This window comes from Pipistrellus kuhlii, unplaced genomic scaffold (assembly GCF_014108245.1).
Source record: "Pipistrellus kuhlii isolate mPipKuh1 unplaced genomic scaffold, mPipKuh1.p scaffold_m20_p_22, whole genome shotgun sequence".
In the NCBI taxonomy this organism is placed as follows: Eukaryota; Metazoa; Chordata; class Mammalia; order Chiroptera; family Vespertilionidae; genus Pipistrellus; species Pipistrellus kuhlii.
Window position 1 is genome coordinate 3,025,108 of NW_023425521.1, and position 283,748 is coordinate 3,308,855.

The window sequence follows — 283,748 nt, forward strand, 5'->3', positions numbered from 1 at the left end:
GCAAGACCACCACGACAAGGGCCTGCAACAAGTCTTCCATTTCCTCCTCGTTAGCAAGCAGGTAGGATTGAGGGTAGTGCACAGGGGTCCCACAGGGTCTAGACTGTGTGCCGGGCAGGTGCAGCAGTCTCGGAATGACACACACTCTCCCTGTGTAACCACCAACAGTTCCCAGTTTCTGCTTTAACTGACGAGCAGTGTTCCGGGCATATTCAGGCCCTTCGGTCCCACCGGGGTGTATCAAGATTGTATAAAGTACCAGGGGGCTGTTCACCGCTATCAGGAGAGCATCACACAAGACGTTCTGTTCTTTCCTTAAGCCAATATCATTAGCCCAGCTTCGAGAAAATACCACAATCCCCTGCGAGATAGGACGTATCTGCATCTTCATGAATTCCTCCAGTTCTTTATGATCTGAGAACAATGTCTTACAGAGGGATTCTGGTTTAAATAGTATCTCTTCCTGTGTCACTGAAAATTCAAGGGATAGAAGTTACTAAAATGTACAAAAGCATATTATAAGTATTCCTGCAACATCATAGGAAGAAATGAGGCTAGCTCTGGAACCATAGGATCCCTGTCTGCAAAGAAAGCACCCCCTCTTCACAGGCCAGGACTAAGAAGTTCCTGCTGTTGGCAACTCTCCTATGGGGGAGGGCAGACAAGGAGGGGTCTTCACAGAACAGCCTCCTGGCACTGTCTCCTCAGCCCCAAATGGTCCACTATTGCTAGGAAGTCCTCCTTCCTGTTGAGGGTGTGTGTGTGTGTGTGTGTGTGTGTGTATGTGTGTGTGAACCTGATGCTTTTGGGAGAACTAAGAACATTCCTTTAAAACAATGATTCTAACGTGGCAATTTTGATGCACACACACACACACACCCTGGGGTATTTAATAATATCTGGACATTTTTAAAAACCATAGTTTATTGAATTTTTAGAGAGAGAGAAACATCCATAGATGGACCGCCTCTTGCACATCCACCCTGGGATCCAGCCCACAACCCAGGGCATGTGCCCCCACTACGAATGGAACCAGCAACCTCTCTCTCAGTACATGGGTTGACACCCAACCAAGTGAACCACACTGGCCAGGGCTGGCAATTTTTAAAAATATTTTTTATTGATTTTTTTTTTTTTAAGAAAGGAAGAACTAGAGATAGAGAGTTAGAAACATCAATGAGAGAGAAACATCGATCAGCTGCCTCCTGCACAACCCCCACTATCAGACCTCAACCAAGGTACATGCCATTGACCAGAATCAAACCATGAACCTCCTTTATCCACTGAGCCAAACAGGTAAGGGCTGGACATTTTTTGATTGTCACGGCGGAGGGCTGCTACTGGAATTTAGTAGATAAAGGCCTCGAATGGTGCTAAACATCCTACAGTGCACAGGGCAGGCCCCTCAACAAACAATTAGCTGATCCACAAGTCAATAGTGCCAAGGCTGAGAAACTCTGCCAGCGAACCCCGTGGCTCACCTCCTTCTGTATTGGAAAGCCAGGGGGCAATTCTCTTGTGATAGAGACATGAGGGATTTAGGATGACTCCCAAATTCTCTATTTAGGAAACAAAAGCCATACATGACTGGAAGCCCCAAAGCACAGAGAAATACTGTGTGAATTTGATGACTGGGAAACAAAAGTTAGCCCTATGTATTATATTTGCTAAGTCCTACACCTGACCTTCTCTCTAAGGAGAAAAATTTGGATTAATTGCTATCAATTCCTTCCAACATAATTTTAGAAAAGAAATAAGAAGGGAATACCTGGAAACAAACGTTGTTGTAGAACCTCCTTAAATTCCAGGACTTTCATAGGATATGATGAGCTTCTTAGTGCAGATGAAGCTGGTGAAATCGGGGGAAGGCTGTAGTCTGTGGCCACACTGGAGGGAGCTAAACAAATGAATACATGGAGAGTTGTTTCAGACGAAAAAGGAAAAGCACTTTTTAATTGTCCTCCTACTGTTGGCATGCAATTTGCATGATGCTGAGCTGCTCTCACATTTTCTATCCCTCAAACCATTCACATATGTAAGAAAGGAAGTTTGGGGACTCCTGCAGGGCAAGTCATTTGACCTCATGTCAGGGTGAGATAATCCCTAAGATTCATTCCAACTCTAATATTCTGATTCCAGCTTCTAGAGGGAGTGAGGTCAGAAAAAGTTAAGCACACTATATATTTTTTTATTTTGCTATAGTTGTTTAAGTCCCCATGCAAGGTTTAGATGGAGTAGGAAGTGACAGGATCTCTAGTTTGTGTGTGTGTGTGTGTGTGTGTGTGTGTGTTTAAATTCAAAGAAATTTAGGACAAGAGGAAGAATAATCACTTAAGGCTCGATCCAAGCTTCTTTTATAAAATTTGGAACATATTAACCATGAAGGCAAATTGATAAGCTGCGTTCAGGCTATAAGTCCTCCAAGGATTGCTTAGAGATCATTAGGGCTGATTCTGAACAAAACTATAAGGAAAGTGAAAACACTAGGAGTCTCTTCACCCCTCCCCTCAAACTCCTCCCCCCCCTTCCCGCCCCTCCATCCCTCTATCCCCTGCCCAAGCATCTCCTTTTGCAACAGCTTTTCTCCACTTGGTGGTGCCCCAAGCCCAGTAATTGGAGGTATTAGTTCCTAATGTTACTGAAACAATTCAGAATTGTCAACAAGCTTCCCTTGAAAGAATTAGTGAAGAGTCCTTCTTAAACAATTTGCCTTTGGAATATCATCTTTAGAGTGAGATTACTGATTAAAGTTTTTAAAATATATATATTTTTAATTGATTTCAGGGAGGAAGGGAGAGAGAGAGAAAGGTATAGAAACATTAATGATGAGAGAGAATCATTGATTGGCTGCCTCCTGTATGCCTCCCACTGGAGATCAAGCCCAAACCCTGGGCATGTGCGCTGACTGGGAATCAAACCAAATCCTTCAGTGCATGGCCTGGCATTCTAACTACTGAGAACACTGGCAGGGCAATGGGAGAATATTTTTAAGCAAAACTGCTTTCTGTTCTTTAAGTAAAATATCTGGCCAGCCCAGCCAGCATGGCTCAGTGGCTGAGCATTGACCTATGAACCAGGAGGTCATGGTTCAATTCCCGGTCAGGGCACATGCCCCGGTTATGGACTAGATCCCCAATGTGGGGTGTGCAGGAGGCAGCTGATCAATTATTCTCTCTCATCAATGATGTTTCTATCTCTCTCTCCATTTCCCTTTCTCTCTAAAATCAATAAAAAGCATATTTAAAAAAAAAACCATCTGACCAACTACCCACAGAAGGCAGAGAAGGGGTTACTCCATGCTGACTGAATAATGGCTTCTATTCTGGTTTACCTGATGGAATATCCAGCATCATAGCCACCCAGTCCTCTGCTGTCAGCCTTGTGACCAAATTGTCCCTCATGATCCACGAATCTGGGGCCTCTGTGAATACCACACAGCAGAAAGGCTCCACCTGAACAATACAGACATAACCATACAGGACATCCTTTTGGTATACATCCAAGATTTTGGTAGTGAAATTCACCTTCGGCTTTTCATGGCAGAAGTGGAATGTAGGCAGTTTTTCTATGCAGTTTTCTATTTCCTTTTTTAATAAGTCGGGGTTCACTTTTTCTCTCTTACATCCAAACACTTCTTTGCTCTTATCATCTACCCCGATAATTAAGTATCCCCCCTGAGTGTTGGCAAACGCAGAAATGTAATGGGGCAACATTTCTTTAATCCTAGGGACAATCTTTTTGGTGGTGAACCTTTTCAACTCAACATGTGTCGACTCAGTAAAGTTGAGTTTCTCTTTATACATGAGTTTGTCCTTTTTAAGAAATTCCGAAGCAGACAGCCTCATATCTTCCTCTTCCTGAATGTGTCTGTCAAGAACCTTCTGAGGATGCCGCTCCTTCACCCTGGGTCTTCCTCTCTGGGCTCTATACTGCTTCTGTCTGAGAAGTTCTAGGGCACTGCTAGCACTCAGGTTTATAGCAGAAGTCACATCTCTCTGATATAAATTGGAACGCAAGCTACAGATCCTTAAGGGGAGGCTGAAAACATCTGGGCTCCATGACTTCACGAAAATCAAGAGATTGTGCCCCTGCTGCATGTAGTCAAGGTATTTCTGTGAACCTGAAGGAAGGAGCTTTTGAAAAGAAGTCTCCAGATCCTGACCCAGCCCGTGGCACCGGTAGCTGTAGGTTTTATCATCAATCTTCGCTTTGATCACACCCCCTCCAGAATTTAGCAGTGCACAGGCGGCTTGGATGATTTTAGAATTCTCATTCCTTTTCAACTGATTATTGGTCATGTTCTTCCTGTTCTCTTCTCCAAAAGTCACTGTGCCCACGTCCACAATTATCTCAGGATAGAGCATTTCCGTACTGGTCTGGAGACTTTCCATCTCAGCAGCCCCTGTGTGCTCAAAACAATTACAGAAAATAAGCAGGACAGAAATGTTGTTTCTCATTAACAAGAATTTCAGAGATTACAATATTTTCTTCAAAGCTATAAATACATCTTAACACAGAAATAATATTTTAAAATACATTTTTATTGGTTTTAGAGTGGAAGAGAGAGGGAGAAGGAGAGAGAGAGATTGAAACATCAATGATGAGAGAGAATTATTGATCAGCTGCTTCCTGTATGGCCCCTATTGGGGATTTAGTATGCAACCTGGGCATGTGCCCTGACTGGGAATTGAACTGTAACCTCTTGGTTTATAGGCTGATGCTCAACCACTGAGCAACAATAGCCAGGTGGAAATAATATTTGATATCACTGTTTTCTAACAACTTCATAAAAATCCTTAGCCTTCCCAGCATGAATGGGCATAGTTAAAGGTAAATGCTTAATATTTTGCTATAATGGAAAACTTACAGTGGTACAATTTTTAGCCATTTTCAAATTTAAAATCAGGAAATGACACTAGTGAACCTAGATATTTATAAAAGTCCTGGGTTAAAAAAAAAAAAAAGGCATGGATTGGCACTGAAACCAAAGTTAAGTTATTAGAGAATTCGCAGACTTAGAAGTTGAAATCAGAAGATGCTCCTATTTCTTATTCAGAGCAAAAGAAAGGGGGTGATATCTAAGGGAGTATAGGTTAATAATATATGTGATGTAGATATCTTGCTGTATAAACAAGCATAAAACATGGTATTTTTTTGTGCTATTCTGTACATTTTTAAATATATTTTTAATTGATTTTATACAGAGAGGAAGGGAGAGAGATAGAGTTAGAAACATCGATGAGAGAGAGTCATTGATCAGCTGCCTCTTGCACACCCCCCACTGGGGACATGCCCGCAACCAAGGTACATGCCCTTGACCGGAATCGAACCCGGGACCCTTCAGTCCCCAAGCCGACGCTCTATCCATTGAGCCAAACCAGTCCCGGCTATTCTGTATATTTTTAAAGCTTTATTCTATTCCTGAAAGTCTGTCAATAGATACCAAATGCAGAATTATTTTTATCTTTGTTGTTAAGTCTTCTCATTAAAAAAAAAAATACATATTTTTATTGATTTCAGAGAAGAAAGGAGAGGGAAAGAGAGTCGGAAACATCAATGAAGAGAGATAATTGTTGACTGGCTGCCTCCTGCATGTCCCACACCCTGGGCATGTGCCTGGCCTGGGAATCAAACCATGACCTCTTGGTTCATAGCCTCATGCTCAACCACTGAGCCACGCAGGCTGGGCTCTTTTTTATCTTTTCAAACATTCTTCTAAAAGTGCATTTCTTCCTAAACAGCGTGATACAGGCATCTTCCTACCCTTCTAATAGTTCTGCCCTTTAAGACTTGGAAAAAACATGAGCCTTTGGGACATAGTTGTTAAACTGTGATCAACCTCCTTTTGCTTCTCAGATCAGAGAATAGCCATCAAAATAGAAATCAGGGCTCTGAAGCAAATATTTCAGACATGGCTCCCTTAGCTTTTGTTAACTGCAAAATAAGCTGTTTACTAACCCAAACCAAAATTCTTCCTGTAATCTTTGCAAAGTAGAGGCCATGTGGGTGTTATGACCATGAAGAGGGGACAAAAAGCAGGCATTCAACAGGTCATACATCCTCTTCTGCCATAGTTCGCTTATGGCTGCCTTCTCGTTTCTGCTAAGTATGCCAGAATCAACATGGTGATTTATTTTTTCATATGTGAGCAGGTAAAATGTAAATGCCTGGCTCTTCAGAGAAACTTCTGATTAACATTCTATTCATGTCATAGATTCAGAGAAGTGTTGGAAAGGACTTTAAATAATCTTCAGGTCCAACCATCCATCTGATTCTTAAATCCTCTGTATAATATTCCTATCTCCCAACATATTGCTTTCCAGCAACTGCTTGAACACCTCCCGTGAGGAGTAACTTATTACCTATCAAATTAGTCTCTTCTATTTCCTGACAGCTCTGTTAGAAAGGAGTTCCCTCATTTTCAACTGTAATTTGTCTCGATATAATTTCCACCTGCTGGATTCACAGGACAAATCTACTTGCTTTTGAACTAGCAGAACTGTGCTATCATGACACCCGGGTCTCACTGATGTTACTAATGCTGTTAACAACTGATAAATACAATGCGTTCTGAGATTCAAGCTCCATATGAATATCCTTTCCGATTTCCCCAAAACTTCTCACTCATTGTCCTATAGCTATTATTTTACTAAGCCCTTCATACCCTCAGACATAAACTGCACTTAAGATGAGATGGATGAGGTTTCTAAATGAAAATAAAATTTTTTACCTGATACGTTTGCTTCTCTTCTTGTTGTTTCAGTTCCACATCTGGCTTTGGTCTGAATGTTTGCTTTCTGTCACAGTCCTGTGGCTCTTTGATATCAGCCTGGGAGGAGCAGGAGCCCTGCCAGACTCTCCCAGACTTCATAACATTGACCCACTGAGGAAGACTGATAAGGACTCAAGAAAAGCCTATGACAGGGCAGATTCGAAGGCTGCAGTTTGGCTTCTGGAGTGAATTAGGTAGTAAGGGAAGATTCAGGCGTTTTCAAATGAGAGCCAGTTACACTGCTCACCTCTAAGGGATTGCGTGTCATTTCCATACATCATACAAGCACCTCCTATCCTGGTCAATTTCATTTCAAAGCTCTATTTTTATTTTTTTAAAATATATTTTATTGATTTTTTACAGAGAGGAAGGGAGAAGGATAGAAAGTCAGAAACACTGATGAGAAGCATCCATCAGCTGCTTCCTGCACACTCCCTACTGGGGATGTGCCCCCAACCAAGCTACATGCCCTTGACGGGAATCGAACCTAGGACCTTTCAGTCCACAGACCCATGCTCTATCCACTGAGCCAAACCGGTTTTGGCTAAATGAGATTCTTAATAGATTTCTGGTTGTTTATTATTATTATTATTATTATTATTACTCTTTGTACATGTTGGCTGAATAGAGTTTCAGGATAGGAGGCAGAATGGATGCTATATTAGCATAGTAGCACCATAAACTCTAAAAGCCTGCCCTCAGCCTCAACTCTAACTGATTTTCATTAACTTCACTTCTAAACTCAGTCTTTTAATTCTACAACTAACCTTAATTCCCAGCCTCACACTCACATTGCAATCTCTCTTTACCTTTAGAAAGATAAATGACATTCTTTACTGGACATGTGCATTTTGGCACAAGGGACCAAGATGGGAGCTTTTAACACTACAAAGAAACTGAGGTTACTTGGCCAGTAGGTGGAAGAGATGGAGTTCAAAGGCAGGTTTGTCTAATACAAATGTTCCTGCTCCTTCCACTGCCTTTCACCTTTGGGATTCTGCCTTCAAGTTTTGAAGTCTTCAAAATAAGAACTCTACCGAAGTATCTCCCCCTTTCCTTCCTGGTCCACAGAAAGGACATTATTTGGACAGGAGAACCAGGAGCCAGATTGTAGTTTCTTTATTCTTCTTCAATGCACTCACTGTAAGGGACCAAACCAGAAGGAGGGGGAAATGTGAAAGATGAGCAAAGAGTTTCTCTTCCTTCTTCGAAGTTCCCTAGTCAAGTCCCCTAGCTATAAAGTTAGAGGTTATCACACCAGGGAGGATCTCACATCAAATGTCCATGCTACAAAGTAACTTGAAATTATTAGCTTGGACAGTGCTTTTTCCTAGGTCTTAGGAAAATGAGCTGGCCATTCTATTCACAATTGGCTAAGAACTGGAGTCCCAATTTATTTCAGATATATTTATTAAGAATTTAAATTTATCAGCATTAGTTATGGCACCATAACTACAACAAACACCAACCTCCTTCCTAAATTCATTCACAGAGATAATTCAAAGACTAGGGAAAAGTGACCCAGAACAAAAATGCTAGTTTCACCAAGCCACACTAGCTCTGGGTCTCTGAACATTCATTCATTCTTTCACTTACGAATCTAGGGTATTGAAATCTTAGGTCTGGCACTGAGTGTGATGCTTACAAATACAGTCCATATGCATGACCACTGGAGTTCCTTGGTAGGTCTGGTACAAAAGACCCTTGTTTGTCTCCATTTTTCCTTTTTATTTTTTCATGTCCTTCTACCCACCCCCGTCCAACACTCATCACAATCCTCATGCTGCTTATTGTATGCTACCTCCCATTTCCACTACCATAGTCCTAATTTAGGCTCTTACTAGTTCTCACCTGAACCACTGCAATCCCACGTGTGATGTGTTTTTTTTAAAAACATATTTTATTGATTTTTTTACAGAGAGGAAGAGAGGGACAGAGAGCTAGAAACATTGATGCGAGAGAATCATCGATCAGCTGCCTCCTGCACACCCCCTACTGGGGATGTGCCCGCAACCAAGGTACATGCCCTTGACTGGGATCGAACCCAGGACCTTTCAGTCTGCAGGCCAATGCTCTATCCACTGAGCCAAACCGGTTTCGGCACGTGTGATATGTTTTTGATGGAGGACATTTATATTGTTTCCTCCTGGTGTTGCTAACTGACCAATTTTTGAGAAACACTACACGTCTCAGCTTTAAATTTGGTCAGCTCCCCCCATGCTTTCTCATTTAATTCGGTAATTATCCCTTCTCCCAGAATCTCCTAATTCTCAACCGCTCCCCCCCCCCAAAAAAAAAAATCTTTCAAGACCCAAATCTAGTGCCATCTCTTCCGGAAAGCCTTTCCCGCTCTCCTTCACACTTCTTTGATATTTGCTGCACTTTTCTGGCAGCACCTCTTGTTTGCTTAGGAAACATCCAAGAGCCCGACGAGCCAGTAAGTTCCCTCCGGACAGAGGAGGACACATTCATCTAAGACAGTCCACCCCAACCCCTGGCCCTCACGCAATACACAACGTTGGATCACTCAGTCAATCGTTTCCCCCCGGAAACGGAAACCCAGGGCACAACGATCTCCGAAGCCCTTTCCCAGGTGTGAAACAAGGCACCGGGATAACAACAGGCGTTCGGAGGCCCGAGGGCTCTGAGTCTCGCTGTACGGAGTCCGCCTGGAAACCAAGTGACGGAAAAGGAGGTTCCGCCCGCCGGCTCGCCCCACCCCTGACGTCCGCTTCGCCCTCCTATTGGCTGATCCTTGCACGTGACCCGCTGGCCGCCGCGGGATTGGTTGTCTGTCTGGCCAAGGCCGCCTGGGTGGTGGGATGCCGGCGGGGCCTGGAGGCGGAGGCGGGTGGGGAGAGGGGAGCTGTGGTCTGAGAGGGCGGGCGGGAAGGCCAGCTGTCGGCTCCGTGAGCTTTCGCCGGCTGGGCAGGCCTCCTGAAGTGTAGGGCGTAGGAGTTTTAGTTTTAGGATTTTCCAAATAGGGCTTAGGACTCCTGCCTGGGTCTTTGGTGTGAGCCCTGGCTCCCGCCTTACTCGTGTTTCCCCGCAAGGACGGCTTTTCTGTCTTTCTTGAAGTTGGTGAGGTTTGGACCATATTATTTATGTTTGACGGTCCCCTGTGTGTAAGCATTGGTTGTCCTGGGCAGGACGCCATGAGGTAGAAGCCGCGGGGAGGGCGAGTGGGGGGGAAGCGGAGGGTTTGGAGATGCTTGAGACGTGGTCCTTACCTACGTGAAACGGAGGTAAGTCGGCTTTGTCAATGGTGCTGATGCCTTTATAATCCAGGAGGTTAGAATTTAGTAGGGAGGAGCGTGAGTTAAACGCTCATTTATTGAGCCTCCTCCTGTGCACCATCTGAGTGTAATGGATGCAAAAGCCAGTAAGACACAGTCCTAGCTCTTGAGGAACTCTGTGATGGGGGCAGAGGGGGTCGTGAATAAATGGCATTTGATGCGTGTTGTGGGGGAAAGTGCTGTGGGACTCAGAGGAGGGGATGACTGAGGAGTTAGGGACCACTGAACGGAGAGAGAAGGTGACATGTGAGTAAGGTTTTAAAACTAATCAGGCGCTCTCCAGATTGAAAAGGGTGGGGAAGCATTCCAGATGGCGCAGTGAACTAAGGAAGAAAATTAGGAAAATATATTTGTGTAGACTCAGAGGATGATGAGCTAAAGGCTCAAGCATAACCCCTGTAAAATAGACACTTTCTTGGTCTCCCTCTCTTTATGGAGTTTGGTTGCTAAATGGCAAACAGACCCATTGTCACTTTTATGGAAAATCGACCTATTGATGCTTATGGATGGCTGAAGCATGTGGTGTCTCCACAATTATTAGGTACAGTCAATACCATGCTGAAAGGCTGGGAAGGGTGACATGTGATCCTAGTATTTTACCACGTCAATGATGGTATCTTACCAGGTGCCATTTAGAATAAATGAAATGCAATCAGTTTTTTCATTCAGAAATTAATTATTCAGGTCGTGAATTATCCAGGCTTTGCCTTGTTTCCTTCATCTTGCTCATGCCCTGGAGGAAAATGAAATTAAACCCTATATTTGCTGATAGTGGAAAAATACAAATCTGGTAATCAGACTTCAGTTGTCTTCCCAGCTGATGTTAATTTGCTCTGGACCTTAGGCAAATCACAGCCTCTCTGCGTCTTGGACTCTTTAGATAGGAGATTCTGGTATAACGAATGTGTGACTAGTTTTTATCTGTATGTGCAGCATGATTGTGAATCAAAACATATAATATATGAACTGGAGTTGACTTTGTAATAGAATTTAGTATAAAATCTTTTCTAAAGCTTTTGCTTATCTGTATGTGCAGCATGATTGTGAATCAAAATATATAATAAATGAACTGGAGTTGACTTTGTAATAGAATTTAGTATAAAATCTTTTCTAAAGCTTTTGCTCAAGAACTTGTCTCTAAATCCCTTCGCAGGCATCTGAAATTTTATCTTGCATTGTGTTTGGGTTCAATAAAATAAAATGTTTTCTTTTTTAAACTGTAAATGCTTACCCACTTATCTGTATTTCAAAAATAAGAAAGCTCCCCCAAACAAAACTTGCATTTTTGTAGAGTTACTTAAACTAAAGCATAGTAAAAGGTAAAATATTTATTGGAAGCCCATGGTTGCAATTTAAATTTATCTAAAAAGAAGCTTTTCCTTTTTTTCATGGGTAAACCTAAGTTTTTTTAGAAGTGAAAACAGCAAGTGAAAATACTCTAAGGTAATACAAGGAGGTGAATTGCAATGATGCGATGATGAGTGAAGTATAGTCTGACCTGGTATTGCCATTGCTTCATGTTGGCTCTGACCAGGGTATGATCACTTAATCTTCTCTCTGAGCTGAGTCTGCTTATGGTTTTCCCACATTGGTATGTTTTAGCCTATTTGGATACTGGTTTTATTAGGTATATGAGTGTTTCTTCGGTATTTGTTTCAATTTTACTGATACTTTCTTGTTTTCCTTTTTAGGTTGAGGCGAAAAACCTGGCTTTGATACCTTCATGGAGTACTACGTTATTTCAATCCTGAATCTGGTTTAGTCCTCTTATTGACTTATTATATTAAAAATGTTTATATTTGCTTTGGTAAAACCTTGCTGTTTAATAAGAATTCTTGCAACTATCCCATATATTTTTATTATCTGTAATAATAAAAGCGTAATATGCTAATTAGACCAGACGTCCTTCCAGACTGCTTTGGCTGGGGCTGCGAGGACCTAGGCAGCCACCTCAGCTCTGAGGGCTGAGCCCCTTGCACGAATTTTATGCATCAGGCCTCTAGTGATACATACCAGGTGTACTGGTTAATAATGCAGATTTTGTAATAAAAGAAAACACATTAATTTCAAGAGAAACATTAAAAGTGCTTTATTCAATGTAATGTCCATGGCTAGCTACTTTCAGGTAATTTGTGGATACCATTTCAATAGAACTTTTCTTGTTTTGAGGCAAACCATTGAGAGACCCAATTTTCTTTTTTTCTTTCTTTTTTTTTTGCCCCCCTCCCTCCCTTCCACACATCCCCTCCCTCCCCAGAGTTTTGTGTCCATTGGTTGTACTTATATGCATGTATAAAAGTCCTTCGGTTGATCTATTATCTCCCCCAGATCTTCCTCCCCTCCCCGCTATAATTTGACAGTCTACTTGTTGATATACTGGAGAGACCCAATTTTCCACTTATTGGTGCATATTGAAATTCTGCTTAGAAAGTGCCTGTGCCATTGATTGGAACGAATGGTAATCTGAAGGAGCATGGTCTGGTAAATACGGCGGGCGGTTAGTACTTCCCAGACAAGATCTTTTAACGTGCCTTTAACTGGTTTTGAAGTGTGTGATGGTGTGTTATCGTAAAACAAAATTACTTTGCTGTGTCTTCTGGCCCATTCTGGTTGTTTTATGATCAAAGCATGGTTCAAACTGACCTGGATGTTCTTTGTCTTTCACATAGAAATCATCACTTTTAAAGCATTTGAACCAGTATTCACAAGGATCTTGAGATGGAGCATGATCACCATAAGATTGCCAAAGTATTTAGCAGCACTTTTATTCAAAATAAAGTAATTAATTAAAACTTTTTGTACATGCTCCTTTTTTTGGCACAAAATTCGACATTTTTAAGCGTAAAAATATCTATAATGTTAACATCTTCAGAAAATTTGACATATAAAATTTAGAAGCTTGTTGTCAATACAACAAAATAGCATACATATCAAATTACATATGTATCAACATATGTGTAATTCCATCTATTGAAAAAATCCACATTATTAACTGGTACACCTGGTAAAAGTGTTAATATTTTAAAATCAATAGGATGTTCCATTTCAGATTTTAGTTTTATCACCGTGGTGCCATTAGAGAATTGCCAAAATGAGTTAAATATTGGAAAACACCTATCTCAGCAGAGGCACCACAAATTACTTTCATCCTTCCTCATCTAGTCATGAGGATTTTTTAACCCATATTTTCCTGTCAGTTTGCCAATCCAGGCATGATTTTTTCTATATAGGCAACTTAACTGTTTTTGTAGTCTTTCTAATACAAGATATTTCGAACAAAGCTGAATGCTGAATTTTTGCTGTTGGAGTGAAGGATTTCCTCCCCAATTATTGGATTAGCAAAAAAAACACAAAAACACGTTAATACAAAAATACCCCAAAAAGTCAAAGGCTGTCTGAATGAAAAATTTAAACACCTCAAGTAATCTTTCAGTTTCTATACAATCATGACAACATGGAACAGTTCTTTGCCAAAAACATTTATTCTTGAAATGTAATTAAGTGTTTCATAGAAACTTTAGTAATAGCCAGAATAATTCATGCCAGTTTAGCAAACTCTTAATAGCAAGGAGAAAGAGCTTATTAAAAGAGCCTTTCTTTACACATAGATGAGTATTTTACTTCATCTTTTAAAAATATTTATTGATTTTAGAGAGGAAGGTAGACGGAGAGATAGAAATATCGATAAGAGACTGGCTGCCTGCTGCATGCCCCTCACTGGGGATTGAGCCTACAACCCAGGCATGTACCCTGACTGGGAATTGAACTGGTGACCTCTTGGTGGATGTGTTGATGCTCAACCACTGAGTCACACCATCTAGGCTTACTTCATCTCTTCATTGCTTATTAGCTTTGCTTTCTCACCAAAATCTATATATACACTTGACCTTAATTTTTCTTTAACCAGTTTCCCAAGAAAGACTCATAAAGAAATCTTTAAAAGTTGATAAATTACAGCAGATATTACATAACAAATGAGTCACAGTACATAGAAGGAGCTATTTTTCAAAAGAGTAAGCCCACTTTTCACACTGCACACTAATAAAACCTCTTCCTCAGAGGCAGATGAAGACTTTTCTAAATAAAAGGTCTGCTTCCCCTTCACCACCCACTTTATGAGGTCTAACATGGGTTTTTCCTGAGAGCTTCTATACTTCTTTGTTCTTTAAGAAAAAACTGTCCTGATTACTCTCTTATCCACATCTATACTAACCTCAATTCTGTTACTCTAATCAGCTTGGTTAATGTTAAGTTGGGGCCTAGAGAGCAGGTTAGAAGGTCAAAAATCCATGGGTATAGCCTTTTAAAGAAATCCATATAATTTTTTTTTAATTCACATAATTATGAATTGAGGCTAAGAAGTACAAAATAAGGCTGTGTACCATTCTGAAAACCAGCCCTGTGGCCTTTTGGGCAATAATTTTGCTGCAAGTTAAGATGCTAATCCCCTTCAGTTGTCAGGGGAGTAGAGTTTAATTAGGTGTTGCACTTCCGTTGGATAACCTGTGATGGGACAAGCCTGGTGAGTCCTCACGTAACTAAACACACAGCGATAGCAAAACACGTAGCCAGAGGTGGCAAGAACAGTATCATTCACCCGGGTTTTACGACACAGTGGGCACACAGTCTTCACTTTGGGTAGCAGGGGAGAATCGGAATTGTAGTCTAGGTGTATAGGCGGTGGTGGGGTAGGCAGGGCAGTCAGTGATTTGATGGTTTCTTGATTTTCAGATGAGTACCACCACTCAAGGAATTGCAGGAAGAAGACACCCACAGACAGGCCGGTAGAGAGGGATAAGGCAACACCCCCCACAGCTTTTTTCAGAGTTGACTTGATCTTCTCACTAATACTGTTAGAAAAGATAACAAAAAGGCAAAAGGAGAAACTTGGTTTAGGTACAATTGCAGAGCGACTAATATAAATGTATTTCTCACCCTTTTCATCAGAATCGCCAATTCAGTTTGGGGAAGGAACAGTTGCCAGACTGGTATTGTCTGCTTAAGGCTGTACTCTAAGTGATTCCCTTTCTGACTTACAGTATTTTAGGAGCATAGAGCAAAGCTTTTACTTTTTTTATTGATTTTTTACAGAGAGGGAGGGAGAGAGAGAGCTAGAAATGTTGATGAGAGAGAAACATCGACCAGCTGCCTCTTGCACACCCCCCACCGGGGATGTGCCTGCAACCAAGGTACATGCCCTTGACTGGAATCGAACCTGGGACCTTTCAGTCCGAAGACCGACGCTCTACCACTGAGCCAAACCGGTTTCGGCAAAGCTTTTGTTTTTAAAGAGTAGGGTTGTGTGTGTGGAGAAGAAATGAGTGAGACATTGATTATATAGACCTTTCTGTGTATGCATGGAAGATAGTATATCCGAAAAAAGAAACAACTCACTTTAAAAAAATAACTTAGCAGCATTGAGGAATATATATATATATATATATATACACACAGACTTGTAGGAGAGCATGGACACTAACTAGAAGCAGTATAGCATCGTGGTTAAGAGCAGGTGAGAATTGTGTTGATCTGCCTTGAATCTCAGCTCTGCCACCTTCTAGCTGTGTGGCCTTGACAAGGGACTCAGCTGCTAGGGCTTAGTTTACTCCGCCATTAAACTGGGCTAATGAATGGGTTGCGGTGGGGATTGGGATAATGTATATGAAACCAACACATAGCTCAGGGCCTGGCTATAGCAAGTGTTATGATGAGGTTGCTTACCAGGATGGCAATCCTTGATTTATGAAAACAGAATTTTTCTATGATTTTATGAAGGAGGTGATTTCATAAAATTAAAGTAAGATTTTAGAATCTGTTAATCAAAGATGTGGGGTAATGTTAAGGCCTTACCTCCTGGCTGGTTGCTGCATCATGCTGGCTTCAGCTGCTTTGTGCTCCAGAGCTTGGATATCCTGAACTGTAAGTCGGCCTAGCCGAACTCCAGCCAGACTAAGCAGTGGTGAGTGATGCTGAGCTTTTCCTAGGATGTATCGAAGCTGTTGTACAAGAAACCAGCCTTCCCAGGCCATGTTAACAAACGGGTAGGCTGCCAGGAAGGCTCGGCAGAATTGTTTCCAGCGGGAAGAAGGGGGATGGATAGAATATTCATCCTCTTCTCTAAGGCTAGAAACCAGCTTCTCCAGCTTCACCTTCAGATAGGGAAGTAGCACCAGGAACATAATTGACTTCCAAAGCTGCTTCTTTGGGAGACCAGCACTGGCCAGTCTCTGAAGCTTGTGTGTGTCCCCCGTTACAATCCGCTTTAAGCCGTAAAAGTTTTCGGAAAATGAGGCACTGGTTTTAGACAGATAATGCTGCTGAAGCAGAAGATCCAGCAGCGTAAAGATTTCATCAAACCACCTCCAAACGAAGCCATAGTGGGCAGGATTTGATTCTGCAAGAACCTAAAGCAAAGTAGATATTAATAAATGAAATTCACTCCATTTCACAGGTATTGTGTCTTATATTTGCATTCCCGTCACTCCCACACCCTCTAGATTCTACACTTTGAGATTAAACAGATCACTGCTTTGGGGGCCTACCCTATCCTTTCTGCCATGCTGGGCATTCATTTCTGGGCTCTACACATAACAGGGGTTCAATAACCGTTATGTGAATTACAGGATGTGAATTATGTGCTGATTGGTCATTTCAAACCTAGGCTACAAGATAAACTCAAATTATTTGTTTGGTTTTTACCCAGTCGTCCCTAAAACCACTTAAAGAATTAATACCTTACCTTGACCACATGCTGAAGAGCAGGTCTCACTGCTGTCATTAAACTGTCCTGTGCTACCACCTCAAAGATGGATGGCTGGTCATCCACCACAGAAGCAGCTGTGATGTGAGCCCCGTGCTCAGCCATGGTTTTCTGTGTGCACTGAGTTTCACTTTGCCTCTAGTAAGCATGAACTTGTTTGGGGTGTCCAATGGGTGCTCAGTCTGAAAAGTAATATTTCTGCTGGACACCGAGACTCCTAATTCTCAATGTTTACAGGAACGGGGGGAGAAAAGAGCACCTCTGGAGGCAGAGGGGACGGGTCTCAAGGAAGAACGAAGTTAACGCAGACGTGGGTGGGAGTGCTGTGTGCAGAAGGGGTGACTTGCAAATGCTGCACCTCACAGGGCAGAACGTGACTCTGGGGCATAGGTTTGGGCCGGGAGGTCTGTCCTCTCGAGCTGCAATCGTGGAAGCTGCGAACAATCAGGGGCTTCCGATCGCGAGGGCTCAAAAGCCGACCTGTTCTGGGGAACGAGAGGTGCAGGTGCGGGCCGGTGCCCGAGGTCAGGCTCCAGCCGCTGGCTGCTGAGCACCGCCCGCGCCCGTCCTTGCGCGCTGACCCCGGGCGCGGCGCGAAGGGCCCGCGACGCCACCTGTGAAGGGACGTCTCCGCTTCAGGACAGAAGCCGCGCCCGGAAATAGAAGTTCCCCGCCGGCGGGGGTAATTGCGGCGGAGGAGAGGCGCTCTAGCCCCAAACGCGGCGCCGAAACCGGAAATGGAAAACTCTATGACCCACAGGCACTTCCGGTTCCGCCCCCGCGGAAATAAAAGGGGGCCGGGCTAGTTCCCCAGAGAGAAATTTTTGCTCGCTTTAGTTTGTTGGGTCTGCGTGCTGTTTCGGTAGGAAACCACAGCTCTGAGTCCCTGCAGAGGTGTTTTTGGCGAGATGTTCGGGGCGCCCACCCCTGGCGCCGGAACTTGGTCCCAGGGGCGGAGGGATAGAGGGAACGTGGAGGTGGGAAGGCCCTCCTCAGTGGGTGCAGCAGGTGCGATGGTGAATTTACGTCATGCGCCTTTGGGGAAAGATTTGATAAAGACGATTAGGATGAGAAAGGTTCCTGTGAGACCTCAACATTTGTGAGTTTTGTTATTACATTTCGTCCAAGCTGGTAGTTTACCACAGTGTTCTAAGTTTGGTTGTATTCTAGCATAAACTCTTAGTTGCCTGCTACCCTAGGTCAAAGTGATTCCTATCTCTGTACACGGGAGGATGTGTCCCATTAGCTATACGAATAGTGTGCTGAGACGAAGGAACCCTGATAAGTTCCACCAGCAGGAACTGGGAAGCTTGACAGAAAAGATAACTTTCATTGTATACCAAAGTTGGTGTAATTTACCTTACGGTTTGCAAAGTGCTGTTATGCAACCTTGCCTCATTTGCATTGCTAATACAGATTTATTGAATGTGGACAAAAGTTCTAGCTGTTCTCTCTCTCCCCCCCCCACCCCTGTGTCTGTCTGTCTGTCTGTCTCTCTCTCGCTCTCGCTCTCGCTCTTTCTCGCTCTCTCTCGCTCTCTCTCGCTCTCTCTCCCCAGAACTCTTCCCTCACCTCTGGGCTAAATAGGTTGTATATAGGAGGCATTCACTGCCCAGAGGACCTTAGGGTATGTAGATAATTGCTTTGCATGAGAAATAATGAGAACCCTCAGAAACAAGATTTGGCTTTGGTTATTTGAATAGAAAGAAATGATATATTGCAAGTTAACCTTAATTATACTTCTAAAAAGTGTTCTTTACCAAAATGCCTGCTAAAAAGTCACATTGGTAAAGATTTTTACCTTACAGAGATTAAAGACTAGACAATGTATTTATCAACTACCTGGTACATGTTAGGTGCTTGATCAATGGTAGCTGTTATATACAAGCTTTCCTCAAGCGAGCAACATGCGGGAGGCAAACAACCGATGCGTTTCTCTCAAATCAATATTTCTCTTTCCCTTTCCCTTCCACTCTCTCTAAAAAAAAATCAATGGAAAAATATTCACAGGTGAGGATTAAACAACAACAAAACATACAAAGTATCTACACTATAATGGAATTTACAGTCTAGTTGGGGAGGAAAATAACAAACTAATATATATTTTCTAAATTGAATAAGAGGGATGGGATAGGAGAGTACACCAGGTAATCGGAGTGTCTTTCTGAGGAGATTGCACTTAAATTGAGACCAAATTATGAACCAGTCATGTAGGGAGTTGGGGAAAAGAATATTAAGCAGGAGGAGGCCCTAAGGTGGGAAAGAACTTGGCATATTTGAGTGTTATCATAGCCAGAAAGAGGGGAATATGGGGAATGAGGAGTGACTGAGAGGCATAAAATATTAGAGAGATAGGCAGGGGCCAACCATGCAGGCACTAAGGGCCAAGGGAAGGAGACTGTAGCAATTGATATTACTGACTACTCATTCATTCAACAAATTTTGGGGAGGGGTGGGCTAGGCCTCAGAAATGGAAGCGTGAACAGATTGATATACTTATTTCATGAAATTATAAAAGCATCCTGAAACATAACTGCTGGCTTTTCCTTCTGCCTCTCTGATTACTCTTTCTTGATCCCTTTCCAAATTTGGTTTCCTCAGCTTCTGTCCCAGCCCCTCTCCCTCTCTCTCTCTCTCTCTCTCTCTCTCCACATTAAAAAAAAAAAAAAAAAAAAAAAAGGTTTTATTTTAGATCAGTTATTTTAGGTTCACAGCAAAGTTAAGGATAAGATACAGAGATGTCTATAATTTGTGGCTAACAAAAAGAAACTTCACTTTCGTGGAAGCAAACCTATTACATACTAGGTGCATAAAGTACTTTATCCCAGTTAAGCTTCACAAAACCAAGAGAGAGTGAAAGTCATTTGAGACTTTATCTCGCAGATAAGAAAACTAAGATATGAGAAGAACGGAGGCAGCTTTCCCAGTGACATTCAGGGCAGCGATTTCATCTCTGATCCGCTGCCATCTCAGCCTTTCTCTCTGCACCACTCCCCTCTAGTGCTAGCCAGGCCCGTGCACAGTCCTGGGCTGGATCACCACTGTCCACGCTCCTGAACTGGCCCGGGAAGTAAAGCCGAGTTGGTTTTTCTTTAAGAAAGGAACAGGGTATTTGTAGTGGTTTTTTGTTTGTTTGTTTGTTTTTAGAGAACTGTGCGAGTAAACAAACCCAGAGAATGTCATCTTGCTTAACACATCCCTTCGGATAGACACTGAACATCATTTGAGACGCCGGCGGCAGGTCTCTTCCCGACCAAGAAAATAGAAAAAAAAAATAAAAATCTTTGCATCTCCTAGGCGACGAGATCTCTGCCCCCGCGCGCCGAGATTACGTCGCCCGGCGCGCCCCTCTGACGTCAGCGTTTCCTGTCCGCCATCTTTGTCCCTGGCAAAGCGGGTTTGCGCAGCGGCTTAGACCTGGAAAGGGAGCCGTGACGTGCAGGAACCCATTACAACACCGCTGGGGCCGCGCTCCCCGGCCGCCGCCGCCGCCCCCGCCCTCGCCTCCGGTGAGTTCCCGGCGGCTGACTGCGGGTGTGTCCCCCGTGGATGCTCGGGACGGGGTGGCCGGAGGTCGGCTCGGAGACGGGGGAGGCGAGGAAAGCCTGGGAGCGGGACCGTTGAGGATGGAGGGAGCCGTCGGGTGTGACCGTTGTGAGCCGGAGGGCTGGAGAAGGGACTCCAGGGCCGTGGCGGGGCGGGGGGACCCTGGGGGCGGCGGCCGGGAGCCGGGGCCACTGGCCGGCAGGCTGGGAGGTGCCGAAGTCCGCAGGTTTCGGAGGCCACGGGCCAGGGGTGTGGCCGGTGGAGGCCGGAGGCCGAGGGGCGAACCAGCCTCGGCCGCTGGGCGTGGTTCGCGGGGAGCCTGGGACGTGGCCGCCAGCGAAAGGGAAAAGGGCGGCAGTCCCCCCCGATGGTGGGCAAACCTCGTCTGTCTCCCGCAGCTGGAGGCTGAGAGCCGCTGCTCCCCGCCCCGTGATGGAGGGACACGTTCCTAGAACCCTGACCACCTGGCACTTAGGAGATGGGGAGAGCCCAGTGGGTGGCCCCAGGGGTTGGGCGTCGACCTATGAACCGGGAGGTCACGGTTCGATTCCCGGTCAGGGCCCTCGCCCAGGTTGCGGGCTCGATCCCCCGGTGTGGGGCGTGCAGGAGGCTGCTGGTCATTGATTCTCACCATTGATGTTTCTCTCTCTCTCCCTCTCCCTTCCTCTCTGAAATCATTAAAAATACATTAAAGAGAGAGATGGGGAGGAAAAACCTCCAGAACTGGCCTGATGTGAACGAGGGGGTTGCAATTGGGGAAATCTTAGCCCCGAATTTTTCCATTTTGGATTTAGCAGGAATGGTCTGGTTTGAGAAAGGCCTTAGATTAAGCCGGAGGCAAAGAAACTAGTACTTCCTGGTACTTGCTAATTCTTTGAATCCAGAGAATTTATTCCTGCTGTTTGTTTTCAGAGTAGTAGTTGGGGCTTTTACTGAACTCACTTGGCGGCTTCATTATGAAGCAATGGGAATAAAGTATGAATGCTTCGTTAAACTTGGACTTTTAGAAAGAAGTGTTTTTTAAGTGTCAGACACTTAATAATCAATGTAATTCTTTTTTAAATAAAACGCGGTAAAGGCAGAATGACAGAGAAGGTGGTCTCAATGAGGAACAATTTAAATTATTAATAGCCTTCGTGGTATACTTCTCCTGCTTAGCCTCAGGGTACACTTACAAAGTAATAATAGCAGAGGAGGAAGGAGACTTGGCGGTAATGTGAAAAGTGTAACACATTCCAGTGATGACTAAGCTGGTGGTAAGGTGAGAACTGTTTGCAAGTATCTTAACAGTTGAAACTCCCAAGGAAGCAAAAGGATAGTGTGTTCTGCAAACGGCCTCACAGGAAGTTGGATGGCAAAATCAATAAAAGCTAACTTTCTGTGAATGAAGAGACTCAAGGAAGTCCAGTACATTTTAGGCTCAGGTTTGAACCAAACTGAACAAGGAATGAATAATATTTCGGTTTGGCTCAGTGGATAGAGCGTCAGCCTGGGGACTGAAGGGTCCCAGGTTCGATTCCGGTCAGGGGCATGTACCTTGGTTGTGGGCACATCTCCAGTAGGGGGTGTGCAAGAGGCAGCTGGTCCATGATTCTCTTTCATTGATGTTTCTAGCTCTCTATCCCTTTCTTTTCCTCTCTGTAAAAATATCAATAAAAAATATTTTTAAAAAATAGAATATGCTCTCCCTTTTTCCTTCTTTGCTTCCTTCTCGGTTTAAGTTTTCCAGAGGTTATTGGTATTTCAGCTAAAAATTAGATGTAAAATGTTGAGGTTCTTTCTTACAGTATAGTATTAACAAATTACCTTGTAGTCTGCCATATTTAAGTGAAATCACAGGTGTGTAATTAGGTGTCTTTTGTAATTTCTTTTTTTTCTTTTCTTTCTTTTTAAAAAAATATATTTTATTGATTTTTGTACAGAGAGGAAGGGAGAGAGATAGAGAATTAGAAACATCAATGAGAGAGAGTCATCGATCAGCTGCCTCTTGCACACCCCCTACTAGGGATATGCTCGAAACCAAGGTACATGCCCTTGACCGGAATCGATCCCGGGGCCCTTCAGTCCCCAAGCCGACGACGCTCTATCCATTGAGCCAAACCGGTCCCAGCGTCTTTTGTAATTTCTTATGAGCTGAATGAGACCTGAAGATGCTATTGTCTTTGCATTATTATTGACATATCTGATTAGCACTTCTTACCCTTGTATAAAAGATTGCTGGAATACTTAGGTTAACTCTTTGGCCAGTTTTTTAGTATAAATACCAAACTGTGTAAAACTCAAATTTAAGTGAAAAAATGGATTTAGTGACCTCGTCAACTCTTAATTTAGCTGCCATTTCCCAGAGAGCCATTCGAAATTAAGACTCTATTAATATTTTTCTGGCCTTATTTTTCTTTAGGGCGACTGGAAGGAGGAAGAAGTAGGAGGAGAGAAAGGACTTTTGCAATCTATATTTAGTAGAAACTAGGTTATGTTAAATGTAGATGTATGATCCTGAATGGGGAGGCCTTCTCTCAGTGCAGTGACGTGACACCCTGGGCTAGGACAAGGGAAAGTTACTGTGCTTTGACTGTGGCAGCTGTGTTTTTTAGCAATGCCCCGAGGCCATGCTGCCCTCAGAAGGGCCAGGACTTGTCAGTCTGGTAGGAGGGCAAGGTGAGTTCAAATGCTGGTGGTTTTGCTTTTTCCCCCAGGGCACTCCTGAAGGAACAATGTGTTTTTCCCTCCAGGAGCTTGATTTTGAGAAACTGATACTTGATTTTTTTTTTTTCCCCTTGAGTTCTATCTTGGCTGCTTTTTTTTGGCTTCTAATGCAGACTATAGTTTTCACCATCCTATATTTTGGAGAATCTGGTTATGCACATCTCTAGCATATGATTAAGTGAATCTCATTTTTAAATATTTATACAAATATAATTTTTGAAGTGAAATTCATATAACAGAATTATCCATTTAAAAGTGAGCAGTTCAATGGCACTTCATACATTCACAGTGTTGTGCACTCACCATCTCATTTTTGTTTTTGTATAGACTATTTTCATTTTTCTTGGAATTTAAGGCAGGGGCTGACTTGATACAATTATTTCCCAGCCAATGTGAGGGAGGGATACTCCATTACTGGTGTTTACAACAGTATGAGCTAAGAGAGTGATGGTTTTCCTCTTCTAAGCCCAGAGATTCTTTCTTTTTTGTTTTATTAATCCTCTCCTGAGGATATTTTTTTTCCATTGCTTTTCAGAGAGAGGGAAAGGCAGAGAGGGAGGGAGGTGGATGGAGATAGAGACTGAGAAAGAGAGAGAAACGTCCACTGGTTGCCTCCTGCACTCGCCCCACATACCCTGGATGGGGGGGTGGGGTTGGAAAGGGGAGAGCGGGTAGTGAACCTGCAATCTAGGTACTTGCCCTTGACTAGGAATGGAACCAAGACCCTTGGTCTGGGGGCTGATGCTCTAACCACTGATCCACAGGCCAGGGAAGAGGGAATTCTTAATTTAGAATCTAAGATTACTTTTGATTTTCTCCCCTGAAATTTTGTGGGTTGGTATATTAATCTCTTGTTAAGAATACTCAATGCTCACAATGAATAGACAGAAATATATTCCTTGACAATGAAATTTGTTAGGGAAAGTAATGAAATCTGTGGGTCATTAAAAAGGTAGGATTTAAGATGAAATTAATTTAATATTTAACAGGTTGCATTGAAAACTGTTCAGAATTTAACATGTGTGTATCAGAGCATTAAGCAAACAACAATTTTTGTACCATTTTTTCAAAGAAACTGGGTGAAAAATTCCAAGCAGATTTTGTTTTTAAATCTTAAGCAAGTTTTAAGTTTTGACCTAGACTGGCATAATAATAGACAGACCACAGCAGCCTTGAGCTACGGTCCTTCTGTTAGGCTCTAGTAGTCCTTTCTGTAGATTGGTTTTTCTCTTTGCATACGGAAGTCCTTAGATGGTAACTTCAGGTATATTCCAAGTCTTTAATGTGAAGGACTCCTTTCTTCAATTTGCCCACTCCACATTTAGTTTACACTGTGAATGGATTAAATGATTATACATTCTTTGAATTTTTGCTAGAAAGGCATTATGAAAATACTGTGTAAGGCAAGCTCTGCTAGAGACTAATTATAACATGTGATCAAAAGTAGTTTCTGGCCGAAACCGGTTTGGCTCAGTGGATAGAGCGTCGGCTTGGGGACTGAAGGGTCCCGGGTTCGATTCTGGTCAAGGGCATGTACCTTGGTTGCGGGCATATCCCCAGTAGGGGGTGTGCAAGAGGCAGCTGATCGATGACTCTCTCCCATCGATGTTTCTAACTATCTCTCTCCCTTCCTCTCTGTACAAAATCAATAAAATATATATTAAAAAAAAAAAAAAGTAGTTTCTGTACTCTATAATAATTGTTGTGAGTTCTAGCTCACTTGTTTAAGGTAATTCAGTGAAATTCTGATAAAGTCTTAGGAAGACTAAAGTTGTTGTTTGGAAAGATAGTAAATAAGCCTAATTTCTCTTAGGTTGTCAAAGCAGCACATTTTAGAGATGATTTGAGCTTTTTTCAATATTTTGTGTTTTCTGGCTCTTTCTCCTTTTCCTTGATTACACTGATTTGTTTAGTGTGTAGGTCTTTTCTCTCATCCACATTTACTATTGTTAGCCCAATGTGTTAATCACTCAGGTTTGCCGAATATATTATCACCTGTGTTGTTTTGATCTGACAGTAATGAACAGGTACCAGGGCATCTTTCCTAAATTTGGTAATTAGTATTGTTAATTATGGTGGAAAGAAGAAGATACTCAATTTTGAGTGCAGGAGGAAATGTATTTAAAGACGTCAGGTGTTGCCAAAACCGGTTTGGCTCAGTGGATAGAGCGTCGGCCTGCGGACTGGAAGGTCCCGGGTTCGATTCCGGTCCAGGGCATGTACTGTGGTTGCGGGCGCATCCCTGGTGGGGGCTGTGCAGGAGGCGGCTGGTCGATGTTTCTCTCTCATCGACGTTTCTAGCTCTCTATCCCTCTCCCTTCCTCTCTGTAAGAAATCAATAAAATATATTTAAAAAAAATAAATAAATAAAAAATAAAGACGTCAGGTGTGTTAGACAAAAGTCTTACTATGAGTTTCTGAAATCAGAAAACATTTTCTCGTGAGAAATGTGACTAGTATTCTTTTTGTTTTATTGGTGGAGCCATGTGTCAGCTAGATTATTTCTGGAAATTGAAACAGAAGAGTTAAAGTTGAGGGTAAAATTTGTGTTCTTTTAAATTTTAATGCCAGTTCTGATTCTCTTTTCTATTCAATGTGACTAAACAAATTCTTCAAGTTTTTTTTGCCTTGCTTTTAACAGTAAATTGTTATTTATTCTTTGGTAATACTGTTGTGCTAAGTATATGTTGTTGGAAAATCATAGTTTAAAAAAATCCACGGGTAAAGCGTGTTTGCCTCTCGATGTCTGTTGTCAGAGTAGTCTACTAATATATATATATATATTTTTTTTTTGCATGCAGTGGTAAATAGATTGGCAGAATTGTTTTCTTCTTTGATCTTACACTGACTCAGAATATATGTTTGTTTTTTAAGATAGATATTTTATTGCTCTTTAGAGAGTGAGAAAGGGAGAGGAGAGAGAGAAACATCAATATGAGAGTGACATATCTTTAGGCTGCCTCCTGTCACATCCTCTACCCGGGATCGAGCCCACAGCTAAGCGTGTCCCCCAAATGAGAATTGAACTGATAATCTTTTGATGCATAGGATTACACCCACCCAACTGACCCACACTGCCAGGCCCAAAATACTGATTTTGAAGTGACTTCATCTTGAGGCAGGGAAGTAAATCAGATTTTTCTGAATGGAAAGTAATGGGGGGAATCTCTCAAAACAAACTTTGCCTTATCTTAAATATTTGAGTGAAAACTGAAGATGTATTTATAAAAAAGGTCTAGTTGTAGGTCTTGGAGGCTTTCCGAAGATAATTGTGGATAAAATCACAAAGCCATGATAGGTTCAGATTATTAATCCATTTCATTTGGCTTTTGTCCCAATTAGCTCTTTAAGGCAAGAGTTACATTCTTAATTTCTTTGCATCCCTTGAATCACCAATGATAGTGGTAAGGAAGGAGACACTCATTTTTTAATACAAAAATTCTAATATGTAAATGTTCTTTATCCAAATTATTTATGTCCAGCAAGGCATACATTAATTTTAACAAAGGAATTCTTTTCTCTTGCTGTAGGTGGACATTAAAGAGCCAACACCATGACTGACTCCAAGTACTTCACAACCAATAAAAAAGGTAAGTATGAGAACCTGATCAAAGCTTTGAGGTCCTTCAAAAGTTAACGGTGTGAGATTATGGTGTTCCTGACCTCTTCAGACATGCATGTTATGGACAGTCTCATTGGAGATCTACTACTCCTACAAACAAGTGTATTGAGGAAATTAAGGTATAGGTATTTATTTATTTATTCATTCATTTATTTATATCCTATTGAGGAAGAGGGACGAGGGGGAGGGGGAAGAGAGAAAAACATCGATATGAAAGAGAAATATTGATCAGTTGTCTCCCATACCTGCCCCAACTGGGAATGGATCCCGCAATCCAAGTATGTTCCCTCACTGGGAATCGAAGCAGCAACCGTTCAGTGCACAGGATGGCACTCAACCAACTGAGCCACTCCAGCTGGGCTAAAGTATAGGGTTTTAATTTGATTTGAAGGTTTTGTCTTAGTAAAAGGAAGGGATCCAACATTTATCCATTGAAGATTGATAGATCCTGAGCATTTTTATTTTCTTTCAATTTTTTATTTGGAAATATACATTTTTATAATAAGGAATACTATTAGATATAGGCATAAAAAAAAGTAAAAAAATGAAAGTTCTCTTTCTCCTTATTCCTGATCCTGAGGGGAACTTGGTTTGTATTCTCAATCTTTTTCTATGCATATACATGCATATATTAATACATGTTATTTTAAAAAAATGTTTTTATTGATTTTAGAGTGGAAGGGAGAGGGAGAGAGAGGAAAACATCAATGATGAGAGATAATCATTGATGGGCTACCTCCTGCATGCCCCCCTACTGGGGATTGAGCCCACAACCCAGGCATGTGCCCTTGACTAGAATTAAACCTAGGACACCTCAGTCTGCAGGCCAGTGCTCTATCCACTGAGCCAAACTGGCTAGTTCTATATATGATTTTTTATAGTTTTTATCTTTGAAGAAAATGGGGTCATACAAAACAAGCAAGAAACTTGGTATTTCACTTCCCATATATATCTGTCTCATACTTTGTGGCTAGGCTTTGTCTAGATACATTCTTTTAACTTAAAACAGGGAACCTCTGAAGTCAGTCTTAAGATTTTTTTGTTATAGATTGCTTGAGTAGCTTTGAATTTATTAGCCTCATCATCTTTGCTATTAGAAATATAATACTGGTTTTATACATGTGAGTGTTAACCAAGAAACTAAGGAATCTTGGGAAAATTCAACCTCATCTTTCGTTAAATTGTTCCTAAGTAAAATAGCTCCAGTGCTTAGATGGCTCTCCCATCCAAGGCAGACTGGTTTAGGTCTTTTAAGCCTGTTGTGCCCCTCAGGATCAGCATGCTGTGCTTTTGTATTCAGCAGTCCTTGTATTTACTGAAGTGTTCTGGGCATCTTATTCTCTAACAACTTGCCTTCTCAAATGTACCTTCTCTCCTCCAGCGGCTAAAATAAGACAGCTTCTCTGCCTGGAATTTCTCTTTCTGGTTTCCCTTGTGATGTTTACTGGCCTTAGCCTCCTGACCGTCTCCAGATTTAATTAAGTTTGTCTTGAAAAAACATGCTGCAGTGTCCCTCTACTTTGATTTGTTCATTTATGTAGTAAATATTTATTGGGTGCCTACCATGTATGAGTCCCATTCTCTACCTTAACAGTCGTGGAATTTTTTTTGTTTTTTTAAAATTAAATATCCTAATTTCCTCTCTAAGTCAGAGTATATGCAAAAAGACACTTAGTATTCACTTTTTAAATATTGTTTCTCACTAAAAGGAATTGGGACTCCTTGGAGCACATGTGTCAAACCCAAGGCCCGCGGGCCAAATCCGTCCTGCCAGGCCTTGCAATGTGGCCGGCACCGCGCTGTCATCACTGCACTCCGCTGCGTTTCCATCACAATGACAGTTTATGACTGTTCAGTAAACCATTCGGCCCGCGATTTAGGCTGGATTTTAGATTTTGGCCCCTTCTCTGATTGAGTAAGGAATGACTGATTCCAAGGCTGGGTCAAGGCCAAGTACAGGATGAACATGAACATCTTATGCCAGAAAGCAAAAGGAAGGGAGTACTCAAAAAATGATGGCACATGTCAAGGAGCAGTATACTTTGAAAGGGCTTTCATTGGTTAACTTTGGGGTAATTTGAAAATTTAAAAAAGTGATCAAAGAAGTGAATTGTAAACCATTGAATATGTATGTATGCATAAATTGTAGTTGTAGTTGATTCAGGCAAGAGTCATCAGTGGATCCTGAAATAACTGGCAGGGGAAAGTTTGATGAGGAATAGGATATTTAAATAGTCTCCAAAGTATCCTTTACAGTGTCAGGACCTGGCAATTGTCACTTTAACCAAGTATTCGGTGTTAACATCACCAATAATGGAACAAATTAACATTTTCCTCTTGATGTGAGGCACTGAGTAGAACATACCATCATTTATGAATTATGTCTGCCAAAATGCCTAACGTCAATGTAATCATGAAGGGACAACAATGAGAAACCCAAGCTGAGAACATGTTATAAAATAACTGGCTTTAAAACAAAAGTCATTATCATGAAAGACAAAGGCTGAAGAACCGTTTCAGGTTAAAGGAGACTAAATAGATATGACAGTAAATGTAAAGCATGATCCTGAATTGGATCTTGGCCTAAGGGGAATGGGTGTATAATAAAATTGCTATAAAGGACATTATCAAGATCTGTGAGTAAGGTCTATTTGATGATAATGTATCAGTGTTAAATTTCCTGATTTTGATAATTGTATTATGGTTATGTAAGATAATTTTTTGTTCTTAGAGATTATACTCTGACATTTAGAGCTGAAGAGATGATGTCTGCAGCTTCCTATTAAAATGATTCAGGAAAAAAAGTTGTAAATTTATAGAAAGCATGATAAAACAACTATGGCATAATGGTAATAATTGGGGAATCTTGTAAGATTGCAATGATCCAGAAAAGGGGAAAAAAAAAAAAAAAAGTAGGAGGGCACATTATAGTGACCTATAGTGAGCAAGGAACACCAGGATATTTTCTAGAAAGCACAAGCATATCTGTCCTGTTCCATCATTTGGAGTTATGTAAGGGTAAACAAGCTCTTCTATCACAATACAGGAAGCTCTATAGTCTGTTGCTTAATTATATCAACTACCTACTGGTCAGTGGCTTTCAACCTTACCTACACATTGGAGTTATCTCATGAATTAAAAACAATACTGATGTCCAGGTTTCATACCCAGATATCCTGATTTCATTGATCTGGGATATGCCGGGGGAGGAGAGGATTTTAAAAATCTCCCTAAACTTTTCTAATGTGTAGCCAAGATTGAGAACTATTGCTAGCTGCTAGCAGTGCTTGGTAGATTTAAGGGGAGGAGAAGGGGAGAAAAGGTAAGAATTTAATAAAGTTGTATGTATCAGATAACCTTGCTTCCCTTAGAGCTGCTCCTTAGCTCCTCACAGCTCCTTCCTGTCTTTATTGCTTACACCTCACAAAAGCCTCTAGCCTCCTCGCCATTCATTTTCCAGCTTTTATCTGATTTTATTATTTTGAAATGGATGTATTTCTTCTGTTAACATTTCATGGGTTTTGAGAAGAATATATTGTCTTTAATGACATAAAAATTATAATTTAAAAACTCACCTACCTCTTCAATCATTTTCTTGTAATCTATTCTGGTACCTTTTTATTTAGGAACTTGTAAAACTTTGAGATTTATAGATGAATCATGGCTGGGTAAATACCATATTTTAAAAATGAATAGACTATGTTCCTTTTACTTCCTGCAACACCCACCAGAATTGCCAGTGAACATATTCTTTAAGTATATGCTGTTGGAGTTGGAATGATTTCAGTTACATCCTGTTTTGATTCTTCAACTCCTACAGCTGTTCACAATTCAGACTCTCTGAAGTCCTGCTGCTCGTCTTTTACTGTTCCCAGAAATAAATGATGGGAAGGAGCCCTACGAGCTGGACTTGGCAGCAGAGGACTTGATGAAGAGGAGAATGACTCTTAAAAGAGTCTAGCTTTTCTGGCTGTACTGTTTTTGCAGCTGTTGATAAAATAAAACAGCCGTTTTTGTGGCATGAATTTGTTTGCATTGTTGGCAATGGATATTGATGTAACACACTTTTTATTTTATTGTTGAATGGCTGTGTTTCTTTGTTTCATCCATCACATGTAGAGGCTTCAGTAGATCACACAGTTGCTGTCCCCACGATTTCTATACTGACCGGTGCAGTCTGGTTAAATGAACATCAAGAACTATTATAACATAAAGATGGGGGGAAATGAGGCAATATTTTAGAAGAGTTTAAGATGGAAGTGGTGGTATATTTTCTTTTAAAACAAGTGAGGGTTGTAACCTTTGCTTATTTCAGCTCCAGCTTTCTGAAGATAGGTGAGTCTGGCCTTACAGTAGTGGTGACAGCCCTGCCATTCCATAGAGCAGTCAGTTATTCAAGATTATTCCTTTAGAAATGAGTCTGGTACATTGCTTTTGTTAGAGTGATTGAATAAAAGACCATTAATTTTTTTTATTCCCCCACTAGCTTCTCTTATATTACTTTTCCATCGCCATTTATCCCCCCTTTACCTCTTCCACCTCCTCCCACCCCCCTCCCACCTACAATCACCACACTTGCCTGTGTTCATGAGCTTTTTCTCTTTTTTGCTCAGTCCTCCTCCGTTCCCATTAACTTTTTTAAAATATATATTTTTATTGCTTTCAGAGGGAGAGAGAGGTAGAAATGTCAATGTTGAGAGAGAATCATTGATTGGCTGCCTCCTGCATGCCTCCCAATGGGGATCTAGCCCACAACCTGGGCATGCGCACTTGATTGGAATCAAACCCAAGACCCTTCAGTTCACAGGCCGACACGCTATCCACTGAGCAAACTGGTCCGGGGTCCCATTAACTTCGTAAATTACTAGAGGAGAGCGGTGATTTTCAACCCTGTTTTTGCATTGGAATTACTTGTGTGAACTTTGAAAATATGAATGTAAGAATTCTACTCCCTGACATTCTTATTTATTTGGTCCAAAGTAGAGCCTGAGCATTATTATTTTTAAATACTTGCCAGATAATAGTGTGTGGCCAAGGTTGAGAATCTCTGGATTCAGGAGTTACTCTGTCACTCACTCTGAGATCTTTGAGCCTCAGTTCTTCATTTGTGAAGTTAAGAGTAGGCGAATGAGGTGATATCTGGTGTCTTTGGGGTTCTGAAAACACCGATTTGGGAACTTTTCTCCTGCCTACATTTATTTTTCCTCCAGAACATTGAAATTGTGATGGAAGAACATTCCTCAGATTCCATTTTCACCCCATTGTAGTAAGATATCATGAGATTTACTTTTCCCCACTCCTAAGCCTCCTAAGATCTGGATTGCTTCTTCCTTTCTGGCCATAACCTGAAAGATGGTGTCCTTAGGAATAGGTTAGTTACTAGTCTAAGGATTTGAATTGTACCTGTCCTATAATTTTTAAACCTCTGGGCAACTTTCATGATGTTACTTATTACACAACAGTATTCTGCTTTAGATCTTTGGTCCTGGAAATTCATCCATTTTGCTCTCTTCTTTTCTAGGAGAAATCTTTGAATTAAAGGCTGAACTCAACAATGAAAAGAAAGAAAAGCGGAAGGAGGCTGTGAAGAAAGTGATTGCTGCTATGACTGTGGGGAAGGATGTCAGGTAAGGGTAGGCACTCCTGCCGTTGGCCTGCTTTAGACCCAGACCCTGTTTTATGGCTTTTACTGCTCTTCATTTAAAATTACTGTAATCATAGAACTTATAAGAATGGGTTTGTCCCTGAAAACGTTATCAGAAAATAGTTGCTTTTATATTCTGTGATTTAAGTTAGTTTTATTTTGCTTTGTGTTTTTGGAAGAGGGAAATCAGTTTGATTTTTGTTGCATGCCGATCTAGCATAAACCCTCCTGAGAGCTGGCACAGTTACAAATTGTTGCTGAGGTAGCTTTAGAAGATGATAAAAATACACTGAGAAGCAGAAGCGCATATGCTCTCTAACTGGCTCAAGCCAGTGCCCTCAACTTTACAACTTTACATTCAGTTCCTGAATTCAAGATAAAAATCAGTATTAACAAAATCAGTTTTTAAAAATGTGTTTGTTTTCTTTCTGTAATTTAATAATACCATTCGGAAATAAGTAAGGATTGTCTGCAGGCTCCTAAGGATTCCCAAGAGGGTCCATGAGGTCAAAGCTATTTTTACAATAATATTTAGGTGTTATTAGTCTTTTTTATTGTGTTGATATTTGCACTGCTGGTGTGGTAGCATGAATCAAGGCAGTGGTGCCAAACTGTAAGAGTAGTCATTGTATTTTTCACCACCGTGTACTTGCAGGGAATAAATGCAGTTTCACTTCGGATTTTTTGTGAAACATTCAAATTTTATTTTATTAAACCTTTTTAATATTCTGTATGATGAAATATGAATTATGCATAAAGCACTTCTGCTGTATAGCAGAGTGATAGTTGAATTGGAAAAAAAAATCCCATGCATGAGTATTTAAATTGAAAATACCCATTTTCCCTCCCTCCCTCTCTTCCTCCTTTCCTCCCTTTCTTCCTCCCTCCCTCTCTCTCTCCGTCTCTCCCTCTCTCTCTCTCTCTCTCTCTCTCTCTCTCTTGTATTTATTGTATTTTATTTTAAAATTTATTTTATTGATTTTTTTTACAGAGAAGAAGGGAGAGGAATAGAAAGTTAGAAACATTGATGGGAGAAAAACATTAATCAGCTGCCACCTACATACCCCCTACTGGGGATGTGCCTGCAACCAAGGTACATGCTCTTGACCAGAATTGAACCTGGGACCTTTCAGTCCACAGGCTGACGCTCTATCCACTGAGCCAAACTGGTTAGGGCTATATATTTTTTAAAATAGATTTTTATTGATTTCAGAGAGGGAGGGAGAGGGGGAGAGAGATAAAAACATCAGTTGGTGATGAGAGAGGATCATTGATAGGTTGCCTCCTACATGCCCCCTACTGGGGATCGAGCGTGAAACCGAGGCACATGCCCTTGACCAGAATCGAACCAGGGACCCTTCAGTCTGCAGGCTGATGCTCTATCCAACTGAGCTAAACTAGCTAGGGTAAGAACGCCCATTTTCATGTGAAAGGATGATTGACAGGTAAATTATAGTTAATCAGACTTCAGTATTTGGGAGCTGTTTTATCAAAAATGAATAAACTGAACATGTCACTTCAAGGAGAAAAATAACATTGGATAAATTTAAACTTCAAAGTAAAAATTAGGAGTGTTAGAAAGCTTGCATCTTAGCTTCCCAATACTTTCATGATGAGATTGGTGTTGAAATTAATGAATGTGCTTATTTGCTGTTATATAATGAAACTAGAGGCCCGATGCACGAAGATCATGCAAGAGTAGGCCTTCCTTCCCCTGGCTGTCGGCACCGGCTTCCCTCCAGCACCCAGGACCTGGGCTGCTTCGCTCTGGCTTCCGCTGCCACCCACTGGGTCTGAGCTGCTTTGCTCCTGCCACTGCCAGCCATCTGGGACTGGGGCTGCTTCTTACTGGCCGCTGCCGCCACTCACCGGGGGTGTGCTCTGCACCACCCCACAGTCGCTCAGAGCGCGCCCCCACCCCTGGTGTGTGTCCGCTGGGGCTGGGGGCGGCATGCAGTCCCCTCCTGCCCATCTATCTGTGCGCGCAGCTCCTCCTGAGCCGGCGGTGATGCCCAGCTAATTTGCATATTACCGCTTTATGTATATAGATGTGCCAGCATTGGGAAAATCTGCATAACTCATTGAACCAATATTTCCCAATGACCAGTGCATATATCAAAAATTACCATGGATAAAAGATACATCAAAATAAATGATAAATGACTAGAATTTAATGCAGCCAAGTATTAAAAGTTTATGGTTCAGATTGCCTTGTAACTTAACTTTTTTTAAAAATTTCTTTATTGATTAAGGTATTACATATGTGACCATACCTCCCTATTATTCCCCCACACCCCTTATTCTGTAAGTAATTTTTAAGAAACTACTATTTGTGGACTGAAAGAGATGTGAAACAACCGTTTGTTATAACTTTAATATATTTTAAAAAAATAAAATATCTATTGATTTTAGAGAGGAAGGGAGAGAGAAGAGAGATGGAAACATCATTTATAAGAGAAAATCATTGATTGGCTGCCTCTTGCACATCCCCTCGTGGGAACCAAACCCACAACCCAGGCATGTACCTTGACTGGAATCGAACCTGGGACCCTTCAGTCTGTAGGCTGATGCTGTACCCACTGAGCCAAACCAGCTAGGGCTAGCTTTAATGTATTAAAGAAGAATAAGTTATGTGGAAAAGCTATTAAAATACTCCTCCCTTTTCTGTTTTATATATGTGTATGAAGCTGGACACATTCTACAGCAGGTTGAATTCCAGAGCAGAATTTCTCAGCTTTAATTCCTGATATGGTAAAATATTAATACTTATATAACCCACATGAACAAAAACTCTCTGAGGTTCTCAGTAATTTTTATTTATTTATTTTAAAATATTTTTTTTATTGATTTCAGAGAGGAAGGAAGAGGGAGAAAGAGAAACTATCAGTGATGAGAGAGAATCCTTGATTGGCTGCCTCCTGCATGCCCTCTATTGGGAGAATTTAGCCTGCAACCATGTGACCATCGAACCATCACCTCTTAGTTCACAGATTGATGCTTAACCACTGAACCATGCCAGTTGGGCAGTAATTTTTAAAAGTGTTTTAAAGGCCGAAACTGGTTTGGCTCAATGGATAGAGCGTCTGCCTGAGGACTGAAGGGTCCCAGGTTCGATTCCAGTCAAGGGCATGTGCCTTGGTTGCGGGCACATCCCCAGTGGGGGGTGTGCAAGAGGCAGCTGATCGTTGATTCTCATCGATGTTTCTAGCTCTCTATCCCTCTCTCTTCCTCTCTGTAAAAAATCAATAAAATATATTTAAAAAAAATTTTTTTTTAAGTGTTTTAAAGGGGTATTGAGATCCAAAAAGTGAGAGCAGCTTCTCTCACCAGATCTGGAGCTCAGGTGGAAACAGCGGCAATAGGAAGTGGCTCAGTTACCTTCTTGTGCCCTAGGTGCTGCTGTTCTGGAGGCAGGATTTTGTTGTTGGAGTTTTGTTTGTTAGCACATAAGCACGTTTGGTTCTTAACTTGCTTTTAGGTAACCATATATCTTAGAGGTCAGCAGACTTCTATAAAGGGCAAGATAGTTTTTTTTTCATTTTTTATTTTTGTAAAGAGCAAGACTTTTTATTTTTTTAAAGATAGTAAAGACTTTATTTTATTTATTTATTTTTAAAAAATATATTTTATTGATTTTTTACAGAGAGGAAGGGAGAGAGATAGAGAGCTAGAAACGTCGATGAGAGAGAAACATCGACCAGCTGCCTCTTGCACACCCCTTACCAGAGATGTGCCCGCAACCAATGTACATGCCCTTGCCCGGAATCGAACCTGGGACCTTTCAGTCCACAGACCGATGCTCTACCACTGAGCCAAACCGGCTTCGGTGATAGTAAAGACTTTAGATTTAGCTGGCCAATGGGCAAAAAATTGAAGATATTATGTAGATAAGTATATAATGAGAGCAAAGTATTTCCACAAAGATTTTGTTGACAAAATTGAACATGTTGTAAGTACAGTTTTGTTTTTTTGTATAATACTACACATTTACTAAAGAAGAAGTTGGCATTCTTTTTTGGGGAATGTAATTTTCCTTAATTGGGATTCAAAGCTATTATTCTTTCTATCATCAAATCTGTAAATGTTCATATGTAAAAACCATTTTTAGCTCACTACTCATACAAAAGTAGGTGGTGGCTGAATTTGGCCCACAGGCTGAAGTTTGCTTACCCATGATCAGTCTCTGAAGGAATAAATAAATCTAGGTTGGCAAAACTGGTAAAAGTTAGCGAACCTCATTGGTGGGGCTTTTATGTTATTGCCAAGTTTATTTCTATATCCTACAGAAAAGTTAAAACTTTTTTTGAGCTTACTTTTGTATGCTTGGTTAGTACTATTTGTTAATCTGTTAATTGCTGATTGTTTATTTTGTGCCTAGAACTATACCACATATAATTCAGACAAAAGGGTAGTAAGTATCATTTAGCCTTAATAATAAGATATAGTTAGATAATTAAGTACTAGAATGTATATATTAAAGGCAAGAAGAGTTCTCTACAAGAGAGATCCCTTTAAACAGGAATAGTTGAAGAACTCTTCTTGGAGTAGATGGAATTTATGCTGTGCCTAGAAAGATAGCTCAAAGAAACAATAGAGTTAGCTGTTTTTGGATTATATTTCAGTCCCACTGCAAGTAACCTCAAGTTCAGCGCTATCCAATGGAAATACAATGTGAGCTACATACACAATTTTAAATTTCTGATAGCTGCATTAAAATTAAAGTTAAGAATGGATGAAATTAATTTTAATAATATATTTTATTTAATCCAATATACCCAGAATATTATTATTTCAGCATAAAATCAGTATAAAAATTTTAATGAAATATTTTACATTATATTTTTAATTCAGTGTATTTTATATATTGGGTATCCCAAAAAAATAAATACACACTTTGAATAATTATTAATTCTAATGTTTCTTTCTTTTCAGATTTAACCCGTTGGAATTAATAATTATTCAAAGTGTGTCTACATTTTCGAGACACCCTATATACATCTCAGTTTGGACTGGCCACATTGCAAACCACATCTGCTAGTGGCTACCATATTGGAAAATTTATGTTTTTAGCTTTATACTTCGGTACTTAACAGTCTTTATGTAGAACTTAGACTATTCTCTCTTTTTTAAAAATATATATTGATTTCAGAGAGGAAGGGAGAGGGGAGAGAGAGAGAGATAGAAACATCATTGATGAGAGAGAATCACTGATCCTCTGCCTCTTGCCTGCCCCCAACTGGGGATTGAGCCTGCAGCCGGACATGTGCCCTGACTGGTAATCGAACATTGACTTCCTGGTTCATAGGTTGACACTCAACCACAGAACCTCACTGGCTGGGCCTTAGACTATTCTTGATCAAGATCTTCCTGCTCTTGTACAGATTGTTGAATTAAATTAAGACCTTCAGTTTCCTATTGACTAATGTATCACATTTATTTGTCTTTCAATTATTTTGCACATGATCTATTCCCCTGAGAAATGGAAAGAACATTCATTGTTAGAGAATGTTTTTAGTGTTTATTGATTATCTACATGCACACGAAACGACGAAAGATACACAATGCAAATTAAAGAAATAGTTTGCTTTCCAGGGCAGAAACTGTTGCTTCACTGGAGATATAGTGGATTCTGTGACTTTGCAATATATCTTTCTTTTTGTAAATAATTCCTGTTTCTGTATATGGTTTTTGTCTGTGTGTGGGAGCTATACTATGTTACCAACTATTTCTCTTACTTCTGTATTAGTAAGAAGATATTTAGAAGTATTTAATTTATAAGGTATTTTGGTAGCTTTAGGGGAGAGATTAATTACTAACTTCCCATAAAATTGTAGCTAATTTATGTTTTTAAAATGCAGATTACACTTTAAAATCTGACAAACTCTACCTTTTTAAGCTAATGGTGATACTTGTGAATGGAAACATAAATTCCTTTCCATTGGCCTTATAGGAGAATGATAAATCATTAAATGACTTGAACTTAGGAAGAGTCCTTTTATATTTGCATACACTGAAATTTTCATTTGCCTGAATGTGTATGTTAAAAATAAGTAAGTTCCACGAAAAGGGATTCATGATGTCTTAGAGAAATGGATTCCAGTTATAGGATTAGAAATTACAAGATGAGCCTGAATGGAGCATCTTATTCTGCCAGAAAACAAGGAAGCTACTGAAAATAAAGGGTCATATCACAAGGACTCAGGAGCTAACTAAATTAAGTTCCTACTGGTCAAAGATGGACAAATATGACCATTAAAAATGTATAATAGCTGTAGTGGTTTGAAACTGCAATTAAGTTATATGAAGAATTACTGTTAATTATTGTGTGTGATAAAAATAGTGGTTTTTCAAAAATTCTAAAGATATGCACTAGACTGTTATGTATGAAATGCTGTAATGGCTAGGATTTGTTTAAAAAAAAAAAATCCAGAGCAACTAAATGGGCTAGGAACTTGGTAAGGGAGAGAATCTGAAACAATGTATCAGTATTTGTTTGCAGCTGGGTGATAGATACATTGGGTTCTTTACAGTTCTTTATTTTTGTTGGAAATTTTTCATAATAAAAAGTGTTTTTAATTATTTTTATTTAAAAAAATTTTAGCGAAATAGATACATCAGTTTGTTGTTCCACTTATTAATGTATTCATTGATTGATTCTTGTATGTGCCCTGACCAGGATTAAACCTAAAACTTTGGTGTATTAGGATGATGCTCTTAACCAACTGAGTTACTTGGCCAGGATTTTTAAAAAATCTATTTTTAGAGACCTCTTAGGGCCAGTACTATAATTTCTTTAATAATTCATTTCTGTAATAACAATTATCACTTTGGGAACATTTGTCCTTGCATCAAATTACTTGTAAAATAAGGCTACTTTTTTTCACGTTTTATTCAACAGATTGGCACCGTCTGTTCACCTTTCCTTTCTCTGTTCTCTCTTTTCAGTTCTCTCTTTCCAGATGTAGTGAACTGCATGCAGACTGACAACCTGGAACTAAAGAAGCTGGTGTATCTCTACTTGATGAACTATGCCAAGAGTCAGCCAGACATGGCCATTATGGCTGTCAACAGCTTTGTGAAGGTAACTTAAAGGACTCAAGAGCAGTCTCTTCTACGTTAAGTAACCTTTTCAGAAGTGTCTCTTGATATTTAGTGTCTGCATTGCAAATAAGCAACTTCTGTTCCCAAAGAGAGCCTGTAGAGAAGTACTGGCAGTGACTAGGAATGTTCATGTTTTAGCTTTCTATGTGCCAACGTTTGCCATCCAGTACAGACCATATGGTGAGCCTTCTGTTGGCTGGGCTTCGTGCATCCTTGTCAGATGGGAGGAGAAAACCAGGTGAAACCTGTGTGTGTGAACTGACAAAGGCTTTCAAGGCTGACAGGGTGGGCATATTATTGTAGTATCAGCAACCTGCTTTCTCTTTGTGGAAAGATAAAATAGGTTCTAGGTCATAAGTAATGGAAAGTATAGGAGGTACGACTTCTATTTTGTTTATTTAATCTTTTTAAAAATGTATTTTTTTTATTGATTTCAGAAAGAAAGGGAGAGAGAGAAAGAGAGAGAAACATAGCGATGAGAGAGACTCATTGATCGACTGCCTCCTGCACATCCACTACTGGGGATCAAGCTTGCAACCTGGGCCGGTGCCCTTGACCGGAATTGAACCTGGGACCCTTCAGTCCGCAGGCTGACGCTCTATCCACTGAGCAAAACCAGCTAGGATTCTACTTCTATTTTGTATTACTTAATAGGCCGTACAACATTTGATTACTTTTTTTTATTGTGGCAAATTTCAAACATATTTAAGTAGAGGGAATATTAAAAGTACCCATCTTGTACTTACAGTGGTTATCAACTCATGCTCAGTCTTATTTAATTTATATTCCCTATACATTTCTGATCTTCATTCCCTTTCCGAGTGGATAATTTTAAAGCAAATCCCAAACATCATAAGGATGAAAAATCATTTCATCCTTATATTTTGTCAGAATAAGATCTCTTTTTAAAAGATAACCACGATACCATTGTCACATCTTTAAAAATTGACTATTAAAAAAAATTCCTGCCGAAACCAGTTTGGCTCAATGGATAGAGTGTCAGCTTGGGGACTGAAGGGACCCGGGTTCGATTCCGGTCAAGGGCATGTACCTTGGTTGCGGGCATATCCCCAGTGGGAGGTGTGCAGGAGGCGGCTGATCGATGACTCTCTCTCATCGATGTTTCTAACTTTCTGTCCCTCTCTCTTCATCTCTGAAAAATTAATAAAATATATTTTTTTAAAAATTCCTTAACATTATTGAATATTCAGTCAAATTTTTGTTCATTAAATTTGATGGACATAATAATGAAATTCTTCCTACTAATATATTATTTTCTATCTGGAATTTAACTGAGAGAGAGAGAGAGAGAGAGAGAGAGAGAGAGAGAGAGACCCCGAGAGAGAGAGACCCAAGAGATTTAACTGAGAGAGAGAGAGAGAGAGAGAGAGACCCCGAGAGAGAGAGACCCGAGAGAGAGAGAGACCGAGAGAGAGAGACCCTAGCCAGTTTGGCTCAGTTGTTAGAATTTCAGCCTGCAGATTGAAAGGTCCTAGGTTCGATTCTAGTCAAGGGCACATGCCAGATTGCGGGCTTGATCCCCAGTGTGGAGCGTGCAGAAGGCACCAATCATTGATTCCTTCTCATCATGATGTTTCTATCTTTCTCTCCTCCCTTCCTCTCTGAAATATATATATACACACACACACACATTTACACACACACACACACACACACACATATATATATATATATATATATATATATATGGCGTTTTTTTGAAGATTTAGTTAGTATTACTTTATTTTTTTTCATCACCATTTGTTCCCTTATAACCTTTCCCACCCCCCTTTCACATACACACCCATAGAAATAGCATTTTTTTTTTTTTTTGCATTTCTTTTTTAAAATATATTTTTATTGATTTCAGAGAAGAAGGGAGAGGGAGAGAGAGATGGAAACATGAATGATGAGAGGGAATCATTGGTTGGCTGTCTCCGCCAGGCCCCGCACTGGGGATGGAACCCACAACCCGGCATGTGCCCTTAGTTGTAATTGAACCCAGGACCCTTCAGTCCACAGGCCGACACTCTGTCTAGTGAGTGAAACCAGCTAGGGCTAGTTTACATTTTTGAAGTTAGCACACATATAAGTTTATAATGTTTGAAGAAATATTTTTAAGTAGGGCAATTTAAGGAATGTTCCTTCTTACTGAGTATTTTGTTTGTACTGTATTTGGAAGAGCACTTGCTAATAAAGGAGAATGTATATTAATTATGTCAGAAGGCCTTCTGCAGCTTAACCCAGGAACTTACTTCAGTATGGCCCTCGCCAGTCTGCACTCTGCTTTCTTGCCTGTAGACCAAGCTCCCTTTTCTCCCTACTTGCTATTTGCAAACCGACTATGGAATGGGACTCATCTTTCCAATTCCTCATTTTCTCCTCCCTCCCTCTCACCAGAATACAAGCCAAAAGGCCTCTTTTGTTTTAGGGCTGGTCCGCAAATGGCCATGGGGCTGGTAACTTCAGCTCACTAGGCTTTTTCTTAGTCCTGCAACTGCTGCTGGCATTTCTTTATTGTGTATATAAAACAGATAAATGAATTGCTAACCTAGATTCTTATAGGCAACTAAGGTTTGTACTTAGGAAAGGAAAGGAAGAGCATGGGGATTTGGATTCTGATGCAGAGTAACTGGAAGCTTGCGTTACTGAGTATTCTTTTATGGCTTACACAGACTAGACTGTTTACTCTCAGTCACCATGTGTACCTATAGTGGTTACGGATTGTCTGTTTTAGGACTGTGAAGATCCCAATCCTCTGATTCGGGCCTTGGCAGTTAGAACCATGGGATGCATCCGGGTGGACAAGATCACAGAATATCTCTGCGAGCCCCTCCGAAAGTGCTTGAAGGATGAAGATCCCTACGTCCGGAAAACAGCAGCCGTCTGCGTGGCAAAGCTCCATGACATCAATGCCCAGATGGTGGAAGATCAGGGATTTCTGGATTCTCTGCGCGATCTCATAGCAGATTCAAATCCAATGGTAATAAACTTCTGCTTTATAAAAGAGCAGTATTTTAAATGGGTTACTTTAAAAAGTATGTTTAAAGCAAATCTTACCTTTGGGACATTGAACGATAGGTTAGCTGTGGGGAGCGTTACTTCTGTGTGTCCCACAGATTTGTCTATCTCACACCCTTGGTGTTTCTGAGGTGAACCAAGTACTAAAATACAAGGGTCTTAAAGCAAAACTTTTATCATACTTAGCCCTGTATATGTTTAGAACAGTGATTTACAACTGGTATGCCGCCAGAATTTTTACAACATGCAGTCCCCTTAGATTGTCAAACAAACAAACAAAAAATGATAATAGCTAGCACAACAGTAGCTGTCCAATGTGAATGAATCAAAATTATACCTTTACATTTTTTTTATCAGATTGGCAAAAAAGATTTTTTTGTGTGCCCCAGAATTTTAGTGATTAGTTTGTGTCATGATATGGAAAAGGTTGAAAATTGTTGGCCTAGAAACAAATCAGTCCTTTCATCATTTTTCTTGAAGTTTCACATTAAATTTATATAAAATATTTAAAGATTATTTCTTCAGAAAGATGTTTGTGGTATTTTCTGGTGGTGTGGGAATACTGAATCAAAATTAGAAACTGAATCAAAATTATCTTTATTGCCTAATTATTTAATGCATTCTTCTATAGTAGAATTTCAGGGTAAGATTCTTTAAAATATGTTTTGTTTTTTTAATTGAATTGAAGAAGGGAGAGGGAGAGATAGGAACATCCATGATGAGAGAGAATCATTGATCGGCTGCCTACTGCACGCCACACGGGATCAAGCCCACAACCTAGGCATGTGTCCTGACTGAGAATCGAACCGTGACCTCTTGGTTCATAGGTTGACACTGAACTGGCGACAGGATTCTTTTTAGCCAACTTGATTATGTTCTTTAAAAAAAATTTTTTTTTATTGTTGAAAGTTGTCCCCCTTTTGCCCTCCCATCAAGTCTTTCTGGTCCACCCCTGCCCCAGGTCTTCACCACCCTATTGTCTGTGCATATATAATCCATGATTATGTTTTAAATGTTTGGCAGCCAGAATGTAACACCTTAAAGTTTGTGAATCTTTTATTTCTCTTATTGACATTTTAAACTTTGCCTATATAATGAGGAGTCAAGTCTCAACTATTACGTTGACTCTGCTAGTGACTGAAGCTCATTTGTATTGAGTTCTAAGTATCAATACAAGATGATGAAAGAATATAGAAAATTTTCTTCCATTTTTGCCTAATGCAGTATTTACTAGGAGGTGAATAACATTATGAGTTAATCAATAGATAACCTCTGAATTTTTTTTTTTTTGACTTTTTGAAATAGAGAGTAGGAATTTGCCTTGAAATAGACATAGTCTCTCATTTGCAAATTACCTGCTCACATTTCTGCTTTGACAGTTCATATGGTTTATCTTATCTTAGTCTTTGAGTAGTCTTGACTTCTCATTATCCATTAAATTTAGTATCGAGGTCAAAGGGTGAAGCAATAACATTTTTTTATGCCATCAGGAATCCTTTGACTACTGCCTAGGCATAGACTTCTGTTAGGGTATCGCCACCAGTATTAGAATTCTGATTCAACCCTGCCTTTTTTCCCCTCAAGCAATACCATGTGCTACTTTTTAAAAAAATTCCACAAAGAAATAAATGTTTAAGGCAATCGTATTTGTTTTATAAAATATTTAGCTGGTACCAAGTTGTGGTTTTGACACTGCTTTTGATTCACCCTGTTACTCTGAGCAACCATTTTTGAAATTTTCTACCTTAGGACAGACGAGAAGATTTGAGCCTCTAGATGAGCATGAGATCATGTACCTGTGGAAACTTGTTAAATATCCAATGGGGCTAAGAATGTGGGTCAGGCCCTGGCTGGTGTTTCTCATTGGTTAGAACACTGGCCTGTGCACCAAAAGGTCTCCAGTCATTCCTGGTCAAGGGCACATACCTGGGTTGCAGTTTTCATCCCAGGCCCTGGTGGGTTGGGGCGCTTGAAAGAGGCAACCAGTCGACGTGACTCAAATTGATGTTTCTCTCTGTCTCTCTTCCCCTACCTACCTTCTACTGTCCCTAAAAAACAATGGAAAAATATCCTTAGGTGAGGCTTAATTTTTTTAAAAAGTAGTTTTGTTCCACTCCCCCCCCCCCCAGAAGTTGCTCCACATGGGGGCAGCACTGTACCAGCAAATATTAGAATCTCCTACAAATGAAATGAATGCTTCTAGGGTGTTCTGCCTTAGTAGTTTTCTTGTAGCTCACTTCAGAAGGGCATCCCAGATGTCATAGCATTAGAATATCTGAAGAAATGACTTTGAAATCTTACGAGTAAAATGTTGATCAAGATGTGACTACTCTTGGGGTTATGTCGACCACCATGCTGGTTCCTAAGGGTGTAGTGTACCTTGTTATAAGTAATAGAATTTTATTATTTTTTTCCCTCTGTTTTGGGGGATCACACAGACCTCATTTTCTTGCAGCTGTTTTATCATTTATACTTCAGTTAAAGCTGATTTTTAGTGAGATGCTATTTGAAAGAAAAAAGACAGACTTTGAAGTAAAAATTTCACTCTGTTAAGTCCTGGCTTAACTTCACTAAGCCTCATTTTCTTTCTTTACATTTGAGGACTACCATCTTAGATAGTTTTGGAACGTATTAATTGAGCTGTTGCATAATTAAGCACTGTTTCTATCGTTACCTAATGGCAAAGGGTAAAATTATTGGTACAGCATTAATTTAAAGGGTTCTGATTTCTTTGATATTTGTATATATTCACATAGTAAAATCTTTTCTGGGGAAATTAGACATAAACTATTTTGAGTCCTGGCTGGGTGGCTCAGTTGGTTGAGCGGTTGTCCAGAACACCAAAAGATTATGGGTTTGATTTTTGCTTAGGGCATATACCTAGGTTATGAGTTCAGTCTGCGGTCGGGGTGCATATGGAGATAACCGAGAATGAAGTTTCTCTTTCACATTGATATTTCTTTCTCCCTTCCTCTATCTCTCTCTCAAATCAGGGCCAATCAGGGCCTTCTGGCTGCCGGCCGGTGCCTTCCTTCATTCCATGCTGCTCCCTGGTAGTCAGTGTATAATAAATCATGTGAATGATAGAACTCCCGGTCTCCTGGTTGAACTCCCATGGGGACACTTTGCATATTAGCCTTTTATATGTGTAGATAGGGGTCTATGGTTTCAAGTTCAAACTTTCTTGATGGTGTCATCTCCCTCACCACTTTCCCCTCCCCCAATACATGCATACCCATTCATCTATAAAATTATTTGGCCTAGGTTTTTCTCTTCATGGCCTAATGTATGTGTTTTATATTAAAACTTCACTCCTTTTTTTTTTAGCTGTTCATATCTTGATTCTATTGATAGTTTTGAGTACTACTAATACTGTTAATGTTTTAATAGTAAATTATGTGACTTTCTGCTAATAATTGTTTTAATTCTGGGTTGTCTGACCACTAGGAAGCTGAATATGCCATCATTGGAGGTTTAATATATGTTTTAAAAGTAGTTTATTTCTAATAGACTGGTAAGACATTCAGGAATGACTTGAGGACTGTGATTGAGAGGTTATAGTTGTTTATAGTTGTCCTGTTCTTGGTAAATAAAGGTCGTATCTTCTTTTTTCCCAGGTGGTGGCTAATGCTGTAGCAGCATTATCTGAAATCAGTGAATCTCACCCAAACAGCAACTTACTCGATTTGAATCCACAGAACATTAATAAGCTGCTGACAGCCCTGAATGAGTGCACTGAATGGGGCCAGATTTTCATCCTGGACTGCCTGTCCAATTACAACCCTAAAGATGACCGGGAGGCTCAGAGGTCAGTCTGGGGTTCTGGATAGTATCTTGAAGTCTTAACTGATTTAATAAGTTCTAGTATTTGTATTAGAATAAAAGACTGTTGTGTTGAAGATCAGTGGCTTATGTGATAGATACTGCTATCCCCATGGTATTTTCTACCAGATTTTTAGGAACATTTTAGGTAGTGGAGTAAACCATGCAAAATAGCTCTTTCTAAGAGATGTGTGTTTTTCATTTCTTGTTTGAGCAATATATTTACACTGTGCTATATCATCATCACCTTACATCTCCCATACAACAAATTTTTTATTTAATCAGATTAATTGGCTTTATACTAGTTAGTGAGTTGAGCTGTACCTATAATTCAGTACTAGAAAAAAGTATGTTGGAGCCAGCAAAATATATGATGTATTCCATTACTATAGAAGTCATGTCAGTCTGAATTTGGAAATTTTGACTATGTTATTCAGCTCAGCCCTTGGCCACTGGAGTGTTTCAAATTTTCTTTGACTATCAGAAATTGTACATTGATTTTAGAGATAGGGGGAGGGAGGCAGAGGAGAGAGAGAAAGAGAGACCAATTGCTTGCCACTGATACACACCCTGACTGGGAATTGAACTTGCAATCTTTTTTATTTTATTTTAATATATATATATTAATTTCAGAGAGGAAGGGAGATGTAGAGAGAGATAGAGACATCAGTGATGAGAGACAACCACTGATCGGCTGCCTCCCACGCATCCCCCATTGGGATCAAGCCCACAACTCGGGCACGTGCCCTTGATGGGAATCGAACCTGAGACCCTTCAATCCGCAGGCTGATACTCTATCCACTGAGCAAACCAGCCGGGGCTGAACTTGCAATCTTTTGAGGAAACGTTGCTCTTCGTTAAGCTGGCATTTTAATATGGGAGAAAAGAACCTTTGCCTAGCTCAGCACTCTGCTCGCCTGGGAAGTTGTTCCCTCTGAATTTAGTAGCAAAAGTTCACCTGATAGTTATTTCAATCATTGGAAGAACAGATATCTTCTGGAAAGAACTTTACATAGAATTTATTTTCTGTTGGTCATTGACATCTCACACTTACTCATTCATTCACTCAGGAAATATAGCCCAAGTTATGTACTAGGCACTGTTACAGGCCCTGAGGATACAACAGTGGACAGATAAATCATAGCCCTCGTAGGACACTCGTTCTGAGGGATGGCACAGAAATAAAGATATATATCATATGTCAGATGATAAGTGTTCATGAGAGAGAGAAAGCAGGGAAGAAATCTAAGATATGCTGGGCATTGGGATGAGCTGTATTTTATAAAAGGGTGGTCAGGGAAGGCCTAACTGAGAAGTGGCATTTGTATAAAGACTTGAAGCAGGTCAGGGAGTTAGCCAAGCAGATTCAGGAGGGAGGGAAAAGAAACACAATGTATTTATCTTGTGTCTTTAACCGGATATACCAGTAATTAGCCATTTACATTGCCCGAGAGCTTTTAAGATTAGGTTTTTTTCTGAATACCCTTCCACAGATAATTAAATATTCAAGATTTCATGCAGCATTAAAGTGGGTGACAGTGGCTAGAAGAAAGGGAACAGATTGGGAGAATATTGCAATGGTGTACAGTTGTTAAAAAACAAACAAAAACCTTTCAGAGATTCCCTTATTCTGAAGGCAAAGGGTTGGGTAGTTTTCCTTGTTAACCCACCCCCTACTGCATTTTAACAGTGAAATCTTCAACCACAGTTGGTTGATACCTGTCAGTATGAAATCACTCTCAGAATGCTTAATTTGACTTCCTGTAGGTTGAGGAGAAATGGGCTGAGAGGCAGGGAGCCCTTGCATAATATGGGGCGACAGAGAGGACTATAAAACTAGAAGGTAAATGGTGTGAACTTCAAGTGTTTGGGGTATTGGCTAGTTTCCTTCCAGTTTGAAAACCCCTTGTTGCTGGTTTCTTAAAGTCTTCTGATGTCCCTGCTCTGACTGTAGTTTGCTGGGAATGAGGCTTCTGCAATGTTGGATTACAATTTTACGTACGCATGGAGCTTGGACTTTTCTAACTGATTCTCTAATTCCTTGATACTTGGCCTCTGGGACTCTGACATATTGCCTTACAGACTGTACTGAGCAAAGAAATTACAACTTACGGTGATAAGTTTCCTTTTTTATCCCTCAGCATCTGTGAGCGGGTAACTCCCCGGCTATCTCATGCCAACTCAGCAGTGGTGCTTTCAGCAGTAAAAGTCCTAATGAAATTTCTGGAGTTGTTACCCAAGGACTCTGACTACTACAACATGCTGCTGAAGAAGTTGGCCCCTCCTCTTGTCACTTTGCTGTCTGGGGAGCCAGAGGTGCAGTATGTCGCCCTGAGGAACATCAACCTCATTGTTCAGAAAAGGTTGGGAAAAAGTGAATTGGTGATTAAAGTGTTTGTAATTTTTAATTAAGTTTAATAATACCAATATTAAAGAGGCCAGTGTTAATCTCTTTTTAATGCATAGAAATGAGAATGTTGCATGGCTAAACAGCTTGCTCTGGATCAGGAGGCTAACTATTGATTTTGGAGAATTCCTATAATAAATGTCTGTTGTTTCTCAAAATGCAGTTTGTTTTTTGAGGGGGTCTCTTAATAGCATACTAGCTTGAGGGGGTCTCTTAATAGCATACTAGCTAGTGCCTGCTTAATATGGTTTAGGTCAGTGGTCGGCAAACTCACTAGTCAACAGAGCTAAATATCAACAGCACGGTTGAAATTTCTTTTGAGAGCAGAAAACCGACTTCTGCGCATGGGCCACGAAGTTTCAATCGCACTGAATGTGCACACCACGTGGTATTTTGTGGAAGAGCCACACTCAAGGGGCCAAAGAGCCTCATGTGGCTCGCGAATTGCAGTTTGCCGACCACTGGTTTATGTCATTGTGTAGAACCAGATTGCTGTTCTTCTAGCAGTTTTTCACTGCATGTACCCTGACTCTTTAAAGGATAAAATTAGTCTGCTAAATGGAACTGATTAGATGGGTGTAAGGGAAGTTTATGAGTTCTTTTCCTGAGGGGGGTAAGGTGAGAGGAGAGCAGGGAGGCATAGATGAGATATTAATACAGATTCAGGAAATATCTATAAATGCTTCACCTTCCGTATCTTGTGTTTCTATGTATCGCAGGCCTGAAATCTTAAAGCAGGAAATCAAAGTCTTCTTTGTGAAGTATAATGATCCCATCTATGTTAAACTAGAGAAGCTGGACATCATGATTCGTTTGGCATCTCAAGCCAATATTGCTCAGGTCAGACTTTTTGGAGACTCATAATGACTTAAATCTTAAGGTCTGGCCTTCCTAAAAAGGTAGGCTGTTAAATTGCTGTTTGATAATCCTTGATGCTTGTTCACTTTTTGGATTTTTAACAGGTCCTGGCGGAGCTAAAGGAATATGCCACGGAGGTGGATGTTGACTTTGTTCGCAAAGCTGTGCGGGCCATTGGAAGGTGTGCCATCAAGGTGGAGGCAAGTGTCCGATGGTAGCTGTGATCATGTACAGGATTCTGAGTGTTCCCTTTACTCCTTTCTTTAAAATGTATTTTTAAAGTTTATCAAAATAATAAAGCTCATAGTTAAAATATTTAAAATTTTTTAATGAAAAGCAGTTATCCCTGGTTCCTCTCACCAAAGAGGAAATCATTTTAATCATGTTTCTGGTTTTACTTTCTGGGGCTGGAACTGTGACCTTTTTGAATTTCTCATCTGGAGCCCATCTCCTTTTAAAACCTGTGACTTACAACTTCATTGTATTAATTTTGTCATGTGTATTCTTTCATACTCCCTTCATCAATGAAAGATTACTATATTAAATTCCATTTTATAGATTAATTAAAAACTCAGATATTGCAGTTTATCTAAGACATAGAGTTTTAGTATATAACCCAAAAGATAGCAAGTTTTATTTAAGAGTTTTTTGAATCACTGATAACTTTGAAACTACCATGAAAGCTGTGAACTCTCCTCCTGGAAAATATGCTTGTATGCATATATAAAATTTGGCAATTACATTTCAAGAGTTTAAAGTTGCCTTTCTGGTCTCCATTTACCCATGAACTCCAGATAAAGACCTACCTTGCCTTATTCTTCCCATTTTATTCTCCTGGATATATAAGATGATTCTTTTCATTTGATTGGATTCACCTGTCAGTATATGTCTGTATCTATCTATAACTCTTTATATCTCCATCAGATAGCCCAGCCCTCTAGGATTGCTTGGTCAATTTAAGTGCCTGATCTTTTAGTCTAGTTTAGTTGATGTGCCTGTATTCTTCTGAATTTTTTAAAAATATTATTGGATATATCTCTAACTTCTCATTTATTATGTTCCTCTTCACAGCAATCTGCAGAACGTTGTGTGAGCACATTGCTTGATCTCATCCAAACCAAAGTAAATTATGTGGTCCAAGAGGCAATAGTTGTCATCAGGGACATCTTCCGCAAGTATCCCAACAAGTACGTCTAAGTACTTCACCCCTCTTTCCCAAATCATTTAGGAGATGTTTAAATAAGGCACTTTGAAATTGACTAGGTAAGAATTATTTTTTGTAATGTAACTGGTCATAATGGGATACTTTATTAAAAATCAGAAACATATAAGGTAGTTAGCACAGGGATTAAAACCTAATTTTTCACCCTCTTTATTACTTTTAGAAGAATGGAAGCTCTAAATATGCACTGTTGATTGGATGTATTGAAATTGACCAGATTTTTTGGTGGCGAAGTTACTATTAAATAGGATACCCATATATTTCAGATTCTCCATGTATAATCCCAGTTTACACCTGTTACTGGCATAATTAATGATTCTTCCCCCTTTCACTCTCAGAAATGTCTCAGTTTAGAAGATTAAATTGTCTGACCACCATACTATAAAAACCAGGAAGGTGACAGCCGGGCTGTTCACTTTGCATGTAACATAATACTTTGTGGAAAATTATAGAACAGATAACAGTAAATTACCAGGGTCTCAGGTCTTTTCTGAAGTATTCTAGTTGCTCCTATGTATATAGCTACAAGATATACATTTTTACCCCACATATTTTTTCACATCGAGGCCTTAGTTTATGAAGCAAAAATACATTTTTTAGAATTGATTTTGAAAGCAAGTAATTAAGGAATCTGAAAGAGTGAAATAAGACCAGGCCTTGTAAGCATCCTAAACTCATTTTGTTTTAAAGTTATAGAGATACCTTGTGCTGCAACTTCTTGTTGGTTATTAAACATAGTGTTAAATGAAGCAACTTGCAGTAAGTTAGCCTGCTGGTGAACTCAAAATTAGAAGAAATACTTTAGCAAAGTAGTGGTTTATTAATCATCCTATTTATAATAAAAGGGTAATATGCAAATCGACTGAACGGCGGAACAACCAGTCGTTATGATGCACACTGACACCAGGGGCAGATGTTCAATGCAGGAGCTGCTCCCTGGTGGTCAGTGTGCTCCCACAGGGGGAGCACAGCTCAGCTAGAAGCTGGGCTCACGGGTGGCAAGCCCAGCATGGTGGTGGGAGCCTCTCCCACCTCCGTGGCAGTCAGACATCCCCTGAGGGCTCCTAGGCTGAGAGCGCCGACCAGGCTGAGGGACCCCTGCTGATGGCATGAGTTTTGTGCACCAGGCATCTGGTTTTATGTATATATTTTTTAAATTTTGGAAATGGTATTTTGGAAAAATAATCATATACTTTTGCCATTCTCCAGAAAAGAGGAATGTTAGGTTTCTAAATTTCTTGATTAAAGGTGGATATGTATAATCACAATATGATTGGTAGAGAAATGTGTCCATTTCTGTTTTATATTAGTAAGGGGTAAGACAGTTTAATTTTAAGAAAGAATTATCAAAAGCCTGGTTTATTCAGTGGAAGTAGAGCAAATAATGAAATGTATTATTTATTTGTCTACATCTAATATATAATGTCATTTTGATGTTTAAAACTATATTAGCCAAGGAGATGGATTCAACATGGTAAAAAGTGAGAGAGCTGTAGACCTATAAAATTAAAAATAAATATTTGAATTACTTGTTTCTTTGGAGAAAATATCATTAGTGCAGGTACTTTGGGAGAAAAGACCATAACGATCTCTATAAAGAGATGTGGATTATCTGGCCAGTGTTGCTCAGTGGTTGAGCATCAACCCATGAAACAAAAAGTAAGGGCACATACCTGGGTAGCAGGCTTGATCTCAGTAGAGGGCAGCCAATCCATGTTTCTATCTCCATATCCCTCTTCTTCCTCTCTCTCTAAAAAATCAATAAAAACATTTTTTTTTTTTTAAAGAGAGATGTGAATTAAGGGACAAAATTACTGTTTCTAGTCTGGATGCTGTTATCTAAATCCATTTTCCTAAAAGTGGAGTAGGATTTGTTCATCTACCATGAAGGCAAAATGGAATAATAGATAGGAAAATTCTCTAATCATGTAAGAAAGATTTTTAGAAATGTACAATAGTGGTATTACCTTGTACCACAGGTTAATTTTTCCTTGTGAAAGGAATATTGGATGAGCTTTTATAAGCATGTAAGGTCTATTTATTAAACATAATTGAAGGAAATTTTAATACATTTATAATCCTGTACTAAAAAGCCTCTATATTTTGGTGGCTAGGTTTAGAGTACCTTGTCTGTGGTTTTACCTGTAACCTTTATTATTAAGTTCAGTTCTCAGTTTTGCCCTCATTGTTGTATCAGGTATGAAAGTATCATTGCCACTCTGTGTGAGAACTTAGACTCGCTGGATGAACCAGACGCTCGAGCAGCTATGATTTGGATTGTGGGAGAATATGCTGAACGAATTGACAATGCAGATGAGTTACTAGAGAGCTTCCTGGAGGGTTTTCATGATGAGAGCACCCAGGTAAGTTTTCATCTATATCCTATGTCTCAGATCTTTTGGGGAAGATTTTAGGGAAAGTAAATGCTCAGTAGTTCCATGTGAGAGAAGTGTGTGTGTGTGTGTGTGTGTGTGTGTGTGTGTGTGTGTTTATTTATTTATTTATTTATTTATTTTTCCCCTCCCTAAAGATTGAGTTATTTTAGTTAGCTGATTTCTGGTGGAACCAAATCGACTTAACTTAGGCCACTGATCCTCAAACTTTAATGAGCCTCAGAAATACCTGAAAACTTGTTAAAGCACAGGTTGATGGGCCTCTATCCCTAGGCTCTGACTTGGGTCTAAGTTGGGCCTAATAAGCATTTTCCTTTCGTACAAGGCTCAGGGTGGTGGTGGTGGTGCTGCTGCTGCTGGTGCTGCTCTAGAACCACACTTTGACAACTACTGGCTTAGAGCAGTAGTTAACACTTTTTCATTTTCTGCCACCTAAAGATGATTACCCATTCCTGTTGGTAATTGTTAATAGCTTATTATAGTGGGTGTTTTCATCTGGGGCTTCCGTAAGTGCTGGTATGTCCAGTATGAAAAGATTCTCTGCGTGATTAGATTCCTTTCCATTTTGTCTCTCCTGTATCAAAAGTAAGAGACCTAATCTTAGGGCCAAAGCCCAGAGAAGCAGATAAATTATTTTTTCCCCCCAGAAATTAATTTTTATTTATTTATTTATTTATTTAATATTTTTTATGGATTTTTTTTTTGCCCCCCTCCCTCCCTTCCCAGTGTTTTATGTCCATTGGTTGTACTTATATGCAATATACAAGTCCTTCGGTTGATCTATTATCTGCCCCAGATCTCCCTCCCCTCCCCACTGTAATTTGACAGTCTGAAGCAGATAAATTATTAAATCCTTCCCCTCTACCCTCTAGCATTAGTACTCAGGACAATTTAAAGTTTATGTAAGTAATCCAACAATATTTTTAACTTTAATTCTTTTTCTTTTTCTTTTTTTTAAATAGAGAGGCGGGAGGGAGAGAGAAGAGAGAGAGAAACATTAATGTGAGAGAGACACATCAATTGGTTGCCTCCTGCACATGCCCCAATCTGGGCTGGGGTTCAAACCTCTAACCGAGGTGCATGCACTTGATTGGGAATTGAATGTGTGACCCTTTGGTGTGCAGGCCAATACTCTGATCACTGAGCAGAACTGGCTAGGGCCATCAGTATTTTTAATAGGCCTATACGAAGCACACATAGAAGCCAGTAGCTTTGTAATTCAGCACCCCACTCTTATTTGGCTGTGATCTGGCATAATTCTATCTCTGCTCTTGTCCCAGTATGATAGATGATTCCCTAGTTCTCCCAAAGTTGTAGCTTTTTCTTCCTCCCCCCAGTTTTTATTTATTATTATTTTTTAATCTTTATTGTTGAAAGTATTACATATGGCACCCTTCCCCCCATTGACCCCCTATAACCTGCCCCAGATTCCTGCCCCTTCACTACCTTATTGCCTGTGTCTATGAGTTATGCATATATGCAAAGTTCCAGCTTTTGGTGTAAGTAAATAATAAAGGACTTGGTCAGGAACCGATTTTATTATCATCACAATATTAGCATGTACTTTAGAAATATAGATAATTATCTGGGTCAGAAACAGATAAGCAATTTTGATGCCAAAAATTCAATTTGGAAATAGTAGTCTATTGAGTTTTCAGTTGATGGGTACCTTTGACTCCTACTGTTGATATTGGCTCAGTTTTCATCTTTGTCTCTTAATCAAAATCAGAAAGACCCCATAGTAATAAATTTTGGAAATATTATTTTGGAAATGATGTTATGAATAATGCTAATGTCTTTCACTTTATTAAAATATGTCTGCTTAGGTGCAGCTCACTCTGCTTACTGCCATAGTGAAGCTGTTTCTCAAGAAACCATCAGAAACACAGGAGCTGGTACAGCAGGTCTTGAGTTTGGCAACCCAGGTAAGAAATCTGGAAAAAGCATGGGGTTGATTTTAAATTATAGGAAATTATGAAACGCCCCATTTGTGCAGGTTTTAATTGGAAGGGTTCACCAGTCTTTAGATCTGTAAAATATAAAAACAGTGACTTATGTACAGGGATGGGCAAAAATAGGTTTATGGCTATACTAGTACAGTTGTTCGCATGGAAAAAGACATGCAGGTTATGATTTTTACAATGTGTTTCTCGTACCCACAACTGTAAATCTACTGTTGCCCACCCCATACTGATACCATCATCCTGTAGTAAGTGTTGTCATGGAAGCTATCGTATTTGGATCTGTTGTTGTCAAAGTCATTGTTCATTTCATTGTTTTCTTCTTTATGAGGCTCCATCAAACATTCCTAACCAGTTTTAGAATTTCCTATGCATTGGTGTATAGTTATCTAACCCTCTGAATTACTTACCTCAGTGTTTTTCAACCTTTTTTGGGCAAAGGCACACTTGTTTCATGAAAAAAATCACGAGGCACACCACCATTAGAAAATGTTAAAAAAATTAACTCTGTGCCTATATTGACTATATATAAAGTAATTCTCTTGAATAGGAATCAAATAAACACAAAGAAAGTATTTTATAATTACTTTATTATGAAATATTAAGTAAACAAAATAGTGAAAAATTATAAAATTCTTGTCATGTCTGCACCTACGGCACACCAGGCAACATAGAGTGCCGCGGAACAGCGGTTGAAAAACGCTGATTTACCTGACTAGATTTCTTTTTTATATCAGTTGTTCAAAACCTTAGAATCAAATGTAAGGATCTCCTGTAGAAAATGTGTAGGTCATTGTGGCATGCATTTTTGTAAACTTCATTAAATTTCTTTCTAGAACAGGGCAGGGTATAAATAAACCGTAACAACAGTCATTTGTATAGTGATTACTACTGTGTATCAGGCATTCTAAATAGTAAGCACTTTACATATTAGCTCAATCTCAGTACTGCTACTATTCCACTTTATAATGAGGAAACTGAGACAGATAGGCCTAGTTAGTATGGAGTGGAGGTAGGACTCAAATCAAGGTAGCCTGGTTCCAGAGTCTTTGACCTTATCCACTATGTTATGCTGCTTTTCTAGTCTGAAAGTTAAGAATGACTTTGAGAATATCCATTCCTGCTTTCCCGGCCAAAAGCACTGTTGTGTATAAGCCAGCAGGTATAACTGACCTTAGTAATTTTAAGATAATTGAGGATATTATTTCATATTTGGCTATAAATAACTATTAAGCAGTTTCTCTGAGCTTGCCTTTTCTGTACAATTAATGGTATCTGAGTAGTTTGCATAAAAGGACAACCACATTTATATAACTCTTTTCCACTGGAAGTTGGGATATTTTTCTCAAGTTTGTAAAATAAGAACCTAATATTTATGGTTGGTAAGTATCAACAATATATGACTAAGAAAAACCACTTAAAACTATGTAGTTAAAACCACTTGGATCATTCCTGGTATTGAGCTAAATTACATGTGCTTTAGGTGGCTAAATAATGAACCTGTTCATTTTATAAACTCATGTGGAAGCCCTCAAACTGGCCTAGTATAAAGAAACTATTTTTGTATGTGAGTTTTAAATACAAAAATTGAAATAAGGACTTATTGTTGCTTTTAATAACATGATACCACTGGAACAACTCGTGCATAAATAAATGCCACCATATAGACTTAACTCTCAGAGGTACATACCAGGATATTTATTGCCACTTTTTAATGATTATAAACAGATAGATAGATAGATAGATAGGCAACAACCTAAATGTCCATCAGTAGGGCGCCAGTAAATAATGAGTGCTACAAATACAGTGGCAGACTACAACTGTATGTGCCAATGTGGAAAGCAACTTGCAGAGCAGTATATATAGTATGAAACTGGTTTCGTGTAAAATAAGTATGCGAATGTGTGGGAGCTGTCTAGAAAGATAAATAACACACTTAACATGGCTATTTTGGGGATGGGGAGTTAAAGGTGGGGAAGGGCCAGATGATTGGGAGAGACTTATTTTTATATTAGACACTTCTAAATCATGATGTGACATTGATAAAACTTTTAACAGAAAATAGTTACATCTCATACAAAATTGTAATAATTAGTACCCTGTGAGTTCAGTAAAGTCAGACACTGTTGTTTGTTATCTCTATTTCCAGGGTCTAGACAGTGTCTCCATAGGAGATACTTAAATATTTGAGTGAAGAAAGAAGGTATGAGTGAAATATATAAGATGTATTTCATTAATAATTCTGTTAATATTATAGCAGTTAAAAAACATTTGTATCTTCCAAAGCCATTTCACTAATTTTTACTAGACTAAACTTTATTTTGCTTTTCCCAACTTGGCTTTGAATTTTAAGAGTAACCCATCTCAATTTATGTTTAGATTTGTTGAAACATAGAGTTAATAGAATTATGACTATAAAAATGGTATTGAGTCTAAGTTGAGTCTTAAGAGCCACGGTGTGTAAGTCACTACAGCATTGCTTTGATAATAAATCTGGCAGTTTGGGTTTCTGAACAGCTTCATTTAAACCTTCTTGCCTTTCTCTTTTCATTAGGATTCCGATAATCCTGACCTTCGAGATAGGGGCTATATTTATTGGCGGCTTCTCTCAACCGACCCTGTCACAGCCAAAGAAGTAGTCTTGTCTGAGAAGCCACTGATCTCTGAGGAGACAGATCTTATTGAGCCAACTCTGCTGGATGAGCTGATCTGCCACATTGGTTCTTTGGCCTCTGTGTACCACAAGCCTCCCAATGCTTTTGTGGAAGGAAGTCACGGAATCCATCGCAAACACTTGCCAATACATCATGGGAGGTAAGCGGGTGAAATGGGTTTGAGTGAGAAATGTCTCTTTGCTTAGACAGAGTTGGTCTTCCTCATGCTTTTATATCTAGTAAGTTTGCAAAAATGGAAGCAGACCTCTACTATACTGCCCTGGGGCTCTGTCTGAATAGCTGTGACCACACATGCACACAATGGGTGAAAGACCACAGAATGGATGAAAGATCCCTTGCTTCTAATCCAGGAGTTGATAAGAGTATGGTTTAGAAAATTATGAAGATCTTCTAAACTGATCAAGTTTGGAAGTTGTTTATCTCTTAGTAAGATGAGACTAGAAATTTTCCCAGAGTTGAAAACTTGGGGGAAAAAGACTACATGCACACTTAGCTATCTTTTTTTTTTTTTTTTTAATACTTTTTTTTTTTTTATTGATTTCAGAGAGGAAGGGAGAAAGAGAGATAGAAACATCAATGATTAGAGAGAATCATTGATCAGGTGCCTCCTGCACGACCCACACTGGGGATCAAACCCACAAACTTCTGCATATGCCCCGATTGGGAATTGAACTGTGACTTCCTAGTTCACTGGTCAACACTCGACCACTGAGCAACACCAGCCAGGCATATATGTATTTTTATTATACTATTTTCATTACCTAAGAAAAGTTTTAAAAATGATCTGACAATTAAGGGAACACACACATAAACTTCAGCATATTCAGGCAGTTAAGGCTATCTATCTATATATATATAAAAGCCGGGGGTTGGGGGGAAATTGTAAGACATGTACACAGATAATAATTTAATAAAAAATAAAACTTAAAAAAATAAAATAAATAAAAGCCTAAGCAACCGAACAACCAAATGACCAGTTGCTATGAGATGCACTGATCACCAGGGCCAGACGCTCAACCCAGGAGCTCCCCCTGGTGGTCAGTGTGCTCCCATAGCGGAAGTGCCATTCAGCTGACCAACGGGCACCAGAGGCAGCTCTTCCTCCTAGAGTAGGTACTCCATTAAAATTGACTGATTACGTTATATTACATTTCTTTCCATTTTAATAACTATATTTTGATGAAAATAAGAATTGTTGTTATTTCTTCATGTACATCAACCTCCCCCCCTGGGGGGGGGCAGTGTTTTACATAACTGACATTCACTTGTTGCCACCTTATTACGTCCCAGGTGAAACTGATTTTTCTCTCTTCCCTTCTTTGTATGTGTGTCTGCAGCACTGATGCAGGTGACAGCCCTGTCGGCACCACCACTGCCACCAACCTGGAACAGACTCAGGTTATTCCCTCTCAAGGGGACCTTCTAGGGGACCTTTTAAACCTTGATCTCGGTCCTCCAGTCAATGTGCCACAGGTATCCTCCATGCAGGTGGGAGCAGTGGATCTCTTGGGAGGAGGACTAGATAGTCTGGTAAGCATCTTTCTTCCTTCTTCCTCGAGGTTGTTTTCACTCTTGATTTGCTAAAGAACTTTAAATTATTTGGCTTTTTAGAACTAGATCTTTCCTTGATAAGCAAAGCATTGCCCTCTGATAAAGAACAGATTATTTATCTTTAGCAAATTAATGATACTGTCCATCAGTGGTATGTCTACAAGTGTACAGGATTATTTTGTTGTCCTGCCTCTAAATAGAACTTTTGATGTTTAACCAGTCTGTTCAGCAATCTTGATGGTTAGTGTTCTTTTCCAGAGCTCATTATTGCTCCTGCTGTTTAACTCTGGATAGCCTCTGTAATTCCCCTTTTCACCTCAATAGCATTTAAGTGACCTCATGGAGATCGGTTTTTTTTTGTTTGTTTTTTGAAGGCTTTCAAACCTTTGCCTTTTTAATATTTTATAGCTTATGGCCTATCTAACTCTAAAAGATTTTGAGGCAGCCATTTGTGTTAAAAATACACCTTTATTACAGTTGGGAAGTAGTGCTTAATAGGTTCTTCCCCTCCCCCTGCTCCCACCCCATCATACCTCCAATTTAATTAGCTTCCAGGATTCTAATACTAAAAGGCTCCAAAGTCTAGGGTATCTGAATATATGCCACCAATGGGAACCAAAATTAGTTTTTGTTGCTGTAGAAGATAAATGAGAAATATTAAAGATGACCTTTCCTTTGTGTAGGCCAGAAAAATAACAGGTCTCATTACATGGCTCCCTGCAAACTAGGTTCTTAACTGTGATGGGTTAGATGGGCTCTTTTAGCCAGACAATTGCAAATAAGATGTTTTTTTTTTTTTTTTTTTTTTTTTTTTTTTTTCTTGAATGTTTATTGTGTATTTCTCATTCAGAAACGTTACAGTTAGTCTTTTAGTACATTTGGTACTTGGTTTTGAAGGTAAGGCAAGAACAGAAAAGTTTCTAATAGTTAAGTTGTTGATTATTCTTATCTTTATAGATTTACCTTTAGTTTAAAAAATCTGCTTAAAGCAACCTTTGTAGGACATTTTAAAAGAAGCAATGTTGGTAGTTAAAGAGAAGAAAGAATAATAAATTCATTGTTGTTGTAATTGAAAACATTTTTGAGCCGGTATGCGAATCAGCATTTTATAGATGTTTTTCACATTTTATTTTCCGAAAAATCTTATGAGATAGTATCGGTATCCCTACTTCATAAATGAGCAAACGAGATTTACTTCCCAAGGTCATATTGCTAGTGGAGAAGGCTGGAATTTGAAACCTGACAAATTTATCCCAGAATTTTTAGTTTATCCTGACTTTCTTACATACAAACAATTTATAATTGGCATTTACACTTTGGGCACACTGTTTAGATGATGTAAAAAGAGTACTTTAAATAGGATTCTTTAGCTTCTATAAAGTAATGTGAGAAATTCTATAAGCCACAATAAAAATTAGTTAAGAATATGGTGATGACCCTTTGGGAGAATATTTTAACACTCAAAATTAGCAAATCATTGCCTAACTTGATGGATTTTAGCTGAAGCACATCACTGGTTGAACCATCTCTGTCTTGACTAATAATGGCACTCAGAAATAAAATTAGGGCAAGGGTAAGCCATAACCTAAGGAGAATTATTTTAGAAATGGAGGATGCCATGGGGCTCTGATTTATTTTTATTTTTTAAAACATTTTTATTGACTTCAGAGAGGAAGGGAGAGGAAGAGAGAGAGAGAAGCATCAAATGCCTCCTGCATGCCCTACACTGACTGGGAATTGAACCATGATCTCCTGGTTCATAGGTTGACACTCAACCATTGAGCTATGCCAGCTGGGCAGAGCTCTGATTTTTTTTGGCAGTAATTTTACGAAACATAGTAATCATTTTAACCTATTTCTGCTGATATATTTCCAAGTTTGAGAAGAAATGAGCAGCAGAAAAAACAGTAATAATAGAGCCTCAAGGGTTGGTTTTATTTCTTTTTTTTTTTTTTTTTTTTATTTTTTTTTTTATTTTATTTTATTTTTTTTATTTTATTTATTTTTTTTTTTTTTTTATAAGTTTTTATTGTTCATATTATTACAAATGTTCCTTCCCCCCCCCCCCACCATTGCTCTCCTCCACCAGGTTCCCACCCCACCCTCTGCCCTTTCCCCTCTCCCCATTGTCCTCATCCATATGAGCACAGTTTATGTTCAGTCTCTTCCCACGCCCCCCTCTCCCCTTTTCCCCAAGAATTGTCAGTTCACTCCCCTTCCATACCTCTGATTCTATTATATTCAACAGTTAATATTGTTCATCAGATTTTTTTAATTTCCTTGGTTTTTAGATTCACTTGTTGATAGTTACGTATTTGTTGTTCATAATTTTTATCTTTGTTTACTTTCTCTTCTGAAAGAACCCCCTTCAGCAATTCATATAAATCTGGTTTGGCGGTGATGAACTCCTTTAGCTTTTTTTTATTAGTGAAGCTCTTTATCTGGCCTTCGATTCTGAGTGATAGCTTTGCTGGGTAGATTATTTTTGGCTGTAGGTTCTTGCTATTCATCACCTTGAATATTTCTTGCCATTCCCTTCTGGCCTGCATGGTTTCTGTTGAGAAGTCAGCTGACAATCGTATAGGTGCTCCTTTATAGATTACTACCTTCTTTGCTCTTGCTTCTTTTAATATTCTCTCTTTGTCTTTTGCTCTTGGAATTTTAATAATGATGTGTCTCGGTGTGGTCCTCTTTGGATTCCTTTTGTTTGGAGTTCTATGCGCTTCCTGGACTTGTAAGTCTAATTCTTTCCCCAGGTGGGGGAAGTTTTCTGTCACTATTTCTTTCAGTATGTTTTCGATATCTTGCTCTCTCTCATCTTCTGGGACCCCAATAATTCTGATGTTGGTTCGCTTGAAGTTGTCCCAGAGGTTTCTTACATTATCTTCAATTTTCTGGATTCTCTTGCCTTCTAGCTTCTGTGGAGGAGTGTCTTCTGGCTCTTTATGTTCCAAATCTTTGACTTGATTCTTGTGATCTTCCCTTCTGTTTTTAGGACTCTGTAAAATATTTTTTATTTCAGACAATGTATTCTTTATGTCTTGTTGATCCCTTATTAATTCTAGTTGATCTCTTTTCATATCCTCATAGGCCTTATCCATCTTTTCTAGGAAATTCTTGAAAAACCTTATAAGCGTAGATTTGAACTCTATATCCAGATGCTTTTTGTCCTCCATTTCTTTCGTTTGTGATCTATTTTGTTGTCGCATTTCGCAGGTACAGATGGGACGGGGTTTCAGGGTGGAGCCTGCAGCTTTGGCTTCCGTCAGCCCCGCCCTATGCGGGTCCGTCAGAGCTTGCTGTCGGCGCCTCTGAGAGAAAGGTGCCCTCGATTTTCGCCTGCTGTCAAACAGTCTATGCTCTCCCACAATGAGCCCGGTATTGGGGTTCAGTTCAGTTGGAAGTGGAGTTGGAGGTGGCGTTCAGAGCAGTCTGGAGCCCCAGTCTCCTTCCCGTCAGGGCAATCCCGCGGCACAGCCAACCGTCCCTTCTCTGCGCGCAGTGTGCGCACCGCTGGGACCTCCTTTCGCCACTTCCCCGGGGTTCCGCCTTACAGCCCGGCTCCCTATGGCTGAGCCTGAGTCCCCGGGGTCTGGCTTAAAACTGGGGATCAGAGCAGTCGGGGGCCCAGCACAGTCGGAGTTTTATCTCCTTTCCTCTTGGGAACGCCCGCCAGGCACTCGGCCTCCCTCCTCTCCGGCTCCGTCCTCTCCGCGCGCTGCGTCTCCGTACCTTGGGCTTTTCCAGCTCCTCCGCACCTCCTTCTGGTTTTCTCCTTGCTTCTCACTGTAGAATTTCCAGTCAGTCAACCTTCCTGTAGTTCTGGGCAATGTCCGTTTTATATTTTAGTTGTATTTTATTGAAATTGTTGTGTGCGGCTGCGGCTAGGTGTTCACCTGGGCGCAGCCATCTTGGATCTCTCCTGCAAATAAGATGTTTGTCAACCTAATGGCTAGAAACTGATTTATTCAACATCAGAAATTAGAAGGCAGATGCCATGAGAGGAAAATGTATGTTCTCAGAGATTACATAAAATAAAATAAAATAAAATAAACCTTATTTTTTACTATATATACCAGCATTTTTCTCTTCTACTTTATGAGCAGTATTCTATCTTGCATTCATGTCCACCATTATAGGTACATTTACTTTTTGGCAGGTAGAGAATCTAAGGAAATAGGATTATAGTCATAACTCTGTGGGTTGTGCATTTTACTAATGGAAGTCCTGCTTTCAGAGTCTACTCTGACCAAACTCTGGACTCCAGCTTATAGTGACATAAACGAGCACTCCTATAGTGTTTCTGGGGGATATAAGTGTTTGCTTTTCAAATTCATATCTTCAGTGGCTGTAGTTGACTGATAATATAAGAACAGTATTTTCCTCAGAAGATTATTCTGCAATGCTGTATAGCTAGCTTCCTTAGAGACTCAGGACACTGACAAATGAATATTGAAATATTCATGCTGACTTCCACAAATCCCTTATAAACATTGAAATAGCTTTTCCTATTCTGTTGATGCATCAACCACAAGTTAAATGCTACATCCTTCTCAAGTTAATGCGTTAACAACCATAATTATTAATTTTCCTGGTTGCTTATTGTACCTAAGAATGACAAATTAAGTTTGAAAGATGGAGGGGAGAAAGAAGCCGTATGTTTTGATGTTGTCTGGCCCAAAATTCTATGCTCTTATTTCTTGGCCCATTTTAGCATGGAAGGAAAGAGACGTGTTATCTTTTTTCTATTTTTTAATATCTCAACCTAGGCGGCAAAGTTTAAATAACCTAACATGTATAAATAATTTTATGAGCCATGCTGGTAAAATCACTCTTAGCAACAATAATTTTCCCTGTTCAACAATCATTTTCAGTGTTCAAAATGATTGTTGAAGAGGGAAAATTATTGTTGCTAAGAATGATAAAATTTGACCCAGACCCCACTTAAATATGGCCAGGATTAGAGTTATGTGCTTATCTGGCCCTGGGTTATAATAAGCTCGTTGTTCATTTCAGAAAGGCTATCAACAAGACCTCTAGACTAGTGGTCGCCACCCTTTGGACCTCAGGGACCACCAGCGTGGTCCACGGACAACTGATTGGCGACCGCTGCTCTGGACTATGGCTGTTTTTATCATTAGTTCTAACAGGACCTCACCCATAGAGGTCAGTGGTGTGCTGCTAATGGAGTATGGCAGCTACTAACCTTTGATTTCAAGCATGTGGTTCTCAATTTTAACTACATAATTAGCACCATATTTAAAAAAATACTGTTAGTGTCTGGGCCCAACCCCAGAGCAAATAAGTTCTGGGAGGACCTAAACACTTGTTTTTAAAAGATACCTAGGCTATTTAAACTTTGCCTCCTAGGTTGAGAAAATTGAGCCATATGAAATTTCAAATGGAGTTAGGTAAAAATATTAAAAGTTGATCTCTTAGCCAAGACAGTAATTTCCATAGAAGAATTATATTCTGATAAGCCTCTTTGGCACCTCCTATAAAAAATAAATCTCTCTGACTTTATCTTTGTTCTTTCTCTCGGGACATTTTTCCATTGTGATTTGCTTTTAGGTGATACAACTATCAGAAGTTGAGCAAAAGTTGAATTTGACCAATTTAGGTTTAGTTGTTCAGTCCTAAAGTCTTTCTATAACCCTTGTTTACTTTCCATAATTAGAAACTGAAAATAGTTGGGTTTTTGTATGTTTTTTTGGGGGGGAGGCCAGGGGGTGATTGGCTACCCATTTTCTATTCTTGTTTTTAAGCTTGATATTCACTAGAAGATGTTATTCTCTTTTCCTATCCTGAAGATCCTTCCATTAGATCTTGTTCACCCTCTTTCATTATTGCACTTGAGAATTTTTGAGATTTAGTGAATTTGACTTCCTAAAATATCATTCAGGAAATGCATTAGTCCTTTTATCAATGATTTTTTTATTTTCTATGATTGCAAATATATTAAATAGGAAATTTCATAAATAAACAATTCCTAAGTTTTAAATTGTGCACTATGATGAATAACTAGAGGCCCCAGTGCACAAATTTGTGCACAGGTGGGGACTGGCTGGCCCGGCCCCAATCAGGGCCCAATCAAAGCCGGGGTGCAGGGAGGGGCTGAGGGCAATTGGCTGGTGGGTCCTGCCCCTGATTGGGGTGGGGTAGCCAGTTGGGGGTGGGGCCAGCCAAGGGGAGGGGCTATGGGTGGTGGGCCAGCCAAACCCATCCCTCATTGGAGTGGGGGGGGGTGGCAATCAGGGATAGATCTGGCCAGGGGAAGGGGCTGTGGAGCAATCGGGGGTGGTGGGGGCTGTTCGGGGGTGTGGCCAACCAGGGGAAGGGGCTGTGGGTGGTGGGCCGGCGGGCCCCACCCTCGAATGAGATGGCTGATTGGGGGCCAGGGGGAGGAGTTGTGGGTGATTGGCTGGTCGTCCTGGCCCCTAATTGGGGTGGGGCCAGGCTGGGGGGGTGGGGGCTGCAGGAGGTTGGCTGGCCTGCCCTTGATGGAATGGAAAAGGCTGTTAGGGAGCAGGGCCAGCCTGGGGGAGAGGCCGTAGGAGGTTGGCTGGCCAGCCCCACCTCAGATGCGTCCTGTTTGCTAGCCACAGAAGGCGCATTGCAACTGTCATTCTGGTCATCACAGCGTTCTGTTTGCTGGCTTTTTATATATAGAGATGTGATGAAATCTCATGCTGTCCCACTCAGATACAAATTGTTCTTTTGTCCAGTGTAGCTACACTACCTACCTGTTAGTCTCTTAGTAGCCATCTCATTTATCAGGTTGGTTATCGGAGAGAGATAGACTATATTCACATAACTTTTATTACAATATATTGTTATAATTATTTTATTTTTTTATTATTGTGAATGTCTTACTGTGCCTAATTTATAAGATAAACTTTGTCATAGAATGTATTATAGGGAAAAATATTGCCTATGTAGTGTTTGGTACTATCTGCTGTTTCAGGCATTCACTGGGGATCTTAGAATGGATTCCCCTGCAGATAATGGGGGGACTACCGTATTCTCTTTGGCTTGAAGTCCACAGATAAATTTCCTTCTTCTTTTAGTATAAACTTAACTGTTGCCTAATATAAAATGAATTCAGGTAATGGAACTTACTCTGTTCTGTATGTAGAGCATGGTGGTGTACTATTCAGGTGTAGTCTTACAAAAGTAGTTACTTGGGTTTTTTTTTCTCTTTGATTTAAAAACTGTGTATGTATCTTTTGAGGCCTCTGATACTGAATCTAAAAAACTGCTCATCTAAGGTTGTTTTTTCACAGAGCAAATCTTTCTGGTTTGTAGTGTGGAAGGTGACCCAATGCCCATGTATATGATTCTTGCATACATGTAATAAAGATAACCATCTGGAATAAGTCTGATATCTCTGAGGATCACTAAAGTAGTCATTTCATCTCAAATTATTTACTGCCTTTACTTTCAAGCATCAGCAGAGGCCTTGGCTAAATTATAACCTTTTGTTCATCCAAGGTGCTGTGTATTACTCTACTTAGAAAAATGGTGCTATTGTACATCAAAAATGGGAAGGAAGCATTATCGAGAGAGCCCTTCATGCTGACGAAGGGTTTCCTGCCCGGGGAATGTGCTCTCAGTGTGCCTAGCTGGAATGGAGTGGACTAGAGGAGAAACTGCCTTTTCCTGACTCCACTGCATGCTTTTCAAAAACCTCCTCCTCTGCTTCTATTTCTTTTTCTTTTTTTGTTAATTCTCACATGAAGATATTTTTTCCATTGGTTTTTAGAGAGAGTGGAAGAGAGGGAAAGATAGAGAAACATCCATGTGACAAAGACACATAGATTGGTTGCCTCTCACATGGGCCCACAACCCGGGGGCTGGGGGGGGTGGGGGGGTTGGACCTGCAACCCAAGTATGTGCCCTTGACCAGGATTTGAACCTGTGACCCTCTGGTGCGCAGGACGATGCTCTAACTACTGTGCATACTAGCCAGGCCTGGTTTTGCATTTTTATATTTCTTCCTTTGGAATAGATTTGTAGTGATTTCAGAGCTTATTTTGGAGTTGGTAGTGTTGTGGAGAGATCTTTGTATATTGTGGCCCACTTTTGCCTGGTAATTCTTCAGTGTGACTTCTATAACCACTAATTTTTTTTTTTTTTTAATAAGTGCATGGATTTAGTCAAGGTTGATCTCTGGAAGTCAAAGGAATAATTACCAATTATTGAGTGTCTATGTCTGTGCCAGTCCCTGTGTTAGAATTTTTATCATTTTTATTCGTCAAAATAACCCTGCAAAGTAATTAGTATTGAGCTTCATTTTATAGAAAACTGGAGAAGACATAGCAAATGAGTCCTATTTTTCTTTCTTTTTAATAATTCTTTATTGTTGATCGTATTATATATGTTCCCCTTTTCCCCTACTGACTCCCTCCAGCCGTCACCTGCACCCCCGCCCCTGCCCCAGGCCCTCACCAATCCATTGTTTGTGTCAGTGTGCTTTGCAAATATGCATGCAAGGTCCTTGGTTGGTCCTCCCTCCCTGCCTTCTCTCCGAGATTCTGCCTTCTGTTCCATGCTTCCATGTCCCTGGATCCATTCTGTTCATCAGTTTATTTTGTTACTTAGATTCCACATGTGACACTTGTCTTTCTCTGACTGACTTATCTCATTTAGCATAATACTCTCCAGGTCCCTCCATGCTGTCTCAAAGGGTAAGAGGTCCTTCTTTTTTTACTGCTGTATAGTATTCCATAGAAATGTACCACAACTTTGTGTCCACTCATCTACTGCTGGGCACTTAAGCTGTTTCCAGATCTTAGCTATAGTGAACATTGCTGCTTTGAACATAGGGGTGCATACAGTCTTTCTGATTGGTATTTCAGGTGTCTTAGGCCAGCGATCGCCAACCTTTCAGACCTCATGGACCACCAGTGGTCCGCAGACCACCGGTTGGCAACCGCTGTCTTGGGCTGTATTACTAGAAGTGGGATTACTGGGTCAAATGCAGTTCCATATTTAATTTTTTGAGGAGACTCCATACTGTTTTCCATGCAAATCTAACACATTGCGGACGGATCACGAGAATTCTCGCTTCATATTACACAGTGTTTTACAAAGTATCATACTTTAAAAAATATTAACTTTGTAAGAACATGTAATAAATAACTTCAAGTGCTTTAATTTTAAAGCATGCCTTTAACATTTATGTAAAACATTTTTTGTACTCCTTCAATAGAAACTTATCTGGCCACTGGTTAAAGCTACCAATAAAACTACTGGTCCGAAACATGTTAAGTGTTGGGATTTGAACCCAGAACTTTTTCAAAACATCAGAGTTTATATATTTTCCACTATCCTGTGATTGTTTCAGTTTGTTATTGTCATCTTCTAGAATAGAATCTAGTCTTACTTACCTTTGATCTTCTCAAACTGGCGTAACCATCTCTGGAGTACACAGATAGCGTAGGGTGCATCTGAAGCTGCAGAATAAACGTGGCTCATTGTCTTGCAATGTTAGTCTTACTTGAAGGTAAGTAATGTAAACATAGACTAAATACTGATGTGTTAAAGCAGTGTGAATGTTTAAGATAAAACACAAGGTTTGTTTGCCCTAGGCTTCTCTGTGCCCTGGGTGTATGAGTTTGGATTTGTATGCCACTAGGAGGCACATGAAAGTTTAAGAAGGACTGTAGAAGTGTATTTATACATAGGAAGGGGGACTGGATAAGTTTATATATCTATCTTGCAGCAAAAGGGACAAGATTGTTCTTCTTACCCTCTTTTTTAAGTAGAACCACAAAATCACATCGATGAGTTGTGATATAAAGCACTAGTACTTCCAGGGCAAATAAATAACGTTCAGGACATTCTTTCGCTGAAAACTGGCTGTCAAAACTACTCAGACAATGCGTCTCCTCTCTAGAAAGGGCTTTGGCCTTGTGTAGGGGCCTCCCCCCAATTGGCTCTGTTCATGTGTGTTGGCAAGATTGATGCATATGTGGTGCTTTAGACCAGTTGATGAAACTATTGTGTCAGCCTTCTGTTGATTTTATGATAATTTTCTCCAGTAAAATGATTCATTTCAAAAATGTTTCCCTAAGAAATAATATTGCCAATAGTCCTGTTTACATGGTTAGTAGGATACTTACTCAATAAATATTCTATGACAGGCTCTATTCTATGTACTGCAAATATGGTTGTGATGAGTCCATACAAGCTTATATTCTAGTAGGAGGCAGACAGGTGTCAAATATACAGGGTGGGGAAAAGTAGATTTACAGTTGTTCATATGGAAAATAATACAATAACTAATAAAAAAAACACACACATAAGAATAAACTGTATTTCACACACTTTTGCCTCACCCTGCATGGGAAGGTAGTAAGTATTATACTACAAAGGAAAATGAGATGTAGAACTTCTCTTGTAGATTTTTACCAGATTCAACATGAAATTGTCTGACTTGAGAATTTTACTTAGCATAATACTCTTTGGTAGTGGTAGTGGCCATTCTGAGGACTTTTTGTCACATTCTGTTTTCTGTTCCATCTCAAGAAGTAATATGTTACATCCTCCTACTTTTCTGCTTATATAGCCTTTTTTTCTGTAAAGTTGAGTATCTTGATAGTTTTGTATGATATACTCATTTAAGGCTGTTCTCAGCCATTAGTTGAGTAGCTTTTGCATGATTACAGATTCTTTTACCAATTTGATTATAGTTTATGATACTTTTTTGAATAGCCTTTTGAAGATCAAATTAAAATTCGCAGCCCAACAGCTGAAAATCATACGTTCACCTAGGAGATGAATTGTGCCTTCTAAAATCTAATACCCTAATAGGAAGAAATACAAATTGATATTTTTTACACCAATAGAGTTTTGGTATAAGTTTTATTGTTTGTGATGGACTCTTTGTATACTGTTTGTACAACATTCTGTTCTGAGTCAGAATAACAGAGCTATCAGTAAGCTATTTAACCTGAAGCATTCCTTAGACTCCCTTCAATTAAACCAGTTCTGGAAAGTAGCAAATAACTATAGATGGGAGCAAAGAAATATCTGAGCTTAAGATCTACACCTCTACTTAGGAGAATGTCTTTAGATACTTGGACAACTCCACAGTTTTAGAAGCAGGAAGGTACTTTGGACTGGTCAGATGTATCTCAAATACATCTAATCCAGATTGTTGTGATATTTTGAAAAAAAAATTAGAATTTGTGTGTGTCTGCTCAGCGGCCATCTCCGTTGATAAACTTTTTTTTAATCCTCAGCTGAGGATATGCTGTGTTTTGTTTTGTTTTTTTCATTGAATTTTAGAGAGAGGGAGAAGGGAGAGAGAGAGAGAGAGAGAGAGAGAGAGAGAGAGAGAGAGAGAGAGAGAGAGAGAGAGAGAGAGAGAAACATTGATGAGAGAGATTTGAGAGAGAAACATAGATCGGTTGCTTCCAGTCTGGGCCTTTACCAGGGATTCAGCCCCCCACCTTTTCGTGTATGGACGATGTTCCAACCAACTAAGTCACACCAGCCAAGGTTCAGTTGATAAACTTTATAAAAGATTTTTTTTCCCTCTTATCTTGGAGCCAGGCAGACCTGTTTCCTTATAGAACTTCTATGTGGTTCTGCTATTGTAACATACTACCATTGGATCGAGGGTTTTTCCTTTTGATCTATGTGAGCTAGAGCTGTATGCAAACTCAGCTCTAACTTTTGGCTCATCCTGGCTGTGCTTGCAGAGCTTATGTAATCATACTAAAATCCCTTTAGTTCATTAGTTATAATGGGTGACCATGAAATCACAGTTTTCTATCCAGTTACTGAACTAACATTGCAAGGACACGTTGTGTAGTTCAGCATGAACTGAGCCCTGTTCAGCACTACTCCTGGCATAATAAAGAGGCCAGATATTAGTAGTATTCTAAGTACCATTTAATGACTACAACTACTATGCTTTAGGTTCGAGATTGGAGTTCTATTCCTCTAGTAGAACATTTGGACTTGGTTATCAGCTACAGAACTTTATGAAAATTTCTCAATTTTTAGCATTTGAAATACTTTATTTTTAAAAAATAAGTATCTTTTTTTGTTTTTATTGGTTTTTGAGAGAGACAGAGAGAAATATCAATTGGCTGCCTCCTGTACAAATCAAACCTATAACCTGGGCCTATGCCTTGACCAGGAATCCAACCAGTGACTTTTTGGTCCTCAGGATAACGCTCAACCAACTAAGCCACACCAGTCAGGGCTGATATATTCTTTTCCTGAGTTGGCACCTCGCCATCTTTCATCTTTCTGCATTCTGTTTTACTTGGCTATCGGTGATATTATTTCCTTTGTAGAGAAAATAGTCTGAGAAAGGCAATACGGGGGACGATGGGAAGTGGACAGCTTCAGAGAGACACTTAAACACAGAATCTGGACACCTCAGGTTGAGATTACAGCCATGTCTTACATACCTACCATGTTTCATTCCTGCTTTCAACAGCTTGCTGGATAACAAATAACACTGAATTTTTACAAATCCTAGTTTTACTGATTGTGTACACTACCGAATAAGTATTGCCAAACAGATAAATCTCATCTGACCCCAGATAACACGAGCAACTCACTGAAATGGTTCATAGCGAGTTCAGGCTGCATGACGACAACTTTCCTGGGTTCAGCTTTCTAGCTTTCATTTTCTTTCTTGACTAATATCTGCATCATTCAGCTTGTCACAGTAGATAAGAGAAGCCGCTCACTGGGTAATTGGCTCTCATCTTGCTGACATCTCCCTATTAGTCACTCATGCCATCATTGTGCAATTACCGTTGTCATATTTTCAGAGGAGAATAATAACGTTCCTTAGAATGCTTTTCAGTCAAGAAGAACGGTGCTGAAAAGCTTTAGTTTTGCTAGTTAGAAAACATACTGAAATTTTTTTTTCCCTTTGCTCTCTGGACATACAGCATAGTTAGGTGAGCCTTTATATTTCTGACCTCATGTCTCTAATAGTCAGTCCTTGGATCCTCTCTTGTAAGATCAGAGTTCTTGCCGGGACCGGTTTGGCTCAATGGATAGAGCGTCGGCTTGGGGACTGAAGGGTCCTGGGTTCGATTCCGGTCAAGGGCATGTACCTTGGTTGCGGGCATATCCCCAGTAGGGGGTGTGCAAGAGGCCGCTGATTGATGACTCTCTCTCATCGATGTTTCTAACTCTCTATCTCTCTCCCTTCCTCTCTGTACAAAATCAATAAAATATATTTTTTTTAAAAAGTAACTTTCACATATAATAAAAAAAAAAAAAAAAAAAAAAAGATCAGAGTTCTTGATTCTAGCCGAATTGTATCTGCTATACTGAACATAAAGAAATGAATATCGGGATTTCTTTTTAGTTTCTTCCTTGGTTTTAAATTAAATTGACCAGCGGCCTGAGGAGGGGGAGAGTACATTCAGATCTTTTCCAGCTAAGATGATGTTCATATACTCAGAGATAATAAGATTGATAGCTTAAGAAAATAAGGGCTATAATTGGGCTTTACTTCTTTTGACCTAAACACTGTCGGTGAGGGTCTTTTCCTCAAGAGCTTTTCTTGAATTCAGCATTGATAAAACTCCTCTTTCTCTCTCAGTGTTTTGGTTTTTTTTCTTGCCAATGAGTGCCAACCAAGTCCTTCTAAAAAATTCCATTTCTTTCAAGCTCGGATAGTAAGCCTGACCAGAAGGGAGGACAATAGTGGGAGGGAGAAGGAAGGAGTTCACCCATTAGAAAGTCACAAAACCAGATCAAAGTATCAGGACAAATGAGGCATTTTGCATTCTTCTGAAGGGTTTTTCTTTCTACTCAAGTTCTAACTTCCTTTTTATTTAAGAATTAGCTTCTAAGTCATCTCTCAACAGATTAATCAAGTTCAAATAATAGTTAATTCTCTAAGGCAGTGGTCGGCAAACTCATTAGTCAACAGAGCCAAATATCAACAGTACAATGATTGAAATTTCTTTTGAGAGCCAAATTTTTTAAACTTAAACTTCTTCTAACACCACTTCTTCAAAATAGACTCGCCCAGGCCGTGGTATTTTGTGGAAGAGCCACACTCAAGGGACCAAAGAGCCTCATGTGTTTGTCAACCACTGCTCTAAGGCAATGTTTTTCAGCCTTGTCTGTGCGTAAGAATCATAGGGAAGCTTTTCAAAATTCTGATGCCAGGCTATATCCCGAACAATTAGACCATCTCTGGGGTGAGACTCAGGCAAGACATCACTATTTTTTAAATTTCTGTTCCCCCCCCCCACACACACACACACACAAACAAAACGCGTTGCATTGTGTATCTAAAGCTAAAAACCATAGATAATGAAACACAATTGAAGTAATTATTAGTACTCATAGTACACTTGAATTTTAGTCTAAGAAATTCCAGGTTTTTATGGAATAAAAACTAAAAATATAAGCCTATCTTTGCAGACTTATTTTCTACAACTTTCCTTTCCCCATTACTCCCCCTGCCCCCAAAGCTATCCTGTGCTCCAGTTTAATTGAACCATACTCCTCCTTGATCTTGCTTTTATTCGTGTATGTGTTTTTCAGACTTTGTTCATTCCATTCAATAAATAACCCCCCATTTTTGCTTTTTATAATCCCACACTACCACCTTTTTGAAGCTTCTTTTTATTATCTTCAGCCAGAAGGAGGCCCTTCAGAACTTCTTTTTTTTTACTCTTAATATTCTGTTTGTGTTTATTTCTCCTGCCAGTGGGCAAAGTCTGGGTTTTATGCATTTGTGTATTCCCTTCATTGCCTGATATCTTTACATTTCCAGTAGTGCCTGTATCCCATTAAACATTGCATCATTATTTGCTTAGATAAAAGGAATTTCATGCTTTTTTGATGTCATGCTGCAGATGTGTGATATGTGTGAGAAAGTAGATGTATCTTTTTTTTCTCTCATACTTCTACAGTTATTCAGATTGTTATTTATGATGACCTTTTTACTTATTTATGCATGTGATTTTTGTTCCATGTCTAACCAGATTCTGGAGAGGTTTGGAATATTTTGTAGCTTAGAGCAGAAATTGCTTATTAATGGCAGTTAGAAGCATCTGCCGGGGTTATTTTCTGTCATGGTAGAAATAAGACTTTGTCAGAGGTCTTACTATTTTTCAGTATAGATTATATTTTAGAGTTTGGTCGCCCTGTTTATCTATTCATTGAGAAGATAAATCTTTCCCAAATCCTGAAAACATATTTAAAAAAATAAAATTTTTTAAATTTTCATTCGAGGATATTTTTTCTATTGATTTTTAGAGAGAGTGAAAGGGAGGGAGGAGAGGGAAGGAGAGAGAGATCAACAGACAGACATCAACTGGTTGCCTTCTGCTGGAGCCCCAACACGGGTAAGGGATCTAACCTGCAACCAAGGTACATGCCCTTGACCAGGAGCCCGCGACCCTTAGTCCATGGCTGGTGTTCTAACCCCTGAGCAAAACTGACAGGGCTGCAATTTTGTTTTTTAGCACAATCCCTGTACCAAGATTTCCAAGTGTCTACACTGGATGACAGACAATAAAGGGAACATTGTTTTGTAAAGCAAACACAAGCCTTTTGTGTTCAAAGAGGAATTTTAGATGCACAGTGAGAACTAAGGAGGAAGCAAATGTGGGACTATAGCAAAAAAGGGTGGATTTTTATTTTTTTGCTTTTTAAACAGCATCATTAATTGTGTATATATGTGTGTTCTGTGTTTTTTCATGCCAGCTATTCTCAGCTTCAGTTGTTCTTTAATGCTTTTGTTGTGGAAGACTGACTTCAGGGTGAATTATATAAGAACCCCGTAGGGGCAGGGAGGGCCGAGACTGAGACCATGCGGAATTATTTTCCTGCCACCTAGCTAATTAAATTGGGCTAACTCTCCAACAGTCAGCGTCATTTTACATGATCTCCAAATAAATCACAGTGTTTCTCAGTAGTACTGACTGTGAAAGAGATTTGCATTCTCACTTCCTCACCAACTAGGATATCTTCCTATCCCAGCTGTTTTCTTTCTTAGGAAAGTTCTAAACTCTAAAAACCACTCTTGTTCCCCCTGTAATTTTTGCAGCTTAAAATTGCAACTTAATACTGATTTGGTTCCCCTTTAGAGAGGCAACAAAGATAAAATAAAATATTTTCAAAATATTACTGCTTGGCCCTGTCTGCTTTGGCTCAGTGGATAGTGTCAGCCTGTGGACTAAAGGGTCCCAGGTTCAATTCCAATCAAGGACCAATGCCCGGGTTGCATGCTTGATCCCCAGTAGGGGGCTTGGAGGAGGCAGCCGATCAGTGATAATCTCTCATCATTGATGTTTCTGTCTCTATTTCCCAACCTTCCTCTCTGAAACCAATTAAAAAATATTTTTTTTAAAATATTAGTGCTTGAAGGTAGAGCTTTTTTAAATATGCAGATTTTTAAATTTCTATTTGGGTTTGTGCCTATGTACCCCTTTGGAAAGATTGGATCTGAAACATCCCTAAGATGTCCCAGCTCCTTCTTCTTTCCAAATTTTCTCAACACTCCTACACACCATCACATTACTTGGTTCCCATAGGACATATTTCTCTGCAGTCTAGAAATTCAGCTTTGGGACAAAACTGAAGAGCATGTATTCCAGAAACTTGGTAGAGCAATTTACAGATTCTGTATGGGCATCTAGTACTTAGTTAAATGAACTCTACCTCTCTCTTCTCTCTCTCCTTTCTCTCTTTCAGCTTGGCAGTGACCTTGGCGGGGGCATTGGAGGAAGTCCGGCAGTAAGTGCCATCCATTTTTTTTTTTTTTTTTTTTTACCATGGGATGCGCTGCCCTGTTTGATGCCTTTCCTATGCACACATTCTCAGACCAGCCACCACTATCTAGCACTATACACCAAAACTTTTATAGCAGTATATGAAGAATAGAGAGTAGCACAGGGATACTTGGAATCTTTGGGGTCATACATCACATGTGGTCTAGGGGCATCGTTAGGGATTGGTGCTCTGGTGTTTACACAAATGTTTGTTTTCCTGACATTAGAGAGCTAAATGGACCCTCCCATCTCGACTGGCTAATACCTTTATTCTCTGGTGTCATCTTAAAATACTTGACAGAGTCAATTGGGCTCAGAGTGAGACTCTCCTTGTAAGTTAGTTTGGGGGATGGGAATATCCTCCCACAGGAGAGTTTCCTACTAGATATTTATGCCTGGACCCAGGTGGGAATGGATCTGCTGTCTAAGTTGAATGCTTCTCCTTCTTTCTGTGGAAACAAACTTTTCTTCTATAGGGTACTTATAGGCCTTTTGCACAGAATCGTGGAAGCTAAAATTGGAAACAAATAAAAAATCTTGATCACTGTGTTTCTAATCCTACTGATTATTTTCTCTTGATAGAACCTCTAAAGAGTGTTTATCTTATCAGTGATGATTAAAAGGACAAAGAATATACTGATTCAATTCATAATAATATTGTGATTATAGTGTGTTCTTATTGATTTATCAGTAATGCCAAAATATGTAGAAATATTGTAAGGGCTATTAATCTGTTCTTCCTGATCCACTCCCCTCACCTTTTTTTCTCTGCAGGTGGGACAATCCTTCATTCCATCTTCAGTGCCTGCAACCTTTGCTCCTTCACCTACTCCTGCTGTGGTCAGCAGTGGTCTGAATGATCTTTTTGAACTCTCTACAGGGATAGGCATGGTACATGGTGGATATGTGGCTCCTAAGGCAGTAAGTAAAGCAACTCTTTCATCTACACTAATCAAAGAGAAAGATGCAAATTGACCATACCTTCTAGACGCCTACCAGCCAATCAGGAGTGAGTATGCAAATTAACACAGGCGCCTCTGTATGCAAATTAACCCACTATCTTTGTTGGGTTAATTTGCATACATAGGCGCCCAACAAGGGGCAGGATGCTCATTCATTACCCACCCCTGACCCTCAAACTACAGTAAAGGTAGTTTCCACACAGCCCCAGCTGCTCCAGTCCTCTGGGCAGCATGTGAAGGTAGAAAGGCGGCTCTGGTCAGAGTGAAGGTGGTGCTGGCAGCCAGGGGGAGGAAAGGCCCATTCTTGCATGAATCTTCAGAGAAGAAGGGAGAAGGAAAGATAGAAACATCCATGATGTGAGAATCATTGATTGGCTGCCTCCTGACACCCTCTGTGGGGAATAAGCCCACAGCCAGGCGTGTGCTCTGACTGGGAATATAGTTCATAGGTTGGTTCTCAACTACTGAGCGACACCAGCAAGGCAAAGCAACACTTTCTTAATGGACGTGACCTGAATTACTTAGTTTCTATCATTTGTGTTACTTCCACTGAAATAAATTCAAGGTTTGGGTCCTTGTTTTGCACTGTTTAAGAAAAAGATGAAAGATGTCCTTAACTTAGCAATAGGAAATACTGTAACCATTTTTATAATTATAGTTAAAATTGGCATTACTAAATATTTGAGTTTTGTTCTCATGCTTAGAAATATTTTCTAGTGTGTCAATACTGAAGTCAATCTAGTATAAATTTGATATATAATACCACAGGGGGAAAATGTAGAGAAGTAATATTTTTATTTCTCATTCCTTACATTCCCCCTTTCCATTGATACTACATATCAATTCTAGAGTGGCTGTTCAAATATGGTGTACCTTTATAGAGTTCTGATTTAGGTTTTTGTCATTGGTGTTCTTTTAGTCTCAGCTTGATGTCATGCTCACGTAGAAATTCAAAAAGGGAAACTACCTTTACTGTAGTTTGAGGGTCAGGGGTGGGTAATGAATGAATTATATAAAGAAAACAGGTATTCAAGTTATTTAAACAACTTTTGATCTTACTATTTACTGGAAAATATAGCAAGAATTAAAAGTATGCATAAGACATAATCCTTGCCCTTAAGGAGATTATTTATAATGATAAAAAAAAACCTTCAAGATTATAAACATGCATTTTCATTAGTAGATTCAATGTCTCCCCTTTTAAGCCTTTCACCAAAGCTACTAACAAAATCACCATTATTACCTAAGGAAGTGAAATTTCATCTTTATTTTTAAAAAATAGCATCGAGATAAATCTTACCTAGCTTCATTGAGCTCTCTGCTGTGTTTCAGGTCTGGCTGCCTGCAGTAAAGGCCAAAGGCTTGGAGATTTCTGGAACATTTACTCATCGTCAGGGGCACATCTATATGGAAATGAACTTCACCAACAAAGCTCTGCAGCATATGACAGACTTTGCAATCCAGTTTAACAAGAATAGGTAAGAATTAAGTGTCCTCAGCTAGATTCATGTGTACCTTGTGCCAACGAGAGAATAGTCCATTAACGATGGGGGGAAGTTCTCATGTTGACAAATGCTGGATGTAGAGGGAATGCTGGCTGTTGCACATCTATTCGGTTGTCAGCTTCAACTCTGAAGGCCGTAGGGAACTTTGCTGGGAAACTCATCCCTGTAGGAAGAGGAAACCAGACCTTAATGCCTTCTTAAAGGATTGTAGGACTAGAATGTTTTTACTAAAACAGTTTATTTTTTAAAATGTTTTTAATTGAAATCCACTTACTCATTCAACAAATAACTGTTTAGCATCTGTGTGCCAGACTTTTCGAGGTACTGAGACTAGAGTAGTGAACCAAACCAATGTGTGTCCAAAGCTCACATCTCGGTGGGAGTAAATGGACTTTGGTCGATAAAAAAAAAAATGCAGACAACATTCAGTGCACTTGGTTAGTTGAGTAATTAAATATAGGCTGACAGTCTGTTTTTAGCATGAATTCTCTGCTTTTTTTTTTAATATATATTTTTTTAATATATTTTATTGATTTTGTACAGAGAGGAAGGGAGAGAGATAGAGAGAAACATTGATGAGAGAGTGTCATCGATCAGCTGCCTCTTGCACACCCCCCACTGGGGATATGCCCGCAACCAAGGTACATGCCCTTGACCAGAATCGAACCCGGGACCTTTCAGTCCCCAAGCCAACACTCTATCCATTGAGCCAAACCGGTTTCGGCGAATTCTCTGCTTTAATAAGGAGGACATGAAGACATAAAATGTTGATGTCTCACAGTTCTGAGACATCACTGGTTTTTATTCATTGTTATTCAGAAAACTGGCTATTAGACTTTGAAGACAGGTCTGTTTATTCATAAATACAAGATATTCAAACTGGACCCCTAAAATAAATTTAATAAAATTGGTCAGTAACAACTTACATTAGTTACTATGGATTTCAAAGTTTGGCACATTAGAAATCACTTAAGTATCTAGAAAATCTGTGTGTGTTTTCTGTCAAGACCAGTTACATTTTCAGTCACTTTTAAGGGAGCTAGCCACGTTCAAGGCCAAAATTGTTGGGAAAATATATTCTAATAAAGGCAATCTGCATTGTCTACCTTCACACTTTGTTCCTACTTGTCTTTGCTTGTGCTTTTTTAAAAATAGTATAATGCTTAGGAAAGTTTTTATTTTGGGTTCTAATAGTTATACTTTTTCCTTCATAAAATACTCATAGTCCCTGCTTTCTATAGATAGTCTATTAATTTCCTTCTGTAACCTATATCTTCTCTACAATTATGTAATGTCATTAGTACTGTCTTTGAATTTACTTTTGTACTCTTAAGAATGCTTAAATTTCTGTACTTGATTTGTTATCTTTGACCTTCAGTTATGACAGATGAGGCCAACTTGCTCTTCCCACTCCCTTGATCCCTCTTTTGCTCATTTTGTAAATTGTATCATTTCTAAATTTCATCCTTTCACCTTTTGTTTTGACTTGAATTTGTACGTATTTCCAGACAAAGAAAAGCCAATTACACTATATCTCTTGTGACTTTTTATTTTTATTTTTAATGAGGCAAGTTATATTCCTAATTTCTACTATTACTGTTTCTTGTAGAATGATTTAGAAACAGTATACTGTACAGAGGAAAGAGCTGTTTGGTTTTGGTCTAGTTGTTTTTATTTTATTTTATTTTTTTACTGACTTTAGAGAGAGGAAGGGAGAGTAGAACTGAGAGAGAAACAGTAATCCATCCACCTGTTGGCTGCCTCCTGCATGCCTCTTCTCCCCCCCCTCCCCCCCCCCAACTAGAGATCAAGCCCACAACCCAGGCATGCGTCCTGACCGGGAATCGAACCAGTGACCTTTTGGTTCATAGGTTGATGCTCAACCACTGAGCCACAACAACTAAGCTAAATTTTTTTACATATTCTGGATACAATGTCCTTTGCTAGATACATGTCTTAAATTTTTAAAAATTTTACGGCTTACGCTGTTTGTGTTCTAGCTAGAAATTTTTTTGTTAGGCCCATAATTACCAATCTTTTTTAATGGACATGTTATATAGATTTAACTCATATTTATTTTTATAATTCATTTAGAGATAATTTTTTAAGTATATATTTTATTGATTTTTTTTTTACGGAGAGGAAGAGAGAGGGATAGAGAGTTAGAAACATCGATAAGAGAGAATCATTGATCAGCTGCCTCTTGCACACCCCCTACTGGGGATGTGCCCAAAACCCAGGTACATGCCCTTGACCGAAATCGACCCTGGGACCCTTCAGTCCGCAGACTGATGCTCTATCCACTGAGCCAAACAGGTTTCAGCTAGAGGTAATTTTTATATATAGCACAAAGTAAGAGTCAAAGTAAATTTTTTTCCTATAATACGTCTTGAAATCAAATAGTATAAACTAGTGGTCAGCAAACTGCAGCTCACAAGCCACATGCGTCTTATTTCTTCATTTAATATTGTAAAAAATTATGTTCCTTCAAATGCCATTGAAACCTAATGATGAGGCTAAATCCTGCCTCCTGATTAACTTCCAGAATTTCTTCATCCTCTCTCCTAGCTTTGGTGTTATCCCTAGCACTCCTCTGGCCATCCATACACCATTGATGCCAAATCAGAGCATTGATGTCTCCCTGCCTCTCAACACTTTGGGTCCAGTCATGAAGATGGAACCTCTGAATAACCTACAGGTTCGAGTTTTACTTCACTCAGGGTACAAGTTGATATCTTGCCAATATTATTTTATTATGTGTGTATATATTTATAATTTATATTAGATTTGTTCATGGTATCAGATTTGTAATAACTCTGTGAGGAACTGTTTTATTTATTTTTTAAAAGTCATGCATTGACATGGAAAGTTATTTTTTTAATCAAACATTTAGAAACTTTTAAAGGTGGTTTTTATAAACCTTTTGTTCTTAAAACTTACATAGCAAACTTGAGTGTTATTTATATAAAAACTAGAGGCCTGGTGCATGAAATACCTGCATGAATGTGTTTCTAAGCCTGTCTGGCAATCGGGACCATCTTGCCCAGTTAGGGGAAGTTGGCTGGCCAAGGGGAGGGACCGGGGAGGTTGGCTGGCTGTGGGAGGTGGACTGTGGGAGTGCACTGACCACTAGGGGGCAGCTCCTGCATTGAATGTCTGCACCCTGGTGGTCAGTGCATATCATAGCAACTGGTCAGTTGTTACGGTCATTAAGTTGTAAAGGTCGCTTAGGCAGATAGATAGATAGATGATATAGATAGATAGATAGATAGATAGATAGATAGATAGATGATAGATAGGCAGGCAGGCAGATTTCACCCTAGCTAGTTTGGCTCAGTGGCTATAGCGCTAGCCTGTGGACTCAAAGGTCCTGTGTTTGATACCTATCAAGGGCACATGCCCGGGTTGCAGGCTCGATCCTCAGTAGGGAGCGTACCAGAGGCAGCCAGTCAATGATTCTCTCACATCATTGATGTTGCTATCTCTCTCCTCACTTCCTCTCAGAAATCAATAAAAATATATTTTTAAAAAAAGATTTAAATAGAGAATCACGTGGAGGTTATTGTTAAATACACAACATGTATAGTTAGTTATCTGGATTTAGATATCCATTGTTAACACATATCTATGGTAAGTGTACCAGAATCTTAGAGGAGTTCAGAACTTTATCAGGTCTACAAGAGCCTCTTAATCTTGAAAACATTGTAGTTTTTAGAATGTTTAAGTCCTTGTTTAGAGTTTTATTCCATTTTCATCTATTTTGAATTTCTCTTTGAAATATAACCTTTTTTGGGTTTAAACAATGTGAAGGCAGAGTAGTAAGCTTATGAGCTGAAACTGTAGCAGCCCTGAATGGGTATTAATACAGATAAAAGCCCTGGAAGTTGGGGTTGTTTTCTATTGTTATTGTTGTTATAGCACAACTTATTTCGAATGGACAAAACATTACTATCATTTACAGTATCGTAAGATAAATTGCCTTTGAATGGGAGCTTCCTTTCCAGTACTTTGAGATGTACAGGATGTATCTAGAAAATGTACTACTATGGAAACGGAAGACTTTACATTGAATGGGTGAAGGGAAGGACATCTGGTATTCCTTTTTGATTAATTGCTTTCCTTCAGGTGGCTGAGGGACTATCATATTTTCTTTAGACATCATTAGACACCAAAGCTACTGCAGGGCAACTTTTATGCTACATGAACTCTACCATTTTGCTAACATTCAAATGGCTCTTGGGTCCACCACCCACTAGAACTGTTAACTTTATTCATATTAATTTTTGTTACAAATCTTATAAAGGGAGGTGGTGCTTCTTGATATTTAGGTCTATATCCTATTTTAAGGCTGTATGTTTGTTTTTTGTAAATTATGTGAGCTGCCTTAGCCAGTTTTGCTCAGTGGTTAGAGTGTCAGCTCATAAACAGAAGAGTTGCAGGATCAATCCCAGCTCCATTTGGGGTGTGTGTGTGAGGCAACTAATCGATGTGTTCCTCTCACATCGATGTTTCTCTCTGTCTCTCCCCTTCCCTTTCAGTCTCTCTGAAAAAATTCAATGAGCCGGGACCGGTTTGGCTCAATGGATAGAGTGTCGGCTTGGGGACTGAAGGGTCCCGGGTTCGATTCCGGTCAAGGGCATGTACCTTGGTTGCGGGCATATCCCCAGTAGGGGGTGTGCAAGAGACAGCTGATCAATGACTCTCTCTCATCGATGTTTCTAACTCTCTCTCCCTTCTTCTCTGTATAAAAATCAATAAAATATATTTTTTAAAAAAATTCAATGAAAAATGTCCTCAGGTAAGGATTAACAAAAAAATTTGTCTCAGCCCATGGTGGCTGCCATCTTGAATCACTAATATTCAAAGGCCAGCCTAAAAAGATGCCTTGTGAAGGGTAATCTGAAGACAGAGCAGAGGATTAGTGTTCCCTTCCTACCAAGAACTTGAAATGATAGAATAGTCTAAGTGATTCCATTGCTTATTCTTCTGGAAATACCAGTGTGAAATAATAGTACTGGTAGTGAGACATGAACAGTAAAATTATTTGAAGTTAAAACTAATGTTTCTCAGTAGTTTAAATAGCAACAAAACAAGCTTGTTTGCCAGTTCATTAACTGCTTTGATGCTACAGTCGTTGACTGCCTCTTCTTCAGCAAAGGGTATAATGATTTAGAATGAAGTTGGGTGAGTCACATTATAGCTTGGCTCAGACTAGAAGAATAGAACAAGGATTACTGTGCAGATGGAATTGGCTATTTCTATGATGAAAGTAAAGTGTTTAAGGGGCTTTTCCAGCACAGAATCCCCGAAGTAAGTAACTAACCCAAATCTACATTTGCTTTCTTTTTATTGCGATCTAACCTTCTGTTGGCCCATAGAGCCTCTAGCCTAATATTGAGGACAGTCAGCATGACTGCAAAATGCTTTACTTTAGAAATAAGAAATGGAATCTGGGTTACAGAAACGAGGGCAAATTTTCTGCTCTTAAAAAAGAATAAATGAATGTCAGTTTACTTTCCTATTTGCATTTTCATTTCAGATTCCATGAAATGAACTTCCCAAGTAGAAAACTTCATAATAGACTTTGAATCTTAGTCCAAATCCCTACCTCAAAAGTTTTCATTTTTACAAACCTGCCTTTATAAAAAGCTAACATAAACTTGTTCAATCTAAGTAGAGTGTGATGAAGCATATCACTTCTCTAGGAAATATAATTCCATCTGTAGTCAACTGCTGGTCGTGTTGTTCTCATGGATTCTCCTCTTTCAAGGAATGTCATAATTATGGCTATTTTCTCCTTAATTGGGATTTCCCAGTGGAGAAAATAAGCAAAACACTTGAAAAGAGAGGAACTTTCCCACTATAAGCAGCTCTATTTAATGTCTGCTGATGGAAGTTGCAACTAATGGTTAGCTTAAGGTAGGTGGGTAACTTTAGATTTCACTTCCATTCTCCCCCTGTCCCAGTGTGAAGAAAAAGAATCAAATCTTAGACCCAGGTAAAGCCAAACATTATATTTGCATAATGTTTAAATTTAAGAGCTCATGTAGGAAAAGTTAGTACTTTTTTAGTACTCCTTGGTGGGGGGGAGGGAATATCTGAGGGTTGAGGAAATGATAATTTGAATGCAGTTTGTGTTTTAGCAATTTTGGCTAATTTAATATCTGTATGTAGGACAAGTAAATCAAACTCAGCTTCTAGAACTTTAATGTGACTCTTAGTAAAAACATTTTTCTTTAAAATGTTCATCAGACTACTTGTTGGCTTATAATCTGTTTGAAACACTATTGCAAAGTTAAAAAGACACTGTTTCCTCTTAAAATGTAAAATAGATTATACCTTAGAGACACAAATTAAAAATATATATTTTATTGATTTTTTACAGAGAGGAAGGGAGAGAGATAGAGAGCTAGAAACGTTGATGAGAGAGAAACATCGACCAGATGCCTCTTGCACACCCCGTACTTGGTATGTGCCCGCAACCAAGGTACATGCCCTTGACCAGAATTGAACCTGGGACTTTTCAGTCCGCAGACCGACACTCTACCACTGAGCCAAACCGTTTTTGGCTAGAGACACAAATTAAATACGTAATAGAGATTGGAACCTATAAAGTTTTTTTCTACTTTACTGATGTTGGTTGTTTAAAAAAAAAAGCCTTGTGAACCCAAATTACAGGGAGAGAACTGATGGTTGTCAGAGGGGAGGCGGGGTTGGGACACTGGGTGGAAGAGGTGAAGGGACTAACAAGCACAAATTTATAGCTTCAAAATAGTCACGGGGAAATAAATAAAAAATGGAGAATACAATCAGTTATGATAGCTATTTATAGGTGTCAGTTGAGGCACTGGAAATATAGAGGGGGACACTATGTAAAGTAGGCGATTGCCTAATCAATTAAGCTGTACACCCAAAATCAGTATATTTAAAAAAAAAAATATATATATATATATATATTGGTCCTTTTCTATATGTAGTTTTTGTTATCTTTCTGTCTATCGACCTATCATCTTTAAACCCCACATAAGTGTTGTATAATAGGGGGACAAATATTAGGGAAAAGAAGTAATGTCTCGGCTTTTTTCTTTGAATACCTCTTCTAAAACAAAGCAGTATTTCATCAGTTCTATTTAGCCTTTGAATGACTAGGGCAGAAAGTGCTGAAGATGGTAGCTACAAAGGACACAATCTTACAGTTCTGTTTATTTATATCCTTAAGATCTTTGTCAGCCAAAAGGTGTTGGGTTTTGTGTGTGTCTGTGTGTGCGTGTTATTTTTTTTGCCAGTGTATGGTCCTGAGAAAATTCTGTCCCTTGCTACTCCTACATTGCACTCCCAACCTGTGAGAAAATGAGTTGCAGATGGTGCCTGTCCCTGATATTTCATGTCTTACATATGTCCATTCACACTCAGAAAGCCCACAGCTCCAGCTATTGTACCAGAAAAACTGGTAAATGCTTCCAAATGGAAAGCTTTTTCAGGAGCTTCCATATAATGAAGCAAACCAGCTGGTTACCTGCTGGCTTCTCTTGACTGTTGTGCAGGGCAAACAAGTTCAGTATTAAAGCCTCCTTGGCCTTTCGAGATTCACAATTGAGGACTGTGCACTCGGATTGCTTTTCTGGGAACACATGCCACTTAGGGTTTGAGTCCTTAACGTGGTGGATCTTATGGGAACTATAAGAGATCCCCAGGTCAGACAGGTAGATCCAGTGCTGAAAATAGCCCTCTCAAGACAGAACAGAACCTGAAATATTCCATTAGCAAATGTAGGCAATGGAGTTTTGGTTATAAAAGATGAAAACATTTTAATTCCCAAGTAAGCAAAAGAGAAAATTACCTTCTGTGATTTCTACTTTAAATTTTATGTGTGTGTGTGTGTGTGTGTGTGTGTGTGTGTCATTTAAACATATCCTTTAAATCTCACCTGAGAAACAGGGTATCTTATATATGAATATTTCATTTCTTACTTGGTTGTTGTTTTTGAGAACACTCCTTATCTTTGTCAAGATATCAAGATTCTGCCCTCACCAGTTTAGTTCAGTGGATGGAGCATCGACCTGCGGAGGGCCTGTGCCTTGGTTGTGCCCAGTCCAGCCGAGGGCATGTGCCTTGGTTGTGCCCAGTCCAGCCGAGGGCATGTGCCTTGGTTGCGGGCGAGTACCCGGTAGGGTGTGTGCAGGAGGCAGCTGATTGATGTTTCTCTCTCATCAATGTTTCTGACTCTCTATCCCTCTCCCTTCCTCTCTGTAGAAAGTCAATAAAATATATATTTTTAAAAAAGATATCAAGATTCTACTAGACAATATCCTTTATCTTAATATAACCAGCACTCAACTTGCTTCTGAAACTCTTCGCAAATGTGTCTGTTAATAGCAATAAAAGTTATTTGTGGGTTTTCACCTATGAAAATCTCAGCCAACTTTATATTATGATAGTAAGTTGAGAGTTGATGATGAAAAATTGTATCAGTTTTGTGTTTCTGGTTGGATAAATAATTGGAAAATACACTCAACCATATGATCTTTAATGTAGTAGGGGACTTCCGAAAGTCGTAATGTATATTATAGGTCAGAATTAAAGGCAATTCACTGGGATTTTCCAGAGCTGGATTGAAGCCCACTTGAGAGCCATGCCCTTCCCTCATACATACCAGTATGTATCCTCTTATATTTTGCTGTAGCATTATATTCAGTAAGATAGGGAAAAATTTGCTTTATTCAAAATTTTTATGTAGGGATTATGCATATGCTTTATATTATTGAGGCCCATACATCTTGAAGTAAAACTTGAGAAAAGCTTTGAGCCTTTATGCAAACATAAAGAATATTAAGCCCAAGCAGTTTTGGCTCCATGTAGAGCGTTGGCCTGCAGACTGAAGGGTCCCAGGTTCGATTCCGGTCAAGGGCACTTGCCTGGGTTGTGGGCTGGGTCCCCAGTGTGGGACGTGCAGGAAGTAGCCAATCAGTGATTCGCACTCATTATTGATGAAGTTAAATCTCATGGTTGGAAGAGATAACTTTTTTTGTTTTTAATTCTCAACCTGAGGACACATCAACTGGTTGCCTTCTGCACGTGCCGTGACTGGGGAGGGAGGAAGCAAACAAGCAACTGAAGTACGTGCCTTTGACCAGCAATGGAACCTGAGGCCCTTCGGTGCACAAGGCGCTGCTCTAATCACTGTGATGCACTGATTTAATGTCTGTTTCAAACCCTGTTTCTGATGGAATTTACCCTATATGAGCAGTGATGTATCATAAGTCTCAACATCTATAAGAATACTAATGATTTATTACCTTAAGAAGGTCTGTTTAATATTCCTAAAACTGTTAGGAATTCATTTATATTGAACTGAAATATATCTTTAAATTCTATCTGTAGATCCTAATTTTACAGCTGGAGTTTTATAGACAAGTTTCTGTCAGAGTAAAAGTACATGGGGCCTGAAAATCACTCAGGTGGGCCTATAGTAAAAATATACTCAATCTGAATTTTTTTTTTTTATTCCACTTTAGGAAAGTCTAAATTTGTGGAAGGACATTTATTTGTATGTACTGCAAATGTTCATATATTGTTCTAATTTTAATAAAAACCCGTTAGAAGTAAAACTGGTAAATGTATTTAGTATCAGTTACAGTTTGGAAACTAAGGAACATATTATTTTTTATTTTTTATTTTTTTTAATTTTTAAGTGTGAAAATGAATGGTGCTCCTTGGTTTCATGGCAACATTTCTTTTCAGGAACCATTGAGGGAGTTTGGAAGTCAGGTACTCCAAACATGAAAGCACCGAACTTCTTAGTTCCATAGCTCACGCTGTGTTCATATCAGTGATTTCTGTCACATCTCTGCACAGTGTCCTGCCCTAATCATCTTGGTTGCCACATGCCCTTCTGTCCAGTAGACACATCTGTGAACCTATTTGATTTCTGACTTGCTGTAAACTAATCTGAGACTGTATCTTTATTATCTAGAACCTAGAGTAGGTTCTAAATCAGTTTTACACTAGGATTTTAAAATTAATAGTGTTTATTCATTCTTATTACAGAGGTCTATTTTTCTGTTGAGTTTCCTTGGGTCTTTTGTCTCAAGACCTACCAACTTGAGGTGTGGAATAGCTAATCACTTTAACTGGTAGTTTACTAGTTCTGTCTTTACCATTTTATGATTCAGTACAGTATATATTAAGTACATTTTTAAGTTGACCAATAAGCCCTACACAGCAAACAGTTCATATTGTTAATGTAAATAGTATTCTAAGATGCAAAAACTGCAGCTAAGGGCACATCAGCCAGTCCTATGAAGGTACAAAGCTGTCGTTAAAGGGAGATGGATGCCTTAAGGTTTAGAGCCCATACAGGTCTGGCAGAACCTGTTTAAGGTAATACCTTATGTTTTTGGGAATTTGTCAGGCAGAATGAAAGATCTGTGACAATATTGCTGTTTATTTCTAGCAACTGAAACCATAGAGTAATTTTATTGTGGACTTCTGGAGGAAGAGATAATTTGGAGCTTGTAACCAGATTGGTCAGTATAGTACGGCAAGTGGGTTCTGTCAGAAAGAGATTACATGTACATTTGCTGCAACTTTCTGATATATTTTGCCTAACATAGAAAACTTTAAAAACAAGGAAACTACCTGGAGCAGGAACAGATGCAGTGTATCTTAGCATTCTTTTCCCTTGACCTGGGCTCCTTGCGAGGCACACAGCTCCCAGTGACCCTCTTCACATAGGTATGTCCTATCAGTTTGTGACAGTTGCGTACTGTCACAGCGCTGTGTTATACTGAGGTTTACGTTGCCAAGCTGGAAGAGCTTGTGTTGATATTTTTCTAAGCAGAAGAACCAAAATCCTTACAATGGTCCACATAGCCCTATGAGATCTAGCCTTACCTCATTGACTTCACCTGCTCCTCCCCCACTTCCTCCATTCTGGCCACCCTGGCTTTCTCACTGGTCTTCAGATGGGTTTGAAATGGGAGACCATATTTAACCTATAGATGGTCGATCTTTTTGGCATTGAGTAGAAACAGAGCAGGTAGATTTAACTCCAGCAGCTAGCAGAAAGAGCACGTCTGCTTGAGTCTCAGATGACATTTATCACACAGTTGGAGTCAGTGTCATTAAAAAACTGTCCCTCAGAGTCATTCCCCTAGGATCTATTGACTAGTTGGCCTGGAAACCCATCTGAACCATCATTTCTCAGAGAAATGGAAATGGTCAGCATCACTGCCTGGACCAGCCTGTAAATAATCCTTCCAAAAGCTAAGTAAGAGCAGGAATAAAAGAAAAAAATATTCTTCAGAGACTTGGAAAGGTCACAAGTGACATCATGGAAGAGTAGATGATATACTCTCAAAGGTGAGCTGTATGCCACTTGCCTTAGCTTTTCTTGTGGCTGTGCCTCCTGTGGTTATCTGTGGTGAGAGGCTGCATTTGCCACAGTTCAGACTGAGTTCATCTAGTACCTTTTTATAGTACTTTTGAGTACACTGGAACAAGGTTAGAATATTAATTTAGCCTGTTCGTCTCCAGCTGTGCCACCATAAAGAGGCTGCAGCTACTGCAGCAGGCTTCCATGCCATGGAAAGAAACTAATTGCTGGTTACAGACTGAAGCTGACAGGCTGCTCTTTACCCAGCAGCCACTAAAAGTAACTTTTAAAAATCATTATTATTCTTAAGCATTTATAGCTTCCTTTTGTGCTTTCAAAATGCCTCAGAATCATTTCTATTTGCTTTTCCTACTGATGTCCATGTGAGGCAAATTAATATTGTATGGCCACATGTTGCACGTGACAGACCAGAGGAACAGAGTATTAGGTAATCTGCTCTTTGGTACCATCTGTGTGATCTGCTTTAGGCAGCCTCAAAGCAGAAGCTCAGGTGTACATTCTGTCCCTTAGCTCATTGAGCCCATTTCTTCACCACTAGCTTTTAATTTGCTGAATGAGTATTAATGGATTTATTTCAATAATACATACATAAAATTGAAACACTTTCAGGAAACATTACTTACTCTTCATGAAATACACTATGATATTTTCCATTCTATTTTTGATGCGAGTTCCAGACCACTAAATTAATTTTAAGAACCACCATTTGGTTGTGACCCAAGTTGTTATTGATTTTTAATCCTCACCCAAGGATATGTTTATTGCTTTTATTTTTTAATATTTTTTATTAATTTCAGAGAGGAAGGGAGAGGAAAAGAGAGATAGAAACATGAATGATGAGAGAGAATTATTCATCGGCTGCCTCCTGCAATGCCCCAACCGGATCAAGCCTGCAACCCCAGCATGTACCCTGACCAGAAATCAAACTGTGACCTCCTGATTCTTAGGTCAATGCTCAATTGCTTTTAAAGCAAAAGGAACAGGGAGAAAGAGAGAGAGAGAAACATCAATTGGTTGCCTCCATATGCATCCTGACCAGGGATCAAACCTACAACCTACTTGGGATCGAACCTGCAACTCTTTGGAGTATGCAAGTTTGCTCCAACCCAAGCTGGGGAATGACCCACAGTTTTTAAAAACACACTGCTGAGGAGGTACCTAAAGCTGAAGAATACACATGAAAGATTTTTCTGGAGCATCTATTTTACTCAAAGATAAAGGAGAAATATATTTTTATATTAACATATATAGATGCATTATGGAATAGCATGCAACTTCAAAGAAATTTTGTTTTTCTGATGGGCTACTTGGTATTATACTTCTAATCCTGACCCTTCTTCCCACCTTCACCCCAGTATATATGTCCATACTTCCCTCTTCTGTTAAGGGATAGAGATTAGAAAAAAACTTGAGAATGCTGTTCTTTTGAAAACTTTAGAACAAGTTTATATTTTGACTAAACATAAATGTTTGTTCAGAACTTTGAGTAATATATTTTACAATCATTATTTATATTGAGTACTTCTACTCAGTATGAGTACCAGTTCCTGATCTAAAACGGAGGATACAGAGCAAACAAGAGGCAAAAATCTCTTCCTTATAGAACTCATATTCTACTGGAGATGGGAGACAGGCAATAAACCAACAAATTAGTAAAATAGTATGCCAGATGAGGGCAATGGAGAAAATAAAGCAGAGACTGAAGTGGGGAGTCCTAGAATTGAAGATTGAGTGATATAATTTTATAAATATGTTGGTCATGTAAGAGCTACCTGAAAAGATAATCCTATATAATAAAAGCTTAATATGCTAAGTGTCTAGTCATTCTGTCGGCTGTTCAACCAGTTAAAGCGTAATATGCTAATGATATGCTAAGGCCGCTCAACCACTCCCTATGACATGCACTGACCACCAGGGAGCAGATGCTCCTACCAGTAGGTTAGCTTGCTGCTGGGGTCTGGCCCTCCTGCGGTCCCTTCCACACTGGCCAACTTCTTGCATCCCTCCCCGGCCCCAATCATGCATCAGTGGGGTCCCTCGGCCTGGCCTGCGCCCTCTCACAATCTGGGACCCCTCAGGGGATGCCTGAGAGCTGGTTTTAGCCCAATCCCTCAAGCAGGCCGAGGGATCCCACTAGTGCATGAATTCACGCACTGGGCTTCTAGATTTGATAAAAGTAAAAACCTAAAGGAGGCTAGGAATGAGCCGTGCATATCACTGAAGGAAGAGACTGCCAGACAAAGGAACAGAAAATCCAAAAAGCCATGAGAGAGGAGTGTGGCTGGCATGTGCAAGGAGCTCAACAGCAGGCTCCTGTGGCTGACATGGAGCGGTCATGAGAAGAGTCGTAGCACATACCCTCAGAGGCAATAGGGATCAGATTACAGGCAGTTGTAACTTTAATTTTTATTCGGAGTGAGATGGGAAGTCATTGGAGGGTTGAGCAGAGAAGTGCTTGTGAGCTGACCTACATTTTAAGTTCACTCGGCTGCTGTGTCAAGAATAGACTGAGGAAGGTAGGTGTACGGAGTGGGAAAGACAAGTACAGAAGCTGGGAGACCATCAAAAGGCTTTGCAGTATTCTATTTACTGTGTTTGGAAGGACAGCAGGTTATTTTAAGGATGAGGAGAGAGCAGGAATTTGTTTTTGGAAATGTTCATTTGAGATACTATCTAAACATACTAAATAGGCAGTTGGATATATATGTGATCATTGATATCTTATAGGCAAGGTGGGTATTGATGTTAAAGCTCTTGGAAAATAGTTTCCCAATTCTGTACCTGTTAGGATAGTTAATTAAAAAATAAAATAAAAAAGGACCTCCCTCCTACTTCCAAAGCAATCAATATCATACTCTTTAAGGTTGACTTATTTCTCTTTAAAAGTAACTGCCATCTGGATTGAATCGAACTGAACCATACTGTGTTCCCTTGATTCTTTTATGCCTTAACTCCTGAGGAGTGACTGGCATATCCTTGGAGAATCTAGTATTCTTTGTGAATACATATGTTATTCTTTCTTAGCGTATAGGTGTTACTTTAGCTGAGTGATCTGATAAAAGAGCCCACATATTACCTCCATCTCTGCTTCATTATCAGTTTATGTAATGAGAGAGATGTTGAGATTATGTTATGCAGATAAATGATGTAGACGTAGAAAAAAAAGTATGAGAAATTAATATTTAATTCCATTTGCTCAACATCTTCACCTTAATTTCATGCAACAGATATTCATGGAGCCACTAGTATCCTAGTGAAAAATGAGAGCCCCTGCACCCGAGAAGCCATTGTGTTCAGGGTGAGGCAGGTGTAAAGTCAGTACTAAACCAGTTGTATGCTGCAGTGGAAGTGTGTGCGCTGGGTGCTCTACGGGGGAGGGTGAGAGCTGTCCTGAGAAATCCCAAGCTTGAACCGAATTTAAGATTACATAGAATCCTGGCCGGGAGCTCAGCTGTTTAAAGCATCATCCCAGGTTATGGGTTCAATCCATGGTCAGGCATATACAATAATCAACCCATGAATGCTTAAATAAGTGATACAACAAATATCTCTCTCTCTTTCAAATCAATAAATACATTTTTTTTAAAAAAAGATTACTTATTTTTGCCGAAACCGGTTTGGCTCAGTGGGTAGAGCGTCGGCCTGCGGACTGAAAGGTCCCGGATTCGATTCCGGTCAAGGGCACATGCCTTGGTTGCAGGCACATCCCCAGTAGGGGGTGTGCAGGAGGCAGCTGGTCAATGTTTCTCTCTCATCGATGTTTCTGACTTTTTATTCCTCTCCCTTCCTCTCTGTAAAAAATCAATGAAATATATATATATTTTTTAAAAGATTACTTATTTTCCAGACAGCTAAAAACTTCAGAAGACTTTACTAAGTAGAAAAAACAACAGGTAAAGGGGCACAGAACTGCGAGTTTCAGTATTTGGGGAACAGGAAGTAATTTTGATGTGGTTGAAGTTAAGGAAATGGGCTAGCGAGGTAGGCAGGGACCAGATCCAAGAGAACGATATATATTCTTGAAATGCAGTTCTAGCCAAAGTAAAAGTTTGAGAGCTACAAAATGCAGATTTTGAAAAGCTAATGAACATTGTAGTAGTTCTACATTTGAGCATGTGTAAGATGTCCAGTAAGTCTAATACGATTATCCTTAATTATGAAAAATTCCAAGTGAAAATGGTAAAACAAAAGACCGGGAATTTTTCCTTAATAAACACTTGTGATAGCTCTTATTTTAAGGCACCATTCTAAGCACTTTGCAAATATTAACTCATTATTTTATAATAACCCATGCATTCAGTACTGTTGTTATCTCCATTCTACAGGCAGGAAACTGAGCTGGGTACTACTTGCCCAAAATCACACAACCAGTGACAAGAGTCAGTATTTGAAATCACATCTGATCTGGTTCCCAAGTTCATGTTCTGAACTACCGTGTCCATTGTTTCTGCTTTTCCCAGCTTCTCAGAATTATTCTAGAACAGATGTCTAGGAACCCTGAAATTGTATGTCAAATGTTGCACGCACGTTTTTCAGAAAGAGGGTCCACGGCCTTCATCTTTGTATTAAAAGTGTTCTCAAGCATAATAGCTGAGCACTGCTGACCCAGCCTAGAGGGGCTCTTCATGTTCGTTTCGTTGCTAAAGAACTCCAATTGGAATATGGATTCCCTCACAACAAGATATATGTTTTTGGTTAAGTACCACCAATATCATTCCTTGGAGGACAAGGATTATCTTTTCTGTATTCTTTATATATCAGATAGTTAGGACATAGTAAACATAAATAAATGTTTGAGTGAATGGCGCTTTGTGAAAAATGACTGCTTTATACCCAAAGATAATAGTAGATAATCACTTACATTTCACATAAGACCTTCTTCATGTAACCACATTACCCCACCTACCCCACCTCAGTTTTTATCTCTAAATGCCCTTTATAGAGCCTGGCACTCCTCTATCCTCTTGGTACCTTTATTTGAAATGAGTCCTCCTCTCAATGCTAAATATTAATTAGAAAATGCCTCTTTCCCAGAAGCCCACGAAGGTATAATTTTTTTGAAGTGGTACTGGAGCACCTCTAAAATGCCAAAAGCCCCTCTTTTCCCAAGGTTAGTTTCTCCACTTATATTCACCATTCTCAAACTTTTTGAGAATCCTGCTGTCCCAGCATTTTGGGCATCAGATTATGTGATAGAGGTCACTCCTAGAAGGTTGGTAATTGAAAGGTTAAAAACACAAGTTACTCCTGTTATTTGCAGGTTTCTAATATTTCCTGCAACTTTTATAATATACTGTTAGTACAGTTTTGATAATACATACTTAAAATCCTTTTATTCCTGATTCTTATTAATATTTATTGCATGTAATAAATGTAAGATCATTTTTCTTGAATAATTGGTGTTTATGGCATGTAACATTATTATATTTAAAATCGTTTTTCTTGAGGAGAAAAACATACAAGTTACAAGGAAAGTAATTGATGGATTCTTCTGGGAGAGAAAACAGAAAGACTGTCAAGTAGACATAACCAAACTATGAAGGAGGAAATAAATAAAAGTACTATTTAAGGTTGGGAAGATAATAAATGCAAAAGAACTAGAAGTCTTTGGAAAGAGGATATTTGGAGCTCATAGCCAAAGTTTGATGAATAGTAGATAAGCTATTGAGGTAAGGGCACTAGTCCCCCCCAAAGAACAGTGTTGGGGGAGGGATATAATGGTGCTACCGTGTTTCCCCGAAAATAAGACATCCTCCAAAAATAAGACCTACTTACAGGTTTTCTTCTGAGTGAAATATAAGGCATCCCCCCAAAAATAAGGCCCCCCCTAGGCTCTGTCTCAGAATGAAAATTTACCATAAACTGGTCGCTAGGGCTGCCCCGACTGGCGTCTAGCAACCAGTGACGTTACTCATTTAAAGACAGTGCTATTGCTAAACATGAGAGATTTGGTCCACTGATTCTGAAAGAAATGGAGTCACAGGAAATTCAGGAATTGGATTGTTATGATGATCCAGAAGATGATGACATGATTGTCATTGAATAAATGAGTAAATTCTTGATACTGTAGGATTCACAGTTTGTCTGGTTTGTGTTGACAACCGTACTACCGTACCGTATACAGGCAATAAATTTCCTTTATTTTCATTTAACAATAAATGTGTACCGTATTCTTCCTCATGGAAAAATAAGACATCCCCTGAAAATAAGACCTAGCACATCTTTGGGAGCAAAAATTAATATAAGACACTGTCTTATTCTCGGGGAAACAGGGCAGATAGGCACTCCCCCCACTCTTTGTTTTCTTAGCGCAAATGAGAGAGAAATGGGCTTAGTTACTGATTATAGAACTTGCCCAGAGAAATGTTTTCCTGCGGTGCCGAGAGCACGAATAGGGAACTCACTAATGACGGGAACCGGTGGGAAGTGGTGGTTTAAAGCGATTCTCCCCTCTTCTCTCCCTTCTTACAGTACATGGTTCTTATAATCTGCCTCACTGGAAGCTGCCTGGTCCTGAATGTATATGCCAACCAGTGTTGTTGCCCCTGAATAAAAATACTAACTTTTTGAAAAATATAAAGAGCATGCTCTGAATTGAGTGGGCCATGGAAGCTTGTATTGTGAGAAGAAAACTAATTTCTTTGCTTGCTCAAAGGCTTTTCCTTTTTTTTCTTAATCCTCACCAGAGGATGTGTTTGTTAATTTGAAAGAGGAGGGAGAGAGGGAGGGGAGGAGGGAGATAAAACATCAACTAGTTGCCTCCTGTATGTGCCCCGACCAGGAATGGAACCTGCAACCTTTTGGTGTATAGGACAACATTTCCAATCAACTGAGCCACTTGGCCAGGGCCAAAGGCTTTTCCTTCTTATAGTCATCTGATTTTTACCCACAAGCTTTTCCAACCATAAGACTTAGGAGATAAGATTTTATAAAACAAACAACTTTAAAACCAACATCTAAAAAAAAAGATAAGGGCCGGTATGACCACTTATTTGTGGCCGGGGCGGGGTGGGGTGGGGCGGGGCGGTGGCTGATCAGGTTTTAGGGTCATACAAATTCAGGGTCATACAAATTGCATTTGAGCCTGTTTCTTCTATGCACTAGTAATGTGAACCTGAATCTTTCTGAACCTCAGTTCCTCATCTATAAAATGATAAGGGAGTAACTCCTACTTTGGAATGGTAATAATGAGTATTAGAAATTATATCATTAATAGGTAGGTAGTAGCAGCAACTACTGCTAATAACCATAGAAACAAAGGAATAATTGAATAGAATATTCTGGGTAAGGAACTTGTGCCTTGAATTCATTCCCCACCAGAGCTCTCCCTAAGAGAGAGGTCGTGTTGCAGGTTGTCACAGTACTCACTGTAACAGTGCAGTGAGTAAGGATATGCTTTGCAATGTATGGGCTGGTGTGTCTTGATTTGAAGAGTCCTGCTCTGTCTAAAGGAGAAAGGAACTAGGGTGATATATTTCAAGACACGTAAGTGTTCTTTTCTGTGTTCTGGCTTCCTATGATGTTCTCATTTTCCCTTGTTCTTTCCTGGCAGGTAGCTGTGAAAAACAATATTGATGTCTTCTACTTCAGCTGCCTCATCCCACTCAATGTGCTTTTTGTAGAAGATGGCAAAATGGGTGAGTATGTCCTCCTGCCATGGCTAATGTACCTTTGCCCTTCCTCTGAATGCTAGGCAGAGCACAGCCCAAAAGCACAAGTTATTTTGAGGTTTGAAAAAAATGGGATGGGTAAAGCTATTCTAAAGCTCTAATAATTACTAATTATGTATTCGCCTGAGTCACAGTGGTCTGTTTTGCTATTGGTCTCGAAATTACAATGCCGATTTTCTGAATAACCCTGTCACCCCAGCATACAGAGTACAGGCATACCTCATTTTACTACACTTCACAGATCCTGCATTTTTTTATTTATTTATTTTTTACAAATGGAAGTGTGGCAATTCTGCATTAAGCAAGTCTGTATTTTTCCAACATTTGCTCACTGGTTTCTCTGCCACATTTTTGTAATTCTCTTACTATTTCACACTTTTTTTGTTATAATTATAATAGTCCTATATAATAAAAGCCTAATAAGCAAATTAATCAGGCAGCAGAACTACTGATCACTATGATGCACACTGACCACCAGGGGGCAAACTCTCAACATGGGAGCTGCCCCCAGTCTTCAGGCCCCAAAAGGCAGCAGCTGTGGGGGCCAGGGCCGGCGAGTGGGCGAGTGGGCGGTGGCAGGCCAGCCAATGCGGGTGCCAGCAGGTCCACTCCCCACCACCACCACTGCCACCGGTTGCCCCACAGATCGGCCCTGATCTCCAGCCAGGCCTAGGGACCTACTTGTGCATGAGTTCATGCCCCGGGCTTCCAGTTTGTAATAAACCACTAGTATTACTCATGTGGTTATTGACATTTCTCTCTTCCCTTACTATAAAACCACCATCTAATAAAACTAGCATATATTGGTACATATTAAATTGTATTGGCACTTAACTTGGTTTTTACAGTCCTCTTTGGTTAAGCAAGACAGACATATGGTGAAATTAAGGATCAGAAAGCTTACAAACTTACCTAAGTTACCAAATAGGAAAACAGTGGAGCCAAAATTAAACCCTAGATGGTAAACTCTTTCAATGTATCTTAGTATTACTGATGCGGGGTTAATTGACTTGGAGTAGGCCAAAAATGGGCTCCAGGCCCAGGCTAACCCTGGCTTTATTGCTATTGCAAGAGCCAGCACTCCAAAGGAGAAATGGTGCAAGTCATCAGAAATCAGAATATTGACAGATTGTGCACATCCTTCCTTCCCTCTGCTTCCCCATGCAGAGCGCCAGGTCTTTCTTGCAACATGGAAGGATATTCCCAATGAAAATGAACTTCAGTTTCAGATTAAGGAATGTCATTTAAATGCTGGTGAGTAATGACTACATTTAATTTTTTGTCTTTATATACCTCTTATTTTTATACTTACCTTGTTTCTCGTGATTATATGGTAGCTATATTACTTTGCAAACTTCTCTTTAAAAATTTGGGACGTTTTGATGTAGACACTAGATTACTATGAGCCAACAGATTTAAGAAACAAGCTAGAATGGTTCCATCTTCGCAGTTCAGTAGTTGAACATGTGTTAGTCATATTATTTGAACATCCTGTAAGCCATTAAATAATGGAAATGGCATTTAATGATGTACACTCTCCCTAGAATTAAAAGAACGATTTTTCCTTTTATTATCTGCCGTCAGTATGGGAGGAAAAGTGACTCTGATATCCTTATTTAGAATCTTGTGTTTGTTATTAAATAAGAATACATCATAGTTGATTAAAGACTAGTTGGTAACCTTTTTCTTTCTTACCTTGTATCAGCATCTATCATGACACTAACCTCTTTAATCACCGTTAAAAAGCCCCAGACCCTTTTGTGGTTATTTTTATAACCATGTTACCGTAGTAGAGGTAACACAAGAAACAACAGCAGCTCTCAGTCCCGAGGGCTTTGTTTCATCAAAGTGTTCCTTAAGCGTGGAAGGAGCACTAAGCTCTTAGAGTCCTGCCTTTGTCCACTCTCTTCTTAGGTTACTACAAGGTTCAGTTTAAATAAAAGTTAGCCTTGGTGTTTGGTCCGTTCCTCCTTTTTCTTCGTTTACCCCTCATCTCATCCCCCATATGTTGCCAGTTCTCATAAGTGTTTTTCCTATGCTGCCATCCCCTTCTAGCTAGAGCACAGTACAGAGAGACAGAGGCAATATGGCAGGTACAGAGAGGGGCAAAACTGTCTTCTTTCTCCACATTTTTCTTTTTAATTTTACTTTTTGGGGGGCTCTATGATGTATCCATTCTCTGTTTAGACAAATACTCTTTTATGAGAAGGTTTCTCCGGAGCCTTTGGAAAGGTGTTTGAGGAGATAAGTCTTCTATAATTTTTATTGTAATAACTAGTTAATTTTTCTTCAAGAATACCATATATCTGCCTTCTTTCTAACATATTTTTGGTCTAGGTTTCTCACCATGACTGGTTATGTCTTTATGCACCAAAACCAGAGTTTTTGCTGTTTACACACACGCACATACATGTGTGCACACACACAACCATACTCAAATGGAACTGCTTTTTGTGCGTGTTCTGGTAGATGACAGTGTTTCCTGTCACTCTCTGAGGTTCACCACAAAACCCATTTGATGAGGGTAGGAGGTTGGGCAGCTTTCCACAGTACAATCTCCTGCTCTTCAGGAGGGCGTCAGGTGCTTCGGGAAGCTTGTCAGGTCCACAGTGGCTGCTCATGCTAAGGACCAGCGTGGATCCTGTCGAGAAGCAGCCTCTGTGCCCAGCTTGGAAAAGACCAGGCCCTTTGTTATGGTTACCCTTGTGGTAGTTGGTCCTATGGCAACATTTCTTATATTATGCTCCTGAAAACATTTGTTCTTTTTTTTTTTTTTTAAAGGGGCGGGGGTTCAATTAGAGTTGAAAAATGCAGTGCACCTTGTCTCTGCCTAAGAAATTGCTGTTGCACATTAGCACACTAAAAGCTGAGGAGTCCCATACTGAGAACACCTGTTTAGATCATTGGTGACTGGCATTTAAAATGATAGAATGTTAACATTTTTTGGAACACAAGAATTCCTTCAACATGATCTGGGAAACATTGGCCTGTAGACACACAGAAAAAGGCCAGACTAATTGGAAAGATTTGGTTACTGACATCCAGTATGAAAGGACATGCTTTAAAAGGGAGGGGAAGAAGTTTGGATAACTTCGTCTGGCCTGCCAAAATAAATGAAAAGATCTCCCTGCTTCCAGATTGGAATCATGAACACTATTGTACCTTGATGTACATTCATGATGTTACCAAAGCAGTATCTGGCCTTTCTCCCAGTGTGGCTGTGTCCTCTCGTGTAGCCTGGACCAGTTTCTCAGAGCAAGTCCATTCTGGTCAGTTCTGCCATGGCTTCGTGCCAGTGTCTCCTTGCTTTGGGTGCTCCAGCGAATGGGTTTTCCAGTGTGACACAGCTCTAGGGTGGCACAGCACATGGAGCAGAAGGAAAAACAGCCTCTCTCTTCTCCAGGAGCCCAAGCACATTTTCCCACACTAAACCACTGCTAGTCTTTCAAGAAGCTAATCCTTTCTCCCTTTTCAACTGCCTTCACCCCAAGGTCTGGAGTGCCCTGGCCTTTGCACTTCCTTCCATTCTTGAAGCTCTATTAACATGAATTTTCCAGGTTTAGTGCCTTCTGATTCAACACCCTGGGTCTAGCTGAGAGCTAAAAATACCATCCTTTCCAGCTGATCTGCCCTAATCACAATAGCACCAACACTTTAAATAGCTTTGTGTGCCAGAGTAGACATTTGACAGATGGCAGTGACAGTCTGAGGGCTATGGGAAGTTACAAGTTTAAAGGACTTACCAACCTAGCATTGAGCTTTTACTTTTGTTCCTCCATTTCTTCCTGAAGAAGAAATTCTCTTCCCAAACTTTAATAATCAGATCTTAATAGAAAGACATATGTGATAGGGGTGCTTGTGATGCCATAGTTGTATAAATACTAGATCAGAAATGCACTAATGGGTCTCCCTGCTTTCTAGTACTAGTCTTCTCTGCTGGTGTCAAGAGATCTGTATGAATCTGTTTTGTAGCTTACCATTATAGCTGCATTTAGGGTTGGTATATGTCTGGGACCACTGTCTTAAGTAAATAAGTAATTGCATCTCTAGCCATATCGAGAAAGGAATCTTTCTGGCAAAGCAGTCTACAAACTTTTTAAAAAATATATTATGCTCTGTATAAACAGGGGTAGGCAAAAGTAGTTTTACATTATTCATATGAAAAATAATACAATAATTAATAAACTGTGTTTCATGTACTCACAACTGTAAACCCATTTTGTCACTAGTTAGGCACTGTCGTGGGGGACATATTTTTTTGGCAGGAGGGCCAGGCAAGGGTGAGCTCTGTTTCTTTATTGTGGTTTGGTTCTCCCCATTCTCTGTAACATCTCACAAATGGAAATGTTTTACCAGCCAGTACTTAAATGTAGTTTGGTTACTCAAATGGTAAAGTGTTATTCTCAGCAGTCATAGTGGTTTTGAACTTGCTAATGAATACCACACGTGGGTGCCAATGCAAAGTCCCCTCTTCCGACTCTCTAAGCACTATCTTTTCACTCTTGCTGCTGGAAGAGGTGGTTTAGCTAAAGTAGGAAGATGAAGGAAGGGAGACCACATCTATACCTTCTAAGATTTTAGGCCCCAGACCCAAAGAGCCAAATTTCAGGAAGACAAATGAACCAGAAGAAATCACATCTTGAAGCAGGTACAATTGACCCTTGAACAGCGCCAGAGTTAGGGATGCTGACCACCATGCAGTCCAAAGTTTGCGGATAACTTAAATCAGCCCTCCACATGCAGGCTTTCCAACTGACCCTGAACACTCGGATTTGAACTGCCTGAGTCAGTTGAAAAACCCATTTATAAGTAGACCCAGACATTTCAAGCCTGTGTTGTTCTCCAGCAGTATAATTATATTTGACCATCTTTTTTTTACTCTTTGGGGCACAACTCAGTGTCTTAACATTACCTTCTTCTTAAAGTTTCAAAACTGTAAGATTCCATTTGTTTCAGGAGTTCAGGTGTGTGAAAAATACCTGACACCTTGTCAGGAAGTCTGTCCCAGTCTGTCTGGGAAGCCTTATCATATCTGGCTTTCATTGCAGAATCTGGTTATCCTGCCATCTATACATCCTCAAGCTCAAACCTAGTATCTAGTAGGAAGATTCATAGAAATTGACTCACACACATTCTTAAGTTATTGGGCACGCACACCATTCAGTATTTCAATAGGAATCATGCCACGGCCATTCAGGAGGAGCAGAGCCTGGCCAGAGTGCTTCCAAATGTATTACAGTTACATCCATTCAGCTTGCCTACTCTGCCTGGCTGATGGCCATGTTTTCTAATTCTAGAAGGGGTGAGTGTGTATGTGTGTTTGAATGCTTCCACTTCGCCTATCATCTCTTACAGAGATGGTGAATCAGGAGATGTCTTTAGGAATCTGGAACTTGTTGTGAACATTGTCTAGAACGTATTTGTGCCTTTGCAACAAGGTGGCGCTTCAATAGAAGCTCCCGGGGTGTGTGTTTTCCACTTCCTTGGAAATGGGCAAGAGCCTTGAAAGTTAGGAATGGCTTTACAACTTAAAGACGTCCTGTTTTAAAGACAGCCCTGTCAAAAGGTATTAGCCACAGTCCAGCTGGTGACATTGCCTAGTTACCCAATCTAGGCTGCAGGAATCCTTCAATGTGAGAACCACGGTGGCGATCAGAACCGCCTGGTCTCTCAGAGGTGAGTAAAAAAGCATATTGAGGCCGCCTTCTCCAACAGTATTGTGTTTAACTAATAACTAACCTACGATACACATTTTGGCTCCTCAAAGAGACCCAGTTCTTATCTCCTCTGCTTGGTGCTAGTGAAAACCTTTGGAATTCAAAGGGGAAAAGTTAAGTAATAACTGGGTGTAGTGCAAATGTTTAATGAATGGACTTTAGTACCTCCTTCCCTTAGCTTCCACCGGTTTGACTGTGGGAGAACGATGTCAGGGCAAGATGGTTCTATATAAACATTGGCATCACCAACACCTGAGTCAGAAGCCTGTCCACAGGTAATGATGGCAGGTATCCATTGCGCCCCAGATATTGTGGGAAGCACAGTGATGAAAAACTTCAGGATCCCTGTGCTCAGAGAGCTTCCTGTCTAGGAGAGCATAAAGACTGTCCATCGTGGCAACCTTTTCCTAAGAGCACATTAGAATATGACAGATTTTTAGATGGAAAGAAGTTCTGAAGTTGGCATGAGTAAATTAAATTCTCATCAGAAATGAACATAAAAAACTGTCAACCAAGAAGCAGTGTTTATAATCTCTATTAAAGTTTCTCTTTGATGCCACAACATCTTCCATATTAGCAGTAAGAAAACAAGAAGAGAGAAATGACCTTTAATTCTAAAATGTCATGTCTCTTTGATGCTGTAGTCATAAGGAAGGCCCCATTCCGTTGTTACCTGGATTGGTGACCACAGGCCTCCAACCTGTAACCGGCAACAGCAGCTGAGGTTACGGGGCCTTGTAATAATCATCTTTGTACAATTTCAGTCTTTCTCAAAGTCTTGTTGAGACCGTTTGTTTCATTATTAATTTGAAGTCATGGTATTCCCTACAAGCTTTAGGAATCATTTGCCTGCTTTTAAGAAAAAAACAACAAAAACTTAAACGTCCATGTTAACAAATTTGACTTGCAGGATTTCTGCAGCTCGGCTGTTTTCTGATCCTGGCCACTGAGGCCAGGGGGGCTCACAGGGAGGTGTAGTGACTGGGCAGTAGTGTTGTGGATTTGATCGTCAGTCTGCGTCTCCTATGGCTCTGAGACGTGTTCCAAACATGAATACCAACACGAGAGCCGCCCTGGCACACTCATGCACCCATGTCTGCCTTTGTCCTCTTCGGACCATTTTTACCATCTAGCTCCAGGTAATACCAACCTCTTTGACCTATCGTATCTCCTCAGGTATTTCTCACACTAATACTTAGTCGCCCCATGTCCTGTTTTCTGTCCTGGGATGTGATAGGCACTTTGCTCCTATAGGAGAAGGGCTTTCTGAAATGTGAGCGTGGAACAGTGTTTGTTGGGATTTCAGCACGTGTGGCCGTGAGGATGTCGGAAGAGATTAGTAAGCATTTGCTTGATATTTTGAATCCGTGTTTCCAGACACTGTTTCCAGCAAGTTGCAAAACAACAATGTTTATACTATTGCCAAGAGGAATGTGGAAGGGCAGGACATGCTGTACCAATCTCTGAAGCTCACTAATGGCATTTGGATCTTGGCTGAGCTACGCATCCAGCCTGGAAACCCCAACTATACGGTAAGGCCTTTCTCGGAATGGGTGAGATGGGTTCAAGGAGGGAGATAAGAGCCCTTTCGTTTTTTCTTAGCACCCTGGAAAGGTCTGCAAGAGACGTTTCAGACCCCTATGTCAAAACAAGTGGTCAATACAGAAGTCCTCAGGGGCCCCTTTGGAAGATCTCTTTACAGTGACTGCCCTATCAGCACAGGCATGGTGCCTCTGCAGCAAGAGTGCCTCAAACTTTCCCTAGAATATATAGAGCTGCTCACAAAACAGGGCAACTTTTTCAGTCTCAATTAATACATATCTAGCCCAGTGGTCGGCAAACTCATTAGTCAACAAAACCAAATATCAACAGTACGACGATTGAAATTTTGTTTTTGAGAGCCAAATTTTTTAAACTTAAACTTCTTCTAACGCCACTTCTTCAAAATAAATTCGCCCAGGCCCTGGTTCTTTGTGGAAGAGCCACACTTAAGGAGCCAAAGAGCCGCATGTGACTTAGCCTGTGCAGGTAGCCCCATAACAAGCTGCCAGGAGGATTGTTAACATAGCTCCTTTCAAGGAGGTCTTCTTTCCTGCTTTTGGAGTTTACGATCTAATGATAGTGGAGTTGAGAACACCTGAGACTTTTTTTTACCATTATCTGTCCTGAAATATTTTTGTGAAAGGTAAGGCAAAATGGAACACATTTTTGGCAGCTTTACCAGTTAGGCCATCATTGATGTTTCTCTCTCTCCCTCTCTGAAATCAATAAAAACATTTAAAAAATCTTTTTAAGTTTAACTTCTTCATTTGTTATAATTTGACTTGCAAAAAGTTTTTTTAAATGGTACATAGAGTTCCCATGTGTCTTTCAGTTTCCCCATTGATAACACCCATTGATAATATCTTACATATCCATTGTGCATTTTCAAATGAAAATGATATTGATAAAATAATACTAACAAGACCACAGGTGAGTCTATTACTCTGTTGTGTAGTGTACAATACTATGAAATCTTATCACATGTATAGATTTATAACAGTCAGAACCCAAAACTGTTCCATCATAACAAAACCTCCCTCTTGTTATCTCATTATATTTAAACTCTCATGCCTGCCCTAACCCCTGGAAACCACTGATATGAAGTCCTTCATTAAATTCATATAACATGTAACATTTTGAGACTTCTTTCTTCCCCACTTAGCACAATACCCATGATACCCACCTAAATTGTTGCATGTATCAATAGTTTGTTCTTTTTTAGACAAAATAGTAATACAGCAGTTTATCTGTTCACCTGTTGAAGGACATTTCCTATCCTATATATTTTTAAAATTTTTATTTTGAGATCATTGTAGATTTGCATGCAGTTATAAGAAATAGCCCCATGAGATCCTATCCTCAGTGTGTGCCTGTTTATATGCACTACCACCTCTGTATTTGTATATAATAAGTTTGATAATATTTCCTTGTCCCCTTTCCTATTTTCTATCCATCTGGTGACTAGATTCCTACTGCCCACAAAACCATCTAAATTTTTTCATTACAGTCTGACATGGGCCTAATCTATTCCCCTAAATGTGTTCCAGACTTCAAAATTTTTTGGATCCATTTCCTTCCCCTCATCACTCTAAACACCCATTATACTATTGATCTGATTTCAGCTACCAATTAAGGAGGGAAAAAATCTGTCTGGTTGTGCCCAGTACCAGTGCATGAGGACTGATGATCCCTTACTCTTCTGAGAGAATGATAAATCACTTCCTCACCCCAGTCCTTACTGTATTTCATTACAGAAGTTGTTTTTTTATGTCCTGGCCAATTGGCTCATTCCATAAACCAAAAGTTAGTGGGTTTGATTCCTAGTCAGGACACATACCTAGGTTGCAGATTTGATCCCCAGTTGGAGTATGTATTGGAGGCAGCCTTTGGATGTTCCTATTTCATATTCATGTTTCTCTTGCTCTCTTCCTCCCCCTCTGCCCTTGTCTCTCTTCCCCTCTCCCATCCTCTCTGAAATCAATAATATCTATAATAATAAAAGTGTAATATGCAAATTGACCAAACAGCAGAATGACCTTACAGACAACGTTTGGACAAAGCCAGGGTTGCATGGGGCTGTGAAGGCCTACTCTTGCACAAATTTCATGATCGTGCCTCTAGTGGTTGTTTTTTTTGTATATATATATATTTTTTTTTTAATTGATTTTTCACAGAGAGGAAGGGAGAGGGATAGAGAGCTAGAAACGTTGATGAGAGAGAAACATGGACCAGCTGCCTCCTGCACACCCCTACTACTGGGGATGTGCCCGCAACCAATGTACATGCCCCTGACCAGAATTGAATCTGGGACCTTTCAGTCCGCAGACTGACGCTCTATCTACTGGGCTAAACCGGTTTCGGCCCTCTAGTGTTTTTTAATAAAGAGGTAAAATTACCCTAGCCAGTTTGGCTCAGTGGATAGAGCACTGGCCTGTGGACCAAAGGGTCCTGGGTTCCATTCTGGTCAAGGGCATGTACCTTGGTTGCAGGTTCTCTGACCCTGTTTGGGGTACATGCAAGAGGCAACCAATCAATGTGTTTCCTCACATCAATGTTTCTGTCATTCCCCCTTCCTTCTACTCTCTAAAAATCAATGGAAAAGTATCTTCAGATGAAGATTAACAAACAGACAAGAAGAAGCAAAATGACATATCATTGAAGATATAATAGCAATGGTATTAGCAGTTCAAAAAGCAAATATGAAATGTTATGGTTCTAACTGCAGTTTGCGTGCTTTCACTTTTGGAGTGCTAATATGTTGCCTAATCTAACACGATTGAGTCTGAGTCTGGATTTAAATTTTGGACTGCCCTTGATCAATGAAGCGAAAATTTCAGTGTTCAACATTGAAATCCTTTAATATTTTCATTTTTATTTGGTAATTGTTAGGCTGGAAATGCTGGTGCTAGAGAAGTAGAGTGGTATCGGAAGTGTCTGATCTGCCTTCTAAGAAAGGCAGAAAATAAGATTAAGTTGTTGGCATGAATTGCTGTCTGGTTATTGAGTAAATGTCTTTTTTGTGATAATTAAGTTTCCCTCCATGACTGTGTGCTCTCCTCAATATAATACAGAAAGCACTAGTACCTTGGACGTGGCTGGCTTAAACTTTTCCTTTACTTGATTGTACATCCCCCTGTACTGAGAGAAGCATCCCTGTCAGACTGAGAACCTGAGGCAGGCAGCAAGATAAAGCTTTAGCCCTTTCCTTTTTTTTTTTTTCTTTTTTTTTAATATATTTTATTGATTTTTTTACAGAGAGGAAGGGAGAGAGATAGAGAACCAGAAACGTCGATGAGAGAGAAACATCGACCAGCTGCCTCTTGCACACGCCTTACTGGGGATGTGCCCGCAACCAACGTACATGCCCCTGACCGGAATCGAACCCGGTACCTTTCAGTCTGCAGACCGACGCTCTACCACTGAGCTAAACCGGTTTCGGCACCTTTCCTTTTCATTTAGGAATAATCTCTGTGATGCTTAGCAAAGCATTGGAGCAGCCGTGCCCCTATAGTCAGAGATTTGGATGTTTTCAGTGTGGAGTATTTCCTAATCTCAGAGACCCACGTGAAATGTAGGTGGAAACAGCATAACCTGACATGGATTAAATTAAAATTCTAAAACCCGGAGGACAGTTCCTCAAACAGGCTCTCTTTGCCTACTCGGTGATAGGTCTCTCTCCCACTGTATCAGAGTTTTTCTTAGCCTGGCTACTTGGCTACCTTTCGAGTTCATGTCGATCTCCATTCTAATCTTTCTCCTCCTTTCCCGCCCACAGCTGTCGCTGAAGTGCAGAGCTCCGGAGGTCTCTCAGTACGTCTACCAGGTCTACGACAGCATTCTGAAAAACTAACAGACTGCTCTGGTGCCCTCCGGCCACCCTGCGATCGGTGCAAGCCAGGAACTCTTAGCTAGAAGAATTGTTTTGCCGAATAGAAGCTGAACCTAAATACACTGAGGCCACCCACCAAGGTAGTGACTAGTCTAACCTGTGCTCAATTAGGCCGCAACCTGCTGGATAGTGTTAGCTTTCTGTGAACTCTGTAACCACCGCTTCAGTCACTTCCCACCTCCGCCTCCTGCTGCTGCTGTCTGTCCTTACTTGTGGGCTTCTCCATTCTGGGCCAATGGCTGGCATTTTTTAGCGTAGTTTGATATTTTGTAATTGAGAATTCATTTCAAAAGCAGAAAAAGACAAAAAATATTAAAGCAAGGAAAAGTGTCACTGAAACGTAAGCTGCACTTTATTGTTTTATATTTTTGTACATAAAAGAAATCGAGGGAGCAGTGTAATCATTGCTAGAAAGTGTCAAGACAGCCGGCCGTCATTCCCGCACAGGCCTGGAGGAAGACAGCTACTTGCCCGCCCTCTGTGGCCACCTTGCCCGTCATTTGGATTTTCACTTTTTTTCCCTTCCCAGCTCCTTCCCAGCGATGCCCCCTGCTCTGTCTTATCCTCTCATTAGATGCCCTGCAGTTGGGAATGGTGGTCTACCCTGAGTGCTGTGTAGGTGCAGGAATAGGGCCTGTCGGTACCAAGGCTGAGAGAAATCAGAACTTACTACATTCCTTTCCCCTGCTCTGACCCATTAATGACACTACTAAGGAAATTGGGTAGAGATGTGGGAAACAGGAACCAAAATGCCTTTCCCCACCCCCTGCCCTGTATTTGGTTTCTCAGGTCCATTTCAGAACCAAAAGTCATACTTTTAGAGCTGAAACCAGCCAATGCTGTTTTTCTAGCAAAGGAAACAGTGAAGGGCAGTGGGGGTATTTTGGCCTGAGGCCTGGGAGCTGTTCAGTAGCAGAGCTGGGGGACTGGGTCTCCTGAACCTCATCAGCATTGTTTTCACTGCAGTCCTGTCTCAGTTCGTTTTGTGTTTTTTTTCTCCTCAATGCCTTTTTCTTGCCTTCTCTGTGCCTGCTTCTGTATGGCTTTCTTTTCTCATACTCCACACTGATTTTGGCACTTCACTCATTGGTATCAGGCGGCAGCAGAGTATCTTTTCAGTCACTTGAAGGTGAATCCAGATGCCAGAATGGAGGAGTAGCTATGTTTCCCATATGCTCCTGGAGCCGGAATTCTTGAGGCCACCGGGGTGGGTGCAGAGAGGGGGTAAGCTTAAAGATGTCACAGCGTCCCTTTGTCCCTGCAGCTCTCTGATGTGCTCTTGGCTCATGTTCTTTAGGCTCGCAGGCAATGGAGATCATCTCAGAGGGTTAAGCAGTTCTTGTCATCTCTCAAAAGATAGGGTGATGTGGAATCCCCTTGCTTATTATTAACACACTGGTGTGATTTGTCAATGAATGCCTTGGTTGCAAGTTCTCTGACCCTGGTTGGGGTGCATGCAAAAGGCAACCCAAAACACCAGCCTGTTTAGCAGTGTTCGCACCGTTTCATCCGTGGTCACCTGAGTTGCCTGGCACTCAGTATTCAGAGTCCACGACCGAGACTGTTTCTCAGCTGCCCCTCCTTAAATCAGAGACATTTCAGGTTCCAAAGGCCCGATACTGGACTCACACCTACGAGAGAGTCCCAGTGGAAGAAACGTAGCGAAAACAAGAGCAGAGCCCAGCCGGCATGGCTCAGTGGTTGAGTGTTGACCTATGAACCAGGAAGTCAAGGTTCTATTTCCGGTCAGGGTTGTGGTGGGATCCCCAGTAGGGGGCGTGCAGGAGGCAGCCCATCGATGGTTCTCTGTCATCATTGATGTTTCTGTCTCTCCCACTCCCTTTCTCTCTGAAATCAATAGAAATATATTAAAATAACAAAACAAAACAAAAAGCAGAAACTGGCCCCCAGCCCCCATCCTGCCATGTCTGAAATGACCCCAATTTAGACCATTTGCAAAGCTTGGGGATACTCCAAGCCGTTTCTTAAACCTTGAGAATCTCCAAGAGAAAATGTGCTGGGCTGGGGGAAGGAGCTGTTTCCCGCGCTCACACAGGGTTGTGTGTGGGAGGCGGATGGGTTGGTGGTGTGTGGGTGGGAAAACAGGTTGATCAAGTTCCCTGGTTGGGAAATCAGAGTTTGTTGGAACCAAGCAGTAAGAGTTCACACTATAAAGACTGTGTTCTCTTCTCAAAGCAAATAGTAGCTCCAAAAGGAGGAGTGTCAGGGTAAGCAGACAAAACAATTTTGTATCAGGCCGTGCTCCTCCGCCCCTGAAACTGGGCTTCTCTCAGCCTCCCCGGCAGTGACCGTAACAACTGCTGTTCTCAGCTGACCTCACTGAGCCATTGGGAACTCAGCTCCCTGGGGAGGCTGCCTCCCAGCTCCCCCAGCACTCGGGAGGGTTCTGCTCCGCAGAAAAGGACTCTCCCCAAGAGACAGACCTATCGCCTCCAGCGCAGCTTCCCTTTTGGCCTTTTTCAGGCTCGGCCCAATTAGGGAAATGGAATGGAGATTGCCCTGCGTTCCCCTCTCCTCTGCCTCAATATGTCTTTGTCACGTCAGCTGGTGTCATACAAAGGGCAAGGGAAGCACACACACAGCCAGGAGGACTCTTGCTGGTCAGAGATTCCCTGAGTGTCTGTCCTGCCCGAGCCTGTTAAGTGTGTCTGTGTTGTGAAGCTTCGGGCTCTGGAGAGAAATGGGGAGGGGGGCGGGGTAGTGTCACCTAAGAATGCTTATCATTCTCTTGTTGGGATCTGTTCTCGGGGAGGGTGGGGGTTGGGGGAAGCTTGACCTTGTGTCTTCCTCAATAAACTCTTCATTTACATAAAATGAAGTATTTGGTGTATGTACTTTGCTCTTGGAACTGACACCCTAGGACAAAACACAGCTGGCCTGGCGAGGGATGGGCGTTGATACCCACACTATGTGAACTTTTCTTTGCTGCCTCGCGGGGATTTGGCTGGATGAAATCAAGATTGGCCTGCGAAAAAATCCCAGAGGCTCCTGTGAACCAAGCCCATACCACTGTCACCACCACAGGCCCCTCGCCTCAAGCAGGGAGTGATCAGAGAGAGCCAATCTGTCTTCCCTGGCAGCTTCCTTGCTGGGCCGCAGGCAGATGGTCCCATGGGCAGAAGGAGCACAGCACAGCTCATCAGTTTCCTATTACTCAGGACATTTCACTAATCCCCCATTTATAAAGGCTTTCAGGCCTGGGTCGGACTGCATGTTCTCAAGGGAATAGAATTAATGCTGCTGGAAAGCAAACTTCCCAAGGAGTTCAGGTGATCTGCCTGTGTTACTGGGGGCATGTGACCCAAGTGGTACCAGATGGAGGCCCCGCCCCAGGTTCTGATGAGCGAGAGCCTCTGAAATCCCCCACAGCTGGAGTGGAGGAAAGAGGCAGAGGGATCCAACACTGATGCCCTTGGACTAGTCCGTCCGCACCAGCCAAGTTCATGCAGGTGAGCACAGTCAGTGCTCGGCACTGAGGCGCTCGGAATAAACTGCTTTCATTACTTGGATCCAAACACCATGAGCCAACTTCCTCTGGCATCTGGGAGCTTGTTTGGCTGTCTCTGTATGCTGGGCAGCTGTTAGCCCCGACTGTATTAAGAATAACATTTGGGGGAGCCATAGCCGGTTTGGCTCAGTGGATAGAGCGTCGGCATGTGGACTGAGGGTCCCAGGTTAGATTTTAGATTTCGTTCAAGGGCACATGCCTGGTTGTGGGCTCGATCCCCATTGGGGGGCGTGCAGGAGGCAGCCTAACGTCCCCAAGTGTTTCTAAGGTGCTCTCGGGGCAGAGACTCACACTGTTGGTCTGCTTCCTCTGACACAGTGATGCTCAGTTTTTGTGGCAGCTGAAAAACTGTAAAAGCACTTTATGCTCATGATCCCTGACCATCCCCTGAATTGAGCATTAAGTTCATTTTTTATGAGATGCAGTAGAGTCATGTCTTCCAGCTTGGAGTCCTTACCCCTGCACTACAGTGTTCCCAAACAGGCTCCCTCCTCCCTCTGCAATGAGCCACCAGGCCAACGGCCAACCTTGCTAAGCCCCCAAGATAATGATATGTTATGATCCTTCTCTGCCCATCAAGTGGCAACTATAAAATACTGAGAGCTCAGGGACGCTATTTCTGAAGCCGGAGAACAGCTGAGGACTCCCAGGTTTGAGCCCTCCTACTCCCACCTCATGCATTGATGCTTTTTCTGCTGTTGTTGGGACCCAGATTTCTATTCCCTGCCACCCTCAGCTCCAGGAGCAAGAGCCTGTTTATTTTAATACCTGGTGTGGCACTTGGGGAAGATCACACCTCCCCCGTTGTTACCCATTTCTACCTTCCGAACACTAATCCTAGAAACCCAGCCAGCCCCCAGATATGTTATTAGTAACCAGGATGTTTCACTCCAAACTTGCCATCTCAGTTTCTCATTTAGCTTTTGCCCCACCATCCTTAATGCTGCCAACAAGGGCAAAGCTGATTCAGAGGCTCAGGAGACCCAGGCAGACTTTTGTCCCAACTCTAGGGACTGAGACAACGCCACTCACCCTCACCGCCACTACGTAGGTGATGGGGGATGATGTTCAGATCTAGCCTCTGGCTTTCCCCCCTGGTTTCATTCACTCTCCACGTACGGTCAGAGGTTCCAGGATAGATGGCTGAACAGCCTCTGGAAGCTAGTGCAGGGTCTTCGGCTATGATGGAACAGGCCAGAGTAGGCAGGTTTGGGTCTTGGCCTTTTCTGTCCCACTCCATGTCTGGGCCTCAGATGCTGTGGGTGGACACACACTTGCTTCCACAGAGCCTGAGCTTGCACCTCCACTGTCTGGTGTCCTCAGCTGAACCAGAGCCACATGAGGCTTAAAGTCAGGTAGAACTGAGGACAGTGCCTCTGAAGCTCTCACCAAGCCTGGCTGATGTGGCTCAATAGTTGAGTGTCGACCCTTGAACCAAGAGGTCACTAGATGGGTTCCTGATTCCCTCTCAGGGCACATGCATGACAGATCGAGTTCACAACCTAGGGGATGCAGGAGGCAACCAATCAATGTTTCTATCTCTATCCTCTTCCCTTCTCTCTAAAGTCAATAAAATAAAAACATTTTAAAGAAAAAAAAACTCTCACCACGGTAATCCTACTGATAGAGACAGTGAACAGGCCCCTGGAAGTACATTCTTAGCCGCCGGAAGTGACTCTCAGCAAACCAAAATGACAACTGAATCTTACGTTCAGGCAAATTGTGCATTTTGTGTGTGTGTGTGTGTGTGTGTGTGTGTGTGTGTGTAAAATGCTTTCAATGACCTACCACTGGAGGCCAGTATGAGGCTCCGTAATTAACCTGTAGCTCTCTGTTCTCCTCATATAACTAAGTTGAGAAGCTTTGGAGAAAACGCCCCAAGATACGAGTGTGAGCATTGCACAGTTTCTTATTTCTAGTCCACTTGCTCTGAGACAGAACCAGAATGGAGTGTTATGGGCCCAGGAAGTTGGCATAAAGCTTAGGACGCTCGGGAGAGTAAGAATGAAAGATTTCAGATATTGGGGGAAGGGGGGGGGGTGGGGTGGATAGTGCCCTGGATGGTTTAATCACGTTAGGAGTAATCTCAGGAGCCTAGTAAATCTGCTTCCCAACCCCCCCACCCCCACCCCCGCCAGCGGCTCTCCAGGAGGAAGTGCCATCCTTCTGGGCCTTGTATTTGCTTTTAGCTGCTGCCATGGCCTTCCTCCCCACACCCCCACCCTCACCCGCTGTGAGCCCACCCAGAATAAATAGGAACTTTCCCCGGGTGCGGCTCGGGTTCCTCTGTGAGTGGCCGTGTCCCTGTAAAAGAGAAAAGGAAACTTGTGCGTGTGAGGCTCTGCATTAAGGACTTGGCACGATGCAGCCCGTTTTTTTGCGGTGGGATCACATCTCCGCTTTGACAAAGAAGGCAGTTGGAGCTCTGAGAGTTAACCTTGCTTGCCTTCAGTCCCACAGTAAGTGGTAAGGCCAGGATCTAAATCCAGGTCTGTCTGATTCTGAACTCTGGCTCATAACCACTTTCTGTCTGGACAGGAGAGGCGAGGGAACAATTGGGAAGGTGCCCAAAATGTAGAGCCCATTGAGAAGGAGGACTAGGATCTGCGGGGAAACCATGGCCACAAATAGTAGGAAGTGCCAGTGGGCGATGCTGGGTCTCAGAGGCAGAGACAGGTATTTCAGAGCTCCCGCTCCTCCGCCTCCCAGCCCTCCCGGCGTTTGAAATACAACTGTGACCAGGTGGCTACCCTGCTTCAGCACCTTCTAATGGCCCTGGCCGGTTTGCTCAGTGGTTAGAGCGTCAGCCCATGGACTGAAGGGTCCCAGGCTGGATTCCAGTCAAGGGCATGTACCTCAGTTGCAGGCTTGATCCCCAGTCCTGGTCAGGATGCCTTGGGGAGGCAACCAATCAATGTGTCTCTCTCACATCAATGTTTCTCTCTGTGTGTCTCTCCCCTCCCTATCACTCTCTAAAAGAAATCAATGGGAAAAAATATACTTGGGTGAGAATTAACAAAACTAAAACCAAAAACCTTCAATGCCTTCCCATGCAGCACAGGGCTATGTCCAAACTCCTACCGGCAATCAAGGCCTTCGCTACCTCACCTCAACCAACGTGGCTCCCTGTCAGTCGCCGTGATTCCTGCCCCCGGAGTGCAGGTCTGGTCCCGGACTCTGCTCAGGCCTCCTCTCCCACAACATCCCCACCCCAAGTGCATTCTGTCAAGGCTCCTTCCCTGAACGTTGCCTCCATGGACTCCTCTAGCTAGTTGGCCCACGCCCTCTGCCTTCCCTCCGAACCTTGCCTTGGCACAGCACATAGCTCAGCTCCAAGCTCATTAGCGGCCGCCCAGCTCGCGACTCCCAATCTTTATATTCCACTTTTTAAAAAAATATATTTTATTGATTTTGTACAGAGAGGAAGGAAGAGAGAGAGCTAGAAACATTGATGAGAGAGAGTCATCGATCAGCTGCCTCTTGCACACCCCCTACTGGGGATGTGCCCGCAAACCAAGGTACATGCCCTTGACCGGAATCGAACCCGGGTCCCTTCAGTCCCCAAGCCGACGCTCTATCCATTGAGCCAAACCGGTTTCAGCTATATTCCACTTTTTGCCCTTCGGTAAGACAACTTAGCCTCTCTCAGCCTCAGCTAGCTCATCTGTAAGCCGGGATCAACACTCTCCTTCACGGATTGTGCCGGTGACATTTGAGGATACACCCCAAGCGCGGAGCACGTCGCCTGGCACATAGTAGGTGCTCATGGCACATAGTAGGTGCTCATAAGTGTTAGCTGCTGATAATGACGCTGGTAACGACGGTTGCAGAATAAATACGAGGGTGAGTCTGCCCTCAGCCCCTGCTCTCTCCCCGTCTGGAGAGAAGGAGCAGCCTGGTTAGGGGGCATCATCCCATGGAAGAAGCAGCTCCGCTCTGAGCAAGCCTCGCCTGGAGTGAAGCAGATGGCATGGGGGCCTCCCGGTCCCTTCTTCCCCGCCCTCCAGGTTAGAGCTGAAAATACCGCCAGCAGAGTCCGAGGGGGTGAAGGTCGGTCTGAGGATTAACAAATTCGACCAGGGTCGTCCAAGTGAATGTGTCAGGCTCAAGGACCCAGCGGAATGCCAGCCACTCGCCAACCCCCCCCCCCCGCCCCGCCCCGCATCCCTCGTCCCTCCCCCTCCTCCCTCCTCCCTGCTCCCTCCTCCCTCCTCCCAGCGCTGGCGGGCGGCGCTCCGGGACCAGGGGCTGGAGGTGCCTACCCCTCGGCGCCCGCACCTGCCCCCGCGCCCGCCTCTGAGCCGCCGCCAGGGCAGCCCGGGCCCCTCCTCTCCCCCCGGGCCAGGGACCGGGGGCAGCGCCGGAGCCCGGGGGGAGCGCGGCCCCAGGGCTGGGGGCAGCTAAGACGGCCCCGGGTAAGCGGCGGGAGGTCCGGGGCCGGCGGGGTGGCGCGGGGTTCGAGGGGGTGGGGGGGGTCGGGGGGTGAAGAGGGTACGGCTGGGGCGACGGGTGCCCGGAGCGAGGGAGGGAGGAGGGGGCCGGCGGGCTGGCGGGGAAGCGGCGCGGGGCTGCCACGTGAGAGCCGGAGCTGGGGGTGCGGGGTGCCTGCAAGGTGCTGCTGGAGGCGGAGATCGGGCTGGGCTCTAGCATCCCCCCCACCCCCAAACTCCTACCAATCAGGTCATGGGGAGCCCAGCATCCTCCGGAGCCCCCACCCACCCACTCGCACGGGAACGTGGTGGGGACAGCAGCAGGCAGACGGCGGCGGACTCGGCCCACGGGACCCGGAAAGCCCGGTCCTCGGTCTGGGGCAGAGACTCGGGCAGCCGGGCCGGGGGGAGAGGACTGGAGGCGGGCTTGGGCCCCCGTGTGAGTCCCCAGGCTCTTCCCGGGCGGGCGGGCGGGCGGGCGCTGTCTGCAGACTCACTGCGGAGCGCAGGCCTTGGGGAGGGAGCGCTCAGGGGCTGGGCCCGGCTGCTCCCGGCAGCCCCCACCCACCCCCACCTGCTGGGGATGCTGGATTCGTAGACACTTAGACCCAGGACCCCTGCCCGGGGAGAAGGAGGGGGCACTGGTCACCTCCCAGCCAGGCACAGGGCCACACTCGGGCCTGGTGAGTTCCAGGAGGCTGCCCCAGCCTAGGGGCCTCTGGCTCCGCTTCCTGGCAGGAGCACGGTGACCCGCTTTTATTTCCCCGATATTCCCCCTGAAGGGCTGGTTTCTGGGCAGGCAGTGTGGTGTCCAGGAGGATCTGCAGGTAGGGGACATCCTAGATGCCTCTGAGTTTTGCCACCCAGAGAGAGAGGCAGAGGGCTCTTCTTGGATTCCCTGTCCTCTCTGCCTGCCCTCCAATGGCCCCCTCCCCACCTGCTTGTCTGGTTATGTAATTAACCCAGCTGGGGTTCTCTGCCAAGCTGGCCGGGTCCAGGGATGCCCGAGGGGCCCAGGGCCTGGAGGGCTTTGTGGGGAGCAGGGACTGGTACTTACCCCAGTGGGGAGCCATAAGCACCTGTTGAGAAGACACTACATGGGGCAGGAAGGCGATCAGGGTCCTACTTTTAGTTCACAGCTCAGCTGGCTCTGTGGTCACGTCCCCTAAGTCTTGGGGGGTTGTTTTGGTTCTTGTTTTTACCGTCAATAAAATGGGGGGAAGAATCACAAACACGCACACACACACACACACACAAAGCATGTTTGTCAACAACAGTGGATGATGACCCATCCCAGGATTGCTAAGAGATCCCAGCCACCTTAGATGGAGGTGCAGCACAATGGCCACTCCTCCCTGAACACCTGCTCTGTGCCAGGCACCTGGCTTTACCTGTGCAACCACTCCACCCCCTGTGACGTTTCATGCCCAAGGTCACGCGTGAGGTGAGTGGCAAAGCTGGGAATCCACCCCTGGTGTGTCTCACTCCACATCCTGCCCTTTGCACACTGTGCTGTCGGTACAAGGACCTAGTGGGCTAGGTCCTCTGGAGGAGGAAAGACTGCAGTACCTTCAGCTATGAGCTGTGCATGTGTGGAAAGAGCACGCATCCACACAAAAAAACGTACATGCAGCCTGAAAATCCAGCAAACCCATCTCCCCGGGACCCTCTTGGCAGGCTCTGGTCTCATCCTTCCTGGGAATAGTCCCCAAACAGAAGGGCTCAGGCAGGTAGCAGCTACCTGGTCATCATCCTCCCCTCAACCCCTAGAAAAGGGAGGGCACCTAGCTAGGAGATTTACATGGATCCGTGGTCAGCAAACTGCGCTCACGAGCCACATGCAGCTCTTTGGCCCCTGGAGTGTGGCTCTTCCACAAAATACCACGGCCTGGGCGAGTCTATGCTGAAGAAGTGGCGTTAGAAGAAGTTTAAGTTTTAAAAAAATTGGCTCTCCAAAGAAATGTCAGTCGTTGTACTGTTGATATTTGGCTCTGTGGACGGATGAATTTGCCGACCCCTGACATAGATGTTCTCAGATGTAGGGGCTATGAACCCCTTTAATATATGTGCAGAGCATGGCTCCGATTGGGCAGGTGATTTGCCCACGGACCCACCACTGGAAAGCATAGCTGTGGTTTATGCCCTAGCTCTGAAGTCCCTGAAACTGAGCGAGCAAGGAGCTAATGAGTCTGTGACAAGGTCCAGCCTTGTAGCAGCCGGGTCCTGGCTGCCAACACACCTGCTCTGTGCCAGGCCCTCAGCCCAGGGGGTTGCCAGGGGATCAGACACAGCCCTTGGCCTGTGGGCATTGACCAGCTGGAATCACTGAACTTGGAAGAAGTACCGTGACAGTGTGGCGAGGAGTAGCTGGCGTTCTCGGCGCGTTTCTCACTCCCTCCGAGCCTTCTCTAACTGGGAGGGGGTGTCGTATTCACGGGGGGGGGGGGGGATCCTCGTGGGCGCGCACGCTGACAGAGCAGGAGCCCAACAAGTGTTGCCCTCCAGAGCCAAGAGGCCATCTAGCCCAGGGGTCCCACTGGGGACATTTGGAAAGGGGGGGGGGGCGCATTTTGGGTCGTCATGGTGACTGGAGGCTGCTGCAGCTGGCGGCTGGGATGTGAAAGGACCTGCAGTGAGCCAGGCAGTCCTCCTGCCCAATGAAGAATCCTCCCTCTGAGGAATGCCAGGAGTGCCTCCACTGAGACACGCTGGCCTGGGCTCACCCCTGCGGAGGGAGGAGACCCAAACACGCCCCCACGCTCTGGGGAAGCAGGGCCCCGCTGCTCTGCATCCAGCCTCGCTGGCCAGAAGTCAGGGCATCCCCTGTGGTGGGAGGACAGGAGCAAACGAAGCAAAGACGGAGAGGATTTCAGTAGATAAGACGGGGGTTCCGGGCAAGGGGAGGCACTCCGAGTGGCCGGAGCCGCTTCAGCACAGACACTAAAGCCAGCCCACCTCTTGTCCCCACAGTCCAGGTGGAGGCCGCAGAGGGCCCAGGGCGGGCAGGGGCAGCAATGACCGGTCCTGACGGTGGCTGAGCTCCCAGCCCCTGGAATATGCAGCCCGGGGGAGCCCCAGGCAGCGGCGAGGACGCGGTGGCGGCGCGGGGCGAGAGGCATGGTCTCCACCTACCGGGTGGCCGTGCTGGGGGCGCGAGGCGTGGGCAAGAGTGCCATCGTGCGCCAGTTCCTGTACAACGAGTTCAGCGAGGTCTGCGTGCCCACCACCACCCGCCGCCTCTACCTGCCTGCCGTCGTCATGAACGGCCACGTGCACGACCTCCAGATCCTCGACTTCCCGCCCATCAGCGCCTTCCCTGTCAACACGCTGCAGGTAGGAGGGCCCACGAGGGGAGGGGGGCCGGGAGAGGAGAGGGGGGCAGTGGACTCCAGCCCTCTCCAGCTCCACGCTGCACCATGGGCCACCAGGAATGCTTCGAGCCGTACCCCGAGTCCATTGTGTGCTGGTTTATTCTACAGACATTTAATGAGCCTTATTTATGTGTGCCGGGCTCTGTAGTGGGCTCTGGGGTAGAAAGGTCAGTGGACGGACAGCAGAAGGAAAGGCCAAGACCTGGAGAAGGTGTGTTCTCAGAGACAGGTCTCTTGCCCAAGGGGCTTTACACTTACGCGATGCTCTGCCCCTGCTCTCCAGACTGGCCTGCTGGGCACCCTTCCGGCAGGGGTTGGACTCAGATGCCCCCAGAGCCACAGCTTACAGTGCTCCTGCCCCCAGCTTGCAAGGACCAAGTCCTCCTTCCTTCTCTCTGCTTCTGGCTTCAGAGGGGCTGGGTGCCAGGGAGCTCTAAGACACTGCTCACGGGCGGCAGCCCCTGCCAGAGGTTTTGCTCTGGAAGGAAGATAGGCACAGTGGTGGAGACAGGAAGGCAGGGGCCACGGCTTGGCCAATTGTAATTGTGCAGCTAGTGCTGGGGAGGGACTCAGGCTCAGCACTATCTCAGCAACCCCGGGCAGGAGGGCCTGTTCCAGCCTCATGGACGCTTGTTTCTGCCATCCCAGGTGGGGGGGTCAGCACCACAGACCGCAGCCTGGTTCAGGCGTCCCCTCCTCGGGGGCAGTGAGGTCAAGGCGGTGGGTCAGGGTCTAGCTCCCCAAAGGAGACCTGAACAGTAGCCTGAGTCTCAGATCTCACTCCAGGCCGGCACATCAAGCTTTGTGTACTTTTCACGTTTCATTGTGTACTTTGTTTTAATTTAATTTCACATTTGGCTTAGGTAAGACGCGATTTAAAAGTTCAAATCTGGTAAAAAGGTACACCCCGAGAAATCTCAGTCCCACCTCTGCCCGCTTCATCCTGATTCTTGCCCCACTCTCTGAAGCCGCTCACTCTCCTTGTTTTCGGGATTTTTTATTCAGACTTCTAGGGTTTCTTTACACAAATAAGAAAATGTGTTCTTCTTCCACTTCCTTTCTTAACATTAAAAAAACAACACTGTTCTGGACCTTGTTTTTTTTGTTTTGTTTTGTTTTGTGTGTGTGTGTGTGTGTGTGTGTGTGTGTAGTTTTTTTTGACTGAATGGTATAAGCTGGAGATCTTTCCATGTCAGTATCTAGGTGTCATCTCATTCTTTTTTTGTGACTGCGCTGGAGTCCATTGGAGAGACGTCCTAGGCAGCTCCCCACTTGTTAGACAAGGGGGTTGTTTCCGATCTTTCGCTGGTTCAGAGGGTGCTGCAATGAGCAGCCTTGTACATAGTCAGGTAGCACATAGGAGACATGCCCGTGGGGTGAATTTCTGGAAATGCATTGCTTAGATCAAGGGTAAACCACCTGGAGTTTGGGAGGTGTCAGACTCCCCTCCCCATCTGAGCGCTGTTTGCCCCAAAGCCTTTTCGTTATCGATTCAGGAGAGAAAGAGAGTGATCGATTTATTGTTCCACTTACTGACGCATTCATTTGTTGCTTCTTGTATGTGCCCTGACCAGGGATCGAACCCGCAACCTTGGCGTATCAAGACAATACTCTAACCAACTGAGCTACCCAGCCAGGGCTCCCCAAAGCTTTACCATCAGAGCGTGTTGTCTGACAATCCGATAGATGAGATTTGATAGTCTCTGTGTAGGTTTTATTTGCATCTCTGATTGTGAGTGAAGTTGAGAGTCTTTTCATACGTTTAAGGGCCTTTATATTTCTTTTTCTGACAACTTTTAATGCCCTTTGCCCATCTTTCTATTGGATTGATGGCCTTTTTCTTTCTGGTTGACCCTGAGTTTTGGACTCTTTAGGATGTCCAAGACTTCACTCCCGGAGCAACAAGTAACAAATATAAAACCCAAGTTTCCTGATGGCACCGCCTGACAATAGAACAAAAACACATTCCTTCCCAATTCCAGGTGAAATCAGCCCAGGAGAGTGGTGTCTCCTGGGTCTGAGCCTCAGTCGTCTCTCCCACAGCCCCCTCTTCTCCTTCCTATCAGAGAAGGAAGCGGAGGTTAGAGGGCTCAGGCAGCGAATGCACGGGTGAGGCCCAGGTGTTGACCTCCCTCCCTCATCTCCCGAACTGGACTCAGTTTCTTTAAAAAAAAAAAAAAAAAAAAAAAAAAAAATATATATATATATATATATATATATATATATATATATATATATATATATATATATATATATATATATATTATTGATTCTTTTACAGAGAGGAAGGGAGAGAGAGAGTTAGAAACATTGATGAGAGAGAAACATCAATCAGCTGCCTCCTGCACACCCCCTACTGGGGATGTGCCCTTGACCGGTATGGAACCCAGGACCCTTCAGTCCCCAGGCCGACATTCTATCCACGAAGCCAAACCGGCTAGGGCTGGACTCAGTTTCTATTGCTCCTTCCTGTGCTTTGACAGGGCCCCAAGATGGTCTTTGACCACCTGGAGCCCTTCCTAGAACAAGCTGGAAGGAAAGTTGAGCTTTCTTGTCCCCTCCCTTCAACCAGGGATGAAGGGACAAGCCAGCCAATCAGGAGCCTTCCTCCTCCCCGTTTTAGGAACCTCCGGAGAGAAGGGGGTTGGAGGCAGGCTGGAGGCCCCTTGAGGAGTCAGCGTGTGGGGGAAGAGGTGGAAGAGGTGGGGCTGTCACCCTGGAAGGCTGGCAGCTGTTCCCTCTCCCCAGTCGAGAGCTGGAGGAGGGAGGGCACCTCAGGGCCTGTTTCCCCATTCCTCCCACTTGCCACTAACCACGCCCCTGTGGGTTGGGGGCGGAACCATGTACAGATGTGGGTCCTAGGCTCCTGGCGCTCACGGTGTCCCGCGGAGTGCTGCGCTATCTGGCCCCAGAGGCCAGTGAACGGCTTCCTACAGTGTTGGCTTTGTCCTCGGTGTCTTCCCCCTGCACCCAAGTTAGAGCTCAGCACAAAGAAAAGATGCCACCTCATCCTCCTGGAGAAACCCACTGCCACAACCTCTGAGCTTCCGAGGTGGGAAGCACCTTTCCGGAGTCAGACACAACTCTTTACCACCACCACCACCAAAGTCGCTTCCTTTTTATTCCTTCTCTGAGGTGGAAAGCCTGCCGTAGTCCTCCCTGATGCCTTTGCCCCAGTTCAACTCACAAGCTGGCACAGGAGACATGCTGTGCCTCCTCCTCGTCTTTTCCCGGCCCCTCCAAGGAGAAGACCCTGGTTCCCCTTGGCCCGGAGGCCTCTGCCTCCCCCGCTTCCGAGTCCATCCTCTTTCCACACACTGGCTGCCTTCAACAGCTCTTGCAATTGCCATCTGCTGGCAAATTAATTAGCTAATTCATTCTTAAAGAACTTTCTCTTTAGTGCACTCAGACTTTCCATGGGTCTAGTCCTCTTGAGCTGCAACACCGTCCCAAGAATTTGCCACAAACATTCAGGAAGTTCCGGCTCCCTGGGGCCCTGCTGTCCATCAGCCCCGACTATGTATCCAGTCTCAGTCTTTCTTCTCAGACCCGCTCCTTCTGTCCCTGGGCAGAGTGGAGCCTACAGAAGGGGAACATCAGATAGCAACCTAAGGGCAGCCTGGCAGACAGGAGTTGCGCGGATCCTAGTGTGGACTAAGTTGGCCTCAGGACCATGGAGAGCTCACCAGGTTAGGCAGTGCGCCCTTAACGGAGCCTGCCAGGAGCCAACACAGTGTGCAAGGTACTGAGAGGAGAGGAGGAGGAGTTACATAAAAATGAGGATGGCTTGGTTCTGCTTCTCTCAGGAGCTCACAGAAGTGGGGGGTCTGGAGATGAAACAATTATAACCAAGGTATATACACACGGGAGATTAAGGGAGCTTCTTGAAGGAGGAGGCATTTGAGCTAAGACTTAGAAGTTAGAGACTGTTTTTGCTCAGCTGGCATGGCTCAGTGGCTGAGCATCCACTTATGAACCAGGAGGTCCTGGTTCGATTCCCCAGTCAGGGCACATGCTCGGGATGTGGCCTTGATCGTTAGTGGGGGGCCACGCAGGAGGCGACCCATCAGTGATTCTCATTATTGATGTTTCTATCTCTGCTCCCGTTCTCTCTAAAATCAATTTTTTTTAAAGATAGAGACTTTTTTTATTTATTTTTTTATAGAGAGGAAGGCAGAGGGATAGAGAGTTAGAAACATCGATCAGCTGCCTCCTGCACACCTCCCACTGGGGATGTGCCTGCAACATGCCCTTGATGGGAATCGAACCTGGGACCTTTCAGTCCGCAGGCCGGCGTTCTGTCCACTGAACCAAACCAGTTAGGACAGATGGAGACTATTTCAACAGCTCCCGGTATGCACAGATCCGTGTAGTGGTCCTGGAGGTCGGACAGTGTGACCTGCCCTCTCCCAGCTTGGGGTGGGGAGGCCGCGGCACTGAGCTCCCTTCGGCCCAGGCCCTGGCTTCCTGGGAAGAGGTGGGTGTGAGAGGCTCAGGGTGCAGTGGCAGGTGAGAGCGCTGTCCGTCTATGGCTGGGGGTGGCTGGAGACAAGGGGAGCCCCCGTGCCTGCTCTGACCTTGGCCCTCACTGGGGTGTTGCAGGAGTGGGCAGACGCCTGCTGCAGGGGACTCCGGAGCGTCCACGCCTACATCCTGGTCTACGACATCTGCTGCTTTGACAGTTTTGAGTACGTCAAGACCATCCGCCAGCAGATCCTAGAGACGAGGTGAGGGCCCAGGATACAGTCCTTTGCCACCTCAGTGGGTGCCCTAGTGCTAGCCAGTCCCAGGGGAAAGGGCGCGGTGGAGAGGTGCAGATGGAGTCCCCTCCAGGTCCCACACATCCCGTCACACACACACACACACACACACACACACACTCGTGACATTTTCTGTTACCTGTTCCCCATTTCTGTGAACTCATTCTGGGACTCTTATCCTGGGGAGTCTAATACGGGGGTTCGATCAGGGACTCCGGGAACAAGACTGACTGCCAGGGCCCCTCAGCTGCATGCCCGGGTCAGTGAGATGGGTAAGCCTCAGGCTCCTCATCTGTAAAATGGGGCTCACACACCAGTACCCACCTTTTGGATCAGCTGTGCGCATTAGAGAATGTAACGTAACGCCAGGCGTGCCTGAGACAGACGTATGGCAACACCGTTATTGGCCAGGCACAGCCGGCCTCCAGGGCAGTCCAAGTGGCTGCGACCCCGGTGGAGTCCTGAGAGTTCCCCCTCGCCCCCTCCTCCCTCCCCGTCCCCCAGGGTGATCGGCACCTCGGAGACGCCCATCATCATCGTGGGCAACAAGCGGGACCTGCAGCGCGGCCGCGTGATCCCGCGCTGGAACGTGTCGCACCTGGTGCGCAAGACCTGGAAGTGCGGCTACGTGGAGTGCTCGGCCAAGTACAACTGGCACATCCTGCTGCTCTTCAGCGAGCTGCTCAAGAGCGTCGGCTGCGCCCGCTGCAAGCACGTGCACGCCGCGCTGCGCTTCCAGGGCGCGCTGCGCCGCAACCGCTGCGCCGTCATGTGACCGCCCGCCCGCCGCCCCGGGCACCGAGGCTGCTGCCCGGACCCGCCGCCCGCCGCCCCGGCCGCCCAGGCTGCTGCCCGGACCCGCCGCCCGGGCGGCCTCCTCCCGGGCCTGCCCGGCCTGAGCAGCGAGCGGCGGGACAAGAACGCTGAGCCCGGGCCTGGTCCGCCCCCGCAGCCGCGCGCCTCCGGGTGAGAGGTGGGCGCGGGGGGTGGGGGGCGAAAGGGAGCTCCCCCAAAACGGCCGGGTCCTCCCGTCTCTCCAATCTGTCTTCCTGGGACGGCTCCTTGAGGGCTGTGGTGAGCGCAGTACCCAGCCTGGCCCCCAGGGGCGCCACAGCCTTTTGAGATCGTCGGGGTGCGCGCAGGAAACGGAGGGTGGGCATGGGGAGGTGGTGCCTTAGCCGGTCCCCCTCCAGTCTTCTCCAGAGAGTGTGTCTGTCATCGCCCCGCGCCTTCCTCCCGTGCCCATCGGTCTGCCCAAGTATCTCTTGGTCTCACCCACTCTCTGGCCCCCCTCCTCCCCGCCCCCAGCTCAGCTCACAGGGCTCTCATTTCTCCCACCCCTTGTTGCAGGTCCTGGTGCTGCCTCTGGCCTGGCAGCACCACCACCGGCGCAGGACAGAGAGAGGCCGGTGGTCCTAGGACCACGTTCGGTTCGGTTCGGTCCGGTCCGAGGGTTGAGGTCCCAGATTAGTCAGGGGGCAAAAGCTGAGCTCTGCCCTCTCCAGGGAGACCTCCCCACCCAGCAGCCCCGAGCGAGACACAACAACCTACCTTCCAGCCTTAACTCGATGGTCCGTCCCTGCCGGGTGCCCCCCACCCCCTTCCTAACTCCGAAGCCAGGTCACCCCCTGGGTTAAAGCTTGGTCCCCTGGCAGAGTGTGGAGAGGAACTCCCCCGAAGGAGAGGTGTACTCCCATGATGCCAGGTTCCAGCCCCCTGTTCCTTCCTGGATTGGGTGGCGTTAGATCGGGGGATGCTGGGTTTGGGGAGTTTGGGAGGAGGGGGGCAGGTTGGTTCCCAGGGTGGGGGTTGGGGCCCAGGTTGTGCCAGCAAAGGCTCTGCTTTTCCATCCACCCCAATCAGATGCCCCTGCTTGAATCTCAGGTTACCCTGATTAATCTGGGGAGGGGTAGAGGCAGGAAAAGAATGATGGGGACCCCCTTGCTCGAGGGAGATAGGCCTGCGTCCTCCTCTCGCCCCTCCTGGATGGAGGCCCTCAGGATCAACACTTCCTGTGCCAACACCAGTTGGCCCTGACTCACTCCACCCCGTCTTCTCCGGCTGCCCGGCCGGGTTTCTACCTCTCCTCACCAGAGCTGATCACTGTCAGTTTTGTATCGACTTAGAAATAACAAAAATAACTGAAGGTCCCAGGAGCAGCCTGAGGGATGCCTGGGGGACTCGGAGGCCACAAAACGGGGCGTGTTCCCTGCCCCCCAGGCCAAGTTCTCCTTGAGGCTGAACCCTCAGCCCCGGGCTGATGGGAGGACGGCAAGGTTCCTTGTTAGAAGAGGGGCGGACAGGACATCTCGGCCTTGACCTGGCCCAGCGTGGTTGGCTAGACCAGGCAATCAGGTAGCCCAGAGCGGTGATGGAGAGGAGTCTGGGGGAGGGTTTGTGGGTGGGGAGTTTATCATCCAGATCTAGTGGGAGAGGGAATCTATGAATTTCCCAGCTGATTCCCCCTCCACCCACCTGGGTAGCACAGCCCGACAAGGACCGCCCTGACCCGGGCCGTCCGGGGTCTCCCTGGGTCTAGTCCCCGTTGTGCTACATGACTTGGGGCAAGTGACCTGCCCTCTGAGCCGCCCTCTGCTGCAGAGGAGGTGGCTCCCCTTCCCCACACCCCGAGTGGCGGGAGGGTACGGAAGAGGGCCTGCCCGCTCCATCCTGCATCCCGCTCCCTGGTTCACCAGGGGGACAGGGTGAGGGATGGCAGCATCTCATCGCCACCGTCGCCCCCAGCTCTGAGGCTCCTGAAGTGGGGGGGCGGGGGGACCCAGGTCTCTGGCTGCCCCCGAGGGAGCCATTGGAATGTATTGCCTGCCCGTCCCACCTCACCCCCTCGGCTCACCCAGGTCTGGTTTCTGTTTCCTCCACCCCCCATTCTGAGTCTTTGTCCTTCTCCCTGCCTCCCCCCCCCACCCACGGTTTCCCACCACAGGGTCTGGAAGTGTGTGCGACGCCCATTGCGCTGTGAACGGAAGTCAGATTAAAAATCAGGGAGTGTTTTCCCTCGTTTCTGTACCGAGGTGTCGGCTCCGTGTCTGGGGGTGGAAAGGAAGGGGCTCCCTACAGAGCTCTGCTGGGCATGGGTGCTGGGGTGGCCTGAGTTTGGGGGCTCAGGGCAACCAGAAGGACCACGGGGAAGAGGATGGGACTCACCTCCACTCCACCTACCCCTGGGCCTTCCCACTGACCAGAACCCTCCGGAGGGGAAGCGCATCTCCCTCTGCTGTGCTCGGGACACCTTGCATAACTGGACTCAACCCCCGGGTCCGTCTCACCCCCACGGAGCCTCTGTGATCCCTTTGCCATGACGTCACGGGTGTGGATATGGTAACCATCCCTCTGGACTCCAGGGCTCTCAGTCCCCAAGCCCCAGAGCCGAGCTTTGAAGTCTCCCAGGAGCCTGTGTTGGTGGCCATTGCCCCTGTCCGTGGTGCTGACGCACCAGCCACCTCCAGGAGATGGGCTATCTGGGGGCAGGGCTGGCTGAACCTCAGGAGAGAAAGACCGCCTCTCTCACCCCCGCTCCCTCCCCATCCTCTTCCCTCCGGTGGAGAATGTCTGAGGCTACGCTTTCCTGCATCACTACAGCCCTAGAGAGAGCAACTCAAGCTGGGCACTCAAGGACAGACCCACCCGTGTTTAATAACTTACAGACATTGTGGAAACAGTGGGCACGGCCTGAGGACAGGAGTTTGGGGAGCTGCTCTGGGGGAGGGCGATACCATACAGGGTGGCCCCACTGCCCCTATCCCAATTCTGGAGTTGGAATGGGGGTGATGGGTGGTCCCATTTGCTAGTCTGAGCTGATGGATGCTCTGTTTGTCTTCTGAGCCCTCCTGGACAAGGCCCTACATCGAGGTGAGGGACCCTTCCTTCTGTTCCTGCAGCTGGGATCCCAGTGGCTACCTGGGCATTCTTTTCCCTGGCCCCGGGATGAGAAGACCCTCCTTAGACCCAGGACTCTTCCTCGGGAGGGAGTGGATCCAGCCGCTGAGGCCCCAGGCCCTCTGCACACTGGGGTCTGCTCTCCCGTGGAATGGCTGGCTCTTTCTCCTCCTTTCCTTCTTCTTTCTCCCCTGCCCCCGCTCCATCCACCAGGGCTGCCTCCCCTCCCTTCCTGCCCAGCGCTGACGCTCTTTCCGGCCTGCCGCTAGGGGGCGCCCTGGCTGGACCCAGGCGGAGGTAGGTCAGGGGTTTAGGGATTCGCGAGGGCCGCTTCTCAGGCCTGTGGTCTCTCCGGGGCCGGATTCTGAGCCTCAGCTTCAGCTTGTAGATAGACGGCACTCTCTGGGGCGTCCGCAGTGCTCTCCTGCCCTTGCCGGGGCATGCCTTGGCTTTGTCAGAATTTGGGTCCAAGGGCGAAGGTGCGGGGGCTGCCAGGCTGGCACCCACGGGAGGGGCTGAGCGGTCCTGCCCTCCTGGAGCTGGGACCTTCCTCATGCCAGCGTCCGTGGCACTCAGGGCTGCCTTTGACCTTGGCCCACTCTCTCCGGCTCCCAGTTTCCCTCTTGGGCTTCCTGGGCCTGTGGTAACTGCCAGCTTAGGGGAGCTGGGAGGGGCAGCCTTCCAGGCTCCCAGGTCCACTTTAGTGAGGGGTGGAGGGCCCCGCGCCAGTTCTTGGATGACTTCGTCATAAGGACCCCCAGGCTCAGGCCACCGCCCCCGCAGGCCAGGGACGTAGACTCCACTGCGAGGGATGAGGCCAGAACCTGGGCCCTGGGGGTGGGCAGTCCCCACCTCTAGCAGCTTCATGTTGGCCAAAAGCTCCTCCTCAAGTGTGTGGCAGATGGCTGGCTTCCGGGTCCCGTCCGGGGTCAGGGGCGTGTCCAGGTCCTGAGACTGTCCAGCTTCTGCTGTCACCCAGATGTCCAGCTTCCAGACCCCTGGCCTTCCTTCCACTGAGCAGTCCCCACCACGACTGGACCCAGCCAGCACTCCAGCGGCGGCCCCTGGTGGCATGGAGCTTCTTTCCGGGTCTGTGGTGAGACCTGGACAGCTTCCTCCTGGAGGGGGAGGTCGGGCGGGGGCCCGCTGGGCAGCGGTCTCGGTGGGTCCTTTAGCAGGGGATGGAGGACGGACAGGCACTGGCTCCCCGAGCTGGGAGGGAGCATCCCCCCGAGGCGGCTTCCTGGGGCCCGGGGGCCTGGCTGAGGGGCTGGAGTAACGAGGCAGCGGAGATGGTCCTCGTGCTGGCGTTCCTGGAGCAGTAGCCTCGGGGGCTCGGAGTCTCTGGGGGGTGGAGGCCCTGGAATGGGTTCCCCAGCTGTCTGTCTCCCCATGAACCCAAGACGCAGGAGTCCTTCCCCTGGGGAGTTCAGGGGGGTGTCTGTCCGCCCTCCTCCCTGAGGAGGTGCACTGTGGGGTGGGTGAGGATTGGGGTCTGGGTGAGCTGTCCTCAGCTGGCAGCCGCCTCGGAGGTGGGGTGGGTGGCCTCTCCTGGCACCTGAAAGGGAGAATCGTTAGGCTGGCAGGGTCACCCAATCCAGCCCCTGGCCCTGCGGAGGGATGGCCTTTCCCCAACCAGAACTCCAAGGGGCCAGCCGTCACGTGGAAGGAAACAGATGTTCCCTCTCCCTCTGCGTCTGTCCAAGGGTATTCCTTACGGCAGCGGTCGGCAAACTGCGGCTCCCGAGCCACATGCGGCTCTTTGGCCCCTCGAGTGTGGCTCTTCCACAACACACCACGGCCTGGGCGCGTCTATGTTGAAGAAGGTGCGTTAGAAGAAGTTTAAGTTTTAAAAATGCGGCTCTCCAAAGAAATGGCAATCGTTGACCTGTTGATATTTGGCTCTGTGGACGGATGAGTTTGCCGACCACTGCCTTAATGGCAAATACCGTTTAACTTTATTCTCCATCGTCCCCTTGTAGCCGGTGGCAAGCAGCCTGGCCTGCACCCCGGGTTACTTCAACCCCAGCCACCACAGGCCACCCGTCTTGGGGGGCAGGGGAGTCTTCGTGTCTGCTCTGCCATGAACCGGCAGAAAGGCCTTGCCTAAGCCTGTTCCTTTTATGGGCCTCAGCTTCCTCCTCTGTGAAACGGGAGCACCTGGAGCCACTAGATAATCCCACAGGTATCGGGTGCTTTCTTTGGTTCTGAACACCAGAGTTCCTATTGGGGTACGGGTACTGCCAGGAGACTCATTCCCTTTATCTCAGGGTGTGGGGGGGTGGGTCCCGAGGATGTGGGCTCCGGAGAAGAAAGAGGCCCTGCCGTCCCTCCCCTGTACCTTAGGAATGGCGTTGTCTCCCTGAGGACCCCCGCCCCTGCTCCCCGATCACGGCGAGGCGTGGGGGAGGCGGCGGGCGGCCTCGGCTTCCGGCCTGAACAGGTGTACGTCTTCCAGTCCACAGGCGGCGGCGGGCTCTGAGAGCGGCTGACCGTCATCCTGGGCTGCGGCTGCCAGGGCTCATCCAGCACCCGCACCTCGTGCTGCGCCGGCGGGGCTGGGGGCTTCCGGAAGCTGCGTGGCTTGTGTGCTACCAGCACAGCCCCCCAGAGAGGAGGGGAGGGGAGGATGACGTTCCTGCTGCTGGCTCTCGCCACAGCCGTTCCCACACGCCTCGCCCCACATTAGGGACAGGGACGGCACCAGTGCCAGAATGCTCTTATCGGGGCTTGGGGGGTGGAACCTGGTGCGAGGGCTCAGCAGGGGGCTTACTTAAAGCTGCGTTGGGTATTGCAAGTTCACATATTTTACTTACAATGGATGCTTCTCAGGGGGCCTGAGGTGCTGGTGGAGATTACTGGGGCACTAAAGACCCCTCCAGGTCATGCCTGGTGCCACCCCTGTGGACCTCACAGCCTGGCCTAAGCCCTGCCAAGATGCCCCCTGACCAAAATGCTGATTCTCTGTGTGTGGCGTCATCTTGTGGCTAGAATTGGTATTGCACGATGCCTGCTCAGCTTGCTTTCTAGGGCTGAGGCGGCACCACACCTGTACCTTCTATAGCATCTTCTTTCCTCCACATCCCCCAGCTCCATCCCACACACCTCTTGCCCCTGGGGTTCGTACCTACCTCCCACTTCCAGCCTCCCAACCCAGAGCGCAGGGAGGGGACTCTCAAGGGACTCACAGAGGGATGTGCACCGGCAGGGGTCGTGTTTGTCCAGATAATGGCCCAGGGTGTCCCAGCCGCCCCCGACGCGCACCATCACGTGGTCCCGGAGGACCTGCAGAGGAGCGAGTAGAAGGTGGAGGGCAAAACGGAGAGTGTGTCCCTTTTCTGGACCAGCCTGCAGGCTCCCAGCACACGCCCCACCCACGCACACACGCAAATATTCCCTTGTAGCGGGGCGTGTGCATATTTTGCCACCCGAGTCTCCTCTGTGATGGGCATCAGATAACACAAGTTGTCAAGGATGGAGGCAGGTCAGACAGGAAGCTGTCCCACAAGGAAGCCAGGCATCGCACAGGCATTGTGCCGTCTGGCCGCAGAGCCCTCTCCCCTCCCTTCGTGGGAAAGGGGTCCCCCCCTGCGCATCCTTGTATTAGAAACGGGGTCCTGGCTCCGCGTTGTGTGTGTCAGAGAATCCGGGGGACTCTCTGCCCCACTGCACTCAAGGCCACAATTCCTTGCCCCGACCGCCTTGCCAGGGCTATTGGCTCAGGGCCTGGGGGAGGGCTTAGGGAGCTGGCTCTTCCCTGTCCCCAGCTGTGGCCTGTGCCCTAAAGGGCTTGGCCATGCCCCTGAGCTGCAGGCCACTCCCCTGGGCACAGACTGTCTCTGCAGAGGAACAGCCAGGTATGGGGCGTGGAGGAGGTAGCGGGAGGCACGTTTCAGCTGGTACTCCTGCTCCGAGTGCAGAATGTACCAAGCCAGGCATCTGAGGGGTGAACTCTGAGGTCCCTGTGGCTGGGCCAAGCCCTGGACCCAAACTTGGGCTTCTCAAGCCCCTTGCTCTGACCAAGCCCGTGGGTGGAGTGGAGGTGATGGAAGTTGGGAGGACCCTGCATACCTCACGTCTGCCTGGGGACCCCTCAGAATCAAGGCTAAGTTGGAGGCGGATGGTGGGGGTGGTCCTGGCTGCCCTGATGGAAGCAGGGGATAGGCTTGCCAGCTTTGTGAGGAATCTTCTGGAATTTTTCCAGCGAGAGAAAGCAAGCCTCAAGACCTGGGACGTTCGGATGAATGGTGACTTCCTATCCTAGCCCTCGGGCCTGGGCAGGGTCCCATGGAAGGAAATCCTAGTCTGCGGACCCTGGGGCCCTTCCACCTCAGACCCAACACTTACCCGGATGAAGATGAGGGTGTTGGAGTCCCCCACACGGTACTTCCCCTCGGACACCTTGACCATGGAGAACTGCACTGGGCATGTGCAGTGGCTCACGAGGCTCTGAACCTGCGGGCGGTGGGCATGGCTCAGCCCTCCTTCTGCACATGTGCCCAAACCCTTCCCCCCGCCTCCCCTTACCCATGCCAAGCCAAGCTCAATGGAGGACATTCCCCTCCCCAGAGCCAGCCCAAGGCTTCTGCTGAGGTCAGGGCTGGGGCTGAGAAGTGAGTGGGGAAGACTTTTAATGACGCAGCAGGAACAAGGCCCGGAGTGGTCACCTATGGCCCAGCGCCCACGGGTCAGCTGGTGGGGGTGGTGGAGTGGAATGGTGACATGGTGAAGACGGTGGGTCTTGGAATCTGACAGGCTCTGGAGGGGTCAGAGTCCCGCCTCCACCGTGTCATAGGCTATGGCCAGTTAAGGAACCTCTCGGACCCCAATTCCTCGGTGGTGGAACGGGGCTAACCACAGAAGAGCTAACTCCTAAGGCAGCGCCCTCTGCCGGACACTGTCCTGAGCCCGTCATACGGACTTCGTCTCTGATACCCGTCAGGCGTAGAAGCCAGGCACCTTTACCACTACCCCACCCGCAGGCAGGGAACGCAGGCACAGAGGGGCTCAGTGCTTCGCCCAAAGTCACACAGCTGCAAAGCAGCGGAACTCAGGCTTGATCCCAGGTGCCAGAGATGGTGCCAGGGACTGTGTTCTTACAAACTCTTTCACGGGGGTTAAATGAGCGAAGCGCAGGCTACTGAATTAATAAAATAAAAAAAACGTGATCTGGGCTTAGCTATGTGTGGTTAGGGCTGAGACTTAAAGCCACTCTGTGGATCAGTGTGGGGTGGGCACAGGCGTTCAAACAGGGGGTGGCCCAGAGGGGACAGGAGGGGGCGGGAGGAGGGCGGGGCCTGGAGGACCAGTCCAGGGGCCGCACCATCCGGTCCAGGTTGCGGAAGTGGCAGGGCCTGCGCCGGGGCGGCGCGGGCGGCGGGGGGTCGGGCGGGGGCAGGGCCAGCTCCCGCCGCAGCTCCTCGTCGATCTCGGCCTCCAGCTGCACCAGGGTGGGCGCCGACACCCCGAAGCGCCAGGCGCGGCGGCCCAGCTCCAGCAGACACAGCACCACGCTCCTCACGTTCTTGCGCAGCACCAGGTCCTCCGTCTCGAACATCAGCACCTCTGACCGGGGAGGGGGAGGGGCGGGGAGGGTGTCAGGCTGTCTGAGCCCCTGCTGGCCGGTCTGGGTCCGAGGATCCCAGTGGAAACCAGCGCCTGCGAAGGGCCTGGGCAGGATGGCTCAGGCGCTGGGTGCAGACAAGGGGTGGTATCCCACAGGAGAGGGCAGGTTGGGGGCGGGAAGAAGGGACACAGCCAAGCCAAGGAGCTTGGGGCCCGGCTGTGAGACGGTGAGTCCGGAAGCAGAAAGGTTCGTTCTGCTTCCTCCTCTCACATCCACGCATCCCCTCCTCCACCTCCAGCCCAGGTATCCGGAGGCAGGGATCCTGGACACTCCCGCCCGCCCGCTGTGTGACCTTGGGCTAGTCCCTGGGCCCTCAGTCTTCCCTTCTGTAAAATGGGGACATAGTCTATTTCACGGGACTGCTGTGTTTGCAAAGTCCAGCACACAGTAAGTGTTCAGTCAAACACTAGCCTTGATCCCCCCTCCAACCCTGCCCCTCACTGCCTTGCCACCAACCAGTACCCGGCCTAACCCTCCCCTCTGCCCCACACCCACCGCCATTGGCCTGGAGGTTGGCACACCGTCCAGCTCCCTCCTGCTGCTGGGAACCAGGCCGCGGAGGTGAGGGACCCTGACACCCACTCCTCTGAGTCTCACAGGCCCCAGCACGGCCGGCCCCTCCTGAAAGTCCAGCGCTTCCCGCACTGTTTTCTCAGCACCGCACCCCAGCCCTTGGCCTCACCCACAGCAGCCTCTCCCAGTCCGCAAACAGTCCTGCCCCTGCGGGTCCCCTGCTTAGAATCCCCTTTCCCCCCAGGATTCATGCCTCCAGACTCAGCTCAGATTTCCTTCTTCGGTGCAGCCTCCCTCTGCCCCCACCTCCCACCTCATCAGGAAGCTGTGTCCTCCCAGCTCTCCCTCGCCTCTCCTGAGCTTTTATCACAACGGGCTGTGATTCACGCATCTACGCTCTCATCCGTCTCCATCCCTAGACCCTGAACTCCTTGGAGCTGGGGATCGGCGCTCTCCGGGCTCAGTGCTCCCCACAAAGGAGAGAGGTACTCGGCGTGTGCTGGGGGAATGAAGGAATCATTCCGGGAACACCTTTCTCTATTGAGGGCTCACTGTGAGGTGGGGAAACTGAAGGATGAAAAGGGATGAGCTGGAAGGAGGACCCTGGCTTTGGACCCTTCGTGCAGCCTGGGCCCCAGAGAGGAGGCGGTCGCCCAGCTAGGTGAGGGTCTGGGGCCGGGGAGGGTACCTTGGATGCCCATCTCCTGGCGACACCACTGGATGAAGTTGGAGACGTTGTCCCGGGCCTGGAAGGTGCCTGGCCGGGCAGCGTCATTGCAGGTCACCCCCGCCCGGGGCACGGGAACCCTCCGGGCGCGGGCGGGCGCCGCAGCCAGGAAAGCCAGGGCGGCCTCGGTGACGGCGTTGGCGTGCCGGCACAGCACCAGGCCCGTCTCCAGCGCCTGCAGGAAGTTGGCGGCGCTGATGTCCAGCCCGTAGAGATCCCGGAGCCACTCGGCCAGGTCCTCCTTCATGGCCTCCAGGTACTGCTCGCTGGACTTAAAGGGCCGGACGCTGCGCAGCGGAGGCCCAGGGGCCCCAGGCCTCCTCCTGCGTCCCCCTCGCTGGGACATGGCTTGGCCCTCAGCGGAGGAGGAGGAGGAGGAGGAGGAGGAGGAGGAGGAGGGCGCCTCTTCTCTCCCGCTGCTTTGTCTTCCCTCCTGCCGCCTGCTGTGTCTTGGCTGGTTCTCTCTGACTCCCGGCTCCCCTTCTGCCCTCTGAGAGCCTCTGATTTCAGGTTCTGCCACTCGCCACTGGCTTCAGCCGCCTCCACGGGGCTGGCCTGGTCCCGCCCCCTCCCCACATTCCTCAGTCCCTGCCAGCACCTTCCCTGCTGGGGGGTCCTGCAGCACTCTCCCTCTCTGGCTGCCCAGGGGACCCAGAGTTCGCCCCCTGCCAGGACGGATGGAAGTGAGGACACTCCTGTCTCGCCTCCAGAGCTGGGCAGGTCCCGCCGGCTGCCTCCCACCCCCCACTGCCAGCCGGACCTCAGTGGAGCCTGGTGTGGCCTCTCCACTCTCCTCTCCTCTCCTTGGAGACAGCGGCTGCTACAAACACTCCTTGTTAGCTCTTCCTGGCAGGCGAGGACTGCCCTGCAGAGCCCGCCCTGGAGCTGGGAGAAGAGGAAACGCGGGGTTGAACACGTGGAGGCTTCTGGGGCAGGGGGACAAGGAAGCAGGGCAGGGGGTGCTGGGTGGTTAGTGAGCACTGGAGGATGGGGGTGAATAAACACAGGGACAGGGTCTAAAGGCATGCGTCTGCCCCGGACCCTCCGCTAAAGCCCTCTGTGACCTTCCTATGCTACCTAGCCTCTCTGTGCTTCAGTTTTCCCACGTGTAAAATGGGGATGCCACTGTCTGCCTCTCCGGGGTGTTGCGAGGGTGAGGAATAAAGGTGTGATGTGTGTGAACGTATCAGACTGTAAGAACACCCACGCTGGGGACAGGGCGGGTCCCAGCTCTCGGTGATTCTCCCAGAATCTGCACAACCCTAACACTACCCACGGGATTCCTCCACAGTGGGCCATCGCTCATAGCTCCTCACCCCAGGGCCACAGAAAGGCATTCACTCAACAAGCATGTCTTGAGTACCTACTGTGTGCCAGACAGTATTAAAGGCCTAAATGTAGAGCAGCCAATGAGGCCCCTGACTTTTTTTTTTTTAATATATTATATTGATTTTTTACAGAGAGGAAGAGAGAGGGATAGAGAGTTAGAAACATCGATGAGAGAGAATCATCGATCAGCTGCCTCTTGCACGCCCCCTACTGGGGATGTGCTCGCAACCAACGTACATGCCCTTGACCAGAATCGAACCCGGGACCCTTCATTCTGCAGGCTGACGCTCTATCCACTGAGCCAAACCGGTTTCGGCAGAGGCCCCTGACTCAATGGAGGCTGCTTGCATGTTGATGGGTGCTGGTTGACAAATGGCAAACACACAAATCTGTAGGGAGTCAGATGGTGCGGAACACCGGGAGAAAAATGAAGGACTAAAGCGATGGGTGTGTGAGGGATTTTATGTGAGGTAGGCGGGCAGGCTTCACTGATGGGATGCTATTGAACCTGAGAGAAGTAAGGGAGAAGGACCTGCAGGTCTCTGGGGGCACTTGGGCAGAGGGAACAGCCAGTGTGAAAGCTCTGGCAGCCTGGCCTGCCTGGCTCAGTGGCTGAGCATCCACCTATGAACCAGAAGGTCACGGTTCAATTCCCAGGCAGGGCACATGCCCAGTAGGGGGCGTGCAGGAGGCAGCCAATCAGTGATTCTCTCTCATCATTGATGTTTCTTTCTCTCTCTCTCCCTGTCCCTTCCTCTCTGAAATAAATGAAAATCTTTTTTTTAAAAAGACTTATTATTCTCAATAAAAGGTAATGTCAAACTGGATGGCCATTTAAGCATGAAAGTGATAGAGAATTTAAAATAAATAAAGGCATCAAGGCATGATGGCTGTACCCAAGGAAACGGGAACAGCAGGAGCCCTGGTTCCTCACTTGTATGATCCTCTCAGTGAGGTTGAATGTCCTCATGCAGGCAGCTGGGCTTCCCCTGAGCTGAGGCAGTGAGCCGGCAGTGGGTGAAGGGGGTACAGGGCTGAGGAAGGACAGGGACAGAACAGAGGGGAGGGGAGAAAATAATGAAACATAAGCCATGCTCTAAGCGGTTTCTGTGGGCCAGGGAAAGTGGTGCTGTACCACAAGATCTGGTATACAGAGGAAGAGGCTGAGGGTCAGAGAGAGAACATGCTGAAAACCAGATACTTTTTTAAAAATATCTTTTTTTATTGATTTCACAGAGGAAGAGAGGAGAGATAGATAGAAACATCAATGATAAGACAGAATCATTGATTGGCTGCCTCCTTGCACGCCCCCTACTGGGGATTAAGCCCACAGCCCCGGCATGAGCCCTTGACCGGAATCAAACTGGGACCCTTCAGTCCACAGGCCTATCCACTGAGCCAAATGGGCAAGGGGCAGACACTGTTTATATTTATGTGCTAGAGCCCTAGCTGGTTTGGCTCAGTGATATTCAAAGGGTCCCAGGTTCAATCCAGTTAAGGGCACGCACCTTGGTTGCGGGCTCCTTGGGCCCTGGCCCTGGTCAGAAGCAACCGATCGATGTGTTTCCCCCACATCGATGTTTTTCTCTCTCTTTCCCTCTCTCCTCCACGCTCCCTAAAAATCAATAGGGAAATATCCTCAGGTGAGGATTAACAATAAGTAAAATAAATACATGTATGTGCTAGAGCTAGCTTTGAACCCATCCTCTACTGTCTTTTCATAATGCCCCTTCAGGAGGGAGGTGGGGGGTATCTGAGGTTGGGTGCTTTTGGAGGCTGAGAAAAGGCAGATTCCTGAGTGGAACCATGTGGGCAGGTGAGGTTCTAGCCCCGCCCAGGTGATCCAACGGAAGCCCTAGAGACCAGACCACGTTCTACGGGGTCTGCTGCTTCCTCTCATCCTAGGCTCTGATCAGGAGAAGCAGGCAGCATAGCCTTAGGAAGGATGGATAAGGATGGTAAGTGGGGCTGGAGGCAGGGAGAGGCCAGAGGAAAGGGTCTCTTGACTACAGGGTGGACCAACCAGCTCGTCACCATGGTAACCCCAGAGTAGCAAGCCCAGCCTTTTTAAGATTATTCCCATCCACGTACAGCCCTCTCCTTTATGTTTCCTGGATATTCTTTTCTTAAATATATTTTATTGATTTTTTTTATAGAGAGGAAGGGAGAGGGATAGAGAGCTAGAAACATCAATGAGAGAGAAACATCGACCAGCTGCCCCTTGCACCCCCCCCCCCCCCGGGGATGTGCCCACAACCAAGGTATGTGCCCTTGACCGAAATCAAACCTGGGATCCTTCAGTCCACAGACCGACACTCTATCCACTGAGCCAAACCGGTTTTGATGGCCTGAATATTCCTGTTATCTGCTTCCTCTTCTTAACCTCCTGCGATTCACATTTCTATCTTCTCTGGCCTGGACCACAGTGGGTCTTCCTCTGTCGGAGGAAACATCCTACAACACAGCTCTGGACGTGTCCCTGCATCAGAACACTCAGTGTTTCCGCTGCGGAAGGGCTGTGGCCTTTGGTGCTTAGTGAGCACTGTGGAGGGGGGGAAATGGGCACAGCGATGGAGTCCAAACACGTGAATTTGGCTCTGGACCCTTTGCTAAATGCCTCTGTGAACTTCACATGCTACCAAAGTCCACACGCCATGGCCTGGCTCCTCAAGTCTAAGGTGACCAGACGTCCCGATTTTCAACAATTTGTCCCGCATCCCATAGCATTTTTAAAAAGTCCCGATTTTCGGGGGGGAATCGGACTTTTTTAAAACACCACGGGACGCGGGACAAATTGTTGAAAATCGGAACTGTCCCGCCAAAAGCAGGACGTCCGGTCACCTTACCCAAGTCCCAACCTTTCTCTCCAATTTCCCTCCCTCCTGCCAAGTCCCCAGCGCCCCTCTCTGGCTGTGCAGTGGGTCTGGCCTCTCACAACCACAGAGCTCCAAGAACGGGCAGAATCTTTGAAGAGAGAACAACTTTTCTTGGAAGGTTTCCAACACTCTTAGATGAAGTTCGCAGGCCCCTCTGTGACCTACCTCACCTCGCTGAGGGCGTTGTGACGATGAAGGAACACGGTGTCTGAAGAGAGAGCCTAGCGTGGTGATTGCATGAAATTGGTGCTTAAGACATGCGAGCTAGAATGCTAATTTTATCACGGTTCCCCTTCGTCTCCAACCTCTGTAGGTCAGGCAGGGGTCCATGGCAGATTTCCTTCACCTTTCCAGGGCAACCTCCAGCATTGTGCCTTCTCTGTCACCCTCCTCCTCCTCCTCCTCCTCTCCTCCTCCTCCTCCTCCTCCTCCTCCTCCTTCTTCTTCTTCTTCTTCTTCTTCTTCTTCTTCTTTTAAATATATTTTATTGATTTTTTTAACAGAGAGGAAGGGAGAAGGATAGAGATCTAGAAACATCGATGAGAGAGAAACATCGACCAGCTGCCTCCTGCACGCCCCCCACCGGGGACGTGCCCGCAACCAATGTACATGCCCTTGACCAGAATCGAACCTGGGACCTTCCAGTCCGCAGGCCAATGCTCTATCCACTGAGCCAAACTGGTTTCGGCACCCCTCCCACTTCTTTCCATCACAAGGCCAGCTCCCCAGACCCAGCGGACAGCAGGGCACCGGAGGGCGCTGGGCTGGTGTTTGCTACTAAGGCTGGACACCGCCCAGTCACGCAGGTGGTTACTCTCCATGTCAGCCCAGGAACTTTCTGCCTCCGCAGGGGCTTAGAGTCGTGGGATTTGTGCCCTGAACAAAGACATCGGCCAGAGGGGTCTGTGGCAGCTGACTCTGGCTGGCCATCGGGGTCATGCCTTGAAGGAGAAAGAGATGCTTTTCCTAATTGCTCTGCTCGTTGGAGGCACCTTTTTCTCATTAACGAGGTGCTCTGTGCCCGCTGCCCACCCAGCCCTCCACAGGTGATGCTGGGCTTCCTTAAGGCAGGGCCCCCTTGGAAGACGGAAGAATCATCTAGAAAACAAACCACCACGTGGTAGGATTCAGGCCAGTACACGATGTTTATTGATCGATGTTTATGGACCGCCACAGACCAGTACCCACCCTAGAGCCAGTCAGAAAGGAGGGGATGAGCCCTCATTGGTTCCAGGTTCGAAAGTCTCATTGCTGCCTCCTGTTCATTGCTGCCCGCTGGCCCAGCTGGGCGATCTCATACCTGCCTCACAACCACCCCTGAAATAGGCACTGCTCTCCCCATTTCACAGGCGAGCAAAGGGAACTAGACAGAAGCAGCGTGACTTGTCTCAAACCCTAGGAAGCGCAGAAACCTGGGCAATCAGGGTGGGGGTGATGCGGGGTGCAGCCAGGCAGGCCCGGGAAATCCTGGGCGCTGTAACCTTCACTTGGAGTCCTGCTGGCTCCTCCGTACGCACCATCTTTGATGAGCTTTTTTGGGGGGTGGAGGGGTGGATAGGGTGCGGGGAAAGAGTCGGGTTGTGGGCACAGTCAGGGTACGACCTCCTCTCCGCCCGCCCCGCCCGCAGGTGTGAAGACCCCCTTGTGGAAGAAGGAGCCGGAGGAGCCGGGGGTCCGGGAGGAGGAGGCGGAGGAGTCGGGGTCGGAGGAGGAGGACGAGGGGAGGCAGCCGGCGGAGAGCGCGGCGCAGGGCGAGGCGGAGGCCCGGGAGGCGGAGGGCGCCCAGGAGCGGGAGACCGTGTCGTACAGCCCGCTGCGCCAGGAGCCCAGCGCCCAGCAGGTGGCGCTGCTGCGGCGCGCGGACAGCGGCTTCTGGAGCTGGCTGCTGCCCTTGGCCCTGCTGCGCGGCCCCGCGGCGCTGGCCGACCGGTGAGGGGGCGCCCCGGGCCCGGGCGGACCGGTGAGGGGGCGCCCCGGGCCCGGCGGGAGGGGCCGGCGCGGAGCACCGAGCGTCAGGGGGCCCGGTCGCACCGCAGGAGGCGGACCCCCCTGGAGGAGGAGCCGTGCGTGCTGCAGACCCAGCGGCCGCAGCAGCCGTGCGGCGGGGGTTGTGAGCTCTGCGAGATCCTTTTCTGCAAGAAATGCAGCGACCTGCACAGCAACCCGGCCTACGTAGCGCACTGCGTTCTGGAGCACCCGGACCTGGGTGAGGCGCGGGCTTCGGGCGGGGCGGGGGTCCCCGGAGCGCCCCCACTTAGAGCCTCTGTGCCCCTCCGCCCCCATTCTCTCCTGACCCCCGACTCCCCGCTACGTCCTCCTGTCCCCAGCGCTGAGCGCTCTCAGCACATCCCAGAGCGCCCCCCTCAGGTCCTCTGTCGCCCGCCCAGGGCAGAGCCCAAGGCCACCCGGAGCTCCGTTCCTCCCCTAGCGCCCCTGGGGCCCCCTCCCCTGGCATCGCCCAGTGCCCACTGGCCACCTGGCTCTGGTCCCCGGGCAGAGCCTCACGCTCCTCTCTTGGGTATTTCAGGTCCTCCCGGCATCGCCCCCTAGAGGACATAGCCTCTGGGTTCCCTCGCCCTCCGAGAAGCCTGCTCTTCCCCGAAAAGCATTCAATAAAGCTGTAAGCAAAGCGCGGGAGCCAGGTGTGCCCTCCTGGTGAGGACGGCGGCGGTGACCGCCTTCCCTGCTGCAGAAGGTCAGGCCCCAGGGGAAAGGCAGGCCGGCGCCTCCGCCGCCCCCAGGCCTGGGCGGAGCCAGCACAGGCATCCAAGGGCAGTCAGAGGTCACTCTCCCGCTGCACAGAGGGAAAAAGGAAGGCACGGGGCCAGGAATGCCCGTGGGAAGCTGAGGGCTGAGCTTGGCCAAGCCGTTCTCCCCCCCTGAAGCCGGTCTGGCTGAGGGCTGAGGTCACTGTGCTGAGGTCCATTGGGTGCACGTGAGGCGCCGGCAGGTGTGTGTCTGTGTGTGTGTGTGGGGGGGGGGGGGGTCTGAGAGCCAGACGCTGCAGCCCTGAGGCTGGCTGAGGCAGAAGGCAGGAGCTGGGGGAGCTGGCTCCTTCCGGAGGAATCCCAGCTATTCCTGCCAGCCAGGAGGAGCTGCTGGAATGCTGTGTGTGTGGCCACTGGGAGCACCAGCCTCCCCCAGCCTGCAGTGCCCCCAGCACCCCCAGTCCCCACCCCAACCCCAACGGTGAGGCCCTCAGAGAGCCTGACCTCCCCTACCACACGTGGTTCTCCATCTGGCCTGAGTGGTGAGGGGAGGGGGCGAGGACATTGAGCTTTTTGAGGAGAGATAGGCTCCCTCTTCCCGTGTCTGTCTGTCTGTCTCTCTCTCTCTCTCTCTCTCTCTCACACACACACACACACACACACACACACACATGCTCACACTCACAGCCTGCTGGTCCTGGCTTGGTCAGAAGAACAGTCACCACCTCACCAGAAGCCATGCCCACCTCCCTCCCTGGAAGCTCTTCCACAGAAGGCTGACTGGCGCCTCCAGGCCCACCAGCGTGGGCACCTCTTTATCCAGCCTCCCCCAGAAAGCTGGGCTGCATCCATCTCCCTCCGGCTCCCAGTGCTGACCCCACTCAGGGCCTCGGGGCCGGAGTCCCTTGTACCCGGCCCATCCAGGCTCTCTGCAGGCAGGCCTCTGTTAAACAGGACACCGTCCTCCAAGAACTGAGCCAGAAGGTCCTCCGGGGAAGGCACACAGTCTTGCAGAGTGGTCCCAGCCTCTCTGCGGAGCCCTGCGGCCTGCCTGGCTGCCCAGTGCCGCTGCCTCGGAGGCAGGAGCCGCGCCGTTAGCAGAAAAAGCAGGATCCCCGCGCCCCAGGGAAGAAAGTCCTTGTGAAAAAGGCTGTGGCCTCTGGGGCCCTTTCTGGCTTCTCCCGGGATTGATCCCGGCCCCACTTCCACGTTCTGGGAACAGCGCCAAGACAGCGAGTGCCGCGTTCTCCGGGGAGCAGACGCAGACCAACTTCTCCGCTGAGCCTTCTGCAGGGAGGGCCTCCGAGAGGCGTCCGAGACAGGCTCTGCCCCTGGGGCTGGCCATGAGAGCACCTGAAGTTCACCATGAGGTGGGGGCGCCTTCAGAACAGGGCACCCCCCGAGTTCACGTGCCAGCAGCCCATCCAGGGCAGCTCCGCCGCCCAGCGGCCCGAGGCGGTCACCCGCCGTGTGGGCTGGTCCAGGCGCCAGTAGCGGTCGTCCCTGAAGAAGACGACGGAGCCGTCCGGCTGGGGCAGGGCCCCGCTGACCTCTTCGGGGACGCCGCCCCAGTCCCGCAGGCCTCGGGGGTAGTAGGGCTCCACCTGCAGCCCCCCTGGGGCCAGCACATAGTAGCGGGCCCCCTTGAAGAGGACCAGGCGGCTCAGAGGAGGGAAGAAGAGGGCTGCATCCGGGTGGCGAGGCAGGCCTCCTGCCCGGCACAGCTGGGGAGAACCCCACACCGGCTCGGGGCCCCGAAACCTCCAGCATCGACTCCCTGCGGGGCGTTGGGAGAGCCAGGGTGAGCTGGCAGCTCTCACCCTTTGGGCCTCCACCCCAACTCTGCCCCCCTACCCCAACTCTGTCCCCGGTACCCTCTCTTCCGTCTTGTGTTGGAGCCCAAGGCGGTCAGTGTTTGTGATAAAATGGATCATACTAATTAATATTTGGTTATGAACAGTAGGGGAGGGACTGCTGTGGCTTGGGCTTCCAGCAGGTGTCAGTAGAGGGCACGTGGTGCCAAAGGAACATGTCTAGCCCCTCTCCCTGGGTAGCAGCGGGCACTCCCTGGGTGAGGACTGGGCTCCAGGGAAGGCCAGGGGCTGTCCTCACTGCCACTACTCCTCCCAGTTCTAGGAGGGCAGGGACTTTGGCTCACTACATACCCCAACACCTCCGACCGCGCCCAGGCTGTCGAAGGCGCTCCGTGCTTGTTGAATGAATGAACGAACACTGTTTACTGAAGTGATACACTGCACACTGCTCAGACAGGATGTTCTTTCCATCCTTCTTCCCCAACAAACCCGAGGGATTGCGTTCCCCATTCAGAAAACCAAAAGCTCCAAGAATTAAGTGACAACAAGCCCCACCTACAGCGAGGATCTGAGGAAGGCAGGACTTTCTGCAGAATCACAGAGCTCAGCGTGGTCCTCTCTTCCCTTGAGACTAGCATGTCAGACTTGCCGACCATGGAGTCTGACATGCTTGCTCTAGAGTCTTCTCTGGGGTTCTCCCACCCTCTCCCTCGCGAACAAGCTGGACACCGCCTCCCCCATCCACCACAGAAGGAATCTCCTGGGAGAGTTCCCCAGGCCACAGGTTGGGGTTGGAATTGAGGTGCCTCCCCTCCTTTGACCTTGGGCAGGACCCCCTTTCTCATCGGCCCCCCGGGTTGGTACCTTTGAAGAAGAAGAAGTCTCCGTTCTCCAGTGACACTGCGGCCGCCTCGATGTTGGGGGGCAGCCCGGCCCACCTTTCCTGTAGCGGGTGGGGCCCTGAGACGTTGCCATCCGCTCCCACCTCCCAGAAGTGGCTCCCTTGGAAAACGTACAGTCGCTGCTGCCGGTCTGTGCAGAGAGACGAGAGAGAGAGTGAAGCAGGGACCACCCGCCCCCTGCCGAAGGCGCAGGCCCGGAACCCGGCTCCCACGCTGACCAGAGAGGAGGCAGCGGGCACAGCTGGGCGGGAGGAGAAAGGAGCGTTCTGCTTGGCACGGGCTTGCTGCCTTGCAGAATCCTTTTGGTTTGGAATTTCTGGGTCTTATCCTTTCTGCTCCCCCTGAACTCCAGCTCTGGAAACCCCTGAAACGTGGGGAGGAGGGAAGAGGAAGCACTGCATGGGTGGGACCGTCTTACCTACAGTGATGGCGTCAAAGGGAGAGTGGCAGTATTTAGGGCCCTGGGTTTCCGAGCGCCTTCCCTGGGATCTGTGGGGGTCCCAGGCCTCGAAGTCGGTGAACAGCTTTCCGGGGAGCTGGGTGGCCACAGAGCCGCCCTGGGGCTTCCCTGCAGGCGGGAGGGGAGAGGGAGAGAGCACACGGTGGTCAGGAGGGGGTTGCGGGCTCAAGACCCCTCCCTCCCCTTGGCTCCTTTCATCCCTGTCCGATAGGAGGGGCCGGGAAGGAGAGCGGGGGTGGGGTTAAGAATTGTCTTTGGTTGTGGGTGTTAACCATAGCACTAAACTCAGAAGCCCTCGCTCCCATCTCAGTCTGGAAAGAGGCGCCAACAGAGACAAACTGGAAGCGGGGGCTCTCCAAGGGTGTGGAACTAAGAAGTGCAGCGCAGTGTACTCTCTCTCCTCTGATTCCCGGACAAAGCAGAGGGCGCGTGGCCAATAAAAAACCGGTTGGGAGCCACTGGGATAGAGAGAAAGCGCCGCTGGGAGCAGGGATGAGGGCCCTGGCGTAGCGGGTAGGGGAAGGGGTGAGTCTGAGGACTGGGTCTGGGTGATGGGCAGGGATGTGAGAGCAACCGTGGAGGTGGGGGGTTGGGCAGGACTGTGCCCAGGCATTTGATTCGTTGGGGTTGATCCAGGGCAAGCATGCGTGAGGTGGGGTTTGAGGTTTTTCAGATTTCAGGAGCCTAAGGATTTGGAAGGGCCCGTGATGGAGACCCGCGCTTAGGGTGGAAGATGCAATGGAGGAGCCCAGGCCTGCAGGCAGGGGCGGGCAGGGGCCGGGGTCCGGAGTCCGGGGTCTGGGGCCCAGGTCCGGGGTCCGGGGGCTCACCATACAGGCTCTGCACGGCCAGCACGTCGTCCCAGCTGAGCAGCGCGTCGCGGCCCAGCCGCTTGTAGTAGGGCGCCATGAGCGCGCGCGGCGCGGGCGAGTGCGCCAGGCCGAGCGTGTGGCCGATCTCGTGCGCCAGCACCACGAACAGGTTGCGCCCGCGGCGGCGGCTCAGCGACCAGCGCTCGTCCCGGTCGAAGTGCGCTTCTCCGCGGCGCGGCAGGAAGGCGTGCGCCAGGGCGCCCCCTGCAGGCGGCGCGGGGGTCAGGGGGGCCGCCGCCCGCGACCCCCGCGTTCCCACCCACCGCCCAGCGCACACGCCAGGGGAGCGTGTGGCTGTATTCTGCTGCTCAATTTCCCTCCCAACTCCGTCTGGCAGGAGCTCAAGGGCGGTGACCCCATGCCCAGCTGTGGCGTGCAGGCGCTGGGAGGCAGAGGGGTGCGCGTGCTAATGGGGTCAAACTGCCTGGTTTCCCCATTTTCTAGGGGAGTGACCCTGGGCAAGTCTCTTAAACCCTCTGTGCCTTCACTTCCCGATCTGAAAACAGGAGTGATGATAATGATTTCTTCCTCACAGGGTTTTTTCTGAGGATTGAAAAGAGATGTGTGTATCTGTGTGTGTTACCTACACCGAGTGCCCAGCATATAATAAATGCTATGTAGAAGATCTTGAAGTAGGTACAGGGGTTACCCCAGAATTGGAGCACGAGGGGAGACCCTGTGGGGTGCTGGTAATGTGTTTTGATCTGGGCACTGGGTGTGTTCATGGGTATGCATAGTTTCTTTAATAAAAAAAGTACATGTATTCTTGCCCGGCTGGTGTGGCTCAGTGGTTGAGCATTGATCGATCCATGAAGCAGGAGATCATGGTTCGATTCCCAGTCAGGGCATATGCATGGGTGGGTTGTAGGCTTGGTTCCGAGTAGGGGGCGTACAGGAGGCAGCCAATCAGTGATTCTCTCTTATCATGGATGTTTCTGTCTCTGTCTCCCTCTTCCTTCCACTCTTGGGGGGGGGGAGGGGGAGGTGTATGTATTCTTGTGTCCTTGCCTTCCCTCTGTGGGTCTTTACTCCCTGCTATAATAGGAGTGAGCAGAAGGAATTGGGCTGGACCAGTGATGCTCAAGTGTAGGGTGCCCCAGATTTAGTCTAGCAGCCATGCAGTTCCCAGGGCCCCACCTTCAGAGGCCACTTTCTGCAGGGGGAGGGGCAGGGACAGGGGCAGGGGCAGGGGCAGGGGCAGGGGCAGGGGCAGCACACTGCTCTGTGGTAATGTTGAGGGTCCCGCCAGTGCTGCTGTCTTGGAGCCCAGCCCAATGGGGACTGACAGCGGTCTGGAAGCTAATGCTGAGGAGAGCCTCGTGGGCGTGCAGAGATGGCCACGTGTGGGAAGAACGCATGCCTCCCTGTTTTGAATGTGCCCTGAACCGTTTCTGAGCAATGCTCGCCTTTCCATTCAACCCTTACAACGATCTTGGGAGACAGATGGGAGGTGTTTGACTAAAGATGGAGCACCTGTTCCACATCAGAGAGCTGACTCCCAGCCTAGTGCTGTCTTTGCTACCAGACTCCACCTGGGGACGGATGGAAACGTCTCATGTAGATAATCATGGATGAAATGAATCATAGGCAAGCATGTGTGTGTCCTACCGGCGGGTTCTCAAAAAGCCTAGATTTCTGCCAGCATTACCCTGGTCTGGGCAGCAGGGCCTGCAAGTGGCTTTGCTCTGAATGGGATTGTTGGAAAGCAGGAGACTGCAGGGGAGTAGGGGCCCAAGCCCTGAGGCCACACAGGGCTTAAGTGCCCAGCTGAAGGGGTTTGATCAGATTTTCTGACTCCTTAGTGCAGAGGGGGGGAGAGGGGAATTGGGAGGATGCAGAGGTAGCCTGCGCTTAGGCTCTGCAGGCCAGTGTTGAGCAGAAGGGGGCGGGGGGATCAGCAATGTAAATCTCAGCTGGAAGCCTTCAGGTTGGGGGCAGACAGGAGGCCCATCTGGGCCGTGGGCCCCTGAAGCGCTTCTGTGGCAGGAGCAGGTAGAAGGCCTCTTGCTCGGAGGCAGTGACGGTGACAGTGGCTTGGGGGGGAGGGCAGGTGTAGGGCAGTGGTGGCTTCAGCCATCCTGGTCTGGAGAACAAGAGAGGCCCAGGTACCAAAACCGGTTTGGCTCAGTGGATAGACCGTTGGCTTTCGGACTCAAGGGTCCCAGATTCGATTCCGGTCAAGGGCACGTACCTTCGTTGCGGGCACATCCCCAGCAGGGGGGTGTGCAAGAGGCAGCTGGTGGATGTTTCTCTCTCATCGACGTTTCTAACTCTCTATCCCTCTCAATTCCTCTCTATGTAAAATCAATTTTTAAAAAAATAAAAATAGAGGCACAGGCTTGTCTGGAGGCCGGGGATGGGTGATGGGACTGCAGAAGGCCCTCCCAGAAAAGATAAAATGCTCGTTAGAGTTTGCAAGGCACTTTCCCTGCAGAACCGCCTCTGACCATCCCCACAGCCGCAGGGCACAACATCGGGCAGGTTCTGTTCCCGTTTGACAGATGAGGAGACTGAGGGCTCTTTGGAGGGGGATGCAGCTTGGGCAAGGCCTTGGGGAGAGCGCATGCTACACTGCCCTCCGCAGACGGCCCCTCCTAGCAGGGCCCCCTCTGCCTGCGGAGGGGAGAGGCTGTCAGCACCTGGGCCGTCGAAGGCGTTGCTCAGCCCGTCGTTGTGGTCCCCCTGGTAGAAGGTGAGGCGGATGTCAGCGGGACCTGTGGCCGGGGCCTCCCAGAACTCCAGCGCCGACACGTTGCTCCAGAGCTGGAAGGCGGCCCGCACGGCCCCCCGGACGGCGGGCTCCGGCAGGTGCTGCGGCCAGTTCACCAGGCGGTAGGACAGGTGCTGCTTGTACCACTTGTTGCCTGCCACCCGGAGAGGCCACGTCAGAGCCTGGGGCTGGTCCCCGGGGCAACACGTATGGTAGGGAGATAGGCCTTCCCCCAGGAGCCCATGGTCCGGCGGGGAAGACACAGCCCTTGCCTTGCGATGGCCCCCATTTGGCTGGGGAGACCCTGCTCTCAGACAGATCAGCCTACCTTGTCCTGGAGAATCCCTGCCTAGTGGGTTGGCCTAAGCAGATCCCTAAGGACCTTGGCCAAGCGGCATTGGCCTCCAAAACAGAATGGGGGCGATGCAGCCGCTGCCCAGGAGAACCCCCAGCCTGGGGGACCCTCTGGTCTGGGGTCTCCTCCCTCACAGCCTGGGCCGAGCCTGAAAATCCACTCTGTGCCTCCTGCTGGCAGCAAACCCCACCCCTGACAACGGTGCCGGGTGGAGGAGAGGCAGAGCCACGGGGTCACCACCTCCCTGCCCTTCCTGACTTTCCTGACCCATCCTCCTCCCCAGCCCTCACACCCTCCGGCCGCCTCCCTTTCCAGCTCCCGGGGCCTCTCCCCGAGTAGCCATCACAAGACCCATTTATGTGAGGTCCCTCCCTGACCCCTGGCCCTCTCACTCGCTTCCTCAGGGGCCCTGGAGAGCCCTGAGGTGAAAACAAGAACAAAGGGTGTGTTCTGTCGCTGACCGAGAGCAATTTTTCCATCCATCTCCACTCCGCTGGGCCTTTCTATTCCTTTGCCCAGAACCGCAGCAGTTCCTCCCTGAGGGCCGAGACCCGGGCCTCGGGCCAAGCCCCAGGTCAGCTAGTCTGGGTCCAGCGCCAGCTCACCACACGCCCAGGACCTGGGTGCTTCGAAGGCCCACACTCCGAGTTCTCCCGGGCTGTTTCTGAGCCCTGCACGCTCAGGGACTGAGACTGGGACCCCGAGCAGAAGACTCACTGCTTGGAGGCAGGACTCTGGGCTCAGGAGCACACAAGAGTCATGTCTTTTGGGCCTCAGTTTCCCAAATGGACCAAATCCCTGGGGCCTGGGTGACAGCAGGCAGGGCGGGGTTGACCATGCTGGGGCACCAGCTGAGCGGGCACAGCGCCCCCTCCCCTTGAGGGCGGGGCAGTTGAAGGTCCAGGCCTCCTGCCCCTTTGTCCCAAGGAAGTCCTGGCAAGAGGAGGGAAGTGGTGGGGGTTGAGCCATGTCCTCGGTCAACCTCTCCTCTATTTGGGGGCTCTGAGACCGGGTGTGTGTGTGTGTGTGTGTGTGTGTAAGAACTGCCCCCAGGGTCACACACAAAGTAGGAGCCCAGGCCCTGACACCGAATTCAATGCATTTTTCATTCTGAGCAGATAAGCAGACACATTTGCTAAGACTTATAAACGTGCCTGCACGTCGTCGCTCCTCTGGGTGAGCAGGGGCTGTGTGAGAGCTGACAGTCTCTGGATGGGAGGGAGGGTCACAGAGGGCCGAGGAGTTGAGCACCCTTTCCCTCTCCCCATCCCCCCCCTGAAAGCGGGGGAGGGGGATGTCCCTTCTCCCACCCCTGAGCCAAGCTCCATTCAAGGCAATGCTGCCTCCTGGCCTGTTTGGCTTGGCAGCCACCCAACCCCTCCCAGCCAGCGACCAGCCCTCAGGGAGGGGAGAGGGAAGGGTTCGATGGGAGGAGAGGCCTGGCGTCCAGAAGCAAGCGCAGCCATTAACACTTCTAGAGCATTGTAAGCTGGCACTGGGCACTGGGGGGCGGGGAGAGGAGCTGGCATTGGGCTCTTTCACACCCTGCGATGGGTAACCAACCCCAGAGCGAGGGTGGCCCTCACTCCAAAGACAGGGAACAGGGAGGGGGCAATTCTCTCACTCTACGTGGTCAGGGAAGGTGACAGCTCGAAGGATAAAAGGATACAAATCCTCTGTGCAGCTGAGGGGTGGGCAGGGAATAGGGAGATACCTAGGAACAGGAATTGAGAGAAAATGACCCATTTTCCTTGCGGGGAGCAGGGTGGTAGGTTGTGGGTGTGCCTGCAGGAAGGAAGGACTACGGGGCCAGTGGCCTGAGCCCTGTCCCCTGGCTTCTCCCAGATTCCTGTCTTTGGAGCAGGCTGGCCACTGCAGGCCCCACCCCAAATGCCTGGCTTGTTTCCATGGCAACCCCCAGGCGACCCTAGCACCTGGCACTGCACCCTAAACCCTTGATCTAAAATCCAAAAGGGGCCCTGACTGGTGTGGGTCATTTGGTTGAAGCATCATCCCGTACAGCAAAAGGGATTCCCAGTCAGGGCACATACCCAGGTTTTGGGTTTGATCCCTGATTGGGGTGGGTACGGGAGGCAATTGATCGATGTTTCTTTCTCACATAGAAGTGTTTTTTTTCTTCTCTCTCTCCTCCTCTCCCTTCCTCTCTTTCTAAAGTCAATAAAAACATATCCTCGGTGAGGATTTAAAACAATAAATTTAAAAAATAATACCCAAAAGGGGAGAGAAGAGGAAAAAGAGAGGGGGAGGGAGGAGAGCTAGATTCCTTGCTTGGGCAGGACCCGAGCGAGAGTCCTAACTCCCAATAGCAACCTGCTGCGGTGGAGAGAACAAGGGTTGGAATCTCAGTACCTTTCCTTACAAAGGACAGAAGCCCTCCGAGCCTCAGTTTCCTTATTTGCAAAGTAGAGATGACATAGCAACCCGCAGCTGCCTGGTATGCGCTGGGTGCCCAGTGATTATCCATTCCCTTCTTCCTTTTCCGCCCCTGGGCTCCCCACCCCACCAGCTCTGGGGGCACTGAAAACCAGCAGGTGCAGAGGGGAGCAGGCGTGTGGAAGAAGGTTGCCAGATTTAGCGAATGAGAATGCAGAATGCCTGGCTAAACCTGAACTTCAGGTCAACACGTCATTATTTTAGTATAAGGACATAATGACAGAACAATTATTTGGTGTTTATCTGAAATCGAAATTCAACGTGGGAATCCTGCGTTTTATCTGGCATTCCTACCCTGGAGTCCAGCTCTCTCAGCACGGCGTTTGCCCACATAATGAAAAGTCACTGGCTTCGGAATCCATAAAATTTTTAAAGCACCTACCCATATCCTGGGGTTTTCCACTCATTTTTAAAGCACCTACCCATATCCTGGGGTTTTCCACATCTGGAATCTCACTCAATCCTCCAGTGACAAGAAGGCTTGGCTACCCTCTGGCTGTTTGGCCCTGGGAAAGTTGCCTAAGCTCCTTGTCCATCAGCGTGCCCACCTGGAAGTGAGGGTAATGGTGGTACCTGTCTCAGAGGGTTGTTCCGGGAGAAAATGAGTTAATCTGTTCACAGCTGTGCTTGGCACATCATAAATGCTCAATAGGTGTGAGCTGTTACTATTACACTTTCTTTCCTAAGGCTTAGGAAAGGCTCAGTGCCTGCCAAACCTACAACTTCCTTCTAGGCCCTAGAATCCAGGGACTACCTCCCCACCCAGGGAGGAAAGGAAGTGAAGTCATGTTGTGACCGAGAGGGAAATTCTCTGTCTAACCCGGCCGTCTGGACCAGGGGTCAGACAAGGAAATGGGGCGAGGCTGGTGGGGGGCAGCCGCCTGCATGAGAGGCGCCTTAGCCCAAATCTCTATCTAAAAGGGATGCTCCAGCCCTGGCTGATTTGGCTCAATGGATAGAGTGTCAGTCTGCAGACTGAAAGGTCCCAGGTTCTATTCCGGCCAAGGGCACATGCCTGGATTGCGGGCTTGATCCCCAATAGGGGGCGTGCAAGAGGCAGCCAATCAATGATTCTCTCTCATCCTTGATATTTCTATCCCTCTCTCCCTCCCCCTTCCTCTAAAAATCAATAAAATATATAGTTTTTAAAATAAAATAAAAGGGATGCTCCAAATTGGACAGTGACCAACAGACACTCCATCAAATTCTCCCTTGGCACATGAGAAGATGAGGTGCTGCTGGGAGGAAGCATCCTGAGTGCTCAAGTCATGCCCTGACCATCCAGGAAGCATCATCCCAAATCTCCATGGAATCTAGCCTGGAAGTGTTATTGCTGAGTCTGTGTCTGGGGCTGCCCCCCTTTCTGCTGTATTCTCACAATCTCTGCCCCCCCCCTTCCTTTAAAATTAATTTTAAAGAGAGAAGAAGGGAGAGGGAAAGGGAGAGGGAGAGGGAGAGGGAGAGGGAGAGGGAGAGGGAGAGGGAGAGAGAGAGAGAGAGAGAGAGAGAGAGAGAGAGAGAGAGAGAGAGAGAGAAACATCAATGTGGGAATAGAACATTGATCAGCTGCCTCCTGCAGGTTCCCTACTAGGATTCCAGCTTGAAACCTGGGCATGTGCCCTGACAGGGAATCCAACCTGCCCCCTTTCCATATATGGGATAATGCGCCAACCAACTGAGCCACACTGGCCAGGGCGAGCCCCCTCCCCTGGGTTATCAGAACTCATCTCTCCTTTGCATCCTTAAAGGGCCTGTGTCTCAGATGAGGAAACAGCAAAGTAACTCAGCTCAGGTCACACAGCTCAGGTCCCATTGTGCCCCAGGAATGTCGCTCTTCCTGCTCTGCCAGGGCCTCCTGTGCTCAGGCCTGGTCCTTCTCCTCTGCTGCCCAGGACACCGTGTCAGCACCGGAGACCCGGGGCAGCTGGGAGTGTAGACACAGCTGAACTGGATCGGCGAATACCTGGAAATGGCCATCCTCCAGCAGCTGAGGGGAAATGCCCTCCATTTCCTTTGGGGTTAGCTAAGAAATAAAAACAAACTATGTGCCTTCTGGCCTGGTTCCTAATGGACACGGTGGGTAAAAGTAGTTACTGCAAATTCAAAGAGACTATCGCCCGAAGGGCTCACAGTAAAATTCATTCCAGGTAAAAAGCTGACTAAACAATCCCGAATCTTGAAAACGGCAGAAGGTGACCAGAGGAAATTAGACTTAGTAAACTGCAAAACTTGTTACTGATGAAGAATGGACAGGAGAATAAAATCCTTACAAATCTTAGATCAGTAACCTTTGACCCTGGAAGACTGGATTTGGCCAAAGAAGGAGGAAGAAGTGAAGGGAAGGAAAAAAAAAAAAAACAAACCCACAATTAAATCATAACAGGAGGAAGTGTAATGCCTAAAATGTGCAAATCCACAGAGATAGAAAGTAGATTCATGGCTGCTAGGAGCTGGGGGAGGGGCATGGGTTTCTGCTTGAGGTGATGAAAATGTTCTGCAATTGCATTGTGATGATGGTTGCACAATTCTGCAAATATGCTAAAAGCCACTGGACTGTAGGCTCTCAACGGGTGAATTGTATTGGTTATGAGTTATAGTCCAATCAAGCTGCTGAAAATGTACTATGGACAAAATCAAACTGATGTAAATGTCTTTGTTCACAAACATGGTCCTCAGGTCCCATTGTGCTTCCCGCCCCCACGCCAGGGACGAGGTTATGGACACAGCCCAGGCCGAGGCGGAGCCCTTTTTCTGGCCGTGGGGCCCGGATGGTGGGGAATCCCGTCCTGGCTAGGTGGCCACGGTGCTCACCTTGCTTTGCAAAGCGTTTCTTGCGCCTCATTTTGGCCCGGCGTCCGGCAAACAGGGCGCTGACCTGCTCGGTCCGGGCTGCCTGGCCGTCAGTGTCCGCCACCCCACAGCGGGGCAGTGTCATCTGGTGGAGGGTGGCGGGGTCCAGGACGCCACTGATGGGCAGCTGGGACACCCACTGGAACTCCCTGTGGGGAGGAATTGAGATAAAGGACCACAAAGGGAGGGTGGGTGGTGAGAGCAGGGAACTTCCCTGGATACAGCAGGAGGCTGGGGCGGGTGGGAGTGGGCTGTTGTGGGGAGGAACAATGGAGCATGGCACCCTGGACCCACATGGGGGCAGCCCTCCCCCAGGAGGGAGGAGATGACCTAAGCGTATATCCAGCACTGCCAAACCCTCACGCCCCTCCATCCTACCTGATGGCATTGCTGAGTCTTGTGGAGGAGGGAGCTCCGGGGGCCTGTTCACTGAGGTAGCCATACCTCTCCAGAAATGCCTGGGGGAGAGAGGAGCATCAGCCTTTCCCACTGTGTGGCATCCTTTCTCTTCCTGTGACCTCCAAGTGTCCTTGGCACCTGCATCGTGCCTGGACTCACCCCTCATCCCAACAGGGTCCATGAGCTACAGCAGAAAGGGTTTTGGCATCAGAGTCAGGACTTGGACTTCGTCCCAGGCCACCAACCGCTAGCTGATGGTCTTGAGCAAGTCACTCATTATGCTTGAACCTTAGCTTCTTTATTCCTAACACTGGCCACGCAGTCCCTGCCCTGAGTGTCGCATGGCATTATCAGCGGACTGTAGAGTTATGGGCTCTGGAGTCAGGCCTGCCTGGTTTAGAATCCCAGTTAGCAAGCTACTGCCCTCAATCACTGGTTTCTCAATTGTAACGTGGATTTAGAAATAGTACCTGCTTTACAGGGTGTGTGTGTGTGTGTGAATGAATCACAACAGTAAATATAAAGTACTTACCACAGTACCTCTCACCTAGCACGGGCTCCATGCAGGACAGCTATTATAACTTTATGTAAACATACATGATCGATATGCCTCAACTCTTCTCCTGACACCTGCCATCTCTTTAGGAACATTTCGGGGTTGGTCAGGAGTTGAGCTGATCCCCTGCAGGCTCTGCCAAGCATGGATTGGGAGTTAATTACCTAATGCTGGCTACTCCCTAAACAATTGCCCTCCTCCCGAACGCAGATATATTTAAGAACAATGGCCTTACCTTCAACCCTATGGTTTATACGAAACCTTAACTCTCTAGAGAAGCACTGTTTGAATTCGAAACCTGCAACTTCCTTTCATTCATTTGTTTGATTATTCATACAGTGTACTAGGTACATTGCCAGGTGCATGAGTCAACAAGACACTCTTAAAGGAACCTATATGTACACTTGTGGATGGGGACAATAAAAGTGCAGATAGCAAATAAAGGAGAACGTTTGATGCTATAAAGAAAAGAAATGGAATGATGTGATTGAGAATAACTTAGACACTTTACATGAGGAGGTCAGGGAAGGCCCTCTGAAGAGCTGATATTCGATGTGAGTGTCCTAAAGAATGAGACATGCCTGGCTAGTGTGGCTCAGCAGTTGAGAGTTGACCCAGGAACCAAGAGGTCACCGGTTTGATTTCCTGTCAGGGCACATGCCCAGGTTACAGGCTGGATCCCCAGTAGGGGGCGTGCGGGAGGCAGCCTTGGGATGATGTTCCTCATTGATGTTTCTATCCTTCTCCCTTCCTTTCTCTCTAAAAATCAATACAAACATTTGGAGAGAATGAGAAGTAGCTAGCCTTGCACCAAGGTGGGAAAGGGGGTTTGGGCAGAGGGAGCAGCAAATGCAAAGGCTGAGCTAGGAAGGACGTTGCCTGTTTGCGGCACAGAAGGAGGGCTGGGGCAGTGGGTTCACGTGAAGCCGCAGGAAACGTGATGACATCAGAGGCAGGCCAACTGTCCGTCAGGGTAAGAAATGTGAGTTTTATTTGCATTTTCCTGGTGGGTTAATGGTGGGGAATGAAAGAAAGGAAGAAATCCAGGATGGCTCCTACGTGTTTGCCTTAGAAGATGATGCCATTTACTGTATGAGAAAGCCTGAAGGAAAAACGGGGCGTGTGTGTGTGTGTGACTAAGATAAACTCTGATGAGGTCCGTTGGCGCTGGCTGTGTGATCCTGGAGCTCAGAGGAGAAGCTGGAATCTCAGCACGTGGGTGATGGGAAGCTGTGGGGCTGGAGAACACTCCATCCCCCACATGCCTTTTACTCACTGCCGCCCACCCGGGAAGCCGCTCTCTCAGCAGCCGCTGGAGAGAAGTGTGTGATTCATTGTCCTTACCGGTCACCTGAGGGGGGGGGGGGTGTCACTGTACTTGGCTCCCTGCTTGCCTTTCTCACTGATGAAGCTGCAGGAATGGGTTCTTTAAAATGTCACCGGGCTGCTTAATTCTCACGTAGACACGTTGTTTCTCAATTTTTACCCCTCCTTGCTATGTTACAGAAATCACTTTCTGTCTTCCCTGTTCTTTTACTCACTTGTATTTGTTGCATTTTTTTTTTTAAATCCTCACCCAAGGACGTTTATTGATTTTTAAAATTTTTTAATCTTTTATTGATTTCAGAGAGGAAGGAAAAGGGAGAGATAGCAACATCAATGATGAGAGAATCATGGATTGGCTGCCTCCTGCTTGGTCCCCCATGGGAGGAGTGCAGGAGGCAGCCAATCATGTGCCCTGACTGGGAATTGAAGCGTGACCTCCTTGTTCATAGGTCAATGCTCAACCACTGAGACACACCAGCTGGGCTGTTTATTGATTTTGAGAAAGAGGGAGAGAGAGCGAGAAAGAGATGTGAGAGAGAAACATCAATTGATGTCTTCTGTACCTGCCCTGACAGGGATCAAACCTGCACCCCAGTAATGTGCTCTGACCCGGAGTCAAATCCGCAACCTCTTGGTGTACGGGACGACGGCCAGGGCCTTTGCTGCATTTCTTCACTCAGGTCAACTCCAGCCATAGCTGCTGCCTCGAGAAAAAGGCAGCAATTGGGAAGGAAACTAGACACTGAGCCAGACCCCAAGCCCCTAAGCCTTTGCCAGCATCCAGCCTCCTCTTGGTGGATTTCATTACATCCGTCCTTAGCTACCTCCGCGTCCTCCTCTCGTTAAAGCCACTTCCCATAAGGAGCCCTTATTCTGGACCACAGAACACTCCCCAAGCCTGCTTTATTGTTTTCCTGCCCTAACTCATTAGACTTTCAGCCCTATTTTCTGTTTTCCCTTTTCACGAGCACACTATTTTGGGATGCATAATGGATTAAGGGAGTTTTTGTGGCTTAATCTGGAAGACTATTTACGGCTCAAAATAGTATGGCATCATGGAATAACCACTGGGCTTGGAATCCAGAATCCGTTCCCAACCCTGACCCTGCTGGGTGGCCAGGGACAGATGACGTCACCTCTCTGGGCCTCCACTTCCTCAGCCACAATGTGAGAACAAGGGTACCCCCCTGCCCCCCCGCAGGATTCTCAGAAGGATTAAATAAAGCAGTGCGCGTCCAGCATCGTGCCTGCTATAGTTCATGCTCAATAAACAGTTTATCTGGCTGGTTTAACGTACAGGGAAAACTAGCAACAGGCTTTCGGAATGCAGCCCATCTGTGAGAATGGGAACTGCTTTGAATGAGGCAGTGACACCTCCGTTCTCCGGGCAGGTGCTCCATCCCAGGAGCGCCTCGCCCAGCCAGGTGCCTGGCTCTCTTCCTCGCCTCTTCCCTTTCCCCTGGTGAGGATGGAGAGGGCGCGGCTTTTTACCGGAAGCCAGGGAGTGAGTGTGTCCGCAGAAGCAGTTTTGCTGAGTGAGTGATTTGGAGGAGACTGGGTCACAGGCCAACGGGCTGGCACTCCCTGTGCCTCTCCCCCCAAACCCACCCAGCCCTTATCAGGGAGTTGGCTCCAGGTCTGGAGCTAGGAAACCTTGGACAGAGGGGGAGAAGGGAGGGGAAATGGACGAGCAGCGGCGTCTCCTGTTTCCTGGCTGGGCCCATGCCTGGTGCTTTGGCAGGCACGGTGGGTGGAGGGCAGGATGGGGGTGGAGGTGTTTTTTTCAAGGGTCCATAGGAGGACTCCTGAGAAGTCCTTTCTCCTGCCTGCCTCTGGGACCCTGCGGGCTGCCAGGCATAGCCGAATTCCCGGGGAGCAGTGAGCCTGTGTTCACGCGAGCCAACAGACACCAAAAGAATGAGGGAGAGAAATCTCAAGAACTTGACATTTTGTATTTCCACAAAAGCCCTGAAGTATTATCATGGAGATTAGCAGGACTTAAAAACTCCCTTATAGCCCTAGACAGTTTGGCTCAGTGGCTAGAGCATGGGCCTGCAGACCAAAGGGTTGCGGGTTCGATTCCGGTCAAGGGTACTGTACCTCTGATGCGGTCTCAATCCTGGCCCGGGTTGGGGTGTCGCATGCAGGAGGCAAGCAATGGATGTCACTCTCATATCGATGTTTCTCTCTGTCTCTATTGTCCCCTTTACTCGCTCTTTTTAAAAAAAATAAATGGGAAAATATCCTTGGGGGAGAATTAACAACAACAACAACAACAACAACAAAGAACCCTCTTACACTTATTTCCTGTTTACTATTCCTCTAATTAAAGTGCTTTTCATTACAGAAAGGGTCTCCTGAATACTGCCTGAGCTGAGTGCTCTGTTGCTCTGTCGAGGGGGGCAGACCTATGTCCCTGGTGAGGAGGAGGCAGGGTTGAGGCACCTCTGCTCCTGCAGCCGCCCCTAACCCATTTGCCGTGCCTCAGTTTCCCCTGCAAAGGTGCGAGAAACGTCCCTGTCTGCATCAGAGCAGGGTGTGGGGCAGAGGACACCGAGGCACAGGGATCCTGGGAAAGGGGGGCAGGCCTGAGAGGCGGAGCTCTCGTTTTCATCTCAGCTCCACACGAACCGCCTCAGAGGCATCATTTCCCTTCCAGGCGGCAGTGTTACTGGGGCCTGTGTCCTCCCAGGGACGCCCTGAGCCCCAGCCCTGGCCTCCTGCCCCTCTTCATGGAGGCAGCACCCGGCCCGCTCTGCTCTGCCTGGCAATTCTCGCTCCCCTGGAGCTGCATGGAGAGGAAGCCCTAAGGCCGTGCCCTTGGTGATTCACCTGCCTGGGTTTAAAAGCTGGTGCCAACCTGCCTCACCCTCCTGGTGGTGGCTGGGGCCGCTTTCCTGGGAGTCATCTCTGGAAAGCCCTGGGCGTGGCTGGGATGTTTGGGTAAAACAAGAATGGTTCCCCCTGGAGCCCAGAGAGCTCCGTGGAATCAGAGCGCCGGGGGTTCTAGCCCTGCATTCGTCCTGACTTGTCATGACAGGGTGTGTGGGTCCCAGCCCATCTGATGCCTGAGGGAAGGGGCTATTCTGGCCAGGGCAAGACAAGCAATAAGGGTTAGCAAAACGAATCCAGGGCTGAGTCAGGAACTCTGAGTCACTGGCCTGGCAGGACAACAGTACTGGGCTGAGTCTCATTAAAAAAAAATAATAATAATACATATATATATATTTGTATTGATTTAAGAAAGGAAGAGGGAGAGATAGAAACATCAATGATGAGAGAGAATCATTGATCAACTGCCTCCTGCACACCCCACTCTGGGGATCTAGTCCACAATCCAGGCATGTGCCCTGACCAGGAATTGAACCGTGACCTCCTGGTTCATAGGTCGAGGCTCAACCACTGAGCTTCACTGGTTGGGCTGAGTGTCTTGAGTTTTATTCCTGGGGCTGCTGCTAGCTATGTGTGCTTGGGTGAGCCCTGCACCTTTCTGGGCCTTAGGTTCCTCTTTTGTAAAACGAGAGAGTCGGATTAGAGCTAAGATATACTCCAGGTCTGTCTATTATTGTAGCTTTGCTTCTGTGTGATCTATGACACTATTACTTAGCCTCTCTGTGCCCCAAAGTCTAAAATGGGGGTAAGAGTACTGCTTATGTTTCTCACAGGAGCATCATGAAAATCCAGTAAGAAGGTGCTTTGGGATAATTGTCCCATTGAAAACATTCTTTTCCCTGCCCTAGCCGGTTTGGCTCAGGGGATAGACCATCAGTTTGTGGCCTTAAGGTTCTTGGGTTCGATTCTGGTCAAGGGCACATGCCCAGAAGGGGGCATGCAGGAGACAGCCAATCAATGATTCTCATCATTGATGTTTCTCTCTCTCTCCCTTTATGAAATCAATAAAAATATATATAAAAAACAAAACATTATTTTCCCCTCTATAGTCACAGAGCTTTATTGCTGGAAGTCTAGGAGGGGCCAGCTCCCAGTCTCAAGTCCACAGAGTGGCTGTGACACTCTCCATATCAAAGAATCCCGGCAGCAAAAATGAGCTCAGAAGGGGATGAGGACAATTATGTGATACCATAATCAATTAAAAAAAAAAAAAAGAGCCCAGAAATTTAAAAATTGCAAAATGGCAAGTTCATAGAGAAACCATGTTGCTTTATCTATGATTTATTCCAGCTCATTTTATGTTCATTATGATTTTAGGCTTTTCAAAGTGACGCTACGTGACTGTGTTTTATCATTTAATACATCTTTTGCATGATTAGCCGAGTCAAGATTCGAGGGATGATTGTTGGTGTTCTGCCTTGCACGTCCTATGAATAAAGCTGTTTTCGGGTAATCAAGAGCACAGTGAGTGCTTGGCTATTTCAGAGTTTTTAAGGGGATTATGCCTTCGAGCATCACAAACACCTTGTAAGAACAGAGGCCAGGGGTTATTATTCCCATTTTATTTTATATTTACTTATTTAATCGATTGTCTTGATTTCAGAGAGAAAGGGAGAGGGAGAGAGAGAGAACCATCCATTGGCTGCCTCTGGCCAGCCCTCTTCTGGGGGCCTTGACCATGACCTCCTGGGTCCTCGGTTGATGCTTAACTGCTGAGCCACACCTGCCGGGCTTATTCTTATTTTATTTTAGTCAATCCTCACCCAAGGATTTTTAAATTTTTCATTGCTTTTAGAGACACTGGAAGAGAGGTGGACAGGGGTGAGAGAAAGAGAGGGAGACATCACTGTGAGAGAGACACATCAACTGGTTGCCTCCCGCACACATCGTGCCTGGGGCCAAAACCTGCACCCTTTGGTGCACAGGCCAATGCTCTAACCACTGAGCAACTGGCCAGGGCTGTTATTCCGTTTTAAAGATGAAGAAAGTAAGTCTCCGAGGAGTGCAGTACATTGGTAAAAGGTCTTAGTGAGCCGAAACTGGTTTGGCTCAGTGGATAGAGCGTCAGCCTGCGGACTGAAAGGTCCAGGGTTCGATTCCGGTCAAGGGCATGTACCTTGGTTGCTGGCACATCATCCATGTTTCTAACTCTCTATTCCTCTCTGTAAAAAAATCAATATATATATATATATATATATATATATATATATATATATATATATATATATATATATATATATATATTTTTTTTTTTTTTTTTTTTTTTTTTTTTTTAAAGGTCGTAGTGAGGGACAGAGCCAGTATGTGAGTCCAACACCTCTCCAGGATGTTTTCCTGCACATTTTAACAAGTGACTCAGAGGCTTTCAAAGTGAAGGAGCAAGAGCCAAGCTGCCCTCCCCACGGCGGAGACAGCCCTCAAAGAAGAAGAAGGCAGAACTAGGCTCTTTCTCCCCGGCTCCCTTCTGTCTCCTCTGCAGGCAGGCCCGGGGCAGAGCGGAGGGAAGAAGCTGCTCGGGCTGTGGCTACCAGTAGAGTCTGGAATCACATCCCATCGCATCCCAACCCAGTCCTCTGACCAGCCAGAGGTATGTAACAGGACCAAAGCATGTTTCTTCACACAGACAAACATTTGACTCCAGGATGCATACTCTCTGACCAGGGCCTGGGATGGGGAGGAGCCTGCAACTTGGGTACGTGCCCTTGACCAGAATCGAACCTGGGACCTTTCGGTTCGCAGGTTGACGCTCTATCCACTGAGCCAAACCAGCTAGGGCCTCCGTACTAGATTTCTTGGTTCTCAAGCTGGCTTGGCAACTGCTTTCCCACCAACTCCTGCTTCTCTGGGACCCTTCAGAGTGTCTCCTGTACTTCCATTCACCCTGTACCCATGAGTCACTGAGCTGAGCCCTTGGAAATGGCTCCCACACCCGGGCTTCTGAGTTTCTGACTCACACGAAGTCAGATAAATGGCTCTGGGCTATGAGAAGCAGACACTGCATCTGGGGGTGGATACTTCACAGAAGCGCCAATGTTTCCCTGGAGAAACCAACTCCCCAGCTCCTGAAGTGCGCCACCCTGGGAGTGGCTGTGCCGATCTGCGCAGACCACCACCGCGTGGAAGGCAGGTCCTGCACATACTTGCCTTGTGGTTCTAAGGAAGGTCTGAGCCAAACACGGTAGATAGATCCCTTGGGATAGTCTGTCACCCAAGAACAGAGTAGGGCCCCGCTGAGAATGAGAATGAAGCCAGGATGATGATGTCATTCATTAACCCTCAGTCTCGCAATTGGGCAGTGGAGGCCCTTCCCACCCACCAGTGTGTGAGCAGCCCTAGTTCTGCTAAGTGGGTGACAATGACCTTGTTCATAATGCAGCTTTGTGAGCAGTCAGTCTCCTCCCAGCCAAAGCCCATTCCGGAAAGCCCTCAGTTTTATTACTTTGAGTGCACACAGGAGACACATACAGCCATGCACACAGAGACATGGGAACACAGGCATGGACACACAGGCAGATGAAATGTACACCAATCACACCAAAGCCAATGTTAGCGCTAGAGAAAACCTAAAAAGTCATTTAAACCATTTAAATGAAATTAACTCCCTTATTTTCCAGAGGAAACTGCAGCCTGGAGAAGTGAAGGAAATAACACATTGCGGACCGGGAGTTGTGTTGCTGGCTTTGCCCAGTGGCCAGGTAGGTTTCTATTGAACGAGCACAAAAAACGTTTTACATAAATGTTAAAGGCACGCTTTAAAGTTAAATACCTATTGCATTTTGAAGTTATTTATTACATGTCCTTACAGGCTAATATCTTTTTAAAGTAGAACACTTCGTAAAACACTGTGTAATAAGAAGTGAGAATTCCCATGATCCGTCCGCAATGTGTTAAGATCACGCCGTCTGTTTTTATTATTTCTTTCCGTCTATGTTCTGCAACCTGGCCTCTGTCCATGGGCTCAGTAGGACTGCTATGCTCTCCTGGGGTCTAGCTCCCTGCACCGAGGTCAGGGGATTGTACCTGAGCAGAGAGCCGGAGTGATCATGGGGCTTACTTTGTGCGTTCCGTTCTGCAATGGTTGTATTTCCCTAAATGACCGTGACATTTCCATTTCCATGCTCTTTTCACAACGTGACTTCAGCACTCCTCCCACCGATTGTGGGGACCATGTTGCCTCCCCTTGACCTGGGGGGTTTGTGACTGATCCAGCAGGTGTGATTATGCCTAACTTCCCAGTCTAGGCCCTAAGAAGGGCACAGCTTCTTTTGCTTATCTGTCTGTCTGTCTGTCTGTCTCCCTTTCTACTTCTCAGAACACTTATCTTGGAGACTCTGCCTCCATGTTTTGAGGCAGCCCAAACTAGCCCACATGAAGAGACACTGTGGATAGGCCCGAATGGGGAGGAACTGAGGCCCTGCTGACAGCAAGCATCAACTACCAGGTAGACGAGTAAGCATCCTTCAGACGATCCCACCTCCAGATGCTGCACAGCAGAGACAAGCTGCCCTGATGTGCTGTTTGAATTCTGAACCATGGCACCAATGGGCATAGTAAATGGCTTTTACTTTTCTAAGTTTTGGAGTTATGTGTAATGTAGCCATCGTAAAAGCAACACCGTCTGAGAATTACAGCGCTGTGCTATCTGTTGTCCAATGCTGAAAATAGTTTCCTTGTGCATTTTGTCATTGTTTTAGGAGAGCTAGTCACCAAGCCAGGGCTTTAATCTGAGTCTCTGTTCTCTAAAATAATGATGATACTAACAACATTGACAGCAACTTCCTTTCATAAACTACTTTCTAGGAACTAGGGATCTCAATAAAACCACACAATAATCTTGTGAAACAGGCATTATTAACCCCATTGCACAGAGAAGAAAACAGGTTCACAGAGGTTAAACCTATGGTTTGCACACAGGTCTGTCTGTCACCAAAGACCATGCAATTGACCATACACAGAAACACATCTAGTCGTACCGACATCACACATGCACATACACATCCCAATTTATATATGTACAACATACGTATGTACAGGCATAGGCATATGGAGACACTATGCACCCATTACACATTTCCGGAGTCTTTATGCTTTTAAAATATTTCTTGTTTTCAGAGTTGAAAATCCCCTTTACCGCAATTATGTTAAATAGACGGAAAGAGACTCAATCTGTTAGATATTACATTTCCCAGGATGAAATTCTCTCCATCTGAGGCCTCCACAGGCATGAGCGGCTGAGCTGTTGTCTCTATTCTCCTGCCAAGGATCGCCCAGGACCTGGACAGGAGGGGGGGAGTTGGTGATGGGGGACTCTTAACAGGACTTGGCTTGGTAGACAGAAGCTTTCTCCTGGGGCCACAAGGACTTTGCACTTGATGTTGTAAGATTCTAAATTCAGAGAACAAAATGATTCTTAAATGTCCAGAAGCAGAGAACACAGAGCAAGAGACCAGTGCTTGGAAGGGGACAGGGGCAGGGAGTTTGAGAAAGGACCTTCTTGTTAAAGCGCAGTCATTCCCAGATATTCCCGAGCAGCGACAGAAGCCGGCTGTGGGCCCTCCTCCACTTTCCCAAATTCCTTCCAGGAAAGCCCGCCCCTTCCAGGAAAGGGGGTGAGGGTACTGAGAAGCTCTAAACTGGCAGCTGTAGAGCAGGAAAGATGCTCTTAGGTGGGCACGTCTCAGGGCAGAGTGCTGGGCTCGGTAATTTAGAAGTTATTTGCATCTCTTTGCCTTAAAATAGTGGCAACCCCAGATCTATTTCTGTGAAGAGCTAAGAACACAGAGTCCTGGTGGGGCTTCTCAGTAGTTAGAGTGAGGGCCGTGGTCGAAAGGGTACGTGTGTCTCTTTCACATCCATTTCTCTCTCTCTCTCTCTCTCTCTCTCTCTCTCTCTCTCTCTCTCTCTCTCCCTCCCTCCCTCCCTCCCTCCCTCCCTCCCTCCCTCCCTCTCTCCCTCCCTCTTTCTTTCTTTCTTTCTTTCCCAAAGAAGCACTTCTGTATTCTTTTGAGAGAGAGAGAGAGAGAGAGAGAGAGAGAGAGAGAGAGAGAAAAGAAGAAAGAAAAGAAGAAAAGAAAAGATGAGACACCTGTGTATTGCTACAATCACCGTAATCTAGAAAATAGATGTCCCAAGCCCACCCCCACTCTCACCTCACAAAAAGTTCTCGCTTATGCAACCTACAGCAAGCAGCTGAGTCCGAAGGAGGAAACTGAAAATGGGAATGTTTAAGGCTCATCGCCACCTTCCTGCCCCCTCTTCCAGGAGCACGGCTTAGAGCTCCTCAGAAGCAGCTCTGGATGGTGGTGGAATACGCTCACCCTGTTACAAGCCGCTTAGGAAAGCCGGTTCTGTCGCCGGTGTCCCCGCCCAGTGAGCGGTATCCTCTCCGCCGTGTTTGACGGGTTTCGGATGAATGAACGCCATGCCTCCCCGGCTTAGGTGGCGAGGGGCAGAGGGCTGCCTCTCTCTGCGCTCCTGCCTGTCTCTCCCTCCTTCCCCGTCCGGGAACAGGTCCGGGAACAGCCGTGCAGACCCGCGTGCCTGTGTGGTCCCCGCCCCAAGCCGGGGAGAATGCTGCCCCGGGCTCTTTGTGTGCCCGGGCGGAGGGCGCGGGGACAGGGAGAGGACAGAGCAGGGTGCCAGCGCGGAGGGGCGGGCGGGTGGCCCGAATGCGCAGTTCTGGCGGCTCCCCCTCCCGCACGCGGACCTCCGCGGCCCGCACACGCCCCTTACCTCCGCCTCCCGGCGCAGCTCCCGGCCCGCGCGCCCCGGGGGCCGGGCGCCCAGGCCGCCCCACAGCAGCAGCGGCAGGGCGCGCAGCAGGAGCCCCGCGCGCGCAGCCATCTCCGCGGGGCGCGGGTGGGGCGCGGGGAAGCCGCCCGCCGGGCTCCTCCGACGCTGCGGGTTCGCGCCGCCCGGCACCCAGGGGGAGGGCGCCCGGGGCTGAGCCGCTCCTCGGGGACCCTTCGCCCGGAGCCGGAGGAGGTGCAGCTCCGGCGGTGTCTGCTCAGTGGGTTGCGGGCCCCGAGACCTAAAAGGCGAGGGAGGAAGGGCGGGAGGAGGGGCGGGAGCCCGGCTCCGGCCACACCCACCCCGCTCCGCTGCTGGAACGCGGGGTTCCGAAGTTTCCTCCTCCGGCTGCACGCCTCGCCCGGTGCCTGCTGCGCCCTGCGGACCCCAGTCTCCCGCCCGTCCGCCCGCCTGCCCCCTCGAGTGGATGCAGATCGCCCTGGGGAGGCGGGGTAAAAGAGTCTTGTATCTGAGGCTCATGGATTGTTTCAGCCAGGCTGGCAGGGAGCAAGGACCTGGAGAGAGAAGGAAGGAGCCTTGGGCCGGGTCAGAAGAATTTAATTTGAGTTCCTGCTCTATTTTTTTTTTATATATATATTTTATTGATTTTTTTTTAACAGAGAGGAAGAGAGAGGGACAGAGAGTTAGAAACGTCGATGAGAGAGAAACATCTATCAGCTGCCTCCTGCACACCCTTCAGTCTGCAGGCCGATGCTCTATCCACTGAACCAAACCGGTCTTGGCTTTGCTTTTTTCTTTTTCTTTTGGCTAGCAGTATGAATCCTGCCTCAATCTACCTGCTCGCTGTGTGGTCTGGGTAAGCCTTCTCTGAATCATTTCTCTCATCACTAACCAGGGATAATAATACCAGGCGGAACCATGTCATTGTAGGGAACATTTGATGAGAGAAGAATGCCTGCAAGTAGCTTGGCACCTTGCTGGCATTAAGAACGCATTTATTAAATGGTAGCTTGCAAAGCACTGTGGACTTTTCGCAAAAGGATTGATTTAACCACGAACTTGGAGCGTCAGTTTCCTCATCAGTAAAATGGGAGCAAATGGTATTTAGTGTCTGGCGTTGCAGGAAGGTTAAAAGAGAGAATGAGTGCAAAGTGCCGCCTGGCTTTTACGGATCCCACGCCGTGGTAGTAAAGGTGGAATGAAATGATTCCCGTGGAGGCCGTAGCTAAACTCGTGCTGAGCAAAAGTAAACTGTTTTCCTCATCTGCCTCCGTAACGGCAAGCAGGTTGCTGTCTCCTCGTCTCAGTCTGTAACATGCAAAGGACACCGTGATACCCACCTCTCGGAGTTGTGTGGATTAAATGAGTTGCTAGATGTAAAAGTCATTTGGAACCCATAAAGTGGTAAGCAAATGGAATGAAGTGTTCTTATCCTAAGGCGTAGGGCCTCAGAAAGTTTATTAGTACATAGAATGGTTTTGTTATTTAGAAAAAGATGCCACTCTGGTGGAGGAATTTTTCCAGGGCCCCTCTTTGATTAGACAGCCTTCCTCTGAAACAGGCGGTCTGGTGGGTGGAGTAATTAGAATAGGTCCCACCCACTTCCCACCCAACCAATGAAAAGGGGTCACGCCTCCTGGACGAACCAATTAGAAACAGATGCTCCTCTGGCAGACCAATGAGGAAAAGGCGCCTTTCAATGGCACAGCCCCGTGCCAGGACTCCGCTGGGGCGTAGAGTTGAGAATGGATTTCTTTGCCCATCTCCTCTCCACAGATGCCCTTGTGTACATCAACAAAGAGAGTCCTTTCCTGGAACGGAGCGCCAGAGGTTGAGGACAAGGCCTGGGCCTTCCCTTCACAGAGCTTTAGAGGGTTAGACAGTAACGAAGATGCTCAGCTAAAGCCAAAACAAGCCACAGGTGTCCAGCGAAGTCCTGTGGTGAGCCCGGATGAGGCACATTCTGCAGGTAAATTGGGTAAGGTTGCTAGATTTAGCAAATAAAAATACAGTTAAATGAGTATCGGATTAACGACGCATAATTTTTTTTTTTAGAATAAGCATGAGCCAATGCACTATTTGGGACATACTTAAATTAAAAATTTAACCTGAAATTCAAGTTTAACTTGGTGTACTCTTATCTGGCGACGTACGTACGTACGTACGTGTGTGTGTGTGTGTGTGTGTGTGTGTGTGTGTGTGTGTTTGTTGGGGAGGATGTCAGAACGTTGCAGGTATGACATGCTATATGGTGCCCTTGGCTAATAAGGTGGATACAAATCTGCTTTGGACCTGGGAGTTCTGGGGAGTATCAGTTGGTAAGGACATTGTGGGCCACGCTGGAGCCAAACCCAGATTTGCCCGTTTTTTCTTCGGGAAGAATGTCTCCATCCTTTCCGTTAGCACGTCCAGGGGTTCTCTATTTCAGCTGCACTGGTCGGACAGTGGGAGGCAGGAAACAGTGGTCTCAGGGGGGCCGAGTGACTGGGAGGAGACGCTCGGATAGCTGACCCTGCTTTTCTCCGCATCCCAGGTGAGACCTGGTCTCTGACCTTCAAAAACTAGCACACCGACTGTGTTTGAAAGTCGACTTCCTCGGCTTTCCTTTTGTGTCCTTGGTTGAATTATTTCATGCCATCCTTACTTCCCCCATTCCCTTTCTGCTTCTGGTCACTTGGAGATGCCATGCAGAGTTGGAAGTGCCTGCAGGAATTTGTACAGAACAGAGCTTCCTTTGCTCACCACTCCCCATGGGCTTCAACCATACCTTTGCACAGGATGTCTGTTTCCCAGCAGGCTTCCATGGTTAGAACCTGGGTAGCAAAAGCTTCTGTTCCGCCAAAACCAGTTTGGCTCAGTGGATAGAGCATCAGTCTGCGGACTGAAAGGTCCCAGGTTCGATTCGGTAAGGGGTGTGCAAGAGGCAGCTGGTCAGTGTTTCTCTCTCATTGACATTTCTAGCTCTCTATCTCTCTCCCTTCCTCTCTGTAAAAAATCAATAAAAATATATATTTTTTTAAAAAGAGCTTCTGTTTCCCTTCTGCCTCTGAAGCTTACTCACAAGCCCCAGAGTAACAGATTCTGTGGTCTTCTTCAGGAATCTGGAGGTCTATGCTGCCCCACAACTGACTTGCTGTTTGGTGTTACCTTCTAGGACATATGCTGAGCCAAATAACTTTTGAAGGGATGGCTTGCCAAATGAGAGAAGGATCAAGGAGGAAAGGAAGAGAAGAAAGTCAGGATAGGTTTACTGGAAGAAGCTCAGTCCACAGCCAGGGTATCAGAAGAGTGACAGGAGGAGAATGGCTTTGGAGTAGGAATCCTCAAAGCACAGCCCAAAGATCACCCACATCCCAAACAGTACTGCGGTGACAAATCCCTGTATCAATCCAATACTATTATGTCTTCTTCTGGTGGGAGAGGGGTGGGGATGGGAATGAGGAATTGGAACAAATAATAATGGTAAATACTTGTTGAGAAATTAACATGAGCCATGCATGTGCAGTGTGCTTGACACAAATCATGTCATTGAATCTTTATAGCAACTAGTGTAAGCATCCTTGTCTTAAAGATGAGGAAACTGAGGCACAGAGTGATAACACTTGTCCAAGGTCACAAATCTAGAAATGGAGTCAGGGTACAAAACTGGAGAATAAGTCCAGATCTCACACCCTTAAATTTATAAAATGGGATTCTTGGATCATCTGCATTGAATCACCTAAAAGCACACATTAAAAATTCAGACTCTAGAGCCCTACTGCAGACCTACCTAATCGCTAAATACTGGATAGCAATGTTGTAGAGGAAGATAGTACTAGGTTTTCCAAGAATCTGGCTCTTTCCTTCCTTCTCACTTTAACTTGGCTGGGCAGATTCTTGGCCCAGGAAGGCTGGCAGTCCTCTCATACTTCTTCTTCAAAGAGAGCTTGTTTCCCTCCTTCTCCCCACACTGGGCTTAGTTCAGATCCACAGTGCCTCCCAGCTTTCCCAGAGTGGACCAGGCTTCTGTGGAACTCAAGCCAGGGCTTGGGCATGTTGCCTGCCCAGGCTGGCAGCTGCCTGGACCATTCCGTCTTCTGTGACAGAAGGCAACAGCTGGCCAACGGGTCGTCTTCCTGACCAGGACCTCTTGAATCAGGCAGGATGTGCGGGTCTGGACAAGGCCCCTCTGGGCCTCAGTTTCTCTCTTCACAACATGAGAAACAATCCGCTTTGTCTCTGCCCCTTCTGCCTCCCCAGGAAGTGTGCAGAACACAAAGCAGATTTTATCAGGAGGAATTCTAGGCTCCAGAGAAAGGCACTAACAGAACAGTCAACCTCCCAAACCTACAATAATAGGAATATGAAGAGGAATCACGAGGACATGAGGTTAGCTTGGGAGAGCTGAAAGGAGGCTTTTCCTGGAGTTTTGAGCATTTTAGCTGTGATAATTTGGATTCATTATTGACCATAACCTCTGTGCATTTTTTGCTGTTATTCAATTCTTAAAGCCCCGATTCTCTAGCAATCACTTCTGCCTCTGAAACAGAAATTCCTCTCTCTAGCACATGTGTATGTGGATGTGCTAGATCCACATTCACAAGTATACCTTCCTCCCTTCCTCCCTCACACACACACACACATACAGACACACACACACACGCACATGCTCATATGGGACTAGAAAAAGCAAGAAATGTAGAACAAGACAGAACTGGGTTTGATTCTCCCCGCTCCCCCAGACTGTTGAAACAAGTCAACTAATCTCTCTCAGTTTCTGCCATCTTAAAATGGGAGAGCAATAATTCCTGCCTTTTCTAGTACCCCGGTTTTCTGTGGGGAACAAGCTAGACAGTTAATAAATGTTAAATCCTATCAAGTGCTGGGTATTGGGTGCCTAGAAACAAACACACGCACACATATTCTTTTATTATTATTATTATTATTATTATTATTATTATTGATTTTAGAGAGAGAGAAGCATTGATTTGTTGTTCTACTTACTTATGCATTCGTTGGTTGATTCTTGTATGTGCCCTGACTGGGGATCAAACCTGCAACCTTGGTGTATCAGGAGGGTGCTCTAACCAACTGAGCCACCTGGTCAGGGCTCACACATATATTCTTTTTAAAAATATATATTTTATGGATTTTTTACAGAGAGGAAGGGAGACGGATAGAGAGTCAGAAACATTGATGAGAAAGTAACATCGATCAGCTGCCTCCTGCACACTCCCCACTGGGGATGTGCCCGCAACCAAGGTACATGCCCTTGACCGGAATCAAACCTGGGACCCCTGAGTCCGAAGGCTGACGCTCTATCCACTGAGCCACACCGGTCAGGGCTCACACATATATTCTTTACACAGGTTCACATTCGAGCGTGCTCACATGGACTACGGGCACAGACCTGCCCAGGACAGCCACACGAGCACCTCCTCACCAGGCTGTGCTCTTTGGCTCAGACCAGTCCCATGGCCCCTAACCCTCATCACAGTTTGCAGGTGTCAGCCTCTTCTGGTTTGTTTTTTTACTCCACCAGGACCCAGGGGACTTGCTAGGAGCATAATAAAAGCCTGGCCAACCTGGCACTGTGCCCCACTTCCCTTCCACATAAAGGCTATCTATCCGCCAGGCATCTGGCCTCAAAGGCTGGGCCAGGCCCTGCTCAGACTCTGCTGCTTTGCTCAAAAGACCTGCTAACAGGAAATTGTCTGCTTCCTTTCCACCCCAAACAGGAAGTGCCTGCCACTGTCCAGAGGAGGAGTAGCCCGTCATTTACAAGGAGCCTTCCCCTGCCAGAGTGGAGCCTGCGGGCGGCTTGCTCTCTAAGAAGGCGGGCGGAGCCGTGAGTGGCACCTCCTGGAGGGTGGTGATGGTACTACTGCCTGTGGCACCTGGCACAGAACAGGCTGTCAGCTTTTCAGCAAACACTCACCAAGCACTTGGGAGACTAGGAAAGTCCTAGATAAGGCCTTTGAGCTTGAGGACTTTACAGATAAGTGAGAGAGACAAGTCCTGACATTTCCCCCTCATTTATTTATTCATTTGTTAAATACAAGGTTCTTCTCCTCCTCTTCTTCCTTCTCCTTCTTTTTGGTGCCTCCTGTTTCAGGCACTGAGGGGTTGGTTCAGCGATGAACTATGCGACCCAACTAAAGAACAGATTGGTCCCTAGTCAGGTAGGCAAGCCTGGGATTATGTGGTACAATGGTGAATTCCACAGGCTTTCACACCAGAGGCAAGAATCACTGTGGTCTGTTTTTCACTCTGGTAAGGGAATTACCACTCCCTGCTCCCTCTCCTGTCCCCTACAGTATATACTCGAAACAGCAGCGGGAGCAACAGTCAAAGGATTGGAAAGCCAACCAGGGAATGAAGGCAATTCAAAAATTGTCAACAGTGTTGAAGAACAAGATTTAACAGTACATCTGAAGATCTAGTTGGTTTTATTAAGTGATTCACGAATCACCAGAAGGGTGCTCAGATGAGTTATACAAAATAGTGGTGGTGGTGGTGGGGGGGTGGTTTCATAGGAAGAAAGACGACAGGACTGAATTAAGAGTGGATTATTTCAGACAAAGATGCCATACCTTAGAGCAGCGATTTACAACCTTTTTCATCTCATGGCACACATAAACTAATTACTAAAATTCTGAGGCACATAAAAAAATATTTTTTTCTGATCTGACAAAAAGGTAAAAATTTGATTCTTTCACATCAAATGGCTATTGTTGTGTTGGCTGTTGTCATTTTTTTTTTTTAATTTGACAAACTAAGGAAAAAGAGGTTAGTGCGCTAAATAGTCAGGTATTGCATGTTTAAAAAATTCTTGCGGCACACCAGTTAAAAACCTTCAAAACTGCTGCCCTAGAGGAAGGCGGTGGGGGGGGGGGGGGGGTGGTTATGGGGCAGACTGCCTCACTAGTGTGGGTCAGGAAATTCCAGACTGATTGGTTTAAAATTCCACCCCTGGGAGAGGCTGAAATTACAATTAGGTTTGTTATTAAGTTTTGGTTTGGTGCTGAGGTTTAGCAAAAGTGACTCCATTGTGCCGTTATTTGTTTGTGTCTTTTAAAAACAATAGCTAGAGGTCTCTACCAGCCATAGCCACCATGCGGTTCTTTGGCCCCTTGAGTGTGGCTCTTCCACAAAATACCACGGCCTGGGCGAGTCTATTTTGAAGAAATGGCATTAGAAGTTTAAAAACTTTGGCTCTCAAAAGAAATTTCAATCGTTGTACTGTTGATATTTGGTTCTGTTGAGCCAAATTTGGTCTGAGTTTGCCGACCACTGGCCTGGGGGAATGAAGGGAGGAGTAAGGTTCCTGGAGTCCAGTGGCTAGAGTCAAAGATGGAAACTGGAGCCCTGGAGAAGACAGCTGCTGCCTGAGACCCTACACCACACCCTCTGGCCCATGGCAGAGAGGGTAGGGAGAAGTAACCCTAGTTCCTCATTTTTTCCTACCACCTTCTTGCCCAATGGGACATCCATTGACTGGTTCTAGTTGGAAGGTATTGCCTGAAGGAATCTCTGAAACTGAAACGGAGCCTGCAGGGTCAGCTCTCCATGTGAGGACTTAAGGGCTAGACCAGTGGCAACAGGCCCAGGACTGAGACCTTCCCCAATACATTCTCCTAAAGCTGATGTGAAAATGTACCTGCTGTCTTCCCTAAATTTGCAGACTAAGGCCATGGTAGGGGGAGCAGGATCTTGTGTGAAGAATGACTGGGTGGCCTGGCTGGCATGGCTCTACCAGGAGGTCACGGTTTGATTCTTTGTCAGGGCACAAGCTCGGTTGTGCGCAGGTTTGATCCCGGGGTGGGAGGGCGGGGGGAGGGTGGTGATTGTAGGAGGCAGCTGATCGATGATTCTCATCATTGATGCTTCTATTTCTCTCTCCCTCTCCCTTCGTCTCTGAAATCAATAAAAATGTATATTTTAAAAAAGAATGGCTGAATTATGTTGCAGATAATCATCCCTAGGCAAAAGTTTGGAAGGCAGGAGGGCACAGGATTCAATCTGTGAGTCCCTGTGTGGTGGAGCAGGACCCGTGGAAAGAAGCCCCACAGCAGTGCAGACCTAGGAGGAGTTCCCCGTTTGAAGTTTGGGAGACCAGGGATATTGCAAAAAGAACACTGCCCTTGGTTCAAAGGCCTAGATTTAAGCTCTGCCTCTGCCCTTAATTGGCTGTGTGAACTAAAGAATTCCATCTTCAGTGTTCGAGTCAACAAAATGTGGATAACAGCAATATCTATATTTCATAGGGCATCCAGAAGATTAAAAGAGAGGATGGATATAGAAAATGAAATGTCACTCGTTTGATTAGATTCCTCAGAAGTTCCCCATTGTTTGAAATTGAATATCCAAAATCCTTCACAGGGCACATAAGGCTCTTCAAGCTGTGATTTCTGCCTACTGCTTTCGCTTCATTTATAATCACTCCCCACCCCTGCAACTCTACAGAACAGCCAGACTAATCCACTTGCAATTCCCAGAACTTGGCTCTCTCTTAGTCTTTGCAAATACAGCCCTTTGCATGTGGAGCAAGCTATTCCTAATATACCCCCCACCCCGCCCCGTGAATTCCTGCTCTTTCTTCAAAGCTCAGTTTGGCAGGTATCTCCTGCAGGAAGTCTCCCTTAATACCTCCTCGACCCTTCCACCCTCCACCCTTCGGTCCCTAGATGCTCTTCCTTTGTGTTTTCAGAGCACCCTTTGCATCTAGGGTGCATGTTTAGTAGTTGATTGGAATCACAGGTTTATACAGGTTTATACTGTCCCTGCTAGGAGATTGCAATTCCTGAAGGGCAGGGGCTGCGGTGCTTCCTATTTCCTATCGCTAGGGCCTTCCAGGACCTAACTAACACCTAGCAATCATCATGAGCTGGCAGTTGACTGAAGAATGCATGCATGCATGAATGAATATATTGATGAATGGTGGTACAAACTTAAAGAATTGATGATGAGCAATACTTTCTATATTCTTATCCTTAAAAAAAAAAAAATCCCAATTCTCACCCTGGCTGGTTTGATTCAGTGGTTAGAGCATCGGGCCCACAGACCAAAGGGTCGTAGGTTCAATTCCCAGTCAAGGGCATGTACCCAGGTTGCAGCCCTGATAGGAGTGTGTGAGAGGCAATGAATGTGTCTCTCTCACCTTTATGTTTCTTTTTTCTCTTTCTCTCCCCCTCCTCCATCCCTTGCACTCCCCTCTGGAAATCCCCGGGTGAGGGGTTCCCACTGCTTTCAAAGTAAAGCACAGACTCTCATGTACTTTACAAGGTCTCAGCTACTTTTCTGGCCTCATCTCCTACCATTCTACCCTCAAGAGCAAACTCTGAACATACTGACTTACTTGTTTTGCAACTATGTCGTCCCAAGCACTTTCCCCCATTTGGTCAACTTCTGCTCACCACCTATGGTGTGCCTCAGATGTCACCTTGCCCACGGGGAAAATGTCCTTGCATGCTCACTAGGCGTTCACAGTTTTGTCTCACACTTTAATAGAGTTCTAGTTTCCTTTAGGCAGGACAGACAGCGGTATCTGGTTACTAGGATTCAAATTTCCCATTGGCCATTTACTTGCTGTGTGGCCTCAAGCAAGTGAATTCTGCTCTATCTTCTGTTTCATGGAGATAACATTTCATCAACCTGCTGCAAGAATTAAATGAGATAATGTAAGGTGCCTGACCATTAGAGTTTGATACTACAATAGCATTGAAGACTAAAGCTCTGCACCCCATCCCGCCTCATCCTCAGCATTCAGTCTGTTCCTTTTTTTTTCTTCTTCTTAAAGTCTGTGTGATTTGGTTTTAATATACACGTTTGTTTCCGTATTACCTTGTAGTCTATTTTTTTTTTTCTTTTACTTGACACGTTTGTTTCCGTATTACCTTGTAGTCTTTTTTTTTTTTTTTTTACTTGACACGTTTACTGGGAGGCGATTACCTGAACCGGTCACGATTTTCCAATTTTCCGTCTCGGAGCTCGTAGACTCCGATCGCCCCCAGGCGGCCTAAGCAGCCTGCAGCCCATGCCTAGCAACTTGGGGCATACCATTCGAAAACTTAGGGGAAGAAAGCCCATTTCTAACCAAATAAATCTGTGTTCCCAAGGTCTCTCCTCTTTTGCTTCCTAGCCTCCAATTCTATCAGACCCAATAAAGTAGGAACCAGGACTGTCGTTAGGACAAGAGAGAGCAGGTTCAGCTTTCTTCCCCCCCATCCTGATCGCGGCGTTGGTACTTTCCCCTCCATTCCCTCTCAATAATGGTATGGTCCGAGGAGGGGGAGGACAGTTGGGGATTCCGACGTCCTCAGGGTTTGGAGGCTAGAATCACCCCTTCGGCCGTGACGCGATGGTCCCGCCCGCCGCCTTCTGATTGGCTGCCGAGGCCCCGCAGTCGTGCTCACGCCGCCGCTCTGCCCTCAGTACCGCTCCGGCCGCCGTGCCGCCTGGCTTCCGTACTCCTTGTTCTCGGCGGGCTGTGGGGGCTCGGCGCCGCGGCCGTTAGTCATGTCGGGTAGGTGATCCTCCCAGCGAGCAGCGGCAGCGGCGAGAGGGGTTTGGCAGGGTCGGGCCATCTTCCCGTCCACCGAAGGGCCCCGAGGAAAAGCTCTCTCCGGCCCTGAGGGAGGCTGGGGGTGGGGGCGCGGACGCGGCGCCGCCATGTTGGACTGGAGGGACGCACGTTCCCAACGCTCCCCGCCTGCAAATCGCGGCGGGAGCGCCGCGGGCCCCGCTGTCTTTCGGCTCTGTCCTTGGAACCCGAGGCGGCGTGCCGTTCCCGGGGCGGGTGTGTGAGTTGGGGGGCGGAGGCAGGCTACTGCCATCGCAGGGGCGGGGGGGCGGGGGGGAGAAAGAGCATCCGTCTGAGGGAACCGGCGCTTCTGGCTCTCCGCGCCTTCGCCTCAGAGCTTTCTGCGAGGCCCCGGGCCAGTCGTCTCTCTGCCTGGTGCCTCAGTTTACCTAGTTACGAAGTGGAGCTGGGCCTTCGGACTCACCCACTCACCAGGTGAGGGCCTTGACGCCCTCGGAGCCCTTTCAGAAGGACGTTGCATTCCACGAAATACTCCTTGTCGTCATTCCCTCTGTCGTAACGAGTCGAATTCCAGTCGAGGGTGTTTGTAAGACATGCAGCTTCCTTTTCTCCCTGGTCTGTCTTCTCCCCTGTTCAGTTTCTTAAAAAAAAAAAAAAAAAAAAGGCTCTTGCAAGACTTGAAAGGGAGCCTTTCCTATTATCGACAGGCAAACATAGACCAAAGAAAGAACGAACGAACGCCTTCCACGAAGCACTTACCTCCCCCTCCCCCCCATGTTGTGTAGAAGAGAAAGAGAGGCCTTGGTCTCTTTAGGACAGCGCAGCCAACTTAGGTCCTGCTAACCCAGAATATAAAGTCTGGGACATGGGTGTTCTCTTGCTTTAGCAGTCCTAGAATCAAGAGAACACGAGGTTCTATGTCATTGGGTGCCTCACAGGCTGCAAAGACCCAGCTATCCACGTGCTAGAAGCCATCGTGGGAGTAAGATACCACCTTTCAGGTGCAAAAGCAGAACAAAAAAGTCGAATAGTTGGCATGAAAATGACTGGTGACAGTCTTGTACTTTTTTTCTTTTTTTTTCCTTTTGTAAGGGAGAACCCGTTGGTATTCAAAACAAAAAACCCACTCCCCCAAGTAATCCAGTGTTGCAGGAGGATGGAAACGTGGTCAAAAGGAAGCAGTAGGCTAAGACGAAATGGTTGGAGAGGAAAATGATAAACATTCCTTAGATTAACATTGATGTCAGGAAGCCATAATATTTATCTTTTTGGGGAGGGGGCTTCTATCTCCTTTCAGTTTCTATGCAATCCTTGCTCAAACAAGAAATAATTTCTTACCCTAAAGTAGACATTGGTACGTCTTACCAGGTGCGTAATGTGGGATGAAGTCTGGTAAAGCTCCCCAGAAGTAGATAGAAGTATACCCTCAGGGAGGGTATGTGACCTATTCATCCACGGTTAAAAAAATATTCTCCAATCATGGAGAAATTCACCAGCTTTCAAGGGATACAGTGCTCATTAAAAACTTGGCCTGGCCTGACTTTTAACATAATTGTTGGTATATAATAAAATGATGACTTAATTTTATAGGAGTAGGTAACTTTTATGGAAAATTAAATTTTAGAGGTTTACCATTTGTAAAATCCAAGATTTTCAGCATCTCAAGTGTGTGAACTGGTTAACGTTAGTACTAAATCTTCAAATTACCAAGTCACCAGATTTTTGTCACTTTGTATTTTCAATGTTTTTAACATCAACATTGGTTTTCACATGTGAAAATGATTTTAAATTTGCTCACGTCTAAATCAATCAAGCTAGAATCTTTAAGTCTACTTAGCATCAATCACATAATTATAATGTGTATAAAATAATATTTTTGACTTTGTAAAATATAGGAGTAACGCTTTTGACTTGTTCTTTGGTGAATATTGTTAGTAAATTTAATAGTGAACTCCCCATAAACAACTAATGGCATTAGGTTTAGTTAAGTCCTTTAAACATTCCAAACTACACGTGTAAGTTTAATCTATCAAGTTGACTCAACCACACCATATGCCTGACAGTGTAAACTTCTAAAACCTAACAAAATATATGCACTTGTGTAACCAGTAAGTCAAAATTATAAATATTGTCAGGCTCTCAGACATTCAAATACTGTTTACAAATGTGAATTATCTAATACCTTTCAAGTTGAAATTACAAATCTAATATCAGTTACTTACACATATAAAAATTAAAGGTCAAGTTCTCATTTTGGCAATATGGCAGGCCAAGACAACTTGAAAATCCTCTATAAACACCCAAAAGCATAGGAAATGACAAAAGGGGATAGGAGAAGCCCCAGCTACCAGACATGAAGTAATAACTATTATAGTAGGTACTACAGCTAACTTGTGGTTGCCCCGGAGAGGAGGGTATGGATCTCATCATTTGGAAACAATTCCATTGCTCAGTAACTAAAACTAAGGACAGGAGACGAAGCCTTGAGACCATTAGAGCTAGGTAATGGGAACTAAGAACCTTACATAAGACTTGGTGGTTTGAAGGACTGTACCTTTGGTAAAAGAATGAACTGGAAAAAACTTGTACCTACCAGCATAAGAGGTAGCAAGAATGCCTGGAACCTGAGTGAAAAAGTTCTGAGGATTCGTAAACTGGAACCTGTTCTAAAGACAATTTGGATGTGTATTTAGGTTAGTTATGGGGCCCAAGAACCTTAAATCAGGAAATCAAGATAAAATTGGTTCTGGGTTGGTAATAACCTTGGGGCTCCTGGTATAGTGGAACCTCAGTTCTCAAACTTAATTCATTCTGGAAGGCAATTGGAGAAGCCATTTGTTTTTGAGAACCAAATCATTTTTTCCTCTTTAGAAATATGTAATGCAAATTGAATTAATCAGTTCCAGACGCCAAAATTATTTTGTTTTAACCTTTCTTATATACAGTACGTGTCTATTGTACTTTCAAAGTATAAACAAACACTTTAAAAACAAAAAGGACATGAAATGTAAATGAAGATTTAACAAAAGGGAAAGGAATGTATAGTAAAATAATGAAAAATTGCCCAACTGGTGTGGCTCAGTTGTTGAGCAGGAGGTCATGGTTTAATTCCTGGTCAGGGAGCACATGCCTGGGTTGTGGGCTCGGTCCCCAGTGTGGGGTGTGCAGGAGGCAGCTGATCAAGGATTCTCATCATTGATGTTTCTATTTTTCTCTCCCTCTCCCTTCCTTTCTGAATCAATAAAAACATCCTATATAATAAAAGCATAATATGCAAATTGACCAAACAGTGGAATGCTATGATGTGCACTGACCACCAGGGGGCAGATGTTCAATGCAGGAGCTGCCCCCAGCCTGCAGGCACCAGGCTGGTCATAGCAGGCGCTAATGGGGGTCCCTCTGATACCCCCGCTGGTCACCCCACAAAGGGAGGCCACCTGCTGTGGTGGTGGGGGGTCAGCGAGCAGGCAGCACCAGGCTGGCCAAGGTTGGTGTGGGGGGGAGCCCAATTACCCCGCCAATTGCCCCACATATCGGCCCTGATTGACAGCCAGGCCAAGGGACCCTCTCTGTGGATGAATTGCGGGCACTGGGCCTCTAGTAAAAAATAAAAAAATGAAAAGTTTATTAACAAGCAGCAGCAAAAGCAAAAAACATGAAAATATTCACAGCAAAACATTTTGAGATTTCAACAGTGGTACACTGACTCATATTTCCACATTCTCTCCTTTCTTTGTCAACTGAGAGATACATGACTGTACAGGTATCAGCATGAAAGAGTTGTCAGCTGATGAGTGAATTGTTCAAGATGGAAGATGTTCGAGAAACAAGGTTCCACTGTAATGTAAATTGAATTAATTAGTTCCAGACTCCCAAATGAATCCGTTTTAACCTTATATACAGTACATGGTTTTATATACTATACATGTTTACTGTTTATAAATACTTTTATTTTTTAATTCTCATCTGAGGATTTTCTTCCATTGCTTTTCAGAGTAGAAGGGAGAAAGGGTGGGGGAGGAAACATGCATGTGCCTTTTGGGGGCAGGGTGCGAACCTGCATCCGAGGTATGCTCTAACCACTGAGCACAGAGGCCAAGCAACTCTTATTGATTTCAGAGGGGAAGGGATAGGGGGAGAGATAGAAACATCAATGGTGAGAGAGAATCATTGATTGGCTGCCTCTCACATGCCCCACACTGGGGATGGAGCCTATGACCCACCCTGACTAGGAATTGAATGGTGACCTCCTGGTCCATAGGTAGATGCCAACCACTGAACCACACTGGCCAGACATTTTTTCTTAAATTTATCAAATCACTCCCTACCATCCTTAAAGGAATCACTTTTAGTACTCATTCTAGGAGTGTCTCTCAGGTTAGCATGCAGCATCTTTGTGGTTCCACATATCACTGCCTCTGAAATGCTGTTACTGGCTGATTAACTGCTTTTCTTTTATGCAAGGCAACAGTACTAGTTTTTCTACCTTTTTAGTTGCCTGTGGCCATTGTTTCTTTCACACCCTTAGTAACATTAGCACTTTTTAAAAATAAATTTTTATTGATTTCAGAGAGGAAGGGAGATAGAAACATCAATAATGAGAATTATGATAGTCTGCTTTCTGCACGTCCCCTACTGGAGACTGAGCCCTCAACCCTGGGCATGTGCCTTAAGTAGGAAATGAATTGTGAGCTCCTGGTTTATAGATTGATACTTAACCACTGGGCAGCATTAGCACTCTTGATGACTTCTTTATGTTGTATGATTTCCCCAGCAACAAAAGCATGATCTTTGTTATCTGAGAGCTTTTTGTCATGCTGAAGTATGAGTATGAAAGGGTTGACTAGTTGAAAAAAGAAAATTTGGTTCCACATTTTTTGGGGAACAGTTTGGTTGAGAACTGAATTGTTTGAGCTGGGAGATGTTCCAGAAATGAGGTTTGACTGTAGAAACAAACGAAAAACCTTTCCTGGAAGAAATTTCACACCCTACATCACAAGACTAATCTTAAAGAAAAAACACGCCTTAGGAAAGATGAGTTCACAGTAAGAAAATTGCAGAACTCCAGGAAACAATTCACCAAAATGAGAGTTAGTGACAAATGGGATTAGAACCCCTAATAGGTAATCTGAAAGTGAATATTACATGTTTAAAATTATTAAAAACCTAAAAGGGAGAATCAACCCTGAGTCCAAGATGCTATGAAAAACCACATGCAGATTTGAAGAAGGAACAAGTACAACTTCTAGAAGTGGAAAAAAAGAATAAATTGAATTACGGTAGACCTTGTAGAAGAAATTGTGAAGGGGAAGATGTGATACAATTTACTCAGAATTCAATTTAGAAGGATATAGAGATGAAAAACGAAAGATTAAGAAACATGGCAAGTATTGTGAGGAGTCCTGTCATACGTTGAATATGAATTTGAGGAGGAAATGGAAGAATTAATAGATGGCTGATAGTTTTACAAAACTGATGAGTTTTTAAAAATTAAGTAGTGGTTTCAAACAAAAGTTATAGCTAGATACACATGTAAAACTGCAGATTGAAATACCAATAACAAACCTACTGGAGGGAATAGGAAACTGATTGAGGAACTTAAAGTTTAAGCTGGAAAATATTGAAATCCTTGGAATTTAGAGGCAAAATAACCATTGATCTTGAAATTTTTACCAAAATAAGACTAAGACTGCCACTTTAATGTCTTGGCTTACAGAACTAATAAAATACGTTAAATCTGGAATGGAGGAATAGAATAAAAAGTAATATAGGGGAAACAAACAAAAAGCAAATTATTGAAGATGAAAATGATTACATTTAAAGATTTAAAAAACAGCAGGAAAAGGATAGGGGAAAAGTGGAGCAAAATAATAGGTGAAGGCTGATTGGCCTGTTAGTAAGATTTTTATATTCTAATGGAGTTGATCATTTTGAACTTTGCCAAGAATACATGTTAAAATTGAACATAATTAAATTATAAATGGTGACTTATTAAAACAACAAATTGAATGTATCACTTATAAAGCAGTAAAAGGAAAACGTAAACATTTAATAGAAGGCAGGGAAGGAGTTTAAAAGGAATAAACCAACCAACCCTGGTAAGTAGAAAGTTCAATATTAGTGGGTAGAAATATAGTAAAAATACAGAAATAATTTAAAGACAAAGATTTTCTCATTGGAATAAAATCTGAATATGTGCTGTTCAGAAATAGGCCTAAAATATAAGAAATTTTGAAAGTATAGAGATTATGTTACCAGCAGAATAATGTGTGGACATTTTAAATGATAGTTTTTATGTAATGAATGTTTAAAGGAAATTCACCAGGAAATATAAGCTGATACTTTTATATGCCTAACCGTAATTATAGCTTCAAAATATGAAAGCAAAAAAAAAAGTCAAATAGAGTTTTTAAACATGCCTCTCTGTGTAATTAATAGGTTGGGCAGACCAAACGTTAGTAAGAATATGAATGATAGAACTAATAAGCATCATCTTATAGTCTTAGGGAATTCATTTAACAGAAATACACAGTTCTTTTCGAGCACATAGGGATATTTATACAAGTAAAGCATTTTTCAAGGAGGAAAAGCAACAAAACAGTAAATCCTAATAAATACCAGGAAAAATACAGAAAATACCTTTTCTTACTGCAATGGAATGTAATTAGAAGATAAAAACAGAGAATCAAGCCCTATACACTTGGAAGTAAAAGCACTTATAAATAATTCGTGGATCCAGACACAAGGCCCAGGTGTCTACCTGTAATAAGCAGTTGTTTGAAATGCCCTAAATAATTATAAACTGATTTTCTCTGATGAATATAAACATCTGTACTACCTCAGACTCAAGTATTTATACTAAGGGTCAGACTTACTGGTCAGTATGCTTATTTTTGTATCTTCAGCAGTTTTAAAGTCAGCTAACTGAAGACATAATTTCACAAGACTGAAGTGACTGGCTTACAGTTAAGGACTCAGTATTAGATTTGAACCAGGAACTAAAGAACTATGTGTTATGCACTTCGGTAATTTTGCCTGTGTCAAAGGGATGTATACTGAGATCTTGGACTCCACTTTTGTCATAGAGAAACCACATTCATACCTTTGGATATAATTTAACCTAGCTTCATACATCCCTAAAGTATTTTAAATTTTATTCACATGACACTTATCCCGCCCCCAATAATTCTTTTCCGTTTCTTATCTGATTAAAGCTAACTTTTCCCCCTCATTTGATAGATGCATCTAATTGTTATGGTCCAGTTAGAGTCTATATTCTTTTTTCTTTCTTTTTTTAAATATATATATTGATTTTTCACTATAAGGAAGGGAGAGGGAGAGGGAGTTAGAAACATCGATGAGAGAGAAACATCGACCAGCTGCCTCCTGCACACCCCCACTGGGGATGCACCCGCAACCAAGGTACATGCCCCTGACCGGAATCGAACCCGGGACCATTCAATCCGCAGGCCGATGCTCTACCACTGAGCCGCTAGAGTCTATATTCTTTTCATGTTTTTCTTACTTGCTTAGCTATAAATTGATAGTCATTTATTACCACAGACAGAGCAGTGATGGAGTTTTCTTTTTTATCTCAGGTAGCTTTATGCTTTTCACATTCATAGGAGTAGTTGTGTCAGGATTGCATTTAATTAAGGCTTAAAAATAATTTCAGTCTGATTGGAGAACTTAGGAAAGTGCCAAATTTTATGTCATCCACTTAATATAGTAATTTGAGGTCCGATGTAGGCCTTCCCGCTGAAACTGGTTTGGCTCATTGGATAGAGCATCAACCTGTGGACTGAAGGATCCTGGGTTTGATTCCTGTCAAGGGCATGTACCTTGGTTGCGGGCATATCCCCAGTAGGCAGCTGATTGATGTTTCTCTCTCATTGATTTCTAACTCTCTTCCTCTCTGTAAAAAATCAATAAAATATATTTTTTTAAAAGAAAAAAAGAGAGTAGGCCCTCGGCTGCTGGCACTGGCTTCCCTCCAGCTGCCGGCAGGGACTTGGGCTTTCCTTGCAGCCCTGGCTTCGTCCGGAAGGTTGTTCAGAAGGACATCTGGAAGGATGTTTGGTCTAATTAGCATATTCTTTTATTATAATGTTTTCATGTTGTAACTTTATATGAGTTGAATGAAAAAGTCACTGATTTGATTTTTGGTTGGTTTTCAGAACTGTACAACAACAAATGGTTGTATTTCTAATTTAATAAGGTTGGTCTAATGGTCAGTACTTTGACTATGAGTGTCATTTTTTGCTTGAAAGTATCTTCTATCCATACTAATAATTAGACCAGGAGACCGTCCAGATGCCCTTCCAGACAAAGCCATGGTGGTGGGGCCAAGGCAGAGGTGATTAGGGGTGATCATGCCAGGAGAGAGAGCAGTTGGGAGTGAGTAGGCCAGCATGCAGAGTGGTTAAGGGTGATCAGGCAGGCAAGTGAGCAGTTAAAGGAGCCAGCAGACTGGGATTGCAAAAGGGATGTCTGACTGCCAGTTTAGGCCCACAGGGATTGGGCCTAAGATTGGATCCCAGATTGGAGAGGGAGCAGGCCGAATTTTGTGCACTGGGCCTCTAGTCATCTAGTATTTTGCTCTTATTCATCATCGATAAACTTAGGTCATTTATTTGTGAGTAGGAGCCTGAAAGCTAGAGCCTATTAAAAGGTTTTTGATAAAGCATACATTTTTTAAGTATTGAGAAAATTTTTAATTTTTTAACATATATTATTCAATTCATGCCTTTCTTGGTAGATTTTATTGCCAAAAAGGAAGTTCGAAGTACGTGTTGCTGAGTTGCTTTATCAATTGGCTAACACCCTGAAAGCTTGGTAAAGTTATATTTAAACAACTAATAGCTGCTTTCACCAAGTCTTCACAGATGCTTTTGTTGCTGCTGACAGCCAAGGCAATCCAGTACAAGGGAATGGTATAGCTGTTGGGCTGAGAAGGATATGGAAGTACATGTAATCCTGGCATTTATCTTGTCAGAGTATCTTCCCCCTTTTTGGTCCTGGTTAGTTTTAAGATATCTTTTTGTATATAAAGGTAATATAGTTTGAGCTTTTGAGTTTTTGTTAAAAGGATGGATTTTTCACTGATTTCACATTTGGTCACTTGGTCCTTGTGACCATTGGGACACGTTTGTGTAGTCGTTGTTTTCAAAGATACCCTATCTAATAAAAGAGTAATATGCAAATTGAACATCACCCCAACACAAGATGGCTGCCTGCATGTGGTCAAAGATGGATGTCCCCATGTGGACACAAGATGGCCTCCACATCTTGTGTCCACATGGGGGCATCCATCTATGATCACATTGGGGAGAGTAGTTGGGAGGAACCAGGCCTGCAAGGGAGGGCAGTTGTGGGTGATCAGGCCAGCAGGGGAAGGCGGTTGGGAGGGACCAGACCTGCAAGGGAGGGCAGTTAGGGGTGACTAGGCCAGCAGAGGAGGTGACTAGGCCTTGCAGGGAAGGGCAGTTAAGGGCAAACAGGCTGGCAGGGGAGTGGTTAGCAGGGGTCTTCAAACTACAGCCCGCGGGCCACATGCGGCCCGCAGAGGAGTCTGATCTGGCCTGCCAGGTTTTTTGGGCAGTGAGCGCAGCCGAGGTGTTACAGTAGGAATTAGTAGTTCATATAGTCCGGCCCTGCAGCTCTCTGAGGGACCGTGATCTGGCCCCCACTTTAAAAAGTTTGAGGACCCCTGGGTTAGGTGGTGATCTGGCTGGCAGGCAGAAGCAGGGGCAATCAGGAAGGCAGGCAGGTGAGCAGTTGGGAGCAAGCAGTCCTGGATTGTGAGAGGGATGTCTGACTGCTCGTTTGGGCTCAGTCCTACTTGGATCGGGCCTAAACAGGCAGTCAGACATCCCTCGAGGGGTCCCAGATTGGAGAGGGTGCAGACTGGGCTGAGGGATACCCCCCACCACCACGAATTTCGTGCACCCGGCCTCTAGTAGGTACTATAAACAGCAAATGCTACTTGTACAGATTTCTCCTTACACAATTCTTTAACTTCATTTTTCTTTCTATAGTTTCTTTATATGACAGCTTCTTATCACATTATTCTATAAGGTCTAAAGCCAGCCTTTGAGGGAAGCATAATTTAAAATCAGATTTAAAATTCTTTTTATGTGTTTTAGATTCTGGAAGTTACGGTCAGTCTGGGGGTGAGCAGCAAAGGTAAAGTATACATACATTTTAATACCATGAAAGAGTAGAATTGAAAAAAAGATGAATTTAGGCCTTCCCACTTGAGATTTGGTATTTGAATGTCTTAAGAGAGTTAAATATTAGCTCGGCAAGGGAAAAGAGTCAGCCTTTGTAAATAGGTGCTGTGAAACATGTTCTTCCTCCCTTTTTAAAAGACTGTTTGAATTAGTGAATATAGATGCCTCCTGGAGATTAAAACAAACCTTACAGGTTTTGTAAAGATTGTTTTCTTTGGAAAATTTAAAAAAGAACAGTTATTAAAAGGATTTAAACAATAGAACTATAACAGATTCTTAGAAAAAGCATTTAATATTTTCATTGTAAGTATTATATTCATTTGGAAAAGATTTTCTAGAAGCACTATAATAGAAGTGGTTAGAATTTTTTAAAGATTCCTTATGCTCACAATAAAAAGTATGTTTTATGTGAATGTTTACATGTAGTAGGGTTTCTCATGCTTACTAGAAATACAGCCTTGAACTTATACTATAAATGTTTTGCAGTCCACTGTGAGATATTCAGAATAGCATTTCAGATATTCATGAAAACTGATTTAATTTTTTATTCTCATAGGATGGTGCTAATCTCATAGGAGGCAGCTAGCAAATGTTTATTCAATGAAATATATTTCTCAAATTTAAATTTTGTTAGCACTTGAAAGCTCTAAAATGATAAAAATATTTTTTTGCAAATGTTTTAGTTTTCTTTGGCATATATTTAGAAAGTTTGTTTTTGACTTGTTAGAATTTACATGTTAGGCAAAATTAAAGATACTTCTTCAAATTTGAGAAAGTTACATTTGTTCAGTCAAACTGTATTCCAGGCTGTGTTTTGATACTGGGGATTCAAAATAATCTTATAATATTCTGAAGATATACATTATTCTAATTACCACGGCACGAAAAATTAAACTTTTAGCGCCACCCTGTGCCTTTTCTAGGAAATGAAAGGCAGATTTAAGGCAAATAGTAGGAAGAAATTAATCTGTCGAAACATAGTGAATTGATTAAAGCATTGACAGTCATCATTTTTCTGTGTGAGATAATTTTATGGGTTTTGTTTTATTGTCCCTCCCTCCCCACCTTCCAAGCATAATTAATTCGCTGGGATTTTCCAGCTCTGGTGAAGTTTTGTTTAATTGTGGGAGATTATCAAAGGAAAACTTTTGTTGGTGTGTGTTTGGCATCCAAAAGGTCTGGGAGTGACTTCATTTATATCTTTAGTTGTCTTTGATCATCACCTTTCAATTTAGACTCAAGAGACAGACAGATTGACAGTTTCTCAGAAAAGAAGCTTAAATTTGAAAATGAGGTTAGGGTTCTTCAAGCTGTTAAATTTGCTTGTGCCAATGCTAGCAAATTTCTTTCAAGTATTACTTTTTTCTTTTTTTTTTCTCTTTTTACAGTTATTCTTCCTATGGAAATCAAGGCAATCAAGGTTATGGACAAGCACCACAAGTAGGTTAAAATACAAATTGTATTCTTTATAAATAATTATTTTTATCTTAAGTAGATGACAAAACTTGTATTTACCTAAATTTCAGGGCTATTCTGGTTATGGGCAAACTACTGATTCCTCATATGGACAGAACTATGGCGGCTACTCCAATTATGGACAAAGCCAATCAGGTTGGACTGGTTTGTTAAATTTGCTACTTTACAAATTTAAAAAAATCAGAACCTTTACTAAGTGGTATATCCATCCAATCTTTAGGTTATTCACAATCCTACGGTGGTTATGAGAATCAAAAACAGAGCTCATATGGCCAGCAATCTTATAATAACCAGGGACAGCAAAACACGGAATCATCAGGAGGGTAAGGAAACAGTAAAAGTACTGAGATTGTGTTGGGCAGTGGAAATAATACTTTGTGTATTAAACAGGTTTCAGCAATATACTCCTAACTGAACATTTTTTTCAGAAATTTTTTGATGGAGTATGAATTTCAGTTTTATTAGCAATGTTATTTAATACTTATGATGTGTTATTTGTAAAATGATTAGCTGTAAATGAATACACATGAAGGAAAAACTTGGCCTCTCCTTTATGCCTGAGATTAAATAAAAATTTACCTATGAAAGATTTTTCAATGCTTTTATTTCTATTTTTTTAAATTATTTTAATGTATTATCTTTGAGGGACAAAAATGCTTTAAAAAGTGCCAAAACCTGTCCACATATTTCAGATACCCTAAAATATATTTTATTAATATAAGTATATGAATATTTGCCAGCACATTTATAGGTTTTATAGTTGTGGTTTTCTAAAAATAAATTTTTATTGGTTTTTGGAAGGAGAGAGAGAAAAAAAACATTGGGAGAAACATTGATTGGCTGTCTTCTACATGTCCCTACTGGGGATCAAGGTTGAAATCTGGGTAGATGCCTTGACTGGGAATTGAACCTGAGACCTCTCAGTGCATGGGGTGATGATGCTCAACTGACTGAGCCATACCAGTCGGGCCTTATTGTTTTTTTAACTTTCAGATTTGAGGAATCTGTACTTGTTATTAATTTTAATAATAATGATTTACTTTATTGTGCTTTACATTTTGTGACATGCTTTTGCATTCTCTAATTTAATTGATGATCCTTGAACACCAGAATAAGATAGTATCAGTAATTAAAGGAAAAACTGAAGTCACTAGTATTTTCTCTTACAGCAAAAAAAATTATTCTAAGTGAAATTTAATAAAAACAATGGGGAAAGATTTGTGAGGTCAAACTATCACTTTAATGAGAGTGCTTTGAGAACAAATGTAGGGGATAGCATCCAGAAAGCATGCTACATTGGAAGGAAGAACTCTTCAAGCCCTACTAGTTAGTTTTAAATTTAAGAAGAACCCTTTTATAAGGATACATTTTTGGAAGTGTCACATGTAAATGTAGACCAAAGAGAAATGTTAGATTTTGGTTCCCAACCAATTAAAAATATTTTAAAAATTGATAAAAATTGATTTCAGAGGAAGGGAGAGAGAGAGACATTGATTTGTTGTTCCAGTTATTTATGTATTTACTAGAGGCCTAATGCATGAAATTCATGCAATGGGCTCGGCCCTCGCCATGGTGGCTTCATCCATTCAGTCTTCCTGTTGTTCAGTCTAATTAGCATATTAGCTCTTTATTATATAGGATTAGTTGCTTCTTGTACGTGCACTGATTGGAGATCAAACACAACCATTTTAAAAGTGAAGTGCTAGGGTTCTGACCATTAATATATATTTTGGGTAGGAAGTTGGGAAGCACACTGATCTGATCATCTGATGCAGAATAAGATGTGACTAATAAGTTATGAGACCTTTTAAAAAAGTGAACATTAGAACTCAAATCCAATTAAGTGTTCCTTTCAACATCCCTATCCTTAAGGCAGGTAATTAATAGTCATATTGCAAAGAACATACTTAGAATTTCCTTTTTGAATTGCCAGAGATAAGAAAGCAATGTTATTTGGTAGTTAGGCTTCTTTTCAGATAAAAAATGGCATCACAAAGTGAATTCTCTATTCACTCAGCAGACTAAAAATCTGAATGCATACCTGTTTTCTAAAACATATTATCATCAAAGATATTTAAAAGAATGTACTCTTAAGATGAAGAAGAATGTGATGATGAATATGTTGGGTTTAATGCAGTTTCATTTCTTGTCTATAAAACCATTTAACCCCCTGTACACAACTAATTCCTTTTAGAGAAAAAAATTGAAATAAAAGTTGTGTAAGATTCATTTTTAAGCTGTACAGTGTCTCTTTTTGTATAGTTAATACACTACCAAATGTCTTTAGATATCCCTGTCCTATGGATATTTTCAATAGGCACTAACTTTGCTCGGTATAATATGGGGATTGTACATTGGCATGGCAATTTAAAGCAGGTTCTTGTTGGTACACAGCACAAATTAGGTATATATAGGGATGCTAGTTTTTTCATCTTCACTTGTCTCTGATACAGCTTATACGAAATAATTGTTCTGTTAATTGACTGTACCATTCTAATTGCAAAAAAATGTTCCAGCTCTTTTATTGATGTTCTGAATGCTTCTAAGTAAATAGAAAATTTTAAAATAAAGAGAATATACTGTAGGTTCTAAAGATAATTATAAAAAATAGCCCGCCCTGCCTGTGTGGCTCAATGGTTGAGTGTCAACCTGTGCACCAGGAGATCACGGTTCCATTCCCAGTCAGGGCTTGCCAGGTTGCTGGCTTGATCCCGAGTAGGAGGTGTGCAGGAAGCAGATGATCAGTGAATTCTCTCTTTGATGTTTCCCTCTCCCTCCCCCTCCCCCTCTTCTTCCACTTCTCCCCCTTTTCCCCTCTTTTTCTCTCTTCCTCTCTTCCCCCTTCCTTTTTGAAATTAAAGTAGTCCTTAAAACATTATGATATATTAAAATTAGGTGACATAGAGCCTTTCGGTGTAATTATTAAAGGGACTCAGTACTTGTGGCATGTGTGTTAAAGAATTGACATTACTGTACTTTGTGGCTCCTTTAATTTTTTAATTTAAGGAGATGTAAAAATCATACTGATTTTTTTGCTTCACTATTTTCAAAGGTGCATATGTTTTTTCTCATAATGTGGCACCTCTTCAAGGATAGTAAAATTGTTGTTTGAAAGTCATTCTATTGGTGATAAAAGAGACTTTATAGATAGATAAAAGAACGAAATGATTTCCACCACAAAAAAGTAGTAAATATGGTTCAGGTTTAGCTAGTCAGACTTTTTTATATCAGTATCAGTTGACTTGCTACAGTAAACATAGCATTTCTATAAAATCTCTCAAGTTCTTGATTTCTGTTTAGCCAAAGTGGAAGAGCGCCTTCATATGACCAGTCAAACTATGGTCAACAAGATTCATATGGCCAGCAGTCAGGCTATGATCATCATCAAGGTTCATACGATGAGCAATCAAATTATGATCAGCATGATTCCTATAATCAAAACCAGCAGTCCTACCATTCACAAAGGGAAAATTACAGCCACCACACACAAGGTAAGATATACTTACCTCTTTTTTTTATTTCTCTACTTACAGAATTACTTACATATTGGGTAATTACATTTACATTTGGGTCATCGTCCCATACACCAAATGGTTGCTGAGTTCAGTTCCAGGTCAGGGCACATACTTGGGTTACAGGTTCGATCCCCAGTTGGATTGTGTATGGAAGGCAACCAGTGATGTTTCTTTATCACTTTGATGTTTTTTTCCCCTCTAATCAGTAAGCATGTCCTCAGGTGAGGATTTAAAGAAAAGAAAAAAATCCACAAAACTCAAATAGGATTTTAACTGTAAAAATTTAGAGTAACTGTGACCATATGTTCTCTCTCATGGCTATCAAAATTAGTTTATTAGATTCCTATTTCTGAGCTTCTTGGAGATTCCCAAATGGTCAAGTGACTTTTTGGTTGCTGATACATTAATTTCCTTTTTTTCTCAGAGAAATGTGATCATTTGGCAATTGCTGCTGCTACCAGTTCTTTTGGAAGTGTTAGTATACTTGATTTGGGGAAATTATGATTCTTTATTAGCTTTCTCTGAACTCATCTAAGAAGGACCAGTCATTTCTTCTTGTTTTCCGATAGCACATTATATATACAACTAATAGCTAGGAATCCATCCTTGCCAAGAAAAGGCATAAGTTCAGTTTTATTTATATTTGTACCTTCATTGCCTACTATAGGGCTTGGTTCATGAATAATTGAATAAGTGAATGAGTAAAAGTGGATGCTCATTTACTGAATATTTTTTAAATTTATACATGGAGAGTTAAACTTTTAAAATATTTTTTAAAATTGACTTTTAGAGAGAGAGGAAGGGATAGGGAGGGAGAGATAGAAACATCGATGTGAAAGAAACATGGACTGACTGCCTTCTGCATGATACCTGCAAACCGGGGATCCAGCCCACAACCTGGACTTGTGCTCTGACTATGAATCGAAATAGCAACCTCTTGGTGCATGGGTCGACATTCAATCACTGAGCCACACTGGCTGGACACCCTGAATATCCTCGCATTGAATATTTTTTTCAGTGAACATGTACACTGAGTATCTCAGTTTGAAAATCCAATTATTTCTGATCCATAATTAATTTGCATTTAAGTATTTTTGAGGTCAAGAAAGTAATAATTTTTCAGATTTCAGGTTATGCTTTTCACCTAATTTATTAGGGTTTTGTACCTATTGTACTTGAATTCACACTTTTCTACATCACCATCACCATTTTGCTGTCTGACTTTGTTTGACACAAATATAATTCCTGAACACATTTAATTCCAGTTGGTTTTATGATGGCTTGAATTTGAGTTCTGTTCACATATGCCATTTTCCAAAGAAAATATAGTTTGACCTAAAGAGCCATTTAAGGTTGTTGTGGGAAGTCTGTGTCTGAAAACGGAATAGTAGTTATTTATTTACGAACATATTTTCTTTTTTATAGATGACCGTCGTGATGTGAGTAGGTATGGAGAAGATAATAGAGGATATGGCGGGTCACAGGGAGGAGGTAGAGGGCGTGGGGGATATGACAAAGATGGAAGAGGTCCTATGACAGGATCAAGGTAAGTTTTCAGGTATAAACGTCTACTATATTTCTTCTCTCTTTCTTTTTTAACTTTAATTTTGATTGTTACTTGGCTGGTTTAATTCCAGCATCTAACGTAGTTAAGAGGCTTTAAAGAGGTTATGTTGTAGAAAAGAAGGCAAAAATTAAAAATTTATTTTCAGTCTTAAGATGTCGCATAAATTATCTTAGAATAAGTTTATGTTAGCAGTTGGTTTAGATGGTGTATATTAAACACCAATGGATGAAAGTCCCCTACTATGGAGACATAACTGTTTTTCAAAACTGCCAGAGCTTTTGAATCTAAATGTTAAAAGATGGCTCTGAGAAATCCAAGTATTTTGTTTGTAAAAAATAAAAGGTAAGTTAATTGTACAATAGATTGGAGGGCAGAGAGGCTTTTCCTTAAACTTGAATCCCCTTGGGAAGGAAAAATATTTTCTTCGTTAGTAAATAAATATTGAAATAATAAGTGCAAAATCACATACCATTGTGTATTTTGTATTTAAAACTGTGGAAAAGGAATTATTTTGTAACTCAGCTTTTCTATCTCCATTGACAGTATTATCAAGCTTGATATTTACTATGGCATATATTATGAAAGCTAGTTTTAAAATTGCATTTAAGTTATCTGTAAATTTAGCACTTTGACTATAAAAACAATAATGAAAGAGGAGTTGTCATTTATTGTCCTCAGATGAGGTGTGTAGATTATAAATTTGTGTGTAAAATATACTGGCTTAAAAGATAATTTATATTCCCTGGGAATTGAAATTGTCAGTGGCTTGTTAACTGACAATAATAATATATGTGTACTAGTTTACTCTGTCCCTTTGGGACAGCCGAGTGTCTGCCCTGCAGGGACCTGAGAAACACAGCCAGTTATGCATGGCACTGTTACTTCTTTAAGTGAGCCAGGAATTTGATCTCACTGACTTAATGTTTTTTATGCTTTGATATGGCAAAACAAAAATCTAAACATAATTGATAAACTTTTTATAAGACTTAAACATTAAAAGCCTTTTTATTTATAGCCTAGATCAAATACTAAGGTAAAACAAGTATATTGTATGCCTCTTCATTGTCAAAGAGAGCAGTCAGCCATCATTTGTATGTAAATGAGCAATGTATAGTGACAATATAAAGTGACACAGTGCTTACCTAATAGCCTCCCTCCTACTTTAAAACATAATTCCAAACAAGTTAACCAACAGGCATATTTAATTTTCTAATTAATATGTTTTAGGTAATTGTCTGCCTTGGAATGCTCTACATTTATAGTATATGACAGGTTTAATTTTCTTCATAAGGAAGCTATAATTATGTCTGAATGACAGAAGAAAAGTCTTTATGTAATTTCATTTTGGAGAGATGGCTCATTTAAGAATCAGAGCTGAAAGGACCTTGAATGATCCTCCTGATGAAGGAGTGAAGATCCATACCATAACCAACCCAGAAGTTCTGTTTTAAAATGCTTTATAACCTATTTGGCAACATATTTCAATATAAGTTTTAGTCTATATGCTGAATCAGGTACTAAGTTCTTGATTTTCATAGCTTTTTATTTAGTCTTAGAACCTCTTTAAATGAAATCTTATGCAGGAGCCCACTATATATTAATTAGGTCAAATGCCAATCTGGTTCATGTCAGGGTAAGAATGGGGAGGGATCTTGCCCAAGTTCTGTCTACTTGAGGCAACCCTTCAGTCAATAAATAGAAACCCATATGGAATGTAATGATTATTCTCTATATTGGGTTGTCAAACTTTTTATGTGAAAGGCCACATAATAATTTAGATTTTGCAGGCCATATGGTTTTTCTTACAGCTACTCAACTCTGCCCATGTAGCATCAAAGCAGCCTTAGACAATATATAAATGAATAAACATGATTGTGTTCCAATAAAACTTTACTTATGGGAAACAAATTTGAAATTCATATACGTTCATTCACAATATCTTGCTAAAAGATGTGCTAAAAAAAAAAAAAAAGTCCATTTGTAGGAGTATTTTGAAATAAAATTAAAATGCTCAGTTTTAGAATTTTTTTCACATGTGGTTTTACACGTAAGTACCAAAATACCCAAACATTTGTTGTTAGTCTTTATTAACACTTGCATTTGTGTTTCTATTCATCTTACTAAAAAATAGCAAGTTGGAAATTTCCTTTTGGGGCTGTGTGAAGGATATCTTGCATTAATTGGGTTTATATTTGAAGAACAGGGTGAGGGTGCGATGTGGTAAAGGATGGGACACTCGTAGACTCAGATTGTATGATTGCTTGACTGGAGGAAGAATTCAGACAAAAAGGAAACTGCCATTTTCCCATATATGCAAGAGAAATGTGAACATTATAGAGATTATAGGAAACAGTATTTTGCTTTGAAAAAGCAGTTGCAGAAAAAAAGATTGAATTTCTAATTGTCATCTACAATTGATCACTGGCATCTTAGTGAATTAGGAGTTTAAGGCCATAAATTCTCTGTTTTCAACTTCAGTTTTGTGATGAATGCATTACAAAAATGCCAGAACTTTATAGATAACAGTTTTTCATTAGTATTGTCATCAAGTTAAGATAATTGTTACAGGTTTTTTTTGTTTTTTTAATTTCCAGTGTTTTCTTACAAAAGTTTACGGTGAGCTCTCTTAAAAATGTGCATGTGTCCTGGTGATTGTCTAGAATAGGGGTGTCGAACTCTATCAGAGAAGGGGCCAAAATCTAAAATCCAGCCTAAATCGAGGGCCGAATGGTTTACTGAACAGTCATAAACTGTCATTGTGATGGAAACGCAGCGGAGTGCAGTGATGACAGCGCGGTGCGGGCCACATTGCAAGGCCTGGCGGGAAGGATTTGGCCCGCGGGCCTTGTGTTTGACACATGTGGTCTAGAACAATGTTGCTCAATCTATATATAGAAAAGCCTAATATGCTAAGTGTCCGACTGGGCGGTCCACTGACTGGTCGCTATGAAGTGTACTGACCACCAGGGCGCAGATGCTCTGACTGGTAGGTTAGCCTGCTGCTGGGGTCTGGCCAGTTGGGACTGGGCAAGATGGCCCTGATTGGCCCCGATAACCAGCCAGGCAGAGGGATCCCACCTGTGCACGAATTTTAGTAGAAATGTAATGTATGTCACAAGTGTAAGCCACATATGTAATTTTAAGTTTTCTAGTAGTCAAAAAAATAAGTGAAGTTAATATATTTTATTTAATATATCCAAAATATTTAAGTAATCAGTATAAAAAATAGTGTACATTCTTTTTTTTCATACTAAGACTTTGAAATCCATTTTGTTTTACATTTAGACTACCTTTCAATTTAGACTATCCCACATTTCAAATGGTCAACAGCTACATATGACCAGGGGATAATGTATTGGACAGTATAACTCTACAATATAGATTCTTGTCCTCCTGCAATATTGGTAGTTGCTGAATCTAGAAAGCTTTTTGAAACACACATATTACACAAGGGAGGAGATGAAACAAATATGGCTACTGTTGAGAATGCTATTTACATCCATTGAGTCATTTATATTTGGAATTAATATTTGAGTTATTTGTAGCTCAGATATTATATTTTGGCTTTACTAATATGAAAACTCAAATACAGTATAGTTTGTTTTAAACTAATCTTTTTTCAGTCTTAGCCAAGTCTCTTTTTTTCTCTAGATTCTGGGAATAACGATTACCGCATTGTTCTTTTACTCTTGGCAGTTTGGGCCCTTGAATAGATATATTTAGATATTTTTAAATTAAAGATTGGGAATAGAGATTCTGTCAAAGAACTTTTTTCTTCGTGATAAGCACCTGAAATTAAATCTGTCTTTTCTAAGCTCTATCCTGGGCTAGGCTGCTCATTGTGATTTAAATCATTCCTGCAGTTGAGTTAAGTGTATTCAGTTGGCCTGGTCACTGTGGCTCAGTGGTTGAGCACTGACCTGTGAACTCTGAGGTCATGGTTTGATTCCTGGTCAGGGCACATGCCCAGGTTGCAGGCTTGTTTCCGTCATCATTGATGTTTCTGTCAGTCTAACTCTTCTTTCTCTATGAGATCATTAAAAATATATATTTTTAAAAAAGTATTGAGTTGGTTTCCTTATGCAGGGGGCATTCAGCTGTAACTTCGAGTATAAATACCTCTACTGCTTCACCTTAAAATGTTCTTTCTTTAGGAATTTTTTTATGTGCACAAATTTGCTTCCTTTTCAGGGAGGAAAACAAATTAGTTGTGGCAAAATCTTGACTCATAGATGTTCACATATGTTCATGTCTTAATTTGCTGGTGAGGCCTTAACTTAGTATTGTATATGGAAAAGGGACTTGAAACTTTACTGCAGGTTTGAAAGAAAGATTCTTAACCATAAACTGACCCTTTGTTAAATAATAGTACTGCCTGATTTATTTACTGTATTTAATATAATAAATTTCTTATAAGAGATTACAATATAACAAATATGGAATCATATATAATAAAAGGCTAATATGCAAATGGTCATGACGCCCTCATGCCGTAACAAACGATCAGCAGGAGGCAGCGTGCAGAGCAGGCATGGGTGGGCAGGGGTGCATGTGTGGTGAGGCGTGTGCGGGTGGGCAAGGGACTGCCTGGTGCAGGCCAAGGACATGAGGCTGTGTCTCTGCCCAATGCCAGCCAGGGACATGATGTTGTTGTTTATTAATAAATTTATATATTTCATATACATTTTACTAATTTCCTTTCATCTCTGACATTTCTATTATAGAGAAAGGGCAAATAGCAATATTAAAATATTTCTTCTAACTAATTTCCTTTTATGTGCACAAATTTTGTGCACTGGGCCACTAGTTTTCTAATAAGAAAATAGAAAAATGGCTGAAACCGGTTTGGCTCAGTGGGTAGAGCGTTGGCCTGCAGACTGAAAGGTCCCGGGTTCGATTCTGGTCAAGGGCATGTAACTTGGTTGCGGGCACATCCCCAGCAAGAGGCAGCTGATGGATGATTCTCTCTCATCGATGTTTCTAACTATCCCTCTTTCTTCCTCTCTGTAAAAAAATCAACAAAATATATTTAAGAAAAAATTAAATGAAAATTAAGGACATCATTAGCTCTTTTCAAAAAAAAAGAAAAATGATTGAAATATTTGAAGTTAGAAGAAAACTTTTTTAGATCATCTAGACCAGCACTTCTCAAACTTTAATGTACATATTAATTTATTGGGGATCTTAAATGCAGATTCTGATCATTAGGTCTAGGGTGAGGCCCAAGATCACGTTTTTTTGAGACGTAGGCAGGCTCAGTTTATGCTGCTGTTCCATGGATGGTTCTTTGAGTAGCAAGCATAGAGATCCTTATTTTGTAAAGAAAGAATCTGAAGCCAAGGGAAAAATTAGTGTTGTCCAAATTTCCAAGATTGATTAGTGAGAGTTAAGACGACACCCTGGCGGGTGTGGCTCGGTTGCGTGTCGTCCCATGCACTAAGAGGTAACAGGTTTGATGCCCTGTCAGGGCATATGTCCCAGTTCGATCCCAGTAGGGAGTGTGCAAGAAGCAGCTGATTGATGTTTCTCTTCATTGATGTTTCTATCTCTCTCCCTCTCCCTTTTTCTCTCTAAAATCAATAAAAAACAAATTTTTTAAAAAAAGAAGACTATACCCTGAATCTTGGTTTGGAGGCTAGTACTAGGTGTTTCTATATTTATGGATATTATGTTGAAATCTTCAGTTGCGATATTTTCTAAGGAAATGCTCAATAATGATGACTTAAATTGAAATTCCACTCACTATATGAGGGAATAGGAAATTATAAGCCTATTCAGATGTCATTTGTTTTATATCCCTTTTATTTTGCAGTGATATATCCTTTTTAAAAATTGTTGAAAGTTTTATTGCTGGCCATAATACAAATTGTAGGGATTAGCTGATGTATGAAATTACATGTTATCTTTTGGCCATATAAACAATTTGGTACTCAGTTGACAGCAAAATAATTAAGAGTATTTCTTTCAGTATTTACTTATGAAAATTGCCTATTTAAAAAATTTACTTTATCTTGGGACTTTAACTCCCTTGCATAGGAATATGAACTAAAATAAACATTTTCGCTGGTTCTTTTCTTATCACTTTTTGAAATTCCAATGATCATCTTTGAAGAAACCTGAGATATTTTGGTTTCTAATAATAAGATTTTTAGCAGTTTAATCTCAAGAACTCTTTTGGCTTATTTTCCTTTTTAGGCTTCCTAAAAATCAAATAGAATAAGTAGCATATTAAGATGTATGTATCTAAGCTGATTGCAAGAGTTAATTTTTTTTACATCAAGTTAGTAGAATAAATTAATGATAAAGGAAGACTATCTTTCTCATATTTAGTCAGAGCAGTTTTTCTCTGGATGGCTTAGAAAAGCCATCTAGAGGGCATGGTTATCCCCAGAGAAGCTTTTCTGTAGTGAAGAGACATTAGTACATTGGATTCGTTTCTTGGATTACAGTAGGAGATTAGTAGTAGTAATAGAAGATTAGGTATTACCATCTAAAAACTTTGTGTTTGATTTCCATTTCAGCACTTGAATCTTAGAAGATTACTTAATTCATTCAAGAGAAACAAGCTTTCAGTGTATGGATGTTTAAAGTTTCTTGATAAGACAGATCTTAGATTCTTACATAAAGCTGTGCACATAAAGGACCATTGACTTATCTGACAGTGGAAATTTGCCAAATAAGTTATTTTCTTATGGGAAGTTACAGTATTGGGGTGTATTGCTTTCTGTCTAATACACTCTACCAAATGGTGTACAGAACATTCAATAACATGAACCTCAGTAGCTCTGCTGTGCACAGATCCCAGTACAGTATAGTGGGTATGGAATAAGTGGCAATTTTAAGTTAAACCTTTTCTTATGCTCATTTTATCAGTTTTTAGACTGATTTGCAATTTTAAGACTGCTTTCACTCAGGCTTATTTTCATGTATATTTGTACCATACTTATTTTTTAAATCATTTTTTATTTTTTAATTAACAGTTGATATACAGTATTATATTAGTTTCAGGTATACACCTCAGTGATTAGACATTATATAACTTACTAAATGATCATTCTGATAAATCTCATATCCATCTGACACCATCCATAGTTTTTAGAATATTACTGTAACTATCTTCCCCTTTTTCTTCATCTCATAAAACCTATTTTGTATTAGAATAAAATACACTAAAGTTATCTCTCCTATTCTGCTATCAAAATCTTAACCTTGTTTTATGTTGTTCTTCTATATTTTATCTCCTTGGAAAGATTGTTTCTCTGACATTCTTCATGCTGTGCTTTCAGCTTTAAGTTATGATTTGAATAGTATCCCTTTGGCTTGGGTTGGGAAGACTTTAAATAAGTATATTATAGATATGTTTTGTAATACACTTGAAAAGACACGCTTGTGGAAATAGATAATTGGGAAAACACTTAGATAAAAACAACATTTTGAAGTTTATGAAGCGGAATTTACTGGAAAGTTAGAGGTGCTACTGTTTTCCTAGGTGCTCTACTTGTGACAGTTAAGTGTAGATTGAGCCCAGGGCTCAGCACATTAGAGACTTAAGGAAGAAATCATTTCTTCAATTTTTCCTCTGCAGTGGTGGTGACCGCGGTGGCTTCAAAAATTTTGGTGGTAAGTGCTGAGTATCCCAAAATGTTTCCGTGGAAATGCTATATAAATCTAAAAGCCACCAATATCTCGCAGATGCAGTCTAAGCCCTATCTTACTCGGTTGAGGCTGGTGTGTGTTGTGTGCTTTAAAAACTAGATTCTCCATATATACATGTATATATATCAAAGAAAACATTAAAAAGCCAAAGTTGATCTCAGTCCAATGGATTTCGACACAGTGAATTTGCATGAAAGAATCTATGGTGACCAATGAAAAGACCTTCACTGGATTTTGAACAGTACATTTTTTAAGTAAAGGTAGCTGACATGGAGCTTTTAAATTACTAGGGTTTTTAATCAGCCTTCACAACCAGAGCTTAACAAAAGTGATATTAGCATAATGCCAAAGTTGCAGGTGTTGTTTGGGACATTTTGACAATTCATCTTGATTTCTTAAACTTTTAATAAAACTTAATTTATATATTTACTTTATAAATCTGTGATGGTTGACTTGTTTCAAGGATTTTGGAAGTATTGACTTTCCATGCCTTGGTTATTATTTCTGTTTTATAATAGTTTCTAATGAGTTGTCTTAAATAGCTTTTCTTTTCTTTTTTTTTCTTTTTCTTAGGTCACAGGGATTATGGACCCAGACCAGATGCTGGTAAGGTTTATGGTAGTTTATAACTTTGCCTTTAAGAGAATGTTAATTTTCTACTTTTTTCAAGGGAAAGGTGTGTTTGGAGAGTTAGTGCAGGAGAAAGATTTAATCTGATAGTCCTGCCAGAACTAGGGTGCTTTATTTTATAAGACCTACCAGAAAGGAAAATTTAGAGAGATTGGAAAGTTTGCTGCAACAATTATGTTTATGCTTTCTTATGTTCCGCTTTTTCTTCTGTGAAGAAATATTTGATTTTATACTGCTAATTAGTATTCTGTCTTTAATCACAACAAATCAGATTTGAGAGGATTGGTATCATTAGAAGTAGGAAAGCTTTGCTTATGAAACTATAACATTGGGTTGGTAGTCTCCTTAGTGGGCCTAAGAAACCTGAATTCACACATGAGAGAATTGTCTTACTCTGGGCATGAGTCACTAATTTCATGTGGGCTTTTATTTTTAAATGAAATTCAAGGCTACATGGAACCTTTTGAAAGTTATGATTTAAATTATATTTATTGGTTGATTTTTAGAGAGAGAAACATTGATTTGTTGTTCCACTTATTTATGCATTCATTGGTTGTTTCTGTATGTGCCCCAGCTGGAGATTGAACCTATACCCTGGCATATTGGGATGATGCTCTAACTAACTGAGCTGCCTGACCAGGCCTGAAAGTTATGATTTAGAGATTTAAAATCTTTGAGACAAAAAATTTTAATATATATTGAAATCAGAACTTTTGTTTTTATTAAGATGCCAAAGTATTCTATATGGATGGCAATTTCTGAATTATCCCTTGATGGACTGAATTTTTTACATCTTTTTTACTTTGTTGTACTAATCCAAAAGTGTGCATGTAAGGTAAGGTGTGTGTCAAGGTGCCCCTACCCTCTGGTATATACAAAGTTTTTTGCAGTGGATGGGGAAACCACCAATTGTGCCTACTTTGCTTGGAGGTCCAAAGTGCTAGATTTGGGGACTTTTCCACTAGAGATCCTTAAAAGTATTGATTAGCCATAAAAAATTAAAGCTCTTCAAAGAAAGGAGTGCAAATTTATAAATTTTCTTTATCTCTTCATGAGCATTAGTCCTGTATCTGAACCTAAAGAGTCAGATTTGTAAGATCTCTCTTAATTGGTCTTACGTATTTTTACATAGTGTGGACTTGATCCACTTTACCGTAAGTTTAGTTGTAAGAATTGATCAAATAATGATTGTGACCACTTTGCATGTTTTATATAAGGTTTTTGTTGTTGTTGTTGTTGCTTTGTGTGTTTTTTTTTTACATTGATCCTTTTTCCTTTTGGTCAGAGAAACAGTTGAATATTGGATAGTAAATTATTGTTCTATTTACTAAGCAGGATATAGTAAAACCAAGGACTATGTAAAATTAACCATAATTTTTTCCCCTCTTAGATTCAGAATCTGATAATACAGATAACAACACAATCTTTGTGCAAGGACTTGGGGAGGGTGTGTCTACAGATCAAGTGGGGGAGTTCTTTAAACAGATAGGAATTATCAAGGTGAGTGAGAAGTATGGCTTATGTTAAAAATCTCAGTCATTAACATATTCTGGTTAAGATACATAGATTACATAATAAGCCTATACTCTAAGCTTGGCTCTCTTTTTTAATAAAATTTTTATTTATTTATTTTAGAGAGAAAGGGGGGGAGAGAGAAATATCACTTTGTTGTTCCATTTATTTACGATAAATGGTTGATTCTTATGTATACCCCAACTAGGGATTAAACCCAAAACCTTGGTGTAATAGATGATGCTCTAACCAATTGAGCTAACTTCGCAGGGCCAGGGCCAGGGCCAGGGCCAGGGCCAGCAATAGCCTTGTCTCTTAAAAACTCATTGATGTATATGCTCACTATTGTCTGCAGGCATTTGCTAAATACATTAAGATTTTATTCCTTGCTTGTGTTTACCTTTCCACAGCCTTTCACAGCTTTAGCTTTTAATATTATGGCTCTAAAAATAGTCTCTGGCCCAGCAGGTGTGCCTGAGTGGTTGAGCATCAAGAGATCACTGGTATGCTGGCTAAACCACTTGTAGACGACCTGCTTCTGGGTAGGGGTTTTGTATGCAGCAGAGCAGCTCCCTCGCTGCGATCTATTGAAAGTCAGCCCTAGACACAAGGGTTTGTAAAAAGAAAAAAAAAAAATCAAACTATAAAAAAAGAGAGAGAGAGAGAGAGCACTGGCGTGATTCCCTGTGCACAAGCCCAGATTGTGGGCTTTAACCCAGTAGGGGACATTCAGGAGGCAGCAGATTGATGGTGTTCCACTCTCATCAATGTTTCTATCTCTCTATCTTTCTCCCTCCCTCTCTAAAATCAATAAAAACATATTTTAAAAATATATATATATAAACAGTCTGACTAGCACCTAAAATTGTGAGAACCAAATGAGATTGTGAGAACATTTTATAGATTCTGAAATACAAATAAATGCAAACTCGAGTTGTTATAAAACACTAGAGGCCTGGTGTGGGGGAGGTATGTGTCCGTTAGCCCAGTCTGCATCCTCTCCAATCTGGGACCCTCGAGTAATGTCTGACTGCCCGTATAGGCCCGAACACAATCTAGGACTGCTGGCTCCCAACCACTTGCCTGCCTGATTGCCTGTAACTACTACTTTTTGCCAGCCTGATCACCCCCTAACCACTCCCTTGCCAGCCTGATCGACGCCAAACTGCTCCTTTCCCTGCCTGTTTGCCCCTAACTGCCCTCTCATGCAGGCCTGGTCACCCCTAACTGCCCTCCCTTGACCCCAATTGCCCTCCTCTGCTGACCCAGCCAACCCTAACTGCCCTCTCCTGTGGAATGATCTCCCCTAACTTCCCTCCCTTGCAGGCCTGGTTCTTCCCAACTGCCCTCTCCTGCAGGCCTGGCCTTCCCCAACTGCTCTCCCCTGCAGGCCTGGTACCTCCCAAACTGCCCTCCCCTACAGGCCTGGTTCCTCCAAACTGCCCTCCCTTGCTGGCCTGATCGTCCACAACTGCCTTCCCTTGCTGGACATCTTGTGTCCACAAGGGGGCAGCCATCTTATGTGTTGGAGTGATGGACAATTTGTATATTACCCCTTTAGATAGCATTTTTACTTCGCTATTTTATGTTTGTGATATATTGTATATTAGCCCAATGTATAATGCTTTATTTTATAACTTTATTGTTTACTTCAGTTTGTTGTATGCTGTTTGTTTCATGCAAATATTTTCATCTCTCAAGTAGAAAGCATCCTTTAGAGCAGTGTTAGTAGATTATAGCATTTGCTTGCAATCAGTTGGCAGTTGTCTTGTTTTGGTGTCTGTGGGATAACTTGCTATTTTCCCCTCTTCTTTGGAAGTTAAAACTTCTGAAGGAATTAATTACACATGAAATATGTAAAAAATTCACAATTCTGATTAAGTAAAAATTCCGCTTTGTCTTCCACTCCCATCCTAGCCAAATCTGTTTGTAATCTTAGTGATAATGTATTGGTTTGCTTAGTGAACATTCTTCCTGGTCTTTTTAAAAAATTATTATTTTTAATATATATATATTTTTTTTAATTGATTTTTTTTTTTTTTTTTTACAGAGAAGGGAGAGGGATAGTTAGTAACATCCATGAGAGAGAAACATCAATCAGCTGCCTCCTGCACACCCTCTTCTGGAGGTGTGCCCGCAACCAAGGCACATGCCCTTGACTGGAATCGAACCTGGGACCCTTCATTCTGCAGGCCGATGCTCTATCCACTGAGCCAAACCAATTAGGGCTTTCCTGGTCTTTTTAATTTGTTTTACAAGAAGCAATATTTACTATTTTTTGGGCGGGGCTTGAGGGAATTCTACATAGATAAAACATTATGCTATGTATTATTTTTAGTTTGGTTTTCACTTAATGTGTCTTAGAGTATTTTCTTTTTTACAACTAGAGATAACTTTATTTTTATAAAAGGTACATAGTATTTTGTAAGCTTTAGTCTTATATCTGAATCTGAAGAGTGAGGTATATGAATTCCTTAAAAATAATAAATGATATGGTTGCTGATCATTTTTTTCTTAAAATATTAACACCAACTTGTTTGTTCCTCAGACAAATAAGAAGACTGGAAAACCAATGATAAATCTGTACACAGACAAGGACACAGGGAAGTCAAAAGGGGAGGCGACAGTGTCATTTGATGACCCTCCTTCAGCTAAGGCAGCCATTGACTGGTTTGATGGTATATCTTATTCATATAATTTCAACATGCCATTTGGATGTTTCCTAGTGTTGAAGTCAAAATATGTTCTGGTAGACAGTGGTTATTTTTCTGTTCACTTTTTTAAAAAAATCAATATATTTTTAAAAAAATCAATATATTTTTATTGATTTCAGAGAGGAAGGGAAATATATATATATATATATATATATACACACACACACACACACACACACACACTATACATCAGTGATGAGAGAATCATTGATTGGCTGCCTCCTGCACACCCCCAAGGAGGAATGGGATAGAATATTTTCTTTATTATTAATAAAGTGTTTATTATACTTTATATTTTTTGCACTGCTGATCCTGTACCAGAAACACTTTATTTCATTACTTACTTTTTAAACTTTGTTTAGCCGCTTAAAATTTGATTACAGCACAATTTGCCTCAAATCCGTTCCAATTTGTAGATTTGTTTTCCAATTAAAAAACTTTACACACTCCCCCCCCCCCCCCAAAAAAAAAAAAAAAAATAGAAAAACAAAAAACCTGGGACCCTTGAGTCCGCAAGCTGACGCTCTAACCACTGAGCCAAACCGGTTAGGGCTAAAGAAAACTACTTTTAAAAAGGCATAATGCTCTAGCAGGTTTGGCTCAGTGGATAGAGTGTTGGCCTGGGGACTGTAGGGTCCTGGGTTCAGTTTCAGTCAAGGATACATGCCCAGGTTGCAGGCTCAATCTTCCCCACCCCCCGTAGTGGGTGTGCAGGAGGCAGCCGATTAATGATTTTCATCATTAATGTTTCTGTGTCACTCCCTTTCCCTTTCTCTCTGAAATCAATAAAAATACATTTTATAAAAAAGGCATAATCCAGATGTCTCATTTGGCCAACTCCATCTAAGTTTAGATATGCAGAAGGTCTTAGACATATCCAGAGTAAGCCCTTAATCAATTTTCTAAAATAAGGTTTCAGGACAATGATAGTAAATTAAGGGAAGAAACCATGGAGAAATGAAGTCCTAATTACTATACATGCATATTTTTTTTGACAGTAGGGAAAAGCTTTTCCAGATAAGTTATAAGACAAACAGTTTTGTACAAGAAATTCACATTCTGTATAATGCCTTCGCTTTGCTGTCATCATTTGTACAAACTCTTCATGGTTTACTTGACCATCACTATCAATCGCTGCTCCCTTGATCATCATTTCATCAACTTTAACTGCTAACTTCTCTCCAAGGTTTGTCATCACATGACAAAGTTCTGCTGCATCAATATAGCAAGTGTCCTCTATATCAAACACATGGAATTCCTCTCTAATTTCTCCTTCACCGTCTGTGTCTTTTATTTTTCTTGCCATCATTGTCAGAAATTCTGGGAAGTCAGTTGTGCCATTACCATCAGCATCCACTTCATTAATCATGTCCTGTAACTCTATTTCTGTGAGATTCTGCCCAGGAGGCCTCATTACAGTTCTCAGTTTCTTTGTTATAGTTCCATCACGTTGTGTCAAATTGTGAAAAAGCTTCCTTGAATTCTGCAGTCTGCTCTTCAGTCAGTTGGCCAGCCATGCTGCCAGTGCTCTGATCTCTGAGATGCAGCCACACAACCACTCAGTGTGCCCTCTCTGCTTCATGTTTTTTTCACTTAACGTTTTAACCTAGTCATTTCCTCATGTTATAGATTCCCCTGTTTTTCAAAACATAATTTTACTTTACTTCTTTCAAGATGAGATTGTGATACCCTGTGTCTTCTTACCTCCATATTCTTTGTTTTTATACTACTCCATCAGGCCACCCAGCCAACACCTTGCTCTTGAAGGTTGGGTCCGTTTTCCCTCACTTCTGCTTTTGACTTTTTTTTTTTACAGTTTCTGTGAATCATAAAGCAATTTCTTTTGCTCATGATATGTTTAAAAATTATTGTGCCATTTGCCCACAAGGTCTATGAGCCTCTTAAATTGTATGTCTATAGTTCATCTCTTACCAAGTCTTTTAACAGCTTTAAAAAGACTGATCCTTGGCCGAAGCCGGTTTGGCTCAGTGGTAGAGCGTCGGTCTGCGGACTGAAAGGTCCCAGGTTCAATTCCGGTCAAGGGCATGTACCTTGGTTGTGGGCACATCCCCGGTAGGGGGTGTGCAAGAGGCAGCTGGTCGATGTTTCTCTCTCGTCGACGTTTCTCTCTCTCTCTCTCCCTTTCTCTCTGTTAAAAATCAATAAAATAGATTAAAAAAAAAAAAAAGACATCCTTGAATTGCTTCCTATGTCAAAGTGCATGTCATACCATCTGACATTGTGGAAAGTGATTAGGGCTTTGTTCAGGGAGCCAAGGCTCTTGGATTTAAAGCTATTTCATGAATCTTTGGGCATCTTTTCTTTATATGTCAATTCTCTTATTTAATATAAAGTAAAGATAAACTTCTATCTCTAAGGCCTACAGAAGCAGAATTTGTATATAGTACATGTATTTAAGTAAGCATATATGCACACATTATTTTTAAAGGTATTATTATACTTTCATATAGTAAAAAATTAGTTTCCTTTCTACCTTTGACTACCCCTTCCCCCATCAGTGGTCTCTCGTCCCTATTGAGACTGAACTAAAATAGGCAGTGAATATACAAGCATATGTGTACATATATAACTATGTGTGCACACTTAGGCATGTGTATATATGCACACACACATTCCTTTTAAAAAACAAACAGTAGCAAACTATACACATTGTTCATGTAAAAATAAGTTTTTATTTTATTTTTTGCTAGTAATAAATGACTCCCAGTGAAAGATCTGCTCTATTAAATAGATTATGTCATGTCTTAGCAGTGTTATCTTGACTGTTTGGGAACACTAGTGTGTTTGAATTTCTGTGAGGACATGTTACTTATTCCTCTGAAATTGAAATTACCCAAGACAGTTTACAGTTGTTGAGAAATGCATATGTGGAGTAGCATTTCTTCAAAACCATTTTCTTCTTAGGAAAAGAATTTCATGGCAACATCATTAAAGTGTCCTTTGCTACTAGAAGACCTGAATTTATGAGGGGAGGTGGAAGTGGAGGTGGGCGGCGAGGTAAGATACTTGTTGCTTACTGGCCTGAATATTGTATTGTACAAAGGGTTTGAATTTGAGTGTATGCTTGTCCCTATTGTGAGAACTTGCTACACCTCTTTCTCTCTCTTGGTCTTTTTCCTTCTGTTTTAAGGTGAGAGTGGATACTAAATAGGAGATTAAGTAAATAAGATGTCATATAGTACCTAAGAGAATAGTGGGAGAAGGTTGTAAATATCCCTTTGGAAAGCTGTATAGCAGTTTGTTATTAACCCTGAAATCAGGAGGCAGTCATTTAAATGACACTTAATTAGGTACTTAATTTGACCAGTTTGTAAGTTCCCTGATAAAGTTACTGCTAGCTTGTTATTTCTGTTGGGTCTAATTCCTTAAATTTGGAATATGTCTTTTCACTTAACCTTTATTACTGAGATTCTCAAACTAAGGAGGGTATTACAGGAAAGTTTTTAAGTGCATTATTGACACTATAAAGTGTGCCTGTGGTCTTTCTCACATAGCCTGTGCTTACTACATAAAGCCCCAAATTAAAGAATCATGGAGGCTTACCACAGGGTGTGGGGCTGTCCACTTCTTGGTAGGCACTTGCTGTTAGTTCTTCCATCTGTGCTTTTCTCTGCTTAGTTAAGGTCTGCTGCTGATTTCTCTCTTCCTCCCCTATATTCCTCAGGCCGTGGAGGGTATAGAGGCCGTGGAGGCTTTCAGGGGAGAGCTGGAGACCCCAAAAGTGGGGACTGGGTTTGCCCTAATCCGTAAGTATTCCATTTACTTCGGTAGGAGTAGAAGTTAGGCTTGAGGTTGGAAGCTGCAAGTGGGGGTTCTGAATCCATTGGAAGCTATTGAACCTTTTATTTTCCTTTCTTCTCAGGTCATGTGGAAATATGAACTTCGCTCGAAGGAACTCCTGCAATCAGTGCAATGAACCCAGACCAGAGGATTCTCGTCCCTCAGGAGGAGGTAGGTTAGCTCTTTGGGTCCGCCTTATTAGCATCTACATGGTGTTTGTCTTCTGACTAGCACTAAGGAAGCCTTACATTATTTTGGAGCTTACTGGTTTCTATTTCTACCTTGCAGATTTCCGGGGAAGAGGCTACGGTGGAGAGAGGGGCTATAGAGGTCGTGGGGGCAGAGGTGGAGACCGAGGTGGCTATGGTGGAGACAGAAGTGGGGGTGGCTATGGAGGAGACAGAGGTGGGGGTGGCTATGGAGGAGACAGAGGTGGGGGTGGCTATGGAGGAGACAGAAGTGGGGGTGGCTATGGTGGAGATAGAAGTGGGGATGGTTATGGTGGGGACAGAGGAGGTGGCTACGGAGGAGACCGAGGCGGCTATGGAGGAAACCGAGGCGGCTACGGCGGGGACCGAGGTGGCTACGGCGGGGACCGAGGCGGCTACGGAGGGGACCGAGGCGGCTACGGTGGGGACCGAGGCGGCTACGGTGGGGACCGAGGCAGCTACGGTGGAGACCGAAGTGGGGGGGGCTACGGAGGCGGCGGTGGCTATGGTGGAGATCGGAGTGGTGGCAGCTATGGAGGAGACCGAGGTGGCTATGGAGGCAAAATGGGAGGCAGGTGAGTATTAGAACATAGTTTTACCTCACTGCTCCTAGATTTTTAAGGTTCTTTTATTGTCCAGTGTTTTGGCGCTTGAATTTCCCATTGACAATTCTGCCAGTAAGGATGGAGAAGATATTTAGTTCCCTCTTTAGCAGTTTCTAAAATTTATTGTTTTGGAAATTCTTACTCATAATTTCCTATATTTGTATATGTATGTGTTTATTATTCATTCCCGTGTCTAAAGGTGAGATTGAGTGTTATTTTGAAACTGTAAATTAGGAATTCTTAATCTCAGTGGTGGGGGTATGCTTTTTCAAATCACGTGGTGCTATATATAGTCTACAGTTGTTTTTCTGGCAATTCTGGTAATACCTTTTCCAGATGAAAATCACTGTTGGCACTGCTGGGAGTGTGTTGCATACTGCACAATGAATGGTGTAGAGGTAGAAAAAAAGGAATGACCAGTGATATTAAATAACTTTTAGTTATTATAAGCATTTGTATGCCAGAGGGAATATAGGTAGTGAGACTTTGTATAGCATGTGGTTTAAGAGCACAGAGTTTAGAGACAGACTGCTTGGGTTTAAGTCTTGTCTTCACCACTTTCTACCTATGTGTCTTTAGGCGAGTTACTTAACCCTGTGGAGCATCAGTACTCTGATGTGTACAGTGGGGCTAATAATACTTCCTTCATGGATTTAGATTAACTGTTATAACAGTTGCTGACCCATAGTAAGTATTGTGTAATTGTTTACTATTAGTAATTAACATCTATTGAATACTTCTGTGTGGCAAATCCTATAAAAGTGTCTGTATATACAGAATAGGCAAAGATAAGAGTTAAAATTGTGAAATAGTTTATTCTTTTGTAAAATAAGTATGGTTTTTAAAATTTGTTTGTTCGTTTTAATCCTCACAGTAGGATGTTTCCACTGGCCTCCTGAAAATACCACAGTGGTTTGGAGTCCTTATTTTAGGTGGAAAATTTTAATAAGTTGGTGATAGTAAAGCTGCTTTTAGGATCTTAAAGCTGAGATTTATTACGCATCCTCTAGAAGTAGATAAATCAGGCATGGTGTTAACCTTGCAGAAATTGTCAAGCTGATACCAGTCACCAGCACCCTGAAGAGGTATTTGATGTGTTCCTTTGGTAGAAAATTAGAATTTAATCTGGCTCTTTATTTTTCATTCCTAGAAATGACTACAGAAATGATCAGCGCAACCGACCATACTGATGACTGTTTTGAATGTTCCTTTGTCTCTGACATGATCCATAGTGAAATTGCCAGAGTTTTGCCTGCTGCTTTCCTGGTGGCCTATTCTTGGGTAGTGAAATTAAGTGACATTTAGAATTTTATTTGGGTGGGAGGGCTGGGACAGTTTTTCTTTTAGTAATGTTGGAATTTTCTCCTTTAGTTTCCAACTTTCTCCTTCCCAACCCTTGAAGCTAAGTGCGTTGTAAAATATTGCCAAAATGGAAAGTGTTTTATAATACTGCAATAAAGGCTTCTTGTTTTGTGGATTTTTGTATATTAGTGCATCATTCTGTCACACTCAGGATTCAGTTACAGCAGATTCTAACCCTGAAGAATTAGGAAATGATCCTACTTCATTAAATTAAAATGTTACTTTCAACAGTATTTATTGAGCGTCTACTCTGTTTAGAATAGCAATTTCTAAAGAATGACTGTACATCAGAATTACCTGAGGGAGTTGTCAAAATTAGATTACCTAAGCCTCATCTCAGGTTTGTTGGATCAGAACTTGGTGGGGATGTGGGGAAGGAGTTAGCTCCTTTATGTCAAGCTCACCAGGTGATTTTGAGAATTCCAGTTTATAATTTAGAACCACTGATTTAGGGCAATGTTCTAGATGCTGGGAATATGGAGGTCGAAGGGCTAGGTAAGAAGAGTAACAATTCAATAGTGTAGAGGGTGTGTTATTTGGTATTCATTAAAAACTATTTCTTCTACCCTTACCAAGAACCTGGGACAGGCACTATATCAGATCTCGATATGTGCACAAAAAGCAAACACAATATACAGATAAGTGCTCCAGTAAGAATAAATGCAAGATGCTTTTGAGGGCTGATTTGAAGGACACTTAATTCAGTCATGGGATCAGGAAGGTTTGGTGAGTCTTGAGGGAAGAGTAGGAATTGGCCAAGTAATGAGGCTGGGTTGAGGAAATGGTATTCCCAGCAGAAAATTAATAGCATCAACAAACAGATTAGAGCAGTGGTATTTTGTGGAAAAGCCACACACAAGGGGCCAAAAAGCCGCATGTGGCTCTCGAGCCTCAGTTTGCTGACCATGGGATTAGAGAAATGAAGAGATTGAGGAATAGATGCTGGCTTGAGAAGTATAAGTAGTGCATTGTGAGGGAGGAGTTCAAAGATAGGCTTGCAAAAGATAAGACTGGAGAGGTAAACAAGCTTTACCACAATTAAGGTGATCAGACGTCCTGTTTTTGGGGGGAGAGTCCCGATTTTTAACAGTTTGTCCCATGTCTCGTGGTTTAAAAAAGTCCAAAAGATTTAAAAAGAATCTCAAAAAATCAGAACTTTTTTAAAACGCCTTGGGACGCGGGACAAGTAGATAAAAATTGGGATGTCAGGTCACCTTACATAAGGTCCTTGCATTTCAGTTTCCTCCTACCTTAAAATAGGGAATCAAAAGATTTTAACCAGGGGAGTGTCCTAACCTGAGGTATCTACTGAAAGACAATAATGGCTGAAAGTGAAGAAGCTGAACAGGAGACAATGGTAAGCCAGTGAGAAACACTGGTCTGAGCTCAGATATTGACTGAAAGAGGAGGACATAACTAAATTTGAGAAATAATGAGGGGAATTAGATAGGATCTGGCTACATGTCAGAAATGGGAAGGAGGAGTTAGGTTACTGGCATGGGCAATTGGATAGGTATTTATTGAAATAGAAACAGTAAGGAACAGATGTGGGAACAAGGTGGGAATGAATTTTTTTAGGTATGTTGCGTTTGGGGCACTCAAAATTAGAAGTAGAGACATCCAGTAGACCTCTGGATATGCAAACCTGCAGCTCAGAAAACTACACTTCCCTGATACTGTTCCATACTGGCATTTGTTTTGCTAAACTTCTCTACTTGGTTTTTACATGTTGGAAGTTCTGATCTCTGCTCTCTTTTATTGACACTCTTATTCTGGGCAAACTCATATTATTGCTTTAAATATCCCAATACAGCAATGACTACCAAATTTATGTCTTCAGTCCTGTCCTCTCCCCTTAACTCTGGTTTATACCCAGCTTCCCACTTGACCTCTCTACTAAATAAATTTGATTTTTCTTGGCAACTCCTTAAGAATTGAACAAAACTTTTGATCTTCCTCTCCAAGTTCTTTTCTTTCTAGTCTTTTCCATCTCAGTAAATGTCCTCACTGTCCACCTAGATCAGATCAGGTAAAAAACTTTAGAGCTTATACTTGCTTTCTCTCATTCATTCTGTACCTGCAGTCCCTTTTAATTGTACCTTCAGAATATATCCTGAAACCATCTTTATAGTCTTGGTTACAATCCTAGTATGAACTAGTCATTTCTTTTTTGGACAATTGGAGTTGCCTATTATTAGGTCCCCCCAGTCTTGCCCCTCTAAAATCGACTTTTTCATACAGTAGCCAAGTGATACTGTAATGATGTAAATCAGACTTTGTGTCATGCAAGTAGGCAACAAATTCCTTACCCTGGCTTACAAAACACTATAGGATCTGGCCTACCTACCTCTCCAGACTTACCTTGGTTTGAGAACATTGGTCATAATTCTAGATGGTATCAGATATGCTTCTGCTTCCGTATTTTGTATATATATTGTTTAGAATTCTTGTTCCTCCATTTCACTACAACTAGGGTCAAATTCTTCCTCCTTCCCTTTGAGGTCTTCCTTGGCTTTTATCTAAAAAATGGCCTCCCTCTCTCTGCCTGACTGGCGTGGTTCAGTGGTTGAGTGTCAACCTATGAATTAGGAGGTAGGTCATGGTTTGATTCCCAGTCAGGCACCTGTCCAGATTGAGGGCTTGATCCCCAGTGTGTGGCTTGTAGGAGGTAGCCAATCTCTTCATGGTGTTTCTATTCCTTTCTCCCTCTGAAATAAAAAAAATCTTTAAATAAAATACTGCCTCTCCTAGTTACTTTCACATCACCTCTTAAGTCTTCACAGAACTTTTAAGTATTTGAAATTATCTTTTTGTGGGTATAAACTTCTCTCTTGATTAGATTATGAGCTTCAGGAGAGCAGGGAACCTTGTCTGCTGCCCACTATTCTAGCCAGTGCCTAGAACAGTCTGAGGCACAGGTTAGAGACTTAGTGAATATTGATCAAATGAATGAATCTATTACAGATGCAGATTTGAGAGTCATTAAGATGAAAGTGGATATGATTAAAATAAGGCTGTCTATAATAGTGGTTCTTTACCCCAGCTGTATACTGGAATTAGTAAGTTTTTTAAGACAAGGATATCTGAGCTTCACTCCAAAATGATGAAGTTTTTTGTTTTTTTTTAATTTTTTACAGAGAGGAAGAGAGAGGGATAGAGAGAAACACTGATGAGAGAGAATCATCGATCAGCTGCCTCTTGCACCACCCCTACTGGGGATGTGCCCGCAACCAAGGTACATGCCCTTGACCGGAATCGAACCCAGGACCCTTCAGTCCACAGGCGGACACTATCCACTGAGCCAAACTGGTTTCGGCAAGGTTTTTTCTTTTTTTTAAGTTTTAATTCATTACTGTATTTTGAAGAAAAGTGCTGCTGAAAGTTATCTATACTTTGGGAAGCTTATGGTGAACATGTGATCAAGTAAATGGTGGTCCCTAGATTTCAAATGATCTGATTCCAAAGTCTAAACCTTTTTTTTCTCTTGAGGGTGGACATAATTTGTTGGATTGGTATGGCAGGTCCTACTGGCAAAGGGAAACTGAAGCCTCCAGTAAACAAGAAGGAACTAAAGCAGTTTGGAAGGATAAATAGGGCCTGTCAAAGAAATGGCTCTGAGGTAGGTAGAAAGTAGGCATAGGAGAAGAGAGAGCAGAGAGTATGGTTGGTCTTAACTATAGCCTAATTATCTCCATTGAGAGTGGTGGGGGGTTGGGCAAGTTAGTAAGAGGAAATAGTCCAAGAACCATGCTTACAGGATTTTCTCCAATTTTCTCTTCAACAGTTTTTCCTCTGCCCCCTTCTGGGGGCAGAAGCTCTACTCTAGCTCTGTTATTAAGTTTTGGTTATAGACAAGGGCTTGGTTTACGGAGGCAGGCCAGTCATCCAGAATAGTTGTGGTTCTGTCCTCCGTGTCCCTTCAACCCAGCGTGAGGAGATCTGTATTTCAGTGAAGCCCCTGATGAAGGGAACAGCATAGGTAGAGTGACATTTATTGAGGGTAAGAAGACATTTTCTCATGGGAGCCTGAGAAGCATCCTAAGGAAGTGAGGGCTAGGCCCCCAAAATTAACCTACGTATTTGGAGGTTTTGGCAAGGATCTAAAGCTGTTTCCTGATTTCTAGTGTCCAAGGCCCTGTGGCCTGTGACTTTGGTTTTAGTGGTTTAGAGGAACGGGGAGGGAAGGCAGAGGTGAGGTAACAGGCAGACCTTTTCTGGGCCCTCAACTTTTCCTGTTGGTCTGATGAGGTACTGGCCTTTGCAATAAACAGGGGGCTCAGCCGTGCAAGTCGAAAGTCTCGGATATTTAACTCTTCTAGCATCTCGTTCTCTGTTCTGAACCTTGTAGGCTCTTCCTTCTCTTTGGTCAGAGGTGACTCAGATACAAAGAAAATCTTATTTTTCAGCTTGTCTTCGATCCAGGGATCAATTGAGGCCAAAATAGTGAATGTTTCTTGTAGCTGCATTGAAATAAAGGCTCTGTGGCTGGCTCACTTCAGGCTAAGGCTGGGTGGGCTTGGGGGTGAGGGGTTACCCATGGGAGGGGGAGCTCTAGCCACTGGGCACTACGGCCCCAAGGAATGAGGTAAAGGGACGGTGTGTGAGGACTTCCTCCCCTCTCCTCCCTTCTGACAAAGCAAGTAGAGAGGATAGATGGGAAGGGCTCGGAGGAGGAGTTAGGAGAGGAAGAGGAGAGTAGGAATGCCTTACTCTCTTCTTTACAGACTGGTTGTTTTCTTTATCTAGCATTTCCAGGAGCAAGTGGAACACATGTGGGCTGCGGATCCCCAGGACGCCCTGGTAGAGGTAGAAGGAGAGTGCCTAAGTTATCAGCCCCAGGAAGATTCCCTTGTCAATTCTAATCCCATTGTGATGGCTCTGTGGCCTGGAGAGTGGGAAATAATGGCTTTCCAGCTGATGTATCCCCTTCCTTGCCTTTAGGGGACACTGCATTTGGTTCCATTGCACAGTATTCACCAGGAAGAGTTCAGGAAGTTTCTCTAATATCTAATTCTCTTTTACATCCATCTCTGTCCCTTATTCCTTAACCCACTGTCCTCTAATCCTGAAGAAAACGTTATTCTGAACTTCTGGTAGGGCTGGAATCTATATATATAAAATCCTAATATGCAAATAGATTGAGCAGTGGAACAACCAATAACCAGTTACTATGACGTGCGCTGACCACCAGGGGCAGCAGGGGCAAGAGCATGGCAGGATGGTGGGGCAGGTGAGTGGGGGTGTCAGACCTAGGCAGGATGCTGGTTGCTATCATGGGGTGAGCCTCTGGCGGTTACTGAAAACTCTTTGTTCCTGTGCACTGTGGTCCCACCTGGCATTTGCACCTGCTACTGGTGCCAGCCCCGCTTACACCTGGTGCCAGAGCCGCTGTTTGCACCTGCTGCCAGTGCCAGTTCTGATGGCTTAGGGCTGTCAGCGGGTGCGAGCAGCGAGCAGCGGGTGCGAGCAGTGAGCAGCGGCTGCTGGCCCTGATCGCCTCTGAGGGCTTTTCCTCCTCTCCCTGCTCCTGAAGGGCAATTGGGGCAGCAGCCACTGCTCACACCTGCTGACAGCACCGACCCTGCTTGCACTCGCTGCTGGTGCTGGTCCCAATTGCTCCACACTGTGAGTGGGTGCAAGCAGTGCCAGCGCTGTCAGTGCGTGGGAGCAGTGGCAGTGGGAGTGGGGCTGCAGACAAAAGGGTACAGGGGGCTGCAGCAGGAAGGGCCCGGTAGGGGAGCGGAGGATGGACCAAGACCCGCCCTTGTTCCCACTATAGCCTCCCGGCCCACAGTTCCTTTCAAGGTGCATGAATTCATGCACTGGGCCCCTAGTAGTAAAATAAACAAGTGAATACCCTGAACTTTACATCCTTTTTTCCCCTTTCAGTAACTGCTCAGTTGCCTATTGCCCTTGCCATCAACACCTCTGATCAAAGAAGCAAAACTGGCCTTACCAAAGAGATGACTGCTTCCTGGCGTGAAGCGGCTTGTGGGTTCATTAGTTGCCTGTGTAGAAGGGAGTAAGTGTGTTGTGGTTCAGTTAAGCAGGAAGGGAAGAAGGCTGATTGTTTCTTTTTACAGCCCAGAGTGAGTTGGGCATAAGGCTGACGAGTGATGCTAATTTCATTAAATTTTTCCTCGTTTCTTGGATCAGAAGAGGCTGGGAGGGGAAAAGGAGATACTGAGGAGGTGGTGAGTGACAAATATATCTGTTCAGAACTTTACCTTTTACAAGTCCCATTCATGTCCTCATCTTAATTTGAGCTTTATAGCAAACCTGACTGGGAGGTATAATTGGTTTCTTTTTACAGTAGAAGGAAAGTCCAGGGGTCAAAAAGTGACTTGGCCAGGAGCAAAGGCAAGGGAGAGCTGAGAACTGGCAGCAAGTTCTTAGCTCTCTCTGCTTCTCTGCCCCATTCCCACCTCCTAGGATTTGGCCCCAGCAGTTCCCAGTCTAAGCCACTCACTCCTCCACCAAGTTCATCATCATGGGCTTCATCTTGAGCTCTTCCACAGTTTCTGCCACAGCCTGCCTCATAGCCTGAAGAGATATTAAGATGGGACAAGAGGGAGAAGGAATGCTGGGGTGTACCCTTAAGAGCTCCACAAACCTTTGTTGAATGCTTAGTTTCTGGTGGGGGAAGCAGACAGGTAATTACATTACTGGGGTAAGTGTTACAACGGAGCGGAGGATAGGGTGCACATAGGAAGGTCTCCTAACAGTCTGGGCACCGGGAAGATTTCCTGGAGGAGGTGATGTCTTTTTTTTTAAATCAATCTTTATTGTTCATATTATTACAAAGGTTCCTCATTTCTTCCCCCCTCCACCAGGTTCCCACCCCACCCTTCTTCCCCTCCCCACCCATTGTCCTCATCCATAGGGGCACAGTTTATGTTCAGTCTCTTTATGTTCGCCCCCTCCGTCACTCCCCCTTTCCCCGAGAACAGTCAGTCCACTCCCCAACCAATTGCCGACTCTACTACAATGAATAGCTATTATTGTTCATCAGGTTTTTCAATCTCCTTTTTGTTGTTGTTGTTTTTTTAATTAATAAATTTTTACACTTCTAAGAATAAATTTTAAAATCTAATAATTTTAAACCTTGTTTTTTTTTCTGCCCTGGGAATTGAGAAGCAAACTTGTTTACATGTAAACTTGCCCTTAGGCTATCAAAAGGTGTAGCCATTCAAGTGTAAATAAATGGACACATTGTTTAAAGATAGCTGTTGGTTGGAATTGGATTACCAGTTCTGGGTGGGAAGGGCTTGTCATTCCCTTTCTCCATTAAAATTAAGGTGTTAGCTTTAAAACCTCTTTTGGCAAGAGACCTTAAACTTTCAGAACTTTAAATTTTTCAGATAGTAAATCAGTTATTTAGCATTTTCTCAAATCAATAATATCTCCACATGCCCAAAGATACACTTCACACAAAAGACATTTCCAAATATGATAGATCAACCAACCTCATCCAGGCCTCACACAAGGCACTAACAGATCAACACCCCAGCACTATACTAACTCAACACATCCAGATCTAAGCCTTCATCACTTGATTCAGTAGAACCTCAAGTTCCCCCAAAAGTTTCCAGCCATGTCTGAGAGGCAGCCTTGGGGCGGGGGCAGGCAAGGAGCAAGCTGTTCCGGGCCTGGCTGCTCTGGGCCTGGCTTCTGTTGCTCTGGTCTGTTCCACAACCAGATGCTCCAGGTCTGGCCACTGCCGCTCCCGGCCTGGCAGCTGCTGCTCTGGGCCTGGCCGCTCCCGACCCGGCTGCTCCGGGCCCGGCCGCTCCAGGCCTGGCAGCTGCTGCTCTGGGCCTGGCCGCACCCGACCCGGCTGCTCCGGGCCCGGCCGCTCCCGGCCTGGCAGCTGCTGTGAGGAGGTGATGTATTAACTGAAACCAGGCAGAGGGTTGGGGGAGGGTGATTTTCTAGGTGTGGGTGAAGGGGAGGACATGTCTAAAAGCCTGGAGGCAAGAGAGAGAGAGCACAGAGTGTTTAGAGAACAGAAAATAGTTCAGTTTATCAAGGTGACCACACTGTGACTCTTCAACATGAGACACTGAGTAGTTACACTGGGATCACAGGTATAAATCAGGGTAGGGTCATCCTAAGCATAGTTGGTATGTGCTTCTGAGGAGTTGAGTGTTTGAGGTGAAGTGGAGGCATCAGCGGGCTAGGTGGTGAAGGACGGTAAACCATTCTGAGGGCGGTGGGAGCTACTGAAAAGTTTTATGCACAGGTAAGGCACAGCCTGATGTACATTTTAGGAAAATGTCTTCAGATAAAAGTTGTGTGACCAGTTTTGTATAAGCTGTTGTAAAGGTAAAAACAATGGGACGTTGGAGGGCAGAGCTGATGCTCTTTGTGGTGATTTGGGAAAGCTTCCCATAGGAGGTGGTGCTTAGCCTAGGCTTGAAGGAGCTGTCGTCTTTGAGTAGGCAGAAGGAGACAGGAGTTACTTAGCAGAGGGGAGAGGGGCGACGGGCATTTTGAGCAAAGGCAAAGAGGCTTGAAAACGGGCTGCATTAGGGAAATGGAGTGGGTTAGAGTGAATGTGATTCTTTGGGGGGCGGTGTGGCGGGAACCAAGACGGGGGAGGTCTGAGAAGGGACAGAGACAGCTTTGGGCTGCTTGGGCTTTGGAGCTTTGGTCTCACTTACGAGGAAGGGTTCATTAAATATCTTCCTCCTGAGAAGCTCAAATGTGAGTCCCTCCAGTTCCTGTGCCTGGATCTGTTCCAGCCCGATGGTCTTGAGCATCTGGATGGCCTCAAAGCGGTGCTGAGGGCAGGGGTGGGGAGCCATGAAGGATAGACTCCCTCTCATCCATCCCCAACCCTGTCCCTAATGCTGGAGAAAGAAGGGTACTAGGCAGCCCTGGACTCACCTCAAGGACACAAGAATAGCACAGCTGGTCTAGGACGGCCCTGATGACCTCGGCTGAGTGTACATGCATCATCTTGACCAGCATCCTAAGTGACTATGGAGGGCAGGCAGGGTGGGTGGGGTTCAAGCAGGCCGACTTGAGGGCTGAGTCTAGAACTTGTGGTGGATAGGTGGGGCCCTGCCTCTTGAGTGTGCACACACATAAATGAATACAAATAAGATGTGCACAGACACGTGTATACGCCGGTCCACATGACCCCATACCCATGCATACACATTCACACACAGAGGACCTGCAGTTCTCCCTGCTGAAGCTACTTTACCCTGGGATGAGGATGACGGAAGTCAGCACTGGCCTGTTTCCCCGTCCTTCCCAGGGGTCCAGCCTCCTGCCCCACACACCTTCATCTTCTGGGACATGGGCCCGTGGCACAGGCACTGCAGCAAGAAGTCTCGGGCTGTGTTGCTGCAGGGTCTCAGGAAACCCAAACACAGGGCTGCCTCCGTGGCTGCTTCATTCGCTGACTTCCGCATCAGCATCCGCAGCACAGATGCCAGCATCCTTTCATCCCCGATTTGAGTCCTCTGAGAGGAGGGCAGGAGGTAAAATGGGCCTGCATTACGTTCTCAGCCAGCCTTTGTTAAGAGGGCAATTCTTTGCTGCTTCCAGACCATTCTCCCTAAAACGAATCTCATGTTATCAGATTATTTTGTCCACTTCTTGTTTTTGCTGTCATCGACTTGCCCCTAGGTCACATCCTATCATTTCTCTATGACTTCATCTTCTGAATGGATCAAGGTTACTCTCTTAACACTTTTGCTGTCTAATTCCCAGCATTTAAAAATATATACATGTCATTGATCCAGTTCCTCCCCTCCAATAATCTTGTACTCCAGTCTATGTCAGCTATTAATTCCCACAAAGACTTTATCATTACTTATTACTACAATTTCTGCATTTCATGGGTCCCATTCTGACCATTACTTCCTATCTTTCCAGCTCAACTTTTTTTTTTTTTTAAATATATTTTATTTATTTTTTACAGAGAGGAAGAGAAAGGGATAGAGAGTTAGAAACATCGATGAGAGAGAGAGATCGCTCAGCTGCCTCTTGCATACCCCCTACTGGGGATGTGCCCACAACCAAGGTACATGCCCTTGACCGGAATCGAACCTGGGACCTTTCAGTCCACAGGCCGACGCTCTATCCACTGAGCCAAACCAGTCTCAGCCCAGCTCAACTCTTGATGTTAACAGTTGGACTCCACAAGGACTAATCATCATTAAGCACCATTTCACTGCTCCTCACCTTCATCCCTCTTAAACCAGTTTAAATTCCATGGTTCTGCTATAATTACTTCCTGCCTCAACTACTTTACTTTATCTTGGTTCATTGTATTCAACTCTCTACTTGCTCTGTGCCTGTACTTCCTGGAGAAAAACACAGTCACAATGATTGATCTTGCTTTAGATGTATGAACACGAACCTCATGTAAATCCCTAATGCTGCCTACTGATCCTGCTTTTCTCCAGGCAATTCTCTTTCCCACCCTCTAGTTTAGGGGTGTCGAACTCAATCAGAGAAGGGGCCAAAATCTAAAATCCAGCCTAAATCACGGGCCGAATGGTTTACTGAACAGTCATAAACTGTCATTGTGATGGAAACGCAGTGGAGTGCAGTGATGACAGCGCGGTGCGGGCCACATTGCAAGGCCTGGCGGGACGGTTTTGGCCCGCGGGCCTTGTGTTTGACACATGTGCTCTAGTTCATACCCTTTCCTCTGGTACCTGTAATGCTTTCTTCCTCCATTCCCACTCAGCTAATGACCTTGCTTCCTACTTTATCGAGCAAGTATAAGTTCCACAGATACCACCACTTTTAATCCAACTTTCAACCTGCACCCATATGTTCTGCCTTTACACTTGTGCTGTAACCAAACCACCTTATCTCAAGTCAGTCTGCCCACCTGTGAGTTAGAGCTCATTTCTTCTCACTCACCTACTGAAGAACATTGCTGCACAACTCTTCTTACTCTCTTCAAATTGAGCAGTTTTCTAACTACTGAATTATTATCCCTCAGACTAGGATCATGTTATTTTTCTTTTTCTGGAATCCACTCCTGGTGCCAACTACAACCCTTTCCAGCAAAACTTGGAAAGTGGTCTGTTCTTGTTGTACACAGGGGGGCAAAAGTAGGTTGAAACTGGTAAGAAGTTATTCCAGTGCTTCTATTCAGGAAACTCCACAGGACAATGCCTTCCCATCAAAATCAGGAGGTAGGTTACCTTCTCCCTGACCTAACCCCCAGCCAACACCATCAATTACCTGCCCTACCTTGCCTCAATTACCGATCTCCTCCCAATCACCTTGTCTTTGGGAATAGCAGTCCAGAAGTTCAGAGCTACTCGTAGTCCCCTCAGAGTATCCATCCTTTGCTCCTCATTTGGCCCCTTCAACTGCTTGATGAGAGCCTGGATCACATCCTTATTCAAGCAACCTAGACAGGGAGGGTCCTGAGGTCAGGGCAGAGCCTTGGGCTGCTCCTCTCCGCCAGGACCCATTGGACTCCACTCTGCCCTCAAGACATAAATTCCAAGCACTAGGTTCCAAGATGTTGCCCGTCTTCCAGGACACCAGAGCAGCTGGCTGAGCACAAACACAATTCCAGTCTCCCTTTCCAGGTCACCTCTCTTTCTCTGCCCAACAGTACCTCGGAGAGTTCCCAGTCACCGCCCAGTGCTAGGTTAGTACAGGCATATACTGCACTACCCTTCTGTCCTTACCCAGATGGGAGAGTCGTTTCGCTGCCTCCTGTCTCACCTCTCTCAACTCCCCAGCCAGGGAGAGGATATACTTACCCAGGATGGCCAGGCTTCTATAGGCCTCATACTTCACTCTCTCTGGAGCAGTTTCGACCTGATTTAAGAGGCAGGCGGTGGAAACATGCTATAAGGTGATGGGATGTGAGAGCTTTAAGAATCTCAGCTTAAAAAAAAATAAAAACCTCAGCTTAATCTCATTGTATAAACGAGGAAACTGAGGCCTAGAGAGCAACCTGTTTGTACTCAAACACAGAGTACAGCCAGAAAGGTGCAATGGAAGGAACGCAACTTGGAGGAAGACTTGTTCAAATACCTATCTGAGATCTAATCTAGTTGCCATGTGGCCTGGGGCAAGTCGCTTGGCCTCTCCGAGTTTCCATTTTCTCATTAGGAAAAATGCAGATACTACCACCTAGTATTGTAAAGTTTAAATGAGATTAATGTAGAAGGATGCACGCACTCCATAATAAATGGGCATATAAATAGGAGGCATTGATTTAGTCGAGAGAATGAATTCGGTCTCAATTCTCTCCTAGTTTTTCAGTTGAGTGTCTTCTTAGACAAAAGGGCTCTTCAGATCCCACCTCCCCCATCCTTTTAGATTTAGATCAAGCTGCCCTTTAAAGGGCATGAGCGGGCATATGCTGCACCCTAGTGGCTCTTTGCTAGATCTGACGCACCACCTTGTGAGCCTTGTCTGTGCCCATGTTCTACACACCTCATGCCCTGCTCCCTCCTCTCCTGAACTCGGTGCAGCCCCAGACTTACCACCTGCAGTAGTGCCTCTATGATAGATTCATCACTGATGCCCAGGCACCCCAGAGCCTGCAGGAAGAGGAGCAGAGGACAGGGAAGAGACCTTGGATAGCACCCCAGCAGTTACCATTCTCTGTACACAGCTGGATTTGGTTCTTGGAACAGCACCCAATCCCCACCTCAAGCATCTTTCTCCTCTCCAAGTCAGCCCCCCCTCCCTTGCAATTTCTCACCTGTGCTGCGTAGTATTGCTCATCCTCTCTGGGAGATTTCAGGCTTTTTGTGAGTTCCTGCCTTTCCAAAGGAGCCAGTGGAAAGGAGGAAAGGAATAAATATAGTTTTAAAACTTCAAACTGAAAGAAGCTCATTCAATTCAATCCCCTTTCACCCTTGTCCTCCATTATGGAATTGAGGGCTGAAGGATGGTGTGAGCTCAAGGTAAGGGCATCCACAGGAAGGGAGTCTCTCCATCCTCCCTCCCACCATGGTCCCTGACCTTTAATCTTCGCCGCTTAAAGGAGTCCTTCGTAGGGTGTAAAGTCTTGGGTACCTTCTGATATTTTGTAGTCAACTTGACCATGGGGAGATAGACTTTTTGGATGGGACTACCCTCTCTGAAGTGGTATCTGTGTGAGAGATTACACAGGCAGCCTTGGTCCCCTTGTTTCCTCCCCACTTCACAAATTTTCCTCTGCCCCTGGTTCTCAGCCCAGCTTAGAGATGGGACCAGAGGAAGACAGATGAGCCTCCTTCTATGCTGGAAAACAAATCAGTTTCACTAAAACAGAGATGTTGACAGAAAGCCAGGAAGGCTGGTCAACAACCTTAATTGTTCTAATCTTTAGTTGAGATATTGTTAGCTGAAGCAACCTCCACCTTGTTTGTCCTGTGTAATTTTCTGTTATTTCCTGCCTGAGGGTTACATGTATATTTCTGTTTATGTTGCCTAAAATGTTTTCCCCAAAGCTTCAATAAAAGGGGTCAGAGCAGGAGTAGTTCTCCCACTAGAGTAGGACTACCACCGGGCCCCCATATCACCAAGTTGAATTTCTTCAAGTCTCAAGTATCTTCATTTGTGTGCGGCCCTTCTCCAGAACCTGAACACTGAATTGCAACTCTTTCTACGCAGGCCGTGAAAGAGATTCCTATACTTCTATCCCGAGATCTTCTCTGGGATCTATAGGCTGACTTGCTCGACTCCCCGTCCCCCCCCCCTCCCCCTTTTATTCTCTCTCCTCGAAGTTGCACATGGTGTGGAGAATAGCAGTAAATCACACCTAGGTAGATCTCTCATTTTCTGCAACATTTTCTGGGCCAACCGTTCCTGTTGATGATCATACAGGGCGTGCCAGTGTGTGTACAGCTCAGGCTTCTCAGAGTAGCAGTATGGTGCCGAGTCTGGCTTGGCTGGGTGCTGCCTCCAGCACTCTGGACTTGGGGGGAACTCTTCCTTTGGTATCTGGGAGAACAGGGTGGATGGCAGAGCAGTTGCAGATTTAGTAAATAGCAATCAAATAACAGGATATTCAGTTAAACTTGGATTTCAGGTAATGAATGCTATATACTGTATACATATGTGTGTGTGTGTGTGTGTGTGTGTGTGTGTGTGTGTACTAGTACAGTGATTGGCGAGCCACATGTGGCTCTTTGGTCCCTTGAGTGTGGCTATTCCACAAAATACCACGTGCAGGCACGCATGTACAGTGTGATTGAAACTTTGTGGCCCATGCGCAGAAGTCAGTTTTCGGCCTGGGTGAGTCCATTTTGAAGGAATGGCATTAGAACACTCAAGGGGCCAAAGAGCCGCATATGGCTTGAGAGTCGTGGTTTGCCAACCACTGCACTAATATATACACAAGAGGCTCGGTGCATGAAATTTGTGCACTCGGGGTCGGGGGGCAGGTCCCTCAGCCTGGACTGCGAGAGGGTACAGGCCAGGCCAAGAAACCCCACTGGTGCACTATTGGGGCCGAGGAGGGATGTGGGAGGTTGGCCAGCCCAGAAGGAACTGCAGCCCATCTTGCTCAGTCCCAGTCAGCTGAACCCCAGCAGCAAGCTAACCTATCTGTTGGAGTGTCCCCCCACCCCGGATGGTCAGGGCAAATCATAGTGAATGGTTGAATAACCTTTGAATATCATTAGCATATTATGCTTTGATTGGTTGAATGGCTGACCGGTTGGCCAGGCACTTAGCATATTAGGCTTTTATTATATAGGATATATACTGTGTATGTATGTATGCCTGTGTGTAGTATACACACACATATATATACATATGCACACATGCATACATATGTATATACACATACATGTACACACACACATATCCTAGTATATATACACATACATACACTAGAGGCCCAGTGTGAGTAGCTCACTTCCACTTGCCTCAGCTGGCCGCCCCACTTATAACTTGCACTCCACCTCCACTGCTCATAGCTCTCTGAGTAGCTCGCGCCCCGCCTGGCCCACCTCGAGAGCTGCTGCTTATTTGGTTGTTACGGTGTTAGGACCACTGGCTTTTTTATATATAGATACACACACACACACACACACACACACACACACACACACATATTTCATTGTTTATGTGAAATTCAAATTTAATCGAGTGTTCAGTGTTTTAAAATGAGGATCTCTGTATTAATTAATAAAAATGACTCATCATTCAGCACTGATTACATAGCCCAGGCCTGGCAGATGGTTCCTCACAACAGTTCCACGAAGGATGCTGGGAAAGGGTTGGCCTGTGACAGAGGAGGCTTCTGAGGCTTATAGAAGGAAAGTGATGTATCCAGGAATTACTGACAAATTCTTCTCTGCCCTCAGTTACTCAGCCTAGTTCAGAGATGGGACCAGAGGAAGTTCTCAACCTTGGCTGTGTATTGGAATTATTCAAGGGAACTTTTAACAAGCCCAAGGGTGAGTGTTGGGGTTCTGTGAACCAACTTCAATGGGAAGGGAAGGTCTGTTGCTCCTCCTATTCAACAGAGCTCCCTGGGTGGCAAAAGTTAGGGGTCTTACCTTGTGGCAGGACAAAGGGAGCCAAACAGGTACTGAGGCCTTTTTGAGTTCTGTGGTACAAATAAGACAGCAGTCACAAAGGTGGGTAAAGATATCGTCCCTTCAGGCATTCACTTATTCAGCATTTAGTGAACAGGAGGAGTACCAGGCACCAGGGAGGTATCAATAAATAAGGTGTTATTCCTGTCCTCAAGGAGCTCATGGTTTAACTTGCTGCTCAAAATGTGGTTTGTGGAACAGTAGGATTGCCAAAGCCTGGGAGATTCTCAGAAACGCAGTGTCTCAGGCTCCACTCCAGGCCTCACCAACAAGGATCTCCATTTTAACAAGTTTTATATGTACTTTGAAGTTTGAAAAACTCTGGTCTAGCAGAGTGGTTCTCAACCTGGCTGTGTATTGGAATTATTTGAGGAGACTTTTAGCATGCCTTGGCCCTACATAGGACTAATACAATCAGGACAGATTCTCTGAGGAAGGGGCCCAGGTACCCTGTTTCCCCGAAAATAAGACAGTGCCTTATATTAATTTTTGCTCCCAAAGATGTGCTAGGTCTTATTTTCAGGGGATGTCTTATTTTTCCATGAAGAAGAATACGGTACACATTTATTGTTAAATGAAAATAAAGGAAATTTATTACCTGTATACGGTACGGTAGTACGGTAGTTGTCAACACTAACCAGACAAACTGTGAATCCTACAGTATCAATAATTTACTCATTTATTCAATGACAATCATGTCATCATTTTCTGGAACATCATCATAACAATCCAATTCCTGAATTTCCTGGTGAATTTCTTGTGACTCCATTTCTTTCAGAATCAGTGGACCAAATCTCTCATGTTTAGCAATAGCATTCTGAGACAGAGCCTAGAGGGGGCCTTATTTTTGGGGGGATGCCTTACTCAGAAGAAAACCTGTAAGTAGGTCTTATTTTCGGAGGATGTCTTATTTTCGGGGAAACACGGTAGTAGAGAAAACTCCCCAGAGGATTCTAATGTGCAGCTAATGGTGAAAACCATTGGTTCTGGCCAGTGTTTTTCAAACTTGAGTGTGCATCAGAATCACCTGGAGAGTTTATTAGAGCAATTCCCAAACTTTTCTCATCATGAGAATCACCTAGTGGAGTTAAAATGCAGATTCCTGAATCCCAACTAAGAAGTGCTAAACTAGAATTTTTGGGAACATATAGGTAAAATTGTATACTTAACTAGTGCTCTAAGCCTTAGAGTCTAAGCCAGTGTTTCCCAACCTTCTCTCATGATGAGAATCACCTGGTGGAGTTGTTAAAACACAGATTCCTGAATCCCAACTAAGAAGTGCTAAACTAGAATTTTTGAGAACATATAGGTAAAATTGCATACCTAACTTAGTGCTCTGTATATAAAATCTGTCTTAGAGCACTAGTTAAGTATACAATTTTACCTATATGTTCCCAAAAATTCTAGTTTAGCACTTCTTAGTTGGGATCCGGGAATCTGTGGTTTAACAACTCCACCAGGTGATTCTCATCGTGAGAGAAGTTTGGGAAACACTGCCCTAGAGATGGATTCAGCCCGAGAATTTGCATTTCTAATGAGATGCTGATGCTGCTGGTCCTGGGGCGCACTTTGAGAGCCATTGGACCAGCCGGTGAGACACAAAGGGAAACAAATGTGAAGACAGATGAGAGCACAGGTGGTACAGAGGAGGGACCCTTAACCTGGCTCGGTACTTGTTTACCCAGAGACTCTGCACAAGCTGAGTCTTCAGTCCAAGTAGGAGTTAGCCAGATGGATAAGGGGAGGAACATTAGGCTCGGGGAACAAGGTATGCAAAGACTTGCAGGTGTGAGTGTTAGGTAGAGAGCCAGGGTGCAGATGTAGGAGCAGACCCTGGGAAACACAAGATGTCCTACTTAAGACCCTGGAGACTTACCTTGCCAGCTGCGGGGAGCCATCCAAGTGTCCGTGGGCTTTCCCTGACCCACTCCATGGATTTGCTGAACTCTCCCAGACCCCCGCCTGGGAGGGGAGCCAGGGGGCTTTCCTTTTCAGGCCCTGGCCCCTGATTCTGTCCCTCTCCACCCCAGCCTCACCTTTGGTCCTGTTTGGATATTCCAGCCATGGATACTCGAGCATTGATCTGGCGATTTCAAAGAAATTGACTGATTTTTCGTAGGCCATCTTTTTATTCTCCTGGTGGGGCTAGAGGGCAGGGTGGTGGTGGTAGGAGAATACGGGGCCTTTGGGGATGTGGAGACACAGGTCCGGGAGACCTGTTTTCTGCACAAGAGGAACTAATGAGATGTCTGGGCTTCTGGAAATGGAAGCTTCCAAACACTAAGCAACCAGGTGTCCTAGGTAACCAGAATGCTCCAGTTCCATTCGTGTTTTTTTTTTTGTGTGTTTTTTGTGTGTGTTTTTTTTTTTTTTTTTTTTTTTAAAATTTCTTTATTGGTTACGGCATTAGTGTTTCCCAAAGTGTGGTATGCGTACCCCCAGGGGTACGGGAAGAGTTTGGTGGGGGTACGCGTTGCACCGGAGTTTGGTGGGGACGAGGGGTACTCAGCGTTATGAAAATTATAGAAGGGGTACACATATGTCAAAAGTTTGGGAAACACCATACTATGGTTTCACAAAATTGTCCTCATCCTCCTATTCCCATCCCAAACCTCTCCCCACGCATGCCCCCACCTCTCTGTTGTCCATGACCACTAGTTAGGTTTATATGCATGCATACAAATCCTTTGGTTGATCTCTCCCCCTTTCCTCCACCCTCTCCTGCCTTCCCTCTGAGGTTTGACAGTCTGATCGATGCTTCTTTGTCACCGGGTCTGTTTTTGTTCTTCAGCTTATGTTGTTCATTATTTCCCTTAGATGCGTGAGATCATGTGATACAAGAAATACACTTATAAGAACCGAAAATGAGAGAAGCCCATAATGGTTACTTGCTGAGAGGCAAATGAGTCAGTCTGTAGTGAGTTTCTTTCTGAGCCAACAGTTCTTTTGAGACTCAATTTCAATGTGGAACATTTCCTTATGTGTACATGTCAGCAATGATACTTTAGTTCTACAATAGGTGGTGGACAAATGGTAGTGATGCAGGTCAGACCATCTCTGGTTTTCCAGTTCCATTCTTTAAAAAAAAAAAAATTATTGCCGAAACCGGTTGGCTCAGTGGATGGAGCGTTGGCCTGCGGACTGAAAGGTCCTGGGTTCGATTCCGGTCAAGGGCATGTATCTTGGTTGCTGGCACATCCCCAGTAGGGGGTGTGCAAAAGGCAGCTGATCGATGATTCTCTCTCATCGATGTTTCTAACTCTCTATCTCTCTCAATTCCTCTCTGTAAAAAAATCAATAAAATATATTAAAAAAATAAAAAAATAAAAAAAAATTATTGATTGATTTTGAGAGAGAGAGGGAAAGGGAGAAAGAGATACATCGATGTGTTGTTCCACTTACTAGTATTTATGCATTCATTGGTTGGCTCTGGTGTGTGTCCTGACTGGGGATTGAACCTGCAGTCTTGCACAGCGGGACAATGCTCCAACAAAGCCAGGGCTCCAGCTCCCTTCTTTAGCCCAGCCCCGGCATCTACTGGCGAATGCATTGAGCTAGTCATTTTACCTCTGGGAACTTCAGTATCCCCATCTAAAAAGCAGGAAAGTCAGGCCTGTCAGCTAACTAGAAGGGTTATGGTGAGGCATAAATTTAAAGAGAGAGTCAAAGGGTTTGGTGAAGTGTCAGACTCACATAAATCGGTTAGGAGCAGGGGTTTTTCTTAGGATTACTCATCAGGAAAATGGCAGGGATGGGAAAGCCCCTCGTAAACACACACCTCCCTCCTGGGTAGCAAGAGACTGAACTGAGTGTAGACTAAGACCATTCATACCCCTACTTCTGCATATGCTGTTTCCTCTACTTGTCAGACCTTTCATTTTATTTTTAAAATGTTTTTCATTTTAAACAGTTTTTCAAATCTTTTAAACTCTACTTAAAAGTTATCTTAATATATATATATATATATATATATATATATATATATTTCATATATATATATTGATTTCAGAAAGGGAGGGATAGAAACATTAATACTAAGAGAACCATTGATTGTCTGCCTCCCGAATGCCCCACACTGGGAACCGAGCCCACAACCCAGGCACATGCCCCCGACTGGAATCAAACCGGTCTGCAGGCCGACCCGCAGTCTGCAGGCCGACACTCTATCCACTGAGCCAAACCACTAAGGCTTAAGTGTTATCTCTTAAAGTCTCCTTTCTCCCTGAGGCACGCTTCCTCACCCCATTTAGGTGTAATCCTTCCTACCCCACAATGTGACCACAACCTTCTGTAGCGGTGCTTCCCTTCAAAGGCTTTGTCTTCTGTTTCATCTGTTCCTGGGTCTTTCCATCTTCCTCACTAGGCTGTGAGCTACCTATCAGTACAGACTGTGGCTGGTAGCTCTTTCACCCCTCTTTTCTGCCCCTGACCCCCACCCCCAATGCCTAGCACGGTGCTTGGCACACAGCAGGCAGCTCACTGTAGCAGGAGAACATGGGCCACCGCACCGTCAGACTTGACATCACTAGGTAACTGACATCGTGTGCCTGATGTGCTGCACTGAGAAAGACAGCATCATCCTGGTAATCTGGCCAAAAACGAAACCTGAGTTTAATTAGGGGGAGACAATTAGGCAAATTCAAATGAAATATTCTACAAAAATCTTACCTGAACTTTCCCAAAATGTCAATATTCTTAAAGACAGAGAAAGTCTGGAAAAGGACACTGAAAAGGCAAGGCAGCTAAATTCAGTATTTGGACACAACTGTATCCTAGATTTTAAAAAATAGCATGGGCTTTGACATCAGACCTCATGGGTTTAAATGTTCCTCCTCCCCCCCTTTTAAATTTTATTTCTTTTACTTTGGGGCTTTGGGCAAGTTATTTCCATCTCTTACCAAGGATTTTCCCAACTGCAAACAGGGTTAATAATACTGCCTCCCCCATTGGGTTGTGGGAATGAGGGATGATGAATGTAAGGGGCTGGCAACGCCCAGCACACAGTGAGCGCTCAACGATGCCCGCTATAACTACAAAGATATATAGTGTCAATATGTGTTCACATGAAGGGGCACATAGATGGGAAAGTTGGAGGACCCCCCACCTCTTTACTTACTCCCTTTATTTGAAAGAGCTGAGGTGGTGGGATTGCCATTAAAATTGCTATTCCAGGAGCAAGAGTGTAGAGGACCCTTCACTGGGGATGAGGACTAGGGTAGACCAGGTAGAAGAGGAAGGTCTGAGGAAATGGAGGAGCTGTGGCAGGGAGTGAAATAAATCCTTGGGGACTTGGGGTTGGGATGTAGTGACTCTAGTTTCCCCCTGGGGTAGATAAGCCACTCGTTACTTTACCTGCTCTGTCCTGCCCAGGCCCCTTCTCAGAGAGCTTATGCTCCCCAGCCCTGCTCACTGTGCAAGGCATCACCCCCAAATCTAGGGAGGACACCAGATGTGTGCACCCCTGCGTGTTTAATACTCATGAGGAAGGAGGGTCCCCTGGGGAGGAAATCATGCCAGGAGCCAGCTTGGTAATTGTCTTGGAAATTTTATTAGAAAGCTGGTTTCTCACTTTTGAGTGAGCCTATCCTAGTGAGGGGGTGAGATTGGAGCTCTGGCCGTGGGACATTACCATAGAAGCCCAGTGTGTCCCCTTCTTCGCCTCCAGAGGCAAGCTGGCCAGAGGCACGCTGACTTCCTTCCTGACTGCAGAGCCGTAGCCTGAGCTGAGGCGCCTGCAGATCCAAGGCCAGAGATTTTCTGGGCACAGCGCAGAGCCCCAGGAGCTCCTGGGGGCTTTGGTGGGGAGGCTTTTATAACTGCCACTGCGTGGTGGAGTCAGGGCCTCCAAGGAGGGTGAGAGCCGGGGATTGGGGAGAAGCAGTAAGAAAGTTGCACAAGTTCTGGGTTCGAGGCGCCTTTCATCTTCTAGCTCATCTCCAAAGCGTTGATAATCTCCCGCACCCATCTCTTCTCTGGATTGGCACACACCTGACGGTTCTTTCGGGTGATTAAGCTGTGGGAGAGGAGAGGAGAGAGAGACACGTGGTCAGCGCTGGGACAGCCAGTTTTAGGAATGACGGATTGGGGCACAAGAGGAGATGATGAAGGTACTGGGTGGGTCCGTTTTGGAGCTCCATAAGATTTTATCTGTGGCTTTCCTTTCCTGGTGATTCAAAAGGGCTCCAAGCCAGAAGCAGAGTTGTGTGCATTGTAATTCTCACACACAAGTGTGCCACCTGGAGAGAAAAGGGGATATAAGCTGGTCAGCCACTAGCCTTTCCTCAGCACTTTCTCTGTTTCGGACCCAGTGCTGGGTGCACCGGATGCAGAGAAAAGGAGGGGTTCTCTGGGAACTGGGTCAGGGCTGAGCAAGAGGGAGACCAGAGGTGGTAAAACAAATCTTTGAGGGGCCTGGACATTAGTATCTTTTCAGATGATTAGAGTGTTACCCAAGGTTATGAGCTCTGATATAGAGGAAGGAGCTATAAATGTTGGACTGGATTAATTATACGAGATCCACTTACTCATTCCCTAACTATGCCCCTTGAAAGGGCCCTGAACAACATAAGGGGACCTAGAGTAGTGATCGCCAAACTTCGGCTCCTGAGCCACATGCTGTTCTTTGGCCCCTTGGGTGTGGCTCTTCCACAAAATACCACGTGGGGGCACACACGTACAGTGCAATTGAAACTTCGTGGCCCATTCGCAGAAGTCGGTTTTCAGCGAATCTATTTTGAAGAAGTGGTGTTAGAACACTCAAGGGGCCAAAAAGCCACATGTGGCTGGTGAGCCATGGTTTGCTGACCACTGATCTAGAGGGTATATGCTAAGTGAAATAAGTCAGACAAAAAAGGACAAATACTTTATGATTTCACTTACACATGGAATCTAAAAATACCCCAAAGTAAGCGAACTATCAAAACAGAAACAAACTCATAGGTGCAGAAGACAAATTGATGGTCCCAGATGAGAGAGGGGTTGGGGGCTGGGGGACAGGTGAAGGGATTAAGAAGTATGAATTGGGGCCGGCCAGTGTCGCTCAGTGGTTGAGCACCGACCAGCAGGTCATGGTCTGATTCCCAGTCAGGCCATATGCCCTGGTGGCAGGCTTGTTCCCCAGTGTGGGGTGTGTAGGAGGGAGCTGATCAATGATTCTCTCTCATCATTGATGTTTCTATCTCTGTCTTCTCCCTTCCTCTCTAAAAGCAATTAAAAAAAATATTTTAAAAAGGAGGTATGAATTGGCAGATACAAAAATAGTCACAGGGATATAAAGTCCAGCATAGAGCATATAGTCAATTACCTACCTAATAAAAGAGTAACATGATAATTGACTGTACTTTCGTGATGCCCACCAGCCAATCAGGAGTGAGTATGCAAATTAATGCAACAAAGATGGTGGGTTAATTTGCATACGCAGGCACAGAGCAGCTGGGGACAGGGTGGGACACTGCCATGGCGAGGATGCAGGTGTTCCGCACCACCTCACCCCTCCGGGCCTCTGGGCAACATCGGAAGGCGGAAAGGGAAAGGAAAGGTGACTCTGGCCAGAGCTAAGGTGGTGCTGGCAGCCAGGGAAAGGAAGGTCCATTCTTGCATGAATCTTCGTGCATCAGGCTTCTCGTGTTGTAATAATTATGTACAGTACCAGATGGGGACTAGACTTACTTGGGGGGCAGGTGTCACTTCATAAGTTATATCAATGTCTAACCATATGATGTATACCTGAAACTAATATAATATTGAATGTCAATTCTAATTGAAAAATAAAAAAAAAACACACGCTTTCAAAAAAAACCCCATATAATTTTGCTTTAGATAATACAGTGCCTGGTGCAGGGCAGACACTCAACAAATCTGCATGTGTGGGTGAATGAGGGGAGGACATAAACTGGAGTCTTGATTTCACCACTTACTAGTTGGATTACCTTTGGCAAATCATCACAACCATCTCTCTGCCACTCCAGTGGGCAGAGAAGAGAAAGGGAGCAGAAGCCATATTCTGGGCTCTTGTACCTCCTAGTGTTTGTTTTCTTATTTGGGTTGGTAAGAGAGCTTCAGACGCAGACCCCGCTGTTGTTAAGCTGGGTGTCATACAGGAAATCCTGCTGGCTTACCACATCTGCTCTCCTCTGCCCCCTTAGCCTGTGGCCAGCAAGTCAAAAGGCCAGGAAACATCTGGGGTCAGCATCGCTCAGGCCCCTATTTCCTCCTCCTCCCTGTAGAATGGGACACTGGAGCGCAGCCCCTCCTCGCCAAGCCTTCTCTCCCTCCCCCCATATTGCGGACCTTCCACTTGCCTGACTTCCCACCTCCCTCTTTTCCTGCCCCGACTCGTGGGAGCCTCCACTCTCTGTCCCTTGAGAATTAGTCCCAGTTGCTGCCTTTCTGTTCTGTGTGCTCTCCCAAGCCTCTGGCCCTGGGTCTAGATAATGCATGTAAGACATTTGACACACAGTAGGCACTTCCTAGGTAGTAGAGATTATTAGATTTTTTCCCCCCAAATGTATTAGCTTGCCGATTTAGAATCTCATTTTATTATTTCTACACCAAACAGTCAAGTTGTGTGTTTTTTACACAAGTGACTACAACTAGGACCCTGCCTTCTGACCTCTCCTTAGTTCCTCTGAGGTGGATTTGATAGGTTGTGGGATGTGGGCAACTGTGAAGTTCTTAACTGGAAAGTGATGACCAACCAAGTTGATCTCCATGTAAGATCATTGCAGATGATGTTCAAGTAAAAGTCACATCTGTAAAGATCAGAGACTAACCTAGAGCATCAGGGTGGGGAAGATCCTCCAAGAGCACCCTGTCTGATCCTTTTCATGATAGCTGGGGAATCTGAAGCTGGAGGTGGAGGAGCCATGGCTATTTGAGCAGCTAGAGGATGGGCTGCAGTGGATGGGGCACCCACTACAGAGCTCCTGGGGGGATAGGATCTGCACCCCTCTGGAGGGTTCCATGGGACTGAAACTCACACGACTGCTGGCATGGAGCACTTGCTGCTGGTGTAGAAATACTCCTGGAGGTGGGCACGGGGCAGTGGGCGGGAGATGTAGGCAAAGCAGCAGGGTGTGGTGTCCGAGGCATCTGGGAGAAGGAAGGAAGAGACCCTTGTTTTCATTGCCAGTGCACACTGGGTGCTTTATATGATTTATCTTAAATGGTTATTATCCTCCTTTGGCTGAAACTGAGGCTCGGAGAGGTAAAGTCACTTTGCCATGGACACACAGTGACAGAGTGATATTCCAACAGAGGACTGAGAGGCTCTCCCCAACCCCTCACCTAATCCTTGTGCCTCACTTGTATTCTTCTCTCTGCACCGTTACCCTCATGCCTTTGGCTCTCGGGACGCGCTTGGCCTCCTCCTGACTTGGGCCCTCTGCCCTTATCTTATCCTCCTAGGATCCTCAATGGATTCAGATCTTGGTTTCTTTGAGACCAAGGGTGGGCTGGGGAGAGGCTTCCAAAACTCAGATTGGAGACGCATAGATGCAGGAGCCATGGCTGAGGCATTGTAAGAAGGGCCGTAACAGAGAAGGAGTTTTTGTTGGTCAATTAATTCAGACTGACCCTGGGAAATGTCAGTTGCTATTCTCCAGCAGAGCAGGAGTGTTTAAGAGCCAAATAGAACTGAGTTTGAATATCTGAGCCCCCACTTCCTAGCTGTGTGAACCTGGCCAGTTACTTAACCTCTCTGGGCCTCCCTCTGTTTCCCCATCTGTAAATCAGTTACTGAAAGAATAGTTGTGAGCCCAGCTGGTGTGGCTCAGTGGTTGAGCATCCATCTGTGAACCAGGAGTTCATGGTTTGATTTCCAGTAAGGGCTCATGCCTGGGTTGCAGACTCAATTCCCAGTGTGGGGTGTACAGGAGGCAGTTGATCAATTATTCTCTCTCATCATTGATGTCTCTGTCTCCCTCTGCCTTCCTCTCTGAAGTCAATAAAAATATATTTTTAAAAAGAATAGTTGTATTAAGACAATATATGTAAAGCAATCAGCATAATAGTTGACACATAGTAGGTATTTAATTAGCTTTCACTATTCTTCCTCAAGCCCCATTTTATCATATCTATGAAACGGGGGGGAAATATGACTGTCTCAGGAGGGTTTTAGTTACATGCTTTTAAGTTTCTTAGTAACCTTGCTGCTGTTGGGCAGTCATGAGTCATGTTTTTAGTCAGCTTCAGCTGCCCCTGCCTACTAATACCCCCAGCAACAGTCCACACTCAGTGATTGCCTGCAAGCTTGGGGTGTAGACCCTGAAAATACAGAAACGCCGAACGGAGGGTCCCTGCCATGAAGTGGCTCACGGATCCATCAGGAGCCGCTGGGCATCAGAGAAAAGCAATAAGTAAGCATGTAAATCATAGGGTCCAGACAGTATAAGTGCAAGGTGGGGGCTAGCCTGAGGGCGACTCAGGTGGTCAGGACTGGGACTTACATGGGGAGGCCGATGCAGGAGCGCAGAAGGCGGCTGCGGTGAGGAGGAGAGCGAGGGCAGCTGCGTTGACCTCCATGGTACCTGTGGGTGGAGGCTGTGGGAGATCCTGTGCTGTCTTAGGATCCTTTGCAGGGATTCTCTGCAGCTCCGGCTGGCGCTTTATAACAGTCGGCCAGTAGAGGGGGTGCCCCCCAGGGGAGTTTCCAAAATAGTAGCCAGGCATTCATTGGCTGACATCCTACGTGAAACTGCATTAAACAGAAAAGAAAACTGAAATAGCCTCCGGAAATTTGAAGCTGTAGCTTTCCCTCTCCTTCTCTGTTTCTCTCCTCTCTCCTTCTCCCTTACTCTGTCCTTTCCCTTCTCCCCCGCCTCTCCCCCCCCTCCCCCCCTGCTTCTTCCTCTTCTCACCAACCTCAGATCCAAAGTGAGCTCATTGGTCTCCCCTTTGCCCTCAAGCAGGGCTAGCACAAGCGCTGGGGATAGGAAACCCTGGGGCTAGCCTGAGGTGGCATCTCAGCTTCACCTTCCAGGGCTGGGTTCCCCCAGAGGTCAGTCAGGAGGCTGCTTCCCTAAGGGCGGGAGGAGGGTGGTTAGGACAGGGGTCCGAAACAACTGGGCGTTTATTAGGTTCTTTCAAAGGTCTGTGTCTTCTCTCATCCATGGAAGGATGTTATTTATGATATGAGATGTTTTATTGAGAATGGGAGGGGTGGTGATAGAGGCAGTGGATCAGAACTGGGCATTGGCGACCTTTTCATCAGATATGAGTTGGAGTGGGTAATGGCTGCAGGGTCACCGCCATTTACTTGTCGAGTGGTCCTTAGGAAATTTGCTTACTGTCTTTAAGCTTACAAGCCTATTAAAGAAAGGGGGGGGAGGAGAGAGAGAGAGAGAGAGAGACAGAGAGAGAGACAGAGAGAGAATTAGCCATTAACTGAAGGCTTATTCTTTGCTAATCACTATTCTAAGGGTTTCACATGTGTCAACTCATTTGCTATTATTATCCCCATGTTCCAGTTTTTCAAGATGAGGATCAGTAAATGCTGATTTAAAATCCATTTCATTTCTATTTTTAAAACAAATATTTTTATTGATTTCAGAGAGGAAGGGAGAGGGAGAGAGAGATGGAAACATCAGTGATGAAAGAGAATCGTTGATTGGCTGCCTCCTACACTGGGGATGGAGTCTGCACCCGGGCATGTGCCCTGACCAGAAATGGAACCATGAACTCCTGGTTCCTAGGTTGATGCTCAACCACAGAGCCAGGCTGGCTGGGCCTCATCTCATTTCTAAGACAAAAAAGGCTAGAGACTATTTTTTGTCCCCACAGGAAGCTACAAAGGGATCTATGGATCATTTTGTTCATGTTCTTCCATTGCAGAGGAGGGAACTGAGGCCCAGAGCGTGGAGGTGACTTGCTGAAAACACACAGCAAGTGAATGATGAGATCAAACCTGGCGCCTCAGCTCCTTCAGAGCTCTATCTGCCAAATTCTGCTCACCATGAAGAGGTCCACGCTGGGGACATCCTTGAACCGAACCCATGTGGTGGTCTCGATTAGAGCCAGGGTTCTCACCCATTCCAAAGAACTGGCTACAGTAAATCGTTATCAATTCCTGTTTGGATAATTCAGAATTAGTGACAAGTTGGCCTGAGCTGGGCTGAAGTTGACCTCTGAATAATCTCAGCAAAAAGTGTCTATTGACAGTCCCAAAAGCAAACAAATTCTAAAAAAAAAAAAAAAAAAGGAATTTAAAAAGAAGTGTAATGTTATACCAAGAACACTCTCTTTCTAGTTACTGTCACATAGATAGTGGCGGCTGGGGTGACTGACCCACCCAGAGAGGGAAGACCTGGTGCTCTGCCTTCCTCACAGGCAGGTTGGTTACGAGTCTCAATTTGCAGAAGTGGAAACAGCCTCAGATGTGGTCATTAAGGGCCTCAAGGTCGCACAGTGGAAAAGGTGCTTCTGATGACCAGGCATAGCTCTTTCCACTGACTCACATCAGCCGGGCATCTAACAGTGATTGTGCCCATTTTAGGTGCCAGTACTATGCGAAGGTTGTCACAAGGATCCTCTCATTCCTTCCTCACTAAGCAATTGACAGTAGAAACACAATTTTGGAAAACATGGACATCTCATTTAAAGAAATAAATTGCAAACACTTCAGAAACATTCATCCATCCAAAGAATAATGCTCTGCTTGTTTGTTTGACTTTTAAATTGATTTCAGAGAGGAAGGAAGAAGAGAGAGAGGGATAGAAACGTCAATGATGAGAGAGAATCATGGATTAGCTGCCTCCTGCACACCCTCACACTGGGGATTGAGCCCACAACCCGGGCATGTGCCCCGACTGGGAATCGAACCATGACCTCCTGGTTCATAGGTCTACCCTCAACCACTGAGCCGTGCTGGCCGGGCATGCCTGTTCTAACTGTTCCCTTCACAAAACCCCCATAGTTCCCAAATACGTGGGAGACTGTGTGGCAAGCTAAGAGCGGAGGCTGTGGTGTTTCTCCCATTTACTAACCATGTGGCCGTGGGCAAGTTACTTAATCTCTCTGGCTTCAGTTCCCTCATTTATAAACCGGGGATAATAATAGTGACAACTCAGCGCCAATAAACACACTCACGCTTGTAAGCTCTTCGTACAGTGCCTGATGCATGTTAAGTACTTAATAATATTAGCTGTTATTATCATGTTGTTATTGACAGTAAGAAAAATGTCAGTTTCTTTAAGGGATTTCCTATACTTGAGGCTTTTTAGTAAACTAGATAAGATTCCAATTAATAGTGATGAGTGACCTCTCATTTATTTTTAAGTGACCTTTATTTATGTTTAATCGAATGTGTCAGTTGAGGCTTAGGGAGGTTAAGTGATGTATTATACTTACGGTTCCATAGCCTCAAGTGGTAGATGGAACTCAACATTGAACCCAAGTCTGGGTTCATGGATTTTCTGTCACACTGCATTTTTTGAAGAGAAATCTTAAAATTTTTTCTAAGGTTCAGTTTTTCCATGTGAACTCCATTCCTGTTTCCTTGATGTTAGTTTCTCTCTTTAAGAAGAAAGGAAAGTTTTTTCTTGAGTACCAAATATGCTGAGTTGGAACTCTAGCTGAGGAGGAGGTGAAGGAAGCAATCCATAGATGAACCAACACGATCCATATCTGTGTGTGTGTGTGTGTGTGTGTGTGTGTGTGTGTGTGTGTGTAAGTGGTAGTGAGAATGGGGGTAAAGGTAGGGTGGTGGGGTTGCTGAGCAGAAATAGGCAATGGGTACATACTTCAGGAGTATTCTTCTTCCCTTTGGTGGTTCCAATGGAGTGGCAGAGGGTGGGGGCAGGCAGATGAGGGAAAAGAATTTAATTGTAATCCTATTTCTGCCACTCTCTCCTGTGCCAAGTTCTCTGGCTCTAATGTACTGATTCCTTGAGGAAATCAAGGAACCTGTGTAAATTTACCAGTGTGGTACCTGGTACAGGATCGGTGTTCAATGAATGACATGTATCATTACAATTCGCCCAGCATTTTATGATCCTGAGAATTAGGAACCTGTCCAGCCATTGTGCTTTGTTTAGGTCACTCATTCATTTCTTACTCACTCCACTAAGTTTCTTTTCCTTCTTCTTTTTAAAAAAATATATTTTCATTTATTTCAGAGAGGAAGGAAGAGGGAAAGATAGAAACATCAATGATGAGTTTGATTGGCTGCCTCCTTCATGTCTCCCATTGGGGACTGAGCCCACAACCCAGGCATATGACCTTGACCTGCCCTTGACCCGGATTGAACCTGCAACCCTTCAGTCCTCAGAGCAATGCTCTATCCACTGAGCCTAGCCGGCTAGGGCCACTAAGTTTCTTCATCTGTAAGGTTAATGGAGTCCTTTAAGAATCTGATGAAAGTTGTGAATACTTTCCACAAATATGTATAATTTTGCAAGCAATGCTCTATCCACTGAGCCTAGCCGGCTAGGGCCACTAAGTTTCTTCATCTGTAAGGTTAATGGAGTCCTTTAAGAATCTGATGAAAGTTGTGAATACTTTCCACAAATATGTATAATTTTGCATGTAAGAGATTCATAGACCCTGCAGGCTCATTGATGGGCTTCTCGAGTTCAGAGATCCGGTTCTCAACCACATTCTTACCTCTTGCACCCCTTTCCCCAGCATATTCCTTGCTAAAGCCAGACAGCAAAGCAATTCCTCCAGCCTCTTGCAGCCCCTCCCCTGCTCTCCTGGCCCAGCCTTCCCTTTTCCTCTTTCATTCACTCTTCCTAAGCTAAGCTGGCTGCCTGCCCAGCCTCCTGCGGTGACATCAGGAAACCAGAGCCTGCAAAGAAAGTGAAACCTCATTCCAACCGGATTCCAAAGCTTTACTCAGAATTGGAGTTTCCCCTATGACTATGTGGGAGGAGCTTTGGTGTGTAGGCTACTTAAAAAAATAAATAAATAAATAAAGCCCAAAGCACGGAAAGTCCCTGCATCCTCTACAGTCCCATTCAGGCCTTGGGGGGAAAAACGTGAGACAAGGTCATTTCTTCCCAGCGGGCCCTTTCCCCGTCTGCACGTTGGAGAATTGGTTCCAGCATCCTTTCTTCACTATTGTTCACAAGAGTAAATATTTCTCACTTGAGCCAGTGATCGGCGGTCTCGCCCTTGCTTCTGCGGGCCCTGCTTGGGAAGGTGCTCCGTTAGTGCTGCTGGAGGATCTGCAGGAGGCAGCTGTGCGGAGATGCAAGCCAAGCCGAGGCCTCCCAGTGGGCTCTGGGGACTTGCCCCGGTGAAGGCAAGATTCAAACCCCTATCTGGGACTCTGCCACCTGCCCTTGCCCTTTGGTCCAGCTTATTCTTTCTGTGTTAGTCTATTTGGTACCCTCCTCCCCAACCCTCCCCATCTCCTCATGTGCATTCACTAGGTCGGAGGTACTAACCTTGGCAACTATTTTCATCCTTCCCACCACACGCAGGCTGGAGGGGTGCAGCCTAGCCTCCCCAGTCTTCTCACCTTCACCACACGGAACAGTGGCTGTGCACATCTGCTTGTTTTCTGTAGCTGGTGACCACATGTGGCGAGTTGTTGATGTGTTCTTGGGCTGCCGGAGGGGCCCACCACAAGGTGCCTTGGGGGGCTGGGCAGGCCTGGGAGCGAGGCTCAGGGGGCAGCATCAGTTCTTCCAAAGTTGCAGGGTGACAGATGATTTCAGGTCGGCTCCCTCCTCCTGACCCTTCGGGGTCTGACCTTTGTTTCTGTTTTCCTTCGCATGCTTGTCAGAAGGTCCCCTTTCTTTGTGCGGACACCCTGCTGCTGTCCCCAGCCCCGGGGAGAAAGCCTGTGGACAGACTTGTGGTTGAGATCAGACAGATCACTGACTCTGTTTGTTTTTGGATAAGTTATTAACTATTCTGCACCTTGATTTCCTTTCTGGAAATGGGGCCACGATTACTTTGTTCCTAGGACACCTCAGAGGATTAAATGGGGCCATCAGCCAAAACCGGTTTGGCTCACTGGATAGAGTGTCGGTCTGTGGACCGAAAGGTCCCAGGTTTGATTCCAGTCAAGGGCATGTACCTTGGTTGCGGGCACATCCCCGGTAGGGGGTGTGCAGGATGCAGCTGATTGATGTTTCTCTCTCATCGATGTTTCTAGTTCTCTATCTCTCTCCCTTCCCCTCTGTAAAAATAAATAAATAAATAAATAAACAAACAAAAAATCAATTAAATATATTTTTAAAAATAAATGGGGCCATCAGTAAACTACCAGCACCCTTCCTGGTACAAGGAGATGCTGGAAAGCCATTTCTTCCCTTCCTTTCCCCAGGTGTCCAGTCTCCAGCATTTCTTCCCTCCATGTTGCCCCCCTCCCAGGGGAGGTGTCAGCTCAGCTCAGTGTTAGAAGGCATGGGGGCAGGTGAGGAGGAGCCTGACAATGACTTTCCATTAGCTGTTAGGCCCCATGTTAGACACTCTAGGCATTTCTTCTCTTATTAGGAAGAAAACTCATAGGAAGTGGTCATGACTCAGGCCTGTCCTGAGCTCTTCCGCCTTCTGGGCAGCAAACTTCAGAGACTTGGCCCCATGTCCTGTCCTTCACTGTATTTCTCTGTCTCTGAGCCTGGCTGTGGAGTAAGACGTGGTCCCTTCTTCCTCTTTTCTGGCTGTCCCTGCAGGCCAGCACACAGGCTCTTTTTCAAAGAGTTTCGCAGACACTCCTGGCCCGGCAGCTCAGTTGGTGAGAGCATTGTCCCGATATGCCAATGCTGCTTCGATCCCCAGTCAGGGCACATACAATAATCAACCAATGAATACACAAATAAGTGTAAAACAAATCACTCTCTCTTCCTCTTCTTCTCTCTCTAAAATCAATAAATAAAAATGGAAAAAGTTTCACAGACAGGCTCACAAAGGAAGTGATAAGTTTCAGAATCACAGGTTTTTTGTGGTTGTGCTCTGGATTCTGACCCTTTGCGGAGCTAGTTCTGGGAAACTCCTTGACTTTCTGCCCATTGCATACATTCTTGGGGATGGGGTTCCCTAGTATTTTGCTTCCCCTATGCTGGGTCCCCTACCCCCCTCCACCTGTCTCCCTTGGCTTTCAGGCCTGCAGACCATTTGGGAAGTCACCTTAGGGAATTTCCTCAAAACGGGATTTGGAAATTCTATGTCTTAGTCATGTTTTCTTTAAAAAAAAATTTTTTTTTAAATTGATTTTCAGAGAGAAGAAGGGAAAGGGAGAGAGGTATAGAAATATTGATGATGAAAAAGAGTCACTGATTGGCTGCCTCCTGCAAGCCCCCTACTGAGGTTCAAGCCTAAAACCCAGGCATGTGCTCTCCGGGAATGGAGCCATGACCTCCTGGTGCATGGATTCACGCTCAAACACTGAGCAACACTGGCCAGGCATTAGTCATTTCTTATAGAGACAGCTTTGGATGGTGAAAAGAGCAAGGGATTGGAAATGAGAAGGCCTGAGTTCTAGTCCAAGTTCAGCTCCAAATATGGTTGTGGGTTTTGGGCAATCTCTTGCCCTTTGTGGGCCTTGGTTTCCTCAATTAGGAAATGGAGTTTTTACAGTGTTTTTGAGGCCTTCTCAGTGAGAAGATATAAAACTAAAGGACTTCTAGTCCACTGAAGGAGATTTCGGGTGTAGGTCTCCTGTTGCCCCTAAAATCAATTCATATCACTTCTCCTCCAGGTAAGGCTGAGGGATTGTCATTGTCATCCTTTCTTTTCCTCTTATCTTTCCAAGGTCTGGGCTTGCCTGACCACTTAGTTCATGAAGTCCTTCCTGGGAGGGAAGCCTGGGGAGGGGGGAGGAGGGAGACCTCCATTTCATTGTATATCATTTTGCATCTTTAGAATTTTGTATCATGTGCATGTCGGAGGGTGCATGGGGAGTAGCCCATGTGTTTATAAAAAGTCATATGGGAGGCCCTAGCCAGTTTGGCTCAGTGGATAGAGCGTCAGCCTGAAGACTGAAGGGTCCTGGGTTTGATTCTGGTCATACCAGCTCTGGTCGGGCCCTTGAGGGAGGCAACCAATCCATGTGTCTCTCTCCTATTAATGTTTCTGTCTCTCCCCTCCTTTCTACTCTCTCTAAAAATAAATTGACAAATATCCTCCAGTGAGGATTAACAACAACAAAGTCATCTGTCAGGAAGTTCCCAGACGTCCAGGGAAAATCCCCGTGGAATTTCAGTCCCAGTTTTAGAGCCTCTTTTTTCCCTCTGTCCAGTGAGCGATCCAGGTCCACTCAGTGGGGTCTCTGGGGCGGGGTCACTGGCCCAGTGGCTCATCGTTACTCCAGCCCCTTCATCCAGCCCTTCATCCCTTCAGGGAATAGGGCTTTTAGAATCACATTTGGACACTGGACACACAGCCATACAGGCTGTAAGAAGAGTGACTTTTGATCCCCCGGGGAAGGAAAATAAATCGTTATCTCCCCTGACAGCCTGCCAACCGTGTTGGGTAATGGAAACAGCCCGAGCTTTGGACTTGCACAAGCTTTGATTCAAATTTCTGCTTCTGCTGTGAAAGCTGTGAAAGCTCACAAAACTATGATCTCGCTGGACAGGTTTCCTCATTTCTAAACTGTTGACAACTGCTGAACTGAGGTGACTGGGAAGGACAGGTGAGGTCATTGTACCCAATGCTTGGCACATAGCAGGTGCTCCGTAAACGCTGGCAGGTGTACACATGTGCACATTGTCACTGACAATGGGGCCCTTTATCGTGAAGGAGGGAAAAAACCAGTAGGGGCTCAACTGGGTCCAGTTCCAGCAAACACTGATGGTCCCTCCACTTGCCCTGGCACAGGGCCTGCCCTCCGGTGGTGCCCGTTGAGTAGGTGGTCTGGAAAAGCCTCAGGTTTGCATCTGCCTCTCAGTAGCTATGAGATCTGAAGACAGTGCGGTCTGCCCCCAGGGGACAGGACTTGGTGTTCACCGTGGGGCCCACTGGGAAGTGGCTGACTTGGGAGGAGCAGGTGTTCTGGAGGCTGCTCCAGGAGCATGGGGCATTGGACCAGTAGGGAGCCCGGGTGCAGCCTCACCCAGCATCAGGGCTTCTTACATCCTGGCTCCACAGGTGACCCTGCAGCCCACTGGCCTTCCCTGCCCCGTGGGAATTGTTCTGAAAACAGGGTTGCCTCCCAGCTGCATAGCTCCGTCGATGTGGAAAGCACGGTGCTGAGCGTAAGGCAGACCTGGGTTTGCATTCTTGCCTGGCTGCTGATTTGCTCAGTGGCTTGTTATTTAACTTTGCTGAGCCTGGGCTTCCTTGCGTGTCAAATGGGGATAATAATATGACCTACTGTGCACTGTGAGGGTTCTAAGAAGTGTATCAGGCATTGCAAAAGTGTTGTTTTAGGAGAGCTGGCTAAAGTTGAGCTGGTTGGTCTAAAAGGCAAAAATCTTAGGGAGGGAATCATTACTCTTTAGTTTAGGCCCCAAACAGTAGTGGCTGGAACTGGGTCCAGTTCAGCAAACAGAGTTCAGCACATCTCTTAGGGCCGTGGTCAGCAAACTGCGGCTCGTGAGCTACATGCGATTCTTTGGCCCCTTGAGTGTTGGCTCTTCCACAAAATACCACGGTCTGGGCGAGTCTATAATATTTTGAAGAAGTGGCGTTAGAAGAAGTTTTTAAAAATTTGGCTCTCAAAAGAAATTTCAATCGTGTACTGTTGATATTTGGCTCTGTTGACTAATGAGTTTGCCGACTACGGTCTTAGGGGAATATGCTTACTGGGCATGTTTGATTATAAAAGGAGAGAACCCCTACCTCATTCCACCCCTACCTATATTGTCTGGGGAGGGCTAAGTTATTCTGCATAAGAAAGAAATGGGGTGGGGAGTTGTTTACGGATCAGCCTGAGTGTGTAAGAGGTTGTGAGGGAGAAGAGGGGAGATGTGCAGCGGTCCCAGTTCCTGGGAAGAAAGCTCAGCCGGCCGGGGAGAGATTAACTTCTCCTGGCAGAGAATGGCCAGTGGGCCTTTAAGGCAGGGGTCCCTATGGCTAATATCCAATTCCAAGTTCTCACCTGAGTTATTCTGTGCTAGATTCAGGACCTACCTTATCTCTTTAAAATAAAGAGAACAACTGTTTTTTTGGTATAGCTAAGTGGTAACATGTACTTTTTTGACACCAACGCATGATTAATGATGAAGAACCACTTCCCTCATAATCCCCCAGCCACAAAACCACCAACACAGACACATGGGCCACTCTCCAGCCTCAGTGCTGCAGACACTCAGACCACCAGCACTTCTCTCTTCAAAACTTTGTTGGTGCTTCTGAAAACGGAGGGAATCCTGACAGCCAGGAACCTCCTTTTATGTCCTGCAGCTGTCCGCTGATGGCGCCACTCTCTTCATGAAGCTTAATTTCCCCCCAAGCACCAGGCTGGAGATACTCAGAAAGCAGTTTTGTTTTGCTAAAAAGAAAGAAAAGAAAAGAAAAGGAAAGGGAAGGGAAGGGAAGGGAAGGGAAGAGAAGGGAAGAGAAGGGAAGGGAAGGGAAGGGAAGAGAAGGGAAGAGAAGGGAAGGGAAGGGAAGGAAAAGGAAAGTCCAGCTGGTGTGACTCAGTGGTTGGGTGTCGACCTATGAATCAGGAGGTCACAGTTAGATTCCTGGTCAGGGCACATGCCTGGGAAACAGGCTCAGTACCCAGTAGGGGGCATGTAGAAAGCAGACGATCAATGATTACCTCTCATCGTTGATGTTTCTTTCTCTCTCCCTTCCTCTCTCTGAAATCAATAAAATATATATATGGGAAGGAAGGAAAAGAAACATAGAGGCTGGCATCTGCCTGACAGTGAGGTGGGCCTGGACCTGGGAGGATGGGGTCAGGTTGAATGGACTTTCTCTTCACTGTTCTATAGTTGTCCTTTCCCTCCCCCCTTCTGTTAAATGGGGGATAATGTTAGACAATGGTTCCTTCAAGGCTCGTTGGGAAGATGAAGTGAGATGACATAAGGAATTTAATAGCTCCTGGCTCAGGTAGGCACTCAGTACACACAGCTGTTATTTTTATTATTGTCTTCCACCCTCTTTACTTTTGGTTTCCCTCTCTCTCTGTTACCTCTACTTTCTCCATCAGTGAAAAGGCGAGTGACAGTATGATTAAGAATCTCTACTATGAGGACAGGGGAACTTTCCAGTTGGGAATGATGGGCTGGTCATAGTGCTTGTCATGACAACCCCCTCCTCCCCACACACATTTTGGGCAGCCAAGCCAACGCAGTGTGGACTTTCTACCCCATCACTTCCTGCTCCTTGAAAACCAGCTCCACCACTTACTAGCTGTCTGACCCTGAGCCTTTTCCCTATATACTACATCCTAAGTGGCTGGGATAATTATTTGGCACATTCTATGTCAGAGGTCAAGAATGCTTGGCACAATGGCAAATGCTCAATACATGTAGCTACTTAAGCTAAATTGATGAAAGCCAACAAACTAAGAGTCATTCTTGACTCTCCTTTCTCTCAACACCTTTCTCAGATTGGGATCCCCCAGAAGCAGACAAAGAGATAACGATTTGACTGCAAGTAGATTACTGGGAGGTGTTCCCCTAGTAGGGAAGCAGACATGAAATTTAAAAGGGAAGGAAGGGCCGAAACCGGTTTGGCTGCGGACTGAAAGGTCCTAGGTTCGATTCCGGTCAAGGGCATGTACATTGGTTGCGAGCACATCCCTGGTAGGGGGTGTGCAAGAGGCAGCTGGTCAATGTTTCTCTCTCATCGACATTTCTAACTCTCTCTCCCTTCCTCTCTGTAAAAAATCAATAAAATATATTTTAAAAAAGAAAGAAATGAATTAAAAGGAAACCACTGCAGGGTTCCTTAGTGGGCAGATTACCATTACCATTGTAATGGAGCACAGTGCTGGGACCCCTGGGAGACTGTGTAGAGCAGCCTCAGAGCAGCCAACTCCCCTCCCCTGCCCCCCAAAGGGGGAAGAGGAGAGTAACGGGGTGGTGGTGGTGGAGAGTGATTTGCCCACCAAAGCTGAGTGATTTGCCCACCAATGATTGCTTACAGGATTGCAGAGCTTAGCTGGAGAGGAGAAGACCTCCACCCTCTCTCACCCCCCTTCCCTAGCCCACTGGCAATAAGGCAAGAACAGAAGCCAATGGGTACCCTGCCAGCCCTGTGGCCAGCAGCCACAGGCTGCTGCTCAAGCCCAGGAGGGCAGCAGCTAGAGGTCTCATGTTACTCAACCTGAGGGCTGAGTCAACGGAGCCTGGTCAGACCAGAGGCACAGGGAAGCCACAGTGGAAAAAGTGGTTGGCTCCATATCTGCTCTGTGTCAGCTCCCCATGCAGCTGCCCCTCTGCCCTTTGGGCGATGCAGAGGGCCACCATTTACTCTGCTGCTGGTCAGGACTCTGCCACTTGGCCTCCTTCTCTCTCATGAGGATCCTGCTACTTCCACCCTGGCTTTTAAACGTTGGTTGCAAGTGGCAGAAATCTAATCTAAATGAGCTTGGTCAAAAAGGAACCTTGATACTCACGTAACTGGGAAGGGAAAGAAGTTCAAGGCTTCAGGTCTGGCTTGATCCAGAGGCTCAAACCATGCCCTCGGGATTTCTTACACTGGACTTTTCATCTCTGCTCCTTGTGTATATTGCCCAATGCGCTTCTGAAAAGGCCAGGCTTCCTTCATTCAGCCGTGGGAGAAAGGGAGAAAGCTTCAATTCTTTTATCATTCTCGCTCAGCCACCCAGTAAAGAGCAAGCTTCTTTCTCCAAGTGATCACCACCAGCTTTAGGGAGGCTTTGGTCTGGCTCCTGGTAGAGATTTGGTGGGCTGTGTATCCACTGCTTGGACCAATCTCTGCAGTTCCATGTGGGAAGGGCCCTGGAGGCAGACAAGGCTTTCAGGACCACACTGTGGTCAGACAAAACTGGCCACGGTCACTGCGAGGGTGAATGTGAGGTAGGCACCCTGCCCTCTGCCATGCTGACTCTATTTCCCAAAACATTATCAGCAAGGATACAGGGACATATCAGACTTCTCTGAAAAATCTGGGGAGATGTTGGATGGTTTAAATCACAGCAGTGCTAACAATCTAGAATGAAGTATTAGATATCTCTGCTCTTACATGTCTTCTGCCTCCCTGGCGCTTATAATTTCTTTCAGCTGATCAGTTTCCTGCCAGGTTGCCTGATTCTTTTTCTTGTTCTGCAGCCATCTCTCCTCTTTTCTCTGCTTTCCTCTCTCTCAACTTCCTGTTCACTTTTTATGCAGAAGAATTTAGTTTTCGCTTTTGTTTATTTTCTCCCTTAGGCCCATGTCCTAAAATTTCCATCTTCTATTCACTCTGACTTTTCAAGGTATTTTCCTAAATAAAAGCACTTTTTTAAAAAAAATATATATATGTTTTTATTGATTTCAGAGAGAGGAAAGAAGAGGGAGAGAGGGATAGAAACTTCAGTGAGGAGAGAGAATTATTGACCAGTTGCCTGCTGCACACCCCCTTCTGGTTGAACCTGCAACCCAGGCATGTGCTCTGACCTGGAATCGAACCGTGACCTTCTGGTTCATAGGTCAGTGCTCAACCACTGACCCACACGGGCGGGCAAGCACTTCCTTTTTAAAGAACAACTCTGGTGCTAGCTGTTAGGATAATTGGTGTTTTCACCTTACTCTATCATAGGGGTGTCGAACTCAATCAGAGAAGGGGCCAAAATCTAAAATCCAGCCTAAATCGTGGGCCGAATGGTTTACTGAACAGTCATAAACTGTCATTGTGATGGAAACGCAGCGGAGTGCAGTGATGACAGCGCGGTGCGGGCCACATTGCAAGGCCTGGCGGGATGGATTTGGCCCGCGGGCCTTGTGTTTGACACATGTGCTCTATCACCTTCAGAATAGGTCAGCCCTGGGCCAGAAACTGGATCAATGGGAATTCTGTGGGCAGACTTCCTATGGTTTAATGAAATTCACTGGGGAGAAGGAGCTGGCTGCATTTTAATTTATCATGTGTCTCAACTACAGCAGCTCCAAATATGGGAGCTGGCTGAGTTTCAACTCTGATTGTATCTAAATGGAAGATCTATTTGTCAGGTAACAGACAATGTGCTAGTGATACACTGGAGTTTGAATGATACCCATCTTGATGATGAAGGTTATTACATTTCTCAACACCTGAATGATCTGCAAATATAATTTGAAGATGACATCATGAAAAGTTTGTTGTATGTTTTCATTTTAGAAATAATCCCTGAGGAGATCAATGTCACAGACAAATACAAGGTATGGTATGAGGGGCAATGAGAGTCCTGCCCCTACTCAGCTAGATTTTCTGATTCTACCTGCAGGCTCAGTTGCTCCTTGGTGAGCAAATCAGGGCTGATTTGAAGGCTACCTAGGGACTGGGAGGCCTTTTAAAGTTGGACCTTGGATTCATTGCCCTGTCACTGGTCCCTGGGCCCAAAGTTATTCAGCTTGCTCCCAGTACCATATTTGACACACAAAAAGTACTCAGTAAATAGCTCTGATTACCATTCTCTGTGTTCTCCTTTTCCTTGCCACGGGTTCTAGTTAAAAGGACATGGCTCCTACTTTGGCCTTGGCTTTGAGTTTGTGTTACTCATTCTCCAGTGTTCTTATGCTCTGTGTCTGCTCATTCTCCAGTGTTCTGGAAGGACCAAGATCCTATCTTGCCCCGGATTCCGAGCCCAAGTCTTCCCATGGTATCACCCCATTCATCGACCAAGGAAGGGCATATACCATTTTGCAGGACTGGGCTTCTGGTCCTATTACAGTTACAAAATCATAGTTTTTTAGTGGTTCCCAAAACTTCCTTAAAGACCAAGAACTGGCCTTGCTATTGACATTGCTTTCCAGGAGTTTAGACCCCAGATTCTAAGTGTTCCCCAGGCAGATGTGATTGGTATTGCTGTCCTGTCTGGCTTTGGGCATCTTCTTTTCCAAAATTCTGTGGGGCTGTGCTCAGTGGGGCCCCTAGGGTTCGCTATTTGCCTGAGCAAAGACTCAGCCTTGTCAATCTCTAGCCAGCATCCTTTGGCAGCACTCACCTCGCAGGCAGAGGATGGGATGAGGACTAGTTCTGTGACCTTCCTCATAACTTCCTGCCTGAGAATTGGCTAACAACTATCAGCTCTTGTGTGAAATTCTCATTATCCCCCCTCTCCTCTCTTCCTTTGTGGTGAAGTCATTGAAGACTCTTGATGTTAGCAATAACTCAAATAGTGGTTAGTAAAAACAAGTCGAAATTTATTGAGCTTTAATTTACTATGTGGCAGGCATTATGCTAAATGCTTTAAATGAATTATCTAAACAACAGCTGTATGGTGGGGGTACAATTTTTAGTTCCATTGCATTGACAAGGGCACTGGGGCACAGCGAGACTGATCAAATTGCCTGCGGTCACATACAGCTGGAGTTCTAATATACAGAGTAATGTTATTTAAGCCTTACATCAGCTCTCCTGAGAATAGACATGGGTATTATTCTTCCTATTCTACAGATGTGGTGACTTAAAAACATGTCTGTTAGTTCTCTGATGTTTCCTCCATCAGGAGATGGGGAATATGTCCTCGGAGCTTGGACCTGGGCAGACCTCTATGACTGTCTCGACAGAGGGATGCGAAGTATATAGAGACTAGATTGGAAAAGGTTATGCAGCTTCTTGCTGTTCTTTTAGTTGTTTATTTAATCTTCACCCAGGGATATTTTCCCCATTGATTTTCACAGAGGAAGGGGGGGAAGAAAGGGGAGAGAGACATTGATTCGAGGCATGTGGATTGGTTGCTTTCTGTATACCTCCTGGTCAGAGCCCAGGGATCAACCCAGGAATATGCCCTTGGCCAGGAATTGAACCCAGGACCTCTCTAACCAGTGAGTCAGCATTTTAGCCAATCCTATGGCCAGTTCAAACTGCAAACTTTCATGTCTGCAGTAGATGGAGATCAGATCTTAGTTTAGTTCTTTAAGTTTTAGCTGCAAACTGCTTTCAGTTTTCCCCAAGTATGTATGTTTTAGGGATGTTAGGACTAGAAAGTTGGCTTAAGTTTATAGAAAGAATTTTGGATTCCCTTCTGCTGATTAAAAAGAAAAAATTTTTTCGGAGTTTTCTCTCTCTCTCTCTAGTAGCCACTATTTCTTCAGGCTCCTTCCCTCGGTTCATCTGGCCAGAAAGGCCACAGACTTTCTTGTTAGCATTTTAGTCAATCCTGTGGCATCCTTCACGGCAACTACAGTTGACCTCAGGCCACTGCCGCCAAAATTAGGAACTCGCTCTATCCCTGATGTTTGCTCCAATTTCCGACGCCCCTACAAAACCTGCCTGCTTTTGTAAGTCTCTTGAGCTCTCAATTATTTTAAATATTTGTTTATAGCTTTTATTCTTGATCTTGCCATTAACATGGTTCCTTTCCTATCAGCTTCTTTTCCTCTGTTATAATCGGCAATGTGGGAACTAAAGACTGTCACCCTGCCTTTACCAGTGAAAAACCTGCTGGGTTCAAGATTCCTTCCTCTGAGAGGGAAGCCCATCAGTGCTGAGTCTCCACTGTGGGCCAGGCACGGCAGTGGGCACTTGACATCTGTTAGCTGGTGGGATTCTCCTAAGAACCTGCAGTCCTGGGTGTTTTGGTTTCCATTTTATAGCAAAGAAAACTGAAGCTAACACACAAACGTGCTCTAAATCCTCACATCTTTAACAATCCTCCCTCGAACCCATACCTACTTCTAGCTCTTGTCCTAAATTTTGCTTTCCTTCACAAAAACGTTTTTTTTAAAAAAATATATTTTATTGATTTTGTACAGAGAGGAAGGGAGAGAGAGAGAGAGTTAGAAACATCGATGAGAGAGAGTCATCGATCAGTTGCCTCTTGCACACCCCCTACTGGGGATATGCCCGCAACCAAGGTACATGCCCTTGACCGGAATCGAACCCGGGTCCCTTCAGTGTCCAAGCCGATGCTCTATCCATTGAGCTAAACCGGTCCCGGCCACAGAAACGTTTTTAGAAGGTTTGTCTGGGTAGAGTCCTAGGCCCCACACCCACAGCTCCCGTTCTGTCTCCCACCCCCTTGCTTGGGTTTCTGTCACGACTTCCCGCTGAGACCACCCCTCAAAGTCACAATGACCTTTCTGGGTCAAATTCAGTGGCTGTTTCTGGACCAAGGAACAGGAGCTCACAGCCCAGTAAGGTCGAAAGCTTGTAGCACCGGCCCCCAGTGGAGGGACAAGGGCAGGAAAAACACTGGTCGATGTGTCATTGTACAAGTTCAAGTGCTTTTGGCACAGGTTAGCAGAAACTAAATAACTCTGGCTAATGTAAAAAAAAGAAAAGGGGGGTTACCCCAATTTTCATGGGTGGATGAATAGATAAACAAGATGGAAAGTTATTAAATTTTAAAGAGGAATAAAATCCTGACTCATGAAGTAACATGGATGAATCTTAAAGACATAGGCTAAATGAAATAAGCCAGACACAAAAGGACAAATACTACATGATTCAACTTATATGAGGCAACTAGAGTAGTCGAGTTCAGAGAGAAAGAAAGAATAATGGTTACTAGGGGCTGGGGAAGGGAGGCGTGGGGCATTATTGTTTAATGGGCACGGAGATTCAGTTTGGGAAGATGGAAAAGTTCCGGGAGATGGATAGTGGTGATGGTTGCACAACACTGTGACTGTACTTAGTCCCACTGACTTGTACACTTAAAACTGTATGAAGTGGTATGTATACTTTACCAGACATAAACCAGAATTAACCTAAGCCAACAAAAAGTTATTCCAGAGGTGTTAAATGCCACCTTGGCCCTTTAGGAATAAAAAAAAAAAAAAAAGACACAAAAGAATGGGACGAATGCTGGGACATCTCATGGAACTGAGAGACTAGCTAAACTCCCAACTCTTTATGGGGGACAGGAAATGCAGCAGCTCCAGGGACTTCAGTGCAAGAGTTCCTAGACTTCTTCCATTGGGATGCTGCTCCAACAGCAACCTTATGTGTTTCTCTGGTCCAGATTTCTCTCTCCGAGGGAGGTTCTCATTGGCTAGCAGTGGTCTGGGGCGTCAGTTGGGGTGGGGTGACAGGCTCACGTATTACCATTGGAGGCCACTAGGAGGAGGTATGGGTCAATTTACCAGAATCCAAATCATGGCTAGTTTTCAAAACGATCACTTTACCTGAATTTGTTTTTGTTAATTACATATATTTAATTGCCTGATTTTTGTTTTATCTCCACAACAGCATTCTGGGGGAATGTTGACATTTTTCCTGAGTCACCTTCCAGCTGTTGAGCTGGAGACAGAAAGGCAGCAAGAAGGGGATATTGAGTATGTATGTCAGGCCTTGGTGCCGGGTAAATTCTCCAGCTCCCCAACCTTAACAAAATGCTCAGAATGTGTTTTTTTTCTCTCCCTTTATTGATTAAGGTATTTCATGTATCCTTACTACCCCATTGCACACCCCCCCCCCCCCCCCACTCATGCCCACACCCCCCTGGTGTCTATGTCCATTGTTTAGGCTTATATGCATGCATACAAGTCCTTTGGTTGATCTATCCCTCTTGCCCCCATCCTTCCCTGCCTTCCCTCTGAGGTTTGATGGTCTGATCGATGCTTCTCTGTCTCTGGATCTATTTTTGTGCATTAGTTTATGTTGTTCATTATATTCCACAAATGAGTGAGATCATGATCACATGATTTATCATTCTCTGACTGGCTTATTTCACTTAGCATAATGCTCTCCAGTTCCATCCATGCTGTTGCAAATGGTGAAAATTCCTTTTTTTTTTTTTTTTTTTTTTTTTTTTACCACAGCATAGTATTCCATTGTGTAGATGTACCACATCAGAATGTTGAGAAGCTACTGAGACAACTAGATAGATTAAGTTTTCCCCACCCTAGCAAAAGGAAGTCAGAAATGAAGTTAGGATTAAAGGAAATTTTCTTTATTGAATGGTTGAGTTTTGCAACAATGGTTGAGTTTGCTCCTCCAAACATTAAGATTTTTACCCTTAACCTAGTCTAATGCCCTTTTCCTGGCCCAAAAAGCTTAGTGTAGGAGCTAAAGAGTCTCACCTCTTTTTTTGTTTTGACTTTCTCTGTATCCATGCCACCTGAGGGGAGACCAAATCTTAGGGAGCTGGCAAAATCTCAGCAAAAGTGTCAAAGATCAGCCCTGGGCGAGCAGCTCAGTTGCTTAGAGCATTGTCCTATCCACTGAAAGTTTGTGGGTTCAATTCCTGGTCAGAGCACATACTTAGCTTGTAGTTGGATGTCACTGGTTTTTTTTTTTTTTTTTGGTTTTTTTTTTCTTTTTTTCTTTCTCCCCCTCCTTCTCTAAAAATCAATAAACATATTTCAGGTGACTATTAAGAAGAAAAAAAAGACAAAGATCATTAACATGTGATATTTCCACCCTGGCTTGCAAAGAAAAAGTTATTCCTTTTGTTTCATGAAAGTTTTTGTAAATGTTTATTTAAGCCAAAGCCAAACTGATGACATATGCAGGGACACAAGATCTCAAATGTTCCCAGAAATTATGTTTTAAAAGAAGGAAAAAAAAAAAATAGACGGGAGAGGGGAAGAGATCTAGAAATAGGATAAGGATGGACAAGCAAAGTCAAGAGTTCTGTGGAGCTCTGAATGAGTATGAGTCCAGAGATGGTCAGGCTGGTTGGGAGTTATGAGGATGGCTGTTGTATTGGTGTTAGTGGAGAGACTGTGAGCGAGGAGAAAGATATGAAAGGCGTTTTTCTGTGTATTAAGAATGTATGCCTGCTCACCTCCCTTAACTTTGGCATTTCCTCCAGAGATTGAGAAGATATTAAAAATACTTGTATTTTTTTTATTTTTTTTTTATCACTGGCTCATTTCTCTGAATGTGAGTGTCATTCAGACCACAAGGCTGCCCTTGTTTTTCATAGGGTCACACCTTTTTTTCCTGAACCTGAGCTCCCACCGAGGCTTGACCACTGTGAGGAGCTGAGAAGCCGGGCTAGGCTTTCTATGATCAGATGGATCTAACCGGGGGCAGCAAAGGCAGCTTGGGATCATTGATGTAATTTTGGACCCACTCTTTGCTGGGATTGGTGCAGACCTCTGTATTCTTGTTGGTGACGAGGCTGTAGAGACAAAGTTAGATTGCCATGGGCCATAGTGTAGAGTGGGGGGGGGGGGTCCAGTTCACAACCCCCCACTTCTAGCTTACACAGGGCTAACCAAGGCCTCCCTGTCTAGGCCCCATTAGAGGATCTCCCTCTCCAGCCTCTAGGCCTCATCGACTACTTGTAGCCCCTTCCCCAGCCTAGACCCGCAGGCTTGGGTTTCATTAATGAGCACTGTTTATTGGGTCCCACAGCCATAAGTAGCAACATCAAGAATTAAACCCAGGCCTGTCCTGTGAGATTCAAAGCCCTTAACCACTACTGTCCTCCTTCTAGTATGGAGACTTACTGGTTTTGTGCATTCCTTCCACTCCCTGGCTCCCCTTCCTTTTCCACAGAAACGTCTGTGGAGAAATACTTACACGATTGCTGGCAGGTTACAGTTGAGGGCATTTCTGTATCCCACCACCTGTTTCCTTGGAAGTACTTTCTTCTCATGCCGGTACTTGAAGCAGCAGATGGTGGAAAGGTTCACCGCCGCAGGGCTTCCTGAGGGAATCACATTGAAAGCTGAGCTGAGGCGGCAGGGAGGGAGCCCGGGACCTCCATCTCCTGTCCACTGCACTTCACTCTCTGATGGCAAAGCCATCTCTTCGCAGGGACCGAGCACAGCTGGTGGCAAGGCACCATGTGGCTGACTCATGTTTTAGGTGAGCCATTTTCTCTTTCTCGAAGCCGGGTCTGCTGGACCTCCCAGAGGGCATTGCTATCCCTACCATAAGCACCTCTGCATACAGTGGCTCCCATGTCTTAGATCAAGGCATCCTGAGAGCGTGGGGGCAGATTGTGCGGTGTGCATGACCCTTGCTCCTCCAAACATTTACACAGGCAGAGCCGGGCTCGACTGCAAGCCAAGGGCAGCCGAGGGCATGGATGTGGAAGGACTGAGTGATTGGTCCCTTCCCTGTCACCAGGTCCTCGTAAATGCTGGAAGAAGCAGGGGTAAAGCAAGGCAAAACACATCTTGTTCTCCATAGTCCCCAAGCATTCTGTAGCTCCAAACCTATTAACCCCTCTCCTTTTTCCCACCGACTTTTTTAAGATCTAGGCTTGGGGGTGGAGATAGGGGACATGAAACCCCAAATGGCACACTTGGGTGGGCATCCCATTGGGACTCCTTTTGGCTGCATGACAGTCCCAGGAGTCTGTGCCGGGAAGGGGCGTCTAGGTTCAGCCTCTTCGTTTCTGAGCTGAGCCCCAAACTTCGCTCAGCCCACCTGCCCAGCACCCTTCGTCTGCTCTCCCAGAGAGCAAGCAGGCCGTTCTCATCCGCTTGCCTTGCGCCTGCCTCTTCATCACATACCTTTATTGTTGTCTCTTCTGTTACTTCTTTGGCTTCTCTTCCTAAAGGCTCACCCCTTAGACTTCTGACATAACCTTGACCCAGCTTCCCGGAACTGCCCAACCCCAGCAGGATCCGGGCTATAGCCCCGCTGCTTACAAAGGGGAGAGTTTCAAGGTAGCGGCTGAGCATGCAGGAGGGGGAGAGGCCCCAGGGGTGACGACAGAGATCTGACAGCGCTCTAGGGGTCCCCTTGCTCATTCATGGCGGCCCTACAGGGGCAGGTGGACTCACTTGGCTGGCCTTCGAAAGTAGAAACAGTGGCGAGGCTGAGGATGAGGAGGAAGAGGGCAGCCACGAAGACCTTCATCCTCTCAGTGGGGCAGTTCAGCCTTAAGAGACAGCTGAATGGAGATGTCCTTCTTGCTGCTGGCCGTTCCCTCTCTGACCACTTAGCACTTTGAACTCTGACCACTTCGCGCTCTGAACTCTGACCACTTCAGAGCTGGTGGAGGCGGAGAAAACAGGCCTTCCCCAGTGGTTGCTGAAAGGGAGGGCGGTGGGGCGGGGCCTGGTGCAAAGTTGAATTCAGTAAGATTTGAATTCAGGTTAAGGAAAGAACAGAGAAAGGGAATATGTGGCAAATGTGTGCTGTGTATCGGCCACGTTGCATATCCTAGTTTACTGAATCCTCACAGTTGTTCATCTTTGTTGTTTTTCCTTGCATTTCATTTTGTATCCTTTCTATTGCTATGCTTTAAATTCACGTATCTTTCTTCTGCAGTGTCTAATCTGCCATTAACCCTATCCAGTGTCTTTTGCATTTAGACACTGTAGTTTTAAATCTCTGGCTTTTAGGAACAAGCAATTCTTCATACACATGTGCTGACTAGTACTTTGTGGAACACTTAAGAGATCTCTCTGTATATCCCCAGAGTTCTTGTCAGGGCACTTCTTTGCTTCCTAGTATTCTGCTTTGTAAAGTCTAGTCACCTTGGTTTTCCCTGGCTCTTAGTTCCATGATGACCTGGAAACTCAGAGCCATAAGCTAGGGCAATCATAGGTCTCACTTCATTTACTTCCTATGTCTTAGGGTCCCTGGTCTCCATTGCATGAGGTCAAATTCCTTGAAAACTTTTGTTACATATATTTTGTCTGGCTTTTAAATCGTTTTACACAGGAGGTTAAATTGGTCCCAGTTACTCCAACTTGGCCAAAGCCAGTAATATTCTTTTCCCCCCTCCAATAATATTCTTTAAATCTGTTTTGTTTTGATCTAGGATCCACTCAAAGATCAGGCATCACATGTGATGTCTTTGTTTGTTTTTTTAGTCTAAAAATTTTTCCTAACCTTTCAAAAAATCTTTTTTGACACTGGCATTTTTTATATATCTAAGACAGTTGTCTTATAAGTTGTCCCACGGTCTGGATTTGTCTGTTTGCTCATGGTTAGATTCAAGGCAAACTATTTTGGAAAGAAGATTACATAGTAGGCCTCCTGCTACAGCTTCCGAGTGAGCGGCAAGAAGTTGTTTCCAAGGCAGAGCGGATACACATCCGCGGAAAAAGGAGAAACTGGAAGGCCAGGATGAACAGGGAGAGAGGAGCCCAGTGAAAGCACCCGGGCGGGACGGCCAGGCGCCTGGTCCGAATTTTGTCAGACCTGAAGTACAGCTCCTCCCACACCCCGCACCCAGCATGAGGGGCGCCACGGGCCTACGGGCTAGGACCAAAGTGGGTACAAGGACCAGGAGTGGAGGTGGAGCAGGCCTCTGAGGACCGTGAGGAAGATGGGGAGGAGGAGGAGGACAGCTGCCATCACTCTGAGGCGGTGGGAGACGCGGACACCGCCAGTTGCTGCAGGAAAAGCGGCTCCGGGAGCCACAGCGCCTGTAACAGCGCGGGGACACCCTCTGCCCAGGGGCTGCGGGCCCCTTTCTGCCTCCTCCAACCTCCCCGCAACAGGGAACACACTAGGCAATCAAGTGACAACACAACAACACTGGGTTTTCTGGAGCGAAGGGGTGCGTTGTTCAAGGGGCTTGCACGGCTGCGGTGAGTAGGCCACGCGTGGCTCTTCTCTCCCGCAGCCCTCTCATTTCCCCTGCAAACCTGTGCCAGGGCGGTGCCTCCCCGGGGCAGGAGCAGACTTTGGCACAGGTGGGCAGTGCATTTGTCTACTCCCCTTGGCTGTTTTGGGTTTGAGAATGAAAAAGCTTGTTGTGCAGACCTCTCTGCATTTCTAATGTGGTTTCTTTTAGATTTTTACTCATCATCTGTTCCTTAAAAAGGACTTGGGGATTTTGCCAGGTTGTCTCTATCTCCCCCCCACCCCCCCGCGCCAGCCCCCCTTCTCTCTCTCTCTCTCTCTCTCTCTCTCTCTCTCTCTCTCTCTCTCTCTCTCTCACACACACACACACACACACACACACACACACACCAAGTGCTCCTCTTTGCACTTGGTTTGGATTATGTCAATGTAAGAAACATGCAAATCTATAGAGAATATTTGTGAGTCTGAGCCAAACTGACAATTGCTGGGAGGCAAAATCTCAATGTATTGAGAAAATTCTCCAGGGAAGGGCAGTTTTGCACCCCCTTTCCCATCCTCTTTGAAATTAATTTTTAAAAATATTTTTAAAAAAGACTAGAAGAACAATGAAATGGTAAAAGAATTCAGAAATAACAGGGACTGAAGGTCAGTAGAAAATATCGATAGCTTAAAGGTCAATAGACAAAGTATCCATTTTGAGCATTAATCGATTTGATGTGACAGTAAAGTCTACCACTATAACTTCTTGCACAAAAGTTTGTCACCGAAAGTGAAGTGGGGTTATTTACTGTCTTTATCTCATTAGTATAAACATTTGTGTTTGCTGCATAAGTATTACTGTTTGATTAAAGCATGTTTCCCGGACTCTGCCAGGAATAAAATGCCCAGTTATTTGCAGGTACATGTTACCTTTTAAAAAAATACTATTTTTGAACATGTGGTAAAGTATATATATTACAAAAATTTACAATTTTAACCTTTTTTTTCCCTTGGAGCTCTGACCTTGTACCCTAGGCACACAGTGATCTAAATCTGCTAAATATATAAAGGGTGAGGCAAAAGTAGGTTTACAACTGTTTGTATGGAAAATAATTTAATAAATAACACCACAGGAATAATATCTGTGTTTTGAGTACTTACAACTGTAAACCAACTTTTGCCATACCCTGCATTTTTTTGTTACCTGAGTGAAAGAGAAATAGACTTGGTAGGGGGACTGTCAAGGAGCTTAGGCCAGAATCATCAGATAAAGGGGAGTGTGATCAAAGCTATCAGAACAGTCACAGTGCTGTTAAGTTCAGAGGAAGAGCAGAAGATGTGTACTTTAGACAAAACTGGTTAAATTTTAACGATTTTCAACTGTAGAGTTAGGCCAGTGGTTGGCAGACTCATTAGCCAACAGAGCCAAATGTCAACAGTACAACGATTGAAATTTCTTTTGAGAGCCAAATTTTTTAAAACTTCTTCTAACGCCACTTCTTCAAAATAGACTCGCCCAGGCCATGGTATTTTGTGGAAATGCCACACTCAAGGGGCCATAGACTGAGCTAGGCCATTCACATATTGCACAACCATAACCACAGTCTATTCATGGAACTCTTTTCATCTTGCAAGACTGAAACTCTGTGCTCACTCAACAATAACTCTCCATTTCTCTCTCCCCAACCCCTGGCTACCACTATTCTACTTCGGGCTCTGAATTTGCCTACTTTAAGTACTCCATATTAATGGAATCATACAGTGCTTATCCTTTTGTTACTGGCTTATCTCATCATAATGTAGGATATAGACCTCTTTTCATTGTTCATCCATGTTGTAGCATGACTCTGAATTTATGACCTTTTAAAGGTCAGAATAATGAATAATATTTCCATTGTATGTGTATACCCCATTTTTAAAAATCCATTTATTTGTTGATGCAAACTTGGGTTGCATCTATATAATAAAACCCTAAATTGACCAAGCGTCAGAATGGTGGGTTGCTATGACACCCACTGACCACTAGGGGGCAGGTGTTCAATGCAGGTCAGTGTGTTCCCACAGAGTGGGGCACTGCTCAGCCAGAAGCCTCTCCTGCCTCCACTGCAGATGGGTGGTAAGGAGCGAGGGGTCCTGGACTGTGAGAGCCGGGAACTGCAAGAGGGATGTCTGTCGGATTACATTTTGTTTGATCCCCAGGGGGATTGGACCTAAGCCGGCAGGTGGATATCCCCCAATGGATACAGGTCACGAGAGGGCGCGGGCCAGGCTGAGGGACCCTCCCCTCCATCCTCCTTGCACGAATTTTGTGCATTGGGCCTCTAGTTATGAAAAATGATGCTACTAGCATGGTCGTACATATGTCTCTTCGTGTATCTGTTTTCAGTTCTTTTGGGTGTATACTCAGAAGTAAAATTGCTAGATCATATTGTATTGCTTTTTTAAAACCTGAAAGATTCTGCATTTCAGAATATATCTAGCCCCACTGTTTTGGTTAAGCGATTGTAGATTGTCATTTTGCTAATTAGGCAAACACAGCTAAATATTTAGCTCTTTTCTTATATAGTTATTTGTGAATTATATTTAATGAGACATGTGGATACACTTCAATATGCTTGATATATCTTCCTATGTGTGGGGCTTGCAAAATCAAATCTTAAAGGGACTTGTTTTTCTATAAGTTTCCTAACTAGCTTATATCCTAACTCCACCTCTTTAAAAAATATATTTTTATTGCTTTCAGAGAGTAAGGGAGAGGAGGGAGAGAGAGAGAAACATCAGTGATAAGAGAGAATTCATTGCTCAACTGCCCCTGCATTACCCTCCTCTTTCTCCCCACAGGGGGGAGTGATATTTCTATTTCTCCCTTTCCTTTTCTCTCTGAAATCTATAAAAGGAAAAGAAAAGAAAAAGAAATCCTAGGAGAGGGAAGAGCATATGTAAAGTCCCTGAGGCAAAAATGAGGACGGTGCATTTGAAGTAACAAAATAAGATCAGTGTGGCTGGAACACCAAGACAAGAGAGAGGGTGGGGCAGAATAAACCTCAGGAAACAGGAAGGACCCCAGGTATGGGGCATCTGGCAGGACATGTTATAAGGGTTTTGGAATTTATCGTAGGTATAATGGGAAGCTCTTGGAAGATTTTCAAGTGAAGAATGGAGGGGATGGGGAAGAATGGAAGAGAGAAGACCAAGTGGAGCATGTGTCATCAGGTGAGAGAGGAGGACTTCTACCCACGCGAGTTTTTTCATGTCTGCAGGTAAAGCTAGTGTGTAGGAAGCTGTATAAGCAGTTACTTTTACTCTTAAATAAATATTAGTTCAGTAGGAAAATACACATAAAAATTAATTTCCTATAAGCCTTTTGCTTGACCCATAATTGTCTTGTTTATAAAGCTAACAAAACGTAAAAGGTCCTTGATTAGTGCTTAATCAAGTGACATAGACTGCCCTTAAGCAGTCAGTCCCATTTACAACTTTGTTGATTAAATTTGTGTGAACCATTTAAGCTGTGTTTTTTCAGTAATTTAATACGTTGAAATTTAAAAACTATTGTTAGGTCAGATCAAATAATTAAATCAACACCCCCTTTCCTGGGAGCTGACCTTTTGACCGCATCGCATTCCCTTTTGCGAAGACCACATTCAACTTGCTAAGACCATTATCCTTCCCCTCTGGGCTCTTCCCAGAGAATTCTCCACCTGGAAAAATCCCACCTAGAGTCCTTTAAAATCTCTGACTCCTGGTTCCTGGGGGATGATGCAGTTTTGGGGCTCAGCCCATCTGGTTTTCCAGATGACCTAATAAATTTATAATCCTTTACTGCCATGTGCGTTCCTCCTTTGGTAACCCTAACATATTCTACATGTCCAGTTTAACACTTAGAATATTCCAAAGTACTTCACTCCTGTAAATATAATAAATTTATAAATATAAAAAGCTTAGGTGTTCGCTTCAGCAGCACATATACTAAAATTGGAATGATACAGAGATTAGTATGGCCCCTATGCAAGGATGACATAGAAATTTGTGAAGTGTTCCATATTTAAAAATAAAAAATAAAAAAAAAAAAACTCAGGTAATGTTAAACACTCCAATACTCTGTTAACTTAGCCAAATTCTCTCATATCTTTCAACTCAAAAATCACAAATATAAAGTAAATTATTTAATTACATATTTTATATTGAAATCACAAGGATAATCTGGAATGTACAATAATATGCCATGTTAAAAGTATATTATAAATGCTTTAAATCGCAAATCATGTAGATGATTACAAACTTATTCCTAATTTTTGCACATGAGAATTAATAGTCTATGCATGACATATCTTCATATCTATCGTTTAATCATGTTTAATTGTTGTTTAGTCATGTCCTTTCTGAGGTTTCCCCACTTGGGTTCAGTGTTATTATTTCAAACAAATGGAGATTGCTGGGCCCATTGTTTATGGCCCCTACCAGGTCACCATCCCAGCAGCAGGGCTTGCCAATTGGTCAAAGGGGACTTGAGATGAGGGCTTGTGGACTTCAAGGGTGATTCCTCTCCCTTGTGAGTGGGTACCTGGAGCTCTAACTTGACAGTCACATTGACAAGGGAGGCCTGAAGTTCAGTTCTTTTAAAAAGGGTTGGTGTCTTCTATGTCCTAATTATACCCTCGAAGGATTATTTTTTTTAAATATATTTGTATTGATTTCAGAGAGGAAGGGAGCGGAAGAGAGAGGTAGAAACATCAATGATGAGAGGGAATCATTGATGGGCTGCCTCCTGCACGCCCCACACTGGGGATCCAGCCCACAACCCAGGCATGTGCCCTTGACCAGAATCGAACCTGGGACCCTTCGGTCAGCAGGCCGACACTCTGTCCATTTAGCCAAACCGGCTAGGGCTGGAATGATTCTTCTGTGTGACTTGTGTGGACAGAAGCCAGAACCTTCACTGAGAATGTAGCAAACATTCCTCATGACTAGGCTAGATTTTTTTCATTTCTTGAAAAACAACACGATTGCATGAGAGTTGTGTTTCTTGAGAATTGTGACTGCTGACATATCTAAAATGTTAGAACCGAGTCCGTTTATTCAAAGAAGAGTGGAAGGCAGAGGATGACCCTAGGTTCCGCATTTGGCTTGCTCCTTGAGGGAGCGTTATAGGGGACAGGGGGCTTTGAGGTGGAAACTGCCCTCCACTCCTGCCCCTGCTTGGGGAGCCTGGTTAAGCCTCCCCAGGGAGCCTGTCCTCAGGTGTGGACCACGGATTCGGAGGCCTGGGCCAGTGTCTCAGGCTCAGCAGCTCCAGGGCCCAACAGGATAGGGAGGTGGACTCAGGCCTGATGGGGGTTAGGAGTACGGAGAAGGATCCAGAGGGGATCCTGGGATGGATGGGCCTCACCAGTCAGGACTGGACTGGAACCCTTCCCTTAGGCTGAGCTCAAGGCCCTTGCCCCCCTGCCCAACACGGGGAGTTTGGTCAGATCCTTAGCAACCAAGGCAAGTGCCCAGGGTTCTGCTCAGTCAGATGGCTTTGGGACCTGGGGCTGCGGGATGATTCCTTCTGGGTCAAGCTGAGGGAGCCAGAGGCAGGGCCACTGGGCTGTGCCCTGTGGTTTGGCCAGGAAAGATTGCAGGAGTTTTCATCTCTTCTTTCCCTGGAGGTGACTAAGGGGCAGCGCCACTGGCAGGCTCCTGGGGCATCATTCACAGTGCGGCCCCTGGAACACAATTCCACAGAATGCAGTTGTGTCTTGTCACCTTCCAGTTGGGGCTGCAGGGTCCCTGCACAGTGACACAATGGGTTTGTGACTGGCTCCCGGTTTTCCTGGGCTGCAGGGGGTTCCTGGGAAGTGCTAACACGGAAAGGAGTCAGTCATCCTACCGGGGGGTTGGGCAGATGGGTCTGGCTGCCACCACTACTCCTACCAAGTTCAAATTAAGCAATTGTGGGATTTCCCCCCAATATTTTTTCATTGTGGTAAAAGGCACATGAGATAAAACTTACCATTATACTCATGTTTAAGTGTACAGTTCATTGGTATTAAATATATTTATATATTGTGCAATCATCATCATCCATCCACAGAACTTTTTTCATCTTGCAAACTGAAACTAGGCCTATTAAACATAACTCCCCACTTCTTCTAGTCATTGGAAATCACCATCCTTCTTTCTGTCTCTATGAAGTTGACTGTTGAAGGTACATCACATAAAAGTGGGGTGATACATTATTTGTCTTTTAGTGACTGGCTTATTTCACTCAGCATAATGTCCTCAAGGCTCATCCATTTTTCAGCATATGCCATAATTTCTTTACTTTTAAAGACTGAATAATATTCCATTGTATACCTATTTTGCTTGTCCAGTCATCTGTTGATGGACACTTGGGATGCTTCCACATTTTTAGTTAGCTATTGTGAATAGTGCTGCTATGAACAGGGATGTACAAATATTTACTTGAGGCCATGTTTTCAATTCTTTTGAGTATATGCTGAGAAGTGGGATTGCTGAATCATGTGGTAAATCTATTTAAAAAATTTTAAGGAACTGGCACACTGCTTTTATAGCAGCTGCACCATTTTACAGTGCACAAGAGTTCCAGTTTCTCCACATCCTTGCCAACCCTTCTTATTTTCTGTTTTTGTTTAATTTTGTTTTGGTGGTAATACCGTACTATGGGTGTGAAGTGGTATCTCATTGTGGTTTGATGTAAGCATCTGTGTTTTTATCAGTTTTCTATAATGGGGTTCCAAGCAAGTTTGTTTGCAAAGAAAATGTTCTTCCACTAAAAAGAAAAATGTAAACCTCTGTTTTAATGGAAACAGCAGTCATTTGGCTAGACAGAGGCACTGCTTTAAGTGCTGAAATCCACCACTTACAAGGTATAGTGACGTTTGAGTAATTAAGCTCTTACAGTTACACGTGGTCACTGAAAGGAATAAGTCATATAAATGATCTGAGTGAAATCTTCCTACGTGTCCATATTGAGACCTTCCTCAGGGCTGATGTTCGTTCATTCAGTGGATGTTAATAATTGAACTTTTACTGTATGCTAGGCACTTTCTAGGCCCTTGGGAATACAGAGACAGACAGGAAGGCAAAATCCCTGCTCTTCAGGTGCTCAAATTTTAGTGGGAAAGGCAGACAAAACAGGGTAGTAGAGGATGGAGTTAAAAGCTAGGAGGATGTGATAGAGAATGCCTGAGGGTTTGGGTGGAAGTTGCTTAATGAGCTGGTCAGGAGAGCCCATTGGGAGAGGGTATCATTTCATCTAGAACCTCCTGGTTGAGAAGAAACCAGACTCAGATCAGGGGGAAGTGTGTCTGGGTCGAGGGAACAGCAAGGGCAGAGACCTGGAGGTGGGAATGGGCTTGGTGCATTAGACGAACCGACAGAGAGTGGGTGCCTGGAGAGAAGGGAGTGAGGGTCAGAGTGATTGGAGAAGAGGTCCATTGTCCAGGTTTTTTGAGTCCGTGACAACGGTTTGCATCCCATTTCACTGTCTCACTCACATGGGCACTGCAGGTAGTGACAAAGCAAGCCAGTGTGGCTGTATTCCAGTGGGGCCCTGGCTAGCTGTATCGTGGACAGTAGCTGGGGTGGGTTTAACATGAACTCTTGTCAGTTGCTTTAAGGAAAAACAAAGAAGAAAAGTCTGTGGGTTCCTTTCATCTCACACTTTATTTGCCCACTCTAGGTGAACAGAGAAAGGCTGTGCTTCCTTTCTCCCAACAACTTAAGAGCATGTAGAGAGAGAAATTGACACTTACATGGATGCCTCTGATGGCTGACTTTCTCCTCCCTGCAGACTGTGGGCTACTGTGTGTGTACAGGAGGGGCAGGGAGGCCCACACAGGCCTTTGCACCCTTGGCTCGCTGAACATCAGCTCTGGGGATGCGGGAGGCACATGTGGGCAGGAGGATGGAAGAAGCTGACTCAGGCAAAGTTACTGATGACACTGAGCATCTGTCTTCCAAGCTTTGGTCTTCCAAGCTCAGGCACTCGCCTTCTGAGCTTCAGTCTTGCTCTACTTCTCCAATTCAAAGGAGAGGGCTGGAGTGGGGGAGGGGGACTTGAAGGAGGAAGATTGAGGCTCAAATTTTGCTTTTGTTTTTGCACACTGGCACATACAACAATGATGCTGGTCCAGAACAGATTGCCCAGTTTCCTGAATTTTACTCTTTTCCTGACTGATCCCAGGGTACTTTCGTTAAGAGCCAAAGATCAGATAGTTTGTTGATAGCTCTTTCCAGCCCACCCTTCCTCAGATGTTCGTGCCGCCAGAGAGGGAAGTGGGTCTCTCCAGCCTGATTTGACCTAACTGTACCCATGCTGACTTGCAGTGGACACTTCCTTTTTTTAAAAAAAACATTTTTTTTTTATTATTGATTTCAGAGAGGAAGGGAGAGGGAGAAAGAGATAGAAACATCAGTGATGAGAGAGAATAATTGGTTGGCTGCCTTCTGCACATCCCCCACTGGGGATCGAGCCCCCAACCTGGGCATATGCCCTTAACCAAAATCACACCTAGGACTCTTCAGTTCACAGGTTGAAGCTCTATCCACAGAGCCAAACCAGCTAGGCCTGGGCACTTCCTTTTTAAAGTGCCAACAAATGGTTTCTTACCAAGAATTGCATAGATAGAGAATCTGACCACTCTTAAGATTATAGAATATGCCGTCTTTCCCCCTCTCTTTTTTGGGAAGCTGGTTGTCTTCGATATTCTGCAAAGCAAAGCTAAAAACACACTGTTTAAGATTCAGCTATACACTAGAAGGGAAGAAGGAGTATAGTGCAAACATTTGGGAGAGAGATCACTCAGAGGGAGAAGGGAACGGGGACATATTGCAGAGGGACATGCGGGGTGGAGGGCACAGGGATGTCTGTCATGCTGTTACTCTTTATTCTCAAACCACATTTTATGTCTACTGAGTATTAAGACTATAAAAATCAGGTTATAGAAAAGAATATTTTTTTAAAGCGTATTTAACTGTATCCTATATAATAAAAGGCTAATAGGTAAATCAACTGAATGGCAGAACAACCGGTTGCTATGACATGCACTGATCACCAGGTGGCAGACACTCAATGCGGGGGAACTGCCCCTTGGTGGTCAGTGTGCTCCCCCCCAAGGGGAGTGCTGCTCAGCCAGAAGCTGGGGTCACGGCTGCAGCTGGCAAACGCAGTGGTGGGGGCGGGAGCCCTCTCCCGCCTCTGCGGCAGCGCTAAGAATGCCTCATTGGATGTCCTGTTGGCTTAGGCCCACTCCCTGAGGGTCCCAGACTGTGAGAGAGTTCGGGCCAAGCCGAGGGGACCCCCTTCCTGACCCTCAGTGCACAGGTGTCATGCACCAGGCCTCTAATGTATAGCTGAATCTTAAACAGTGTATTTTTAGCTTTGTGTTTTTTTGGGGGGAGGAAGAAAAAAGAAAAAAAAATATATATGAGGCCTGGCCTGTGGGATTGAGCCAAAACCAGCTCTCTGACATCCCCCAAGGGGTCCCAGATTGCAGAGGGCACAGGCCAGGCTGAGGGGCCCCACTGGTGCATGATCAGGGCCAGAGACAGATGTGGGAGGTTGGTCAGCCAGGGAGGGGTCATGGGAGGGTTTCAGGGAATTTCTGGCCCATCTTGCTCAGTCCCAATTGGCTGGACCCCAGCAGCAAGGTAACCTATCGGCCCCATGGTGGTCAGTGTACATCATAACAAGCAGTTGAGCGGCCTTAGCATATTATGCTTTGATTGGTTGGACAGCCAACTGGATACTTAGCATTAGGCTTTTATTATATCTATCTATCATCCATCTCCCTCTCTCTCTCTCTCTCTCTCTCTCTCTCTCTCTCTCAAAGCCTAAGCAACCAAACAACCAGATGACCAGTCGCTATGCTGCACACTGACCACCAGGAGGCAGATGCTCAACACAGGAGCTGCTCCCTGGTGGTCAGTGCGCTCCCACAGCCAACCTCCTGCAGTGACCAACCTCCCATGATTCCTTCCTCTGACCGACTGCCCAAATGGCCCTGATTGGGGCTGGCCCACCAACCTCCCTTGGTCCCTCCCCTCCCCCGCCCCTCCCTCCCTCCATTGTGTGAGACAGCCCAATTGCTGGCCAGGACAAGGGACCCCACCTGTGTACGATTTTGTGCACCAGGCCTCTAGTAGTATATATAATTGTTATTATGTGCATTCTTCTATAGCTTTTTTTCTCTTTTAACAATGCTTATGGGATTCACCTGTGTTACTGTGTGTAGTTGTAGAATGCTTGCCTTCACTCCTGCTGATATTTCAGTGTATGACTACACCACAGTTTATTTTTAGTTTTCCCCCTTTTATGCTTGCTATGAGCATTCTTCTGCATGGTTCCTGGTGTACATGTGAATGGTATCTGTAGGATGTTTGGAGGAGAAGGTTAGCTATGCTCGCCTTTACTCTGCAGTCTTCCAAAGCAATGGGACCAATTCACACTCCCAGCAGCAGACTGTGTGTGTCAGTTCCACACCCTCTCTAATATTAATATTTCTCACATTTAGTATTTCATTAGATGTAGAGGGAGCAATCCAGGACAGTAGGAGGGAGATAAGTGTAGTTTGATGAATTTTGACCATCACCACAGTGAAAATTTAGGATAGTTCCATCACTCAAAAAAAAGGGGGGGGTACCCTTGTTCCCCCTTTTCAGTCAGCACCTCTCCCATCCCCAGTTCTTTGCAGCCGTTGATTAGATTTCTTTCCTTATAGTTTCACCTTTTCCGTAATATTATGTGAATAGAATAACTCTGGGTCCCCGATGAACTCCTGGGCCCAGGCATCACCGGGGTTGGCACACACCAGCCAACCTCATTTAGTTCGGAAGCTATGGAGAAGGGCAGAAGGATTATGAAGGACCCAGTCTCCATGCTTATGAAAGCGCCTACATGTGCGTGCTAGAATAATTTGCTTTGGTGTTCATTTAAATGGTGGATTTCCCTCGCGCACATAAGTTCGCACTTGTTTTTAATACTTGGCTTCTTTTTCAGTGTATGAGCATCATTCCATAGGCATAAAGCATGGTGTTGTTGGAACAGCACATATTCTTTTTCTTTCCTTCCCTTAGATGCCCCTAATCGTCCTATCGCTTTCCTTCCAACCAATAAAACGGATTTATCGACACAACTACACACAATTTGGAAGAGCTTCCTAGCAGAAAGCACAACAATGGCTTTGCTACCGGTACCATATACACAACTTGTATCCTTGTCTGTTGGTTCTTCAGTTTACATCAAAGGGACATCTGCCATGCCTTTGAGTATGGACCCACAAATGCAGGTAGATTTCCACACTGGAAATAAAGTAGACTCGGACGTCGCCTTCTGTTTCCGCGTGTGCTTTGGCAAAAAAGTGGTGAACACCCGTCAGGGTGGGATATGGGGTGAACCAGCGATATCGACTATTATGCCCTTTGGAGATGGCCAACCCTTTGACCTGAGCATCTTGGTGCAGTCAGATTGGTACAAGGTTTCGGTAAATGGTCATGAATATTACAAATTTCCCTGTCTCCTGGACCCAGGATCTGTGAAGATGATGCAGGTGTGGAGAGATGTGTCCCTGGCCTCAGTGATTGTCACTTAGAGAAGCATGTGACCAGAAACCCCGTTGTCAAGGAGACCCCTCCACTTAAGTGACTCTGTGACTCCCAGAGCTCACTAACAACATGGGTTCTCACCCTTTCCCCACACTTGGTCATTAAAACTCCTGAAAACATAAAAACAAAACAAAAAAACCCACAAAACGGATTTATACAGGGAAAAATAAAAAAAACAAAAGAATAACCAGTAGTCCAATATTTATTAAAGAAAACGAAAATAACCTTTATTATTCTGGCAATTTTAACAGAGCAGAGGGCTTATACAAACTCAATAAGCATCTGTTGATAGGTTTGGTCCAATTGCCTACCCAGAGACAGGAGCACAATCACTCACCATCACCCTGAACATGAGGCACCCACTCTATGATTGACTGGGAAAGGATTTGGGGATAAGAGGGTGTTATAATGATTTCTCAGAGTGATCATTAAAAAAAAAAGCATCATGGAATAAAACGATTTACAATATCTATATACCTTACTAAATTAAAGAAAGCTTTCAGAATGTGGTTAGTGGAGGGGGGAAGGTCTCAGAGGACAGGGAACTTCTGGGGCTGCAGGGACATTCCCCTAGACAGCATTCCTGCTGTCCACTGGAAAAGTGGCCCTCTCGGGGACCTCCTGCATGGTGTTGATGTATTCCTGAACCCAGGCATCGCTGGGATTGGCACAGATATGCAGGCCCCTTTTGGTGAGAAAGCTGTAGAGAAGGCAGAAGTATGAGTAAGGACATGCTTGACCACCTGTGGACTCTCTGTCTTCATCCCTCTGGGCAGCTCGGGGCTAGTCCATCCTATCAGGGAATCATCCCCCAACCCTCAGGGACTTTTTGGTCTTTCTCTGAGTGATTTATGGAAATAACCTAAAGCCACCTCTTTTCTGCTGTCTCTCTCACTCCTCTCTCCCCTCTACTTTTGGGCTCACCTTCCCTGGTTCCCTGAAGGCCCGATTTTACCTCAGTAAGCAGCCCCAGGGGTCTCTCCCTTTGTCTTGTATGCACTAAAGGCCCCCAGAGGGCGGGGCTTTCTCAGGATGCTCCTTATCCATCAGCTGGTGCACTTGTGAACCCCTCCCCACTCAGACTCCTGTGTTCTCAGTCATCCCGGGGATGGGGCAAGGGGACTGACACTTACACAACACCATGTTGGAGGCACTTGCTGCTGGTCTCAAAATAGGCAACCACAAATTTTTGGGGGATCTTCCGGGACACGTAGGACATGCAGCAGGTGGTTTCTGTAAAGACAACAATGAGTTAGTTGCTCAGGAGCTCCGGCAAGCCTGAGAGGGTCAGGAAGAAATAGAGACAGCTCAGCGATGAGGCTTAGGAGAAAAGGAAATTGGATATCACTTGGCTTTTTTTGTTTGTTTCTCATTCATTTCCTTAGTTTTGTGTTTGGTTTGTCTCTTCTTTTTGGTCTCTAACTTACTCTATAGGGAACCAAATCCTACTCTTTTCCTAAATCTCTTTGGGGAAACTTCTTTTCTAATCCATCTAATCATAAAATAGCTGAGTGAAAGTAGGGACAATTCTTACAACTCTTGAGAATGAATAGCTAAGGTGATTCCTAAAACTTACCAACACCCATAGGATCTAAATAGACATAGATTCTACCTCATGCTAATAATCCAATAAATGAAACTTCAGTGATCACACCCAAAAAGTAACATAAAATCCTGCCACCCAGATCAATAGGCTCCATTTGAACCCTCTTGAAGAAAACAAGTGTTAACTTGGAACCCCATTAGAAGTTCTCTCATTTCACATGGGGGTTCTCAGGCCAGAAGACTTGGAAGATGTGGTCTGACTTCTGGCCAGAGTGTGGGGAGCAACTGTTGTTACAGAAAAGTGGACAACAAACTCACCTTCCTCAAGGAAGCAGAGGACCCCGGTGCAGAGGATGACCAGGATGGTAGCTTCAAGGAACTTCATGATGCTGGGCAGGCAGAGAAGTGTAGGCAGAACTGAGACGGAGCTCTGGGAATCACTACTGCTGGCCTCCTTCTGGGATCTGCACTATCTTCCCTCCTTTTATAGGCGGCCTAGGGGAGGGGGAACATAGGAATTGGAGGTGCCTAAGCAAGAAATTTTACATACAGTGGTATCACATGGGTTGTACAACCGGGGTTGCCTGAGGTTACTACAGAGGTTGAGGGTACACACAAGAATGTGCTCCAATTGCTAATGTGATTGGGATGCTTATGAGGAAGTTGTTTCTCCAGATGGGTGACCAGGAATTGGCATCACCCAGGGATTCTGCTTAGCTGTTTCCTTTTCACGTGACAGATCTCTCTGAAGTGCGGGGTCATTGCCTCCTTCCATAGAGCAGTGCTCTGGTGCACTTCCACAATTGTTCTGTCCATTTAAGTGTGACATGAATAATAATGCCATCGAATCTCAGGCAGCACAAGCCAAGGGAGCCACACTGTAGATGGAAATACAGTGTTGGGGTCCTGGAGGTACAAGGATGGCAAAAGTAAGAATCAACCTTCCAGTAATTGTTTATTTATCAAACATTCACCATACACCAAGTGGCCAGAATATTATGAACTCTGAATGCATAATAATCTGGCCACTCAGTGTATTTGTATCTCAAATGGGTACCAAAAGTATTCTAGACTTTTGCTGGAGATCAACCACCTGATTGCCCTGAGTTATCAGCCAGTGCAAAGAGGAAAACTGATCAGGTGCATGATTTATAGTATCTTTGATATCAAATAAATGGGGTACTTAAGAGAAGTACACTGAGTCGCCAGATTATTATGCGTTCAGAGATCTAATAATCTGGCCACTCAGTGTATACGTACAATGATGTCTAGATATAACACTGGGTGTGGTCAGCGGTCTTAAAAATCTCCATACTCTTTGAGCTGGAAACTCTATTTCTCATAATCTATCCTATGGAAATGACCTCACAAATGTGGAGCATATTTGGGACAGTGTTGTTTGGTGCAGTTTATGATCAAATAATTGACAGCAAACTACACATTTTACAGTGTTGGTATGATAAAGATGGACCATTAATCAGCCTCTTAAACAGATAGAGTGACATGATAATACTTGATTTTTAATATTAAATATTAACAATCAAGATGCAAAATTTTATATGCTATGTTATTTCAAAAATCCTGGGAAGAGAAAAAAGAAACCAGAAAGAAAGCAAGCCCCCTGTCTTATGACCATCTTCTCCACACCCCAAGTCGCATGGGTTATCTCTCCTCCACAAGCCCTGCTTCTCTCCAGGAAGGAGGAAAAGTACTGACCTTACACAACGGTAGGAACACTGGCTGTTAGTGTCATGCAGTCAACACATTTGTGACAGGTCTGGAGCGAAGTAAGCGAGGCAGTGTGGTGTCTGCCCTAACTGTGAGGAAGTGGAAATCAGCCAGAGAAGAAAAGCCAGCTCAACTTCTTCCACGCCCTGAGGGGACCAGCAGAAAGTTGATGTCACTGCTGTCACTGCTCAGGGCCTCAGAGTAGGGCACAAAGGGAACCAAGGAAGCTAAGCATTTCTTCTTTATCTTGAGTTTTTGTTTTGAATCTCTGCCTTTGTCTTGCTCCCTCTTCAGGGAATATAAGATGGAACAGTTGGCCCTTGTTTCATCTCTTTGAGGGAACTTTATCTGGTCCACAGATGGTTCTGAAAATCACCCAAAGGGAGGATCTGAAGGGAATCTGCCATTTGGCTCATTGTAGGAACCAGAGAGACCTGCCATTTGCCCTCCTCTGTCTTTCATGTCCAGAGATGAGGATACATAAAAGTCAGTGGGAAACAGCCAAGAACATTTTGAAACCTTCTGTGAAGTTCTTTGCTTTTACTTAAGGAATCTCAAGCCATAGGACTTAAATGATATGATTTGGACATCCCAGAGCGTTGGGACACAACTCTAAAAGGAAGCAAGGATGAGGGCTGAGAGAATCTTGTGATACGGATAAGGCTTGTGAACTGAGGGCCGTGGTGAGGAGATGTTAACAAAAGCAGCCTTTGAAACTTCAACGATATTGGGCAGGCAGAGGAGTGGGAGCAAAGCCAAGGTGGGACTGGACACTCACTGCTGCCTACATCCATTCTTTGTCTCAACCCATGTCCTGCCTGTTTATAGGCAACTCTAGACTGTGAGGCACAGGAGGCTGGGGATGGTGTCATGTCACGAGGTGCACACGCCTAGGTACCTGGATCACACGGGGGTTCCGGGTACACAAGGATAGCTCAGTTGCTCCCTTGTTGGGGCAGATTGTGTGGAAATATTTTGGACAGTGAGAGGAGGTCACATGATGTTAGTGTCAACTGTAAGTTCATGGAGAGGTCTACCGGTTAGTGATTCCTTCCATGGAGCAGATAGGACACTTGCTACAGGTCTTCTGACCATCTAGGGTGACATCTGTGATGATGCCACAGCATCCTGGGCACACAAGTCACACTTAAACCACAAAAAGAGACCATAACAGTGTGATGTTGTGAAAGAGACCATAACGTCACGTTGGTTGGAGCTTTGAAGGAAATGACTAACCAGTGAAGGGGAAGCCAGGAGTTGTTATCACCAGGGTACCAAGCTTAGCTGGTTCCTTCGACCATTAACAGATCTATCTACAAACAGTACCATTCCCCTTTCCCTCCCACAGAGCACAGACTTATGTTCTTCTCAGGTGTCACATAGGTCATGATGTCACAAAGTCTTAAGTAGCCTGAGGCATGTTTGATCCAGACCCTGATGGGCAGGATGGAATTAGGGGAGCTTGGGGTACAGGCATGACAGGAGTGATGGAGTCAGCTTTTTTTAAATCATTGTTTCCTTCATCTGACATTCACAAAGCCCTACAATATGCCACCCCTGGGTTCAACAGTAGGGAAAGGAAATAAACATCTATTCGATATGGAGGGTCTATATGGATTAGAAGCCTTACATGTTATTATTTTTTGACCCAGAAAGTCTATAGCTCAGAAAATATATTAGGGAAATAACATAATTTATGAAGAAATTTTTATGCATATAAATGTTTAGTATAGTTTATAACAATAAAAAATTGGAACCAGTCCAAATGTGTGTGCTGCAATAATGCATGATAACATTAATGCACTAGGATGATTGAATAAATTAGGCAGCTCTTAAAAATACTGGAATGATTTGAAAAAGTCTTATAATGTCAAGTATAAATAAAAAAAATACAATTTTTTTTCCATTTTGTGACTATAATAATGCCTCCCTTTCAACTCTCAGTAAAAAATGAAGAAGAGGGAGAGAGAAATATCTATTGTTTGCCTCCTGTACATGCCCTAACCAGGGATTAAACCCTGTAACCTGGGTATGTGCCCTGACTAGGAATCGAACCAGCAACCTTTTGGTGTACTGGATGACACTGAGCCAACTGAGCCACCTGGCCAGGGCTGGAAGAATGTTCTTAATAGTCATATCTGAGGTGAGGCTCAGGGGCTAGAATGGACGGAGTTAGCAAATAAAAATAGTGTATGAATAATTTTTTAGTAAAAGTATGTCCCATGCAATATTTGGGACATACTTATACAAAAATTATTTGTTGTGTATCTGAAATTCAAATTTAATTGGGAATCTTGCATTTTATTGGAGGTGAATATCCCTTATATAGTGGGTCTATTTCCTGTGAGAGATGGGGTTCACTTTAGAATCATTGGAAGAGTTTAAACAAGTCCCAATACCAGGACCTCACTCCAAAGTTACCACTTTAATTAGAGTTAGGTGGGGGAGGGCATCAGTGATTTAAAAACTCCCGAGGTGATGTCAATGCACAGAACCACTGTTGGGGTGCAGTCCTAGGCTGTTTGGGGCCAGCCTTGGAGTTTCAGAGGCAGTACAACTCCCTTTCAGCTTTTCAGAGATTCTGGTCTGTTTTTGGTCAGTTCTCCTGGATGGTTAATTAGAATCCAAAAAAATCTGTCATCCAGGGTCACTCCTAGAACTGGGTTTCAGAAAGCCTCTCAAGCTCGCCTCTGGGAGCTCTAGTCATCCCTTTCACTGCCACATCCCTCCCCATTTCACTGACCTCTACCTCCACACTGCCCTCTGCTGAGGAAACAGTGCCACAGCATGGTGGTTACCACAATTCCCTCCCTGCCTCTGCCTGCATCCCAGCTATGCCTTCACAAGGACCGTGATTGTTCATCCTGTTCACAAGGTGAATATTTAAAAGAAGAGGGGGAGGATCAGGTGGTTTATGCACCCCTTCCTAGTCTCCCATCTTCCTATTTCTGCTTATACAAACATTAGCTTAGAGTGGAGCACTCTGCTTTTCCAGATTACTGATTCTCAACCAGCTGGGTCTGCAGGCAGTGAGTAGAAAGGGCCTCTTATAAACTTTGTTCCTTCTCTGCTAACAGAGGAGCCAATGTCAAAGTAAGCTAATCTCTTTCTTAATGTGTTTTACGGTTTTATACAAGAAGTAACCAGTCTCCAACAGCTTGAATTTCTCTTTTTGATGCAACCGTGGCTGGCAGCTGGCCTTGGTAAGAATCTATAACAGGCCATGGGGGTAACCAGCTGCTGTGCTAGCTAGAGCTGTCCTCATTGACTTCGACCTCACCTCCTGCCCTAGCCAAGTGCATTTTTCAGGCTCTGTATCAGTGAGGGTGGTTTGGGTTTTAGTATCAGAAAAGCTGACTCAATGTGGCATAAACAATAAAGGGAACTCTTTACTCACATAATGGAAACTTCAAAAAGTAGCATCAGCTTCAGGCAGAGCTTGATCAGTGAGCCTTAAGTATCACTATACACCGTGATCTTTCTGAATCTCTCATCTCCCTTCAGTTGGTCCTTCATCCTATGGCATCCACCGTGAAGTGAGTCACTTGGCTTCACAAACTACCCTCTTGAGACCCCTCAGTGGGTTTCCTAGACGAGGAGAAGTCACCACCTTCCCTCCACAAAGGAGAAACCCCCTAGACTGGCCACTCTTTTCTTTGTTTGTATCTATCATCTGCCTATCTATTGATATCTGGCGTGAACTTGTTGATTTGTTTTATTCCCACCACAGGGAGTGAGTGTCCCATTGGTCAGGTGACCCCGTGGGAGGTAGCTGGGCTTAAGCCTTCTTCCCAACGGCACTGCACAGAGATTGGGGAATCCTCTGTTCCTCCTTGCCTAGGGAAAACCTAGTTTATATCAGTTGTGGCAGCACAATTACTAACAGTATCCCCTTTGCCTCTCAAAAATGGGCTCATCGCACCAATAGACCGCTGCTTGGAGGGACTCTGCCAGCAGGAGCTGGTGGGATGGATGGTCTCAGGGCTGATGTCCACAGAGATCCCTGGCTATGTGGGCAAAGGGTGCTGAATCCAGTCTGCACCTTACTTGTTAATTCTTGCACCTGTCACAGGGCTGGGTGCTCCAAGAACACATCTTTTCTTAAAGTTCTTAGGCCAACAAATACGTAATGATATAGATATTGGTATGATTGTTGATATACATATAAAATATGTTATAAATATTTTACATACATAGTTTCACATGAGTATTATCTATATGTACTTCATCCTGTTCAGTGGTTTCATATTTATTATGTGGCCATACTGTGATGTTTTAAACTGTTCCTATTTTGATGAATTTGTTCCTCTTTCATTGCTTTTACCAGCAAGGATACAAAGAATATCCATGTGCCTATACTTTTGTGTCTTTAGGTAAAGTTTCTTGAAATACATTCCTAGAAATAAAGTAGCTAGATTGAAGAGCTTGTAAATTACAAAATTTGCTAAGAAACTGTCTCTGCCCAGCTGGTGTGGCTCAGTAGTTGACCATAAATCTAGGAAGTAGAAAGTCATGGTTTGATTACCGGTCAGGGCACAAGCCTAGGTGGTGAGCTTATCCCCAGTAGGGGGTATGCAGAAGGCAGCTGATCAATAATTCTCTCTCATCATTGATGTTTCTGTCTAGCTCTCCATCTCCCTTCCTTTCTGATAGCAATAAAAATATATTTTAAAAGAAAAAAAAAGAAATTGTGTCTTGCTCTTCAAGAGTAGGTACATAATAGTGTATAAATAATCATTGTTTTGAAAAATAATGTTTTATTTTTAACTTTTGGGAATATACAGGTATTATTATAATTTCTTTTCTGCTCACTTCTCCTTTTCAGATTTTTCTAATCTTTGTCCCTCATAATTTTTTCCCCCCAACCAGAGATCCTGACTTTGTCACAAAACAAATCCAATAAAATTACTATTGATGATTCTATAACAGTGGTTGGCAAACTCATTAGTCAAAAGAGCCAAATATCAACAGTATAACGACTGAAATTTCTTTTGAGAGTCAAATTTTTTAAACTTAAACTTCTTCTAATACCACTTCTTCCAAATAGACTCGCTCAGGCCATGGTATTTTGTGGAAGAACCACACTCCAGGGACCAAAGAGCCACATGTGGCTCTCAAGCCGCAGTTTGCCGACCACGGGTCTGACCCGAGCCTGAAAGAGGGGGACAGCAGCACATGGCAGCAGGTGGACACTGTCAGAGGCAGCTTGGGAACAGAGGGCCATGGTGAGGGGGACAGTGAGGGCCCACGACTTGCTGATGCCAGCCTCCTGCTGTGTCCACGCTATGTCCCCGGAACCTCAGGGAGATGGAAACTGGGGGTGTTGAGAAAGGAAGCTATTAAGTGTAATGATGCCTGTTGACTTGTACATGCAAGAGGGGTCTTGGGTAACCACAGGGTTCAGGGTATTGGCAATAATAGTTCCAAGTACCCGCTTGTCTGGGGCTGTTTAATGGGGAAGTGGTTTCCACAGCAAGAGGAGGTGAGAAGTTGATGTCACCCTGGGACAACACTTAGCTGGTTTCTTCTCACTAGCGCTCTCTAGTCATAGTTTCCCTCGGCAGAGCAGAAACCTCTCTGTTATTCCACAGCTGTTCGAACCGCACACATGTGACCTGTGCAATGATGCCATGAGTCCTGAGCATCACAACCCAACTGAAACCACATCCAGGGACAGAGCCTGGGCTTCAGGAGTCAGGAGTGCAGGCAGCCTTTCAGACACCTGCTCATTCAAGAGAGATCCCACAGGGGTCCTGATATGCACAAAGAGCACCAAGACGTGTTAGATATGGGTGCTCATGTGCATAAGGAACCTGAACGTACTCTTTGCCTTTGACCAAGATAATCCCTGTTCAGGACTCTGTTTCCTAATTAAGTAACCTCAAATATGGGAGAAAGGTTTATGCATAAGAATATCTGGTCCCCAGCACATTGATGGCAATTTAAATTCAGACCCATCTAATTTTAAATCCTCTACAGCATGGAAATGGTGAAGAAAAGGATGGCATCTTGACTTGGTTGACTGTTCGGGAGTCTTTTCAAACAATGCAATGTCGTGGGAAGGGCTTATGTTGTAGGTTTAAAAAAAATCCAAGATGCAAATTGGCTTATTTTATTTTTGCTTATTTATTTATTTGCATGTTTTTAGGTCTTCCTGATACAGTATTTTTAAGTTATTTGTTTTTGATTCAATTTACTGGGGTGACATTGGTTAATGCAATTATATAGGTTTCAGGTGTATAATTCTATAACACATCATTTATATATTGTGTTGTATGTTCACCACCCAAAGTCATGTCTCCTTCCATCACTATTTATCTCCCCCTTACTCTCTTCTACATCCCCTCGCTTTCCCTCTGGTAACCACCATTCTGTATCTATGAATTAATTTTTGCTTAATTCCTTCACCTTTTCCACCTCTAGCAGCTGTCAATCTGTCCTCTGTGTCAATGATTGTATTTCTAATAAAAATTAGCTGCTTTTTTTTTAAACTATTCTCTTTTTTTGTTCTCTTTAATCATTCATGTTTGTTTGCATTATAATAATAGGCAAGAAGGGAAAAAATAATCACATTTTCAAAACTCAACCTGTCCAAAGTATCATACATGAAATCATGCCATCACCTCTTAGGGGAAAAAAAAAAAACATTAAAACAATGACTGTGATCTTAAGGTTAAAATTAAGACCAATTCCAAGTAAGCCAAATGTAAGGTTTAAGTGCACATAGTATTTTCATGGCAATGATATTTACAGAAGTGCAGGCGTGATGTATATGATTTAAATATTCAAATCCTTGAAGGTTTCTGCATGAGCACTTAAATAAAAACTGCCACATTGGCTTTCAATTTCCTGTTTGATCTCAGAAATGTAGGGGTGATCTTTGCCGTGAGCCACTTCCATGATTGCCATGGCCTTCCGTAGGGTCTTCTCTCCGGCAGCTCTGTTCTCCAGGCCCATGTACAGTCTCCCAGCTTCAGCCACCTGGAGGCCACATTGAGGGAGCACAGTGGGTAATGCTTGCTAGAAGAGGAGAAAAGACAACAGGCCACCTTGACAGAGGCCGGTGGGGGGTGGTTGACAGCCCACAGGCCCTGCACAAGCAGCGTGGCTACTGAGCTGGTGATGCCACACCCTACGAAAGCCACGCCTCTCCCACCCCCCAAATTAGCTTCTTTTAATCAGGCCCCACCCAGTGTCTGGGGATGTGG

General features: G+C 44.6%; 12 protein-coding genes, 3 long non-coding RNA genes, 2 other non-coding genes and 1 pseudogene across 34 annotated transcripts in view; 9 read left to right on the plus strand and 9 right to left on the minus strand.

Moving 5' to 3' along the window:
* Positions 1–7,100, minus strand: part of LOC118726237 (protein SLFN14) — a 10,494-nt gene extending 3,394 nt beyond the window's left edge. Inside the window, exons 1-4 of one of the 3 annotated variants that reach the window (XM_036450675.2) lie at positions 6,731–7,099; positions 3,332–4,409; positions 1,769–1,897; positions 1–471 (exon numbers count right to left, since the gene is read on the minus strand). The exon at positions 1–471 is cut by the window's left edge and continues 247 nt beyond it. In XM_036450675.2, the coding sequence (XP_036306568.1) occupies positions 1–471; positions 1,769–1,897; positions 3,332–4,409; positions 6,731–6,871 (1,819 nt within the window). In that variant the 5' untranslated portion in view covers positions 6,872–7,099. Of the gene's footprint in view, positions 472–1,768; positions 1,898–3,331; positions 4,410–6,730 lie in introns of all 3 variants that reach the window. The other 2 variants (XM_036450676.2, XM_045586159.1) reach the window with 2 other exon arrangements.
* Positions 7,101–9,923: 2,823 nt separating this feature from the next.
* On the plus strand, positions 9,924–11,871 carry LOC118726252. Its single transcript, XR_004990251.2, has 2 exons — positions 9,924–10,017; positions 11,760–11,871. It is a non-coding gene; the product is annotated as an uncharacterized LOC118726252 (long non-coding RNA).
* On the plus strand, positions 11,538–11,633 carry LOC118726692. Its single transcript, XR_004990373.1, has one exon. It is a non-coding gene; the product is annotated as a Z30 small nucleolar RNA (small nucleolar RNA).
* A 1,660-nt stretch (positions 11,872–13,531) lies between the features above and the next one.
* Positions 13,532–17,556, minus strand: PEX12 (peroxisomal biogenesis factor 12). Its single transcript, XM_036450701.2, has 3 exons — positions 16,808–17,556; positions 15,919–16,472; positions 13,532–14,918 (listed from the first exon to the last, which is right to left on the minus strand). Exons 1-3 carry the CDS (start codon positions 16,931–16,933, stop codon positions 14,519–14,521), a joined length of 1,080 nt encoding a protein of 359 aa, XP_036306594.1. The 5' UTR covers positions 16,934–17,556; the 3' UTR covers positions 13,532–14,518.
* Positions 17,557–20,205: 2,649 nt separating this feature from the next.
* Positions 20,206–110,278, plus strand: AP2B1 (adaptor related protein complex 2 subunit beta 1). Of its 4 annotated transcripts, XM_036450677.2 has the most exons (22): positions 20,206–20,337; positions 26,611–26,670; positions 32,224–32,329; positions 39,292–39,427; positions 42,185–42,430; positions 46,086–46,276; positions 48,432–48,653; positions 49,417–49,537; positions 49,660–49,755; positions 50,627–50,742; positions 52,975–53,140; positions 54,997–55,095; positions 57,686–57,945; positions 59,144–59,336; positions 76,053–76,094; positions 76,904–77,050; positions 78,424–78,569; positions 81,165–81,294; positions 97,544–97,628; positions 98,829–98,915; positions 104,756–104,910; positions 108,696–110,278. In XM_036450677.2, the coding sequence occupies exons 2-22, from the start codon at positions 26,634–26,636 to the stop codon at positions 108,768–108,770; spliced, it is 2,856 nt and encodes a 951-aa protein (XP_036306570.1). In that variant the 5' UTR covers positions 20,206–20,337; positions 26,611–26,633; the 3' UTR covers positions 108,771–110,278. The 4 variants fall into 4 exon arrangements, with proteins under 4 accessions (XP_036306570.1, XP_036306571.1, XP_036306572.1 ...); XM_036450678.2 differs by lacking the exon at positions 76,053–76,094; XM_036450679.2 differs by lacking the exon at positions 42,185–42,430.
* A 6,392-nt stretch (positions 110,279–116,670) lies between these two features.
* Positions 116,671–125,716, plus strand: RASL10B (RAS like family 10 member B). Its single transcript, XM_036450708.2, has 4 exons — positions 116,671–116,753; positions 119,739–120,101; positions 124,742–124,866; positions 125,404–125,716. Exons 2-4 carry the CDS (start codon positions 119,886–119,888, stop codon positions 125,672–125,674), a joined length of 612 nt encoding a protein of 203 aa, XP_036306601.1. The 5' UTR covers positions 116,671–116,753; positions 119,739–119,885; the 3' UTR covers positions 125,675–125,716.
* Positions 125,717–126,548: 832 nt separating this feature from the next.
* Positions 126,549–137,063, minus strand: GAS2L2 (growth arrest specific 2 like 2). Its single transcript, XM_036450710.2, has 6 exons — positions 135,624–137,063; positions 134,120–134,361; positions 133,144–133,251; positions 131,985–132,081; positions 131,138–131,387; positions 126,549–130,354 (listed from the first exon to the last, which is right to left on the minus strand). Exons 1-6 carry the CDS (start codon positions 136,006–136,008, stop codon positions 128,860–128,862), a joined length of 2,577 nt encoding a protein of 858 aa, XP_036306603.1. The 5' UTR covers positions 136,009–137,063; the 3' UTR covers positions 126,549–128,859.
* Positions 137,064–138,936: 1,873 nt separating this feature from the next.
* On the plus strand, positions 138,937–142,417 carry CUNH17orf50 (chromosome unknown C17orf50 homolog). The gene is made up of 3 exons (XM_045586049.1): positions 138,937–138,949; positions 141,496–141,796; positions 141,907–142,417. Exons 1-3 carry the CDS (start codon positions 138,937–138,939, stop codon positions 142,415–142,417), a joined length of 825 nt encoding a protein of 274 aa, XP_045442005.1.
* On the minus strand, positions 141,412–167,188 carry MMP28 (matrix metallopeptidase 28). 5 transcript variants are annotated; one of them, XM_036451192.2, is made up of 9 exons: positions 166,898–167,183; positions 155,371–155,450; positions 154,954–155,141; positions 154,106–154,165; positions 149,263–149,487; positions 146,582–146,827; positions 145,710–145,859; positions 145,254–145,421; positions 141,412–144,218 (listed from the first exon to the last, which is right to left on the minus strand). In XM_036451192.2, exons 1-9 carry the CDS (start codon positions 167,006–167,008, stop codon positions 143,302–143,304), a joined length of 2,145 nt encoding a protein of 714 aa, XP_036307085.1. In that variant the 5' UTR covers positions 167,009–167,183; the 3' UTR covers positions 141,412–143,301. The 5 variants fall into 5 exon arrangements, with proteins under 5 accessions (XP_036307085.1, XP_036307087.1, XP_036307086.1 ...); XM_045586161.1 differs by having other exon boundaries at positions 143,820–144,218; positions 145,254–145,418; positions 145,711–145,859; positions 166,898–167,185; XM_036451194.2 differs by lacking the exon at positions 145,710–145,859 and having other exon boundaries at positions 166,898–167,188.
* On the plus strand, positions 163,702–164,738 carry LOC118726419. Its single transcript, XR_004990299.1, has 2 exons — positions 163,702–163,860; positions 164,478–164,738. It is a non-coding gene; the product is annotated as an uncharacterized LOC118726419 (long non-coding RNA).
* Positions 167,189–177,292: 10,104 nt separating the features above from the next.
* On the plus strand, positions 177,293–212,831 carry TAF15 (TATA-box binding protein associated factor 15). Of its 9 annotated transcripts, XM_036450910.1 has the most exons (18): positions 177,293–177,419; positions 187,583–187,622; positions 189,058–189,109; positions 189,196–189,280; positions 189,366–189,468; positions 192,446–192,636; positions 194,086–194,206; positions 201,813–201,847; positions 202,457–202,489; positions 203,904–204,013; positions 206,574–206,703; positions 209,665–209,757; positions 210,425–210,506; positions 210,623–210,711; positions 210,829–210,954; positions 211,001–211,028; positions 211,248–211,324; positions 212,505–212,831. In XM_036450910.1, the coding sequence occupies exons 1-18, from the start codon at positions 177,413–177,415 to the stop codon at positions 212,657–212,659; spliced, it is 1,557 nt and encodes a 518-aa protein (XP_036306803.1). In that variant the 5' UTR covers positions 177,293–177,412; the 3' UTR covers positions 212,660–212,831. The 9 variants fall into 9 exon arrangements, with proteins under 9 accessions (XP_036306803.1, XP_036306806.1, XP_045442119.1 ...); XM_036450913.1 differs by having other exon boundaries at positions 210,829–211,001; XM_045586163.1 differs by lacking the exon at positions 211,001–211,028 and having other exon boundaries at positions 210,829–210,972; positions 211,057–211,324.
* LOC118726385 lies at positions 207,674–208,441 on the minus strand (annotated as a pseudogene).
* A 3,897-nt stretch (positions 212,832–216,728) lies between the features above and the next one.
* Positions 216,729–230,370, minus strand: HEATR9 (HEAT repeat containing 9). Its single transcript, XM_045586050.1, has 15 exons — positions 230,283–230,370; positions 228,208–228,257; positions 226,430–226,642; positions 225,680–225,940; positions 225,417–225,473; positions 225,196–225,252; positions 224,464–224,521; positions 223,972–224,102; positions 222,007–222,189; positions 221,606–221,698; positions 221,380–221,499; positions 219,186–219,259; positions 218,673–218,724; positions 217,427–217,513; positions 216,729–217,176 (listed from the first exon to the last, which is right to left on the minus strand). The coding sequence occupies exons 1-15, from the start codon at positions 230,368–230,370 to the stop codon at positions 216,817–216,819; spliced, it is 1,884 nt and encodes a 627-aa protein (XP_045442006.1). The 3' UTR covers positions 216,729–216,816.
* Positions 230,371–233,776: 3,406 nt separating this feature from the next.
* On the minus strand, positions 233,777–238,859 carry CCL5 (C-C motif chemokine ligand 5). The gene is made up of 3 exons (XM_036450917.2): positions 238,692–238,859; positions 237,225–237,336; positions 233,777–234,259 (listed from the first exon to the last, which is right to left on the minus strand). The coding sequence occupies exons 1-3, from the start codon at positions 238,765–238,767 to the stop codon at positions 234,172–234,174; spliced, it is 276 nt and encodes a 91-aa protein (XP_036306810.1). The 5' UTR covers positions 238,768–238,859; the 3' UTR covers positions 233,777–234,171.
* Positions 238,860–257,934: 19,075 nt separating this feature from the next.
* On the minus strand, positions 257,935–260,124 carry CCL16 (C-C motif chemokine ligand 16; the record flags this gene model as incomplete). The annotated part of the gene is made up of 3 exons (XM_036451532.2): positions 257,935–258,301; positions 258,706–258,832; positions 259,920–260,124. Coding segments are annotated over 3 exons (444 nt in total), but the record flags the coding sequence as incomplete, so codon positions are not given.
* Positions 260,125–265,602: 5,478 nt separating this feature from the next.
* LOC118726686 lies at positions 265,603–265,706 on the plus strand. The gene has a single exon (XR_004990367.1). It is a non-coding gene; the product is annotated as a U6 spliceosomal RNA (small nuclear RNA).
* Positions 265,707–272,825: 7,119 nt separating this feature from the next.
* On the plus strand, positions 272,826–273,386 carry LOC118726509 (galectin-10-like). The gene has a single exon (XM_036451378.2). The coding sequence runs from the start codon at positions 272,841–272,843 to the stop codon at positions 273,252–273,254; it is 414 nt and encodes a 137-aa protein (XP_036307271.1). The 5' UTR covers positions 272,826–272,840; the 3' UTR covers positions 273,255–273,386.
* Positions 273,387–273,848: 462 nt separating this feature from the next.
* On the minus strand, positions 273,849–275,409 carry LOC123652910. Its single transcript, XR_006742474.1, has 3 exons — positions 275,131–275,409; positions 274,401–274,545; positions 273,849–273,967 (listed from the first exon to the last, which is right to left on the minus strand). It is a non-coding gene; the product is annotated as an uncharacterized LOC123652910 (long non-coding RNA).
* Positions 275,410–283,748: the final 8,339 nt, after the last annotated feature.

Coding starts and splice junctions, on each gene's coding strand:
- AP2B1 (XM_036450677.2), top strand. CDS start 26,634: ATGACTGACTCCAAGTACTTCACAACCAATAAAAAAG. Junction 48,654..49,416: donor AACCTCATTGTTCAGAAAAG/GTTGGGAAAAAG, acceptor TATGTATCGCAG/GCCTGAAATCTTAAAGCAGG. Junction 97,629..98,828: donor TGTAGAAGATGGCAAAATGG/GTGAGTATGTCC, acceptor TTCCCCATGCAG/AGCGCCAGGTCTTTCTTGCA.
- LOC118726509 (XM_036451378.2), top strand. CDS start 272,841: ATGGCTTTGCTACCGGTACCATATACACAACTTGTATCCTTGTCTGTT.
- GAS2L2 (XM_036450710.2), bottom strand. CDS start 136,008: ATGTCCCAGCGAGGGGGACGCAGGAGGAGGCCTGGGGCCCCTGGGCCT. Junction 134,362..135,623: donor CCAGGAGATGGGCATCCAAG/GTACCCTCCCCG, acceptor CTCCCCGGTCAG/AGGTGCTGATGTTCGAGACG. Junction 132,082..133,143: donor ACACCCTCATCTTCATCCGG/GTAAGTGTTGGG, acceptor GCTCCTCTGCAG/GTCCTCCGGGACCACGTGAT.
- CUNH17orf50 (XM_045586049.1), top strand. Junction 141,797..141,906: donor CCCGCGGCGCTGGCCGACCG/GTGAGGGGGCGC, acceptor GCACCGCAGGAG/GCGGACCCCCCTGGAGGAGG.
- TAF15 (XM_036450906.1), top strand. Junction 202,490..203,903: donor TGGACCCAGACCAGATGCTG/GTAAGGTTTATG, acceptor TTCCCCTCTTAG/ATTCAGAATCTGATAATACA. Junction 209,758..210,424: donor AAGTGGAGGTGGGCGGCGAG/GTAAGATACTTG, acceptor TATATTCCTCAG/GCCGTGGAGGGTATAGAGGC.
- MMP28 (XM_036451192.2), bottom strand. CDS start 167,008: ATGGCTGCGCGCGCGGGGCTCCTGCTGCGCGCCCTGCCGCTGCTGCTG. Junction 155,451..166,897: donor AGCTGCGCCGGGAGGCGGAG/GTAAGGGGCGTG, acceptor TCTCTCCCCCAG/GCATTTCTGGAGAGGTATGG. Junction 144,219..145,253: donor AGACTTCTTCTTCTTCAAAG/GTACCAACCCGG, acceptor GTCCTCTTCAAG/GGGGCCCGCTACTATGTGCT.
- PEX12 (XM_036450701.2), bottom strand. CDS start 16,933: ATGGCTGAGCACGGGGCTCACATCACAGCTGCTTCTGTGGTGGATGAC. Junction 16,473..16,807: donor CTCTTCAGCATGTGGTCAAG/GTAAGGTATTAA, acceptor ACTTTGCTTTAG/GTTCTTGCAGAATCAAATCC. Junction 14,919..15,918: donor ATGCAGCAACCAGCCAGGAG/GTAAGGCCTTAA, acceptor CTTTTCTAACAG/TATTAGTGAGAAGATCAAGT.
- RASL10B (XM_036450708.2), top strand. CDS start 119,886: ATGGTCTCCACCTACCGGGTGGCCGTGCTGGGGGCGCGAGGCGTGGGC. Junction 120,102..124,741: donor TCCCTGTCAACACGCTGCAG/GTAGGAGGGCCC, acceptor GGGGTGTTGCAG/GAGTGGGCAGACGCCTGCTG. Junction 124,867..125,403: donor CAGCAGATCCTAGAGACGAG/GTGAGGGCCCAG, acceptor CCCGTCCCCCAG/GGTGATCGGCACCTCGGAGA.
- HEATR9 (XM_045586050.1), bottom strand. CDS start 230,370: ATGGCCTACGAAAAATCAGTCAATTTCTTTGAAATCGCCAGATCAATG. Junction 222,190..223,971: donor CTGCTATTCCCAAAGACAAG/GTGATTGGGAGG, acceptor CCCTCCTCTCAG/AGGACTCAAATCGGGGATGA. Junction 221,500..221,605: donor GCTATTCTTGTGTCCTTGAG/GTGAGTCCAGGG, acceptor CCCTGCCCTCAG/CACCGCTTTGAGGCCATCCA.
- CCL5 (XM_036450917.2), bottom strand. CDS start 238,767: ATGGAGGTCAACGCAGCTGCCCTCGCTCTCCTCCTCACCGCAGCCGCC. Junction 237,337..238,691: donor TCCTGCATCGGCCTCCCCAT/GTAAGTCCCAGT, acceptor TCCTTCTCCCAG/ATGCCTCGGACACCACACCC. Junction 234,260..237,224: donor TGCTCCATGCCAGCAGTCGT/GTGAGTTTCAGT, acceptor CCTCTCCCACAG/CTTAATCACCCGAAAGAACC.